The sequence below is a fragment of the Denticeps clupeoides genome, chromosome 2 (assembly GCF_900700375.1).
Source record: "Denticeps clupeoides chromosome 2, fDenClu1.1, whole genome shotgun sequence".
NCBI classification, from domain to species: domain Eukaryota; kingdom Metazoa; phylum Chordata; class Actinopteri; order Clupeiformes; family Denticipitidae; genus Denticeps; species Denticeps clupeoides.
Genome location: NC_041708.1, coordinates 30,822,798 through 31,106,382, shown reverse-complemented (window position 1 = coordinate 31,106,382; position 283,585 = coordinate 30,822,798). Strand labels below are relative to the sequence as shown.

Sequence of the window (283,585 nt, the reverse complement as noted above, 5' to 3'; positions counted from 1 at the left end):
GCAAAACATAAGAAGCATGACAGTAAAAAAACGCATTATTATCAGCCAACCGTAGTTTTATGCTTAAGCAAAAACACTGTATCTGTATCTTTATATAATGCAAAAGAAAGAAATTAGATTTTACACAACTAATTATATGCTACAAAAGTTTACTTTTTCCCTGGTAAAATATAAACAGTCATAAAAAGAAGTCATAGAAAATGGGATTTTAAGGAGTGATGAGATGTATTGTTTAAAATAATTTGCATAATTTGTGTTTAATAAAAGCAGCTTCATGAAAAATTGTCATTTAGACAAAGCACATCAAAACTGACACCAGGCCATGCAGTCCACATGATCATGGCCCATAGTCCACATGTAGGCCACCAGTTTACAATATGAAAAAATGTGAAAAGCATCCTTAATAAAACAATATGATCTTCATTGGACATTTGCTTGGCAGTTGTGTTAAAGCATGGCCTGGAGCAACCAGAGCACATTGGCCAGCACTGTCTATCCATACCAGCACGGGACTAGACATGACCATCATTATTTAGATCTCATCTACTCACTGTACAACACAGAACAAAATCTGCTGGAAAATCGCATAAGGCATGAAAAAAGTGAAATTAAACTGGGTGTTGGGTCTTATGATATACTGACAGAAAAGAAGAGTGGTAAAGTAGCACAAGCCCATGATGACTGTTTTGACATTAAGCCTTTCGCTAATATTTCTAAAAAGGAACCCTGGGGCGTGAAGAGAGGCACTTTGCAAAGAAAAAATGGTCTGTTGTCTCAGTTCGATTTATTTAGACGCAGATTTGTGATTACAGTACTCTCATAATGGCCCGTCGAATTGATTGGTTACATTATTAAAGCTCTGTTCAGATGGCTAAGCAATTACCGCCATCTGTATTAAAGATTAAACACCTCTTTGACCAACACCGTTCTGCCAAACTCATTCTTGCAAAGGTGATGATTTTCAGGGGAATGGAGGGCTGTGCATTATCATCTGCAATTTGCCCTGCATGTGTACAGTTGTTTATGAGTATGTGTGTGTGTCTGTGTGTGTGTATGTGTGTGTGAGCGTGTGTGAGTACATGCATTGGAAATGGAAAATCCGTCCTCTGTGACTGCTCGCCCTTCACACCCACCTTGAAGTGGTTGATAAATAATGATGGTAAATTGTCTGTTTTGGTTTTCAATTCATTCTTCCTCCATTATTGAATAACTGCTTATCACGGTGAGGACTGCTATGGGCCGGGCTGCACAGAACTACAGGGAGCAATATAAGCCGGCCTGAATATTGGCATTTTATTTTAGTTACTTTCATGTAGCGGAATTTCACCAAATCCCTTCCTGTTTTTCTTTTTTACGCGCCGGTTGCGTGGGTTGAAAGGGGCTTTTTGTTCTGGTCTCCATTGAGCCATTTGGTGTGACTGGAAGCTTCTTCATGCATTTTCAATAAATATAATATGTCAATGAGTGATGTTCTATTTGGTACAGCCAATACATGCATAGCATGTGTACATTTCACATGTCTAACATGGTTTAGCTTGGACCTGAATATTGAGGTCCAGCTAGACAGAGATCTATGGGTGCGCACAGAACATATTTTTCTTTGATGCCACAGAGAAACTGGGTGGAAATTTGGAATGCGGCCACTGTGACTCCAGTCACAGATTCACAAGCAGAACTGTCTCAGTCCAATTGCGAGCGTCTGGATGACAGTCTGCATTCAAAAACAGGGAGGAACCGATCCATGTTATATTTAAACGTACGTTTTGATAGTTTAGGGTGATCTCACCTTGAGCCTTTTGTGTTCCTTAGACCACACATAGACAACTTTAGTTTGGCTGTTTGGCAGGATGCATTATCCTGATGAACACAAAGGAATGCATTTGCTGCGGAATGATGTAGGTGGTGCACAGAGATGTTCAGTAGGCAGGGTTTCTCACTGATTCAAGAATATCATTTAATTTTCACGCATCTGCAGCTCTTCTTGCAGGATAGGAGTTAAAAAGTGGTGTCCAGGGTATGATAAATGTTCCTGTTTCCTGGTTCTTGAATGCTGGATCGGTTAGGGTAGCAGCAATGTTTATTTGTCTGTTATTTAACTGTCCCCTACAGTATATTTCAATCCTGTTTTATGGTTCCTCAGCTCTACTGGGCCTAGAGGATAATTGTTTTTCTTGAATACATATGTGGTTAGATATTTTGGGTAGGACAAGAGAAGCATCTCCTAACATCAACAGTAATCCAAGGAAGTATGAACAAATTCAATGTTTCTTTTGCAAATGTTGGTACTTAACAGCTGGGTCCTTGAGGATTTTGCCAGCAGTGTAGAATATGAAGAGCAATGTAGAGGTGACACATCCGTATAGGGCACCAGCACTAGTGTCCACATAACTAAGTTCCCCACAGCTTTACTATTAGGTGCATCCATAGTGGCATATTGAGTATATTTCGAAATGGAAGCGAAATGGCAATATTAATAAAAGTAATTATTTTCACAACCCCAGACTCTCGGTTTAATGTCAGGCTTGCTTCCGGAAGACACATGCTCAAAAACTTGGCTTTAGACAGTGGCCACAGTGGTACTGCTTGAATCTAACCCTACTCCTGAACCTAACCCTTCTCATAAACCTAACCCTACTCATAAACATAACCGTATTCCTAAATCTAATCATACTCCTAAACCTAACCCTACTCCTAAATCTAACCCTACTCCTAAACCTAACCCTACTCATAAACATAACCGTACTCCTAAACCTAACCCTACTCATAAACCTAAATCTAACCCTACTCTTTAACCTAATTCTATTTCTAAACCTAACCGTTGCATATGCACAGTCCAAATCAGGTAGCCACAGACCCCCTGGGGCGTCAAGGTGCCACTGAGGTGCCACTGAGCAAAGCATCGTCCCCACACACTGCTCCCCGGGCACCTGTCATGGCTGCCACTGCTCACACAGGGTGATGGGTTAAATGCAGAGGACAAATTTCACTGTGTGCTCCGTGTGCTGTGCTGCTGTGTATCACATGTGACAATCACTTCACTTTAACTTTAGTTAAATCAGGCTGAGTCGGTGTCCCAATTGTGCTGACCAATCAGATGTGTCCCATTTCAAAGCCACGCCCACTTAAACGCTCTCAACTCGTGGTATGCTAGTTACAGTGCAGAATAGCGCAGTTCATATTCCAATATACAGTTTTTAATACCACAGGCCACAGACTCATAAATTAAATTGCAATCGAGATATTTGTCAAATCGTGATTCATTTTTTTAAAAATATCATTCGACCCTGTTGGCTGAGTTCTCACTTGACCTTACTTTTTTACCTGTGTTTTCGGTCTTGTTTCCAGTCCGTTTTGCCATTTGTCATTGCAGTCGCACCTCCTGCTCCCTGCCGCACCACGACACCCATCTACAATATGTCTGAGTCATTTGTTGCTCCTCCAACTGTGATCTCCTGATGCTGGAGAAAATTATCTGGTGTTAATTGTATGCAAACAATGAAGTGAAAAACAACTGATTTGGTTCTTCAAGCCCAAACAATGTCTATCATTTCTTTTTTGACAACTCTTTTCTCAAACTTTTCTCTATCATGAAAGGTTTTTTTGAAGAGTCTGGATTCTTCAATTTCGCAATTGTATTGCCTCATGAAATGTGGGCGTGTGTTCCTTACTAATAATGTCAGGTGCTCTTCAAGATCAACTGGAGAGAAAAGATTGATAATGCAGGATACAATTTTTTGCTGCCAGCGAATGAAACTGCACTGCTGGTATCTTAAAACATCCTGGAAATGGGATTGGATGGACCCAGTATTTTAATTTTACTCTTCTGCTTTCGAGAAGAAGAGAAGGGAACAAGAAAAACATCCTCACTCATTGATGAATCCATTTTGTCTTGTATTGAGAATTCTGAACACAGAGAATTCTCAGTGAACGTGACCATTTCTTCTGAACAACAAATTAAAACAATCATAAGCACACACACATACACACACATTTGGTGTGCAGTCTCCTTAACTCTGATCTTACAGGCAACAGAGAGTGATTTAATTAGTGCCTGTTATCCCGCACATTCCGAACGAGGGGTACAAGTCATAAGAGGCTTCCTGGGCCCACTGCGTCCAATAAATGAGCATGATGTACTCCGGCCATCCTCCCGTGTCTGCTCCGAGCAAGCCTAATGAGATTAGAAAAGGATGGAGGTCCATACGTCACAGACATCATTATGTCAAAAGGGCCAAATGGAATAACTGAAAATCAATCGGCCGTACTTTACAAAAAGCACGATGTGAATGGAATCCTGGGCATGCTTTGGTTAGGAATTGACGTCACAAAATAATGTTTTCTTTAAAAATGCCATTAAAATGCCGGGGTTTGAAATGGTTGCTGTTTCTTTTAACGGGCATGGACACCCCAACCACTTACGCTGTGTGGAAATGCACGTTTGTCCTCCTCTCTGCACACACAATGGCACTTTACAAATATTTGCTGTGCACTGAGTGGGTATCTTGTCAGCCTGTGCGATGCGTCCTAGTCTGCATGGTTTACATTATGTCTGGGGAGAGAGAGAGAAAAGCAGTTCATGGAGAACAGCTCCTTTCAAAGCTGCCAGCCTGCCGGGTGTTTCTCGGCAAGAATGAAAATTACGACGTCCGCATAGGAGGAGGAGAGCGCCAGCATACCGCCAGCTGAAATGAAGCTGCCATGAAAAGAATGGGGGCGGCTCCGTAGCCGAGGGGCAGATGTTCCTAATGACCTTTTTAAAAGCTTATCACTTTCTAAGGCATGTGTGTGTAAAGGTGAATGTCCGTAAACTAACACACTCTCAGTCCACACACCCTCCACCCACCATACTCCCATCTGCCACATCTCTCTTGCAGATCACAGTACCTGCACAGTACCAGTACCGCTGCCTAAAACGTGATGGGTAAAAAACATAGAACAAAAACACGCTCTGCTGGCTCCGACAAGACCCATCTGGTGCCATAAATTCAGTTGTCTGGCACAGAGTTCCGGCACCGCCCAACACCTCCATGCCCGCAGTGCCAACCAGACTAAATGAAAAATATCAACTTCCCGCTCCCGCGGCTTTCTCATCTACGGACCGGCGCTCTCTCGAGCCTGGTCCCCAGGGATTTCATTTACCAAAGCCCCCCCCGTGTGTGTGTCTCTGTGTGTGGGTGTGTGTCCGCATGCAGTGCCAGGAATCGAAATTAGTGTACGCTCTCGACACCACACAAAATAACAATATATCAGCAATTCACGTGCAGCAGCACATCAAAATCTTCCTTCTGCATCTTCTGTGCCAGCTTTTCTGAGCTGGGGCATGGTTTGATGGTAAATGGAGGCGGAACAAGTTGTTTTGCTGTGGGGTTTCATAACTAAAACTAATAAATGCAAGCTCATTTACATAGATTTGCTACCTGAAAATTTTCTCTGTGATCCCGTACTGTTTATAGTAATAATTTCAGTTGTAAAACTAAATTATACAGTGTGATGGGGCAGTGAAGTCTGCCCAGACAAACGCTGATGGCCATATTCAGTAACAGATTATTTCTCCATACTGATTGGTTGCTAAAAGGGGTCATTGTGCATTGCTACCAGCCCCAACTCAATAACTGAAATAAATGACCTAAAAAATAACTAAATAAAACCAGTTATATCAATGGTCAGTGTTTTTTTACAGCATTTTTACATCAAGGAAATAATATATTTTAGCTGTGTGCACAGAATGTACTTTAATGGATTTCAATTAAGTGCTGTAAATAAATGGAAATCCTGCAGAAAGTCTTGATGGTAGATTAAGGGTTGATGAAAAAACGGAATATACGAATATAAGAATACTGTGAAAAAGGTCACTTGTTTTCATAATTTAATTCAAAAAGGTCAATTTAAACACTTCAGGCGCAACCAAATACTGCCTGCTTTAAAAATATTTTTTGATAAATTGTAAGCAATATTCCAATTATTGGATATACTGGACATACTGGATTTTATTAGCCATAATCACTATGTGTAATGGATTTTTGCAAGTCAAGAATTGGTGATTAGAACCCTTGCTTGGCCTGCCTTTTTGACTAGTTATGCTTCTTTTCGGTTGTTTTTCTGTTTATTAAATTTATACTTACACATGTTGAGCGTTTGCACCTCATTTACTCATTTATGTGTGTGTGTGTCACCCCTGACCCTTCTCCTCTCGTCCAGTAGGTGGAGTCCCCACTGACAAGACTGACCCCAGTCAGGAGTCCCCAGACCCTACTGCAACAGACCAAAACTAGGATGGCTGGTCCTTGGTTGTCCCTCAATCCAGTCAGGCAAGGGGGCTTAACCAAAGCCTCCATTCCTGAGCCGGCAAGGGGCGATGCTGGAATGCCCAGGCCCAGAGCCTATGACTTTCGTTGGGCGCCCCAGTGTGGAAAGGCTATGTATATAAAGGGTTCTAATCATCCCTTTGCACCTAATTTACACCCTGTGACATGACAAGGATTGTCTTTTTACTTAAATTACAAGTACAAATGACCCCATTTTTGACATTTATGTTTACATATTTATGGTTACACATTTATGGTATTAATCATAATCAATTTAATTAATCAGTGGCCGGGGTCAGTCTGGCTGTGTCCATGCAATGGTCGGGTCTTTCTGTCACGGCGAAATGGTGCAGGGATGGACTCATTCGCATGGCTTCACAAACGTGAGTTTATTACATAAAATAGTAAAGTGAAAGTCAAGTGAAACACTGCAGCACAGCGCATGATGCACAACAAAATGTGTCCTCTGCTTTTAACCATCACCCTTGATGGGCAGTGGGCAGCAATGTAAGGCGCCTGGGGAGCAGTGTGGGGATGGTGCTTTGCTCAGTGGCACCTCAGTGGCCTTGCGATTACGGGTCCGCTTCCCTATCCGCTTGGCAACCACTGGCCCACAGGAATATCAGAACAAGATGTACGGATTAAGGACCCGACAGGAAGCGTTACAAGAAGCAACATTTAAACACTCATAAGAGCTGCACACAATCAGTATAACAATGAACAAAACACAACAAAGCGCCGGCCCGAATCGCAGAGCTGGAATTCCCCCCTCCGGAGTCAATCATTCACACATATCATAGCCTGTGTATTATAGAGCATAATGCAACTGTGAAAACCATGAATTTGTGAAAACCACCGTTGAGCAGAACAGCGCCTTTACCTAAAATTTGGCTCTTTCTCTCATTCATTTCCGTAAGTCTGATGGCGATGTTGCACATGTTTACTCTTCGATAACTGCAACTCCACGTACAACTACTCATCATTGTTTACTTTGTGTGCCACCACGTGTTCGGCAAGGCAACTGAAGCACTGCATTATGGGACCTGTAGGTTGTGTGTTATCAGCACTTCATATCGCCAGCCATTATAATAGATATATATTTCATTATTGTGAGTTTGACATCAATGTGTTACATCATGCATTGATTGGTGTAAAGGCATGTGAAATGATTGTGCATTAACAAGCCAAGTATGTCTGCACAGCCGGATGAAAACAGAGATCTTTACCTGTTGTGCTAGTGAAATGAATAAAATAAAATGTGAATAATGTGAAGGGGTAAAATTATTGTTCATTATGGTATTTTTGGAATTATTGCTTGTACAGAGGGTAAGATTATTACACAACTACAATATTTTAAACATACTTTTGGCAATGCTGTCAGGGAAACAATGGTAATAAGTGGGGTTTGAACCTGTAAATTTGTGGTTGTCTCCTTGATAGATGAATGTGTTATACCATAGACGTAAGTGACATTTAACTAATTTTGCCCCCAAGGTAAGGAAGTATATGGTCTGTACCTTCTTTAAACCATGCTTATCTCCTGCTGCTCAAAAGGCAGAGGTTGTGGGAGGACACTGTCCTGTAGAAGGCAGGTGACAAGAGTTCATTTCCCTGCCAGGGTTTTCATATTAAAAAACAACACTGAAACAGCAAACAGAGATTTCTTGACTTCTTTCAGAAATTGCTTTGGCTGATATAAATCTGGACTTTAACTCCTTTTCCACCTATATCCTTATATTTACCTTGAAGAATCGTTCTGTTTACTTTTGGTCATTTATTGTACTATAGTAACAATACTGTAACTTATGGCAAAATGTTTTAGTGAGGTGGCCTCACACTTCCAAAAGTTCAAATCTGGCTCCCACTTTGTGTGTGTGTTGTTTGGATGCTCTCTCAATGTAGACACTAGGTGGATTGGTGACTGTAAATTGTCTGAAGTGTGTAAATGAATGGTGGACTTCCCTGCACATGAACAAATTCCTGTACATGCACAGGAAAATGGGACATGGGCGACCACCAGTCACATCAAACACAAGGAAAGCAGTCCCATGTCCAGTAGGGGCCACTAGTAGCCAAGTCCCATCAGGCCTTGAAAACACAGTACATATAAATGAATTAATGTCATGCAATACTGCCTGATTAATCTGTAAATTCAAGCGCACAACTAAATAAGAATGTACATAACATTCAAGTTGAGTATGCATCCATCATCAGGTTTACTCAAGCCTTTATATAAAGTGTCTCACCTCTCGGTTGGTTCTGGAGTGCTGGTCTGCCTCAGACTTAGTTGAGCGATCCCATGATTCAGTTTTCACGGTTCATGCGCATTGTCTGTTTTCAAAGCTTCCCTTTGCTCTCATCTACCCATTTTCTCTCCATTTCTCTTCTTCTCATTTATCTCAATGAGCTCATTTGTGTCTGAAGCTCCTCACTTCCCCTCCCTTCTCGTGTCTGTTCTTTGAAACCCCCCGATGGAAGAAGAAAAAGGTAAAATATGAATTTCCTACAGAGTAAATTACACAAGACATGGTGCCCCAGCAAAGCACTAGTCCAATTTAATGCAACAAAGCATAAACACTATCCGCAAAACACCATCCACAAAGCCACAACACAAATAAAAATGACACATGAATGCAAAAGCCACAACACGAATGCAAAAGCCACAACAAGAATGAAAATGGCATGAAACACAAATGCAAATGCCACAACATGAATGTAAAAGACACAACTCAAATGCAAAAGCCACAACACAAATAAAAATGACACACAAGTGCATAATCCACAAAAAGGATACAAAAGCCACAACACAAATTCAAAAGCCACAACATGATGCATTCATGACCTCCTTCTGCACCTGGATCTTAGTCTTCCTGACTGAGAGACCTCAGTCTGCCTGGATCGGGAACAGCATCACCAGCACCACCGCACTGAGAACCGGAGCTCATCAGAGCTGTGTGCTCATTCCAATGCTATTCACCCTGCTGACCTACCACTGGCCGATGACATGACTGGGGTGGGTCTCATCACCAAGAACAATGAGTCAGTGTACAGAGAGGAGGTGACAGACTGGTGTAAAGTCAACAATCTGTTTCTGAACATGGACAAATGAAGGAGATGATTGTTGACTTCAGAAGAGAATGGAGGGATCTTGTGTGAAGATCATCAAGAACACAAAGTTCCTTGGTGATCATCAAGAGGAGAACTTCTCCTGGACCTATAACACCACCTCAACAGCAAGGAAATCCCAGCAGCGTCTTTACTTCACTCGGAGAGGAAATCTTTCACCACCTTCTATAGAGGGACTATTGAGAGCATTCTAACCAGCTGCATCACTGTCTGGTTTGGGAACTGCACCGCATCGGACCGCAAGACGGACCTACAGCAGATAAGGAGATCACTGGAGTCCTTCCATTACAGATTTATCTTTCCACAGGCCATCAGTCAACTGAACACTCAGGGACTTTCTCCTTTGGACTGATACACACACTACCTCTGTTATATATTGAGTAATATTATCTATTATTGCACTGTTCCATTTTGCAAAGCAGTATTTCCACTATTGTTACTTTGCACATTTATTATCCATTTCACTAGTTTAGCACTGTCTGTCTCCTTGTTGTCTACATGTGTTTTTGTTAAATGTTATTCTTGCACTGCCTCTGTCCCCTATTTAATTCTATGTAGCCCAGTTTGTCTGTGCTGCACACGTGCACTTTATGTCAATATGAAACTTTGTCTAATTGTTTAAATGTTACATGTAGCACCAGGTTTAACTGTCTAACATGCATGTAGCAGAAATGACAATAAATCTGAACTTCAACATTGTGTATGAGAAAAGTTTGAGAAGGTTGTATCTTGGGCACAGGATGAGGGAGAGGCAGGAGGCGCAAGTTCACCACAATCTGATTATTCACAAACCATGATGTAATTAAAAAGGCCCAAACAAAGACAACACATGCATACAACCTTCACAATGGAAGTCTTGTCCTATAACTGAAAAATACCTTAAATAACTCTAATTCAACATGTAATTCATGTCATTTAAAATCAGTGATAACATCAAGTCATTTTTATGTTGTTTATTATAAGAACATAAATCACTAAGTTGTAAATGGACATTATAATGGCATTTATTATATCAAGTTTTTGATTGTACAGCTAATTAAATTCTCTTGTTTATAATACAACATGCATGAAATACTTTTTTTGTGTGTGCCTGATGTAATTGACCCAATGAAATCACTTGAGAGCAAATACTTATATTTTAAAATGTTTTCCCAGAAAAAAAGGAATCCTGCCAAAATAATGTTATATGTTATTGTGCTTTTGATACAAAAAGATCTATGTTCCACTACGGAATACAGGTGAAAGTGTATTTCTTGGTGCTGGTCCCAAACCCAGGTAAATGGGAAGTGTAATCATTTTTAGTGATTAGAAAGTAGACATTTTTAAACATTAAGCATTCTCCTCTCATCAGTAATGGTCACAATGTGCGTGTGTGTGCATGTGTGTGTGCATTTGTTTTAAACCCCACACTTTATGTCTAAGAACAGAGACATTTCATGGTTACAAAGGCTTAAACAACCCACAATGAGGGAATGTCTGAGTGTTTATTTTAAGATAAGAAACCTATTAATAAGTGCAAAAGGTCTTAAAAGACCTTCAAAGACACTTCAGCCAAATGAAAATCAGGGGGTGAATTAAATAAAATGGGTAGGTGTTACCTTTTAATGTCTAATGCTCATTATAAGGCCAGAATCATGAAAGTACTGTGAAGTTGCCTGTAATTAACTGGTGGAAAAGAGCAGAGGGGGAGTTTCAGTGCACCAGAATAAAAAGACTTTCTACAAGCCACCAAACTACACTGCGCGGCACTCGGGCAAAACCCAACACTACACTAATGGGATGTATCAAAAGTCACTGCTGAAAAAAGAAAGTATGAGGTGATGATGAGGAGTGGAGACTGAGATGAATATAGCTTTTTCATGCTGAGGAGGAGCTCCTGTGCATGCAGCACACTCAGTGCCTCAGCAGAGCAAACACACACACACACACACTATTGTTTTAATCACTGTGTGTGGTTCTGGAGTAATAACGATAAAAAATGTGTAATGTCTTGTATGGCGTCACGATGTCCACCCTCAATGATGGGTCTCAACACAAGAACAGTTGCAGTACAAACTAAGTACTCATTGGCAAAAATTCATTTAAACACAAACACACACACGCACACACATGAATGGGCATAGATCCTCAGATTTTCAATCCCACAGACACAGAAAATAGCCCCAGAACAGAACAGGGCTTTATGTAAATGTGAGTCCATGTTCTTTCCTCCGAGCATGTGTGGCAGGACGACAGACTAAACTCGCAGCCATGACTTGAGGCTTGAGTCTCTATGGTCATTAGTGAAAGTAAATAATTTGACAGGGGTCCCTCTGATGGACTGCTGAATTATGCAGAGGACGTTTAAAAGGGCAAACAACACAAAGCCCTACACGAACACTGGGAAAATAGACTCGGCAAACAGAACCTTCCAAGTGACTGCAGTCCTTCCCTCAATGAACCTGCCCGTGCGGCAAATACTATCAATTACAGACGTACTGGAAGAATCCCTCTGATTTGGGATCGTCTAAGATGCCGGCAGATGGCCAAATCTCATCTCTTTGCGCGTTTCCACTGCCGTGCCACAAGACACTCTGGTTGTAGCGTCTCCGAAGAGCAGCACGAAGCAGCTGTCCATTAATAAAAGCCACTCGCCACTGCATGCATGCTTGGGTGGATTTAATTGGTTGGCATTTGTAGCTTGCCACTGAATAGCATGGTAACAATTGTCAAACATTTCTGGTGTAAAGGCAAGAATAGGTTTTTAACCCTTCATACTAGGCTTTTAACCCTTCAACACAGACTGTGCACATTTCCGTGGGGATACTGTAGTAAGGTTAGTCATATATATCTAAAATCTATCAACCCCCAGAAGGCCAAATTAATTCATCTGAAACTGTGCCCAGTACACATCTAACTTAAAACAGCCCATCACTTACTTTTCAGAGCCACTTAGTCCTACTCAGGGTCACGACTGCCATCTCGGTAACGAATGTAAAGGATTTAGAGCAGTGGAACATGTGTCAGATTTCTGGTAGCAAACCTGTCAGCATTACCATCAAAATAAGAGGCAAAAAGCAAAGTGATTCTATTCAGCTTCACATAAACACTTCCTCTCACATCAGAGCGCTGGGAAACAAGGCGAGAGGCAAAACCAAGTCCCTGACAGAAGGTCTGACTCTGCCTCTTCCTCCCCACCCGACCCACTCCCTTCCCCAACTGTCTTTTCTGCAACTCTCCCTTGTCTAGATAGACATTTGCACTGGAGCGTGGACACTTTTATTGCAATTCTGAATTGTGTTACATACAGACAGACACGCACTAACACACAATATTATACACACAAGCTCGCAAACGTACGTTCACTCATCCTAAAATGATAGGGACAAACACACACGCAAAACACAGAACCATACACACACACACACCCAGTGTAAAATAACACACTATACTGTATATTCTTAGTATGAATATGTCACTATTTCATTTCACTCGACAAAGCTGTGCAATTGGCTTGCCTTGGAAGTGCGTATTTCCCTGCAAAATGCATGCTGTGCTACAAAGTGAATAATATAACACTTGCATTTTGTCCACAGAAAGACACGCAAGTTGTTATATTATTTCATTCACAGAATGAAAGCACTGATTCACCTTGTGCACCAAACTGACATCCGCACCCACCATTTTGGAAGCTGTGTAGCAATAAGGACAGAAAATCATTTGACAAAATCCACAAAATGCGTTTCGTCGATGACAGAATGTCAGGTTGTCATGCATTTCGTGCACTTCACCATCGTCCTCATCCTCATTACCAGTGAATTAAAGAGAAGAGGGAGCGGAGCATCCCGGATTACAGGTGCTTGGGAGAAGGGGTGGCGACTCTGGCACTGGGTCGCCGAAATGATGTCACATGGCGGAACCTGAAATCGGTACCGCATCGCCAGGCTGAAAAGTTTTCTCTCTCTCTCTCTCTCTCTCTCTCTCTTTGTCCCGCTCTGTATTTGCTTCACGCAGGAGCCCTCGGCGTCGGGTAATGAACGTGGATCTATCCGCCCTGAGCCGCCGGGGCGCATTTCGCTGCAGCCGAGCTTAGCGTCCCGCAGTGAAGGAGAAGCGAGCTCCCCCGGCAGAATGCGGGCTCCGTTCGGCGCCCTGAACCCCCTGCTCGCCCTCGTCGTGTTCGGATTGTACCCGTCCATGGTGAGTCTCTCCGGCAACTTTTACTTCGAGGTGGTCGGACGGGGAAAAAAATGTCGTCGCGCAGAAGCTGCAATAACGCGAAGTTGCAGCGATGACGTTATTGTTGGGTTTTATAGTGTTGCCGTTTTTCAGATATTCTAATTTGTGGTCTTGTTTTCGAGCTTCCACCACGCCTGCTTTCCGTCTCGGTTCTCACTTATCGAACTGCATCGACACTCATTCATTCTCCTTGTGACCTGCGGTGTTCGGCACCACCGACACTCATCAATCCACCTAAAACCCTTTATAGCGTTGGAATAAAAACGAATCATTAAAACAACAATCATAAGACGAAATGCACGTGACGCAGCAGAGAATTGGCGCCGATCCGGGTTTCATTCCCCGAACATCGGACGGCGTGGGCTGAAGTGGACAGTGGAACCCGGGGTCGTGCGGACGTAACAAGTGGAGCTGTCCGCCCGCCGTGGTGCTGAAACGCAGACGCACGTCTGGCTACGCGTCCGCATCATTTGATTTAGTTTCATTTCAAGGGTGTCTGCTTCCCAACGAACGCAATGATGCCTAAAAGATGAGTCTATTCTAAAGGCAAAACATTAAAATATATAAAAAATATATATATATGTATATATATATATATATATTATTGTGGCATCTGTGCTTTGAATGATAGCTCAGCCTCTTAGTACCCGCACTCAATAGAAAGGATCAATAAATGAGTGGAAATCAAAGGGATTATGTCCTTAATGTCATTCATGCCAGCGAACGGCTGTGCCAAAATTCACCCCCCCAGGCCCCAATGGACTTTAGAACCCACCCACTCCAAAGATCTTCCCTTTCTGTGTGCAGAACTATACTTTTCACAGCAATCAAACGCACATGCCAGATGAGAGTAAGATCCTGGCACGACACCAGTCGCACACACCGGCCCCACACCTTGTTTCCATCTGAGTTAGGCACCTTGGGAGAAGAGAGAGTGAAGGATACCTCGGTGAAGACGCTGGGCTGCTAATAACAGGGGTTTTTTTTTTTTGTTTGTTTTTTTATCTTATTTTTCATAAAGATTAATAGAACTGCGCAAAATATGTGTGTTTTGTGATTGCTAATTATATTACACTCCTGGAGGATATTTCGGCGTCTGTCGGGGGCCGAACTTAATTACTGATTGAAATGAAACACTTGCAGAGGCATTCGGGCTCACAAGGAGCACACACAAAAACACCCCGATATCAAACAAACTGGTGTGCTATGGGGCCAAAATGACCCAAATGTTCCGTGTCCTTTGTGCTGCTTGCACTTGCTTTAAGTCAAAGAATAATAAAAAAATCAGATCAAATCAGAGAGCTGGTAGCAACCTCTTGCTCTTGCTTGTTTGTGTTGGCTGGATGTTCCGCATTCTTCGGAAAATATTAGGCACATTCAACATCCTGTAGTCTATAAATCTAAGGAATCACTTCAGCAGAATATTTTTGAATGTAAACTCTGATTTATGAGATTACACACAATGGCAATTAGCACAGATTATGAAGGATTACAGAGAGAAAGATCATCTGTGGCAAATTGCTTTCCAGGAAAAGGATTCAAATGCAATGTGGCGGTAAAAGGCTTTAATTCATTCATTTGCATTCAACGAGAATGCCATAGCCCACCCCATTACCTTTGTGTCTAAGCACATGGCCTGTCTGTCCGTCGGTCCGCCTCTGTCCTCCTTCTTCCCCCCTTCCGCCCACTTTTCCTCTTCTCTTCTCCCTCTCTGAGTCAGCGTTTACCAGCAGCCCCACCGCTCTCCATACAAATGCACGCTCGCCCCGAGCCAAGTGATAAAAGGAGAGCGTAACCGCGACGTCGTGCACAGCAGCTGTTTACAGACAGCACAGTGCACACGCTGCCATTAGCAGTAAAGCGGCTAATCTGCGAAGGTGGGCTTTTGTGGCGGCGACAGAGTGGTTAAGGCATCCGAACGTTAATTTTCCTTCTTTGTATGGCCAAGCAGGCTGATAGGGATGAGTCAGAGGAGGTGACACCTGCAAAAGATTATTCAGACTTGGACAGTTGATAAAGGTCATTGTTTCGTTTCAAGTTGGCATCATGAGTTGCTGCCATTAGGACGTGAGTGTTTTGCAGACCAAAAATTGCAGCACAGGCCCTGTGTCTTTCTCTGTTTTTTCTTAATAGTTCCTTAGTCTCGAGGGTGTTTGATAACACAAAAAAAATTAACATGTTGGCATAACACCAACCAATTCCACATTGGCTAGGACTAAGGTGGTATTAGAAGCCCTGCAAGAACCCAGTACATCCGTACAGACATGGGCAGTTATTCCTCGTATCATTACTAGAAGGTTTCCAGTATTTATTAAGTGAACATTCTTACACACACAAGAAAAAGATGCTTGTTCTTTATTCGTAAGGCATTGTACAATGACCAGCTCAATGCCATGTTGCTCAGCCTGTGCAAAAACAAAAGCCAAGACATTTTGCTTTTATCCCAAAGAGACACTAAAACAACCATTACTTGTGATAAACAAAAAATCATAATGTTGGGAAAGAACAAATGAAATACAAGTAATCAAAATCATTCAAAAAGTTGGGTAGGACTATTTAAACCTCTGTTATAATTCAAAATAGCAGTTGGAACCTGATTCAGGGGTTAGAATAATTTGAAGGTGATTTGGCAAAAAGACATTTATTTCAAACTGCTCCTTCACTAAAAATTGCTGTGAGCTGCATGGCTTTAAAAGATGATTAATATAGATTTATGGATTCAGAACTCAGTTATGTACCAGCTTAAAACAACTTTTCATTCTTGTTTTTTGCTTTTTCTAACATAATTCCATCACAGACCCTTCTTATGACAAATCAGCACTATGTACAGCTCAAGTATTTTTAACATTTACATTTTACTTTACAATATGTACCTACAGTTGAGGCAAAAATGATTAGCCCCCCAGGAACTATGGAACATTTTCCTAAACTTCTTCTCAATGTTTGCAGTATTGATGAAACTTGACATAATCAAGTTGCTATTTAGTAGCTTTTGATTCATTTTGTAATATAAATACATTTTAGGCTTGCTTTATATCAAATATAGTAATAATTGGGGTGGTCAAACATATAAGCCCCATGTGAAGGTTTGCTTTCAAAATACACCTACAGTAATCAACCAATCAACCTTGAAACCACACATGTACAGTCAATTGGCTTCCTAGCAACATTCAATCAGCATTCTGTTACTCACCATGCCAAAGAAAAAGGAAATCAGTCTGGATCTCATGAAGAATATAGTAGGGGCTCAAGTTAAGGGGGAAGGCTACTGTGAAGGCTTCACAGTGTCTAGAACTGCTGCATGATGCATAATCGCCAAAGTACAAGGCGACAAATTCTAAACCTGCCATAAATGGAAGATTTCAAGAACTCTGGAGAGTAAAATAGTTAGCAAGGAGCCCCAGATATCTGCCAAGATGGTTTTTGCTGACCTGGCCTCTCCTGGAGTCAATGTTTCAAGGCCAACGTCCCAGAAGAACCCCTTTAGTCAAAGAGTGGCACATCAGAGCCTGACAGAGGTTTGTCCATGAACATTCAAAAGGCAAAGATGACTTTTGGAAGTCTGTGCTTTGGTCTGATGAGTCCAAACTGTTCAATCCTAGGAAATCAGTTCCCACATTTAAACATGGTGGTGGGAGCATCATGCTTTGGGGCTATTTTGCAACCTCAGACACAGGAATTCTTCACATATTGACATATTGAAGGTTGGAATTTGTCCAACAGTTCTTCAGGGATACCAAAACCAAGATCCTGGAGTGGCCTGCACAGAGCCCAGACCTCCGTCCTATTGAGAATCTGTGGCAGGTGCTCAAGGTGAATGTCCAAGCTCAGAAACCATGCAATTTAGAGCCGCTAGAACAATTAGCAATGAAAGAATGGGCCAGAATCCCAGAATCAGAGAAAAGAATCCCAGAATCAGAGAAAGATCAGCTTTTCCTCCACTCCCGCATCGCATGTTCTGAAGTGGCCGAAAGAAACACTCGCAAAAATATGTCACGGCACAGCGGTCAAAGTTCAAAGTTCAACAAATGACCAACCTCAGTTCAGGCCGCCACAGTCACTACCAGAGCAACGTCATTATGATGGAATCGATTATGTTCTGCACTGTGCCGATGCAATGTCGCCCGCAACTGCATCGCAATGCATCCATTATTCGATTAAATTCTACAACCCAGTAAAGAACTACTCTAAGAGATTTATGCCAGTTGTGGCTCAGAAAGGGTGCACTATTGACTTATTAATGGTCAGAGGGCTAATAATTTTGGATGTCTCGTCTTGTTTCAACTTGTACTACCAACTAATGTCAGGGTGGTAATAGCCTACCGGGTCACATATTCGCCTATGAACCAGAAGACCCAGGTTCAAATCCCACTTACTACTATTGTGTCCCTGAGCAAGACACTTAACCCTAAGTTGCTCCGGGGGGGGTACTGTCCCTGTAACTACTGATTGTAAGTCGCTCTGCATAAGGGCGTCTGATAAATGCTGTAAATGTAAATGTAATTAAACTTAATATACATTTTTTAAGATTTTCTTATTCCAAAATAACAAACACCTGCTTTTATTTATCATTTTTATTGAGACATCAAGAGTGTTTTCTAATTTCATTACTGGGGCTAATCATTTTGGTCTCAAATATATATCATAACAATAATGCATACTGGTTCGAACATGTAATATGCAAGAATGTTAATAGTCATGGATATGTTACATATTGTGCAATGACTGTGACCTGTTTAGCCAACTCAACTTACCACCAGTTTTCAACATGATCTCTGTTGATCAGATGATCAGATGCAGTAAATTCACTCAAAATCCCACCTTATAAGAAACACCTACCTGGTACCTGGATGGTTAATTGACCACTTTTGTAGATGTGGACCTTACAGTTGTGCATTGAAGGTGCATCTGCATGCCACTGCCCATCTGATGATGCATGTCGGTCTTTAATCACCCACTAGCCGCCTCCTCAATGGCTTATTCTTCATTTTCTGACCACGGCTGACCAGGCATTATTTAGGTGTGGGTCCATTCTGAACACAGCAGGGACACTGTGGTCAAAAATGGATTCCCCTGATTAGCTACTAGTACTTTGGTCTGCCTAAGGCTGTAAGAGGGTAATGAAGGCCATTCATCATAGTTGCATAGTGACTTCATGTTGGTAAAGGCCTGTTTCGATGCAATGTTGGGATTGTGCCTTTGTGATTCATATAAAACATTTTCAGACACACACACACACCCTTGCTGCATATTGAAGAAAAAATTTATAATGTATGGTCACTTGCTACAAGAGGCAAAAAATGATCTCCCCATACAGTCCAGCAGAATGTCCTCACTGAAACTTCATGTGTTTCCACATTTCATAGAGCACTTGGTCCTCTCTGAGATCCATGTACAAGGACACACACACAGACACACACAAATATGTCCATATTTCCTACGTTCACTTTCCTGCAACAGTGACCACCCGTAACCATTTGTCATGGCGAGCGTTGGCTGCCTTTACCGTCTGTCTTCAATTCAGTTATGGCAGTCAACAGAGACAAGTTCATCTTGCCCACCATTAGAGCAGAAATGTTAACTCATTTAAAGGACAGGGCCATCCATTACAGTACAGATGTGAGGCTTTCACCTCGGCTGCTTCCAGCGGCAGTGCGCTCTGGTCTGCGACAGCTCATTGTTGGTTCGAGATGGTTTGATCAATGATTTTTTTTGGGAGAACGACGGCACAGTCAGGCAGGAGTCTACGCATGAGAGAAATGCCATCTGCTTTTCAAGCAGCTGATCGTTATTTAAAAGTGCACGCCGCTCCTTGAGAATTAATCCAGATACTGCAGCGTGGGCAGTCTCCTTTATTGCTGCTGCTCAGATGTTGGAGACGGATGGCACTGACGTTTGGTTTCAGAGTGAAAACTTCGGGAGGGCACAAATGAGACAGGATGTTGTGTGCGCATGTAAGCAGATTCTGTAGGCAGGCGAGCGTGTGATTGTGTGTGTGACCGGGTGGTGGGTTGCTCTATATAAGCACTGAAATGAGTCTGAGCTATATAAACCTGCGTCTGTCAGGGTCGAGTCTACTCAATCCGTGCATATGCAAAATGTATAGTGGAAAAAAGTAGTTCTCTTCCAGGATTACACTGCAGAAAAATGAACCTAGAAATATACAGAAGATTCTAGGAATCCAATAAATTAAGAAAGGAGTACATAACACACTAATAAAAATTATGTACACGTCTAAAAGATAATTTTCATAAATTCAGGTTGTCACAGATCTTTTGTACCTTCTGTGTTCTCTGGTTAGTGTGTGTAAAGAGATAAAAGAAAACTAGAACTGTGCAACTGTCAATAATTAAAATAATAGCAGATTATAATAACCATGCACATAAAATGACAGCACAAAAAATGGACAAAAGAGGATTAATATGTAAATTGTATTCATAGATAGAAATAAAGCCTCTCAAATTCTGAATTGGGCTGCACAGTTAAGCAGCAATTAAGGTGTGACGAGACCTCACACCTTCAGGGTCATGAGTTTGAATCCTGCTTTGAATCCTGCAAATCTTTGGAATTTACTTGATTTGAATGTGGACATTAGTCACACATAATCAGAATATGGCCAACCGACAACTTTTTCTCAATTTATTGTTACTCTTTAAAGATAAGTATTTATTTAATGTAAGATTGGTTTTAAAAATCATGAGTCAACATAGTATTCAGTTCCTTAATACCAATTTATTACGTAAAACACCATTTTTAGTTTATGAGATCCTCAACTGTAATGTGAACTTGATGTATTTCACCTTGTGAAATTTATATTAAAAATTTTATGAAGAGTAAGGACAGAGAATTTAGACGGGCATCTTACAAGCATTGGTATTTAATGATTGCCCAGGTGAGAGTGTGCAAAATGATCACAGCATCTCCTACTCAAATTTTACATTCCCAGCCTACAGACACCAATCCAATCCCCCATTTCCATTTTTTCCAGAGTGGCTCAAGCTTTGTCCATGTGGCTTTTGCATGCTCTCCTCTTTGAGTTGTCTGGTTCCCTCTTGCAGTCCAAAGGCATGGGTGACCGCTGAATTGGTGAGGCACGCTGCCTTGGGTGTGTCCCAGCACTAAGCCCGATGTCCTGGGATGGGGTCCACAGATGGGAATAAATGGCAATGGATAGATAGTTAGTAAGTGAATAAGTGAATAAGTGAGTGTGAACTGAATAATCAAACAGTTGTGCAAAATTCTACTCAATGTGTGTTCAATTCAGGCCTTAATTCAGGGGGCATGTGAGTGAACCATAAACTTGTTCCTGTTTATATGCATAACTGAGCCGAATGTCTATAGTGTGTGGCCATACATAGAGGGCACTGTGACTGCAAGTGATAGAGAGAGTGACAGCAAGGAGATTTTAGAGAGAGAAATGCATTGTGGTTGTTGGCCAGAGGCAGTTCTAAGTGACAATAGTAAATCCTCCCAGTATGAAGCAATCAATGGGTAAACTGGCTTCTGATGGAGTCTCCATAATCACAATCACTCCTGTTATGTCATCTGTGGAGCACACCCTCCTTACTCTCTCTCACTCTCTCTCTCATTATACACACAAACACATATTGCACACACACCTTCTCCTTTACCTTCCTCCTGCTCTCTGATTCTCCCAGCTGCCCGCCGTATGGGTCTCATTTGTACCCGTGTTCTGTTTGCTGTTGTTTTGGGGGGGGTTGATCTGTCCCGTTGGGCACCTACCCATGCACATTGCATATAAAGCCTTTGTTTGGACGACACAAATCATACATCAATGATGGGAATCTGTACTAGTGCCAGCTGCACTGGACAGCGATTAGGAACCAGGAAGGTGCAGCTACAGAATGGTGGAAAACAAAAATAACATATGCCAGTTACATGTACCTCCACTGGTTTCAGAGCCTGTATTTTATATTTGTATAAAAAAATATTTTTTTATTTTACCAGCTACATCAAATTATGCTGCTAATTTATGACATTTTCCATCTAGTAAAATATTCAGCTACAAGGACCCACAGTTTACCCGCATCTGTTTAGACTCTTCCTAGTGCCCTTTATATTGGCAGCGAGGGCCCATGTAAAATGACTGAAGGTCATCAGCGTGCCATCTATAGCCAAGGATGAAGTGGCAGTCTTAAGGTATGTCAACAAATGTCAGGAAGAAGCGAGGAGTGCAGGACACTGGTGTTTTTCTCACCCCATTTCAGAGGAAAATGCAGCAAATGCTGGAGAAAATTGCTTTGATTACAGAACTAGAAAAAAATAGAAAAAATGTAGCATTTTGTGTGTGTGTGTGTGTGTGTGTGTGTGTGTCTAGACCATCGGGCCTAAGGAGGGCTGGCAGGTGTACAGCTCAGCGCAGGATGCAGATGGGAGGTGTATCTGTACGGTGGTGGCACCGGAGCAGAACCTGTGCTCCAGAGATGCCAAGAGCAGACAACTCCGTCAACTACTGGAGAAGGTGACTCACATGTGCACTTGCAGTCCCCTGTCCCCCCACCCTCAAACAAACACACACATATGTTAGTGGAAAATGTTCTAATACAGCGATTGGGAAGTAAAATGAAGACATGCCTGCATTAAATATGTTCTTTATTTTCTTTAATAAGCTTCTGATCACGTTTGAATCATAATTTGAAAAAACAATTGTTGTACAGTAATGATTAATAACTAACTAAACAGGTTTATATGCACTATTACATAATGTAATGATAACATTTTAACTTTACAGAAAGGAGGAGGACCCATATGCAGATTAGTACCACCTTTTATTTATTTTAAACTGGATGAACAAACACAAAGGGCTATATCTTTGGGAAAGGGGGAATTCTACACCAGGAAAGGAAAGGAAAGGCCGACACTCACACAGGGAGCACTCCACACATGCATGCCACCTGAAATTCAAACACAAGACCATTACGTACAATATTCCTCACAGACAAGACGGGGAAGTCCACGTAAGACCAAAGCCAAGACTACGACAACCAAGAAATGTAGGAGAGTGGCTGAGCACAAAGCATGTCTTCCTTTGCTCACTTCGCAGTCACTTCGCAGTCTCCAGGACCCGGAGCAATGATTCAGCCAAGAGTAATACTAAGGCAGGGAATCAAGGGGGCGTGGCCTGCAATCAGAGCTTTGGAAATCCTGGGTGCCCGGGTCAAAAGAGGAGACCACAGCAATGTCTTCCCTGACAATGAAATGTCATGTCACATGAAAACCACTGCACAAACCTGCACAAAGGCGTTACCCCACACTAAAAAAAATACACGTGTGTGTGCATACACCTACAAAAGCACACACACATGCATGCACATGTTGGATCCCTCTCTGTCTGTCTCTCTCTGCCGCACCATGCAGTCCTCCAGCTCGACACAGACATATTGTGGTAGTAATCATGATTTCGCACCTTCGGGGTTTCACTCTTCTGAGGAATCCCTCCTACACCTCATACACACTGACCCTAAGCTAAGAGTACTTACCCTCCATCTCACTCTATCTAACATGGTTTTACACACGCCTCACCCTTCTTTCTTCCCAAAGCGCTACTATGAACGTGGTCACATGGTCCGTTCCGCGACGTGGGGCTGACTTGGAGAGGGTCATTAATACCTGTATTCATGATTAATGACCCAGACCTTCGCCCCAGTGGTGGAAAATCTCCGCTCATGTTAGAATGCAGATATATGAATGCTTCTGCATCCCAGAGCCTGGGTCTGCAGAGGAACGTCTTTCATTTATGATTTATGGCCTTTCGCTGCTTGCCGTCCCTGTTAGGACGGATATAACCACTTCCTAGACAAAAGTTACGGGGTTGGGAGATACGCAGATGTGCGCTGCGATCTGTGTTGCCTACACGCTGAATTGTTAATGTAGTGCACATTGATGGGGTTGTGGTGACAGACAGGTAAACATGGGAATTACGTGTTAATCCCACATATGGATATTAAAAAGACTGGCAGTGGTAATGAGCAGAATTATACAGGACAGTGCTGCACAGTGGAATGTGTAAAATGTGTTAACCTGTTTAATGTTAGGCTATGTTCCCCAATGGACTCCAAGTTCATTATGAATATTCATACTGCTGTGTAAACAACAGCTTGAAATTGCATATTTGCTTATATTTGTTTTGGGTTTTTTTGTCAGTTGATGGCTTGGAAACATAATAATGTGAAATCAGGGCTGGTCAAAAATGTTGTAACAGCTGAATCCAGAATACATTGCAATAAATGTATTCAGTAATACATTCCACTACAGTAGCGTATTCTGAATATTTTATGAATACATTTAAAATACATTTTACCACTGTGCTGTATAATCATTTTTTTTTTTTTTTTTTTTTATACAGATAACAGATATGAAAGATGGTCTTTTACATGAAAGAGCCCAAGTTTTTTTATGGCCTCCAGACAATTTAAACAAAAAATAAATGTATTCATCTACAGAGATTCCAGGTGTTCCACAGTTTGGGAACCAATGACTTAAAACAAAGACAAAAACTTTTTTTTTTCTAAATTTCAAAAACAACAGTTATTTTTTTAATGCCATATCCATAAATGTTCTCAGTAGTTTTCCATTGATATAATACATAAATACATTAATATAAAGTGTTAATATGTATAAATAATATTTCACTTTTATCCATTGTTATTATATTAGTTACAATAAATTAATATAGTTCATATTAATAACTATGTATTATGTAATTATTTTAAACTTGCGTTAATATTGTGTGATATGAAACAGGTACAGAACATGTCACAGTCCATTGAGGTGCTAAACCTGCGCACCCAGAGGGACTTCCAGTATGTGATGAAGATGGAGAATCAGATGAAAGGCTTAAGGACGAAATTCAGGCAGATAGAGGAAGACAGGAAAAACATCATGGCCAGAAATTTCAAGGTATGATTTTGTTTCCTGCAAGAGCAAATTGCAAATTGAAATTTGTTCCTGTACCCACAGAATAGGAGTTTAGTGACAAACTCCTTAATATCCAGAGTGTTCCATCTCATTTTATATGTATAAAATAAGTTTGGACAGAACATGTAACAAAAAATTTGATTTTTAATTAGAAATAAGATGAAGTCAAGTCCACAAGTGCTGATTTTATCTATTTGCTGAGTTGACCTATTCTCTCTATAATCAGGACAACTGTTTTCAACTGCACTAAGATCATTTCTAACATTTAATCTTTCAAAGTGACAGATTAATTGTTCTTGATAATGGGCCTCTCTACTTCTATGCAGATATGTGTGGGCAGAGTTTTTGATGAACAATGATATTTAAAATGACCTTAAGTCATTTGAACTGTAGTGTTTCATGTCCCTGATCATGACACTCTATTGTTTGTCCAGGAGGAAGGGTGAATAGTATGAGCATTCAATGGAAGTTTTAAGATTGGAGATAAAAGCGGTTCTTCAATGGTTGTCAGATTTGTCAGTTCCATACAGATTTCATATACAGCAGGTTCTAAAAATATACCAAATACAGCAGTGCTCCCAAATGCTGGTGGGCTTTATTACAGCACATGATTGGCTGCCTGGTCTCGATTTCACTGTGTAGTGCTTTATTTTACTCCCTGTCAGACCTGGACATCCATTCTTCTTTCATTGTGAATGGATGTGCGTGTGATTGCGCATTACTTTGAGTGTCTTATGGGATTAATTTCACAATATATTGCTCTTGAGTCTCTGAACCCCCAGCCATCCACTCTTCACTCTCTGTGTGTGGCCATGGTGTGTCTGTGTGTGTTGTCTTGGTTGTGCATGTGTGTGTGTGTGTGTGTGTGTTTCTGGTTGTGTTTGATGGAATAGGAGCTACAGGATAAGATGGATGAGCTTCAGCCCCTGATCCCCGTGCTGGAACAGTACAAAACAGACGCCAAGCTCATCTCACAGTTCAAAGAAGAGCTGAGGAACCTGTCGGCTGTGCTCACCACCATTCAGGAGGAAATCGGGGCATATGACTATGAGGAGCTCTACCACCGCGTCATCAGCCTGGACAGTCGACTGCGCAGCTGTATGAGCAAACTCAGTAAGTAACCAGCCCTTCATAGACAACAGTGAAAAACAGTAAAATGTAACCAAAAATTATGAACAAGTCTAGATGTCAAGAGGGAGGCATTTGCTATCCTTGTGACTTGCAGAGAATATTCCTCTTCACTCACTTCCTCTTCACTCACATGTTGAAGACACACTGATAATGTGGAATAATGTAACTAATGTGATGCCCACTATCAATTTTTCCACAGTGAACAGGATCACATGCAAAAATAATATACATAAGTAATACTTCTAAATATATATATATATACACACACACACACACACTCGAAAAATGCCATCAGGCTGGTTGTTAGATTGTCTTAATATCTAATTTAAATAAATGCCAAGCAAATTGTATGCCTCTCTCTCTCTCTCTCTCTCTCTCTCTCTCTCTCTCTCTCTCTCTCTCTCTATATATATATATATATATATATATATATATATATATATATATATATATATATATATATATATATATATATATTTTTTTTTTTTTTTTTTTCCCAAACAGGCACAGTTAATGCATTATCTCTTAAATTAATGCCTGCACAGTCAGAGAGAGGGAATGACGTTCTTTGTGATTTATGTTCAGTCCCAGATATTAAAAAGAGAGATGATCATTTAGTTTGTAACACAGAAGTAACTGTTCTTAAGCCCTTAACATCCCATGTCCATTTATTCCAGTATAGCCTGTTTCCGAGTCGCAGCATTATCGCTACACAATAACCATGATGCAACACGCCTGCATGTAACCAAATGGCTGTCTAGGCACTCTTCAGTTTGTTTTAACTAATTATCCATGTAGGCGTGGGCTGTCATAACAGGGTATCAGACGTGTGCCCCTGGAGGATGTAGCTGAGCGCACTGCAACGTTGCATCTCTGTTGTTTTTTTCTTTAAACTAAGGTCTGCTCCTCCAGAGGGGCTGCTGATGTGTTTGTTTGGTAAACTCATTACGGGGTGCACTTCAAAGCTGCGCTCCGTCGCCGCTTCAGGCCGTGGCAGAACCGTAAGCAGCCTCTTAAGACGTCTGCGCGGGCATTAATCACCGGTAACAATGCCGGCATGCTGGCATCCGTCATGTGAGTGTTATAGATTTTTGCCCTCAATGGCTCATTGCTTCTGATGCATGGCATCCGCCCACCGCAAGCGCAACAAAATGAAGAGAGGGCGCAAGGAGAAAAATATATATTAGAAACACGGTGACGTCTGACACGAGGGCTCAGTTTTCATTTGTCTTTGCCTTCTTCAGGGATCGTGGGCAAGTGGCCCTTAATAACGCTGCCGAGGCCCGAATGGATTTAAAATAATGGCAAGGTGATAATGCATTAATAATAGCATAATAAAGTGGCAGGAGGTTGCCAAGTAGTGTCGGCGGCTGTTCAGTATGCTGCCAGCGGCACGTCTGAGACTGGAGTATGTCAGAAAAGCAAACACTAGTGTGCCGACACACTTTCCCTCCACACGGCGCAGTGGCACTCTGCACTGGCACAGGCATGAAATTAGCTGTAGGAATCTGGTTAGGAAACAGAAAGGGGCTTCATGCATCTTATCAACGTGTTCTGCAATTAACAGCATGTGGGAAATTGATGAAAATCACTGGACCCGTTACCATAAAGACATCTGGGACGAGATTCGGTGCTTGGATGACCGACCCGCTGGCATCATCCAGGAACAATAGAGTGAGTTGTGCCGGAATGTCTATTTCTCTTGTGTTGAGGCATCTCATGAAAGTGTTTTCTCCTCCTACGTGTTTAGGGAATGAGATTCGGTGACCATACGGACTGTAATAAATAGCCTATCAAAAGCACAGTGGGGGGCAGAATAGCTCAGGGCGGCAGAAATGTGCCTATTTCTTGTGAACTTTGGTTAAATCTAAAGTGTTGGGGGCCTGTGGATGTAAAGGGATTGTGGTAAAATACATCTGCAGCAGATACAGTACAGGCCAAAAGTTTGGACACACCTTCTCATTCAATGTGTTTTCTTTATTTTCATGACCATTTACATTGGTAGATTCTCACTGAAGGCATCAAAACTATGAATGAACACATGTGGAGTTATGTACTTAACAAAAAAGCTGAAATAACTGAAAACATGTTTTATATTCTAGTTTCTTCAAAATAGCCGCCCTTTGCTCTGATTACTGCTTTGCACACTCTTGTCATTCTGTCTATGATCTTCAAGAGGGCGTCTCCTGAAATGGTTTTCCAACAGGAGTTCCCAAAGGTGTTTAGCCAACAAGCCCCTTTGCCTTCACTCTGCGAACCAGCTCACCTAAAAACATCTGGATTGGGTTCAGGTCTAGGTGACAGTGGAGGCCAGGTCATCTGCCGCAGCACTCCATCACTCTTCATAGTTTTGATTCATTCAGTGAGAATCTATCAATATAAATGGTCATGAAAATAAAGAAAACACATTGAATGAGAAGGTCACACTCACATTTCTGCTGACTTGACAGTCTAGTGGATGTCAGTACATCAGCAGCCTGAGATTTGCCTTTAGTCAAAATCTAAAGTTGACTTGCTTGGTCAAGGGTTCTTGTTTCCAGACCAGCAAAGTAGTGTGGTGGACCAGCATCATCCAGTCCAGTGGAAAAAGCGTAAATTTGTCAAAAAGCGTAATGGGTATATTTAACTAGTTTACACAGGAGGCAGTTTTATACCTAATAAGAATTTAATATATTCTAAACTGTCATCCATTGCCAATACTGCAGTAAAAATTAACAAAACCAAATTAATTACAATAACTATACTTCATTTAAAAACACAGTAGCTGTGAATATCAATCATCATCTCAGGGCTTAACATCTGCTCTCTGGCAGGTGTGGTACATGGACAGCTACACCAACAGCAAAGTTGTGCGCGAGTACAAGTCCATGACCGACTTTGTGTCTGGGATGGAGTCAAGAACTTACTACCTGCCATTCAAATGGGCCGGCACCAACCACGTGGTTTACAACGGATCCCTATACTACAACAAGGAGCAGAGCAACATCATCGTCAGGTACAGCTTCGAGATGGGCCGAGTGCTGGCCCAGAGGGCGCTGGAACACGCCGGATTCCATAACGTCTACCCCTACACCTGGGGTGGCTCGTCCGACATCGACCTCATGGCTGATGAGCTGGGCATGTGGGCCGTCTACGCCACCAATCAGAATGCGGGGAATATCGTCATCTCCCAGCTGGACCCACAGACCCTGGAGGTCCTCAAGACGTGGAACACAGAATACTCGAAGAGGAACGCCGGGGAGTCCTTCATGATCTGCGGCACACTGTACATCACAAATTCCCATTTAACAGGGGCCAAGGTGTACTACTCCTTCAACACGAAGGCCTCAACGTACGAGTACACGGACATCCCCTTCCACAACCAGTACTTTCACATGTCCATGCTAGACTACAATTTCCGGGAGCGGGCCCTGTACGGCTGGAACAACGGACACCAGGTGCTGTTTAACGTCACGCTGTTTCACGTCATCAAAACCGAGGATGACTCCTAAAACTGGACAGACCCACTGGGATGTACTTTGTACTTTTTGTACATGTCCTGTGTATTTCTTTGTTTTCTTCAAACACATGGATGACACATTCTGAACGTGATCATTGCTTCAGGACTTCCTTTTATATCAGAACAGTGAAGGACAAAACAACATAGACATTTCAAGAATGAACTGGATTATATATATTTTTTAAAATTCATCTTTTTTCCAAAAAAAAAAAAAAAAACGTAAATCCATTGCTGCTAAACTCATTTGCCTTATTTATTATATTTACCTGTGTGGGACACAGACGTTTGATGGCTCTCGTGCATGTCCGTCCAACTTTTTTAATGTAATTTATTATGGTATAATAAGTATATTTCTCTAGTGCACTTGCTTTGTATTATTTATTTTCCATTGTGCTGTCAGAGACATCTGAGTTGGGCTGCCATAATGCAACCTGGACATAATTTATTTCCAATGCCTAGTGTTGTAACGCTGAGATGATGCTGTGTAAAGATTGTTGTAGAAATCGTTGTATCTCTGTGAGAATAAAGTCATTATTTTTTAATACAATGGTTATAGCCATTAACACCCGAATGCATTTAAATTTGAATTTTCTTTTCATTTCAAGGCAAAATAAGGTGAGCTGATACCCCGATGGTACTACATACAGGTGCAATATGCCTTTTTCTGATGGCTAGATGGCCTGGAGTGGCAAAACTGTCATGCGCTCGATTGGAGGTGTTTTTTATTCGATTTCAGATCTGTCCTTTTGGCATTTTCAACCAAGTTCAAGGCAGAAGACTTGGGCACAATTCGGATCGGCACCCTGTCATTTCCAGCCTCTCCTCTACCCCCCTTCTCATGCCACAAGACTCCACTGTCTGCCAGCTGTCATCCCAACCTCCACGCTTCCATGGACAGTGAGATGCAAAGTAGCGATCCTCCAGGATTTGCCTTGGCCATCACACATCACAATCCTCTGTGTCACACACACTCAGATATGGATGTATTTGTACATTTGTATGTACATTTGACTCACAATCTATGGAAACCGAATGAGACATGAGAATTGCTTTGGATAAAAGCGTCTGCCAAGTAAAGTAAAGTAAAGTAAAGAAAAAAGGGCATCTTTATTGCATCCCAAATAAATAAAAAACAACAACAGCAATTTATTTTTGTATAGCCTAAAATGACAAGTAGTATGTCTCAATGGGCTCAATGTGTGTATGTGTGATCGTACTGTGTGTGTGTGTGTGTGTGTGTGTGTGTTCAGGTCTGCCGGTGGACCCGGTGCGGTCCATGCTAGCGTTTTTAAAGCATTCGTGCTCTGCGTTGAAGTCCTGATGCAGTTCACACCAATCGGTCAAGTCGGTATGGCACTGATGTGTTTCTGTTTTTCGGACGTGGTGCAAGTGTGGCGTGTCCCCCGTGTGAGTGAGCCTTTCCTTTCTCTTTTTCCTCACTCCTTTTCCCAAGTAGAAACCTTTATGTTTGTTTGTCCTGTATAAAACTTTTTTAAAAACATCTTCGCCTGGGTCCTCACTTTCCGTGGTGTCATGACAGATTTAAGGATTTGTGACTTACGACTTTTGACCATTTTGTTTTAAAGAAAGTTATTGGCTAATTTTTTTTATTCCTTATTTTATGTTTTGTACAGTTAATGAACTGCATGAAAATGTATACATGGCACTTGTGTTTCCTTTAGTGGAAGCTTCAATAAGGCATGAAATGAAGACGTCATCATTTTCAACACGTCCATCTTTATTTGTATTTCTTTTGAACCTACACAAGTGTCAACACATGAAAAGCAACTGCCTGAGGTGACGTTTTCTCAGTGAACATGTAACACAGCCCCCAGATGTCTGATGGACTTTTATGAAGGTCATGATATGTCTACTTAAGGGTTAAAGAAAGGCATTCCTGAAAGAGCTCTTTCCAATTATAGTGCAAAGTGGAAGGTTATGCAGACCTGGAAAGGATTTTCCAAGCCATTTGTTCTTTGTTGCTCATCATACAATACAGTCAAATGGCAAGGTAATGAGCAGTGGTAAGATACAGTGCACTCCCCATGTACTTATCTCTCTACATGAAAGCTAAAAGAAAGATTGAACCTATTACTACTGCACAGGTCAATCATTAAAAATAAAAATTGACAGAAGCTAGTTCAACCCATAAGTGATGTTTCAGATAGGCAGCAATTAAAAGCAGTGCCACTGCAATGGTAGAAGTCACCTAGAAAACTCATTGATCTTCTATCTGTAGCTCACGTTGAACAAAATGCCTGACATCCAATAGGCTGGGATTGAAAACAACTGCTACAGCGTGACAAAGAACTACTCAGGTTCAAAAATACTCCAGAAACCTTCCAATGCTGTGGTAAAGTGATGCAGACAAAAGCACATTCTTGCCACAGGAGGGCTCAGGACAAGGTCCGATCTAGAATTAGAACACTTACGTGCTCTGACCCAATCAAATGCACAGATCCAACTTTGTACATTGCAAACACGAGTTTTGTGAAACCCACCCTGGAATGCTTTAGCCCATGTTGCCTTGTGGTCATATTTTCATAGCGCTATGCAACACTATGACGTTGTGTGTGGGGAGTGTTGGCTAATGTCACATTCATTAGTTTGCTCATCAGAATCTATCTACACGTTTTTCTTATTAGAGACCATGATCCTGTTATGTCTATAGAACAAATCATGTTTGTGAGGTTCATTGGTGCTCCCATGTACAAGTGATTTTAGGAGCATAGAGGAGAGAAGGAAGAGAGGATATGTTAAGTTTACTTAGTTGGCTGATGAAGTTTTATGTTTAGTTAACAAAGAGCCATAAATTCAAGTCCTTACCCGATGTTAGTATAGTTAGCAACTTAATCAACCCATTGTATGTTGGGTTCGAATGATTTCACAAATGATGTACATGAACGTGAGTACCTGTGTGTGCATGATGCCTTCATAGACACAGCAGGCCTCAATTCCCAATCCACACTGTTTCCTTGATCCGTTCTCAGATATCTAGAACAGAATGTACTCTGAGACAGGATGAAAATGGATTCTGTGCATCTACCAATTTTTGGGCAGCTGGTACCTGGAACATGCGCATCTGCTTAGCATTAAAAATCGGTTTCATCACTAAAGAAATGTAGACTCAGCAGCCTATTTATTTATTTCAATTAACAAATGAATATGAAATTGATTATTTTCATTTGTATCTGATGAAAGTTAAACTATTTCTTTTTTGTATTGCACCATGGTACTGTGGACTAACAACATTTCCTTTTCAACTGGAGATTCAAGTTCGAATCCAGGTGAGCACACAATATTCTACCCTGGAGCCTTTCATTTCCTCAGGCGCCTTTCATGGCTGCCCACTGCTCACCAAGGGTGATATGTTAAAAGCAGAGGACATATTTTGATGTGTGCACTATGTGCTGTGCTAAAGTGTTTCACAATTACAATCACTTCACTTTCAGTTTACTTTCCAGCTGAACTGGGTACATTGGGTTCACAGAGGTTTCCCCATTTTAAAAATAAAATAATCTTCCCCTTCCCAGTAACCCTAACCCAGTGGAGGGGATTGTAAAATGGACTGGATTGCTCTGAAGAGGCTCAAATGATTATGAATTAGTTCATTAAAGACATTATTTAGTTCTAAACCACATAAAATGAGCCCAGTTTTATGTTTACTTTAGTCTCCAAGATAATCTGGCAAGTCGTTCTGTCACATAAAATTACCTAATAAAGTTCCCTTAGCACCAGACCACAAATGGAAGGCAGCCATTGGCCTGTCCCACATGCTGATGGCCACATGTTTATTTAGTACATATGAATATGCCAGTGAACAGAAATAAATGCTCTGAACACAGGCAGTTTATTTCTCCTGGCCTGAAAATTCAATTCAGTTTAAATTACAGGCCATCCCCATAAAAATGCAATTTTCTCGCATTCAGTGATAGGAAAGGCAGTAGGTTGGTTAAAATGTATTACAGGCTTCATCAGCTTCGGCACACTGATACATCGGCGAGTACTGATTCAGCATGGTGTCGTAAAACGTTTCCATCCACCATACTGAAGCAATATATTGTTGTATTATTTTTTAAACCAGCTCGTTTGAATGTGTCTGGTATCAGGGCAGTAGATCACCTTTGGGTATTTGGATCTAAAAAAGGGAACACTGAGCAAAAAGTGAACAAAAAAAAAAAAAGCCATAACCTTTCAGATCTCATTCACATCCCTGAAGCTCTAATGTAATAAACATCTTATTGTTTGAACAGGCCTTAAGGAACACCCATGGGTTTGCCAGTGTCAGGCTATGAAGCAGAGCCACTCAGCGAATGTATGAAGAAATGAAATGGTAATTTCACTCATGCCAGTACCTTGCTCCCTCACGAAAAAAAGAAATAGCTACACCAAGGAAAGGGAAAGGGGGAAATCTCCCATGCTGTGAGAATTGACCTGAATACATTGAGGGCCTTTGTACTGTGTAATTACCATGTCATTTGCTGGAGTCGTGTCTCTTCCACGACTGTTCTGAATATGAATGCTGTGTGTATGAATGCAGCCCCAGCATTGGTGCTGAAAAGCAACTGATGACAGGGAAATTGTGGTGGCCTTAAAAACTTCAAAGTTATTCAAACACAGTGGTTAAAAATTTTGACACATCAAGACGTGCAACGCATAAAAAAAATCTCTGAATGGTAGAAAATGAATGAAACCGTAAAACGCAATGCCAGAGCCGGGTTTGTCTCTACTGATTGACCATCAAACTGGTCACAGCAAGCAATTTCTATGGACAAATTCAAATTATATTATAAGGCTATGAGATCATATTTAATAATGGCAATAATCCATTAAAATGGATCAACCAATCACATTGTAGGACCCTTTTATTATTAGAATGTAACTCAATGGTCTGTAATGAGTGCAGGAATAGATTGCCACATACAGTTGACATACTCTGTACATGATGGTTTTATAAATTCAAAACAAAGCAAAACTACTTGTATGGGTCAGAGAGTAACGTAATTTCAATTCTCTGCATGTCCTGTACATGTGGCAGAATTGACAATAAAGCGGACTTGACTTGACTAATAAAATTACATGTTATTATTATAAGTATTATTATTATTTACAGGCCAGTGCATTCTTATGCCTTAAACACATTTTACTGTCAAGCAGTCTCTTAATTATTATCGCTCACATGGTCATGGCTAAGATATTTTTGACATCATCCAATCACGTGCCCTCAACCCAGACCAAAAGTAATTGAGGGACAAATGAGCAGGCAGGTCTACAGCTCATTTCATGTTGCAAAAAGGGGCTTCAAAAATGTCCCCTGATTTCCATATCAATCACAGCAGCTTGTTATTCTTCACTGGTTGCTCTGATCTCAATAGCTGCCAGATACTGTATTATTGGTTTTCTCTGCACTATTCATCCTTCCTGTAGGCCGGCACACATCTGATTACTGATGCAGGCAGCCATGAATGTCGCGAAAAATTGCTGTAATGGCACTGACTGACGACCAAAGAGCGAGTGGCCCTTGGCTGTGCATCTCAATAAACACCCGATGATGCTTCGCCGCTCGACCGTTGCCCAGGGAGAAAATGAACTGCTAATCTAATGACTTTTTGCCGTTGTTAATTGTGATGTTGTGATTTCAATCACCAGCAGAGGTACGGAATTGTATGTTCTTCTCTCTCTCACTCTCTATCTCTTTCTCTCACTCCAAGTAATGGCAGGCGTCCATCATTTAGCAGATCTAAGCTTCAGGTCCAGAAGCTCTCCTGCCCTGTTACTACTCAAGGAACAAAAGCAATATCTGACACCATCCTTAATTAAGCTGACTCGTTTGGTCCAATCAATCAACAACAGTGAACAGAGCAGATTTCAAAGCAGATACTTCCCTAAAAGAACTGAGTTACAACCTGTTTTTTACATCATCATTGTTAGTTACTAGTTACTGAACTAGTTGGAATCATGATAATCAATTCAGCAAAATGAGTGACAAATATGTTTAATGAATAATAATAATATATTATTATTATTTAGAGCAGTAACAGTATTCTGCAACATTAAAAAATAAAACCATAAATTACAATATCATGCTGAAAAAAGTACATGCATTGTGCATTCCCCTACATGTTTTACCCTGATAATTTTATGCAGCGATAATGAATAAAAAAATCAATTTTTGTCTCAAACGGAGTTGTTTCCTTAGTGCACTGCAGGGAAAGTGTTCAGTAGGTAAAATAATTTGATTAAATTGTACTTAAGCACCTTGGATGGGACAGCAGACCTGCAATTCATTTACTGTCGCACTTGTGTGCCACGTGGTGCTGAAATATCTGTTTTCCAGGCATCCCAGTGCACTCAGCGCCAGAGACAGTGTTGTTAGACACGTCACATTTTTCATTAAACAACAGTCTCAGTGAGCTAATTCATCAAATAAAAATGCATTTGAGTTGAAAGGCTATCCGTTAAACTGGGTTTTTATTTAAGGTTTTGGTTTTTTTTTTTTGCTTTTTGGCTCTCTAAGAGAATTATATAAAGACAGTTCTGGTAAGCACTTGGCAGCAATTCAGTAGGTTCAGGAAGTCAGTGGTTTTGATGTGGGTGCGAGGAAAAGGACCATAAGGGGTCACTGTCAGAGGAGGAATTTAATTGCAGGTCAGCGGGGTTCCAGTCTGACCATTAACGTTTGAGGCAAACGCGCCACTTCCAGACAGATCCAATCTATCCAGCGGAGGCTAAAGCTGAGGCTAAAGTGGTTCTGAACAATAATGCCACTTCTCTGAGTGTGTGTGTTTGTGTGTACAAAAGAAATTATGTGCTTAGTTGAAAACAGCGTTTGGAAGCACTTGGGTAAATATGTCTAACGGGATTTGTTTCAGTTCACATTTTCCACCCAGCAGACTGAATAAACAGTAGCGAATATTACAAGGTGATTATGTTTCTTATGCCACAAAGACGTTACAAGAGCCATTCTGATGATTGCTGCATTGTTTATTTCGGCTTCTGGGCGAAGCGTGACATAACAATTGTACTGGCGCTGTGGAAATGTCACTTGTGCAACTTGACAAAGATAAAACAATCAGACGAAGGGAGCATTTCAAAATCCCCCAACAAAATTACATAGGGATCTTGAGATAATAACTTTTCTGGTGACGTTCTGATGTTTTGTTCAAACCTGACCAGGTATTATTAGACATATTGTCTCACTCTGTAGATTGAAAAATCACAGGACCTCTGAAGAATTTATAGAACCAAGGCATTAGCAGCAGATCCTTTGGTCTTGTGGAATAGGATAAATATTACAGAGGAGTTCTAGCTCAGTAGCAACATGTAGGTATGTGGTATATGACAGCATTTACAGCTCTCCTCTGGGCTAAACTCAGGGTTAAGTGTCTTTCTCAGGGAGGGACACAATGTTAGTAAGGGGTTTTGAACGTGTGACTTTGTGGTCTAATTGTTCATAGGTGAGCGTGTTACCTACTAGGCTACTCGCACCCCCATTAAGCAAACATTAATCTCATTGTAATTCAGATCACTTTTGTCCCCGATTGTGCATGACAGAGTATACATGTGTGATTTAATGTTGACTTCAAAACAACGGGTGTGCTTGATTTTTAGAGAGAACATATCAACCTGACTTCCAGAAGACCATACTGCACGCTTCTGAGAACCAATTAAGAAGCAACTTTACACGTTTCTAATGAAGTCATCCTTGGTGTGAGATGCAGTACACCATTAATGTGATTTTGTCAGATAATTAAATGTGTGAGGCCACGTGTGCAGAATGGGTTCACAGACCTCAGAGATGCCTTTCATTTCAGAGGCGGCACCACCAGGGAAATTCCATTAATAACGAAATTCAGTCCATCCGCTGTGCTGGACCGCTCCCTGTCCACACACACACACACGCACACACACACATGCAAACACATGTATGCACACATGCATTTTTAAAATAAATTAATCACAGTCGTTATTTACAATCTCACACATCAGAGTTGCTTATAGTAAATTGTTCCCATAAATCTCCCTCTCCGGTGCTGCACTAAGTGCCTATCCGGGAAAAGCTCCTGTTCTCTCCCCTCTTTTGCCCAGCATTCCTTGCTTTATCCACTCATTGTGTTGTAATGCTGCCTTGTCATTTGCCGGCACTTTCAAAATGTAATATCCACTGTAAATTAGTTGACCAATGCTGCCCACAAACTCATTGTCGCCAAATGAACTCCCTGGATGAAAAGGACCAGCAGAAAAAAAAATCACATACTATAAATGCAAATTAAATTGGGGAGATGATGCAAATACCAGCACATTTACATCTAACAGGTGGTTTCCGGCTGTGTCTTAAATGGCAAAGCAATCATGGCTCCTTTCTTCACCAAGAGAATCAGAAGAAAACAGACTTACATTAAACAAACACAAATAACACAAACCCCATTTTGGTCTTTGAAGGGATGCAATTTAAAAAAAAAAAAAAAAAAAAAAAAGGACGTTGATAGCCCTGGCCTCAGACCAAACGTGACAGAAGCATGGACACAGTTCTTCTCAAAGATCTTTCCTCATTTGGTGTTGTGATGATAATGGGCATTGTGTATCCGTGTATCTGTGTCCGTGGATAATAAATACAAATATCGTTTATAATGCAGGCAGTCAAAACAGAATGGAACGTGAGGGTTAAGCCCACAGCTTCTCAAATGTTTCCTTGTTTGGTGAGATTTGTTTGAGGTGTTGATTGACTCAGAAGCTCATCATGTTGAAGATGGTGTGTTTGTGTTGCTATCCAATAAATAATGGACATGGATGGGCTGCCAGAGATACAGAAAGGCAGTTTTCTGAAGTGGTCTATAATTCAAATTTTCCAGCGCCGTATGTGTGTAATTGACAAGACCTTACAATGGTATAATGAAGTACTTTAATGGGCTGTGGTGATGTAGTCTTATGGAAGACAGGATGGAGCATGCATGAAAATGGAAATCTGTAGACTGAAGGTAAAATAATGATATTATTTGTTATTTTCATACTTCCCAGCTATTCAGTTATTCCCATCATGCTCATCAGAATCGAAATGGGCACAAAGGTCACTTACATAAATTCTTTTGACGAAAGTCCTTTTTGTCAACTGAACAAATGGACCATAATATTTGAACATCACTTACTTATTCTGTTTTATGCATGCAGTGAAATAAGCCTCATGCATTATGAAATATTTCATTTGAACATACTGAGGAGCAAGGTGGCTACAGCATCCAGAAAGCGCTGTCTAATGGCAGTTACCCAACATCACACCGACCATCTGACAGAACCCTTCTGAAGACGTGTAATTATAGGATGCAGCCATTACATCTATCTGTCTGCCTGCGAACACCACCTGCCTGACTCCTCCTCCTATCCTGCAGCCACTATTTTTGGAGTCGCGATGCTGGCAGGTGAACTTCGGGCGTTCATTGTAGAGGGTGGGCCATTTATATGGATACACCTTAATAAAATGTGAATGATTGGTGACATTGAACACGTTTTATAAATGGTCAGAAACTTGTAAATAACTCATGAAAGAATAAAAGTTACCTTAAACCAAGCACACCATTATTTTTCTTGTGAAATTACCAATAAATTGGATGTGTCACATAACCCTCTTCCTATTGAAAAAACAAAAGTTGGATCCAAGATGGCCAACTTCAAAATGGCCACTATGGTCACCATCCATCTTGAAAAGTTTGCCCCCTCACATATACTAATGTGCCACAAACAGGACGTTAATATCACCAACCATTCCCATTTTATTAAGGTATATCCGTATAAATGGCCCACCCTGTAGATCATCAACCAGTGTTGCACAGAAAAGCAGTTATGACATATACACAGAAGTCTAATCTCTCCTTGTCTTCACCCATAAGTCAGCAGTCCATTTGTTGAGATTGCATAGATCACTGCAAATTACAGTAGTAACATTGCAAATGAGTATTATAACCAATTACCTCGGGTAATACAGAAAGAAAAGAATAAAATAACTTTTAACTTTTGAACTTTTGGTACTTAACATGTCCAACACTGTCAACCACATAGCAAACATAGTGTTGGGAAGGTCACCGTAAACCAGGTGAGAAGCGATTGATATTCCATGCAGAGTCTGTGTCGAGGTGCCGGTCCACTTAATTAATGCAGGTAAACGGCGAACGGAGGAACTGCCGAAGGAGGCGCACATGCGCGATTATCAGTTCATCTCCCGAGCGGGTTACACCTGCCCCTGCCCAGCGATTATTTTCCGTCTGCGTGACACAGGCTCAGATGGGAACTGAGTGAATTCTGCCCAGATTCATTAGCCGCTCCTCAAGTCTGCCGGCCCGCTGTGTTTCTCAAAGTCAACGAAAAAAAAAAAAAAGAGAAGCGGGCAGAAACGTGGATTTCACTCATTTGACATCAGAGGTCAAGCTGAATGACAAGCACCCCTCTGTAAAGCGACCATTATACTTGGTGTTTGCTTCCATCACCTTATCTTCCACAGACAGAAACAGCGGGGGAAAGCAGGTGTGTGCGTGCATACGCAGTCATTTATTACCAAAAGCATCCCAGGAAATCTCCGCACACTTTCACACATCCCTTCTCAAAAAGTCTGGATACCAACAGATTAACGCGTCAACCATATGTCCAGGAAAAAAAAAACATGAATCGCGGAGGCTCTTCCTGATTTTCATTAGAAAAGGTGCCGTGTGTTTGCAAGGTGGAAGGGTTGCTAAGCTCCCAGCAATTACTTTCCATCTACAGTTTATATAAAGCCGGATTTAATTAACTTCTTGTAGGAAGAGCAGTGACAAAGCAAGGAAAAAGTGGCGGCACCACAGACCGCATGGTTCAACAGTTTTGATTGCATAGAACAATTAAAGTTAGCACCCATGGCGCATCCGCGAATGGAAACAATGCCGCCACTGAGAAACACATCTGAACCCGTTGCGAACAAGACCCCCCTTCCTTCCTGGAACAGTGGTCCACCCTGAGATCTGAAGGACACTCGCTGAGCTTATCATCGTACTCATCCAACTTTTTTACAGGAGGGAGGATGACCCTCCAGGCCCCTTTTTTTCATTTCTGACACCCGCAAGTGACACCCCCTTTGATTAAGTTTTTAGAAATTAGGTCTGAAAAAGAAAAGTGCCAGTGGGGATGACTGACAGCTTTGTCACACCCTACAAAGAATGCTCTTTGTTCGTAAGACCCCTTTATTCGCCATTGTCTGTTACACGGCACCACATCTGCTACCTAGCCAAACAAGTGTTTTAAATTAACACTCCCTACACGTCTTCCACAGCACTGCGTCTTTCAGAAACCCGCTTGTCTCAGTATAAGGTGGGCTTTGTGGTGGTCCGCTGTTTCCTCTTATCGGCTAGATCTACGGGTCTGGTGTGTGAAGGAGAAAAAAAATTCTGAGGTTTTCTGATTGAACTTGTGCGGCAGTGCCATGGTAACCAGCAGGCAGCGGCAGCTGAGGTGAAGCAGGCAGGCTGTCCCTAATGCTAAAATCTGAAATGCATGAATCATTTATTTGGTAAGCACTTCAAACCTATCAGCCTTTTTTCTCTTTTACCGAGGTCTTTCAAAGCGAAACCTTCAAAAGGTGCCCAAAGCTAAGAAAAGCCCAGTCCAAATGAAACTATCTATTCTTCTCTACTTCTCTGTTCGGCTCGATGGGTCTTATCACAGGAACATTTGGACACATGTCAGCAACACACCTTAGACAGGGATTCCCAACGGGACATGAACGTTTGTGAAGTCCTTGAGAATGCCCCCTGATTTCCACAGAAATGTGACCTACGCTATAATTTTCACACACGTTATTAAAGCATAAAGTAAAAAGCAATAATTAATAAACTTACATTTTTTCCAATGTTAAATACATCTGCAATTGTATATAAGAGCAAGCAGGACTGGCCCTCTGCTGACCCCATCCGATAGTCATCTGCTGGGTCATCTGCTTGACAAGTGGACTGCAATAACCTTCATATGCAATAATTTCCTGGATATATTTCATTCAACATATACAGTACAGGCCAAAAGTTTGGACAGTGTTTCCTTTATTTTCATGACCATTTACATTGGTAGATTCTCACTGAAGGCATCAAAACTATGAATGAACACATGTGTACCAATGTAAATGGTCATGAAAATAAAGAAAACACATTGAATGAGGAGGTGTGTCCAAACTTTTGGCCTGTGCTGTACTTCAGTGCTGACCAGAGGAGGATTAGTTCCCCTTGCTGAGTCTTGGTTCCTCTCAAGGTTTCTTCCTTTTCAACGAGCTTTTCCTTGCCACTGTTCCCTCTGGCTTACTTACCTGGGGACCTGAGCTCTGATCTATTTGTTAGGTGCTTTGTGTCAATGTACATTGTACAAAGAGGCATGTAAATAAATATTGATTGAATGTGATCCTTTGTTTTCAGTATCTTTTACCAAGTCCAAAATTTAGGTTCTTCTTCTTTTTCTTCTGTTCTTCTCATTTGTTTAAATGGATTCTCTTTATCTAATTCATCAAATTAATTTATGTAGCAACACCAATTTAGTATCTAATCTACATGCCCTGGAACAGTGGGAGGTAGCTACACCAAGTGCATCCACTCCTAAACAGAAGCAAATCTTTTCTAAACCTTAAGAAATCAAAGTGTACAGCTGATCTTAGATCAGCAGGTGGTTTCCACCAGCATTCGTAAATGTTAAGCTTTGTTGTTAAAAGTAAAGATTTTGCTTTAGCAGTCCTTTTAACTAAATTTAGGGACGCTGAAGTGATCTGCATCCATCATTCAACGTTTAGGACCATTCAGAGCAGCTGGTGATCTGTAACCTTGACTGTACATCAGGTTCTGAGGCTTTCACTAAGCCTTTTCTCTTCTGCCACAATACCTCCAAACCCTTTTAGTGTCAATTTGCCTCTCAGAAATCAATACAGTATTACAGCAGACCAGACCTCCCTGTCCCTGGTAGTCAGTGCTAGCCATCACTGTCAAGGTCCTCAGGGCCTCCTTCCGTCTGGCGCCGGGACAAGCTGTCATGCACCTACCGTACCTCCTCACACCTCCCCTCCACCTCTCACTCATGCTGGGATGAGTGATGCCACCTCTCAGCCTGGCTCTCAGAGGCAGGGGGAAGAGGTTCACCCACCGGGAAGAAACCCGGATTGTGTCAGACAGACTGCCAAAACTCCATCAGAGCAGTGGCTCCCTCCACAGTGGGGAGGCCCGGGAGCTTCTGCTCTCCTTGCCCAGATCTCAGCGGTCGACCCTGAAATCATAGTGAGGAACAATGCCATTCACACAGTCTTCTTCATCATTTCAGCTCTAAGGTCGCAAAGATGCAAGCTGATGGCACATGTATTAGCAAAAGAAACATGAGTCAAGAACACAAATGGAGTTATCCGGTGTTAAATATGCTAATTATGACATGCCACATTTCTATATGAATCAGAAAAGGTATGTTCTTGCCACCACTTGACACATTACAGAACAGAAGTCCTGCTGTTCATTATCCACATAAGCCTCTTGCATATTTTCATGTGCTGAAAAATCATTCAGTCACTATCTTTATAGTCAAATGTAGACGTTGCATTATGCTTCAGACGTAAATGTTCCCTTTATGGACTGAGCAGAGGGCTTAAGCGTGAACTATACTTTAATGTGCCATCAACTTGTGTTTAATCTCTAAGTCTTTTTTCCTTTTTAACCGTCAAACCACAGCACAGTGACGCAACAAGCTGTCAGTTCGGTGACCAGGTACAGCCGCCAACCAAAAATGCAATTTCCCCTGTCACTTATTTTGCCACGATTTCAGGTGTTGCAACAACAGGAACAGAATACGGAATGTTGGCATTATGAGATTATGCTGTGAACAGTATATTCATTTATATGAATGAAGGTTTCCATATGATTTGCAATTTGTGCCTTAATGCTGACATCCCTTCTTCATTTTCACAGTCCAAAACAAAAGGCAAGAGCATTTATAAAATATTTTGCAAAATGTACAGCACAACAATAAATGTAAAAACAAGACTAGATGTTGTATGGGATGCGTGAATGAAGATTTATGTGATTTAAGGGTGTGGTCTGTGATCAGTGTATGGGAGAAGGCTGAAGGGATGCTTTTAATTATATCACCGTTTCTCCATCCCGGTCCTCGAGAAACTGAAACTTGCAAAATCATTTGCTCACAGAACACTTTCTTATCTATGAATAAATATACCAGTATACATTATAAAATGGCAGGGCAAGAACAAGTGCCCGCAGCACTATTGTATTTCTATTTCCACTTTCTCTTATACCTATGGGTGATGACACAGGCGTGTTTCTGGGAGGTGATTGTAACCCATAGTTCCTCATAGACATCATTAACTAACTTACAAACTACAATGACATTTACAGGTCACATGACAAAATATGCCTTTTTGAATAGCCTTAAATAACACCTCATGCAAGTGTAAAAAAAACCTTTTAGCCTTAAATGGGAATCTGACTGTTCCATTAGGGTTTTTTTTCTATTCACTGTTTTAATTTGTGCAATTTCAGGGTTAATGGAAATGCAGCCAGTGTGTCCCTGACACTCAACCCTGTGTAGCTCCAAGGAGACTGTCCCTGTAATTCATGAATTTAAGTTGTTCTGCATGAGAGCGTCAGCTAAATGAATAAATCATAGAATAGATCACCAGGTTTTGTGCCCTGAGGATGCTTCTCTGTTTAGAATTTCTACCCTGCCCCCCCAACCAGTCACCAAAGCTAAATATGGTTGTCACCTAACAGCTTAAGTGTGGACTCTGAAAATGTCATATCTCTGTGAAGGAGCCAGATTGTAATGATTTGTAATTGACAGTTTTATATGGGAGCCTCGCCGCCCATTTCTTCCACCCCAGGGCTGTCCAAACTCAATTTGACACAACTCGGGTTCAATCTGTGTCCAGACGTCCCCTTGCAGATCGACAACAAGTATGTGCTGCCTTATTGAGGCAAAGTGAAGTGAGAAGGCAGGCAAGAAACTAACACAGACATTATGAAAACAGCGATACAGGTTTTCCTTTCCAACCACGTCCTTGTCAGGCAGCTGAGGGCGGAATAAAGTGGCATCAAGGGCATTCTGAGCAGGGCAGAGTGGAAGCTGATAAACTGTGCAGCTCACAGATATGATGGCCCTTTCATCTGCTGATGCATATTAGATGTAGCCCCTGAGCTTTGAAGGGTGCTGCCAGGTGAATAAACCCAAGATTTCTGCATGTCTGGGCGTTTTTTGCCCTGCTGTCATCACTGGGGATGCCTGGGTAGGATCTGAAAAAATAAAATATAAAAAAAAAAAAAAAGAGCCCGGTGGCACAACACAGCCTTGGGCTATCTGGGGGAAACTTACCGTCAAACTGCTGAGCGACAGCATGGAGGCATGCCATCCATCCTCATGAACGATCAGCTTCCCCTCCGAACGCTTTGCACGGAGGCACGCGCTTCTGCCGTTAAGGCCTCGTGTGTAATGGGCGGTGCATGCTAATGAGCGCGGGCCGCAGACATTCCTGCTGCTCAGCAAAACAACATTCCCGCCAAAAAAAAAAAAAAGAACGGATCCCCCACCATCAAGCACCCATGCCTCTAAGCGCTTCTCCACAAGAGAGCCCACGACGGCGCACTCCCAAAAATAGACTCCTGCAACTCTGACATCAGGCATGTTGGTGCATTAATTTGCTTTATGAAGCATTTTTAAGGGCAGATGATGAAAGCGAGCGCAATCGCGGGGGTTCAGGGTGCCGCGGGCGCCGCCAGCAGGGTGTGTTTTCAGATAATTTTGTTCGCGGCGCAAACACCGAGCTGAGATTCTCCGCTCGCAGGGGTGGGTTTCGGGTTTATTACGCACTCATAAAACTGAGACAGGTTGCACGGAGATGACATGGGGAGCTTTGAAGTGCAAGATCAAACACACCATATTACTCCAAAATTGCCATGGTTCTCGGAAGTGTATGGAGCAAATTTAACAATTTCTGTAGCCGAGTCAGACCTGTGAGGTCTCTGGTAGCGGCTCGATATATCCTGGGAATCACAATCCTCAGCAAATGGTCTGTTGAAAGAGAAGGAAATGTGCAGTTTACACGCATGCAGACATACAGAAGCTGTGATATTGTACATGTACGTCAGCGCTTCCTACATCCTGCTGCTGTCTTGTTTGACCCTCAGAAAAACTCACAAGAAATTACAAACATTTATTATATACTGTATATATATATGGTGCTCAAGTGTCTGTTTATTTTTTAGTTTTTCATTTCATTTTAATGATTTTAATTCTAAATTTGGCCCATGCATGGCCAACAAATTAAAGTTAGTGAAATAATAGTTTTAAAAAATGCACAATATAGCAATAGAGGGGCTGGGAAATACAGAAAAGAGTAGCAAGCAGTCTGTAAGGACGGTCACCCTCAGTGCCCTCTCTCACCTGGTCATGGATACCACTCCCGGGTGATGAATGCAGGCCACACCCACCCGATTCCACTCACCTGTGCCCCGGCCTGTAAGGGTCTGCCTGTACCAGTGTTCTAGGTCTGGTCTCAGTGTTGCCGTGAAACCGCTCTGTCAGAAGCATGGACTTTGTTCAGGACTTTGTTTAAGTATTGTCCTTGTCCTCTGTGTCGGTGTGACTCATGTGTCTGTTAATTGGTCATTGCCCGAGGGGGCATTTGTCATTGTCGGTGTTTCCCTCGCAGGCTGGTCGTCTCCCCCGAGGTCATGTGTCTGCCTTGCCCACTCTCTGTTTCACTCACAAATGTTTATTTCTATAAAGAATCCTTAACCAGACGTACTTAATTAACAAAATCTGGCCAAACGCTGCATATATTATAGCTTCTTAATAAATCAATGATGCTAACTACTGTGAAAGGATATAGTATTCTTAGTGATGACATCATAACATATGAAGATAAAAGCATCTACCCCTCAAAAATTATCTGTGAACGGCCTTTATGGCCACAAAGAGAAGGGATAATGATCACTTCCACTGTCTCACCATAGTTGTACCCTTCTGCCTGGCAGTAGAATAAGGAGCGGCTTCCACGTTCCCGAACATTGCAATGCTCTGATTCAATATCCCCATGCAAAACAGCCAATCGAGTGGCCCACTTAGCAGCTTTCCTTTTGCTTTTCTTCCCTCCCCCCATAACAATCGCCAGACCAGTCCGTTATCATTGATTAGGAAATTAAGTTAATTAGTTTATTGTGTTGGTGAAAGGGAAGTGGCGCAAGGCTGAACGATTGCTTTTACTGCCATATCAGCCCTTTCAATTCATGTAGCTCTTGGTGGCATTACGATGAGGCAGCAATTAACTTTTCTTGGGCCTGCCATGAAAATTTAATTTAGTGTCCCCGGCTGCTCCAGCGAACTCGCAGTCACCACGAAGCTTCCAGGAAGCCACGGCACAACACAGTGCCTCAGATATATGGACCCGGCTCTTTCTCCATCAGTTTAATGAGCCATCATATACAGTGGGATAGAAAAAGAAAGCGATGGCGTGGAAGCCCGTGCCGCAGCTACTGGAAACGGAGAGATGTAATTTGTTGTTGGGGGGAGGGGCCGCTTCCTCTGGCATTTCAGAGAGTAGAGATTTTAAAAAATAAATAAATCATCCAAAGCACCTGACTCTTCAGTGTATGCTATAAATTAACAAACTACACGGCGCTTCAAGGCCCACTGGAACACTGAAGATGACGATGAAGACTCGAGTCATGCCCCAGGTGAGTAATGGCTTGCAGAAGGAAATGTTAGAATAAGGAAATTTTTTCTTTCAAATAATATGTTGAACAAAAGCATCACAGCAGGAACAACGTGAACCAGGCCCAACCGAACACAGCACACGACGAGGCGATCGCATGTTAGACGCTGAGCGACCGAGGTCACGCTGACAGGTCTGGGTCAAAAACGTGAGCAGAATTGGCTCGGTCGCAGGAATTATGGAACACCGATATATTGATTCTGTTTGCAATTCAGGGCTGTGTTGGTTCCGGATAGAGCAGCCGTTAATGCAGGGTTTCAATGAGGCTCCAGAATTATTCTACTAAACGAGGGGAACTGATTTGCTGAAGGGTTCTCACACCTGGGCTTGAAATTGGAGGGCTAGCTCCAGTCATCTAACAAGACGCAGGTCTATGTATGTTTCGTTTATCTGGCCAAATAAACTGAAATAAAAGGTGATTATTCAATATTTTGCTAGATTTGTATGCAAGATTTTAGTGTTAGAATGTGTTCTCTTGCTTCACAGTGACTTCAGTCCATCGCTAATGTTGAAGCAATGCACACATCCATGTGATATAATGACTTCCATGGCTGAAGTATCCAGCATAGCATCATCCGATTGAAACTAATGGGCGTGGTGCTTCTGCTTTCTCAATTTAAACAACTTTGGACACCCCTACACTAATTTACACTGAAACGATTTCCCTGCAGGTGTTGTCTTTATACTCCACATACTGAGCTATTGTTTTAATCTATTATTTTTACAAAACCTGGTCTTCTGTTGAGTCGCTGAACTTGTGAGAGATCAGACAGAAATCACCCCATGGATGTAAAACCAAAAATCAATTAGGGTGCTAAATATTTCCAATGAATATGAAATGTGAAATTTCAGTTTATAATTAAGAAATCCCACTGCTCACCAATTATCCTGCCATCCTCTAAAAACATTACGTGCCAAATGCTTTGCCTGACAAATCAAACCAACGAGGAAATTTTAGGTCAGAATTATGCCTCTGAGGCTGAATCATTTTCGGCAGCATCCCTGGTGAGTTACAATGAGGCAAGGAACACTGGAAGAGAAAGAGGCAATTTTGATTAAAACACAGTCATCGAAAAAGATGAAAATTAAATCTGAAATATGAAACCACTGGATCCCAGGCCATGTAACATTTCTGACACTGGTAAACATCCAGCCCCAACTATCCAACACTGGCGACGTTAATTAGGCTGATAAAGCAGTCAAAGGGTCTGGTACGAAGCTTCAGGTTCCACTGCCACTTCTCACTCTCTTTTTTCCACTTTTCCCGGTGATTGCTGCCACTCCAGATTTCCAGGTCTGCATACGGAATGCAAGAGGAAGTGACAGGCGGCAGGGTCATCAATTTTAGAAAGGGTGATGTTCCATGCTGGAGTTGTTGGACGGACTGTTTCCTTTTCTCACCCCACAAACCAGTTGTTATAAGCCATTGGGTCATACAGATTTTGACAGAGAGAGCGGCTTTCGGGTGCCAAAATAACACAAGCTGACACTGGTGTAAGATGAAGAGGGATATTCTATATTCTTTTTATCCCTTTCATCCCATTAATTGGGCTCATACTTTAAATTGTACAAATATGATTTGTTAAAATAAGAACATTCCTGGTTAAAATAATATTTCAACATCTATTCAGTGACATTATTTATTTATGTTCAGCTTTTTGGGCATTATCTCTTTGGTGTTTCCATTTTATGGAAACACTAATTTTAATAAAATAACACATCTTGAAATGGCACAGATTTTTTACCCATTGTTAGTCAATAAGTCAAAGTTAAAGTCAAAGTCCACTTTATTGTCATCTCACTATATACAAGAGAGACTAGATTGAATACCTAACATTCGATTTTGCAGTTTCTTGAGCCAGACCTTGTCCAAATCTAATAAAAAAAAAAAAAACATTGATCTTCCTAGAATGGACGAAGATGTACCTGTTGTCCTTGAAATGGCTATCAGTCCTAGGACAGATGTGCCTGTTGTTTCTTTTTTACACTGGTGCTCTCTGTTTTTTACAGAATCCTCCGGGCTAGGCTGTTTCAGTCGAAAGGTGGCTGAGGGATTGGATATTTGTGTCTGTCCTGTGTTTACCACCATATGTTCCATCAACTGGTCTGGCAGAGGATGAGGAGATTTTGTAATCCTGTATTGATCCGTTGAGGTTTAAAAGCACAGTTTTCACCTCAACCCTGAGGGTCCTGCCAAAAAAAGACTCCAGAGAATCAGAGGTGGAAAGGAGTGGCTGGATGCACTCTGAATCATTGTGGCAATTTGCTTTGCAGACTGATGTTGGAAGGATCAATCATTAGTATGTATAATTGCAGATTATGCTAAACTGGCCGGCAATTGACTGTAGTTCGGGGGTCCTTCCTGTCTTAAGCTCATAAAATCCTGGGATTGGCTGTAGCTTCCAGTCAAACCTGACCTGGATAAGCACCATTTGGCCTCTAATAGACCTTTTGACCCTCAGACTACGCCAGGATACTTGAAAGACTTTGACTTTGTGGAGTAAATCTTCTCACACATGAGCACACAAGATGGTTTCTTAGAAGCATCCCAGAATGAAGGAAGATTTTGGAGCATCATTCTGCCCACATTTTTCTCTGTGAGAATGCCAGGATACGCTTAATTCCAAAAGAGAAGCTTCAATGAGAAACATCAAGAAACATCAACACCCTAATAGGTGTTTTGTGAGTGGGTGTTGAATTCTTCTTCAAAGCAACATTTCATCAACAAGGTTAATTGAGACTCATTGGTAAGTTACAGTATAAACCTGTACATTATAAATATCAGCAAAAAAAAAAACAACAGAAAAATTGGCAGTTGCTCTAACAAAATTCCATCAGAAGCATTTTCTTTGTCAGGATTTTTTTTAATAAGGCAGCACTCTTTGGGTTGGAAGGGGGCTTCAAATAATGAGTCTAGCTGCAGAGAGTTTATGTCATCTTAAAACCAGAATGTGTCTTCACATTGGAAGTAGCAAAAATTGCACCCTTCACCCACTCTGGATAATCTCAGCCAATAGCTGAACTCACCAATCTGCATGATATATTTCTGCATGCAGTTCTTCGGGGGTCTGGAGAGCATTTTACAGGATGAAGGGGCTTGTTTTGTCACAGCATAAAGTGTGGTTTGTATCAAGCAGGATCCTCATTTCCATTGTGGCAATGTCAATGGTCACTAAACAGGATATTCAATAATCCAGTACTGAAGCCTCCCATTACCTTCTCCAAAGACTCCCAGCATTCCAAGAACTCACTAGATATTTGTCTCTGAGAGAGAAAACACAAGAGGTAGTTCTGTCATTAGTTTTGAGAGACGTATGTTGAGGTTAACAATTAAATATGCCTCACAGTGGCAGGAAGCTGCTTTTCACTTAGAAAGCTGCACCCCTAACTTTCAGGAGCCCAGGCACCAGGTATTTACTTGAAGTGGCCTTCACAGTCCGTTTTCTGAGGGCCCACCACCACATCCCAGGCCTTGAGCCGTGAAACAGACATAACTGTTCCTGTACATAACTGCAGGGCGGCCTGGGCAGGGCATTGGTTATGTGCAAGAAGGCGGAAAAGTCATACATAATGCAAACATACAGCTTTCCTCGAACAAAGAAACTGTTCGCTGGTTGAGAAACCTGCTGAGCTGAGAAGAGCTGAGGAAGCAACATTAAAATCTCACCATTTTTTTTTTAATTTAGGACATTAACCAGTCTAATACATCAAGTGCTCCCACCAATTGCAAACTACTCTCAGAAAATATCTAAAAGTAATGGCTTCCTAACTTGTGATTATGCAGAGCAGGCTACTGATTTTAATTACTGGCATTTTCATTCCTGAATCCATCGTTTATGATGTGATATGGGTGTCCTTGAACACTGCTTGCAGAAGCTCTAGCATTGCCTGAGATGGATAAGTGGCTTTAGAGGGTGGATGGAAAGATGGATGAGAAGAAAAATGCAGTGTTGAGTCACAAACACATGGCTCTTCCTTTAAATCCTGCTGATTACTCAAAAATCTTTTTTTTTTGTTCCTGTCCCAGTAAGAAGTGGGCTGTGATGAGTCTCCATGGCTGATGAAATATTCTCCTAAAAATGATTGCAACTCTTGTGTGGCACCTCGCCCTCTAGTCAGTGTGGTAATTTTCTTCCTACGTCACCACTTTCCCCTTCCAGTAGTTACTTCCCTGTGATTTACACCTGAGACTGTCTAGGGTTGTAGGTTAAAGACATTGCTTTGAAGCAAAACAATCAGAACATTACACAGTATTGTGTATAGACTGGCTGATGAGAATAGGAGGAACATGTAGAAGTGGGGGGGGGGGGGGGGGTTGAGCTATGTTCATGCTTGCAACTGTTGTCAATACTGTTAACATCTCAACTACACAATAGAGCCAAACAGTATCAAAAGTCCCCAATAGCTTATAACCAGCAGACAGATCTCATTTATACTGTTCAAGTCATCTTCATTAGACCCATTCTTTTATCTGGCAAATGAAAGAATTCTGTCACTTTTAAATTACACAGAAAAGTAAATGTAAATTGGAGTGTTTGCATATATGCATTTAAAATGCCAGTGAAAGGTTTGAACACAGCTACTCTGTGGTGGTTATGGAGTCTAAGATGGAGCCATTTTGAAGAATCCAATGCAAAAATCTGTTTGAAGCAGGAGAAAGTGAAGCATGTTTGATGAATCAGATTTTATTTTTTATTTTTTTTTGGGGGGGGGTCATCTCTTTTTTTACCAACATGTCAGCATCATTCTATTGTGATCATCAAAATCCACTTCATGGGATGTTTATTAACATGAATTATAAGAAACTGTTCAGCATAAATCCTTAGCTCTCTGCTTTGGAGGGACAAAAATGTTCAACTTTTTGTTTTATTTGCTTTTTGCTTGCTTATTACATAACCTCACATAATATTTCATTGTCCTGTGTCTTCAAATAACATGAATGCATGCAACTATGCAGCTGTGCCATGAGTGGGGTTGACATCCTACTTCTTTCCCAATGCATGCTGTATGATGTCGTAACAACAGCCCCTGCTATGGGTGCTATGCTGGAACATTTTCGACATTTTCCTTAATCAAAATCTTACCAAAATCTAAATGGATTTGTAATATGTATACAAGAATGTATTAATATCATTAAAAGTCAGTGCACAACTTGTTTAGGAATTTATTTCATTTTCTTTACAGAATTTCAAATGAACTAAATTTAAACTTATCCTTAAACCATGAGGCACCCAATCAGACCTTTCAGAGTCCCTCCACGCTACCGGAGATGTGAATGAGAATGCAGTGCCCCCTAGTGGACAAAAACATCATTTAGGTTTGTCAGTTGAAAGCCACAAAGACATAGGCATACACTGTGCTTCAAATTCTAATAGCATAAGGCAGGCTTTTATCAATTGATATGATTCTAGGATATCTATTCCTTGAGCCTTCTAAGTGGCATTCATTGGGGCATCTGCAGCCTGGGGCATCTGCAGCCTCAAACACTGGGTTTTCTAAGGCTGCATTCATACATTCTGGCTTACAAGACCTCAGCCAATGCCATGGCGGTTTAAAGTTTTTCTTCACAACCAAATCAGGCATGGTATGAAAAAAAGCCCTCTAGATTTCAGCCATCAGAGTGCGAACCCTTTGCTTTGTGAGATAAGCACAGACCCCTCTGAGAGGTGCACAGAAGAAGACACTTCGACAGAAGACATCCGATTCATTTGCACCAAAGTGGCCAGATTGCCTGGGGCCAATAGCTAGGGGCCTATTCATCTGTATTCCCTCTTTCCTCAACTGTTCACTGCCAGCGCATGGATATTTATAGGGGTTGCCAGGAAGGCCAGGGGGTCTCCAAGATTGCAGACCCAGGAAGATTTAAACTGATAGGAAAGTCAATAAAGGATCATCTGACCTTGAGGCAGATCTCTCCGCTGTCCAGATTCTTAAAAGCTTCCTTCCGAATGATATGGTCATTGTAACATCAAAAACAAGTATGCAAATCCGCACAACCTCCTCCACTTTCCAAAGACACCGAAATCAGCTGCTGACATCTGAAGTAGCCATTGATTCTTGCCTGTCCCTGGTGCTATTGACATTCAAACACTGATAATTAGGAGAGCGAAACCATTTGAGGTCCTTCAGGCTTCCAGATTGGATTGAATTGAAAGACTCCAGTCCTCTCAGCTATAATTAGCATCTTCTAGAGGGAGGAAGGCTCAATTGCAATGCAGGGATTGCTGATTTACATGGAATTGACTGTTCCAATGCAATGCCATTTATAGACATTTTTGGAAGAATTTCTTTGTAGTATTTCTTTCATTAAAACCTAAAACATGACAGATGAAAGCATATATTTCTCACGAAATGTATGATTTACTAAGAAACACCTAGTACTGTGGTACTGATCTTCAGAAGGTATATAATTGAACTCCAAAACTGTCAGTGCTAATTGTTCGTGGCACCTTCTGATCCTATTGAGATGCACATATAATAAAACCCTCTAGAGGTCCCTCGAGTCCCATCAGGTGATGGGTTTATTACACTTGCACAGCATCTCTGGCTCGCTGCATTCTCTCCAGAGAACAGGGAGGTTTTTTTGGACAGCAGCCCCCATCCTGCTGCTGCGTGCTGAATCAATGAGGTGGGTCCAAGTAGCACTCCTCTCACAATGGCTCTCCACAGTCAAAGGACCTCAGGGAGAAGCAGATCTCACAAGCAGAAGTCCACTCCTCAAAGCTCTGCCGCCCACGTTTTGACCAGAAAGAAACTGCAGAATCGATTCAAGGCGTAATCCAGAAAGAGGACAATTCACCATCACGAAATGAAGTGAGATGTACGCTACAGACATGGCAGGAACATACAAAAATAAAAAGAACCACAGCCTGCTCAACTAAAGGCATAAGTCACGCCCACTCTGAGCCCAACTTCCCACATCCATTTCCACTAGAGTTCAGTGGGGCGTGCATTTAACACACACTTCCTTGACAGTTTCCTTTTGAAAAGACAGACTCAGCTGCTAACAAGACACTTATTAAACAGCATGGAGGATCGAGCCAGCCCGCCCACTCGTTCAGAGAAACCCGAAAGCTTGATGGGCACTCTGAGGCTTGTGTTGGGGTCGAGCGGTGACAGAAGTGGAGTGATGCCAGGACCCTGACATCACTGAGTGCTGAGGTGGAGAGGAGGAACAATTACAAGTGAAGTGCTCAGGGCCTGGGCTGGCACTAGTGTATGGGTTGAGAGATGAAGAGTGTAAGAGTGCATCTACTGTATTTTGTAAAAAAAATGTATTGTTGTTTTTATTGTTGCCCTCCTTTATTTGAGGAAGAAAGCAGTCACGGCCCTGTTAATGTAAACCTCACATTAAAAGATCACATTAAAACTCATTTTCAGTCAGGATAAGAATGGTACCTGCACCCTGCTTTTTCTGTTTTGTTTACGATCTCTTTCCATCTGTGCATACGTCTCATAGCCTTATGTGGTCAGCATGAATATGGATGGAGCAGTTATCGGAAGGTTGCAGGTTCGGATCCACCAAGGAGCCACTGAGCAAAGCACCGTACCCACACACTGCTCCCCGGGCGCCTGTCATGGCTGCCCACTGATCACCAGGTGTGATGGTTAAAAGCAGAGGACACATTTCATTGTGTGGACCGTGTCCTGTGCTGCAGTGTTTCACAATGATAATCACTTCAATTTCATGTTTCAATGGTTTCTTTGAACTGTCCTTTTCACAGAGTTAAATCACTGTTCACAGTAAATCTTTAATGCTAAAAAACAAGCACAAGATATTCTATTTTTCTAAAACCCACAGAGGGCCAAATTACTGATCAATCAGAAATATATATGTTCACCTAGTGACAGTAGCACCTATTTAAAATTTTAAGTGGAGGTATGTATATATTTTAGCCCATGTGTAAAATGTTGGCCCTGTGAAGATCTCAGATGTTCAGCATTTTAAAATCATTAAAGTAAAGGCCAATGTCATTTGCAATGATACAACGCTCTTAGGGAAGTAAAATCTTAATGTCCTAATTATTATTATCATTCTATATTTTATTATTATTACTATATATGAGGACTTATTACAAAAAAAAAAGGGAGTCAGCTGAGTGGAAACTATGTGTGCATGCCGCAAGTTGTCTATATCTACTCTCACTTCAACACTCATTGCTGAAGCTAGGTTGGCCATCAGATTGCTGGACCTCTGAGAGGGTGAGGCTAGGAGAGAAAAGGAAAATGAGCTTTAGTGGAGGGTGGGGGAGGAGAGTGTCTGTGTGACGGCTGGATGTAAAGAGAGAGAGAGAAAGAGAGAGAGAGGGGGGTAGAGAGAGACGATGCTATCATTAGTGGACTGCTCTGTAGGACTACCTAGACCAGGAGAACTTCCAGTGAGAGCAGAAGTACCAGAGGAACTCCAACATGAGCAGAACCATCTTTTTTGAGGTAAGACCAACATATCCCATAAATACAGCAAATGCTTAGTAAAAAGTGATTCCTACTGCCTGATTCCTACATATCTAATGCATTTACAATTCTGATTATAGTGCCATCGCGTTTACTACATTAACATCATGAAAGTAAATTCAAGTAAAGTAAATTCAGGTAAATGTTTAAAGCCCATTATTTGTCTTGATATCCTGTCAGGCCTATTCGATTAATTCATCATTGGAAAGAAAGATATCGCGCTATTTAAATGATAGTGGGCCACATCACTCATGAGATCATTATTTTCATTAGGGAGTGATAAGTGCTCTAATTAGACTAATTCATATAGGACGATCTGAACCAACAGCCAAGTCCAACAGCCATGTCTTTGCCTTGAAGAATTTTTGACAAACATTCAAACGATCTGTTTTCATTTCACTGCAAGCAAATGTTGAAAAGCTGCATGTGCCACTGGTTTATAGTTGGCTGCCGCCAGTGCATGCGTTTCTCTCCTTCTTAGTGCCATATGTCATAAACAAGCAAATATGTAATGTAGCACTCCTAAAACTGGCCTGTCGTCTGAGGACAATTTATGGGCCTCGTTGGCATGTGCTGAGTGGCAGCCAGATATTCAGAGGAAACCCTACTGATTTGCATGCATTGACTTAGCAGCACCTGTCCACAAATTCTTATTCAACAGCAGCAGCTTTGAAAGTCTCTTACATGCTCAGATTTACATGTTCTCTTTAAACTGTTTATTCATAAAAACTGGTTTGTCAAAATTGTGAGAAAGCATTAGCATTTCTTTTTTTTTTACCCAGCCTTACTAATGGAAGCATGTAAGCTGTACACCATATAACTTTCAAAAGATTTCAAAGAGAAATTTATTCACAAAATTTAGTCTTTAAAGCTTCTAGAATCTCAACCATTTAGAATAAGGTGGTAATTCAAGTTGTTTCATTTGTTGATAATTCTCACGTTTGTTGTAAGCCGTTCCTCGACTGAACAAGCCTTAAGTTGACCTTCTTTGTCCCGACCTCGCCTTTTTGGATTGCCCTTTTGCTTAACGTTGGCCATTGATGTTATCGACCAATTCTTTTGTCCATGACCAAGATTCCAGACCAGCCTGACATTGTTTCCAACTCCGATGACTTCCAGGTCCATTTCTGCCAGGAGCTAATGTGCCCCACGAAGCTGACAGCCCGAGTAAACAGTACAACATGCCCCCATTTTGACTAGTGAGAACGCGGCTTGTCTCACTCTCTGGCACTCCAAAATAGAGACGGTGCCTAACCACCCACCTACACTAAACTGTGTTAAGGGGCAGTGGTGGCCTAGCATTTAAGGAAGTGGCCCCATAATCAGAAAGTTGCCGGTTCGAATCCCAATATGCCGAGGTGCCACTGAGCAAAGCACCATCCCCACACACTGCTCCCCGAGCACCTGTCATGGCTGCCCACTGCTCACTAAGGGTGATGGGTTAAATGCAGAGGACGCATTTCACTGTGTGCACCGTGTGCTGTGCTGCTGTGTATCACACAATGACAATCACTTCTCACACATCTTAACAACATTGAACTATTTACATCCAACCTGCTAATTTCCTTTTCTTTCTTAGTTTATCAAGCCTTTCTTTGAAGTGAAGGCTGATAAGCAAGACAGTTCCCACTAAAAGTGAATGTAAATATTAACACTGTAACGCCTTTTTTATGTGTATGTCTGAAATATGTGCATCTGCTGCTGGCCCGGCCTGTCTGACAAATTTTAAAAGTCAATGTGGCCCACCCCTGCCCTAGTCCCAGCTGTCAGTCCCAGGGCTCTGGGTCCTGTAAGAGAAGAGGGTCCTGCCTATCCTTCATCATAACGTCTGCATTTACAGCACCAGCGGTGAAACCGTCTGCAGATTTAAGGTGTGCTGTCAATACAGAGGGCTTGGAAATCAGCTGAGTGCTTTTATTGATTAGATAGTCTGATTTATAGTCCCTCCTTTTATCTGTGAACCGATCTTCACGATACAAGACAGGCTCTCCTGGCTAACCTGGTCAGGCTGCTAATAATGATTTATGACTGAGACCATTGCAAGGGACAATATGGCATCCCTCAAGCCTGGTGGAGCGTCAAGAGTCACCAACTGCCAGCAGCTTATGTTTATTTCAGCTGGTCCTCCATTTCTTATGCAGGGGATGTTTGCATACTTTGTGTTGAAGAAGGTGTGAGTGCGTGAGTGTACATCATCAGCAGGTCACCTCTGCCCCCAGAGACCCAGGGCTACATCTCTGATAATTAGATTTACAAGGACAAAATGACAAGGCGAACATGCCGCTTTAACACTGACCCGGAGCTACTGACCCTCCATTCCTCACAGCCTGAAACCAACATGCCCTCAGCTTAATGGAAAGAATGTGACCAGAAAAAAGAATAAATATCCAGGACAACTAGCTGCTTTTATGGACAGGCAGCAGTTTTTTTTTAGGTGCTTAAGTTCAGCTATGAGTTTCGGGGTCCATAGGCCAAGTGGAGGTAGAATAAACTCATTTTTTTTTTTTTCTTCTTCTAGTTATTTATTCATCTTGTAGCTGTGCATTCAGCAAATCCTCAGGTATCCATTAGATGGTTATTACACTATCCAGTAAAAGAGCAATTTAAAGGGTGACAGCTCTGCTGAGCTCCACAGCAACGAGGGCTTTTAGGGCAAATTGCTGCCATCTCTGGCCCCCCTGTGCACATGCTGTAGATCAAAGCTGGCATGGCCTAATTAAGATTAAAAAAGATCTGCAGTGCACATCCACAGGAGGGGAAAACAGGGCACTTGACCTAATCTAGAGGGCACCAATTTGCTGATTAGATGATGTGCCAGATGAATACGTTCTCAGACGAGATTAGGAATTGACCTCTTGGGATATCGGAATTCGGAACCAATCGAATCCGGCACAAATGTGGATGCATCATGATCACTCGCCTGTCCTGATTCAGGCTTTAATACAAAGAGGTCGAAAGCTGAGGAAGATCTGAAAAGGTAGGCTTCTAAATACTTCTTGACACATTTCAGTGACTTAGAGAAGCACAACTTGCTCAGGAGCCTTTGGGAAGTTACTAAATGCTGATATGGCTTTTGAGGACCACTGTAGAACACTGGAGACTGGAGATTAGTTTGATTTGGCTGTTGAAAACCGTGGGTTGTGCTTTCATTCCCCTGAAGCCCTGGTGCCATATCATCAGGCCGGCCGAGGCTCACTCTCGCAGTGGGGAGGATAGGGAGGCCGGCTTTAATGAAAGCAGAGACATGTGCCGACGCAGTGGGATCAGAGCAGAGGCTCACTCTAAATTATCCTGATTTATAATGATGGTATTAAAGAGGGAACCCTGGCCTCTGGGCAGTATCGGTGCCAAAGTACACCAGCGGTTTTCTCTCATACTCTAATTCTCTTATTTTATTGCTGTTCCACCCCCCCCCCCCCCCCCCCCCCCCCCCCACTCTCTCGTTCGTATTCACAGTAGACTACTTTTTGCACTTGCAGGTGGAGATTCTGAATCCCAAGACCAAAGAGCAGCTCTGTTTCCTGGACAAGGTAATGAGCACAGCGTTGGCTTGTCATGCCTGACAGACAGGAAGAATGTAGAGGGTCAAGAGGTCTAATGGGTTCCTGCATGCAGAATTAGCTAGTTTTTTATCATTAAATACCATTAATGCTTATTTGCATTTATTTCCAGGTAGAGCCTCACTCGACCATTGGAGATATCAAGGGTCTTTTTCACAAGTCATGTACGTATAGATGAAAAAGATGCATAAATCTCCATTTAATAATAAAGTGGAGTGATTGTCACTTGTGAAAAACAGCAGCACAGCACACGGTGCACACAGTGAAATTTGTCCTCTGCATTTAACCCATCACCCTGAGTGAACAGTGGGCAGCCATGACAGGCGCCCAGGGAGCAGTGTGTGGGGACGGTGCTTTGCTCAGTGGCACCTCGGCGGATCGGAATTCGAACCGGCAACCTTCTGATTACGGGGCCATATATTTTGTTCGAAAAATTCTCAGGTCATGCTGTTTGTGAAACTGCATCAGTAATCTTGGGATATGATGCTATTCTTGAATTAACGAACGTTTATGGCAGTAAAATAATACTTTGAGATATGTTTGTATTTCAAGTCTCCTTCATATGACATGAATCCTCTACAATATAGCCGTTGGCCCTGAAGCAAGCTTATAGAATTTTTTCTAGTAACTCTACAACAGTAACTCACCATTTCTGGCTGACTGACTCTCAATTGGCGTTTCTGTCTCCCACCCAACCTCTCACTCAGATCCTAAGTGGTATCCAGCTCGACAGGCTCTTAAACTCGACCCCAGTAAGTCACCTTTCCTCTTCTCTTGCATTAAATCATTACATGTATACCTGTCTTGCAATAATAACAGTTGCCCTGTAGATTATGGAATGGTGGCTGACCCTGGGGGCTTGTAGATTGACATTTCTGTTCTAAATGAAGCCTCTTGTGCCCTCAGAGATTTGCCGTGTGGTTGTGATTGCCAGGTTTAGAGGGTCGTCTTTGTAAGTGGGTTGAAATGCCCCTGAGATGGCTAAAATTGAACCTTTAATTATTTTTCCGCTTGATTGAAGAGAGGTCACCTTGACATTCTAAGTAACAATTGGATTTGCCCAACCTCTTCCTACAACTTTTGCTTAGTTTGACTGGTACAGTTAAAAGATCATATAAGACACCTTGCCTGTGTATATTATCCGGTCCAAGGGTTTTCATTCTTTGTTTTTTTTCCCCCATTGCTTACAGAGGGGAAAGCACTGAAAGACTATGAGATACTGCAAAGCCTCCCTGTTGGCACTACAGCAACTTTGTACTTCAGAGACCTCGGCCCACAGCTGAGTTGGACAATGGTAAAGACCAATTGAATTTGGTAGACTACTTGATGCTATGACAGTGCAAATCAAATTAACATTCATAAAATGAACATTTTGAAAAACAAACATGCAAAAACACATTTACATTTTACAAAAGTGAAAACAAATATTCAGCTTTTAATCCATCACCCTTGATAACCTTCTGATAACGGGTCCATGTCTTTACACACTAGGCCTAGTCGTATGCCCGCCGCATGCTGTGCTGTACTGTTTCAGAATGACAATAACTTCACTTTAACTTTTCACTTTCACAAGCTTGAGTCTGGTCACCCTCGATTCCCAGAAAACCCACATCCGTTCTCCCTTGACTGACATAACTTGTTTACTGTACCTACCCTTCTAGTTTTGACTGTATTTACTTTTGTTTCATGATTGGTAAAAGCGTTTTTGCCTGTTGTAACTTGTTGGCCACCACAGATTACGGAAAATGTGGCAGTCTTTGCAGATAGCACAATGCATGTTGAAGAAAATGCTTAGGCTCCTAGAAGTGCTCTTCTGGAGGTACCAATTGTTTAGTCAAACCTTCTTTCCAATCAAAAGCAGATATCAAAAATTTCTACCCTCACAATGACATACTCAATGGAGCCACTTTCTATTCTAGGACCAATTTTAACTTGTTCCTTTGATAGGAATAGATGTCAACTCCCGATCATTGTTACAATGACATCTGGTATTAATTTTTTTTTACATTACATTTATAGCATTTATCAGATGCCCTTATCCAGAGCGACTTACAATCAGTAGTTACAGGGACAGTCTCCCTGGAGCAACTTAGGGTTAAGTGTCTTGCTCAGGGACACAATGGTAGTAAGTGGGATTCGAACCCGGGTCTTCTGGTTCATAGGCGAGTGTTACCCACTAGGCTACTACCACCCTATTTGGAGTAGGTTCGGTCTAAAGTGAAGCTCACAGTTCCATTCCATCCATGTCAGGTTTTCATGGCGGAGTACATTGGCCCTCTCCTGATTTACCTCCTCTTCTACTTCCGGGTGCCTTACGTCTACACACACAAGTATGCCCTCACAGCCAGTCCATATCGAGTTGTCAGGTGAGTGCAGATATCTTACAGACTAGACTCCCAAAGCTACATATGCATGACAGTGTTGATACGTTTGTGCATTCTGTATCAGTCCATGTGTACCTGTAACAGTCTGTTTTCATATTTCTATCCACACAGTTATAATCCATCCTTTTACCTACCTGCCTTTGCCTTTCTTTCTTTGTCTCTCAGCAGCCTGGCATGTGCCTGTCACTCGTTCCATTACATCAAAAGGTTAATTGAAACTATATTTGTGCATCGTTTCTCTCATGGCACCCTGCCTCTGAGGACTATAGCGCGGGTATGTACTGTACTAAAGCTGGGCTTTTCATTCTGCCAAACATATTCATTAACAGTACTTCATTACCTGTTCAGCACAGTGAAAGGAAGACTCACGTTAGATATAGCAAAAACATTCAACCTTTCATTGTCACTGAAGACGATAAAGAAAACAAAGAAAAGAATGGCAAATTATTTTTTTTCCTCAGAATTGTGTTTATTACTGGGGTTTTGCAGCCTGGCTGGCTTACTACATCAACCATCCACTCTACACACCCCCATGTAAGTGATATCCTCCTGGGCAACAGATCTTTTCCTCTTTGTGGGTTGATAGGGGGGTCAGGAACACTGTTAAGTAATGCATTGCACATGCCTCTCCACAGCCTATGGGGACATGCAAGTCAACTATGCGCTTATTGTATTCACGGTACGCATCCATGACCGCATGTGAATTATATTATTTGAAAGGAAATAGCATTATATTAATAACCTGTTTTTGATGCTGTAATTTCAGCTGTGTGAAGCAGGAAATTTTTCCATCCACTTGACCTTGAACAACTGCAGAGGAGACGGTAAAATTCAGCCAAATTCAGCATATGAATTTGATGAAAAGCATAGTGAAAGCATAGTGAGATAGGATTGTAACATGCACTCTTCTTGCGAACAGGATCAAAGTGTAGACAATTCCCTTACCCAACCAAAAACCCCTTTACCTGGCTTTTCTGCCTCGTGTCTTGCCCCAATTACACCTATGAGGTAAGACAGTTTAAATAATTGCCCTTTATTGTAAGGCAACTGTGCATGAGTTTAAAAAATCCACTCTTCCACTTTTCCTCCTTCAGATAGGAGCATGGGTGAGTTTCTCCATCATGACACAATGTGTTCCAGGTAGGCACACACTTACACAGAATAAGTGTCTGATAATCATATTTCATAAAATAGTAATACATTTAGATTATTTGAATGCTGAATGCCGTAATAAATTGCAGCCATTTACTGTATATTAGATACATTTTTATATAACACAGCCTGTTTTTATAATATTTATCATTTTACAAAGGTGATGAATAATTGTATATTGTGTATATTTTGCAATTTTTAAGGATTGCTAGCATTTATTTATTACCTTAACCCTTCCACAGTTGCCCTATTCACCTTTGTGGCCTTCGTCCAGATGACCATCTGGGCACGGAGCAAGCACATGTCCTACACCAGAGAATTTAAGGACTACCCAAAACTACGCATGCCCATCCTACCTTTCGTCCTCTGAATGTTTAGCTAGGTAGCCTTCTTAACCTGAATGAGGGCAACTTTGTTTACCTAATTAAAGACAATCAGTGTGACCCAATGTGGTAACTATGGGTCTGGTGGATTGTAATAACTGTAATGTGGAATTAAACATAAGGAATTTTTTTTAAGGGGGACAGTATTGAAAGGACACATTATGTTCTCATTAAAACACCACTGAGCACCTTTTTAACAAGATGTTTGCTGTAAATATATTTTTAGGGAAATTTAAACTGAAGTTGTCTAATGCAGCAACAAAAAAATTGTTTAGCATTTTTAACATTTTGTTTTAGATCTACTGTAATGAACTCTAAGCTGAGGCTGCAACCATTATTCAGAAACAGGCACTGGCTAATTATTCCATCATCCAGCGCAGCCATGTTGATGAACTTGAAATGTCATCGCCTCTGCACATCAAAGTGCTCCTTAGATGAATATAGGCACATACAGCTGCTGGTGGAGAATATTAAGTTGCTTTCATCAAATGAAGCTCAGGAGCCATTTATAAATGCTAATATGAAAGCAGACTAATTTTGGGGGTTGATGTTGAATTGCACAAGTTGACAAAAAGTGCATAATTTCTGAACTTGTCACTTTAACCTTCCATTGCAGTTAAAAAAAGAAAAAAAACACAAAAATAGAGAATATCTCTATACTGCATAGCTCAGGGCAAAGTCATTTATAAAAGTAAACCTTGCAATAGGAAGCACTAAGCCTTTATTTTTGCACCCTAATGTACATTTAAAATCTGTGGGTGTTACTTATATTCAACATGACACTTATGTTAGTGGTGAAAGCTCTGTAAAATGTTTCTATCTTGATTATGAACGAAAATTTATAGAGCCTTCAATAAAATAATTTCATTCAATTATGTCCTATATTCTGGATGTGAAAGATAAAGTAATATGATGCTATTTTTGGGGTGGTAATGTTCACAAACTCACATGCATTTTATACAGGATTAATGACAAAGAATGTAAAAATTGTGAGAAACCTCTTTTACACTACTTGAATCATTTTATTAAAAATGCATCAGTAAAAAAATAGAATTGATTTCAATAAAGTGCTATTTAGCAAAACTACCCAAGTTTGATTTTTTTTATCTTGTTCTCTTCCAAAGCTTGATTTGCATTTCTAATAAAGGCCAACAAGCAGTGATCATCTTCCTTGACTCGGGAGGCAGAAGCAGGCTAAATTTGTGTTCAGCATGCCTGACGAGCCTTCAGGCAAACTTCACATTTCTATTGAAAAATGTCTATAACACTGAGCATTTGTAGCAGTGGAGGCCATATGGAGTTGGATTTTAAATAATACCACTTTCCTCATGTCCTCAAGTTTGTGTTTTCTGACTCCTGAGATCTTTATTCCTTATGGCTTCTGTTGTCTTCTTTGCATTTGTTTGTTCCTTGCCCATCAAGTTTTCCTTTTCTCAGGCATAATCCTGACATTGCGCCTTGCCCCGGCAGCCCTCGGGTGGAACACTATGGTGTGGTCCTCTCCAGACTGCTGCTTGGCAAAGTTCACAAACACCTGCAGGTTCACAGGACAAAGGGCTGAGACTATGGGGCAAAGTGCCAAAAATGTCCAACACAGTCTGTTCCAATCTTGCATCTGATGTTATTCGTACTAAAGACCTTAATGTCAATTACAATTACTTTGTATGTGACTACAATTAAATAAAGGACCTCCAAATAAGATACCCCTCCAACAGGGGTACAGACAACAATGCCACAACAACGTTTAGGCCAATCACTATTTATTCTGTAAGTAAGCCCTTCTACCGTGAAGATGCCCACCTGGTCCAGTGTAGTCTGGGAGACAGAGTAATCTTCAATGTGGAGCCTCTCCTTGTTGGCAAGCACTAGCTGAAAGATACGTGCCAGAGAAGAGGAAGCAATCTCGTACTGCAGGGTGTTGTAGTGTTTCTCCCGCTGAACGCAGCCCGGGAACGTGCTCTCCATAAACGCCTCTGCCGGGTTCAGGTCCGGCACAGATCCAGGTTCCGGTGAGCGGATCTTCATGGTGATCACATATCCATCGCCAAACCTAAACGCCACAGATCAGCGTTTAACTGAACTGTTGGAAGTTGCCCAGTTATTTTCAGCACTACGGCATGACCTCAGCATCAGCCTAATTTACCAGATACAGTGGACAATGAACAGGACTAGGGAAAACATATGAAATTATTTGAGTTCTATGAGTTGGACTTCTAAAATCCAGGAGCTGCGAAAAGTATGTCTGACTGGCATTTTGAAAGATTTATGCAGGCAGAGGTCATACTTGTATTTGAGGTGCTGAATGGTCCCCAGGCACTTGAATGTTCCATTGACCATGATGGCCAAACGAGTGCAGAGGGCCTCACATTCCTCCATGCTGCCAAAAACAGAGAGAGAGAGAGAAAGAGTGAGCAAGAGAGAGAAAAAGAAAGATAAAAGGTTGACTTTGATATAACCTTATATACTTTATCGCTAAAGCAATCACCACAGTCAACTGTATGTGAAAGAGTACACTACCAATCAAGCTCCTACTCTATGACGGCTACAGCTTATGTCATAGTTATGAGTCTTTATTCTGTTCTACAGTGTAAAAAGTAAGTAAAAAAAACCTATAGATGAAAACCGCTAGTTGCAGGGACAGTTCCCCTGAGACACTCAGGGTTAAGTGTGTTGCTTGGGGACAAAAACAGGCAGTAGTTGGAAGTTTGAATCCAACCAGAGTGCCACTGAGCAAAGTATTGTCCCCACACAGTATCACTGCTCCCACATGTGACAACTAATTAATGGTAGTAAGTGGGGTTTAAAATTGAGACTTTGTGGTCTTCTGGTCTAGGCTACTTACACCCAAAACTAGTCATGTCCATGACCTTTATCACTCTGCCCTGACCACCCTGTTGAAATGTTTAATTGAGTTTAGGACAGAGCTAGAAAGTGGAGTTTACCTGTGTGAAGTGAGGACAACAGCACGCCCATTCTGGATCACATTCATGATAGAGTTCCACAAGAGGCGCCGGGAGTGGGGGTCCATTCCTGTGGTGGGCTCATCCTGAGGATACATCCAACATGATTACAGTTATTATAAAATGCACATCGGACAGTGGTGGGTTCAGGGGAGTTACACCCACCAGCAGCACCAGTGCCGGGCAGCCAATCATAGCAATGGCTGTGGAGAGCTTGCGTCTGTTGCCTCCACTGTATGTACCTGCGCTGCGACCTGCATACTGAGACAACCCCAACTTCAAAATGGCCCATTCAGCCACCTGAGAAAGGACACAGCAGAGAAAGTAGAGGTGAAAAATCAAAGAGGCAAGGGAAAAAAAAAAAAAGAAAAGAGAATCGAGTTGCGAGAGAAACAACCTGAACAGTGAGACAGTGGGCTACAACAAAAAGAAAGAAAAATGACCGCTGCAGTCACACACCCTGCTGATTTCAGACTCCGGTACCCCTCTCAGCCGGGCGTAAAAGTGCAAATGCTCTCTGCCTGTCAACAGTTCATCAATGGCATCAAACTGGGGACAGTAGCTCATGTTCTGGTGGACATCTAGGATGTTCGTGAGAATACTGAAAAGAAAATAACAGCCCTATTAAAATGCTTTTAGTCCATTTATTAATGACTCCTGTTAAGTAGTTTAAGAATGTGACAGGCCAATCCATTTCAAACCTAAATAGTCTGGTCTCACCACTATTTTTTTCCACAGATTCAAAAAACAAGCATTATGTATGATTTTATGTCATTATGTCACTCTGTGTAAAGTTAGAACACATGGATCATGTATTTCATAGGGTACAAACATGAGCATGAAATGATGAAGTGACATGGAATGGTCCTCTGATCCCGCGCCAACTGGAGTGGCATGCCCGCTTTTAAGTCACCTGTGACCAGTAACGGCTGCTTCTCCACCAGTTACATCGATATCGCCAGTCAGCATTTTGAAGGTGGTTGTCTTTCCAGCACCGTTCACTCCCAGCAGCCCAAAGCACTTGAAAGGAGGAGCACATGAAGAATATTTAGTACCTCAGAGAATAGAGGTGCAACACATTCTATAAAAAATAACAGGAGATATACACAATAAATCACAAGACCACAATAGCAGCAAACTGCAAGAAAGTAAACTGTTCATAACAGCATGAAGAGAAATGCTGCTTTAATCCATTTGGTGCTGTGGGATTGTGGGAAGGAAACTGGCCCTTCACCATACTACACGATGATATCAATTGCCAGAGAGTCCAAATGGCCCTCTATTAGAAGTACATTTTTGGCTGTTTTGCTACTTTTTGGTCAAGTGTACTGCTTCCAAACAACCCTGGCCATATTTGCTCTGAGAAAAGAAAAGCAATTACTGTCTCACCAGCCATCCACACAAACTCACACACTGGTTCTCACAGTGTGTGTATTCTCACCGTCTGGATTCTGACTCACCAGGCCAACTCTGCCAGTTGAGTAACACATCCTGTGATAAATGAATCATCCGGTGGAAAACACAGTAAAGTCATTATTCACCTCTCCAGGAGACACTCCCACACAGATTCTGTCCACTGCTGGCTGAACCTGCCCTGGATACATCTATACAGAGAGAGCAAGAAAGAGTGAGTGCACCAAATTACACCAGAAATGTTCTGACAAAATGGTCAAAATGGGAAAAGTAAGAGAGAAAGTCAAATGAAAAACATCCAAAATTCTAATGTGAAGCAACAGCATAATTTAAAGAATGGATCCAGCCACCTGCAAGAACAAGAGAAGGGTGAATTCATGGGTTCATGTGTTCATGAATTCATGGGTTCAGTGAATATGTGAGATTAGTGTCTCTGTGTACCTTGGTGAGGTCTTTAATTTGCAGGATGTCAGTGCTGCTGCCGCCTCCATGTATGCGCTCTCTTTCTTTGGCCACATCTATGTCCTCCTCACCCAACGGGGGTCTCTGGATCTCAGGCATCCTGGACAAAAATGGTCTAAAGCCTTTATCAACATTCCCACAGTAACAAAGCAAAAGCAATACAGCACATATGCAGAAGTACCAGTGGTTGAGGAAGAAACGATACTGAATAAGGATGTTGAGGGTGAAATACACAAAGCCCTCAACAGCCATGAAGGCAAGATTCTTCCCAAGGAAGTCCCAGCTGAATGGGTCAGGACTGTAGTCCTCTCCTGTGAGGTCAGAAAAAAAGACACACCTCATGTTCACTTTGACTAAACTCATCTGCTGATTATACAGACATATAATGCAGTGTAATGCACAAATAGGAGGGTTAAGTCCACAGCACTGAATCTCAAACCTCATTTGGTTAGATTTGATTGATCTGATCATCTGATCAGCAGGTCATCATGTTGAACAAGGTGTGTGGGTGTTGAAATTATCATGGAATGGCTGCCATAGAAACAGGGAGGCAGTTTTTTATAAAGTAGACTCTTGGGCTGTGTGTAACATTATTTGTGAAATTGTATTATTATGAAAATCTAGTGGTGATGAGTGAATATAAACCTACTTGGTTCACATAGACACACACACAGTATGAGTTGGGCAGCAGATGCTTTAAATGGTCTGTCTGTGTAATTAGGGGTAGGCTAATTCAAATACGCTGCTATTCCAGAAGACTGCAGCCAGAGACATCTCCCTGCCCCAGGACAGGGACAGTACATGCAAAGCCTCACATTTCCATTACTGCCAGGCTTACCGAAGCGTGCGTAGACCTCGGTCACAGCCTGGTTCATGGCCATGTCGATGAGCCCACGGCCCAGACAGAAGTGTGGAAAAACCAATAAGATTTTTTTCAAGAGCTGGTTACATTTATATAAAGCCTGAGAAAGATACACAGGGAGAGTGGGAATAAATAAGTGCATTTCAATATTCCACTGTAAATATGAATTCATCAAGCTGCTGCCATTTGCATCCTAATTCAATCCCTTCAGGCAAGCCGCATTTAAAATGTAAATCTGGGTCATAATTGAACAACTCCAAAGAAAATGAAACCATCAGCGGCGAGCAAAAATAAGTGCTGCGCTCATACCGTGCCGGTCTCAAACAGGTCCAGGATGAAAGTGATGGCACTGCTGTTGAAGCCGATAAAGAGGTTTATGCTGGCTAGGGACACATAGGCAGTGCTGGGCACACTGAACACGTAGGACAGAGGGTACATCATGGGTGTCACAGACCACCTTGAAGAGAGAAAAGGTAAGACATGTTTAACACCTGCAGGATTCACACCATCTCCTTAGGCCCCCAATAATAGAACACATCCGGTTAAAGTCTAGTGATGCACAGATTACAATTTTCAATTACTCCTCAGTGAATACCCAATATTTACTTTACTCCAAAAATCGCTTACTTACTTGTAAGTCGCTTTTATCCAAAGCGACTTACAAGAGGAAGACACCAGCAATTCTCATTCGGATTTAGATTTCTATGAGTTACAAAGGCCAAACTTGTCAGGAATAGAACATGCTAGGGAATTGTTAAGTGCTAGATGAAAAATGTCGGTCTGAAAGCGGCTTTCGATTTTCTCCAATGAGCAGAAAAATTGTCTGTTTTCAGTCCGCACTCGCCTGACGCCATCATTGTAGCAAACCAAAGCATCAACACAGGTGTACGAGACCTTAACTCTTGTATCTAAAAACATCATGTGATGCTGAGAGGAATTGGTAGGCCATTGAGTATGCATGATACAGGTACTCCCATATAAAGCAGTGAAGGCTATATTACAGCAGTGGGAGCTGGAACAGATCCTCGCACAACCTTGGCTTTATTACTGTGATCATAATACAGTTTAGCCATCATTTATTTTTATAGCTGTTGTACAGGAAAGACAGCCATAAAAACATAACTTGGATAACTTTTACGGAAACTATTCCCATCTATTCCCAAGCATAAATCGGGCAGCAGTCGGAAAACGTAGAATGACATTTAAAGGAACAAGTCAGAGCATCTCTCAGCCAATCAATATGCCAGAACTAAACTAATTGCAGCATCCTTTGTATTGGTAATTGGTAATGATTGATAAATAATGAAACTTGGAGGCTTACCCATAAAGCAACAGCAAAGCAACAAGGGCATTGAGGTTGGTGGGTGAAGTGTAGCACTTTTTATCAAAGGTGATGAAGATTCCAACCACCATCGCCGCACTGACGGAATAGTTCAGCTGATAAAGGGTACAAATGTCCAGGATGTCAAAGGATACAAAAAAAGGTACAAATGTCCCGGAGTGTTTCATCATACACTCACCATGTCCCACAGGAAGTTGGCTGTCCAGTAGACCAGGCCACTGACCCCGCTGACAAACTGCAGGTGCTTGGCCTGGGTCACCTTCTCCTGGATTAGGTAGAGCAGAAAACTTGCCGGGACAAAGGACATGGCAAAGATCACGCAGATGGCTACTAGTGCATCCACAGAAGTGCTGAGCCTGGGGTAGGCAGATTGGGCGAGAAAGAGACACATTACTATTAGGATAATAAATTATGAGTTATGAGGCACTTAACTAGGGGTGCTAGTAGCCTAGTGGGTAACACACTCACATAGGAACCAGAAAACCAGAAAGTCACAGGTTCAAAACACACTTACAAACATTATGTCTCTAAGCAGTCCCCCTGAATGTCTATTAACATTAAGGTGCGTCTGATAAATGCCATAAAAGTAAGTTAGAAAGGGCTGCAGGTTATACAGGGTGGGCCATTTATATGGATACATTCCTATTGAAAAAACAAAAGTTGGATCCAATGGCCGACTTCAAAATGGCCATTATGGTCACCACCCATCTTGAAAAGTTTGCCCCCTCACATATACTAATGTGCCACAAACAGGATGTTAATATCACCAACCATTCCCATTGTATTAAGATGTATCCATATAAATGGCCCACCCTGTATATTACTCACTCATAAACTGCCTCACCACTAACATTTACAGCTATTGGCAGACACCATTAACCAGAACAACATACATTCATGTTACATCAATAAAATAATCAATTCAGGTTCACTAGGACCTGAACTATGAATAAAATATTTTTTTTCAGTCTGACATAGTTTTCATTACATAAGTGAGACTAAAATTAGTCTAAATTACTCTGAAGTAATGGTCCCACACCTAAACAATATTTGGTTAGCAGGAGTCCTTTGGTAAAATACTGGCTTTTAATCAAACAAGGATGTGAGCGAATGAAAAACTCTACATCTATACAAGGTATGTCTTTCAAATTAAGAGGCTGATGAGTGCATTGAGACACTCAGCAGTTTATCTCAATATGTGTGTGAAAGGATAATTTAGTCATATAACCCCACCATTCAACTGTATGATAACACACGTTTGATAAATCAGTCATACTTGAACATCTACTTCCCATTCAGAGACCCTGCTGTAAAAGGCTATGTTTGCCACGGTGAAGCTCTTACACTGTAACCTCAGACAGCTGCTCCTTGGTCAGGTTGAGTGGGTGGTTGATGACAGTGATCCCGAATTCATCCAGATTGGCACTGCTGGGCAGGTTGGCTCGCAGGATGGCATTGTTGGCCACATTCATGAAGGCTACCATGGCATGCCAGCCTTTATTATTGTACCAGACCTGCAGCACACATGGTTTGAATGAAACACCAGGCTTATTGCCACTTGTTAAGTGGGTGTTGCACATAACAGATTACAGATTTTTTCAACGCTATATTCGATTTCAGAAAGTTTTCCACAAAATCCACAGTAAAGTATCATGAGCTTCTCAGTTGTGATCATATAACTAGGCATGATCTAAGAAATAATTATCATGAAGAATCAACAAGGGTCTAGTTATGATATAAGACTTTACCTTTACATTGTATTCCGTTTCCATGTATCTCAGAAAAGTTCCTATCTCTTTAACTGCACGTTTGGTGTTCTTGCCCTTTAAGGGAGAAAAAGCATTTACAATCACCAGCCATCCCAAACCCCCCAAACAGTACTTCAACTCTCACAAAAATCTACTTAAAAGAATCAAAGGTGCTGACAAACCCCTGTAACATTCATCAGACGTCCAATCTGAGTGGCTGTGTCTTGGATTGTTTTAGGTAACACATCCAGAACAGGAAGCTGACCTCCAACTGAAATACCGCCATACCTGAAAAATTTACAATATGGACTACATAAATTATTTCTATTTAAAATAAATAATTTTAAATTAAGAACATGTTCATGTAGATGCACTAGAGAGAGCTCTTGCACAGTACCTTTGCTCATTCACCCAATATTTGCTCTTCAAGCTAGAAAAAAAAAAAAGTAAGAAAATTACATTTTGATTAAATAGAAAACATCACTGAATATTGGTTTTAGAGTGCCTATACCTGGTCCTGATCATGGTGGGGTAGGTCTTCACTAAATAATCTGAGATATTACGACCTGTTAGGTCCATAAGCACATCTCCTGTTGACTGAATCCTCTGCAGTACAAAAGCACACATGAATGTGACTGAACATTACATTTGGCATAACAAATGAGAAATAATTAATTTACATATTATAGCTACGAATTTTGAATATTCACATTTGAGTTTAGCAATATGGGCTCGTGGTATAGTACGTTTAGAATACTTACTTATACTTATGCAAACACCAGCAGGTTAATTATTACATGAAATTATTGTCCCTTTTGCGTGTGTTCATGTGGGCTTCTGTGTGTGTGAGTGTTTGTGTTTCACCTGAGGTGGAGGAAGGCCACCAGCTCCCTCTGGGCAGACAGGCAGCATGGTGAGTTTACTGTCTGTGCTGCACTGACAGTTGGGAGAGGGCCGAACTTCAGTCCACTCTGCCCCCGCCAGCATGTCAATAAGAGCAGGGTTCACCAAAGGCATCTCCCACTCGGTGGTGATATTATTACAAGGGAAATCCCTAACAGGAAAATGTCAAACAATGTATTGACACACTGAAGAATTGAGGACAAAAAGAAAAGAATCTGCAGTGAGAAAAGACACACAGGTAATATACACATACACACACACACACACACAAGTTCACACTCACTCAAGTGGCTCTTCCACCATGCAGCGGGTCCCAAAGCCAGGCTTGTTCAGAAGTACATCTGCAAAGTACCTCATCTCAGTGCTGTGTGGCATCTCATTACTGACAAAACACACAAGACCAAGATTTTATTCTTAATCACTAGAAAGTAGAACAACAAATAGTTAACTAAACAGAGACTAAACACTAAATTAAACATTAGTTGTATTTTATGTTTAATGTATTGATATTATTAAAACCACCTATCATGTTTTATGTATTTTGTCTGTTTTTTTCAGTATACGCTACACATTTTTCTATAGAAAAAGCATTTGGTCTTCTGGCACCCACCTGAAAAATGTGAACTGGCGGCCGTACATCCAGGGGCTGAAGGTGATGCTGGGGTACTCCCCAAAAGGTGGGACAATGAGAGTGAATATGAGGGCCACGCAAACAAAACTGGCAGGCAGCACAATCTGTAGAGGTAGGTGGTTACATAAAAATTAAAATATCAATTCTTGACATTGTCAAAAAATAAATAAATTATAGTTTTATTCACCTGTGCAAGAAAGTCTTTTCCGGAGCGCATAGCATGGTGAAACCTTTTAATGAGCAGAGCGATGAACTGCTTAATGACAAGTCTGAGCCCTTTCACTTGCCTGGACCCACAGCCTTCTCTCATGACACAGTTCCCACAAGTCCCTTGTCTATTAACTTGCGGCGTTTTGTTCTCTATAGTGTACAGAGAAAAAAAAAAAATTATATATATCAAAAATATATAACCAAAATATATATCAACAGAAAGCAGTGGTGTGTGTGTGTGAGAGAGAGAGAGAGAGAGAGAGAGAGAGAGACAAAGAAAATGTTTAGTATTTACAAGTGTTGAAGAATTTAATATTCTACTACAAATCCAGTGTGGTATTTAGAATGTGGGGTGCAGTAACGGTTTAAAGTGTAATTGTTTAAAGTGATATTGTGAAGAGTCCAAGGTCAAGAGTCCAGTTGTGGTGAGATGTGCAGCATGTCAGCAGTTCAGAAGCCTGACTTCTTATGGTCTCTGAGCCTGCCGGTCAGGTCTGGATGTACCGCTGACCTGACGGCAGGATTGTGAAAAGACTGTGGCCGGGGTGGCTGGGATCAGAGAGGATCCGCTCCGTCTTCCTCCTATAGTATAGGCTGTCTGTAGAGGTCCAGGATAGCTGGAGGTTGCACTGGTGATGCACTGTACTGAGATGACCACCCTCTGCAAAGCTTTGTGGTCCAGAGCGTTACAACTGCCGTAACAAGTGGTGATACAACCAGACAAAACAATGGTACACTGGTAGAAGTTTGTGAGTATTGCCAAACTTTTTCAGGTGCCGTAGAAAAATAGAGCCGCTGTCTTGCTGCTTTTGTGCTCATACCAACATGGTGTGACCAGCTCAGATCCTCAATGATTTTGATGCCCGGGAATATGAAGCAGCTGACTCTCTCCACTCAGCTCTCCAGACTCAGCTTTCCTCGATGTGACCTCCTCCTCGCAGACTCCTGTACTCCACGATGAGCTCCTATAGCTCCGATGAACAGCATTTTTTCTGGTCCAGGTAAGAGTGGGCAGTATGAAGTGCAATTGCTATTGCATCATCTGTAGATCTGTTAGACCTGTAGGCAAACTGGAGCGGATCAAGTGAGGCAGGGAGTACAGATGTGATGTTCGCTTTGACTATGCGCTCAAAGCACTTCATTGCAATGTAGGTAAGTGCTACTGGCCGATAGCCATTTAGGCAGCTCACAATTGTGGTCCTCTTAAAACATGTTGGGACAGCATACTGCGAAGACACACACTGGCAATGTCTGTGAAGACATCTGCCAGATTGTGGGCAAATGCTTTGAGAGCACGACCTGGGATATTGTTCGGCAGAGGAGCTTTCCATGTGTTTAGTTTTCTGAAGTATTTACACACGTCTGCCTGAGTTAGATATCTCAGGCAGACGTGTGTAAATACTTCAGAAAAATACTTCAGAGGGCAGCTGTCCTTTTCCAGCAAACGGTCCAGGGACGTTTCAAAGCGTGCATAGAAGTTTTTCAGATCCTCAGGTAGAGTGATGGTTTTAAGACCGTTCCTGGTATTGGAGTTGCTGTAGCAGGTATCAACCCTTTCTCTGTACAGTATTTTGGCCATTTTATGAGCATGAATGCATACTGGGATGTTTTGTACTCACGTGGGTCTCAAGATTTAAAGGTTACAGTCAGAACCCTGAGAGCTGCGCGGACCTCTCCATTAACCCACATCTTCTGGTTGGGGTAATTCTGTACATTAAACCCGTGGTACAATATCATTGATGCATTTGTGAACAAAGCCCATTTAACGTTTTTGTCAGCCGCAGTCCAGAGTACATCCCAGTCCGTGAAGCAGTGACGCAGGGTGTTCTCCGGTCGGTCAAGCACTAAACCGAATGCATTTGTGCCTATAAGCTGGCACCAGCAGGACTAAGAAGTGATCCCGGTCGGCCGCAAGCTTTGTAGGTATGTGTGTACGGAGTGTAAACATGGTCCAGGATGTTCTCCCCATGTGTTGGGAACTTAACATGCTGGTGAAACTTCGGCAGAACTTTCTTCAAGCTGGCTTTGTTGAAGTCGCGGGCACAATAAAAGCAGCTTCTGGGAGTAGCGTTTCCTGCTGGTCGATGACATCAAACAGTTCGTCCAATATAAATATAAACAGTGGTACAGAATACTGCTGTAAACGCCGTAGGCCGATAAAAAGGTCTGCATCTGATCATAAGATATTCAAGGTTCAAGGACACTGCAAGGAGGACACCTTGCATCAGACCGGGGGAATGGTGCTTTGAGGCTGGGGTGGCAGCTTCAAAGCTGTTTGTGTCCAAAGCAGGATCCGCTGAGCTCAGTCTTCCCAAGAAACAGTCGATGATTCCACTACAAGGTTAACTCAAGTCATCTCAGATCAACTGGCAAAGAAGGTCTGTGGATTCAGACTCTTGTCACTACTGCAGTGTGCCTACATTTACATTTTACATTTACAGCATTTATCAGGCTCCCTTATCAAGAGCGACTTACAATCAGTAGTTACAGTCTTAGAGTTAAGTGTCTTGCTCAGGGACACAATGGTAGTAAGCGGGATTTGAACCTGGGTCTTCTGGTACATAGGCGAGTGTGTTACCCTCTAGGCTGCTACCAACCTAGTGGTAACAGTCATAACTGCAGGGGAAGCAGCCAGAGCCTGAGGGATACGGCCATCACCAGTCTGAACAATCCACACAGTTTGCATAGATATTGACACTAAAACTGCTATTTTTGTGATATACCTGGTGTTAAGTTTCCTGAGTAGGCAGCCTCTCCATCAGCTGTGACTTTCAGGAATATCTAATGATTGTATAGAAAAAATCTGAGTTAAACATCTTTCATGATCCAGATGAAGTACAAAAATGATCCAAAACATGAATAAATAAAATATTCTGTGTGGTGGTGCTAAAAAATTACTAAATTAAAGCACCTCCTCCAGGGAAGTGTCAGACACGCCAAAGCTGCTGAGATCGATGTACAGCAGTGTCTCCTCCAGCTCGCGGAACAGGCTGGCATAGGAACGGTGCTTGATGTCTTGGTGGGGCAGCAGGTAGGTCAGCTCCTGGCCAATTACCTCAATCAGGTGGGCCTCAGGAACGTGGTGCTGGACCACTGCTGTGATTCTGTCTACATCACCTATGATGCATGAAAAATTCATAAAAATGCCCAGGCACCACACTGACCATAAAAGAGCAAATCTGAAAGGTAACTGTAAAAAGAGCACAAGGCTGAGAAATTAGAGATGAGGAGAACCTTGGGGGACACTGATGCTCATTTACATGCATCTCAGGTATGCAAAAATAAAAACGTGAACAGAAAATTGCAACAACTGTAGGCAGATCAGACCAATTAATATGCAACAGAAATAACTGCTACTGCAGTAAATAACAAGTTTCAGTCCAAATGATATAGTGCAGCTGCCTTTCCAGTGACATATTTACAGTTACATATATGGCATTTAGTCACTGTTGTTCACGGCAACAACTGTACTTTACTGAAGCCCCCATTTGCAGCAGGGTGAACATGTACTGCACTGAGATTGTATTCATTTTACAATGTAAATTCTACCTCTGCCTCGTAATTCTCAAGAAAAAAAATTGAGACTCCCACTTGTACCACTAGAGGGAGCCAGGTACTAAATAAAGCATTATTAAAGGTCCCCTAACATATTTTTTATTTTTTTGTTTATCTTAATGGTCCCCTAATATTGTGTCTGAATTTTCCAGATACACGGTCCCCTAATACTCTTTCCGATTTCCCCACGACATGCTGTTTCTGTGACCAAAGCATTTTTATACAAATAAACCTTTTCTAGCCACTGCAGGACAGAACAGGCTAGGGAAACTCGTATTAATGTCAAATAACCTCACAAAGTGAAATTTTCATGTCAAGGGACCTTGTACTGTGATACTGTACAAAGCAGTATTAAATTCCAACCCTAAAATTGATGCTAAATAAAATTGATGCTAAATAAAATTGACGCTGCCATTGAGACTAAACAAACCAGATACATGCTTTTTTTTGTTCGAATCATAATGACCTTTTTTGAGAGATGGCCTGAGCATCATGTGACTAAAGGGATCATACTCCTACCTTCCATCTGTCTATATGGGACAATAGGTTCAGCTAGGATGCCCTCTTTAAACTTGGTGCAAAGAGATCACTTACATGAACAGTCCTCGGTACAGTCACATCGGCCCTGAAAAACACATCAATCATTAATGCTACAAATATTAAACACACAAATAAACACATCTGCAAATACTATGTATAATGATTAAAAATTTTTCCATACCAATTCTTGACCGAAGTGAGAGACATATCATCTGCCTATATGACAATGTGTCTGTATAACCACTCATCTGTAGCACCCACAACAACCAACAAAAACTCATCATTATGCAAACTCACTTCCTTTGGGATTCTGGGTGGCTGGTCCTTCATGTGCCGCACAACTGTCAGGTGGAATCCAGTACCAAATCGCTTTTTAAGGAATAAAGGAGAGCCACAACAGTGCAGCCGTCCCTGAGAAATGATGGCCACTCTGTCACTAAGGAGGTCCGCCTCATCCATGTGGTGAGTAGACAAGATAACAGTCCGACCTAAAGTCCAAGAAACAAAATACTGAGTGGAACCTGCACACAACAAAACAATTCCTTACAGCAATAAGCTATAAGCTGTGCTGTTTTTTTTTCATTAATTACATTAGCAAACATTTGTTATTGTTTTCTTTTTGAACTTTCATATTACACACACACACACACACACACACACACACACACATATATATATATTACATTTGTAATGTTTTATTGGTTGAAAATATTTTGTAAGCTAGCAAACCTCCTATACCTCCAGCAGAGGGCACTGTCTACCTGTGCGGTACTTGAGTAATAAGTCCCATATGGAGCGTCTGGAATAAGGGTCGACTCCTGATGTGGGCTCATCCAGAAGCACCATCTTGGCTCCTCCCACAAATGCCATAGCCACTGACAGCTTCCTCTGCATGCCTCCTAAAACGTTGGAGATAAAAGGACTTTAGAAAAAGGTTTTTCAATGAAATTTCAAATTGAAACTCATATAACCATCACCAGGTTAGTACCCAATTTAGCCCCTGATTATCTTGAAAAAGATAATCTTGCTCATCTTGAAAAAGACCAGCCTGCTGAGGTTCATTTTTTGGAGAACTGACCTGAGAGGTTTTGTGCCTCCTCATCTCTCCTTTCAGGCAGACCCAGGTCCTCCAGCATTTTCTCCACCTCTTGCTGCGCTTCAGGGAGAGGCTTGTCCTTCAGCATAGAGTAAAACAGTATATGCTCTGACACCGTCATACTACAGACAGACAGAGAAACATGGGTGCAGGAAAGAGAGAGACAATTAAACACATTTTATTAGCCAATTAGAGTGCTACATCCCAGTTCCTGAGCATCATGGGAGTTCAGTGCTGTCATACTGGTTGTAGATGATGTTGTGCTGAGGGCACATGCCCAGGGATTGGCGAATAGTATCCATATCTGTGCGGATGTCCTTCCCATAAATAAATGCTGTCCCCGAGGTTGGAGGGTACATGCCGGTGAGGATGGACCTGAGACAAAGGCAGAAACTCAATTCAGAACTTCAAAATTCTGAACACAAGTGAAATAATGGAAACAAATAAAATCTAGCAGTAAAATAGTAAAAAAAAGGTCATTTTCAAATGTTCGTATGCTATTTACAGACATCTGTGGTTAGAAATGTAAGTGTAATAGGGCTCTATGTCTATGTGTCCATTGCACTCCAGTGAATCTGAATGACACACACACAATCTGCAATGTCTATAAATTATGAAAAAAAGCATTTAACTACAACGCTGCTTGGCGTACATAGTGGTAGTTTTGCCTGCACCGTTGTGTCCCAGGAAGGCTGTGATCTGACCCTCATAAAAGGTGATGCTCAGGCCATCAACAGCTGGCCTGGAGTTGTGGTTAAACACCTTCACCAGGTCCTGAATGCACACTCCCACAACAAGCCCTTTCGGCTCATCCTCAAAGTAAGACCCTGAGGGAAGACGAACATGGGGCTGAGCCACACAAAGACATGCAGACACACACACTCATACCTAATATCATATATCACTGTGTATCTGTGTTTGATACATAATAAGACACAATGATCTTGTGCTGTAAACTTGTTATAGTCCATCAGCTTATACAGGGAGTGCAGAATTATTAGGCAAATGAGTATTTTGTCCACATCATCCTCTTCATGCATGTTGTCTTACTCCAAGCTGTATAGGCTCGAAAGCCTACTACAAATTAAGCATATTAGGTGATGTGCATCTCTGTAATGAGAAGGGGTGTGGTCTAACATCAACACCCTATATCAGGTGTGCATAATTATTAGGCAACTTCCTTTCCTTCGGCAAAATGGGTCAAAAGAAGGACTTGACAGGCTCAGAAAAGTCAAAAATAGTGACATATCTTGCAGAGGGATGCAGCGCTCTTAAAATTGCAAAGCTTCTGAAGCGTGATCATCGAACAATCAAGCGTTTCATTCAAAATAGTCAACAGGGTCGCAAGAAGCGTGTGGAAAAACCAAGGCGCAAAATAACTGCCCATGAACTGAGAAAAGTCAAGCGTGCAGCTGCCAAGATGCCACTTGCCACCAGTTTGGCCATATTTCAGAGCTGCAACATCACTGGAGTGCCCAAAAGCACAAGGTGTGCAATACTCAGAGACATGGCCAAGGTAAGAAAGGCTGAAAGACGACCACCACTAAACAAGACACACAAGCTGAAACATCAAGTCTGGGCCAAGAAATATCTCAAGACTGATTTTTCTAATGTTTTATGGACTGATGAAATGAGAGTGAGTCTTGATGGGCCAGATGGATGGGCCCGTGGCTGGATTGGTAAAGGGCAGAGAGCTCCATTCCGACTCAGACGCCAGCAAGGTGGAGGTGGAGTACTGGTTTGGGCTGGTATCATCAAAGATGAGCTTGTGGGGCCTTTTCGGGTTGAGGATAGTCAAGCTCAACTCCCAGTCCTACTGCCAGTTTCTGGAAGACACCTTCTTCAAGCAGTGGTACAGGAAGAAGTCTGCATCCTTCAAGAAAAACATGATTTTCATGCAGGACAATGCTCCATCACACGCGCCCAAGTACTCCACGGCGTGGCTGGCAAGAAAGGGTATAAAAGAAGAAAAACTAATGACATGGCCTCCTTGTTCACCTGATCTGAACCCCATTGAGAACCTGTGGTCCATCATCAAATGTGAGATTTACAAGGAGGGAAAACAGTACACCTCTCTGAACAGTGTCTGGGAGGCTGTGGTAGCTGGTGCATGCAATATTGATAGTGAACAGATCAAAACACTGACAGAATCCATGGATGGCAGGCTTTTGAGTGTCCTTGCAAAGAAAGGTGGCTATATTGGTTGCTGTTTTGTTTTTGAATGTCAGAAATGTATATTTGTGAATGTGGAGATGTTATATTGGTTTCACTGGTAAAAATAAATAATTGAAATGGGTATATATTTGTTTTTTGTTAAGTTGCCTAATAATTATGCACAGTAATAGTCACCTGCACACACAGATATCCCCCTAAAATAGCTATAAATAAAAGCAAACTAAAAACTACTTCCAAAAACATTTAGGTTTGATATGAGTTTTTTGGGTTAATTGAGAACATGGTTGTTGTTCAATAATAAAATTATTCCTCAAAAATACAACTTGCCTAATAATTCTGCACTCCCTGTATGTTGTAGACCAAGGTTAATTCAACAATATAACAAATGATCAACTAAACCTTTTCACTTGATCAGGAATTTTTATTTTGTTCTGCTATGAAGTCAAGGCAAGGCAAGTTTTTATATTTATAGCACATTTCAAGGTGTAACTGCAGCTGAATGAGACACAAAGTTTCTTTTCGCATGGAAACTTTGAGATTGACAGGAAGAGAGCAGACTTCTGGAAGATTGTCGATGGGTGTGGGAGTGGGGTGACATCAGGGGAATGGAATGTCATTTACAGTTGTGAATGGATGCGGTATCAATCACACTTTATCCAGCACTGCGTGCATTGATACACATTAATCCGAGGCCTACAGCCAAGCATGTCTGAATGTAATCACTCACACCTCGGTACAAACACTCAAGGACACATGCTTCCCACAAAAATGCATGGTGAGGGAATGGGGGACGTCTGGCCGGTTTTGTATTCACAAGAGGTTGTTTGTTGGGTTCCCACTCCATTAGCTATTGTTTTAAATCCCACATGAGAGAAGAGCATTTCACCTCCCCTGCATTACATAACTTTAATGCGGTGTTATACCTGATTTTTCTTGCCGGGTGCAAGGCCCCATCTCTTCCTTTTGTTTCTTCAGAGAATCTTCCTTTTCTTTCTCCAGCTTCTCTCGAATGCCTTGGTGTTTGCAGGAACCTGCCGATACCTTCAGCTCCTCATTGACCGGCCTCTGCTTTTCCAGATTACCAAATGCCGGCTCAGGCGGTTTCTTCTCTGCTGCTTTCTCAATGACTGGATATAGCAGTATAGTAGGTATCCAAGTTATCAGGTGCATATATGGATCTTTACGTTTTGTATTAACTTACCTATAGAGGGTTCTGGGCCAAACCAATAAGAAGGCAGAATGAAAAAGTAAAATGGCCTCCCAATTCCATATTGTCCTGGTGATGGCATGCAGAGATAAGTTAGTATGCTAATAAAGACATGTGTAAGAACTTTCTCAATTCCTGCAATTTGTCACATGCACTTGATTTTAGACATTTACATAATTTGATAACAAGTTGGTTACCTACCCTTAGTCTAGCACATCATAAGCAGGTCTGGTTGTTATGTAATACTGAGTCTACCTGGGAAAACGTTGTCCAGGTACCAGGCCAAGGCAGCATAGATGATAGAGTCCAGGGCCATCATGGTCATGGAGGTAAGGAAGGAGAACTCATCTCCCTCCAGGGGGCTCGTCTGAATATTGTCCCACTGCAGACCTAAACCCTGCTCCTCATACCTAGACAGGTACTCCGTCCCAAAGCCAAATGCTACCTGGGACATCAGACTCTGGAGGTGAAACAAAAAAATGTGGAAAAAAAAACTTTTTTTCTTGCCTTAATACAGCCTTTCTTTTGCTAATGGCAGCTGTTCCATGGGTTTCATTATGAGTTGAACTTTCTTCAACATAATGAGTTGCTGATTCAATGACAACAGCAACAAAAAAGGAAAGTTTTCAGAACCACTGCTCTGAAATAAACACTCATATTTCATCCTGCTTTACTATTACTTCCTAGTTTTAAATTCAAATTTGTACTCTATTGTCCTTTGAACCCTAATAAATAGGGGTGTTAGAAAATATTGATACAGCAGAATATTGTGATATTTGCATGGTGATATTGTATCAATACTGGGACATCAAATATCAATATTTGTGTATGCAAATTTAGTCCAAAATTCAGTTCTGAGTTATGTTGCTTTGGCTGAATTATTAATATTATGTGGTCCACACAAATCATACACAGATCATACACAGAGCATCAGCTCTGTTGTTACATTTTCCTATCCCATTATTGACACATCCTGAGATAAACCAGTCTACCAGTGTTACCAGTACCAATCCAGTCTGTCAGTGTTATTTTTTTTGTGAGTAGAAGAATGATCAGTCCTAATTCCGAACTTGTCAACTTGTCATTGAATTCACACTGCAATTTACCACATGCATCCAGAATTGGGAAACAGTGCAGTAGAACTGTACGATGCTGATGAAGCATGACTCACAAACATTATCTTCATATCCTTTGTGATGTGCTCCTGCCAGGCAAAGCAAAAAATGTGTGGCAGGTACAGAGCAAAGTAAATGATGCCACTGCAAGCTGCCGCCAAGTTGGCCTTGTTGAAGAACACGCTCATGAGGAAGCACTGCATAATGGTCACCGTGGTGAAGGTCAACAGGAACAAGAAGAGGATAATAGGATTGCTATAGTTCAGAACATTTCCTCCCTATAAGAAAACAGGAAATAGAAATTCAGCATTTATAATTATTTTACCCAGCAATAAAGAATTTAAGACTGCAGTAATGTAAGTCATCCACTAGGTGTCAGACCAGGCCAGTTCAATACCTGTGCAACACATAAAAAGGATCTTTGACTTCTTATTTCATGGCTCACTTTGGTTATTTTCTCACCATGATTATGCCCGTTAGCAGAACAGTGCTGGCCGACATCATGAGAAAGCTGTCAAAGAACCAGGTGGCCCACAGGACACCATTGGTGACACCCATGGCCTTCAACGTCTCCTTCAGACGAAGTTCCTTCTCCAAAACGATACTCTTAACAGTCATGGACACAGAGTATACCCAGGCCAGCACCATGAAGATGGGGAAGCAACGGTTCAGTGTGAGCATGAAGCTACAGGGTGCACAGATGGGGGGAGCTTGTTAATGTGTCTCAACCTTAAACATTTGGCTTAAAAATGTAAAATGTGACTCAGATCTCACAGGTCATCTACGTAGCAGGGGTAAGGCATCTGCTGCAGGTAGATGCCCATTGGCCACTCCTTGCCTGTGTGGGTCTTAATGATACCATGTTCCACAATGTCCTGCAGGTAGGCAAATCCTCCCCACACATAACGCAAGTCTTCCATGGGATCTGCTCTTGGGCCAGGGTCCCAGTATCTAGGGAAAGTGAGTGAGAACTTCAATTGCACAATTCATTAGTCCTAAAACCTGCAGATTACCGCAGTGTTTAAAGAACACCACAGGACGACATACAAATGCCTCAATGCAATCTGGACATGGATATTTGTAGTGTCGTAAGACCTGTCTTTGATCTTGTTTGTCCTCTCCACCACATCAATGTCCATGCGGATCTTAAACTTGACGTGCTGCGGCACACTGGTGGTCCAAGGGTACATATCTACAAAGACCAGCCCTGCCCAGAACTTGCTCTCCCCTAGAAGGTCCAGAGCTCGATGGGTCAGCTGACCCTCATCTCCAAGTCCCTGAAACTTGTCCAGGACCAGGCACTGCAACGGGAAAACAGAAAGGAAGGAGGAATGAGATCAGAGAACAAGCTTATTGAACACAGTATGACCCTCGTGCAACAATACCTCACAGGCTTCGCTCCGGCCATAGAACAAAGGCTAGAGGTGATAGCAATCTACTGGCTGTCAGCCACGGGATGCTAATGCTGAGGTTCGGACTCCAGCCCATTCCATCTGACACCTCAATGGGGGATTCAAATTACATGCAAAACCGTGTCTGATTGACCCATTGCACCAGGGGAGGCCCCTCGTTGGGAATGTTGGAACGTCCCAATGCTCCAGACAGAACAATGCGCCGCACTAAATGCATTATGCCAAATCAAGAAGTATGTTATACGGCTTTAATTGATTCATTTGATGGGTTTTGTGGAAGGCCCTGCAACGTCAAGGAACTGCCGCAGACTCGGGCCTCATCGTGTGTTGCTTCGCGCCAGGCCGTGGCCTTTGTGGCTGCCCTGAAAAGCGGGCGAGCTGACAGGCAGCTGTACCTAATTGGGCTCAATCTGTAGGGTTTGTATTGCTTTCCTAAAGTGCTTTTACCACGTTGAGGGCAGAGACAAAGGTAAGGAGGGTATAACAGCCACACAATTAGGTAGCTGAGGTCCAGCTCAAATGGGTCTGTGCCATGGCAGGCATCCCCCTGATTAGTATCGAGGGTGCGAAGGAACGAAAGTGGCTATGTGAAAGAATGATTTGCCCCTTTGTGTGGAGGGCTCTCCGGGATGCCGTAATGTACTCAACGTAAACGAGAGGGTGTGTTTCCTTCCTTTCTCACTCCCCTCTAGATCAGTGCTAGATAAAGGAGTCTGACAGCCAACTTGTTCACACTTACATTTTTTCTTTTTTTGGCTGGAACAGATCTGCATGTCTTTAGAAGAGAGGGCTGGATTCTATCTAGATGAAGTGTAAAAAAGCTTAAGTGTTTTCAGCCCACACTGGATAAGTGATAAGAAGCCTGAGGTTGTCACCGTATCTGAAGTTTGCATTGTGTGTTGAAACCCAAGCTGACATCAAGGGCACTCTTATCCAAATTCGCCATTATTTGAGCAACTCAAAGAATCTCAAACAGAAAAAAAATCCCACTTCAATTTTATGCAAAACTGCCCAGATCTACCTGACAATGAAGCACATTCATTTGCATTTCTAGTTAACAAAGGTCAAACTCGAGATGCAGTGAGCCATACTCACCTCTGCATACCGGTTGATGGTGCGTAAGACTTGGTCAGAGAGGTTAAAGATGTCCCTCCAGTCGAAGCTGGGCATGTCAGCAGCCCTGTCCTCTTCAGGTCCATTATAGAGGAAATTAAGGATGTGTCTGGCAGAAACAGATGAGTGCTTTAGACTCTTGTTGATGTAGTCCATCACGGTGGGGTTCCTGATCGATTCCTTGGGGGAAGATAAGAGGTGTCGATTTACCTGACCAGTTCAGTTTCTTCTCAAGCAGAACAAGTGCTATTGACAGAACTACATGTGTGGAAATAAAGGTGAAACCTGAGTGTGCTGAAGTATTGTGGCTGGTGGTCTACCTGCTACCAAGCGTGATGCTTTCTAGCTCACACCCTTTTATCAAAACCGTAATTAAAAACTCTCACTTAACAGTTTTATTTACATCACATCAGCATTTGACAAGTGAATTACTTTCTGAATAAGAGCGCTTCAAAAAACACTTGTCAGGTATTCTTCCCTGTTCTTAAAGTAGTGAAACAACAAACAGACTTGGCAGTGAGTGCAACGGATCATTGTCTTACTATCGCTCTCATATACACACACTCACTCGGATCATGTTCATCTGGACCCCGTCCTGAAAGAAGTTCCAAATCTGAGGTCCCAGCTCTTCCCAGACCCCGCCCAAGTTCCTCAGCCTCTCCAACTCCTCAAATGTTGTGTTGGCCTAAAAGGTTATATACACACATTTGCATACATGAATACACATACACATTTGTAATGGTGTGCTTTAAAAAGCAAGCGTGTTCCACTTCTCTTGAGGACACAGGGGCACAAGGACAACACTGGCCAGTCTGTGACAACCTGACCGTTGATTTACTGAGTTCCCAAAAGCACCTGTTGTACAGTCAGAGCTGAAAGGAGAACAGGGAAATGGTGCGAAACCAGAGACCTCATAGACCCCCGGGGGGGATGTGCAGAGATGGAATACAGCCCAGGGCCTGCGCACTCACACCTCAGCCCAGACACAAAGCTCTGTCCTCCCCTGAACACTGTCTGAATCAGAGCTTTCTCTGATGCTGACGGAAGACAAATTGTCTTCCAAAAGTTCAGCTTGAGTTGAGACATACTCGTTTAGAAAGAAAGAATAAAGTAAAAAGAAAGGTGGATACGAGAAACATTGAGGCTGACAGTATTTGATACTTTACAAACCATTCCATCCAATTTAAGATTCCAATTTTTATGTCACATGCATAGTTACAGCAGTACAACACGCAGTGAAATGCATCCTGAACCACTGTTTTGGCTGTGCATAGTTAAAGCAATAATGTTTAATTAAATTAAATATAATAAAAATGAAAATAAAATAGAATAAAGAGGAACATGGTTTGTAAAAAGGTAAGGAAGCTAAAATGCAAGCAAGTATTTACGTTCAAGGAGAACGTAAGACACAGATATTACTGGGTAGAGGCTATGAAAGTCCATTGTGCATTGATTGTGCAATGATCTGTGTAGCAGTAACAGATTGCAGATTAGTGATAATTCCAAGCATAATTCTAGAAAAAAAATGATACAATGGACACTACATTTTTAAAAAGGGTTCTTGCACTTTTTCATAAATTAATTTTCATGACATTTCAATCACTCTAAGGCAAATTTTCATGACCATATGTTCTCTTAAATTCTCTTAAGAAAGTCAAATTTACCAAAATATTGTTAAAACTAAATTTCTGACAAAAGTTCACGCAAGCACGAACCCGATCAGGTTCGGGCGTATATCACATAGAATGTAGAAAAACATTTTCACGCAGTCTTACGGGAACTATGCACTATATATTATTCATTATGAATTTTTTGTGTCAATCTGATTTCAATTACTTTTCCATAACTGTATATGTTTATAAAGTAGGACAAAATCTACATGTTCTTAAAGGAGAACTTTGCAAACAAAGAATGACATGACAATTACATAAATTAAGAAAATGTTTCACCTCCAGAAAGTTGCAAAAATTAAGTGTCAAATTAAAACTACTGTGGATCACAAATATTTTACAACACAGACCCAGAACCCAGCAAATGCAGTGCCTACTGCAAACCATGGTGGTGAGAGAATCCCCACTGCTTTCCTTCACAGGCGGTTTGGACCAGACAGCAGAGATAATGAATAGCTGCAAACACCAAAATATTTTGGCCAAAAAAAATGCCTTGCCCTTGTCCAAAAGCTGAAGTTGAAAACAAAAACGACAATGACTCAAAGACTAAAGAAAATTACACAGAGGAATGGGTTTTGAGAGACTAATTTGGCAATTTGACTCATCTGGAACTCAGTTGTGAAGGCGAGGGGTGTGAAAGCCACAAACTCCAATGGTGTTAAGACCCAAAACTGTGGAACTCCCACAGTCATTAGTCAGGAGGAATGCAGCGCTGCATTTCAGATTCACGTCGGTGGGGAGATTGGGGCACCAAAGAAAGCGAGGGGTCCGCTGTTAGCGGAGGGCTGAGGTGGCACGTACTTGCGCAAGACGCGCGAGACGGCAGCCGGAGCCGGTTTTAACTGTGTGAACCAACGCACGCGTACCCTGTCATTAAACAGCACTCAGCTCCGACCGTCACCGCCTGCAGGCCATTTCACACTGACACGTCTTCCTACCTGTCATCGGGGGCCGCAGAGATTAGGTGCTTCCGCGTCACGTGTGTGTGTGTGTCTGAATAGCAGGTGTGAGATGAGAGGTGTAGGGTAGGTACTTGTGAATTACTGAGAGGCGAAGGATAGGTGAGAAACTTTTTATTGTCGAGTTTTTATTACGTTCGGAGACTCACGTTCTTAATTATCTGTCTGGCGGCAGGTGAATCGGGAGCATAGAGGACCTTGCCCATGAGAAGAGGCTTCACTGAGTTCCACACCATCCTGGTGACGGGGCTAGACTCCAGCTCCTTCATCATGTCGTTACAGAAAGGAGCTGGGAGAACAGAAATGGGGGAGGGTGGGAAAAGTTAAAGGATGTTAAAAAATTTTAATGCAAAAGCTATCTGATGCTTATGCTTATGATTCTTATGGAAAAATAATACATAACCCCACACAATATATTTCTTTTTTTTTTTTTTTTTGCCAAAACCCAGTAGTGAAATCAGACCCAAAGTCAAATGCTTATTAAATAATTGTTTTTCTTAACAGCATGTACAGTCAGATATGAAGCCCTGGTGAAGTTGGGGCACTGATAGATATGCATGTTAGATATGCTGTAAACAACATAGTTCACTGGGAGTGTTTCTGAATGTCAAATTCACTAGTTAGCCAATCAGAATGTTGGAATTACAACACTGACAAACTATGTGTATGTTTGGAGGACAGGCGAGACAGGACTTTACGCTACACTTGTACAGGTGGTGCATGTGGTTTAAATCTCCCAATACAAAGTAGGTAGTAGGTGGGTAGCCAGTTCCTCCTCTCTATAAATAGATAAAGGACTGTTTGCTAGTTTTCTCTTTCTTGTTTCTATTCATTTTAGTAAATTCTGCTCTCAACGTGACATCAGTGAATAATGCTAAGTCTGTTCCAGTGACACTAAAATATGTCCCTTAATATTGTAGCTGATTCACTGTAGTCTAGTATATGAATAATATGATAAAGCCTATATGTGTTAATTAAAAACTGGTGGACACTCACAGGCTGTGTGGTCATAGACATACTCAGCAGGGACTCTGGTGCTGTTGATGCCCAGGAATGCCTTGTAATTGTTGTCCTCGTACCAGTTGAAGGAGGTGACGCGGGAAAAGGCCCCCTCCGTGTAGCCGCACAGCAGGCTGGAGGCGGCCGACATGAGCTGAGTGAATGAAGGCCCCCCCTCCGACTGGAACATGGGGGTCAAGATGTCCAGCAGGTCGATGGAGCTTCTCCTCTGCACCAGCTTTGTGTTTATTTATTTCAATAAAAGCAAAAATGTCACCGTTAGTATGAAATTCATAGAAGGAAGATGAATGCATCTGAAGATATGAAGTTCCGGCACACGACAGATCTTCTGCATGTTATGGCAATGACGTGCGATGATGTCCATAGCCGGTGAAGTACTTTCAATATTATTATTCACTATTCACCAGTATGCACAGCACTACTACTGACTACTGGTTGTTTCATGTCATCAGCATTCTGTACACATATAGTTAAGGTAAATATTTGGCAAAGAAGTAGCAAGAAGAGACAGCACATTTGCTTTGATTAAAAAAAATCCATTTAAAGAAAAAAAATAAACTCCTTCTTTACCCAAGTACAGAATGTAGTGCATCAGCCGATGTGGGTCCGACTACATCATTATTTCAAATTTTGTCAATGATGATTTATTATTCTGTATTATTCCTGTTTGTGATTAGGAAATTTCTAAATTACCCTAAACTTTTGAATGGTAGTGCATAATCATCCATTTTGGACTAATATATCATCCGTCCGTGCACTTGACTTTATGCATTGAATTGCATTGAATAACAGCAGCAAGCAAGGCCTTGTGCTGCTCGTCACTGAACCAGAATTTGAACAGGAAATGCACAAAGTTTTTCCATAGAAATGATCCAAATGATCCACAGAAAATTTATTTTGAACAGAGACCAGTGGGCCTCACCTGTCTCCATGGACCCCATGTTCCTGAATTCCTGTTTCCCAGAGACAGGTGTGCAGAGATCACACTGCACTGCCCAGCCATTCATTTGGAACTAACTGATTCCCTGTACTGGAAGCCTTCCTGCGAGTTTTTAAAAAATATCAGTTCTGAAATTCTCAAGGGTCAGACCCTCTCATAAATCTGCACTGTTGAAGGCAATGTGACAAAACTGGAATTTGGATTTTTTTTTTTTTTTTGCTGAAAAAAGTAACTGAGGCATGCGGTGGTTCTGGTGACACATGAGAATACGGCCCCGCGGGCAGGATGTCACCCTTCACCGCTCTGACCATTCGCCATCCCTCCTGAGCCCCTCCTCTAATCTGGTAATCAAAACTCTCCCAGGGGGTTCACCTAGCGAAGCTGTTTCCTTTGCACTCGCCTGTTCCACGCTTCATTTACTCAATCAGGTCAGTGGGTAGTGTGGTTTACAAGCGCTGCACTGTGTGGAGGTTTCACGCAGCACAAAAAAGGCTGAGCACTTCCAAGCTTTTCCGCATTACATACGCAGAGCCACCGCGCCAGCCGTGCATTTACGTACAGAGGAAGCTGGAGCTTCCTGAGCAGCCAGAAATACCTCGTGGATGGAGTATTGTACTTGCGTACCTCGCGCAGCTTTGCTGATGTGTCTGACAGTACCCTGGCCCAAAAGTGCAGGTCCATACCAGAGCAGTGGGGATCCAGAAGTTGAGGGAGCTGAGAGGGCAGAGGTGAAAAATGGACTAATTAACATCCTGAATTTGGTTCAGTTTCACCTGATAAATAATAAAATCAGTAAGTCACAATATTTCATTTACATCAGTTTGTGGCATGGAACCTGATTTAAGCTCCCATGAAAAAGAACACAGACTCCCTTGAAGGCCTCCCTGAGATGTTTAGGATGAGTGCTTTTCTACCATAATGGTATGAATATGTATTCAGTGGGAACGGAAAGTATTTAGACCACCTTAAAATTTTCACTCTTTGTTATATTGCAGCCATTTGCTAAAATCATTCAAAATCAAGCCAATGAGTCTTTTCGGGAAAGATGCAAGTTTTTCACACCTGGATTTGGGGATCCTCTATCATTCCTCCTTGCAGATCCTCTCCAGTTCTGGAAGGTTGGATTGTAAATGTTGGTGGACAGCCATTTTTAGGTCTCTCCAGAGACACTCAATTGGGTTTAAGTCAGGGCTCTGGCTGGGCGTTGTTGTGTATAATCAGTAATAAAACACAGCTTGACTCAAATGAAGGTATAAAACCATCTCAACCATCTCAGAAATGGACAATCAGAAATATATGTGTCACAGAAAAGGGTCTGAATACTTTGAACCATGTGATATTTCAATTTATATTTGTTAATAAATCTGCAAAAAAGTCAACATTTCTGTGTTTTTCTGTCAATATGGGGTGCTGTGTGTACATTAATGAGGGGAAAAAACAACTTTAATAATTTTAGTAAATGGCTGCAATATAACAAAGAGTGAAAAATTTAAGGGGGTTCGAATACTTTCAGTAGCCACTGTACATAGTACACTCTCCATTACTGCTTATGCCTTGACTGGGGACTCTCTCTCTCTCTCTCACACACACACACACACACACACACACACACACACACACAGCATTCACTCGCACACTCACAAGTACGGACATTTTAAAGTCACCACTTCACATTGTGCGCATGCCTCTACACAGTGGGAGACCCCTGCCAACATGACAGAGCAATTTCATTTCCATTTAATTTGCAGATATTCAACTTTTCAACTTTTTTTCACCAATAGTAACATTCCCAGAGAGGAGGGGCAGGACCTATTAGTGAAGCAGCTTCACTTCATACTGAAAAACAAATTTAAAACTAAAGTAAATGTATTCAGTAGAAGACAATTCCCTCATCAGGAAAAGGTTTAATTATTTTCATTCAGAATATTTTGCAAATATGAGGTGACAGTCATCCATCAAGACAGGAAAGGTAAAAGAAGCTTTGGAGGATTTGAATGAATTTCTCACTAAACAACCCGGATTAGTCATACAAATTGTGCTGAGCAGCGCCTGACTGTAATCTCTAATGCTCACATCCTGCATCCTGATCTACAGTATTTCCAGAAACAGCCCATCTCACAAGGATTTGTTCATTTGCTGGGAATCTTCCAGGCAGCTGAAAATACAATGGGCCCTCTGGACAGGAAATGGCATGTGTAGACACACGGCAAATGCCAAAATAAGACATCCTTCCTCTTCCACATTCCTCACTATCTCAAGAGAGGAGAGGAGAAAAGCACTGAATGTCATTGAGTAAAATTTCACGCTGCTTTGTCAGTCACTTTCATTGACCCTCCAGAAAAATGATCTTTCAGCCCATCTGGATCTCAAAAATAAAGAATGAATTTTGGGCCCAAAAAGATTTGTCTAAATCACTCTCTGTACCCTGAGAAATCCTTTTAAAAAATGGCCCCGCCCATGGGAACACTGGTCTTTAACTTTACCCACAACCCGAAAAAGCCTACCCGTAAAAGCCCTGAAGAGAGGTGTGCGCACTGTAATCTCATTAGTGGAATTGGCTTAGAACGGCACCTTGTAACACGCTGCAGGACAGACGAGTGAGGCAAATGCAAGCCATCTTTATGAATGCTGCTATGAAGCATGTTCCGACGTCCACATCAAACAGGACTCTATTGTTTTTTAATCGGAAGACAGCTTGGGATTCGGCATTAACCTATTTAGCCAGTGTGAGTTCCTCTGCTAAACGCAGGGGCCGAGCAGAAAGGGATGAACCAGTCAGGAGGTCAGAAGACACACAGCGCACACACACTCTAATCTCGCTGCAATGTAAACACTGCCATTAACCAAATGTAAAGAGAGACGGCATGCCTCAGAGAAAGCTTCTGCACCATGTCAGCTGTCTGTAGCTCAGTGACAAGGTTCTTTAAGAGAAAATCTGTGGCTTCTTGAACACGTCACCTTTCAGCATTCGCTATTTCCCACTGTACAGGAGCGAGTCAGTTCGGTGGGTGCTGCCAGGCTGCTGGCAGTAACATGAGGAATCCCCAACACATGCTGGGAGAGCTTTCTTAAGTTATGAATCAACAACAAAGCAGCATACAACAAGCCCAAAAGCCCATAGGGAAAATTCAGTGCCGTGGCATGATCCTGACAAACAACATATTCACTATAAGCAATTCAAATATCATCCATTGTGTTCTATAATATATATATATATATACACACACACACACACACACACACACACGACTAACAAATCAAGGGTATAACACACAACCTGCAGGGGAAGACTCATCGTGTCCAGTGGAATAAAGAATACATGTCATAGAATCATTAAATCATTCACATTGTTTCATGACGATTTGTGGAAAGAGCCATGGAATACCCACAATACCCAGTATACCGAACTGAGCAAATCCCTTTTTATCCAGAAGCAAGGCAGTAACAAAGTCGGTTTTAGCCCTGCTCAAAGTGAAATTACACACAGGGACAAATGGGGACAGGACATGAACCCCGACCTTCTTATGTGCCCCTCTGCTACTGTACCACCCTAAACCTGAACCAGTGTGACATCCGCAGAACACTATCCATTCATCTTCACACATCTTCATGTCAGCTCCAGCAAATGCTATGGGCTCACCAGACGGAACAGCTTAAATAAGTCCACATTGGCGTAGAGCTTGTCCTCAATGTCCTTCAGCATCTGGGAGGTGAGCACGCACATAGCATTGCGTACAGTGTAGAGGCCGCGACGACTGGGGAAGATGAGAAACTGCTCCAACAGGGTCTGACTGCAGGCAATGTCCACCAGCTGGACATCTGGGACACCATACGCAAACTATGGAGACAGACAGAAAGAAAGAAACAGAGTTGTACTATTAGTTTTAATAGGTAGATATAGGTCTAACATATGTAAGATATTATTACATTTGATAGGTTAGTTTTAGAAATAGATTTGACACATTCTGCTTATATGAAATTGTAATTTTTCTAAGCATAGATATAATTACTAATGTGGTGCAGGAGCAACTTTTGTGGTCAGATAAGACTAGGATTGCTCAAAAACAATCACGCCTACATTAAAGTGCAATGGTGCATGCAGGTGAGTAACAGCAGCAGAAATGTGGCAAAAGTTATCCACCCAGACAATGTAATAATGTGCAAAACTGAGCATCTGTGCTGTGAACTTTTCAGAACAACTAGTAAACATGGAACACAGAGCATTTCTTCTGGCAGTGATTATCTCCAGCCAATAGGGATCCAGTTTTTCCACATTCTTACAAAGCCATGCTATCAAACCACATAATACATAATCACATTGTTCCTGTGAAGACAAGAGACTTCGTAGGAAAGATGTATCAAAATAAACATTAGTGGATTTGCCTTTGATACAATTTCCTTTAAAAAATGTAACTGTTTAATGAAAAGGTGAAAGTGAAGTGATTGTCATTGTGATACACTGCAGCACAGCACATAGTGCACACAACAAAATGTGTCCTTTGATTTTAACCATCACCCTTAGTGAACAGTAGGCAGCCATGACAGGCACCCGGAGAGCAGTGTGTGGGGACGGTGCTTTGCTCAGTGGCACCTCAGTGGCACCTAGGCGGCTCCGGATTTGAACCGGCAACCTTGTGATTACGGGACCGATTAAATTGATATCTTATTAGGAATATGTATATTACTGCTGTTCATTTATCTTAATATTGTACTAAATTACCTGAAACATGAAAATATGCCACTCTCAAGTTTACTACTGCATTTCAAAATAAACTGAAACATGATACAAAATCATTATGATTAATTAATTAAATTAATAAATAAATTAATTTCTATGTACATTTCATTTAGTGATGTAGAGCAGTTTTTTAACATGTTTAACCACACCAACAGAGACACAGAAAAAAAAAAAAACGCTGTGTCCAAAATTCTGTCAGTTACCTGGGGCTTGAGGTCAAAGAGAGGACAGCAGGTACATACACACACACACACACACACACACACACACACGCGTAAACACACAACTCCCCTGAAGGCTGGAGGCCTTTCAGAATCGGGCCATGCCGTAAAGAGGCCGCCATGCCTGAATTCTGAAGGAGCTCTGGCCATTAGCACAAATAGCCCCTCAGAACCAGCACAATAACACACAGAGGTTCCTCCTCAACCCACGTTTCTTGGCTCTCACCATTGGCCATTGTACGCCCAACCCCAGTCCCGGCTTAGCGCCAAGCCCTGCGTGTAATTGGCCGTCTGAATGTGAGCGCATCTCTTTGTCCTGGTGTCCAGATTCTGTCCTGATGTGTGTGTGTGTGTGTGTGTGTGTATGTGAGATCATGAGCATTCATGTAGCTGCCACATATGCATGTGTGTGTGTGTCTGTGACCATGGTAACTGTGTGTCTATGGAATGCATGTGTCTGTCTTGACTGTTGTGGGTCCATCATACTCTTGACAGATGTACCCTGTGCATTTTTTTTCCTCACTCCTTCACCCATCTCTCCCCACAACTACTAAAGAATTTTCCACCTTGTACATTACAGACATTAGACAAGTCTGAGAAAGGGATAGGACAAATAATTTGGTCAGACCGGGGTGCTCCTCCCTCAGAATTTCCACATGAAAGTGGCGGCTAGAACACTGATATCACTGGTGGAAAGGGGGGCAGGATACAAGTCGGCACACTTTCATTTCCCTCGTATCCCTCACACCCCCCCTTTCATCTTTAGTAACACATGGTTCCAACAGGAAAAGAGGCCAAATTAATTATAAAATGATACTGTGGAAAGGTGTGGTGTTTTTACATTTTATGTTTACATTTAAAGCAATTTTCAGGCACCCTTATCCAGAGCGACTTACAATCAGTTGTTACAGAGACAGCCCCCCTGCAAATAAAATTAAGTTTGGAAAACTGTAGTTCTGGCCTGTGCATGAAGTGGAGAGAACTTAAAAATGCTTTGCAGCTGGCTGCGTTACACTGCATGTCACACAAAAACATCATACGCGTTATATGGTTTATATTTATATACACACAGGGTGGATACACCGTAATAAAATGGGAATGGTTGGTGACATTGAACACATTTTATAAGTGGTCAGAAACTTGTAAATATCTAATGAAAGAATAAAACCAAGCACACCATTAAATTTGATGTATCACATGACCCGCTTCCTATTGAAAAAAATAAAGTTGAATCCAAGATGGCCCACTTCAAAATGGCCACTATGGTCACCACCCATCTTGAAAAGTTTGCCCTCTCACATATTCTAATTTGCCACAAACATAACAGTGTTATGGTCAACTGATAAAAGTGGAAAGCGGCTGGCCAGAGCCCGACCTGCTCAGGCCTAATCTGTGCGTTGATCAGCTGGTTCACCACAGAGTCTGACAGGGGTACGTCTCTCAGCAGGTAAGAAGTCAGGGTCTCATCGTCTTTCAGAATATCGTCTACCTTCAGCCCCCGACCTGCACAAAACACACCCAGTGAGTCAGGAATAATATACCACGAGAGACACTACATAGAAGTAAAATACATCCTGCTCTTTCACACTTCCATTGTAAGAAAAACTGTATAGTTAGAAATTATGTATTTCTAATGTATTGTTTCTTAAAAATCTGTGGGTGGGGACAAGACTCTGGCCTGTAGTGTACATTTTTGAGGAAGAAAAATAATGAATTCTTGCTTTTATGCTTAATTTCAGATCTAGTTTTACAGGCTGCTTTGCAACCTTATGGCCAGCAGCAACTAAGCATAACTGGAAACATGGTGATAGTCATGTGCATGGTCATGAAGATGTAGGCTTGTGAAAGGAAGAAGGGATGCAGAACGATATCTGGACATTCAGGAAACAAATACAGAGGACGAAAGCACTGGCATGTGAAGAATCCAGAACTCATCTTTAGAGGAGGAAGGCATTGTCCATCACTCTGAGAGGACTGGGGTGAGAGGGGTCAAGTGTTCAACTCAATTCAAAACATCCAAATTTTTGAGGATCGGGGCTACATGAGCAGCGTTTTAAGAGACGAGTGTGTTCGTGTGTCACTGAAAGTAGGACAGACAACAAAGGGCAAAGAGCCCACACACCGGTGACCCTGGGGTCAGCGGACCTGATGAACAAAAACAGAAAGCATTACATCAAAGGGTGGGTTATGACCCCTCCGCCAGGCTTTTGTGCTATGGACCTGCACCAAATCACTGCGCATTGTCTGCACTTCCACCTCTACACGGCCACCGTAGGGCCACACTCGCTGCCAATGAAAGAGCCTGTTTGGTATGCATTCCTAACTCTATGGAGCAAAAAAGAGAGAAAACGCGAGTTAGAGAGGGTGAGGAGGAGAGCGGGAACAGAAACCGGGCCTTATGTAATCAATCACTGGAATGCCATCAATCACTTTTGCCTCCCCATAACCATCCTCGCTGATTTGTTTTTGCGGCAGGGGGGCCCCGCTGGAGTTGTCACCGATGGAATGTCAGTGGGACAATGTTTGCATGCTCTGTGGAGAGGTAAATAAACTCAGCTGCTTACTCTGAAAATAAAGGTTGACAACAAAAGTAAGGGGCTTTTGTTTCGTTCTCTATAAAAGCCTTTTCTAGGCACATGGGCTATAATCCTTTCTTGCACAGAATGGTCACTATAAGACAACACCATTGTTATTTCGGACACTTTATTAGCTACTTTGAACACTTCATTAGGTACATTTACATCAGGACTCATCAATGTACAGTTTATGAGCAAAGGACCTCTGCCATCCAGATGGGCTGGAATCTATATTGCTTCATAAAAAGGAGGATAATGTTTAATGAAATGTAGACGCAAAGTTTCAGCTTTCAAATGAATCCCAGGCAGTAGATTAAACAACTTTGTTATTTAGTGGCCTAACCAGAAAACCTGGTGGTCCTTGAAACCAGCGCTGCGCACAGCAGCCATGTGCAGAGCAGAGACTGAGTGGAGTCGCTCACCAAATGAATGTCAATGAAATGGAATTCCACTGAGGGATCCAGACCGACCTGCTACCCTCTCAGGGTTGGTCCGCAGGGTGTCCATGAAAGCAGCCATGGTACTGAGCTCCCTCCACAGCTGGGCCACCTGCAGGAACTCTGTGTCCTTTAGCAGCAGTTCCTGTGCGTCTACCCAGAATCGGGCAAGCCTGGAAACCACAAAGACACACATGGTATGCACACACAAGCAACATAAAACTATTCACCCCCCCCTCCCACACACACACATACACATACACACACACAAACCATTTAGGAGCCAAAATATTTCCATGTAATTTCCTGTACCCCACAGAATGTGCTTCACATTCCTGGTGGGGCCACAACTCAACCAGGCTGTTCCATATAACAACATTAAAAAACAGGCTCAGATTTACTGCTGGCTTTTCCCCCCACTTCCTAAACTCAAATGGTTGCTCAGGTCTCAAACTCACACTGAGTTGTTGTAGTTGGAAACGAGTCCCGGTGACTCCCCGCGAGTGGGGTATTGGAAACAGGGATTGTTGGCGTTGCAGAAAATACCTTGGATCCAAGGAAGGATCCCTGTGGATGGCATGGCCTTGTTGGGGAAATGACCTAAGACAAAGAGCAAACAAAGTTTATATGAATATTACTGTAAAAGAAAGACATATGCTAAAATGATATATGCTAAAATGATCAAAAGCCCTCAACCTACACTCATGCTGTCGGTACAGTGGGTTTGCTTTCCTTAGCCACACAAGTCCTATAAAGAGTACAGTGGGCCACATGATCTCCATAAGGAATCGTATCTGCAAGAACAACAGGGCTGATCATTTCAAAGTTAACAATGTTTATTCAGTGAATTGAATAAAAAATAAAAAAAAAAACAGAGTTCAAGCCTGGAGGTCAAACACAGTGGGATCTTTGTTTGGAGAGTGAAGGTTTGGCCGCCATGTCAACATATCTGGGTAGGGACACCACGTTGTGTATATAAAAGGCTCAAACGGAGACTCTGTGTTTATTGGGGACATAAATAAGCTCTTTCCCACATGGGAGAGGCCCATTTTTGGTAGAGGGACAGGATTGCCAAGCTATAAAGAAGAGCTATAATCAAGCTTTTTGAAAAGTGTTACAAACACGTTCTGAACAAATCATTATCACTTCATATATCCATAAATACGCTGTTTGGAAAGGAGACTTGGTTTGCCAGGGATCTCAGGCCTAAGGTACTTAGATCCCAAAGACCTTGCAATGCATATCCATTTATTCATTTTGGGTCTAAATAGACTACCTAGGTTTATGGGTTGAATGATAGTTCAAATTATGGTTGAATGAAAAGACACAGGCTCCAGTTACTGCACAGGAAAGACATCTAATGCTGCAGTCAGATACTCTTGTGTTTACAAAGTTGACCGCCAGGGCCAAGAATCGGACCAAACCGCCAGCGGAACAATAGAAGGGTCATCTGAAGCCCTTGGCAAGTGTCTCAATTTCTGAAGAGGGAGGCCAGCAAGCTGTGGACAGCGGCCCGATGGTATCTCAGCCCTTGAAGGCTTGTCCATGTTTGGCACAGCTTCAAATGCGCTGGCTTGTGTGTGTGTGTGTGTGTGTGTGTGTGTGTGGGGGGGGGGGGGGGGGGGGGGTTAACTACGGACGGCTGAGCATTCACAATGATTCAAGTTACAGAGGCCAGCGCACCGGGCTTCCTCCCTATCTCTCCTGGCAGTATCGTCTGACCAAAGCCAGGGACACTGAACGTAAACATGGCCTCTGAAGACTATCTCAGATCACATATGCCTCGGACTTCTATTTGCCATGCACTCGAAGAATAAATACATTCATATTGTTTTGACCGTAACAAAACAATTTATTATTTTTCTAGGGGGGGCAATTAGGTCTGCAGGCATAAGGGCTGTAAGATAACTCAACTGGCAACCTTAGCATGTCTGTTGTGGGAGGGATGGGGCATTTTACCTTCTGCCTCTTGCGGACAGTCCAGTTCTTCCATAAAAGCAGCCTGACCTGGCTGCTGGACCACATGGCGATTGCGCTATACCCCGCAGAGGGGTCACAAACAGGTCATCAACCTAGGTTTCCAAAAAAAAAAAAAAAAAAAAAAAAAAAAGATAAAATATTCACAACACCCCTATAAAAAGTAGGGCTGCGGATGACAGAAGGACCCACTGGTCTCTCTCATTTTGCCATGTTTTTTTTGTGAAGTGAAAGTGAAGCGAATGTGAAACAATGCAGCACAGCGCACCTGAGTGAGCAGTGGGCAGCCATGACAGGCACCCGGGGAGCAGTGTGTGGGGACGGTGCTTCGCTCAGTGGCACCGTGGCAGTTCAGGATTTGAAACTATGCTGTTTATTGTGTTGCGGTTTTTAGATAAAAAAAAAAAAACGTATTTACAGTATATATGTGAGATTTCTTGTCTCGATTCCTTTATTAATGGTCCATGATGGATGTCTACCAATATGCTGTGTATTGGTAGACATCCATATATATATATATATATATATATATATATATAAAAAAAAACCTTAGACAATCTACAACATGAAGGAAGGTGTCACACCATGAATCATCTGGTTAAATGGCACTCTTCCTTCCATAACATCCAAACCTGTCATATTCCACCGCTACATGGAATACACAACCTCATTCAGTTTCTTTTTCAGTATTAAATGGATTTGCTTCCGGTTTCATTCGTTGAAGAACAAAAGACAAAAAAAAAAAGAGAAGAGAAGAAGATGAATTGGTACAGCTCTTTACAACGGGAAAAGTGCCGTGGGGGAATTTGTGCTAATAAGCAGCTTGCTGGTGGCCACTGTTTACGGACACGTCCCGCACGTCTCCTCGGTTCACAGGGCGACGCCCTGCAACTCGACCCCGGGACCAATTCACACGCTTCCGCGGGCCGCCGCGCACGTCCCCTGTCCATCGTCGCCCCGGTGCACGCGTGTCCCACGCCAAATACGAACATGCGACTTTCACCGGGTCCGGAATAAACCAGGGCACGTGACATAATCTCGCCGGTGCCGTAATAATAATAATAAAGTTCGCGTAAACGCAGACGGGACGCCGGAATTGTGGGATTCGAGTTTGTCCAGACATATGAGAGGGTGGCGGTAGCCTAGTGGGTGACACACTCGCCCCAGGTTCAAACTCCACCTACTGCCATTGTGTCCCTGAGCAAGACACTTAACCCTAAATTGGTCCGGGGGGGGGGGACTGTCCCTGTAACTACTGATTGTAGGTCGCTCTGGATAAGGGCGTCTTGATAAATGCTGTAAATGTATGTAAATATGGGGGGGGGGGAATTCCTCAGAGCGTTTGGCCAGATGTCGCGCGGGCGACTAAACGTGTCTAAAATATATTTTTAAAAAGATGGGGGGGGGGGAAACACAAATAAAACCGAAGAGGTTTTCTTACCTTACGGTGCACGCGGCATCTTTACACGGAATCTTTTTAGGGGTAAAAACGTTCGGTCGGCGCCGACGACAGGCCTGCTGCTTTGTCTGGAACCTGCTAATAAGATTAGTTTTAATCCCCCACAACTAGTTAACACCTCTCGCCCACACCGCCTGACTAAAGGGGGCCGCGGTCGTGAAATACGAATGTCGGGAGGTTTGGTCGGGAATGGTTTGCGAGGGCCTGGAACCACCATGAAAATTAGCGCTAACCAGGCTATTCGAGTTTTTTTTTTAAAAATGAGGAAATTGCCAAGCAAAATGCAACCAGAGAACCGGAGATGTCTACTATAAATTTTAATAAGTTATAAAAAAAAAAAAAAAAGTGTATGTACCTTCCGTGTACACTGACAAAAGTCGGTAAAACACAACTCTGTTGGTAAAAGTTTATAAAATGTTGACATAATCGTTGACTTAAAACAATGCACTTACTCCAATTTAACCAACTGAGCACGCTTTCTTTTTCACGGACAAGTTGGTTTTAAATATAAATACTTTCTTCTTTTAAACCAAACTATGGGCAAAGTATGACATGATAATTTTTTTTTATACAAAAAGACCATATTATACATCAATATATTCAGTCTTTAAAGCCAATACTAAACATAATTCATATGAAAGTGTAATTAAGAAACTTTCCCCAGCAATGAAGTGAGCGTCATCGGGACAAAAACACTTAAGGACTTAAGTATAAACGTTCTTATACAGTAAATCAAACACTTGAATTTGAACACATTGCCGGTAACGTACAAAAATACTGCATTATAAAAAAAAGTTTAAATGTACAAAATAATTTGGGATGATTGGATTAAGCCTAGTAAGTGCATTAAAAACAGTTGTGATAAAGTGACAATACACACAATGGTAACAGTTGAATTATTTTTGGCATAGTAACATTACCCAATAAAGATCTTTACGCTGTTGACATCCTTTGAGTAAAAGTCAATTGCACAACCTGCGGTAAAATTTCCTAAAATTTGTAGTATTCATACGGTATCACTGTCCAGGTTTTTGAATATTTAATGCAAATTTTAAATGCATTAAAAGTGTGAATCACTACAACAACTGAAATGAAGTGCATGATTTGTGGTCCATCTCCTTGCTTCTTTCACTGCCAGCCATAGGCTCCAGATACAAGGAATATATTACTATATATAACACATCCACTGTTTTTTTTCCCACATAGTTTGTGAAGTTTTTCTCTCCATGTACAATATGACACAATGCATACAGTTTTCTCCCCATCAACACTCTCTGGCTGATAGAGCATGACTGAGCTGAAAGCCCAGCTTCAACACAGTCATACGAAATGAGCCTCCCTGTGCTCAAACTCCTGTAGTCTCCGGTGCCGGAGTCTCTGGTACACTGGCTTCACTTCGCTTTGACTCAGCTCCTCTGGGCTCGAGCTGGGTGACTGTGGTACAGAGAGAGGGGTGGTGGTCTGGACCTCCGGATCTGGAGAGGGTTCGTCCACGGACACCTCTGTCTCCTGTCCTACTTCCTCATCTTCCTCGTCCTCCTCTTCGTCTTCCGCGCTGTTGGCCTTGAGCACTACGTTCGTCATAGATTTGGCCCGACCCATGGGAGGCTTGTAGAAGGTTCCCGGAGGTGGCTGCAGGGTCCGAGGCGGCCGGAACACTGATGGCACTGGGCTGTATTCGCTCACGCTCCCCTCCTTTCTCAGCGTCCTTCCACTCCTCACCGCCACAGTGTAGGGCTTGTTGCTGTAGATGGTGCTGGTGGTGCTACTGCGCTCCGTCGAGGGTGCAGACAGCGAGGGTACGGATGAAGACAGGGCACTCGCGTCTTGAATGCTGCTTCCGTCCGACGAAGGAAGTTTAGACATGATCATGGCGGTGCGTGGTGTAACGTCGTAGCGCTTGTACTCGCGGTCCCACTTCCTGCGCAGCGTCTGTGTGTCGATGTAGGTGTTCCTGTAGTGTGCGCTTGCGCGCGACTTGGCCGGCCGCTCTTCTTCCGACACCTCCTCGATGGCGGGGTCCCGCTCTCGGCTGCCAGCAGGCTCTGCTGCATTTCTGGCGTTCTTCTCGTCCACGCGGGCAGGGTTCAGGAGCCGCTCAGCTGGCATGCTTATTGGCCGCGAGCCGAGCTTAGGACGCGGGGGCCGCAGCTGTACCCGGGCGATCGAGGTGGCGGTGTTGTGATTGGACCGACTGGAACGGGGGACACTTTGGATCTCCGGGACACTGGAAGACAGGAGCCCATTGAGCTTTTCCGAATCTGTGTCCACAACTGCAAAGAACGACAGAGGGAGGAAAAAAAGTAGGAAAAAGAGGATTAGAATCATATCAATAACCACACAGTTTCTTTTATTTGGGGATGCCTATGAACTACTATATGTACTAACCAGCTGCAAACTCCCTCCCATCAGTCCTGGGTTTTAACTCTTTCACCTCATCCATCAAATGGGTGGAGGGGATCACAGAGGAATGCCTTTTATACATTTTAGCATTTTGCTGCTGTAACAATATAGAAAAGATATAAGAATCTATCCAAATAGGAGTCACCTGACCTCATCATTTAAACAGAAATTACTTTAATACCAGTATTTACTATATTGTGAAATTAGAGGATAAAACATTATTTCAGATTAATTTGACTATGGAGCAAGTAATGACGGGTATATCATATTATGATACTGATACACGAGTTAGCCCTCCCGTCCAGATAGTCAGTTTAAACTGGACCGATAATTACCTCTTTGATGTCAACCAGAGACTTTGAGTGTCGACTAAGCTGCTGTTCCTTCTCATGAGGAGTGTAGCGAGACTTCACATGGAGGAGTGAGTTGTCTCTCACTGTGGGAGAGACCGGGAGGGGGCTGAGTGGTGTGTCGAAGATCATCTCATAGTGTCGGATCATGAGCTCCACGATCAGTGCCTGGTAAGGGTAGTCCACCAGTGAGGAGAGCGACACCTCAGCGTCTGCCTGCCGGGGTTTAATGAGCGTGGGGCCAAAGATGATGCCCAGATTGCTGGCGGTCATCTTGTTCTCCTCAACCTTTTCGGTTACTCTGAGTACGGAATTCAGAACAGTTATCAGAATGTAAAATATAAGGAAAGCGTCTAAGTATGTGTATGGTGAGAAAGAAAACAAAGACTGTCTCACCTGTGCAGATGCTGAATCAGGAACTGTAGTGTTTTGTAATGGGCCACGGGCAGCTGGCGCAGAAGGTCTCTTATCTTAAACAATATTCTGTTTAGCTCCACGCTGACCTGTGGATTCTGGCAGTTGGGGTTCCTGCGAGACGACTCTGCCTCGTCTATGATAATGCTCTGGCTCTCCTTGGCCAATCCGATGAAGTCATTATAGTAACGGAAGAGGATGAGGGGTTCTGGAAGCTAAACCCAAAGAGAAGATCCTTGAGTTAACTTCAATGCTAATAAAAAAAAAATGTGTAATTTACCACAGCATCTTCATTAAGGACCCACCTGTCGCAGGTACAGTTTGAGGACGTTGCTGATGTCATGGGGGTAAAGATCAGAGAGCTCCACCAGGTCCTTCCCATTTTCAAAGGCCTGGCACAGTTTCTCCACCCGAGATTTGGCACCATTCACCCTATAAATACCCTACGAGTTAAAAAAGGAAATTAAGGATCATTTCCCTATTAGCACTCACCACATGTCACAGCTACCCACAAATTTAAAAAGGAGCTTCTCTTCTACCTTCATGTTCAGTGCCCTGTTCTCAATCTCTGAGGTGCACTTTTTAATGATGAAAGGGATCCCGTCTGGGTTATTTTTGGCTGCCTGCACAAAGTCAATGCCAAACAGGTGCAGCTTGCCCTGAAGTTTCTTGTGACCGCACTGAATGGCCAGGGTCTCCAGACACTTTTTATGGCAAGCCAGCGAGCACTGAATAAAACAGATGGAAGACACTGGTCATATGAGGACATTACATAACGAACAACACAAAAAAAAAAAAAATCCAACACGCCTCAATCAAAAAAATTCTTTGGTCAGACAAATAAAAAGTCCCAAAGGAGGTTTCCTGCACATCGTGAATTATAGTGAATTGTAAAATCACAAAATGAGCCATAGTTCCACTTAATGGTATGTGTGCACTCACCTCCTCACACTCGGCACCATGAAACACCACCAGGCTGTCACACTCCCTGCACTTTGAGGGGGCGCGGAGCTTCCTCAGCTTGTGAGTCTGCGCCGCCTTGGACATCTGCGTGTTCCTGAACGGCCCAGGAGAGCTTGCCGTCTCGGTCACCATCTCACTCAGACCTGGTCGCCGCAGGGAAAGGCAGCAGACGGTCAGCTCAAGCGTAGACGATACTTTTCCGATGCAGACCAAAGAAACCAGTGCGATGTTTTGAGGCAATCTGTGCGTGCTAAGTCTCCGGAGCGGCTACAAATTACTGACTGAGGTGTAAGAGGTACCCTTGACAGCCAAGCACAGGCATTCTGCAAATTCTGCATTCTCAGCATTCCACATACTTACACAAAGTGTACACAACCACAACCACAGTGCGGAGGAAAGAGAGCTGAAAGAATGTTGCATCGCGGCCCAAGTTATTTTACACGCAGTAGATCTCACCATTGTCAGAAGGCGAAGGAGGCTCTCTCTCGTCCAGATCATCTGCAGAAGACATGGTGCCAGTGGAGGGGGTCCTGGGAAGCCTCCGCTTGAAATCACCTGAGTTGAAAAGAACCATAAATAATCCCTCCAGTGGAACGCTCCAGTGAATTGGCTCAACCATTCAAAAGATTCGGTCTCCAAAGAGCAGTGAGCCCAATGCGGCTCAGCCCAGTTTTAAACACTGTGGTATGTCAGGAGAAGGTGTGGCCAGGAGCAGCATAGATGCAAAGGATCATGGGCCTGGTTAGAAGACCACCTTTGGGCCATTGTGCGGGATTCGCACCTCCATCTTCTGATCAATCCACCTCTTAAGTACCTGAAGTGAGCTCAGGCTGACAGGCTCATCCTTCATATCCCTGACATTAAATTCTAATGGGTTCATTAAGTGGAACTGACGTGCAGCATAATGAAATCAGTGCAGGGAGTTTGATCAACCTGAAGTGTCTGTTAAATTCCTGAATAACGTGTTAAAAATAGCATTAACTGTGTTAAATGTCCTTGAATGTTTATTGGATCATTAGCACAGGAGAACATGTCTAGAATGGCGTTGAATGGTAAATGAATTAGAAATAAAACATAGTGTCTGCTCTCTATTTTCACTGTGCCATAGAACTTACAAATAGCGGTGACGCAAAACCACAATATAGAAAGGGGAAACCCGGTTTGCGCTACATAATAATATTATGTGCACCCCTTCTTTTTTTTAAATGTAGCGTGGTCTTTAAGGAAAGGTGGATATGTTCAATTCCCTTTTAGTTTCCTCACAGATGATATGGGAATGTTGGCACGAGGCCGAGAATTCTGTGTGTGTCACATCTCTCACGGCGAACACTGTCCTCACTCAACGTTCTTTGTTTTCACCACCAAGTGGTGAAAAACAGACGGCAGGAGGAGGAGGAAGGTGATGATGGCAGCAGCTGTTGGCAGATTATGCCCTCAGGGCACTTGGTAGGGCAAAGGAGGGATATTTGGTACCTGGGCTGGCCGTCGGAGAGTCCATGGATCGGGACTCGCTGCTGCCGCCGGCGCTCTCTGAGTCACTGCACATTCCTCCGCCCTGACTTCCCATTCCCCAGGCTCGGAACGGGCCCTGTATCTTCAGAGCTAAAGAGAATCAAGGAAAGATTTTCCTCATTGTCACAGTGCAATAAAAGTGTTCAAACTCTGTCTACCAGTCACATGTTAAAAACCACTTGCTCGTCTACGCCTACTTTTCACAGCAAATGCCCAGCCCTACAAATACTCAATGGAAACAGAGGATTCTCGTGGATTTTATAGTGTTTTTAAGCTCACAAAGCATTGTGCACTCATCTAAAGAGGGATACAATTCAATTATTCAACTAAAATGAGGAAAAATATTCTTGCAACCCTAATTGTTGCCTGGGGCCCCTCATCTTCACCAGCCATTCAGCCTATTCTCCACATAAAGTACCATCATCCTCTGGACACTGCCACTTCTCACTCTCTCCAACGGCCCGCTAATGTGCCCGTTTCATCTCAATGCAAAACAAGTTTATCAGGCCTTGAGTGGCCCAACCTCTGGGTTGGGAAGATTGGGATCTAAACTCATTAGCTCTGAGCTGGCCGGGAAGGAATCCCAGCATGTTCATTCCGGAGGGTAATTTGCTTAGGGTGTCTTGCAAACAAAAAAAAAAAGAGCAAAAATGTTAAATCCTCACTCAGTGATCACTGCAAAATACAGTAAAGCATCAAACTTAAATTGGAGGGAATGTGGTTAAGTGAGGAATTTAACTTTCTGGGATTATATTCTGGGATTACCCAGTGATTTTACAAAAAGATACAAAAAGATACAAAAAATATTAATTTAGCAGAATATTAATTTAGCTTTACAGCTGTCTACTTATATTTTAGGGCCTAGAGTGCTGTTGTTAGCGGCACAGAAAACAATATCCATTATTTGGTTGAAATCAGTAGCTCCTAGTTCAATACACTGGCAAATCATGGTAATCAAATCAGGGTTGGGGCAGTGGTGGCCTAGCGGGTAAGGAAACGGACCCGTAATCAGACGGTTGCTGGTTTGAATTCCGAACCGCCATGGTAGGTGCCACGGACCCACACACAGCTCCCCAGGTGCCTTTCATGGCTGCCCACTGCTCACCAAGGGTGATGGGTTAAATACAGACAACATTTTTGTTGTGTGTACAGTGCTGTAATTCACAATGACAATCACTTCACTTTTTAATTTTAATTTTTTCTAATCGTTAGGCGATGTCTCCAATATCGTTGTTAATTTGAATTTTATTTGTTACCTGTTTAAAAATAGTTTTTAATGGGTTTAGGCTAGTGAGGCAACAGCCCTGATGATGTCAGCATACCTTGTATGTCAGTGCTGCTGTTGGAACGCCTCTCTGAGATCTTTGCTGGCCGCGAGTTGATCGGACTGTCCACCTCATCCATGCTCATGAAGTCTCCTGATGTGACAGAGGTCTGAGACAGGTTCCCATGGGAGGAGTGACTGCTGCTGATCGACCGTTTGTTAAAGGCCAGCCTGGAAGTGAAAGATCACCTCTCAAATATTACTCCAACATTGCAAGTCTTTGTTATATTGCAGCCATATGCATCTTTTTTCCTCATTAATGTACACACAGCACACCATATTGACAGAAAAACACAGAATTGTTGACATTTTTGCAGGTCATTGTCTTGTTGGAAGGTAAAACTTTGGCCCGGTCTGAGGTCCTGAGGACCCTGGAGAAGGTTTTCATCCAGGATATCCATATACGTAGCCCCATTAATCTTTCCCACGCTTGCAACCAGTCGTCCTGTCCCTACATTTACATTTACAGCATTTACAAGACGCTCTTATCCAGAGCGACTTACAATCAGTTGTTACAGGGACAGTCCCCCTGGAGCAACTTAGGGTTAAGTGTCTTGCTCAGGGACACAATGGTAGTAAGTGGGATTTGAACCTCGGTCTTCTGGTTCATAGGCGAGTGTGTTACCTTCTAGGCTACTACCACCCCTACAGCATGATGCTGCCACCACCATGCTTCACTATTGGTACTGTATTAGGCAGGTGAGGAGCAGTGCCTGTTTTTCTCCACACTTAGAATTAAGGCCAGTTCATCAGACCAGACGATTTTATTTCTCACCATCTTGGAATCCTTCAGGTTTTTTTTTTTAGAAAACTCCATGCGGGCTTTCATGCGTCTTGCACTGAGCAGAGGCTTCTGTCAGGCCACTCTTCCATAAAGCCCTGACTGTTGGAGGGCTGCAGTGATGGTTCCTACAACTTTCTCCCATCTCCTGACTGCATCTCTGGAGCTCAGCCACAGTGATCTTTGGTTTCTTCTTTACCTCTCTGACCAAGGCTCTTCTCCCACAAAAGCTTAGTTTGGCCGGATGGTCAGCTCTAGGAAGGGTTCTGGTCATCCCAAACGTCTACCATTAAAGGATCATGGAGGCCACTGTGCTCTTAGGAACCTTAAGTGCAGCAGAAATGTTTTGTAACCTTGGCCAGATCTGTGCCTTGTCACAGTGAGCTCTTCAGGCAGTTCCTTTGACCTCATGATTCTCATATGCTCTGACATGCATTGTGAGCTGTAAGGTCTTATAGAGACAGGGGTGTGGCTTTACTAATCAAGTCCAATCAGTATAATCAAACACAAATGAAGGTATAGAACCATCTCAAGGATGATAAGAAGAAATGGACAGAACCTGAGTTAAATATATAAGTGTCACAGCAAAGGGTCTGAATACTTAGGACCATGTGATATTTCATTTCTTTGTTAATAAATCAGCAAAAATGTAAACAATTCTGTGTTTCTGTCAATATGGGGTGCTGTGTGTACATTAATGAGTAAAAAAGAACTTTAGCAAATGGCTGCAATATAACAAAAGCAAAAAAATGAAGGGGGTCTGAATACTTTTCCACTGTAATTATTGTCCTCCCCAAGAACATTACGTGCATTTCTTAAATGCTTGACAGTGTAAAAAGAATACCAAGACTTGGGCCTAGAAGCAAAACGCACCACTTCGCCTGAAACACTTAACAACTCTGTGCGGCTCAGTGTGTTTGCACTCAGACACACATCACAGTCATGTGCTTCTGATTGCTTCATGTTCTGCTTTTTCGTTTTGCTCCCACTGCTGCCATTCTGAGTACTGATTTCTTTTGATCAGCAGACAGGATTTAGGAGGAGAAGGAAGCAAGTCCACAACAAAAGCCTCTCACGTCCACACGAGCGCATGCCCCACACGTCATCTCGTATTTAACAAGGCCACAGACACAAAGGGGCTCCAAGCTGTTTTTGTTAGAAGCACAATTTTACAAATATGATCTTGGAGTAAGCACTTGGGAGGGAGGCACGTAGCAACTTTTTCTAGTTGTTTTGTTGTGGTTTGAAGAAAAAAAAAAAAAAGGGCGTGGATGGGTCATAGTGAAAACAGGAGCTCTCTCTCTCACTTTCTTCCCATCCCCCCATCTGCCATCTCTCTCGTCCCCTCGCTACTCTGACTCGCAGCAATTTCCTCAGGAAGGCCTGGGGGCGGCCACTCGATTGTGTTACACTCACCCCTGCCCAATTCCTCGCTCTCTGTTCAACACAACCTCAATCTCTCCTCACCCCGTTTCCCCGAGCCACCCACAATTCTCACCAATGCATGACTGCATTCTGATTTACTTCTACATAACAATTCTTTTTCTTGGAATTCCCTCTCCCTCTCTGTCCTGTGACTCAGCCATTCTCTTACTCTGTCACCCACATCATAATCACAATACTTGGTAGTTTTGCACACTGAGTGAGCACTTTGCGGGGCAGTGGTGGCCTAGCGGTTAAGGAAGCGGCCCCATAATCAGAAGGTTGCCGGTTCGAATCCTGATCTGCCAAGGTCTCACTGAGATGTCACTGAGCAAAGCAGCGTCCCCACACACTGATCCCCAGGTGCCTGACATGGCTGCCCACTGCTCACCAAGGGTGATGGGTTAAAAGCAGAGGACACATTTCGTTGTGTGTACCATGTGGCCTAACGGTTAAGGAAGCGGTCCCATAATCAGAAGGTTGCCTGTTCGAATCCCGATCCGCCAAGGTGCCACTGAGGTGCCACTGAGCAAAGCACCGTCCCCACACATTGCTCCCCGGGCGCCTGTTATGGCTGTCCACTGCTCACTCAGGGTGATGGGTTAAATGCAGAGGACAAATTGCACCGTGTGCTGTGCTGCTGTGTATCACAAGTGACAATCACTTCACACTTTACACGCTGTGCTGCAGTGTACCACAATGACAATCACGTTCCTTTCACTTTCACTTCATTTTACCACCATTCACCAATGTAAACTTTAACTTTCCAATAACGCATCCACTGTGAACACATGCTGCACTATTTTCTGGTAGTAGCCTAGTGGGTAACACACATGAAACAGAAGACCCAGGTTCAAACCCCACTTAACCCTGAGTGTCTTCCTCAGGGGGACTGTTCCTGTAACTACTGTCCCTCTGGTTAAGGGTGTCTGATAAATGCTGTAAATCTAATAGGTCTATACCTATGATTGTACAAGAGTTTGAGTTTGATTTTCTTCAGCTATACATTAACTGATGCATGTTCTAAATGACAAGTTAAAGTGGGAACCAGAAATTAGTTTATTCCTCTCAATGCTCTGTAGCCTGAACCTAGTCTTTATTATTAATTACAACAAAAACTTTATAATCCATATATTGTATCTGTATGTGTACAATTTGCTATACTGTGTGACATGTGCCCTCACCCTGAGCTCTGCATGGTGGCAGCATCAAAAGAGAAAGACTCCTGTTGGCTCTGGTCGGCCGAAAGGCTCCTGACGAAGTCAGTGTAACACAGGCCCGGCTCATATAGCTTGGCGCTCTCACACAGGGACTGGTAGTTCACAGGCAGAGATACCACCTGGGCCTGCTGCATCTGGAACCAGTTCACTGTCACCTGACAAAGACATTCAGAACGACGATGCATTTAGCCATTATAGCTACTGTGACAATTACAACAAACATTGTTCTATGTTTCTAAATTATGGTTCTACTTCATTTAAAAAGTAATGCACATCATGCTATGTTGGTAAATTGTGCTTTTACCACATTTTAATTCTCTCATAATGCTTTTAGTTCATTTTAGATATGAAATAAACCACAGAAGAATAACCCACATCAGAAGAATTACATTTTGGGGGAATTAATTACTAATAATTTGGGTTTCCTTTTTATTATAACACTACGCTGTGTTTTCTTTAGATATAGTGTACATTCAATTGTGGTAAGTAATGGTAAATATTACTATGGTTACCAGATAATCACAATTCTCATATTTGTCATGATATTTAGTGATATTGGGCCACATCACTCCATATAAATATTGAAATCTCACTTTAATAAACAAGTAATGCACAAATGAGTGTACACTTGAGTCTGTTCGTATTTGCTTGTCATAACTTACAGCTTTCAGTGTGAGGTCACACTGGAACACAAGCTCCCGGATCTGCGTCAAAATCTCCTTCTTGGCATTGGCCAGGTCCACCCTCTTCACCCCAACATCGGCGACGCAGGCCTTGCAGTGGTCCTTCGCCTCCTCCGCCTGAAAACAGCCCCCAGTCAGCAGATGCAGCAACAAATCTGACTGCGCAACCAGGTGAAACAAGCGCTGCCACTAGTTCCTCTTCGGTGTGCGGCGACTTCCCATTTCCACAACGACTGTCGGCGCATCATGCTGATTTAGCCCCGTTTACAAAGGCGGGGTGGTGTTTATGCTCGTGTATTTATGCCTGAAGCAGTGGCAAGTTATGTTATTCACACAACTCCACACTCTCTCTCTCCCTCTATCTCGCTGTACACAGAGCTGCAGTGCCAAACCTCAGAGTGCACACACTGAAAACACTCCTGGCTATTCCCGTCTGAGCAATATGCGGCCAGGATCTTGGCCAGAAAGACGTAGTTTTTTATCCGACCTCAGGCTTAAGACCACATGGACCTGTGGATCAGTGTCATGCTCAGGGACACAATAGTAGTAAGTGGGGTTTGAACCTGTGACTCTGTGGTTTGCTGGTTAAGGCTACTACCAAATAGTTTGACAAAGTTAAGTATCACAAACTTTACTGTTGGTAAAGCAACAGTTCACCTGAACAGGGACTTGAACCCTGGACCCTCAGATTGAAAGTCTGTTGCTCTACCGACTGAGCTATAATTAACTTCTAAATAAGCCTCGTTTATATCTTTTCCCTGATGTTTTAAGATGATTTCTTTTCTTTTTGGGAAACAGTTGTGGTTCTACACGTGACAAACAGGAAGCTGTTAGTTAGTGTGGTGCGCTGCATATGTGTGCACGATGACCTTCTGTAGCGCCTCCTCCTCCAGACGTCGCCTCTTCTCCAGCTGCTTACTCCCTGCCCCACCCAGACTCTCCTCCTCCCCGCGACGGGTGGAGCCGCGAGCCTTCTCATACTCCTCCAGCCTCTGAGCCTGCAGAAGCCGGGCTTTCTTCAAAGCACTGTCCGCCTCGTGCTGAACCCACACAGGAAAACACACACAAATGGAGATCCACACAGATTTGCACCAGGCGCACTAACATGACCACAGATAAACATCCGCAAGCAAAATAAATCGCTAACACCCACAAAAACACACGTATTCACAAATGCTTGTTACACTCCCATCAGGTACTTCCTCTTTTCTCAGGAACCATGACTCTCTTGCTTTGGGACTCTTAGCAGGTCACACAATGTACTATGTGCAACATTAATACAGACACCACGGGCCACGCATGCTTACCCTGTCATACATAGAGGACACAGGCCCTCATCCAAGTGCACCACTGCATGCCACGCCTCCCATCACTGCATTTCCCACCCCCCTTCCTGCCGATGTTCACTCAGTTCCCCAAACCAGTTTCAGTCTTTCACATTGAGTAAAGAAGCCAAATTTATCCTTTTTGGGGACTTCTTTTTGCATCTTAAAATGTCTTTTCCTTTTTTCAGCTGTATGAAATGGTGCAGAAAGTTCCTGCAACCATGTCCACTGGTCACCCATTAACTTCACACCTCAGCGTTTCTGAAGTCTTGCATTACATGAACCACTGTCTGATGTACTCTGAGTATTTGGCCCTTTTTTATAGTTTTATACCATTTTACTACAGTAAATGTAGTACATGGGTACGCAGTGTCACCCACCATCTTCTTGAGTTCCCTCTGCCACTGCTCCTTCACCTCCTTCCTCAGTCTATCCAAATCGTTCTTTCTGGCCTGGAGGGGCTGAGGGACACAAAACAAATGGAAAGTCAACAGTGCTGCCGGCCTTCCTGTAAGTGCCTTATCGGGAGGATGAAAGTGTGAGCCGGGATGTACCTGTATGAATTTGTTGGCCTGAAGAGCGGCTGTTGTGTGCAAGATGACCTGGCTGTACTCAATGTCATTTTTAAACCCAGACATGTAGATTTCTCTGAACGGCATGTACTCCTGTAAGCAAAATGGCAAAAATAAGAGTCACACTTTAGCATTAAAAGCTTCTGTATGTTTTTTTGAATTACGCTGTGATGTAGGACCAGGCAATGTGACATTTTTGTGATCAAATTAATAATTTATTAATTTTAGCATTGTGTTATGTCATGGAATTAACATGTGGCTCATGCAGACACAGAACAAGATAGTTTTAATAATATCCATAAAGCAGGTTCAAAGTGCAGTGCAAAACTATACAAACAGCTATGAAGAATTTCTGCAATATCACAATACTCATAATATTCAACAGGATTACAATGTGAATATTATCACCATAATCATTTATTACAATGCTACATATTGCAACAGCTATTTAGTCCATCATCACCTGCTGACTGGCGAGTGCCTTTGCAGATTCTGCCATTTTGGCAAAACTTTTTGCACACTCGATATCTGCAGAGAAAAAAAAATGTATATGTAAATATGTATTGAGATGGTAAACGTGGATGTGACCAAGAAAAATCCTGTACTGTGTGACGTCTAAGCATAATACACGTTTTTCCTTTTTTGCTTCAACACACAGGCCAATGCGCCAATAAATACATAAACCATGCTAAGAATCGTTTACAGGGTATATCTGTCCTATTCTGAACCACCAGAATGATCCCAAGCTATGAGGACCTGCATTGGAGTGAGAAAGAGCCTCGTTGGCATGCTAATACCCACAATAATGCCCTGTGTCTTTTCCATTTAGGGAGGTAGTGACTCCCTAAATGGAAACGAGTGACTCCGGATCTTACCCAGGTTGATGCGTTTTTCCACCCAGCTGAGCAGGTCCTTGGTGTACTTGGACCAGGCTTTGGCGTAGAGCAGGGCCGACTCCACTCCACTATCGTTCTGGTGTAACGCCGCGTCCACTTCCTCCACCCGCGCCGGCGGAGACGGACCTGCCAGCACCGCGGACACACACCCAGAGACCCCCGTCAGAGTCACCCACAGCGGCCTGTGCATGGCTCCCTCCAGACATATATGTGTGTGTTTATTTCGCCGCTCGTGTGTATGTCATGGTATGCAAATGTGTGCCAACGTGTGAGAGACAGTGTGTGGGGATAAAAGCCTCTGCCGACCTTGATTGCTTTAATACAGACTGACACTAAGCAGCCCTGACAGGGGATTGCATATGACAGTTCTGTGACGAGATATTAGAACCAGGCTGGGTAAAGACCATTTCCATACTCAAACCCGGATAATGCCCTCTGTCTACGGCGGACTGGACAGACCCCTTCTGGACATCTGTTAGTTAGGGTGTTTAAGGTCCTCTGAGATCGTGTTGTAATACTCATGTTACATTTAATAACTGAATAGCAGGCTTGTGTATTACTGAATAGTTCTGAATGAAATAGCTCACACATTAAATACTTGACTGAATTGATTACAATGCTGTTGTACATGAGACTGAGTATTATTCTAACTCAAGTGTTCAAAAAGGTACTAAATTGCAGTTTATTTGAAAAATTACTTACCACTGTTAGTATGTTTGTTGTCCTACAAGATGAAAAACTATGTTCGGCTTCTGTGGGAGATCCATCTCTAGATAAGAGATTCAGCTGTTTCCTGCAGCTACTTACTAAACAATGCTATTTGGACTGAGCGATGGTTTGAGTTTTGGGACTGATTTCTTTAGGTGTTGTCTTATGCAATTTGTACAATATTTTCAGGGTTAAAATGTGTGGTTAAAAGAGCAGAGCTGAGTTGGGGTGAACTACAGTGTGAGTCATACCTGGAGGATCATCCTTGTCTGGACCGGATCCTCCTGACTCCACTGAGAGGTTTTCGAAAGACTGGAAAGAGCAGGAAAACAGACGTAGGTGAGGAACAGGACAGACAGGAAAAGGGCGCCTGCGACAGATAAACTCACGTCCCCTGGTGACCTGTACAGTGCAGGCCGGTGCAGCACACTGCACACTAACTGATCGTTCACTTCCATTGGATATTTCTGGATCTCGACACAAACAGGAAGGAGTCTCTGTCTCGCTCTCCAAAACAGCACAGCTATTCCTCATGGGCGGAGGTGGAAAAGTTCATGTTCAGCATTCAGCAACACTGCCGGGGTTGTTTTGCACCAGCTGATATATTTCCATATTCCATACTTGCTAATTGAAGTGTGCTGCTAAATAAAAGAGACTGGGAAAGTGCTGTATGCTCCACAATAAGTGATGCTTTCTCTTGTGCTTTAATCCTTTCTTACACATCAAACTCCTATATGTACTTCCATTAGACCTACATATAGTAGCCCATGTGCACGGCATCTTCTACATCTGCTGATTGGAGGGTCTCTGGTGGTGTACTACTGTCTACCTACCATTAAACGTTCCCAAAGCCAACATCCTAAATCATTGTCATTGCTGAGTAGATGGTGATCCAATAAACACATGCTCTTACCCTGCTTTTTCGACTCTGGGGAAGCCCCAACACTGATCCATTCTCTACATCTCCCATAAGGAAGTCAGACACTCTGAAAGGGGAAGAGCGGTAGAGAGACACAGAGAGAGAGAGAGAGAGAGAGAGAGAGAGAGAGAGAGAGATGACAATTGTGCTTGAGGAAACTTTACAAGCTCCTGATCTCATTCCTGGCCTTCACCCAGCTCGATTAAAAACAGCAGGCTTGCTGTATGGGCACATGCTGGGCCCAAAACACAAGAGTTTCTGTTGGAACACGTCTGTTAATAAACAACATGAGAGGTTGTGAAATGAGCACAATTTCCTCCTTCTGCAATTTCAGGGGTGTTAGCACTTACACATTGCCAAACGTAAACGCCAAAGTATCTATTGAAGTGTAGATCTCACTGAAGAGCTTCTGTTTGTTTTCTTCATTAACTTCCTTGAAGTTCACACCTACCAAATATATGAAAGAATGTTAGGGTGTGAGGTGTGAAACCCAATCGCAACACAACACAAAACTCTCGCTCTTATAATGTAAAATGATGTATAACAGCAAAAACATCCAAGACAATGACCATGTCTCATATTAACTTTTGTGCAATTTTTAAAAAAATCTAAATCAGCTTCATCATTATGTTGCACTACACACAAAATCAATAGCTTTTGCTTTGGATTTTCCATACTGAAAATATATCAAACCCTAGGTGTTAAATGCTAGAATCGTGGCTACCATTTAACTGCACTGTATGAAAATCTGTAGATTAATTTGACTTCCAAAAAACTTCCACTGATTTTTAAGCGTGTATATTCCAAGTAAAGGTGACGCAGTAAAAAGTAAATCCTGTCCAATGACAGCAGGCTAAAGTAATGGCTCCGCCAGTTATCGGCTAAAACCAGCATTTCCTGTCATGAGACGTAATAGTGAAAATTAAAAAAAAAACATTTGTAAAAAAAAAAAAAAAGAAGGACCATTGTAAATAAGCTATAATCAGCGCCCACAATAAACTTCCTGCCAAAGTCGGAGGAGGGAAAATAAACGAGCGCGGCGCGGGGCCCGAAGCACGGAGACAGCAAAATCCGCTGACGCCATTCCCCCTTCCAGCACTCCGACATCCTTAGCCCTTCCTCTCCTCCAGCACACACACGCGATGGCACACATGCGATCAAATGCGGCAGGAATTTCTAGAGATCTGGAGTCCATCAACGTTACAAGGGAAATGCACAGCCTCCCCACCTACATTCTGCACATTTCTCACCATCTGGTCTCCTCGAGAGCTAAATCCATAACTCGGTCCGTGAAGCAGCCGTTGAAGTCCGTTTAGCCGAGGGCAGAAATACGCTGTTCGAGCCTTCGGTGCTCAGTGGACAGATTTGAGAACGTCCACACACCCCTCAACGTTCTGCTTTTAATTACGACGTTCTGCACACATGCAGCTTTTTCGCGCTCACGCTCTCTCTAGACAGGAAATAGGTATGCAAGAGTTGGGAGCCCTGCGTCTATGTTATGAAGCCTACACTTGCGCTGAGGGCTTCCTGGTACTGTTAGAAAACAACCGTATGAGGTACCTCCTCAGATCGATGTCTCTAAAGACACAAGCACCAAAGGAAGAACTTACCCACAACCAGACTTCCCATCCAGTGACAGAGATGGCCAACACCGAGCAGGGCTACCAAGGGTACCAAGGGTTCCTAGAGATGCCCACAATGAGCCAAGCTGTCCTCCTCCGGTATCACTGGGGTCTTTCAGAAATCCCCTTAAACCAGTTCTTCAATCAAGGACACAAGGGGTTCACTCAGATCCAACTGCTGTGGTGTACTAGGTTTTCGAGGGATCCTTGGAGTCGAACCTGACCACTAATGTCAGCGAAAGCCCGATGTGTCTGTGGCTGTCACGTCTCCCAGCACCGCCTACCCTCCATCCCCCTCCAACAGGACATCCTGAAGCTCACGAGAACACAATGGTAGCCCCTCTCCAACCCCTCACAATCCAAATGTGGAAATGACATCACCAAGCAAAAATGTCATTGTTCCTCTCTCTCGGTCTCACTCACACAACCATTGACTCTCTTTCTGATTAGCAAAGAGAAATGAACCTGTAAACTAATCCATCTCCAATATTAGAAGTATTATATGGTAGAAAAAATATGTTGAATCATCCTCTACTGGAGGCATGGAGACCATTCTTCTAAAAGATTTTCCATCATTTTAGTGTCCAAAATCTTCCAGAAGTGTTCACTTGGGTTGAGATCTGATTCATGGATGTCATATCATGGGATTTATACAATCTTTATATTCATCTGCCATTCGATGACGTTCATGTCCGATGAGTGGTGTTGTCGTCACTTTGGTAGAGGTCACACCCATCAGGACAGACGTGTATCATCAGTTGATGCAAACCTGACATGCTAAAAGCACCCCCAGTACCGCAACTGGTTTATTTAGGCGGTCCATCTTTATCCATATTCAGTGTGAAGGGACAGTCAGCACATCAGGCACCAGTGGAAACCCTTTAGGGCGTTTAAATGATCACGTTCTAAACCTTCTCAGTCTGTTCAGGTCACTGTGTTCCTAGTTCCAATTCTCCACTTGGGAACTGAAGGCTTTGAGGAACGTGGCTTGTTTGTCTAAAGCCAAAATTAGGTTGTGAATTGCTGGGAATTGATGAAGCAAAAGGAACGGTGGCCACATGGAAAACACACACTCGGATTCCAGTGAGTGCACATGCACAGAGTTCCTGAGGAAAATAAGTGGCTCAAATTCAAGAATACATACGCTCGGATTATTTCTCCAGTCTGAGGAGTCGGAACGCTGAAATGATGGAGGGATAGCGTGGGAGAGGCATGTAAATATCAGCACACACTTTTCCTAGGGGACCCGTGCTTCGCAGGATGGTGGGACTGTGCGGCCTGGCCCTCCAAACCCGAGCCAGCCCAAACATCTAGCCTAAGACCTTCCCTCTACATCCAGGAAGGTTCGCCCTGCATCCCACTGTGCTGATCCTTGGTTCATACAGCAAGGCTCTTATATCCCACAGATAGAGAATGAAAAATATATTTATAAAAATTCTGACCTGTTTTACATGCAATCAGCACTCCAGTGCTCTCATTCTGTCTCTCTCTCATATGGGGAGCAAAAAAAATCACATCACACCCACAGATGAGGATAACTGTGGATGTCAGTGGAAATTCAAATTGTTTCATATTAATGGCTTCTACATATGCAGTTCAAATGCAGTAATGTTCAAACTTTGTGGTTTGTTCTTCAGCTATGCATCATGATTGCAGGTCCCCTTTATTGTTATAGACAACACATTGATACATTATCTCGTATCAAGGGATTCTCTGCAATTCTCATGATTTAAATAAAAACAATATGAATACAACAAATTAATATTTGCACTGGTGGGAAGAGATATCACTGAGGACACATATTTCTTCATGTACTACAGTACTTTCTTTCAGTCAGACTTCATTCATACAGACAAAAGAAGTATACTGTATGTCTGCCTTGAGTTCTGATCCTCCGAGACTAGTGTAGTCATCAGTGCAAACCAACCCTCATTTGAACTGCCCATTGACTTTCAACACGTTTGTGTGTGGGCCCCCTACTGGAGAATTAAAACAAGTGCATGTCCCTAATAAAGTCAAGTTGACTTGAAAAATTACTTGTGGCTAAAATCACAAAGGGTTCATGTAGGAGGCATCTGTTGCTTTGCTGTAGGTTTATTTTGGGATACATAAACAAACAAAGTCAAAGTTAGATTTACTGTAAGGACATGTAATGATTTATATCGTAAAATATATCGTAAAATTCTTAAACCATACATCCACACTCTCTTTGGCACAATATCATGCTTGTTGTTCTTGCATGCATTGAAAATCATGTGTGTCGCATTTTTTGACCGCATCTCATCAATGTAAACTGAGCGGCACGTCAGGTTTTACGTTATGTCTGTCATGTTTGTCTAGTGATGATGCACAGTTGGCAAGTTGGTACAATGTCTTTGGTTCCTCTCTTTTGAAAATATATAGACATCCTACAGGCCCTAACAAATACCAGCATGTGTACACACACACACATATACACACACTCCACCTTCTGTACGCACAGAGCTCTTCATTAACCAAAAGCGCACCTACTACTCATACGGCAAATGGGATTCCTCATTTTAGCCTTTCCTCAGCAGAGCACAAAGCAAACACTGTACAGTCCTCTGGCATCCACACACACACACACACACACAGCTACGAGCGCTCACAGCCTGACACATGCTCCTTCACACACGGCACCACCCAAATCATCCTGTAGCACGGAACCTGTGCAACAGCTGCCAGAATTTGCATCCTATGGTGGCCACAGATCCTCACGCAGTCTAAATTTGCCTGTTGTCAGCTGAAGAGTGTGCAAGTGGCGTAACAGCCTGAGAAAACAGGTATGAGTCAGATATCGGTGGGGCAAAAGGTTGTTGTTTAGTCCCACAGGAAAGCAGGGCGGCTGGGAACAGGAAGCCCAGGAGGCTGATACCATGCAGGTGTTTAAACATGGGTCTCCCGTGTAATGACAGCAGAGGCATGAAGAAGCACTCACCTTTGACCTTCGCGATGACCGTTCCAGCGGCGCTCAGGATGTCGACAGAGTTGAGCGTCTGGTGTTTGCCGATCACCGCCTTCAAAACGCGCAGGAGCTCACCTAGACGTTCGTGAACCACTTGGTGTCGGCAGTCTTGGTTCTCTGCAGAAACCACACACACACACACACACACATGGAGCGAGGTAAAGGTAAATGACATCAAGTCTTAGTCATTCACATACAGTCAGGCCATTACTCTTGACCCCCCCACTGACCCATTACGACATTCAGGCAGGACTTTCGGCCAATTAACATGAGCTGGTTAAAACTGCACCAGCAGAAAGACGTCCCCGCGACATGACTAACAAAAGCCCAGAGCAATCAAATATCTAAAACAGTGGGGTCAAGCAATGAATGGCTCTGTGGCATGTGAGGGTTGCCTTAGTCATGAAAATGACCATTACCAAGCATTAGTCATAAAACGCCCCTAGCGAAAGCTGGTACAATCAGCAGAGAGAAAGTCCATCAGCGATACGGTCCCCGGGCTAGTGACTAATGCACACTGAGTGTAAACATGCCGAGAGAGTGATGTCAGAGTCAACCTGTCCCGCAGAAACACACTCCAGATGCTAACAGACCCTCCGTGGTATCTCAGATCAGCCTTCTCCCACAAGGAAAAAGGGATGACAGAGGGTGCAAAAAAGACACATGAAAGTCAAAGGGATAGACATACAGGACCGTGGGGTTGCTCAGAGACCAGATACTGTGAGAACATATAAAAAAAATTACATTTCATATGCCATAAAAGTATGTAAAAAGGAATGTAATACCTTCAGAATACACATTTTAAATGAATATTTTTACATTTCCATCAGATTAGCACTGATCATTTGCAATCTGGGACAATGTAGGAAACAAAACAGCTATATGGAAAAGATATGGTAATTGCCTTATAGTCTTACGATACCTCGCTTCATGATATTGATATAGTGTATTGACAGAGTATAACATATATGGCCATTCTTTCAAAAATGCTGCAATTTGTTAACAAATTCATTTATTTTATTCAGAATTCATTTATGAAATAACATACTGTATTGTGATATCATTGTTATCATGTAATATCAATAAAGTATCATATCAATGGATTGCCATGCATAGGGCTTGTGTTGCTTTCGTACACGCTAGAGAGATGTACAGTGTCCATCCAAGCTCTGCTCCTGCCACCAAAGCCGCGTTTGTGCTGACGGCCGCCGCCGGATTACCCTCCGCATGGAAAAGGGGATCAGAGAGACTTTAGTCGTTTCCACCTCTTTTTTCATTTTTTTGGACCTCTTCTTTAGCGTGACAAAAGGAGTCTGCACAGCCTGCAGTGGAACGAATGCAGCTGTGGATGAGGTAACCATGGTAACCGTAGCTGCACACTGCCCTAGCCCAAATGAAGTACATTTTGGCCAGTACAGTGACCACTTCATGAAACACAGAGTGGTACAGACAGACCGTGACTCCTACCGTGAGTCGGGCCTCTGCCAGGCACCAGCTGCAAACATTCCCCTGTCACATCACCAACAAGCCACTTCTCCCGCCAACTTCCCACTCATCTCTTCCCATCAACCCCTCGCCAGCAGACGGCATGCAGGACCCCGGGAGCTGCAGGCTGCTCGGTGCCAGCGTTTAACCATTTGTCTTCATTACGCTTCGTGCCCAACTGTGTTGTGTGCAGACAGCCTCTTGCTCTTTTATGAAAACGCCTGTGTGAGTTTTTGTTTCCAGCCATCGGGTCCCATGGCGATGCCCTGCATGTCAGGAAGAGGCTGGTGCTGAGAAGCAGATATGCTCATGCCGGGCCCAATTACACACACAGCACCGTCGCCGCCCACGGGACATGGCAGGGGGGACTTCCTACCAAATCCCAAATCACATCACACTTCAATTACATTGAAATTAAGACACAGCTAGAACCTAAAAAACACAAGCATGCAGTTTAAAGATACGACACTGGTCTCTGTGGTCACCAAATTTAATGAAACATACAAAAAATGACATGAGGGTTAATAGAGAGAAAGGTATTCCAAATTATGACAATCCCAGTGTTGTATAGTTGTAACGCCATGGTAGTGTGAAGAAATAGTCAGCTCCGTCAGCTCTGAACACAGGGTGTGAATGGGGCAATGGTGAGGCCATGACACTCTGACGTAATCGTGTCACAGACGTTTCTTTAAGACCCAGTGGAAAGGTGCTAACTTGGGGGAAATTATGCTTTGATGTGCTTTAGTTCACTTTAGTTGGATGTCAATCAGATATGCTCAATTCTCACAGGCAAAATATGTTTTTATACTTTGATCAGCTTCCTTGTGACTCCAGAAGTTCTTCTTGCTTACTTTTCCCTATAATGCAGCCGTGGTGAAAACTCCCATTGGTCTATATGCGTGGAATTTTTGTGAATAGGTCATTGGAAGGCCACACTGAAGCAGAGATTCCAAGTGAGGCCCTTAGGGGCCCTCATTAGGGCATTTCAAGACCAAATAAGGATATGGGGCACCTTTAAGACCCACAATCACAGCATTTGGGAAAAGACCATTAAACAAATGTATGGACTTCCAAAATAACAGTGCAATACTTGATACAGTGCTGAAATAGTGCCATCTTGGTTTGAGGAAAAAGGCACATCAAGCCTTTGCATTTGATTAAGCATCACCCTGAGCTACACTGTCAGAATCATACAGAGGAGCCCATTAACTGTAGGAGCATTCTTCGCTTGCAAAACGTCCGCGCTGTGATGCAACAGCAGTCGCACATTCACTGTCACCATCCAGGCGTAGCACAGACGCCTGTACAAAGAGCCCGGCCAGCTTTCATCTCATACTAATCTGTAAATTCAACAGTGTTCGAATCAAGTCGATTATATGTGAATAAAACCTCTTAAATGACAGTGTCAACAAAGCAACACAAAGCCTGGAGCCAAATCCTCAAAGACCTTGTCTACAGTGAAATAGCATTCTTAAATGAAAAAAAAGGACAAAAAACGCTTTGCTGAATGAAAGAAGAACCCATCAGGACCTCGATTCCTTACGCATGAGGTAGAACAGAACACGTCTGGTCTGGAGATGGGAGGCAAGGGAATCTGCAGGGATGCATCCAGCTCAGAATGACTTACGCATTACTAATCCAACCGGACAGAACGGGCTGCTTCCTGTCTAGTTTCAACATTTTCTCTTGTAGAGCATTTGTCCCCAGGCATGCAAAGACACAGGGGAAAGAAACCAATGGGTCAGAGTTCAGTTACCAGCCAGGCTGAAGCACCAGGCCCTTAATTGGCTGTGAAGTCAAATTAGAAACCTTCTCCGAAAGACATTACACTTTGAATGACAATAAGAGGCACATAAAGAACAGGCCCATCCCAGCACACACAATCCCATTCACGCTCCCTGAAACACAGGCTGGGGTGGGGATTCAAATGTGGAGGCCTGAATCTGCCACAGACGACTGAATGGCCACGAGACCGAGGGTCTCCCAGGGTCTTCCTCATTCCCAGCAGAGTGAACGGCATGCCCATTTGAGCCATCTTCAAAAAAAAAAAAAAATCCCATCTAATTAGCACAACACAACACTGCATCCTGAGCCTCAGCAGGACACAGGGTGAGGTTCTGGGAGTCGTGGGTTAACCTCATGGCTCCTTGTTTGAGTGAGAGACAATGGGCTGAAGCTGTTTCCCACCAGGAGCCGTGAGCTGCACACACCTCCGCAGCACGGCTCGGTGAAGCAGTAGCACCAACTCCAATGGGATGCCCTTGTATTTAACCAGGAGAAGGCTTTTCAGCTGAGGAGAAAGCAAAAGATGGCAAAAGGCCTTTCTGCTTCGTTCCCTGGAGGTCATTTGCAAACACTGGAGTCTGTCTTCGCCCGTTCCTTGCAGCACCGAGCATTTATGAAACAATAAATCACAGCATTTGCTTTTCAACCTCAGAAAGGGGGTTCGAAAGAGAAGATGGCGGGAACAGCGGTGATGCTACAGACTTCCCTGAGGCTTTTTATGCCTCTTTCTTTGCTGCAGTGGGTTGTGTTTGGTAAAGAAGAGGCTCTCACGTGGCTCTCTGGGACTGTGGGGATAGGCCTTGATGGTCAGGCCCTCATGTTTGTGCTTGAGATATGATAATTAAGAGTCTTTACATAAGACTCTTAAATATAATAGACTCTAACCCTAATAAGAATCTTATCTAATGGGGCATGGAGGGCTGTGTGGACTTTACTCTCTGCAAACGTAGTCAAGATTGATATTGTTTAGTACTCAGTATTTAGTAGTCAGACTGTGTTACATTATAATTGAAACAATATAAAAAAAGATAGACTTCCTAAAACTTTATGTAAAAACTTCATAGTTCGAAATGAAGAACACAGAAAGATTTCGTTTATAACTGTTGGTCTATGTGTTCCACTGATTCAGAGAAAAAAAACAACGGTGGTTTTGTGACATAAGGGAAATAGGTTTGAGCTTGAAAAGAAATAAAGTCCTAGAAAGAAACCAGAAACCCAATCCAAATACCTACATGTTCCCACCCAGTCAGTCACACATACACTTAGGGCAAAAACACACTAAATGAGCTGAAAGATGATATGACTTTGCAACATTCCTGCCCTAAGTGACCCTGGCTCTGCTCAATCATGCATTGAAAATCATGGGAACAATATATTATTAATGCTTCACAACATCTGAGTGGACAAAAGCAGGCATCACAGCGCAAAGTTGTTGTGTGAAGAGATTAAATATGTCACAACCGGACCTGCTGGCCAGATAAAAAGAACCCCACACTCAGTTATAAGGGGAGTTAAAATGTGTTAGTGAAAAAGTAATTAAACTGTGTTCTGTTATACATTGTAATATCACTTTTTTATTTTTACATATTAAGTATACTGGCAAAGTCTTTTGGTACCATTGTTTCCAAACACTTTAATATAAAAAAAGATTGCAGACACTGTAGTACTGAAGGGAAGATTTCACAGTACAGCTTTGTGTTTAAGTGATGACACAAGGAGGTGATCTGAGCTGTACTGAGCCACACACAGAGAGAGCAGAGGATCACCACCAACGTAATGACCGATTAAAAAAAAAAATCCACTGTGATCCACTGTTACAGACGTCGAAGCATTAAATACCATTCTGATGCAGACTGAGAGGAATGAGGTTTTCATGCTATGAAAACAGAACATGATGAAAATGTATTCCATTCTTATTTTATACTGGATGTACAGTGTCCAGCAATGGGGTGGTACCCCACCCAGACTACCCGCCCTGCACCCAGTGTCCTGGGATGGGCTCAGACAGCCATAAAACTTGATTAGGATTAAGTGCTTATGGATAGTGAGGTAAGTGTATCCTGAATGGCCACATGATTTTCAAATAAACATTTCATAATCCCTGTATAATTTCATTATTCCTTCTTAAGTAACGAATTTGAGGTGTCGGCATTTGTCATAATTATCCAAATTCCAAAGCAGACACACTGAAGTATGTTTTGAGTAAATTGTGGTTTTAGTTGTTGAACAAGCTACTGGAATTCACCAGGGTGGGTCAAATACACTTTCTTATCTGTCAACTCTTCACCACTAATGTTACCGGAACTTTCCAAATGTTCCAATTTTCTATAGCGTAGTATTGTTTCTTTGCAAAGACAAAAATGTCTGCCTTATGTGCAGACCACATCCAGCCAGTATTTCCAACGCATATGTTTGACAAAACATATGCGTCTCATTTTCAATCAGCCAAAATACACCCATGTTACACCTCTTCTTACCTCCCTCCACTGGCTCCCGGTAGCTGCTCGCATTGAGTTCAAATCCTTGATGCTTGCCTACAGGGCTGTAAATGGAACTGCGCCCTCCTACATCAACATACTACTACCTAGATACACTCCTGCACGCTCTCTCAGATCGGCAAACGAAAGGAGACTAAAAATTCCTTCTTCACGGGGTCTCCGATTCCAATCATGTCTGTTCTCCGTTGTTGTCCCTGGCTGGTGGAACAACCTGCCCTCCTCCACACGACTAGCCGAGACTATCACCACTTTTAAGAAGAAGGTGAAAACCCTCTTATTCCAAAAATATTACAGACAAATCTAACACATACACACGCACATGCGTACACATTGAACAAACAAATACAAAATGTATAAATACATTATAATTTTTCTTAGTCTAGCACCCAACAATCTCCGAGCATGCTCTTCACTGACAAGTCTAAGCTCTTAGTTTGTAAACTCGATATTCTATAGAAATCGAACGAGAATTGCTGGTGTCTTCCTATTGTAAGTCGCTTTGGATAAAAGCGTCTGCTAAATAAAGTAAAGTAAAGTAAAGTAAAGTAAAATAAAAAAAAAGTTATTCTGTCCTGTAGGTGTTACCATAGAACTTTATAGACCTTTCAACTGAAAATAATTACACAAAGTCCTCTGAACTTGTGTCACTGCTAATGCTAATTAACTGCTTATGAATTGTAAATTAACTACAAAGGAAAGGTGTAATTTTCTTCATATACGTGTCTCCAAATATACATCAAAAAGCACATCAAAGAAGTTCAACAGACATGCCTTTAGCCAGCGTCTCCAACCACAACAGTAAAAAACCAGGAGCAGTGCATAACCAGCAGCCAAAAGGCATCAGAGAATAAGGGGTAATTTAAAACTCCTAGCATTGTGCAGGCTTCCCCCAGAGCACCATGAACTATGAATGGGTGTGCTGGCCTTGCCAAATAAATAAAATTAACCTTTATGGTCCACATTTTAAAGGGCAACCCCCACAAAAAAAAAAAAAAAAAAAAATCACAGCACTTGACCTTTAACACTTTGACTAGAAGGCTGGCAAGGTGGATGGTCCAGTGGTCCGGCAGTCCAAAAAGAGAGCCCCACCCTGTGATTTATTCCCCCCTCGGGCTTGGTGGGTTGCTCCCAGGATTAGCAGATTACATGGCCCTGAGTAAAGAGGGGGACCGCTGCCGGCCCTGTCGCCTGCTGCTTCACCTTTCAACTGCTCTTTCCCATGACTGCACACAAAAGGCCACCGTTTTATGGAGACTCCTGACTAGTCACACGTACGTGTGCGCACACACACACAGACACACACTCACATGGTTAGTCACAATGCTCTCAACCCAGACATATAGGCACATTTTGAATGCATGCACGCACACACACACTTGTAATGTATATGCATGTATATTTGTCATTTAATGATATCTACAAAAAATGGAATTGTAATGTAATTTTTTTTATCCCACAGCATTGACTTCAAGACTGCATTGAAGTGCCGGATGGAACCTGCTAGGTCCGTACGCCTGGACGGAGAAACAATACGCAGCCTGTAGTTTGCAGTCTCTGAAAGCTCATCAGCAACAGGTGGCATTTAATACTCTAATGGTGCTTGGGCTGTGAAGGGCTGAATAGGAATAACAAAGAGCTGATTTCAAAATGCATCCAGAGTGGCATGCTCAGTAGGGTCTTTTTGGCAAGATACATTAGAGGTAATGCTGAGAGTAAGGGTAACATTCCCAAGAAATATCCCAAACTCGCCCTTCCCAGCCAATGCTCTTGTTTACCCTTTGATATTGCTCCCCAGCATTTTGCATATAAATCAGATGCTTAGCATGGAGTCAAGAATGTGCTTCCCCCCTTTTATTTGGCCACCAAGTTGTCCATCAAACACAGAGAAAGAGGGAGAAAAGGGGGGAGAAGGAAAACCTTTCCCTCCTGATCCCCTCCATTTATGCGGATCATTGAGGACTGGCATTCCAAATATGCTTTATTGAAGGGGACAGAAAATCTCCCACTGAGCTGTGGGACTACCGGCAGCCAGCGTGAGGGGCTCAGACCTGGGGATGTCCTGCCAGTTCTGCTGCTTAGCCTGGCCCTTGGAAGTCGACATCCAAGTCATTTAGACAGCTAGTCACTGCTGGGTGGGCTCGGCTAAAAAAAGGCCAACCTGCCTGATGGGCAAGACACAGAACTGGGCTCATTATACCCGTAAAAAGGGGCTTGACTAATCTTAGATGGATATCAGTACAAAACCTTAAAGCCAAACCTGGCCATGAATTTTTTTTTTTCGTCCTGAATCGTTAGGGTTTAAACTAAATAGAAATCTGACACTCTTTGGCACTTCTGCGGTAGAGATACAGCTGCCCAACTATACTAACCAAATGCTTCACAGAACCCTGTGATCAAATTCCAATTTACGATTCCCAACTGGTGCATACAAGAGATTGTCAATCTGAGATCAAAGGCTTTGATTAAGACAGAAAAAACTACATCGCTGGCCCAGTGCCTCTTCTATTTTCCATAATAAATCTCCCCTCTTCAGTCAGGGCCTGAAAATACATAATCCTCTTAGCGGAGAGGGCCACAATGCAGAGGGCCGCAACAAATCCCGCTAATTGGAAGCCTAATTAAGTTTTCAAAAACGACTTTAAAAAAAAAAGGATGAAGCGAAGAGCTTGCACCACGCATCCGTAATGCTCCTTGAGAAAAGTGCATGGCTCACAGCACTCCAGTGGGGGTTGAGTGATTGAAGGGGATGCTGCCAACTTGAAGAGTTGTCATCCAACTGGCCTCTTCTTCGGCCCAGAGAGGGATGTTAATTATGACATGATAGCCCCAAGTTCACAACAGCCCCCCGAATGTCTGGACCGACCCTGCTACAAAAAAAGGTGTCTAGAGCATCTATTCATGGCCCAAGGATATTGTTGGGCTCCTGTTCAACAATGTTTTCGTATTATTGTGGAAGCCCTGGTCTGAGAAGAGAAGCTCCAGAAATGGCAGGGGAGGTGGAAGGTTGTGAGGTTGTGCATTGTTTAGAGTGTCAAGGCTCCTCAACTATGGAGGTCCCCTGCAGCGCAAACACCACCCACCCTCTAAAGGCTTTCGTCCTCTCGACCCCCTTCCAGCAAAGGCAACCTTCCTAACTCATATAAGAGGGGTTCCGATGGGTGTGACAATGCCATGCGTCACACTCAGTCTCATAAGGAGGGGAACGCTTAACGTGTCCTTGTCCTGGCCCTGGCACTTTTGGAATTGACACTAACAATGATCAGTGGTGAGCTCTGAGCATCCCATGTCACTGAATCTCTTAGAAGTGCTTTCCAGGGTTCAGGACCCTGATGTGTAACAAGGCCAATTAATCTTCATTCACTCCCCCTGCTAGTCTAGGCAACACATACCTGAGGAATTCTCCAGCACAAAAAATTTAATTATTATGGCCCTCATGGTACCAGTTTATCAGCATTACTAGTAAAGACTGGCTCTGCTCCACAATCCTCTGGACATCAGATTAACCTGATTTCCTACTGCAATAGTGAGCAAAAATTGTAGAATGGGCACACCAAGTCTGCCTGTTTCTAGACAAATTGAATCCATTGGTTGGGGGGCGGGGGGATTTATGCTAATCTGTGAGATGAATTTGCCATCTTGGTTTCAAATCCTTAATCCAGAATGAGAGGCTTTGTCTATGGGCTAGTGGGTCCATTGTTCAACCCCACAAACAATAGCTATTCTGTGCTGTGCGTGCCCAAACCAGGCCAGCATTGACCAAAAGTTAATAATTCCTCTAGATTACAATTTGTCATCTGTCAGTTTCAACTGGATGGGGCTGTCTGAACACTATGAACATTCTAGTCATCCTTCCCCACTCTTAGAACTACAGGGGGGGCAATGTGCATCAAATAGATGGGAAACTCCAGGTTTCTATTTTTGTTGCTCAAGTTACCTTCCTCAATGCTTTGTGCCGAACTTCAGAATAGGTCACCCTGTCCAATGCCTGTGCCCGGGCCGTTTGTACATGGAACTGAACTCCCCTGATAAACCTAATAGATGTTTACAGGATTAGTTAATGTTTGCCTCTTTCTGTGAGGCCTACTGTGCTGAGAAAAAGAGAGAGAGAGAAGCCAGCACAGAGGAAAACAATGTGTCAATCAACCCCTCACAACTAGCACTTCATGAGAACCCTTTGAATGGAATGCATTCAGTGAGTTAGCCTTAAATTAAGTCCCTGCAATGGAAGGCAGCAATTGCAGGCTATTACAGGGTTGTCCACGGGTTACCTACAAAACAAGAATTAATGTCTAGTTTGAGGTGTAATCAAGACTGACAACTAAAATTGGGGTCACCAAGCATGTTGTCTTATCATTGGCGTTCAAAAATAAAGACCCTAAAGCACAAACGTATGGGCTGGGGATCATAGTGTGGTCCAAATCAAACCAATCCAACCAGTGCTTTTATTGCTCAACAAAATATTCTCACAATTAGTACGTTTCCATGCTCAAGCTTGTGTAGACCCAAGCGCACAATAATATGTTGTATATATTACAACACATATTATAAATGAGATGCGTGTTATTCAAAAGCAGTGCACATTACCTGGGGGCATCCGTCCAACTTTGAGAAGTTTGATTTTGTTCAGACTAAAGGCTAAAGTATATAAATGTATTTTGGCACAACATTATGTAAATGTACTGAATGGCAAGGTAATTCTTTCAATGGAGAGATTTCATTCATTTAATCAGTTTGCAATTAGTAAGGTGGTGTTTGCATCAAGCATAAAAATTCTTTGGCATTACTTAATGTCTTTGACTAAAAATATGGCAGCTTCCAGATGCAGAATCCTGCCACCTGCAATCACCAGCCACTAAACAGCTTGATGTTCCTGAATGCTGTATAATCATTCCTCGCCTAACTAAAAAAGGCTCCTTCATGTTTATTGTAATCCCACCCATTCCAGAATGAATTTTCCCAGCCAGAAAAGAACCCATAACCTTAAATCTGGAGACGAATGAGGTCTACAAACACTTGAAAGGCTTAAAAGAAAAACGGGGGAACGAGAGAGGGAAACAACTTGAGTTTTTGGGGCAAAAAGAAACAACCTACAAATCTTTGCCCTCATTGCAGTAGGGCCATTAAACTCAACAAACAGCTAAGTGGCAGACTTGCCAGAAACTGGCCACCCACATCTTACACGTGTGGAAAGTTTTCTCGCCCATTGTTTACTTAATCTTGGTGTTCCATTTTTCTATATTTCTATGTGTTGTTTTGCTCTGTGTTGAGATAAATCCCACCATATGTCACCCTGCCCCTCCAATCCGAGCCTCATGTTGAGCTGTAATCTACTGCACCTCCTCCTGTAGGGCTTCAGCAACTGATAAGGCCCAAAAAGGCCCAGGCTAACAATTAGGATAATGTTTTAAATCCCACCGCAATCTCCTTATTGTTAAAGTCTGACTGAACACTTCATATGAAATCTGTAGAAAACACACATGGGTCGAGGACCACTGTTTGTCATGTCGGCCAAAGGACATTCAGCATGTATTTACAAGTGGGTCCAGATCTAAAGAAATAATCAATAAAAGGTACTTTTTGGTCAGTAGGTCTATGCTATACAGTTACACATTTGGTCCTAGTGGCATTTCACTGATGGATATTTCTAAGTACACTCTAGATAAAAGCATATGCCAAATGCTGTACAAGAAAATGTAACTGATGTCTGAAAGGAAAAGCCCTCTAAAATGGAACATCGCAGACATATACAAAGCTCTGTATGATCTTCATGGAGCAGCGGAGCAGACTAATTTTAGGTTGTCATTTTGGGAGCAGTTGTTTTATCTCAGAGGACCCATGGTAGGACTCGTTTTCCCACAAAGCTTTCATACCTCGAACCACTCTCCGCCTTTTTGTTCTTGCTCTCTATCTCTCTGTCTGGGCTCTCAGTTGTTCCTTTTTCAGTTTTCAGAAATAAAGTGGATGTTTAAAAGATTTGTGTAAGAGGCTCTGCCCTGACAGGAGAGTGTGTGTCTTTCTTTCACTCTATCGAGAGGTATCACATGGGAAGAAGGAAAATAGCGCTTCCCAAAACATTCCTGGCTCCCAGCCACACATTAGTCAGGACATCTGCCAACATCAGAGTTCTTTTAAATATTAAACGAGCACAGACATTACAGCCAGAGTGGTTCACTTTACGTTATCAGCACAACAGGTTAAGCCACTCAGTAATAAATGAGTTACTGAAATGCTTTATACATAACAGGACTGTTCATGTACAGAAGTGAGTCGGGCTGGCGGCGCTTCGCCATAAAATCTCCGCTGATGTCGCGAATGGGAGAAAAGGGAAGAAAAGGAAAAAGATCAAAAACCTTGAAAGTAAGTTGAATCAACAGGTTTCAATGAACCTGCATGAACTCGCATGAACGTTTCTTCAAGGGGATCAAAGAGGTCCCTTTGAAGAGTAAATGCGTGACCTCGCCCCCCTCCTGTGGAAGCTGTGGCTTCGTAGAGGCAGCTAGTCCACCTCCCGCAAGACCTCCCCAAATCACCTAACAATGGGGGCCACAAAATCACTTTTAGCCGATCAGAGGTAGCCCCTGCGCCCGGGGGCCTGGGGCACATTGTGGAAGGGCTTGGCGGATGGAGTGGACCTTTAATCCCACCTCACAGGGTCCGTCTGCTCCCCTCAGAGGGGTGGCTAGCAAAACCCCTCCGCCACCACAACATGAGCCTTCTCATCAAATGTATGCAGGCCGGCAGATTAATCTGCTTCCCCCCCCCCCCCCCCCCCCCCCAAGTCTCACATCGAAATGAGGGTCAAATTAGAGATGGAATGGCGCTCTGATCTCCGATTCCGGGCTCAGAGACCCAGTCCGAACGCCTGCTCTGTTTCCTCTGTGGATTTAGAACAGACCCGAATTCTTAGCCGTTTTGAACGAGCGGATATATTGCGCCTACTCAAATCTACGAAAATGCTTAAAATACTTTTATTTCGAAAGAAGGGATTAGCATCAGCATGAAGTGAACACCTGCCTCAGCCTTCGGGAACAATATCGAGATTTTGATACTTAGAAAACTCCCCACGGCCATGATTCCTTTTTTCCCCGTCACTATCTTCTTCAATAGAATAAAATTCCATGCAAAAAAACCACAAGGAAGGAGGGAAGCGCCACAAACCGGACCGTCGGTCAGGGAACGGGGTAAAAAAACCAACAAAAAAAAAAGAAGGTTATTGCTAAACGCTTCTTAAGAGCACATTGGCAAAATGACTGCCATTTCCTTTAATGATTTCAAGTTCTCGCATGTTCTTTTTTTAAGTATCTAGCAGCTGTTGATCTAAGTCACTGAAGCAACAAGCGGGTGTTTGTTCAGCAGGAATGCAGGGTATGTGAGGGGGGAGGGGAGCGAGGATAAAAAGTGGCTGGCTGTGGAGAGGCAGAAGAGCTTTTTTCCCACCCCTATCAAAATGATTAGCTGTGCCGGCGGTAATGGCCGCTGTGGCGAGGGTCAATATTGATACAGCGGTTAAAGATACATTCGGGTTCGGTCCCCCCTCCAAGGTTCTAGGTACACCGTGAGGCGAGGTGAAAAACCAAAAGTCTATCAAGCTATTCCTGGTTCTGCTCATAATAAATTTCAATATTCAGGAATTTGGATCACTGCTAAATTTAAGGATCTCTGGAAAGCCAATTATCAACCCTTACGGTACTCTTTGAATCAAGACCATGAAAGGTGGGACTCACGTTCTTCATCCCTTGCTGGAAGGATTTCATTAAATAGTCAAATCTCAATCAAACAACCCATAATAGCTGGGAAGATATTACAGAAACCCCGGAAAGCTGGGGGAACGGCACTTGCCAACTTTTTATATTACTACTGGTCAGCCAATATGAATATTGGATTTTTATATTGGATTTGCAATGCTATTGATATCCCTAGCTGGGTAAAAACAGAAAGGGCAGCTATCCACTCCACCCCAATCGTGCCAAACTACCGCTTTCTCGGTCTACTGTACTATCTACTGTTACATCCAATCCTGTTGCAATACACACTGTAAGGATTTGAAATCATCTTAGACACCGTTTTGCCACTGATGCTCTCACGTTTCTACATGAGTAACAAAAAACTTTACATTTCCCCCTCAAAGACAGAAGAAGCTTTTGATATTTGGTCTAAATGTGGCATTCACTCACTAATTGACCTTTATATTGAACAGATCTTGAAGATCTTTTGAACAGATAGTGAAGAAATCTAGTGTTCCTAGAATGGACACTGAATCAAGGACATAATGTACAATGTGCAATGTGAGAAAATTTGTTACACTATGAAGGGGGACACCATGATATTCTCTACAACATGGCAACCCGTTTCAAAAATATGGAAGCTGGTAGATTCAGTAAATTGCTGCTTGTATTGAGAACCCTCTAGAACCATGTCTATGTGACACATGTACCTGTAAGACTGTCTTGTCTGGCCTTTTGAAATTGTATTTTTATTTGTTTGTTTATTTATGGATTTATTGTGGGGTTTTTTACTCTCTTTCTTCCTTCTTCTGTTTCTTTCTTTCTCCCCTTCGGAAATTGGGGTTTGATATTTATTTGTTCTCATTTGAAATTGTATATGTCTATTAAAAAATAATAATAAAAATTCTTTGGATACAAAAACTATTCCTGGTTGATAAGAGTTAACAGAATTATTTAAGCTCGTGCCAGGAGCTCATCAAAAGGAACGAAACATTTGAGAAGATCGAGTGTGACCTAATAAAAATATCATATTCCATTCCACTTGATCATTGTTGAAAGATCTATGATTAATGGTCTCTTAAGGAAATGTGAAATTATTTCTCACTCCATTATATTTGCTATGTTTAAAATAAAAAAGATTTTAATGATGATAAAAATATTAACTTTCTCAGAAATTAAGATAAGAATTTTATATATTACAATTATTGTACTATTTAAAAAAAAAAAAACACATTTAAATACACATATGAACATAAATAAATGCATATAATTGTAAATATACTATTTGATTTCAGAATTAAGAGACAAAATAAAGAATAAAACATCTGACAACACGCTGAACAGAGTAATCATTGTTCAGAAATTACCTTGTTCACAAAAATACTGGGTTCCTACCCTCCCGACACGTTTATTCCATCTCAGTAACAAAATCACCCCACAGCAATGGCATGTGACTGTGAAAAACATACCCGATTTAAACAGGTTAGCCAAGGCACAACTACAGACACGTTTGTGTCAATATTAGCTCTGTAGCACCACATGCTTTTAGACCGAAAAGGGCCGCATGTGTCATGATTGTGAACCATCATAGTAAGATATTCGTAAAATTATTTGATTACCATAAATCAGAAGACCGAAACACCTAGTCAATTTTCTTTTCTAAAACATATTTAGAAAATATTGCAACGTAATTTGCGACACATTGGCTAGCCATGACCGTATCGCTCCTCGCTTCTACTGTTTGTAATTCCAAATTGGCTGACAGAGGCCTACACATCATTCTGCTCCACAAAAGAGGACATCAGCAACGCCTGAAGACCGCACCTCACCAACTCAGCAAAACGTAATCTCCGGTACCCTCGGGATTTGCAAACACTGTAAGCTGAATCTAAGACCTAGACCTGACCCAAGGCCTACAACAGGTTTACAAGGTCAGCTAATAATAGCTGAGAGCACATTGCTTCACCGATCAGTACTATCCAGTTTAAATTCCATGAATTAATGTTCAAAAACGTGTTAGGGTCACGGCAAGACTGGGGCTTATACCAGCAATCTTTGGGAGCAAAGGTAGAAACCTCAAGAATAGACAAAGCTCAATTTATGTCAACTCGTTTAAGAATAAGTTTTGGAAAACTTATACAAGCATCAGAAACTTCATTCCGAAGTGATATAAGGAACAGTAAGGTAGTGACCCACGGGAAAGGTACAAACCTTAACACCCCAGCTAGAGTAAAACCTGTAATAATCCAGTCCAATTACTGACGTCCTTCTCAAGCAGATGCTAGACAAGGTCGCGACCTTCTTCTAAACGGCCTCCACAGTGAAGCCTTCAAACAATTGGCCCACCACAAACTAATCAGCAACAGCAATGTTAAAACCCAAATGAGAAAATCTACCCAAAGATAATGCTTATACCATTTAAGGTGATATTCCGAGAATACTACTACAAAAAAAAAAAAACCTAAACAACACAAACAAACAGGAATTCTTTGGGGAGCCTCCCCTCGGGAACAATCTCTAAAGCTACATCTATTCTTACATGGGAAAGTCTCCTTCCAGCCAAAATCGGCAGTGCTTCAGCAGCAACCACGTCTACAGATACTTGAGACAATGGGTGCCAGCCTCACATTATTAAGCATGAATACGCCAACCGTTTTCAAGGAACTGGACCCCACCACCACCAATCCCCCAAACCCACCCCCAGCTAACAAAAAAAAAAAAAAGAGAAATATTGGTATTTCCCGGTGGGAGTATGTGGCACAGGCAATAGTCTGCCGTTTGCCCCATTCTCTCCCTCTGAATGGGCGGGTAATGAAAAGGGGCTCTTTGCACCGGGCCACAGTGCCGAAGACAATGAGGTCATAAATTGGAAGGGATTTCAATCACGTTCAATCACACCAGACCCGATGATTAACAACAGCCTTTTTTTTTTTTTTAGTATGCGCCGCTTGAGCCCCTCCCAGCTAACTGCCATTGGTGACACTTTGAAGGTGTGCGCTGACCCGTGGGCTTGACCGTCCAGCTACAGTCGCCAGGATGCACAATATGCCTACCGCTCACATAGTCTGCCCGGCACATTATCTGCACGGTATTTTGAATGAAAATGCAATTTCGTTAATTAGGCAGCGAAAAAACAAAAAGTTATTATTGCAATGGAGACCAACCCGGTCCAGAAATAGATTGGCCTTGGGAAAAAGAGACTCATGCTTTTCTTATCCCACCAGCATCACAGAAACAGAACAACCAGACCTCTGCCTCGCTCTCTCTCTCACTCCACAACTCGCATTTCCTGCCAGCCAATTAGCCTCCTCCCAAATTCGTCTTTTCCGGCATTTGCGTTAAAATAGCCGCCCCTCTGCTGCTCGTATCGATATTAAATCCCCACCAAACACTACTACAGAGCAAAATGTCTAAGCAAAATGTTTAAAAAAAAGTATTTAAAAGTATTGTGATTGCTAAGGTATTACTCCCAAGTGATGGAGCGGCCCACGCTGAAGTGCATTCTTTAAAAAAAAAAAAAAAAAAAAGGAGGGGGGGGGGGGGTTGTGCCTGAGTGCCTCAGCACAATACATCAGTGGACCCTTTTCAAAAGTGAGCGGCTACAAATCTCAGCAATGACAACAATGCCGACCTGACACAAGCCTGTTTGCGCACCGTGCGGTGACCAGGAAGCTCTTTATTTCCCCCCAGAAAATAGTGATAGTGATGGACCCTGGGCGAGCAGGCGACGCGGGAATATAACTCGTTTCATTCGTTTGGCTCTGGGTTTATTAGGGTTCCAGTTGAGGACAATAGAAAACATGTCACACAGAGCCCAGGGGTCAAGCAGCCTGCGTGACCCCCCCCCTCTTTTTTAAGGCACAAATTCCTGGAGATCTTGGAACGTGAAACGAGGCAGGGAATTAATTAAGGTTCCGTCTCTGGACAATCTTGTGAAAAAATGGGCCACGTCCAGACCGAACCAGAATGCAACAATCACACATGCAAGAGCAATCACCCTATAAATCTGCACTTATTTCTCCATTAGAAGAAAAGTTTGTCAATGGTTCCTAAACGCTTGGCCTGAGTTTACTGGGGGCACAGGTTAAGGAAGCAGCCCTGTAATCAGAAGGTTGCCGGTTCGAATCCCGATCCGCCAAGGTGCCACTGAGCAAATCACCGTCTCCACACACTGCGCCCCCCCCCCCCTTGAGACAATGGGTGGGACAATGGGTGGGAAAAGGGGGACAAAAAAGGCTATTTAAATAAATACTTTACTAAAGTAACTCCACAAACGGTACTTCTCTTGAATTCAGCGTCTGACGGGCGTTTTCTCTCAGAAATGTTCTTTTTAAATGTCTAGCGAACAAATGGCTGGAAAATACACACACATCTGGATCGCTTCAAATCCACGCAGGGCCCTTCAACTGGGGGCTAGTGCAGCTCTGGTGGAGAGGTGGAGTACAGGGAGGCTGTTTTCTTTTCCCTCATACCTCCGTGCCCCAAATCTCTCCCAAAGCATCTCCCCCTTCCCCCTCCGCCAAAATAGAACGTGGTGGAGGAGGAGGAGGACGCCCCAAAGGGCCGAGCCTCCCAGAGCCCGCAGCACAAGGCCTCCTCCAGGGAGACTGCTCGCTCGGGCGCTACCTCTGCTCCTCCGCGAGGCACGTCAGCATGCTGAAGTGTAATAAGCATGCAATTACACCTTTACACAAATCTTTTTGGGAACGTAAAAAAAAAAAAAATCTTAAAGTGAGGAAGCGCAGCATTTATTTTTTAAAAAGACGTGACCGGGACGAATGTTCATTCGAGGAAGAGAAACAGCCAGGTGGACTAACTGACGCTCCACACAGCGTGTTGATACAGCGAGGTCACTAACCGCAGAGCCAAGGACAATCTGGCGAAACGTGAGGGACCGCTACCGTGCCCTTGCAGTTTGGCAAGCAATACAGAACGTTGGAAAACCCGTGCAAAGCGTCTGTGGCCGGCTTGCTGTAGGCGTCCCCGGCCCTGGACTCACCGTTCGAGTTGAAAGCCTCCTTGAGTTGGAGCAGGACGTCCGCAAAGCGGCGAACGTCATTCACCAGCTGCATGATGTAGTCGGGGTCGGCTCCTGGGGCGTCTACGCTGTCCGAGCCGGAGCTGACGGAGCTCAGGGAGCTGCTCTTGGCCGGGCGACCCCAGGTGCTCGTCCCTACGGTGCCCGTTCCTGCACCCGAGCCCGGGGTGCTCAGGGGGAAGAAATTGGAGTTGGAGATCCGAGCGATGCCCAGGGAGCGCTTGTTCCCGCCACTGCTGCCCTGGCGCAACATCCCAGCCGCAGCCAGCGTGCCGCCGGAGGAGGGGTCGAGGAAGATGTCCTCTTCCTCTCTCTCTGTCCTTATCCTCCACAGCAATCCTTCTCTCCGGCCCGCTGGTCACCCAAACCCTCAAAATAAAGAGTCTGCACACAAGACCCACAAGTGTCACAACCCATACTGCAACTTTCAAGATCAAGTCGCCATCTGAATGCAAAGCCATGACGCAGTAAGACAAAATATTTCAAATGAAATATATTCTTTTCACAGCTTTGTGAATGCATGCCCATAACTAACGCAAAAGAAAGCGTCCACCGATGCAACACAAAGAGCTACATGACATGTCTCTGTTCTGGGAGAAAGGATGCGGTAACAAGGCCGCCGGGCCTTTCAGAGGCCCAGTCTGATGCTGGTCGGACACATAATGAAGGCTTTGGGGAGCCGTCTTTCAGCCTGGGTGGAGGGGGAAAGGGAGACGACGGAGGCAGCATACCCTATCATCTCACCAGCCCTTCTCAGGCACCGTGCTGGGCACCGTCCCACCCTCTGCCAAACATAGGCTTTACGAGACTTTAAAAAGAAATGAGTTCACATGCACACTGATGATATTTTTTCTGTTCTTTACTGTTACTTTCCTTGAAAAAATTAACATTTAAATAGGAAGGGGACTAAAAACATGTTTAATTTGTCACGTAGTCAAATATACAATACGATCAGCATAGTTTTCAAACTATTGTACAATCAGCGTTTTTAATTATAAAAAAATAATTATAAATAACAGTGTGTGAGTGGGAAGGCAAGTGTGAATGGAACACTTTTTTTTATTTCCAGCGTTAGATGTCCCAGTCCATGCGGTGACACTGGCCTAACACAGTAAATCTCGGCCGTGGCAACATAATAATCACCACGGGCTCCGTTAGCGACGAAAACCCGGGGCGAGAACGGATGTAACCCACAACCGCGTGGGCTTTTACGACTAACGACGATTCGGGATTAAATGTTGTCGGAGACACACGCACCTGGGAAACAGCCCCCTGTCATTGCTGAGTGTGAGTTCGCGGTGATCGCGTTCGGCGGATTACACATCCATTACCGCTGCCGCACTCGCGTATCCGCGCCTGCCGCCTGTCGCCGCTCTTCTCGCTACGAGTTGAAATTTGGACGCGCCGTGCGGTTCCTCTGCCCGCAAGTCCCCTCCCAGCGCACGTGACGTCGGGCGCAACTTGTGATTGGCTCGGAGCCGCCGGGAGGGCGGGCCTTCTCGACTCCTCCCCTAACAACAGGTGTTCCCTCTGTTGACATGATGCGTTCTGCGGCGCTGCTCCATTCTACGGGGTGGGTGCATATAAATACGGACAGACTGAGTGTGAGGTGGGGGCGAGATGTTAATAAAAATGCATTGTACACATGAACACGTGACTGTGAACTTATATGAATGTACAGTACAGGCCAAAAGTTTGGACACACCTTCTCCTTCAATGTGTTTTCTTTATTTTCATGACCATTTACATTGGTAGATTCTCACTGAAGGCATTAAAACTATGAATGAACACATGTGGAGTTATGTACTTAACAAAAAAAAGGTGAAATAACTAAAAAACATGTTTTATAATCTAGTTTCTTTAAAATAGCCACCCTTTGCTCTGATTACTGGTTTGCACACTCTTGTCATTCTCTCGATGAGCTTCAAGAGGTCGTCACCTGAAATATGGTTTTCTTCCACAAACATATGGAAACAGACATTTTACATACAGGCTACTGATGTAAAATATACTTAGCAATAATAAATACTCATTTTGTATTTCAGTACTAAAAAGTGCAAGTCACCAGTTCATAGAATATATTTAAATATTTTTTTATTAGTGAAAAAATTTGAACCCGGGGCGGTTTCAGATTGGTATAACTTGAATATCAAGAATATTTGAATCACTGATATCCAGGGTGAATCTGCGACTAGGGACAGTAGCGCCTGATGTTTAAGCGGTGTTTTGGGCCAGCTAGTGGACAAAATAGAAAAGTACAAGGTTTCGGTGCTTCGTGTTTTAAATAAATAAAAAAATCAAGACCTTTACAGCTAGTTAAAAAAATAATAAACTGGGAAAATAGATAAAAAAAAAAAAACAGTTGTTGCAATTGTTCTGGTTAGGCTTTAGATTTATCGCAGGTGTATGGCGCAACAGAAGTGACCCGAGCGCCCAAGGTCGGACGATGGGCGTGGCCTAGGAACGACTCGTCTCGCCGCCCCCCTGTCTTCCCGGCATGCCCTGCGCGGCCCTCACTCCTTCCACCGGCGGATCGCGCGACGGGAAAACATGGCGGCCGTCAGTAAATACCTGACAGCGAGGAACTCCACCGTGGCCGGCGGCGTCCTGCTCGTCCTGTACCTCCTCAAGCAGAGGCGGAGGCCGAACGGGTACGTCGTCCGAGGAAGCCGGAGTTCGCGCGGGTGTCATGACCAGCGCCTGCGGCTAACTTAATCAGGCGGCTAAACCCCGCTTCGCCGCCCGACGGTCACCCCGGCCTCGGCGGCCGAGACAGGCTGTCAAGGGCGGCGAAGTGTCGCTTTTACTTCCCGCGTCTTCTCCGCTGACGACGGACGTCTCTGTGCCGATGTCAGACAGTCTAATCGGACAAATCTTGCGCGTAGTAAAGCAACAAGGCGCCCACTGTCCGGTCCTCTCTTTTTTTTTTTTTTTTTTTTTTTTACTTCCAGCAGGGGGGACGTTCAATGGTGCCTCACAATACCGATGACACTTTAGCCGGGCTGTACAAGAGACCAGCTTTTCTGGCTCTGCCGGCGTCGCTCCGTGCGCTGCCTCGAGTTTTCACCGCGTTTCTTCTCTTCTCAACTCTTCTCTTTTTGTCTTTTTTTTTATTTTTCACAGAAAGAGGGGCGGCTCGGAAGTGCAGCCCAGCAACGACGTAAGTGGATTTCCTCTCACCGTTACATGCGGCTCCGCGGCTTCCTTTCACGACTGCGTGTGTGTGTGTGTGTTTTGCAGAAAGATGGCAAAAAAGACAGAGCGGCGGTGGACAAAGTGTTCTTCCAGCGCATCCGCCAGATCCTCCGAATCATGGTGCCCCGGTTTTTCTGCAAAGAGGTGTGAATCGGTCTGGGCGTCACTCCTGTGTTTTCTCATTATTAAAAGTATTTAGTTCTCATGGTTGCATCAGTTCAGTCCTGTGTCCATGCAGCGATCTAAACTTAGAGCGGCCATGTGCAGTTTGACGTAACGGTCAACCTTGAGGTCATTCATCCGCTGAACTTTTGCGTTATGGGGTTCGCGCCGACCACGAGCACTTCAGTCTTTCCAGCGTTTTGTGTGCAAATTTTTTCCACCCCTTTTTTTTTTTTTATTGTAACATTGATAAGGTCACCATGTCACTGTGACTTGGCAATATCTCTCAAAGTTAAGCAATATGTCATTTATTATACTACAAGCTGGAACAACCAGCACTTTGCTGATTCTCGTTAAGTAATCTCGTTGGAGCTTCTCGCATCATTCCCTAACTTCTGTACAGAAATGATGTAAAATTGCTCGGTCCTCTGACACTCATTTCATGCCTTGTCTAATTTCTTTCTCCTGGCCTTTACCACAGACCGGGTACCTGATGTTGATCGCTGCAATGTTGGTGACTCGGACCTATTGTGACGTTTGGATGATTCAAAATGGCACCATGATTGAAAGGTTAGATTTTTTTTTTTTTATGTTGACCCCTCACCTATTTTATTCTGTACCAACATGTAGGGTAAAAGGCGAATCACCATTATGAGGAAACACCTTCATCACCCTGTTTAACTACTATTGACTTTTATCTTTTAATCTTTCACAGTGGTATCATTAGCAGAGATATGAAACTGTTCAAGATGCACTTTTATTCCTACATCGCCGTTATACCAGCGGTAATATTATAACCATGTGGATGTTATTGCTGTGCAAACTACAGACTAATATTTGCTTGTGTTCATTGTGCTGCTGGCTTTTTCACTCACTCCACTTGTGGGCGATGTTCATTAATTAACTTTCTAGATTTACTGTGGTTTACTTATCAGCATTAAGCACGTCACTTATGATTCATTGCTTTCTAGAAAATTAAACTGATGAGCTGGTTCAGATCTCCTCTGACAATGTAAATAGAATAGAATGCTTTTTATTTTCACTATACGCATGTACAATGAGATTAAAAGCAGTTTCTTAAGTATATGTACAAAATAGTGCAGAAAATACAAATAAACACAATACAATACGATGAGGAGGAATTACAAGTAACATTTCAGCGTTATATACATATGGGAAGAAAAAATAAATGAGTGTGTTTTTATATACAGCATATATTATTGTTATTATTATTATTATTATTATTATGTTATTGCACATTAGAAAAAATGTATTGCACTCTGCAATAAATGCACTCTGTTTCATTACAGACATTGCTCTCCAAAAGTGAAATAGTTAACGTCAGGGTGCCTACCTGTGTAGTGCGCATTGATGTATGCCGACATGTTGAACAGAGTTGCAGAGGTCTCCTGCAGTCTGCAGCTGCCTCTCTTGTCTGACATGCTGACCAGCATCTATTTTTTTCCCCCTTGTGCATGTTACGGTTTGCAGTGCTATTATTGGTCGCAACACCAAAGATTTCAAGAGGTACTTGTTCAACTTTATCACAGCCATGCCAGGTGTAAGTAAAAGTAAAATTTGCCTTGAACTGTCTCTGCTTTTACTGGTTATGATTTGAAGGATCATTGGTGGGAATTGGGTGTAGTACCGGAGGAGGCCTGAAAGTATTAACATACAACACCTTAACCTCACTGTCTCAGTCTAATCAATTACTTACATTTGTCTGTGACATAGCTACTACAATCTATGTGTGTATTAGCATGTATCCTGACACTAACGTATGTGTCCGTAGTTGTCTACTCTAGAAATGCAAATATCGTGACGCCATTAATGACATTTACAGTCAATTTATGTACCATTTCTGAAAACATTATCTAAGTGAGTGAAAGCAGATGGGAAAAAAAACTGTGTGTGCCTGCTCCAGATTGCCCTGGTGAACAATTTCCTGAAGCTGGGCCTGAATGAACTGAAGCTGTGTTTCCGTGTGCGGCTCACCAGGCACCTCTACGATCAGTACTTGAGGTAGGTTCTGCACTTTCCAAGTGCGCTGCCACATTGCAGGAACACTCAGCTCGCTTTAGCACCTTAACGTTGTTCTTTTGCCTTATCTCTTGAATGGAAGACAGTGATAGCCTCTGGTCTATTCTTTTTTGTTGTTGTTCTTGATGTATCTGCAAGTGTTGATAAGGTTTTTTGATTCCTTAGAGGATATACCTACTACAAGATGGGTAACCTGGATAACCGGATCGCTAATGCTGATCAGCTGCTGACTCAAGACGTGGAGAAGTTCTGCAACAGTGTGGTGGACCTGTACTCGAATCTCAGTAAGGTAAAGTCTTCCCCTTCCATGTCCCGATTTTGAGGTTTCAGTCTTCATTTTGTTCAAATTCTTCTTTTTTGTTGTTATAGATATGTAATAAGTTTCTATTTTTTCTGTTTCAGCCTCTTCTTGATATCGGCCTGTACATCTTCAAGCTAACCAGTGCTATTGGAGCACAGGTGAGGCCAAAGCCATCCAGATGTTCCACATTATTTGGCAGGACTTCATGAGAAAAATCAGGTTCTATTATTATTCTCTGAACACAGGGTCCAGCAACCATGATGACCTACCTGCTGATCTCAGGACTTTTCTTGACAAGGTTAAGGAGGCCAATTGGGAAGATGACTGTGACAGAACAGAGATACGAGGGAGAGTACAGATACGTCAACTCGCGTCTCATAACTAACAGGTAGGCCAAAAATTCATCAAGGACCATTTCTTTTATCAGTTCTTTTAATGGGTTTATTTTCTGGTGAGAGGCTGCCTGGATTAATGTTGTGTGTTTTTTACCTCAGTGAGGAAATCGCCTTCTACAATGGAAACCTTAGGGAGAAACAAACTATTCACTCAACCTTCAAAAAACTGGTAAGATTAGGTTGTGAAACGGGTGCGGTTTTACCAAACAGCTGTTTTGGTGACCTTAGGGAAATTTTTCGCAAGTAAACGTACTGAAACCTGCAGTTTTGAGTAGATCTTGGGGCTTTTGCTTTTGTTTCTCAGGTTGACCACTTGCATAACTTCATCTTCTTTCGATTCACCATGGGCTTTGTGGACAGCATCATTGCCAAGTGTAAGTATTTGGACTAGGGGTGGGACTTGAATTAAACAAAATTAATTAGAGGCTTTGTAATTAATTCATCTTGATTAATCGCACAAGACAATTCGGCCCAAAGCGCAAATGTTTTTTTATTTATTTAAAAGGGTTTTAGTGGGTGACAATCATATAATAGACATGAACAAATATAGTAAAGCCAAGCTATTTTATTTTCTGGGAAAAAATTAATTTAAACTGTATTTCAATTCCAAACAAATAGTACCCCTGGCTATTTGGGCAGACTTAAAAATAAAGTGCTATTTTACGTACTTTAGGTGCAATGGTATTGTCTTTAAATAATAAACAAACAAGGCCGGAACATTAAAAGTAATATGAACAGTGCTTCAGTTGTCTTGCTGAACATGATCCCATAATGCAATGCGCAATTTGCTGACAAACTGATTTCAAACGGTGGAAAAAAAATTACCCTCGACATGAAAACTGCTGCTGTACAGATTCAGATGGAGCTGATTGAGCTGCAGTGGAAAGATCACGTTCGGCAAGGCAAGTCTTCTCGGGGTCGCTGACTTTGGCAAGTGGAGTAGTCTTTTGAAATGAAATATGCCTCAGATCCTTTTTTCTGATTCTTCCTTTTTTGTATACATTTACACACATTTACAGCATTACAATCAGTAGTTAGAGGGACAGACACCCTGGAGCAACTTAGGGTGGACACAATGGTAGTAAGCGGGATTTGAACCTGGGTCTTCTGGTTCGTAGGCGAGCATGTTACCCACTAGGCTACAACCACCCTGTGGTTTTGTAACTCTTGACGTGTGCATCAATGTAATCGGTGAACCAGGAAATTGTGCATTGACAAAAGTTCCCATATGCCTGGAATGCAGAGTGTAATTAAGTGTGATTTGTTTTTCGCATTTTTATTTATGTAATTTCAATTAACGCGTTAAATTCCCACACCGTAATTTGGACATTAGTTATAATGACTAAAGAATAAAAAATATAATAATAATATGAAATCCCACTGACTTATTGTATTGTCTGCCTGCAGACCTGGCCACAGTTGTCGGTTACCTGGTGGTCAGCCGGCCCTTCCTCACTCCCAACCATCCTCGCCATTTGCACAGCACACACTCAGAGCTCCTGGAGGTAGGTGCAAAATAAAGTACCAAATATGTAAACTGAAAGTAATAATAATAATGCCCATGTGACTTTTTTGTTTGCTTCTGCGGAACCCTGTACAACATTCTTCTGCTCCCAATCTGCAGGACTACTACCAGAGTGGGCGCATGTTGCTGCGCATGTCCCAGGCTCTGGGCAGGATCGTGCTGGCCGGTCGAGAAATGACCAGACTCTCTGGGTGGGTACTAGCTGTGATTTATTATTTTTTTCACGGGACAACTTCCTACCTATCCCTCCACCAGTCTTCTGTTTATGTTTCTTCCCATTATCTCCATTATCTTCCTCTGTTGACCAGGTTCACCGCTCGTATCACAGAGCTCATGAAGGTCCTGCAGGATCTGAATACTGGCAAGTACGAGCGCACCATGGTGACCCACTCAGAAAAAGGTAAACCGAGCCATTCATAGAGCAATAGGTCGAGTCACATGACTTCAGTGGATAACTTAGGTCTGTCATTTGCTGCAGAAAATGAAGCATTGGATAAACTTGTGCTGGTTCCAGGAAGTGGCAGGATCATCAATGTAGATAACATTATCAAGTGTGTGTGAGGATATTTGAACACATGATTGCTAATGCATGCTAAATTCCTGGTTATTCATATGGGAAATGTTTTTTTTTTTTTTTTTTTTTACAGGTTTGACCACACTCCCTTAGCAACACCCAACGGGGACGTCCTGATCAGAGACTTGAGCTTTGAGGTGTGTTAAGCATCGAATTTGTGGTTGTGGAAATTCTGAAGCCATCACTGGCGTCACTAACTGCAGTCCAACTTTGTTTTGTCTGAATGAAAGCTGTACAACGGCAGTACTTACACTTCTCCCTGTCTCTCGGTCTTATCAAAGGTCAAGTCTGGCACCAATGTTTTGGTGTGTGGACCTAACGGGTGTGGGAAGAGCTCACTGTTCAGAGTGCTGGGGGAAGTGAGTATGAGAGGGTTATATCCTCTTCCTACCCAAGTTTTCTGGGTCCCAAAAGCTGTTACAGTTGGCACTAGCGTTGAAACATCTTTGTGAATCATCTAAACTTTTTGACGAAAACAAAACAAGACAAGACATTATTTCCTTGTTATTATATCGCGGATGCCATTTCCTGTACGTACAATCCGGTTGCACAGATGATGTGTCTTCTACAATACAATCGCGGCAATATTTCTTCATATATTTCATTGACGAAACAACACTAGTTGAGACCAAACCAAATGCATGACAAGCAGTTTAGTTATAGCCTGAATCTGTTTTTCTCTTTAAGCTCTGGCCACTGTTTGGTGGAAGTTTGACAAAGCCAGAGAGAGGGAAACTCTTCTATGTTCCTCAGGTGACTTCTATTTTTTATATTTTATTTTAACACCACCATGCCTTCCTCAACATGATGAGCTGCTTTCCACACAAGGAAAGTTTAGCGAACCACTGCTGTAGACATAAACCTCCTATTTCTGGTTTGTGCTATAATTAAGAAAATGTCTCTTTTTGTCAGAGCTGTATATGGGAGTCTTGTGCATCTTTAATTAATCTTTTAGTGCAATATTATCATGCTGTCTGTAATCTTGTATTCAGAGACCCTACATGACTCTAGGCTCCCTCAGGGATCAGGTGATCTACCCAGATACGTATGAGGAGCAGAAAAAGAAAGGGATATCTGATCAGGTGATTGCAGGTTGCGCTGTTTATTGTTGATAATTGATCGGATTACAGGAGATGTACTCATTCTGTTCATGTGTGTGTGTGTCCACGTCCAGATTCTGAAGGAGTACCTGGACAATGTCCAGCTGGGTCACATACTTGATAGGGAGGGATCATGGGACATAGTCCAGGACTGGATGGATGTTCTCAGCGGAGGAGAGAAACAGAGGATGGCGGTGAGACAGAGAGGGGCAGCTGTTTTCTGTCTAAAGCCTGTTTAACTTGGGTGTAACTCTGTACCTGACAGCTGTGGTTTCTAAAATCCCAGCTATCTGTGGCTGGCATCTCTAGGAGTGTGATTGGCCAGTTTTGGAGGGTTGTGGAAAACTCCTTGTCATCGACTCTTACGCTATCAGTGGTGCCTCCACACAGTATTAATGGAGCAGAGAGAGTGGTTTCCGCTCTAGATTCATGAGTGAAAAGAAGCATTGGGCCAAGCTGACTTTTGGGCTGAACTGAGGCAGCCATGTTTGATTGTTTTGCATGCAGATGGCCCGCCTGTTCTACCACAAGCCACAGTTCGCCATCCTGGATGAGTGCACCAGCGCTGTGAGTGTGGATGTGGAGGACTACATATACAGCCACTGCAGGAAGGTGGGCAGAACTCAGTCTCACAATGGTGTATAAATGTGTAACAGTATATTTTTTGGTTTTGTGAACCTGGCCTTAATCCAAAACTAATGTTAGTTACCAAAAAATACTTGTTTGGTTTTTTTACCTGATTAAATCGATTCCAAATTTTATTACAAAGAATCTGATTATCAATTTTAAATAGCATGCGGTAACATTTTATTTTTTTATTTTTTGTTTCAGATGTTTTCTTGTTTTTATATTTGAAAGAGCAACATATGTTGTTCAATTTAAAAAATAGTAGTAGTAATATTATTCTACTACAGTGGTAGTAGCCTAGTGGGTAACACACTTGCCTATGAACCAGAAGACCCAGGTTCAAACCACACAACGTTGTGTCCCTGAGCAAGACACTTAACCCAGAGTGTCTCCAGGGGGACTGTCCCTGTAACTACTGATTGCAAATCACTCTGGATAAGGGCATCTGATAAATGCTGTAAATGTAAATATTATACTAGGGTGGGTCAAAATGACAAACACACACATATTTAAATATTTTCACATGTGCACAAACACCTAACTCCTCATACACACAGACATTTATCTTTTGTTTTGCCACCTGTAATTTATTTGTTACAGGGTTAAAAGTCTGAAGGTTTTTAAATAGGAATACTGTTGCTGTGTCCTATACATATTTCCACAATCAACACAATCATACACTCACCTTCAGTATAAAAGTCTAAAGGCAGTAAAACTGTATCTGTCTCTCTGCTTTCTCTGCAGGTTGGCATCACTCTCTTTACTGTTTCTCACAGAAAGTCCCTGTGGAAGCATCATGAGGTAAGATGTGGCCCATCATCCTCTTCTGGCAAGTGTTCTTCTACACACTAAAACGCCACGTACCTTTTCTTTACAGTACTACCTGCACATGGATGGCAGAGGGCACTACGACTTCAAGCCCATCACTGAGGAAACTGTGGAGTTCGGCTCCTAAAGACAGTGACAAGCTGCACTGAAGTCCTCCCGATTAGCAATTCTGCACTTGAGGAGTCATTCACTAAGTTTAGACAATTCTGGTTTTAATCAAAACTGTAACCTGTTTGTTCATTTGTTTGTTTGTTTTTTAGTTCTTTTGTTTTCACAAAGCTATATGTATAGTTCTGTTAAAACTAAAATTAATCGTTTTTTGTGATTTGTATATAATTTGTCATTTGTATATTCAGAGCAGTAATGAAGTGCGCCTTTGTCAAATAGAGGTATGGGTTTAATCCTAATGAAACGTCTCAATCGTGTGAATTTAATCAGATAAGGAGCTTGCGATGGGGCTGATGTGTATGAGGGTAGGGTACAAATCTTTTGTACTCAACTGAACACACATTGTCAAACTGTAAAGACTATGTGGCCTTAGTACTTACTGTAATGTGAATGTTGATTATTATTATTAACGCACATTATGAACAGATATGGCTAGTGTTTGATCTTGGGGGGTGGGGATATTATTGGTATTTGATTGGGTTGGTCTGGAGTGCCATTTTTACCAGGCAAACTCAATAGAGTATGTGACAGAAAACAATGATGTGTAGCTGCGAAACATGGAGCCTTTGATATTTTTTTTTTTTTTTTTTTTTTTTTACCTTTAATTGTAATTACTGGTCGGCTGCCTGTCGTTGTCTGCACGGAGAAGAAGCAGTGAGGCTGCGCTGTGTAGAAATCATGGGGTTTTATATGTAGGGCCTACTGATAACACTATTCTCAATGTGCAAGAGCATGACCTGCAATAATTTCACCTGTGCAATTTCATATAAAAAAATGAGCTAATTACTTCATCTGTTGTCTTTTGTTTGTGTGAATGATGAGATTTACTTGATAATGTTAAACTGATTAGTATATGTATATCAATCACGCTCACTATTCTGTGCGAGTGGATTATGACCACGGCCTCGGAAATGCAGGGGAAAGGTCGCGCATAACGCTTTATTGCTTTTTACACAATATTTCACAAGGTTACAAGTCCTTCTCGGTCAAGCCTGCAAATGAGAGTTCAAAAACAAGTCGCTGGTACTTTCTCAGACCCTCTTCATGGTGTTAATGTGTAACGTCAGGCTGGCAGGGATTACGGTGGATTAGCCATTAAAATTCAGTATTGCTGAATACAGCCAGAGTAACCCGCTGCTCTTTATTCAGACCCAAAATGCAATAATGGTGAGTGTCTTTATATGTCGGTTTGTAGTCTTCGAAATTCAAAAGCTGTGATGCCAATTTTTCCTACGGATCGAGTGAACTTTGCGTTTTGGCCTTTTTTTTCAATCAGGAAGTAGTTTTTTTTCTTTGCTCTTAGTTGAACCCACAGAAACGTTTCCTGTGACCAAACAATAAAGAAACTGATAGTGGTGTGTGGAGTCATATGACAGCCCAGGTCCTTCTGTGTTTCCTGGTTGCTTGGTCGCAGGTTGTCGCCGCCGTTTGCCCATCCTGAGCCCGGGTCCATGGGTGGGTTCGCATTTCTGGTCGTGGCATATCTGCTGATGACATGGCCCCGCTGTCAGCCACAAAAACAAGGTATGGCGTACTTTCAAGTGTCCTTACTAAACAATGGTTTCGTGTGCCTTCGCCTCCATTTTACTGTTCCACCCTAGTCCGTGCGCCATTCGAGCTCTAGTTTCACTGCTGAGCATCTGATACTGACTGTTAACCAAGCTCTGGTACTGAAAGGGTCTTCGATGCCGACCTGTCTTCCTCAGACTCTCTGCGCTTTGTTGGAATCGGGGACTGGGGCGGTATTCCAGTTCCCCCCTATTACACACTGCACCAGCTGTCCATTGGACAGGAGCTGGGCAGGCTGGCGAAGACCATGGGCCTGGATTTCATCCTCGGCCTGGGGGACAACTTTTACTTTAACGGAGTCACTGATGTGGACGATCACCGTTTTAAGGCAAGTTGCATCACCTCAATTGTCTCTGAGAAACATGTTGCATGACACATTGGCTTACTTTAATGATCAAAAAGATATCGTGTTTTCGCGGTGTGGCAGGATTTTGCGGTGAAAGTTGTTTCTTACTCAGACTAGAATTCAGACTGGTTATTCAGGTTCATCCATTACTTGACAACGAAGTCTTTTTTTTTTGTTTGTTTCTTGTCTCTTCTGAAGCCTGCTGAGTTGGATAATTCTAATCCAGTTTAGTTTTTTTGTGCCTAATATTTTGCACAGACACAAATGGCCCCTGCCCCCACCCTTTAATGTTGCCATATTAAACACCTTTGTAAAACGCTCTCTTTGTATCCGCTGTTACGCACCTGTAAGGCGTTCTGAAATACAGGCAGTGTTCAAAGAGACGGAGCCCATATCACAGTTGTGCGTAACACAGTTATAACTCTTACACCTGCATTGACAAGACATTTTATTAGGTTTCGGGTCAACAAATTCTTATATTTTCTCCACAAAGATCAGGAGGAAACAGGAGAAGCAGCGACCTCTTGTGGCGCAGAGTGACCACTGGTGGAAAAGTCTGTGGAAGTGACATTTAGTTAAAATTTACATTTACATTTACAGCATTTATCAGACGATCTTATCCAGAGCGACTTACAATCAGTAGTTACAGGGGACAGTCCCCCTGGAGCAACTTAGGCTTAAGTGTCTTGCTCAGGGACACAATGGTAGTAAGTGGGATTTGAACCTGTGACTCATAGGCAAGTGTGTTACCCACTAGGCTACTACCATCCAAATGTCACTTCAAATAAAATACACACAGATTGCATAGTACAGTTGCTGTTGCATTCTAAGATTTCCATTTGTATTTTAAGATCATTTTAATTATATATTCAAAACAAAGCATAATTTCATGTCCAAAAATGTCCAAAGTCTGGCTTAGGGACAAAGGCAATGCAGTGCATTTGACTGTGATAGACCTCTGTCTCCTCAGGTGACCTATGAGAATGTGTTCTCTCACCCGGACCTCCTTCAGGTTCCCTGGTACATGGTAGCTGGAAACCACGATCATTTGGGAAACGTGTCGGCCCAGGTTGCCTACTCCAAACTATCTGAGCGATGGTGAGCACCACATTGGATCTTTCAACAACCGTACGGAAGCGTGCATTTACTATGTCTCTCTCTCTCATCTGCAGGCATTTCCCTGATCTGTATTACGAGCTGAGGTTTAACATTCCGGGGACAAACGTTTCGATGACAGTCCTGATGATTGATACCATAGTTCTGTGTGGAAACACCTACAGCGAGGATCAGCCCTCTGGCCCAGAGAGTAAACTTGCTTCAGAGAAGCAGCTGAACTGGATCGAGGCCAGACTGAAGAATGCCAGGTAAGCAACACAATGACAGATACATACAGCGCATCGCTTTTTCCACACTTTGTTATGTTACGGCCTTATTCCAAAATAGATTAAATTCATTTTTTTTCTCAGACTTCTACACACCCCCTAATGACAACATGAAAAAAGTTTTATTGAGGTTTTCATTGAGAAAGTGAAGTGAAGTGTTTGTCACTTGTGATACACAGCAGCACAGCACACGGTGCACACAGTGAAATATAATTTTAACCATCACCCTTAGTGAGCAGTGGGCAGCCATGACAGGCTCCCAGTGAGCAGTGTGTGGGGACGGTGCTTTGCTCAGTGGCACCTTGGCAACCTTCTGATTGCAGGGTCTCTTTCTTAACCGCTAGGCCCCCACTGCCCTAAGCGCCAGTACATAAGTATTTGCCGCCTTTGCTCAATACTTTGTTGATGCACCTTTGGCAGCAATTACTTTTGGAATATGATGCCACAAGCTTGAATTAATTAAATTAATTAAAGCAATTAAAGTGAAGTGATTGTCACGTGTTGCACAGCAGCACAGCACACGGTGCACACAGTAAAATTTGTCCTCTGCATTTAACCCATCGCCCTGAGTGTGCGTCCTAGGATGGTGCCTTCTGGGACCATGCAGCCCCTCTCGCTGCACGTCCCTGAGGGCAGAGTGGCCAGCGTCCTTCCCTGCACCACGCAGGGATGCGGCCCCGGAGCCTCCGGCAACCGTTCCAGGCACCCCAGGCTGGTGCCTTCTCGGCACGTGCAGCCCTCTCTCACTGCACGCTCCTGGTGCCAAGGTGGGGGCATTGCCCCTTCTGCGTCCGTTGGGACAAGCAGGCCCTCTTCCTGCCTGTCCCAGCTGGGTCCTCATGCCTACCAGGGGGCTCTATGGCGCTCCACCCCTCTGGAGGTGGACACAGGCCAATGCCTGGCCCGCCCTCCTCACCGGCTACCAGAGGACCCAGCTCCATCGCTTCCCCATCCACCCTCCCCTCAGGAGGAGCCCCCAACCCATACTGCACCCCCCCAAAAATTTATTTGGGGGAGAACCCCCCCCCCCCCCCCCCCCCCCGACTGGACTTAGGGGTACCTTGGGGCTTGTCCACCTCACCTTGGACCAGCACATTTGGGTCAGGAACCTCCTCCCTGGGGTTCAGCTCCACGGCTGTGTCGCCATCTGCTGGACAAAAAGAGGGAAAGTGAGGGGCGACATACGGACACAAATGCCACGCACACACAGACAGAGACAAACAGAAGAGAGGGTCGTCTGGCTCCCTCTCTGGGCTCTCTGAGACCTCCTCAGATGGCACAGCCAGGATCTTGGGAGGCGTGACCTTCTCGCTGCCCGCCAGTGCTGGGTCTTCTTGCCCCAGATCCTGACTGGCGCTGAATGTAGTGGAGGGACCGAGTTTGATCCCTGGCTCAGGCTCTGGCCGATCAAACTCCGCCCTCAGTCTCTCCAGAAAGTCATGAAAACCCATTTGGTCTGTCTGTCCCAGGTCCCAGCCCCATGCTGGCCCAGTCAGACATGTGAGGATGGTGGTGATCTTATCCGTGTCTGAGAGGGAGGGAAGAGCAGCAAAGTACACGCCACAGGATGTTAGAAAAGACTGGCATGTACCTGCTGCCCCACTGAAGGGACATAACATTGGTAGGTCCCACACAGGGCTGGGCGCACAGCTGGAGAATGTGGTGGGTGTGTAGCGTGGAGGGTGATGGATGTCTTCTCCAGAAGGCGGGGTCCCCAAGGACCTCGCGACGATTGTGAGCGGGCGCGATGGGCGGAGCCATCCCGGACCCGACCGCCCAACTCGCGTCTCCAGTGCTCTCGTCGTCTTCGTCCGTGTCGTCCCAGTCCACGGGGAACCTTGGCAGCAGAGCGCAGGGTTCCTGGCTTGACATGGCGAAGATCGTGGGGTTCGCATCCTCTGCGCGAACAAATAACAACGGCGCGATGGCCGGAAAGGGAAATAAAGGGGGACAACGTAAACAAACCCGCAGGCGTGTGGCGATTGCCAGGACTCAGAACGCAAAGCAGAAAACTCAAGTTCACGCAGAGTCCAAGAAAATGTCGGAGCTCCAGTCCTTTATAGGCTGTCTGGATTGGGTCCAGGTGGCGTCAATCCTGACACAAACATTGTGAAAAACAGCATTTGTGTTGATCTCAAAACTTTGGCCCACGACTGTACTATTTAAAAAAAATCACGTTTGAAAGAGGTAATAAATTACATTTAATAACAATGATAAGTCACGCTTGATAAGGGCAACACGACATTAATGTAGTGTTTTGGGTGGTAGTAGCCTAGTGGGTAACACACTCTCCTATGAACCAGAAGACCCAGGTTCAAATCCCACTTACTACCATTGTGTCCCTGAGCAAGACACTTAACCTTAAGTTGCTCCAGGGGGGGACTGTCCCTGTCACTACTGATTGTAAGTCGCTCTGGATAAGGGCGTCTGATAAATGCTGTAAATGTAAATGTAAATGTTTTGATGGTGCAAGCCACTCATGTTAACTTTTCTGCCAGATCTGATGAAGGGACGTGTTAATGATTCATTTCCACCAGGAGTGAACCTGAACTGCACTCCTTCACCTCTTTACATCTGAGCATGTTTTCTGTGCACACAGGCACATCTAATCTGAGCTGAATCAGGTGTTTGATCGCAGCTTTGATGGAGCTTTTGATGAGCTGTATGGACTGTTGACCCCAGGGCTCCCGTTCAGCACATGGTCTAGATCTGATCATTGCTGGCTTTTAAGGTGTGGCCAGTTCTAATCTATAGGAACTGCGAGCCATTTTGGAGGTAACAGGGCAAGTTTGAGGCTTGGGGAGTGAAGGAGTGTCGAACAGGCCAGGGCTTTTACAAACATGCCCTGAAATCCTTACATTCCTCTGCTGGGACTCAGGCACTCGAGACAAAACACGGCCTTTAATCTCCGGCATTAATGGGCATGGCTTGCTGCTGTTTACCTAAAAACTCCCTGTCCAGACTGCTCCCTGCAGTCATTGGGACTGTGTTTGGATGGAGGTGGTAGGGGCGTGGAGAATATGGGTGACAGGAACATAGCAGCTCCTCAGTTCACTGGTGTTCAGATTGAAAGTGACAAGGAAATTGCATTTCAACTTGGATGCTGGCGGATCTCTCAGGCACTGACTGCCCAGATCAACATTCACAATTGATTAGTTTAACTTGGTACCCACCCAGATTGCCCATGACGTTGTTACAAATTGCCGGGATTTAATTGAGGTTCCATAGAAACACTGAAAAGAAAATTATTTTACTTTTGACCCCTTTTCAGGCTTTTTAAAGTGCATTGAACGTGTTCAATGGAATGTTCAGCAAAAAAAAAAAAAAAGGGCTTCTCCTTCGTAGCTTTGGCTCATGTGCATGTTTGAGATGTGTAAGTCGCTCTGGTAAATGCCATACATGTACAGTGGGTTGCAAAAGTATTCGGCCCCCTTGAACTTTTCCACATTTTGTCACATTACAGCCACAAACATGAATCTATTTTATTGGAATTTCATGTGAAAGACCAATACAAAGTGGCGTACACTTGAGAAGTGGAACACAAATCATACATGATTCCAAACATTTTTTTTACAAATAAATAACTGAAAAGTATTTATTCAGCCCCCTAAGTCCATATTTTGTAGAACCACCTTTTGCTGCAATTACAGCTGCCAGCCTTTTAGGGTATGTCTCTACCAGCTTTGCACATCTAGAGACTGAAATTCATGACCATTCTTCAGTTTAGATGGACAGCATTTGTGAACAGAAGTTCTCAGATCCTGAAACAGATTCTCCACTGAATTTAGATCTGGACTTTGACTGGACCATTCTAACACATAGATATGTTTTGTTTTAAGCCATTCCATTGTTGCCCTGGCTTTATGATTAGGGTCATTGTCCTACTGGAAGGTGAACCTCCACCTCAGTCACAAGTCTTTTGCAGACTCAAAGAGTTTTTTTCCCAGATTGCCCTGTATTTGGCTCCATCCATCTTCCCATCAACTCTGACCAGCCTCCCTGTCCCTGCTGAAGAGAAGCACCCCCAGAGCATGGTGCTGCCACCACCATATTTGACAGTGGGGATGGTGTGTTCAGAGTGATGTGTGGTGTTAGTTTTCTGCCACACATAGCATTTTGCATTTTGGCTAAAATGTTCCAGTTTGGTTTCATCTGACCGCTTGAACAGTGCTCCATGGGATATCTTTTTGTAACCTATGTCAGGATCCGGTCCGAAATGGGGGTTACTCCGGTCCGGGTCAGGATCAGGATCCGGACCGGAGTTTCATTGTTGTCCTGTGTAATGTTCCCTAATCGTTTTCACCTGTGTTAATTGTATAAAGCTGCCCTGTTCGTTTCTGTCCGCTGTCAGGTCTTTGAAGTTATGTTCCATGTTCACCAGTGTCTTCGTCTCGGATGTCTCCCCTGTCCTGTGATTCACTAATTAAACCCCTGTTCCGTGATGTCAGGTGAAAGCGTCCTTCATTCCTCGTCACTCTTCGTCCTCTCCGTTCACCCGCCGCGTCATGCCCGCATGGACGTGACAGAAAGACCTGACCCACATTTGGACGCCACCTGACGCAGCCCCGCTGAGATCGGAGGAGCCGCGACTCGCCGGGAGGACGCCGCCAGCTTCCTTGTCCCTGGCCTTCCATGGCTTCATTCAGCAGGGTCCCGACCCCTGCCTCTCAGTCCCGTGTCTGGCGGCGTTGAAGGTGAGGAGCGGCCATTCAGCGGGGCGCGCCGGAGACTGACAGGGAGCGGCGGACGCATGCGGACGGTGGACGAGGTGCCGGTACCACACTGGCCCGAAGCCGTCTGCACTGAAGAACCGCCGCTCGTCCATCATGAATACTGGACCATTCGTTCATTCAGTCATTTATCATTCTGCTCTGTTCATCTCATCTTTTCCGGTTTTCGAATCGATTCCATTCGATTCCTCCTGTCCACTCGGACCATTTAAGACTGTGTATGGACTTTTCCCCCCTCCTTCATGGACTGCTCCGTCTGGCCCGCCAGGTGTCGTGCCATAAAAGGGGGGATTCTGTCAGGATCCGGTCCGAAATGGGGGTTACTCCGGTCCGGGTCAGGATCAGGATCCGGACCGGAGTTTCATTGTTGTCCTGTGTAATGTTCCCTAATCGTTTTCACCTGTGTTAATTGTATAAAGCTGCCCTGTTCGTTTCTGTCCGCTGTCAGGTCTTTGAAGTTATGTTCCATGTTCACCAGTGTCTTCGTCTCGGATGTCTCCCCTGTCCTGTGATTCACTAATTAAACCCCTGTTCCGTGATGTCAGGTGAAAGCGTCCTTCATTCCTCGTCACTCTTCGTCCTCTCCGTTCACCCGCCGCGTCATGCCCGCATGGACGTGACAACCTAAGCCTGCTTTAAATTACTCAATAACTTTATCCATGACCTGTCTAGTGTGTTCTTTGGACTTCATGGTGTTGTCCCCACACTTCCGGCGACCCAGCAAGTGGCAGCCTGTTACGGCAGCTCTGCTAATTTCTTATTTTGTTCTCTTACTTTTTTGTTTTATAGCTGCTGCTATTACCTTCTGCTTCTATCCACAATGACAATTGCAATTTCCCACTTGTGGGACTAATAAAGGTTGATCTTATCTTATCTTGTTGCTCCCAATATTCTCTTAAAAAACCTCTGAGGTCGTCACAGAGCAGCTGTATTTGTACTGACATTAGATTACACACAGGTGCACTCTATTTAGTCATTAACACTCATCAGGCATGTCTATGGACAACTGACTGCACTCAGACCAAAGGGGTCTGAATAATTACGCATACCCCACTTTTCAGTACCCTTTCACAAGGATAACCAGCTCCACACTTCGAAAGTTGTTATCCACAAACCCCATTTAAACAATCAACCAGTCAGTGCTGATTAGGTATTATTTGGGTGGTGTTCCATCATCAATACAGAGACACAGATGCTGGTGGGTTTTGGCCTTGTGTTGGGTGTATCACAACCTTTATTCCATATCTAGATCTTCTCCTAGCTATGTCAGTTATTGTGTTTGGGGTTCCCATCAGACCTTGAACACCAGGATCTGATGAATTCCTAGGGTTAGGGTTAGGGTTGAATTCACCTGATTCCTAATTATCCTAATTATCCTAACCCTAACCCTAATTATTGTGGTTGATTCTTCCCAAGGTCAGAGTATGTTGTGGTGGCTGGCCACTACCCTGTGTGGTCTATCGGCCATCATGGTCCTACAAAGTGTCTTGTGAAAAGGCTGAGGCCACTGCTGAAGAAGTACGACGTCACAGTGTACGTGAGCGGCCATGACCACAGCATGCAGGTGAGGTTTTAATCCCCTTCCATAAAAATGGTTCTTAGGATGGCAACAATTTCATGGCAGGTGTTTCTGTTGTGTTCAGTTTAACCAAGAGGATGATGGGAGTGCGTATGTCATCAGCGGGACCGGCGACTTTGTAATAGACAACACGTCTCACAGCTCTGACTTCCCTGCGTCCTGGCAGCGTTTTTCCAACATTATCAACGAGACAACCGGTGGATACGTCTCATTTGATGTCACGCCAGACAAAATGATGATTAACTACATACAGACTAATGGGAAATGTGTTTTTCAGACGTCTCGACCGAAACGCACAGTCAAAGGTCCAGCTACACCGAACCGGCTCAAAGAGTTGCACAAAAATTCAACTTAACAGCCAGTAAGGGGTTGGACAATACATAATATTTTCCCCACATTCATTTATCAGGTTGGATACTGTTATCTGCTGTACTGTAAGTTTTATATACTATCATTGTGTTGCTACTCATCAATAATGCTTTGATTCTTATGCTACATTTGTAGTATCACTATAACACAGTTATCGTGAACATTTTAGGTTATTTTAGGTTATGCATTATTTAATTTTTATGTGTTGTAAGCTGAGTTTATTTGAGTGAAAATTTTTATTTATGTGTATGTTTTCTAGGTTTTATACTTGATCACAGAAGTTATAATTCCTTACTTTTCACCAACAGAGGGCGATCAATATGTGTGTTATAAATTCCAGAACTTACTTCTGAGTCATGACATGGGTGTGAAGAAACAAATAAATTATTAATAAACATATTAAATATGAACATGTTTTAATTTCTGTGTTTAAAAAAATATAAATTCCATATATTACCAGGTTAGTACCAGTGTCTACAGGATGACTATGGTCTACAGTCATGCTTTTCTGGTCTGGCTAACTGACCTGGCCTATATATATATAGTCTACTATATACACACACATGTATATACAGTACAGGTCAAAAGTTTGGACACGCCTTCTCATTCACGCCTTCTCATTCATGACCATTTACATTGGTAGATTCTCACTGAAGGCATCAAACTATAAATGAACACATGTGGAGTTATGTACTTCACAAAAACCTGGCCTCCACAGTCACCGGACCTGAACCCAATCGAGATGGTTTGGGGTGAGCTGGACCGCAGAGTGAAGGCAAAGGGGCCAACAAGTGCTAAACACCTCTGGGAACTCCTTCAAGACTCCTTCGTCACCTGAAAACCATTTCAGGTGACGACCTCTTGAAGCTCATCGAGAGAATGTCAAGAGTATGCAAAGCAGTAATCAGAGCAAAGAAACTAGAATATAAAACATGTTTTCAGATATTTCAACTTTTTTAGTTAAGTACATAACTCCACATGTGTTCCTTCATAGTCTACCAATGTAAATGGTCATGAAAATAAAGAAAACACATTGAATGAGATGTTGTGTCCAAACTTTTGGCCTGTACTGTATATATCAGATCTATTTCCCTTTAAAAAATAAAGAATTTAATAGGCTTAGTGTAAATCTAATACAAATGTCCCCACGCAAAAATAAATAAATAATGCATCATATACAAAAACACCTATTAAATATAATGATTTAAGACAACACATTACTATATACATATCCCAAAAGTTATGAATAGTCATCCCAACAGTAGAGTTTTCAGCGTACCTAGATTAAAGTCAGCATCAGATTTAACGCCATACATGTAATGTAACATGGAATGGATGGTTTCACAGAAACCAGAAAGACGATTCCAATGTCAGACAGTGGAATGGTGAACGAAAGCAGCCCTCACGTTGAAACCAGAGGGAGAATGTCAGTACCAGGCCTTCCCGAGAGTACTACAGATGGACTTGTTCATCACACGTGTTTCAGGGGCACGTCCTCTGCTGTGCGCTTCTTCTCTTTCCTCTGGCGCTTGCAGCACACCACTCCGATCACGATGGCGAGGACGACTGCGAGGATCAACGCGATGCCACCGACAATCACGTTCAGGCCATATTCTGTAAGGGAATGTGTGAAGAATTATTACAGTGCTACGTTCCAGCAATCCTCTCTGTTTTTAACATACTCGAAAATTGTCATTTTGGAGATTTCAGTCAGGGGTATGAAATCAGCACAGCAGACCCCTCTCACTCACAACATACTTGTCCTGATTTGCAGGTACTGTGTGCTCCTGCCCCTGTCATTGTTTCTAAACAGAACAGTGATTCACGGTGGTTCCCGCTGTTCTCAGTACATCTCCCAAAGCCTTTCCCGGAATTAGCACAGAAGAACAAACTAATCCTCCTCACGTCACCCCTGCCCCCTTCCCCAGAGTGCACCAACGGTGGACAATTATCACCCTCCCCGGTGTGCAAAATGGACCAGACCAGGAGTAATTACTGATAACACAGCCTCCCAACAGCACCCATTTAGCTCCCTGACGATGGCAATAAAAATCTAAATAGCCTCATGGCTTTATATGCAGCCAGCCAGCTACTGGGTGCATTTTAAAAAAGCACACATTTCCATTATTGAATATCACAGATCCCAGAGGCGGAAAGTAATACATTTAATTGACTCATGTTACTGTAATTGAGTAGTTTTTGTGAGTAATTTTTTTTTAATAGGTAGTTTTACTTTTAGTCAATTACATTTCTATCCAAGTATTTTACTAACATTACATTGGACGTCCAATCAACAGCCTAGAAGTTAAAGAAGCGGACCCGTAATTGGAAGGCTGGTGGTTCGAACCCCAAACTGCCAAGGTGTCACTGAGCAAAGCACCGTCCTCACACACTGCTCCCTGGGAGCTTTTCATGGCTGCCCGTTGCTCACTAGATGGTTTAAATGCAGAGGGCATATTTTGTTGTGCTAAATTTACCAAACCCTCAAGTAAACTTTTTTCATGTTGTGTTGTGTAGAATTCTGAGGGGAAAATAAAATTAATCCATTTTGGAATAAGACTTGTGGAAAACGTGATGGGCTGTGAATACTTTCCGGATGCACTGTATATGCTTTTTGCCTGCCTATTCCATACATTACATTGCTACATTACAGCCTATACATTCCATACATACAAGGGGCATGGCACCTTATTTCATTTCTTATATCAGCAGTCAACGTGCTCATCTGATATATTTATGTTTGCTATAGAAAGAACAAAAAGCACAGTTTGAAATAAGGAATTGTTCACAGTTTTGGATACTTTGATTTTGGCTTTATTGAAAGTAATTAAGTAACTTTTACTCAAAGTAAATTTTAAATTAAGCAATTTTCTACTTTTACTGGTTACTTTTACTTTTACTTGAGTCGGATTTAAGCAAAGTAAATGATCCTACCGTCCAAGAACCCCTTTTCCCCAGGGGTGCACTGGTCGCTGCTGGGCTCTCCCAGCTGTTTGTTCAGTTGTCGGGATGGGATGTATGCCTGCACGCTGACACAGTAACTCTCCCCTTTGTCCACGTCCGTCAGCTCGATCTGACTTGTTCTCGTAACCTTTGTTTTCTGTGGACGAAACATGAACACATGAACGCTCGATTCTGATTGGCTGGTAGACTTGTATTATAGCTGTGTAACGCATCGGCTGCAGCATTTGCATTTAAGTCACCTTTCTAAGTTAGGAAGAGGAGTGATGTGACCTCTGCGACTTTTGAAATATTCATTTCATCAGCATGTTAGCAAACAAAATACACCAGACATTCAACCAACACAATCCATGTTCATTTAGCAGGGCCACTGCTGAGGACCTCTGTCAACATGAACTTTATATAAGCTTTATATAGTCAAAATAAAAATGGATAGTATGACATGTAATAACAATAAATATTGCCAATGAACCACATTAAGATATCCCTTTATAATTCTGTAGCAAAAATATTTAAAAAATATATCTATCTATCTCTAACAATAACCAGTTTTATATATATATATCTAAATAGCTGTGTATATTGCTTTTTTACATGACGTTCTCACCTGGCCGGTGCTCTTCGCTCTCCTGTAGGTGACCTTGTACTGCAGGTCATTTTTAAAGATGTCCCGAATGTTCATGTTCTCCCCTCTCTCATTCTGCACAGCAGTGAGGGGGTCCGTTATGTACAAGGTGATCACGCCGGTGTCCTTGCTGACTTTGTATCTGAAGTCCGGTTTTCCGATCTGAGCTGAAGGACAGACGGACAACAGGCTGTAAGCACATTTTTCTTAGTAAAAATTGTGTCTCGCCACTATGAGGCAACACCTACTGTCTTTGTAGGGACAGAATGGCTCCGAGCGGGTGTACGGGAACTCTATCAGGTCTGAGGTGACCCCCGGCAACGGCTCCGAAAGCACTTCAGCTATGTACACCGAATCCAGGTTTTTCAGGGAGCGGGTGAGGTCGCACTCGGTCTTCGCCGTCCTGATGCAGAACGGGCTCCTCTCCTTGTTGTGTGCGGGCCTGCGAACACGGACAGAGAGAAAAAAAACAGAGAACGTCACTCGGCAGGCCTGCTGCAGCAAGCCTGGGGTTTCTGAAGCCACGAACAATCAGACAATTAAAAAAAAAATGATAAAAAAAAAACCTAAAGTTTAATTTCACTTTCATCACGTCCAAATGTCTCCACACAGTATGATTACATAATTCCCATTTCAGCCTAATAATTCCCCTTAATAAAACATCTCATTAATACAAATGCAAATGGTAGTTAATTGCTTGTTAGAATATAATTAGAATATAAATATTAAATGCAACTGATCATGTAGTATTCTTACATGTAGTATTCCACCGTGTGCGAGTAGTTCACCGGTCTCGGACTCCACGTTAGCAGCGTTTTGAAGTTCAGGGACAGCCAGGACACGTTCTGGGCTCTGGGGAAAGACCCTGCACACGAGAGAGGACCGTCAGCGTTCTTCCGCTCGGGTGAAAGAAACGCGCAGGTAACACCCGCTGCTCACCTGAGGCAGGGCGGAGGAGGACGAGGAGGAGAGCCGCGCAGAGACTCAGCGACGCGACAAACATGTCTGCTGCTGGAGGTTTTATTCCGCGCGAGTCCTTCACACGTCGTGTCAAAAAGGAAAGGAGGACCAGATAATCCCGGGCCGGCGTGCGTGTGGGCGCCGCCGCTGCTGCCGCTGCTCTGGAGCGAGATCTGTGCGCGTCGCCGAGCGGCGCGCGTTTTAAGCGGACGCGCGCTGCCCATATATGGCCATCCGATCCCTCGTGGGGGTGGGGGCTTCTGAGTCAACGCAACGGTATGAATCTTAAAAATGCTGGTGGGGGGAAAATGATTAACCTCAGGTTCTGCCTCTGGTCTCCAGACGTGGTCATCGTCACCTGTGGCTCTTAAAGTGAAGCGATTGTCATTGTGAAACACGGTGCACACAGTGAAATGTGTCCCCTGCTTTTAACCGTCACCCTTAGTGAGCAGTGGGCAGCCATGGCAGGGGCCCGGGGAGCAGTGTGTGGGGACGGTGCTTTGCTCAGTGGCTCCTCGGTGGCACCGTGGCGGATCGGGATTTGAACCTTCTGATTACGGGTGCGTTTCCTTAACCGCCAGGCCACCACTGTCCACTATAACGTCACACAACAGTGAAAGTGAAATGATGGAAGGACAGACGGACAACAGGCTGTAAGCACGTTTTGTCCTTTATTAGTAAAAATAAAGGGGCCGTGGTGGCCTAGCAGTCAAGGAGGTGGCCCATGTAATCCGATCCGCCAAGGTGCCACTGAGCAAAGCACCGTCCCCACACACTGCTCCCCGGGCATCACCAAGGGTGATGGGTTAAATGCAGAGGGCATTTAATGGGCATTTATGGGTTAAATGCAGAGGGCATGTACTGTGTGGCAATCGCTTCACAATCACTTCACAATCACTACATTTTCATTGTGATACACACCAACACAGCACACCCTGAGTGAGCAGTGGGCAGCCATGACAGGCGCCCGGGGAGCAGTGTGTGGGGACGGTGCTTTGCTCAGTGGCACCTTGGCGGATCGGGATTCGAACCTTCTGATTACGGGGCCACTTCCTTACACACTAGGCCACCACTGCCCACCTGTAGCAGATATGAGCCAAAATTTACCCAGCATGCCTACAGCAGACTGCATCCATTGTGATTGTCATTGTGAAACCCTGCAGCACAGCACACGGTGCACACAATGAAAATGTGTCCTCTTCTTTCAACCATCACCCTTAGTGAGGAGTGGGCAGCCATGACAGGTGCCCAGAGAGCAGAGTGTGGGGACGGTGCTTTACTCAGTGGCACTGTGGCGGCAACCTTCCAATTACGGGTCCGTTTCCTTACCTGCTAGGCAACCACAGGATCCATTATCAAATGGGTGAAAACTCCAGTCCAGACATTGTCATGTTGTAAATGACTCTGGTAGTTGGAAATACCTGTTAATGATATCAGATGGAATGCTGTGTTCATATGCCTGTCACTTTAAAAGCTTAATTACTAGAAACGACGGTGGCGCTGATTAAAGAAGCAAATTTTACACTAGCACAGTATGCAGAGCATCAGCAGATGTGGGTATATTATTTCAACCTTTGTCAGTGGCTATTCATTTTTTTCTGATTTTTTTCCACTATGGACCCAATACTCACTTACAGCAGGTATGGACCATAATGGAGACCTACAGCATAGTGTTCTGAACAATCAAAAGAGCTGTTCTGGCAAATAACAGTTGTATTTCTGGTAGTGCCTAAAACGTGCTTAGATGTAATGATGTAAATTAAGAGCAACAAATCCACCAGCTAGGACAAACCCATCAGAGACACGCTGGTGGTAGGACACTCGTGAACTCAGCAACCACAAAGTCATGGGTTCAAATGCCACTTCCTACCATTGTGTCCCTGAGCAAGACACTTGACCACAAGTTGCTCCAGGGGGACTGTACCTACTGATTGCAACTCACTGGAAATGATGCTGATTAATCATCATTGACTTGTTTCATACATGGCCTTCAAGCTTCCTCATGTGTCTTTTATTTTGCTGTTAATGCCCGCTGTCCATGCTGCAAAGCACAAAATGAATCGTAGCAAAAAACACATTATGCGTGATGTAACAGTTCCAAAAAAATAAATACAAATCACAGTACTATTTATATGAACGCAAAACTGTTTCCTGAAATGTTCAATAAAAATATACGTACACTTAATATGTGGCATCATTTTGGCTTCAGTGCCAAGGTGTGACCAAATACAGTTATACTAACATAGAAATTTATGTTACTATATAGATGTTACTATAGTGTATTTGTTAGGAATCACCACAATATGTCAAAGATTAATTGCAAAAAGTTTGTATAAAAAATATGTGTGTATATATGTGTGTGTGAGTGTGTGTGTGTGTGGAATGTACCAGGGAAATGCAGAAATTGTGTTATTTCAAATGGGAAACTGAAAGTGAAATTATTATTTTTTTTTTACAATGACAGGGATTAATGAGTCAACATCCTCTACTGTGTATGCTGTCAAGCTTCCATGGCAGCGTATTTGAACACTCATTACACATGTCTACGGTTTGGGAATGACGCTTCAGAGCCACTGGCGCAGTGCGGAATTACCTCCTTGGCCTCTGTAGTAGCACTGAGCTTAGTGCCAAGCAGCTGAATGCTAATGTGCGTAATGTCTGCCTGTGGCTTTGCATGTTAAAGCAATTTAGAGAATAGTGAGGAAATACTTCCCGCACCAAAAGATGGCCGGGAAAGGGCTGCTTTTGGGGAAGAAATGGCTTTTTGGTGATGATGCACGTGGTCCAAAATGTACATTTTTAAAAGAATACCCTATACAATACACAGCACTAGGTTTTTATTATATCGTCCATCTACCCCGAATTCCAGGCCAAAAAAAAACAGCCACCAAGTGACTCATGTATATTCAGCTGTTAATTTAAGTTAGCCGTGGCTAAAGTCTCCGCATTCAAATGCTAATTATGCACAATGACTCGGTCTGAGTCCACGCTGATCCCAGTCAATTGGTGGAGACAGCGGCTCTTCAGACGCAGGCCAAATGCAGCATGTGGCACATATTTGCATGACGACACTCAGTGGGAAGACTGAGATAGAAAGACAAGGATTTGGATGACATCACTCAATTGGTTTCTCCGAGGGTCTCTCTAAATATAGAGTGGACCCACAGCCACCGGTTTCATGTTCTCAGCGTAAAATGTTTTTCCAGGCTTATTTCCTGGTCATGCTTTTCACGTCTAGACTACCCGAATTCCACACAGATTGTTATACCAAATGGGTTTAGTTCATGTCTCATTTGTTCAGTATTGGATGAAAGTTCCTATTTGCTGACATTAACGTGTCTAGAGCCTGACTTACTCACTCAATCACCATCCATAACCACTTAGTCCAAAGCAGGGTTGCATTAGCACATCTTGGGAAATGGGGTGAATGCTGGGGACTCACACACACACACACACACACACACACACACACACCATTCAGTCACACATCCACACCTAAGGTCGCCAGTTCAAATAGTGTGAATGCCTTTGGGCGACCTGGATCAAATCCGCGCCAACATGGGGAGAGCATGCAGAATACGCACACACAAAAGCTGGGGCCGGGACACGAACTCTCAACCTCCACGTTGCTGGCCGACGTGCCACCACAAGGCCCGGTGGTGCAGATGTATTGATTTATTTGTTTATTTATTTAGCCAAAAGATGTCACATATGAATTCTTAGGAATGACTTGTTGGAATCTTGGTATTTTAATTGTGAAACAGCTGATAATCACCCAGGCTACCATGCAAACTCCAGGTCACCTTGGTCTCTTAATTTTGTTGCTTTTTTCAGAACACAGCAAATGATCAAAGAGCTGTGAGTTTCCTCAGAGAGAGGGGGGGGGGGGGGGGGGGGGGGGTCAAGGCTTTCCCTCGTTTCATGCTGAAATGTGGGGAAGTGCCAGAGGTGCGAGTCCGAGTGCAGGTTACCACCACAAATGATAAGGTATTCCTGGAAGATATGTAAGACAATGCAACGCTAGAAAGACACTGTGAACTCTGTAGACATAAATCACACGACCTATCAACGTCATTACAAATTCAAATTCAAGGCTGTAGTCGTAAGGAGCTCATGGCTCAAGTGTTGATGGTCAAACCTTAGACTAAAAATGGTAAATATCAAACACATCAACTCAATTAACAGAGTAATAAATATTACCACCAGACACTTTGATCCTGAGATGGATCAGTGGAATATGTGACATTGCCTCCATTTTGATCCAATTCAGAAAAATTATCTTTGTGTTTGAACAAAGGCAACATTGAACCATCCCGTCTCAAGAGCACAAACAGTTAATGGAGAAATAGTTTTTTAATAAACAGCTGTAATAGTGTTCGTAATGGTGTTCCTCTCCGGGACGTCCCTTGAATCCAGAAGCCACTTCATCTTCCATGTTCTGAAGCTAGCCAATCTCTATTTAGGATTCAGGATTCGTGTGATTGGTTCTCTGGGAACTGGACAACGGTGTCAAAAGAATATCCTTCCTATTCAGCCGCAGATGATCTGTATGCATATACAGTCAGGGGAAAAATGGTTTGAACCCCTGCTGTTCTGGGGTTCTAAGGTGAAGTGTGACTATAAGCTTCTCATCTCATGATATGATAATGCGCAAATAGGTATGTGACCTGCTGATCAGTCTATAATTTCAATGGAAGGTTTTTGAACCATGAAACACAAAACAATAACAAAAAAGGTTATAAATTAATTAGTAAAATCAGCAGGTTTGAAATATTTTTTCCCTGACTATATAAAACATAAAGTAAAATTCCGACTTACATACCGGAAATCCAAATGTTTCTGCATGCCTAGTGTATGTAGATATTACAGGACAATTAAGTAAATGCATTATTTGGACATAGTGTGACTATTACAGATATAACAGAGCACCCAGTGTGTACGTTCTGTTGGACACACACAGCGCTCAGAGTCCAGCCTCCCAGGGTTTTCATTTGGTCTGAGGGGTCTGAAACCCTATAAATAGAGGCTGCTGTCGCTCACATGTTTCACGTTGTATTCCCAGACGAGCCAGCATTCTGGCTCCAGACATCCCTTTGTTGGGAGAAGAGGGAAATCCTAAACTGATGTCTCATGTGGGTGTACACAGGGACTTCCTGTTTTCCTGCAACTTACATGTTCTGAGATTCTTAGGTGAACTGTGACTATAAGCTTCTCATGTCATGATGTGATAATCTGCGAAAGGGGGTGTGACCTCTAGATATGCTTGAGCTATTTGAACCTCTTACTATTATGTACAGCATCTTCTTTTTCAATTTTGACATCCTGTATTTTGAGAGTCTGCTATGAATTAAAAGTTGTACAGAACATGTTCAATTTTAATGTTTTAATGGGGGTTGTAAGTTTAAGTGCCAATACAGTTTGTTATACCCTAAGTGAGGCTCACACATGCATTCAGCAACTCAAACGTATACTTCTCAGCTAAATATATATTTTTTTGCAAAAGCAATTATGTTTACTGCTATTGTTTCTGTCAGATAATGTTATCAGGTGACCTCACTGCGTTGTATGAAAGTATGAAATGAAGCCTGGATAATGAGAAAGAGACTGGTGATGTGTAGAGTCAGAGTGCAACAATTATTTCATTACATGAAATCAAAAGCACACTAGCATTAAGATGAACCATCAGAGACTGACATAAATAAAATATAAATCCATTAAAGGATTGCTTTCCGAATGTGTCATAGCTTTATTCCTGATTGCAATTACAAAATAATTACATTTTTAAGGCATATAATAAAAATACATTGAAATGAAAGTGACAGATAGACAGCAAGGATATGGCTGGATGTCACTATTACATCTGTATTATGATTATAATATGGTCACATCCATGTGATATATTACACACTCAATCATAGTCATGGGAGCTACTTGTGCTTCATGATCTTTCAGAAAAACGTCTCATTGTTGTTTTTGATATTTTGTGGCTTGTGGTTTACTCCAGGAATGAGATGCGTAGGAACGTGTCTAGAACAAAATGTCTGGAACACAATATCTTTGCATTTGATTGATGATAAATGTAGTAGCTTTTTCTGCAATGAACACAGCTATCGTCAAGCTGAGCCAGTCAAGATAAGCCACCCCACTTCTACAAATCCTGCTACTACCTACATGTTCAAGACACTTAAGCCTATGTGGCTTAAGGGGGTTGAAAGTAAGTAGTGAAAAGAAGGAACGGCAAACATGTGGGCGCGCAGAGCATCTCATGCCCATAAAACTGACTGCTTTATTCTGCAGGCTGGGGTTTAACTGCTAAAGCACATTCTCACATGTCAGACAGATGGCCTTTCACTGGGTACAAAGCAATCGCAGACCACATTCCTTCTCAATTATCACAATTATGGGCTAAATCTGATGGGCTTCACGGCTGACGTGTACGTCCACGAAGTTGGCAAACCTGGCCTGAGAGGCACATGGCATCTGGGGGCCCTAAAGGGACGCTGGCTTTTGTTTTTGCTTATCATCTGGCTCCACGGCAATGACCGATAACGGGCACTCGGCGAGTTCACATTCCTGCCCTTTTTTTTCAACGGAGGCCACAGCTTACATTCACAGGTCTAGGATCAGGACACAAACGAGTGCATGTGCAGAGAAGCAATTAACTGCGGGAAGTCCTTCCCTTTTTCCTCCTGGGCCTTTGTTTGGCTGGGCAAAGTAGAGGGGATTTACTGAGGAACAAATGGGCGGCGCAGCTCACAGGAACCAATCAGAACTAATTGCTAGTGCTAGTTTTTTCCCAGGGGCTGCAACACACCAGGGGTTCTTTCTTCTTTTTGTGCTTGGATCTTTTTACTCCCCATCAGTCAGGGTTGACCAGACTGAGTTCATGCTTATATACTTTCTGTATATCATACATCTCATTTTCTTCACATCACAACATATTATAATATTCATTTGTCAGGCTTTATATAAATGTGTTCCCTTGGAATCTGCTTAAGCCCACATTTTAATATGTATTAGATACAAACTGTCTTTTTATCATCCATTTGAATCAGCAAGTTTAAATTAATCCTTTAGAGAAACAAGCCAAATGGGGAGGAAATGTCTGTCATCATCTCACGCTCTTCCTCTCCATTCCCTTCTGAGAGGCCGGCAAGGGTCGGCATTTGTTTCAGCAGCTGAGAAACACGGGGAAATGCATACACTGTACTGGCGAATTAGGGTTCAGAGCCACAGTTCTGGAAACTCATACCTTATGTAAAAAATGAAAACAAGGATTAAACAGACCCTGTGGGTGTCAAGGGAATACAGGCAATGGTAGAGGTCTGAAGAGTTCACGAAACACCGTCTTGTTTTATACAGACCAGAACTCTTTCCCACAGCATGACAAATGTGTCCAATTATAAAAAAAAAAAGAACAAAAATGTCCTCTGTGATGTTTTTGCCCCTTTCTCTGTATGTGGCTGATTGAAACAACACAGCGTTTCCATCAGACTGGTATATGTTTATTTTCAGGCGGCCGAAAAACAGCAGACCGTGTTCCAAAGCAGCGGTTCTCAGCACAGGCCAAGTGTTCTGGTCACTACAATTTAGTTCCAATGGAGTTTATAGGTAAATTTAAACATGTTTGTGCATCGCAGATTACATAATCATATTGTTTTGACCTTCTTTTGCTCTACATGTCTTGAGGTTCCAGATGAAACAATAAAAAATAGTTATTTATATTTCCAGTATTTTTTAGATGCTATTGATTATATTTAAAAACACTTTGCTCCACCTCACAGTATTTCACATTTGGAACCAGCATGTATAATGTATTGTTCTGGCATGCATAATGAATATGAAAAGAATTTGTGAGATGGATTATTTATCTAACATTAGTTGTTGTTAGTTTACCCGTATTAAATGTTTAGCCGCCAAATAACTACTGTAACGAAAAAAGAACCAGAACTGTTAAATGTCAAACTTTTAACACAAAACAACATGTATCTATATATTTTTAAAAAACACCATTAACCATTCTTCTTTATTTTTCTGGCTGTTCACTAATTAGACGATAGGCTTTAGAAGACTGGAAAGGATTCTAAAAATTCTGTTTTCATGCTGAACAAACCCAAATGAAAAAAATAATCGTTTTTACTGATGAGTGTCACTGACTAATGAAAATGTTTTAGTTAAAGTGGTCATTCCAGGATCTAGAATCTTAAATACGTCTCTCTTCAGTGTTTCGTTTTTTGTCTCTCTGGTCCCTCGTGCCTCGCTGTATGTGACGAAGCGTTGCACACGGCCCTTTTTCATTATGTAATATAGTCCATTCTCTCAGTAAGCCGACCCGCACAATGTTTTCTAGAAGAGAATGAGAATTTTTGGTCTTTTTTAAAAAAAAAGATTGCAGTTTGTTTATTGCTGGGAACGCTTCCTTTCACGTTTTTGCGTCCACCCAGCTTTCAAACCTAATCGCACACATCCTTCCTGCATGAGCAGCAAACAAAACCCACACTTCAGCTATTCATTAAAAATCTGCTGTCCTCATTAGGTGCCATGACTCAAAAAACACGAATGCAGCCTGATCTTTGATCCACAGGCAACTTCAAAGTAATGAAGTTGCCCGGAGCTGTAAAGTAGGAAACCTGCGAGAGCAAACAGATAAGGTGTGACTGCATGGGACATTTCATGCGAAAAAGCTGGACGTGGGCCAAATGTTTTTGTGAGTGTGTCTGTATGTGTGTGCGTACTTTCTCCTGGCGGTTACTGAGCAATGAGAACATTTGCTAGAATAACAATGTGCTTGGACCAATACGGCATCCAGGTCATGTGAATTCAAGGTCTGGTGCTTAATTATCATTCATACCATATTTCCGGACAGACGCATGCTTGATAAAATGTTTCGGACTACTCACTAACCTGGATGTTATCGCTAAACATGTTGCACCATGCTGTGGAATCCAGAAAGAAAGGTGAACCAGGGGGTTTTGGCCTGTTTAGACTCTCCATTCTGCATGTGTATGGGTCTAACTCCCTCATTCCCCGCTGAGATCAAACATGCTCCTGGAAACAGATAAAGATCTCGTCCCGTGCCTGAAGACAAAATTATTTAACGCAAAATGCTGTTAGTACAGGAAGTGACTGTTAGTGAACTGAATATATGCGTACATGTAGAGGCATTTATGTCTAAGGTCTGCCAAGATACAATTAGTGTAAATGAATACAAGTAAACATACAGAAGAAACAATTATGTAAAATATTTTATAGTCAAACTCATTTCACTATACACTGTTTCAAACCTTACATTATGGACTGGGAGTGAATAAGTGAGTGAGAGTGAGTGAGTGAAATCCTGAGTCTGGTATTGTAATAAAGAAGCACTGCATGGTCAGAATCCCATTTCTTTTTTAGAATGTCTCTTTAAAAAAAAGTCCATGACATCACAAATTAAACCACATGTATTATGGTCAACTGACGAAAACCTGAACACTCCATATTTGAACTTATTATTCAGTATTATTTGTTATTATTCAGTAATAATTATTTAGCTGGTTGCATGTAAAAAAAATATATATATGTAAAGATATTTCTACAATCTTGATGCAAATATTGATGTGTGCAATGATATGCATGTTGAAGAGAGTGGAGAGAAATGCTTGAAGAACGTGATGTGAAATTGGAGAGAACATCAGCATTTATTGCACATCTTTTTTCCGATGTAGGATCTCCATCTGTGCGTCTCCCAAGAGGCTTTGCAAGATGTTGCCCTCTCTGCTACTTCGCATGTCCACAGAACCACAACAATTCTGCGACATTGTGTCCAAAAATGTCAAATTCCAAAACACTGTACTTCACATGTGGTTTTAAAAAATATATATAGCCTGTTTGAAGTCTCTCGCTTGGGGGGTTTCAGCTGCAGGGTGGCTCATTCCAGCTTACATCAACATTCAAAATTTCAGCGTAATTGTGATCCAAAAAATAGACCCTTTTTACTCTTCTGGGTATTCAGTCAGTCCACTTAATTCATCACTGAAACCCCCCACCCACCAAGGAATGTTACTAGACTGGCGAGAAAAATAACAAATGGCTACACATCTGGCTAGTTGCGCAGATGTTGCAAACAAGCAGCTTGCACTGTTAAGATCTGATTTTTCCATTTTCAGCCAATGGCTTTTTTACATTCAGTGGAAAATAACAATTACTGTGTGAGAACCTGTTTAAGGTTCTGCAATGGAAAATAAAAATTTCAACTCATCTACGTGCATTTCTTTTTCTGTCTTGATTTATATTACAGGATTTCATACATGCGCTGTGCACTTATTGTGCTCCTCAATGACTAAGCGCTTTAAGTAGCTCAGTAGAGGAAAATTAGATTTTTATAAAGGTTATACGCCAGTATACGCCACACAGCACAATGTTCCTTATCAGTTGTCAAGAATAGCTGCTTTCTATTATTGCCAATAGAATACAGTTAATGCCCTGAAAGACTACAGCACCTCATGTCTTAAGCATATATCGACTGATTGAGTGAGTGAGTGAAATCCCGTGTTTGGATTGCTATTATAACCTATGAAACATTGTCCTTAAAAGGAATATGGTGTCCTTGAAATAGCACTGCATTGGCAGAGTTGCTTTCCTGGTCCACATGAAAAGACGGCACAAGAATACTTAAAAATCTTTTAATTTATGACATAAAAATTAGAGCATTAAGAGAGAATCAGTATATTATGTTCAATGGGCATTTGTGTTATATTTAATTAATGAGTTATAAACATATGATAAATCTATAGAATTAGTCAAGCACTGGAGCATAATGTGTTAAAATACATCTCCTGTAAATGATAAATCTCCTTTTTAAGTGATGCAAACTAATTTTACAGCACATTCTGTACAAGTTGTTGTTGCCTAGCAACAAATTGGCAATATGAAAGCATAAAAAGGGCAGTGGGGGCCTAGCGGGTAAGAAACAGAACCGTAATCAGAAGGTTGCCGGTTCAAATCCCGAACCGCCAAGGTGTCACTGAGGTGCCACTGAGCAAAGCACCGTCCCCACGCACGGCTCTCCGGGCGACTGTCATGGCTGCCCACTACTCACTAAGCTGGTGGGTTAAATGCAGAGGACACATTTTGTTGTGTGCACAATGACAATCACTTCACTTTCACTGCTGCACCAGGGCCAGGAAGATAGTGAAGGACCTCACCCACCCCATCAATGGACTCTTCTCTCTGCTGCGATCAGGGAAGCGCTTTCGCTCCCTGAAGTCCAACACAGAGAGAATGAGGAGGAGCTTCTTCCCGCAGGCTGTCCAAGCTCTCAACAACAGTACATAGAACTCATGCACTTTCACCTCCAATCACTCCGGACTCTTTTGCACAAAACCACTTTGCACAAAACCACTTTGCACATAATCACTTTGCACAAAATGACTCTGCGCTTTTTAGGTCCTTACTGCTCTTTCTTTTATGGCTCTTTCTTCTTTCTTAAACATTGTAAAAACTGTAACTCATTTGCACACCTTCACCCTACCAGTTACACATATTTTATGTTAAAGACGTAAAAGTGTAATACTTGGTTATGTTTGCAATATTTGCATATTGCATATTGGTTCACTGTTTACTTGCAACATTTGCAATACTGTGGTCTGTAGCAGTTGCAGAAAGCATTTCACTGCACATCATACCGTGTATGACTGTGTATGTGACAAATAAAATTTGAATTTGAATTTGATTTTCAAATTGGCTTTAAACTGTTGATGTTTGTACGAACATAGTAAGAACATTGTGTTTTTGCAAGTATTGTCTGAATGTCTCTTAATTGCCTGGTTTGTAGGTGCTGAAAACCACTGGAGAAACTGGTTCAGACCCATCTTACCTCATCTGCACTCGCAGTGCTGTGTAAATATTTGGATTGCATGAACTGCCAGAGGAACAAATAATCTCCTTTCCTTCAGGGGGTGCAGGCTGCAGGAGTTAGGCCACATGTTTAGCCTATAACATTATATCCCACAATGTGAGATGTAAAGCCCAATGTAAGGCCCATTTCCATTAATGACTTTAATTTATGTCCCTCATATCATTACAATTTCATTATGTCTTAGACTAGACTGACACGGCTGCTGTTCCACTGCCGGGCAACAGGGGCAGCAAGGATGACAGAGAGGAAGATGACCTGTAAGTGGAAGGAGACGGGGTCAACAGGAGGCGTAAGAGCCAAGCGTCCATCTTGAACACTGCCCGCTCATTGTTGAGCACACAGACCTTGACCAAGCAAACACTTTTATATCAGACCAAGACATGAGTGAACCACTCACCTGGGCAGGAAGGGTGGTGTTTCCATTCATGGTCATGTTTCTACAAGTTCATTACTGTAATGTTCTGTACAGTAATGTTTGTCCACATCCATGGTGTCTTTGTCCCTGCCCCAGTAAGTCCTGGCCTTCAGCCCTTACCCACTAACCACGCCATGCCCCCTGAACAAAACTCTCCCTCTCACCACATCCCAGTGTGCCCATGCCCTCATGCCCTTGACTCCTTCCATGCTCCTCCTCTCCTATGCCCTACATGCCACTGTCTTCTGCATTCACCACCTTCTGTGTCCTGCTCCAGCCTTCCAGTGTCTCTGCCTCCTTTCTCTGCACGCTTGCATCAGTCCGCCATATTGGCGCCCAGAGACTCCAATGATTACACTGATGTACTTTTTTATGGTAAGGACAGTAAGGACTTTTAATAAAGTCATAAAGTGAAGTTATTGTCATTGTGATACACAGCACTGCACACGATGACACACAGAAATATGTCCTCTGCATTTAACCCATCACCCTTAGTGAGCACTGGGCAGCCATGACAGGCACCTGGGGAGCAGTGTGTGGGGATGGTGCTTTGCTCAGTGGCATCTTGGCGGATCGGGATTGAAACCAGAAACCTTCCTTAACCACTGGGCCACCCCTGCCCCACAATCTAACCCCTCAACCTCTCAACCCCCTCAAACCACCTACCAGTGCGACGTGAGTCTTTCAAACTTCCCCTTTTCTGTGTTTGAAGGCAACATAGCCAGTTGTTTTTTTTTATGTTGGCCTACATGAAACCAGGCTTATGAAATATGTCTGGTCACATCCCCTATATGATGTAGAAGCTGGGAAACTTATGGTGGTTCTCCACATCCTCTGTGTCTGGTGACGTTTACAGAGGTTTTGCAATGGTGTCATGAGAGGGAAAAAAAACCTGGGCAAAAGGTTAGGGTGATAATTTCATATAGTAGATACATGGTTTAGACTGTTTTGTAGCTCTTATTACTTCCCAGTCTGTCTATATGGTGTTTAAATGTCAAATTTATATCTTTCATTTGAACAGTTTTCTACACTAACAGCATTGTGGTGTATTTCAAAATAAATGCTGTCATAAGGTCAAGTATAGATATCAGTTTTTTTTAAGGGTCAAGTGTAACACAATTAATAAACCTATTAAAATAAACAATACATAAAATGCTATTTTATAACAAGACCAGGAACGTTTTATACCTAATGCGTTACCTTATCTGAGCCTCGCCTCAGCTGTGCGTGCCAGCTCAGACATGCCGACCGTTCTGCACTATCTGTTGCAATCACCTGTGCCGATTTTTCGCAAGTGAGAAGTCTGTCGGCTGTGGCTGTGTGTTTCATGTACTTGTGCATTTGGTCCTGCGTGTGAAGAGCTTCTCGAGAACTATTCCACATTACGTAAAATTAACCCATGACGCTACACCAACACCAACCATTTCATTATTTTACATTTTTTATTGTGGAGTCATTTTCATTGTGATACACAGGTGCACACAATGAAAAGTGTCCTCTGCTTTTAACCATCATCCTTGGTGAGCGGTGGGCAGCCATGACAGGCGCCTGGGGAGCAGTGTGTGGGGACGGTGCTTTGCTCAGTGGATTCGGGATTCGAATCGGCAAGCTAATGGACGTCTTCTAAAACATTTGTCTTGACCTGGACTTGACCTTGGTGATCTTGTCTGCCAGGCGGGGACTTCCCCGCAGTCACAATTCAGCCCCATGAACAGATAACGGGAAATCTTTTATATCAGACCAAGACATGAGTGAACCACTCACCTGGAATGGGCAGGAAGGGTGGTGACAACTTTAACAAAAGTTTGGGGTGGTGTTTCCATTCATGGTCATGTTTCTACAAGCTCAGTACTGTAACGTTCTGTACAGTAATGTTTGTCCGCATCCATGGTGAAACAGACACTTCTGCTTTATTATAATGACTTTTCGGTTTAATCTATTTTTTTTTATCCCACGCCCACAGAAACACTCCATATCCTCTCGGTGACATGGGAGAAAAGACCGGTCAAAAGGTTCAAGTGTCCAGAGGGGATGGACCGTAATGTATCGCTCTCCTGGGGAGGGTGGGTGAGCATTTTTGAGCCTCCACAAAAAAATTATAAATACAGAAATCGTAAGCAGCGCATCATGTGCTCCATTGAGTGTAGGGTTTTCTCAGGAATACCTCACAGCATTTCTTTTCTTCTTTATTCAAAAATTTTTAAAGCATTTACCAATTACACAACAATTTATGGCTTCCTCTCTGTTCTTCTTCCTCGCCTCTCTCTGTGAAAACCACAACCAAACCTAACAACCGTTAAATAAATGAGGGGTTCACCGCTCATGCTCTGTTGCAAAAAAGAAACTTTTAAAATAGCCTTTCTCTGCCAGGGGTCCAACCACAACCACCAATTTCACGGCCTTAAAATGATTTTTAAAAGGCCTCTGTGTTTAGTCATCATGCAGGGGACAGGGTCAAGGGGCATATAATATTGTCTGCATAGCAGGGAGTTTGATTTAACAAACGGTTTCTCCCAGGACGAATGCCAGAGTCTCACTTACCATAGACCCTCGCTTTCGCTCTGTTCTTTCTCACACGAACTCAGATGGAGCTTGAAGAGCCACTCACAGCAGATCCCACAAGAGCAAAGACTCAGCACCAGCGCTACAGAAGTCACCGCGCTATCTGCAGCGCCACACCAACGCCGGCCATTAGGAAGCCGATAAGGATCCAGATGAAGGAGGGATTCTTCCCACAACCGGTCAGTGCAGAATTTGGCTGAATTTGGGCTGAATCAGCTTCACTTCGGGTTTTCGGCAGGAGTACCAATTATCATCTGATTAAAACAAACACCGAAGATTGTTGCAAACGGCGTGTTTAGTGCATTCCAAAAATATCTCAGACCTACCAAGCCAAGATAAGGACACCGGAGTGTCTCAACACTTTTCTAAACGGCTGAGCTATGGACTCTGAGATATGTTCATGCAAAATGAAAGGAGGGAATCACTTCAACTGGGATTAGGTCTTATTGTGAAAAAGCTGACCTACTCACAGGAGACCGTGATAAGATATAAAATGACACTGTTCTTGGCCATCGTAAGGTTGAGCGTTGCAAAATGTATTTGCAGGATTGTTCCCTTAATTTAAAGTGATGCTCAGTCATTTGCTCAGTAAAGTGTGTCATTAGTTTCCGTGTGTTTGTCTTTGAGTGAACATTTTTGCCATGTTCTTACAGTGTGTCCTGTAAATACTTCCTTCTTTTTGTTCATGAATAATTTAATTTACTCAGGGTGTGTACTTTCCAGCACTGTCTGACGTGTCACCGCTTGCGCTGTAATGTGTGCATTACTGTATGTGACGTTCCTCCTGGGAATCATGGGTTCCAGGCTTAAACACTCCATTCATGTGTGTGAGGTGTGGCATCAAGTCCAAGACTACCATAGACATCCAATAAAAAATCTACATGGTGACATCATCTAACTAAGCCATTCTGGACATTTACTGTAGACAGGGACGTGATGCAGACAATCCTCCCAGCGCCCACGCAATTTTTGTGTCTTAAGATAGCTGCGACCTAAATAAATAATTTCCTGTCCCTCCAAACCGCAGAAGAGGGACATTTTTTTTTTCCTTTTCATAATTCCTCACCGCCTGCAGCTTGCTTGTCTGTTTTAAATCCCCAGAGGCTGAATGCACCCTGCAGGCCGGCTGCCAGCCTACAGGAACAATGTGAGCTTTGTTCCAGAAGCCTTGCACAGATCGCCAGGCACCTCAGTCTCCAAGGAAACAGGTTCTCCTCCATATTTGCTGAGCTGGGCAACGGAGCTCACTTGAGATAGCTTGTTCAAGCACAAGGGCTGCTCGGGCAAAATCGGCGAGGCCAGGTGTGCCGCGTTGGAAAGTTTTTCAAGAAATCCATATATTCTGCCGAAATATGTCAATAGTAGGAATATTTTCACATGCACTGGCAGAGCGACCTTTGTTCTGTCGAATTGAGTTCCTGCTTTGTCAAAATATAGTGTGACCTTTGTTCAGTGTCAAAAAAACTTATTTCTGTCACAAAGGGTGAGTAATACACCACAGTCACTCCGCAGACAAAAAAAGAACTGTGAATGGCCAATAAAATGCCTATAATGCAATCTCACCCACAAGAAAAGATAAAATCCCCCATACTTCCAGTGGGTTTCGATTTGGACACATATTTTATTGTCCCTTAAGGACAATGAGCTTTTGTGAGGATCTTGAAGGCTGAACATTAATATTTTTTCAGCAGAAACATAAAAAAAAAAAAAAAAACACACACCATGGCCTTATGCTCTTTTACATAGAGAAAACAATTGTTCATTGACCTTACAAAGCCTCTGTGAAAATGTGTCGATGGGAACATTTTTGGGAGGAATAGAGTAGATTGCTCCCCTCCCTTTATCTCATTATATCTGTCAGCACCGTTCATTGTTGAACAGTCTGCCTCCAGGTGGCTGGTATGTGAACAAACGTAGAACATGCAGAAAATTAATAAAGTGCAGATACTTCCCTTAGTATCTGTAACATTCGTATTTTATATATACGTATTTAATATACATACAGCAATTGTTATTGCGTTGCGCTGTGCTTGTTCATGTTCGTGTTTTGTGCACATATGAATTGGTAACGGATTGGACTTTTCTTTGTGTTTTTACTCTTCACGCCCCATAAATGAACCCAGAGATTCCTGTTAAACCACAACAGGAATTCCATCGGCGCTCTGATAAGGCACAAATGAAACATTGACTGCTGTGATGAAATACGCCAGAGGTCCTGTCCAAGAAGCATGACAAAACCAATATCCAGAGCAGAAGAGACCTCACATTGTCTCTCACGTTGAGCCAGGAAGGTTGAAGTTTTTTTTTTTCCAACATTGTTCTGGCCGTAAGAACATTAGAAGCACTTGAACAACATAAGAAATGACAAATTGTTGCTTGTTGAAAATTGCTTATAAGAGAAGACTATTTATTTACAGAAGAAGGGCTGAACAGGGCCTACATTTTCACATCCTGTATACAAGGAAGGGGCTGTCCACAGGAAACTTTCAGCAACTACAGAAACACTTGAAAAGCTTGAAGAGGACTCATCAATACAGATGGTAAAAAAGGATGCCTAAGCCAAACATGGCCTGCTAAACTTAATACACTGTGCATGTTTTTTTAATGGCGAAAAGACAAAACGTGCACAATGCAACAGGTCACAGAATAAAAACGAGAAACACTTGGCTCTATGTCCGTCTTACTGGTGACTGTGAAAGAGTGAGAGAGACTGTAGTTCCTTTAATATCCAAAAGAGGTCGCTGTGTCCCCATCTACGGTATTAACAAACGCGTTTTTGGCCCTAAACGTGTGCCGTACGAGTATTCCGTGGCTCTTCACATTCGTGTTTGACTATTTTCAAAGAGTAAGCAGTCCCCCAGAACAATGTCAGCGACCCTTTCATTTATTTCTTTTACCTCTTCTTAATTTAAAGACGTTTATACGAGTGGCGACGAATCTGTCCTTTTTTCCTAAACGACGAGCTGTCTGGCTAGGCTAATCTGCACTACGATGCACGCCCTGTGGGGAATATTAGCCGGATTATGTTTGGTGGGGACAGTTTTGTTCCTGCGATTCTATATCGTTCTGCGAAATGGTTCGGACTGTAAACCTGGACGGAAGGGCTGTGTCAGCTTGCTCGTCGTTGCCGGGTCTGGTGAGTCACTATTTTTTCATTTAAAATTTTATCTTTGACACCACGATGAAAGGGACTGGGTTTCACTCGGGCACCCTCGCTGCGTGCTGATTGGTCGGTCCCCGTCCTCGTCGCCAACGTCACCAATGTCATCGATGAATCGGCTTCGGTGTAATGAACTGGTTGGCTGGCCGGTGACGTTAATGTTCAACAAACGTCCTCGAAACGCTCGCATTCTTTCTGCCCGACCAGACTGCAGCTAATGTGTAACTGTACGGTAACCTGTACAGAGGGACATTTCCACATGCAGAGGTTTAGGTTTCTGTTCTTACCACGTACAGTACAGGCCAAAAGTTTGGACGCACCTTCTCATTCAATGTGTTTTCTTTATTTTCATGACCATTTACGTTGGTAGATTCTCACTGAAGGCATCAAAACTATGAATGAACGCATGTGGAGTTATGTACTTAACAAAAAAAAGGTGAAATAACTGAAAACATGTTTTATATTCTAGTTTCTTTGCTCTGATTGCTGCTTTGCACACTCTTGGCATTCTCTCGATGAGCTCGTCACCTGAAATGGTTTTCCAACAGTCTTGAAGGAGTTCCCAGAGGTGTTTAGCACTTGTTGGCCCCTTTGCCTTCACTCTGCGGTCCAGCTCACCCCAAACCATCTCGATTGGGTTCAGGTCCGGTGACTGTGGAGGCCAGATCTCCACTTTTTGTTAAGTACATACCTCCACATGTGTTCATTCATAGTTTTGATGCCTTCAGTGAGAATCTACCAATGTACATGGTCATGAAAACAAAGAAAACACATTGAATGAAAAGGTGTGTCCAAACTTTTGGCCTGTACTGTACACGCAATAGAACAGTACAACACGATGTGCCGTGTTTTGTAATGTGGTACCAACATTCTGAGCTTCACTGACACCAATTTCTCTGTCTTTAACAGGAGGCCACACAGCAGAGATCCTGCGTCTAGTGGCAAGTCTGTCCCAGTCATATAGCCCTCGGCACTATGTCCTAGCCGACACAGACAGGATGAGCGAGGAGAAGATTCACACCTTCGAATCCTCCAGAGAGGAAAAATCTGTGGTACGCCAGGTTTAATTCCCACCCGTGCTTGCTTGTGGCAGGCCATTATATATCTACTAGAATATTAGTAGAGTAATGCGATTAATGAGGCTGTGCGTTAATATTGTACGTTAATTAGACACCATTGCATCTTATGTGGTAGTAGTAGCCTAGTGGGTAACAGACTTGAAATAGTCACAGGTTCAAACCCCACTTACTACCATTGTGTCCCTGAGCAAGACACTTAACCCTTAGTGTCTCCAGAGTGACTGTCCCTGTAACTACTGAATGTAAGTCACTCTCGAGTAGGGCGTCTGATAAAATCTTGAAAATGACATATTGAAGTGCAGGTCTAGTTGTAAACAGTAGATGGCATGCATGTCATGTTCAGTATTTCTTTATTACAGTGTGGTTTGACCTGTAATTTCAGTCCTGAATGTAGTGCATTGTCTGTCTGTCCAGATGACCTGGTTACTAACACTTTGCTGCTTTGTTTCCCAGTTTACGATCCACCGGATCCCCCGCAGCCGGGAGGTGCGTCAGTCCTGGAGCTCATCCGTCATCAGCACACTGTATGCTCTGCTCTACTCCATTCCACTGGTCTTCAGGCTCAGGCCTGACGTGGTGAGTCTTCACCTTCCACCACAATCAATTGTCAAGAATAAAAAATAAGATTAACAAAATGCTTCTCAATGTTGTCGCAAGCAAATGCATGTCTCTCTTGTCCTTTTTCACTGCTATATCTGGCAGCACCCAAAGTGAATTTGAATAGGAAACATAGTTGTTTTTGTTAAAATAATAACATAGAATTTAATACAATGTAAAAAATATTATTTGTGTATTTTTAGATTATTAATCATGATATTAGGAAATTCTACACATTTGTTTGTATAAAATATTCAGTATTGCAAGAATTCAAGCATTCAGACATCATGTTAACTAAGCTCTGCCCATATTCGTCACTTCTGAATGTGCTCGCTGTCAGCAGCGATACAGAACTCCCTTGTCAGCTCTGCTTGTACTGCGCTCCGGTCACATTAAAATGACTGACATGGATAAGTACAAAGACTGCGAGACGGATGGAAAAGCAGCCCGAGAAGCCCCCGGCTGTCACGGCCAGGCATTCAATAAACATTGGACTCACTGTAGTTCCATAAATGTAACACTTATTATTATTATTATATATTCATATTTTCTGGTCAAAAACCATCTTTGCGGCATAACGTCTGTCTTTTGTGAATGAGGTCGAAACAACCTGGGTTAGATGATGACAGATTTTTATTCCCTCTTCATACTGGTAAGGTGCCGAGTGTCCTGTTTCATGGCCTTCATGGGCATCTGTGTCCTTCGAAAGACTGCAGCCTCCGAGTGTTGTTAAATCAGACACCTTTGCCTACAGATCAGTTTCTATTTATGTCACTAGCTGTCACTGCCACACAGTGAATTTTGGGATGCATTGTTCCTCTAAGTGCTTACCCAGGAACCCACTCATTTCTGGATCACAGGGCACAAGGCATTGGCCATTAGCCAATTTCCAGTCATAGGGGCTGGAGTTTGTGTTCCTGGTTGTATGATGTATGAGTATTCAGATTGTGAAGAGGTCAGTTTTACCTTCTACGTCACCAACTAATTCCACTGCCGGTCATTCAGCAGTTTTCCTAATCCCATTGGATCGCTGACAGAAGATTACTGGTGGTGGTACTATGCTGGCAGGGAGTAGATTAACAGTTTGATTTGTGTTTTCTGCGGCGTCCTAATTGTGAAATCGCAGGAAAGGCATTTCTTTGGGAATGTGTGGAAGTGGTGTAACCTGCTACACAATGTTTTCTTTTTTTTTCCATTGATTGAAATTATAGACCCTTAATAGTACAGGTATCATATGTGCGAATCCTGGAAATGGTGTTCAAAGCTGTTTGTAATAATCAAGACGAAGTTTTTTTTTTTTTTTTGTAGTTGTCTGCTTTTTATTCACACTGACTCAGCAGTTGTGCATTTCCGATCCCACCCTCTTCAGTCCAAAAATATGCTCATGCTGCTCCCTCCAGTTGACCCCCTGAAAAAAAAAGATTTCCCAATGTAAACCGGACTAAAATTAGCTCTTTGCAGGCGCTCGTCTCGTAATGCATTCACGCGGTTACTTGTAAAGCCTGTTCGTTACGTGACAATTTGGGGGGGAAAGACGTTTGGGTGGAATTGAGACACAACTTTAGGGTGGCAGTAGCCTAGTGGGTAACACACTGGCCTATGACACAGAAGACCCAGGTTCGAACCCCACTTACAACCGTTGTGTCCCTGAGCAAGACACTTAACCCAGATTGTCTCCAGGGGGGACTGTCCCTGTAACTACTGATTGTAAGTCGCTGTAAATGTAAACTTGTTGGGGTGGGATGGTGTGCCTGTGGTTTTAGCTTTCTTTGTGTCTAAATTGCCGACAACAGCCCTATACTGTCCTCCTTTTGCTAAAAGAGAAAGCTAGTGAGTGTTGGGATTGCTATGAAGGAGAAAAGAGGCGAGAGCGAGAAGAGGAATGAACAGAGCAGGGGAGCGGGGTCTTGTTCGCAGGATGTGGCGGGACCTGACCGGCTCCGCGACCGGCCGTGAACCTCCGGCCGCTCCGAGCTCCGGAGGGAGGTTTCTCCCATCGCCGCCACAACGGGAGGCTGGGCTTGGGCTTGTGGGAAGGAGGGGGCTGGTTGCAGTGTGACTAAGCAGGAGCGCGGCCGTTCCAGCCCAGAAGGCTGAAAGAGAGAGAGTGTGGGGGCGTGCAAGGGAGCAGCGTTGGATCGCTCTGACCTGTCAATGCAAGATGGCCCACTGCTCTCTAATCTCGAATTAGCCTCCATTTTCCTGTGACTGGCGTCATTTTTCACTCTCCCCCTTTTTTTTTTTTGTTTGCTGGGGGGTACAGATTGCAGGGCTTGGACTGAGTGAAGCATGTTCCATTTTTCTTAAAGATAGCTGGTCACATGAGATGACGTTGGGTGGGCAGATATCTTAAGCTGTTTTCTTGTCCGCACCTTCCAAGACGATAAGACTGTGTGTTGTGGCTGCGTCCGTCTCGTGCTTCACCCTCTCGTCCGTTCAGATTGGGGATTTAAACCGCGTTTATCTGCGGAATGTCGGATTAAGTTGACATTATCTAATATCCTATGTTATGTGGTGTCTTCAGCAGGAGGGTCAATTCCAGGAGCCTCAACCGGGGGCCATTTTGTCCTTATATAGGCCCAGTGAGCTCAGCCAGTGGAATTTAATGGGGTCCCTTATTGGCCTGTAGGGGGTCAGCTCTTGGGAGAGTGCATTCTTGTGTGTGAGGGTAAGCTTTGTTTTTACCAAACATGAACATGTCTGGGAGGGACCTTTCGGGGTGGAGTTGGGGAGGGTGGGGGCTATGGTAGCCGTCTCTAGTGATGTTTGAATGCTTTCTGAACTGGGATGAGTAGAGAAATATGTGGTCACTGGTAGCAGGGTTCAACGGGGTAAACTTTGGGGTTGGCTTTGGGTGTTTCTAAGCCATAAAAGGAGATTTGGGAGATCATGGCACCCCTGAAGACCACTCCTTTTACACACACCACATCCAGATGTGTCAGCACAATCCAACGTGCTGACCGTGTCCCCACAGTCCCATCGGTAAGGAGAGCTGTACAGCTCAGAGGAGGCCCTTCCCCAAGTCATGTGGATGATCAGCTTCATAAACTTCAAGTGCAACAGTAAATTGAAATGAGAAGAAACTGATCAAAATGACAAGTGCATGAGGGGTTTTCCATCAAACATTGTGATTCCTTTGAGTCAAATTAATTTTCTGGTCCAGTGTATGTCAATGTTAGGCCATGTTAAATAAAGCAATATTATAACTGAGGCAGGTTTGCTCACACAGAGAACACACAGTGATATATCTGTGGGAAGAAATCCGTACCGGTCGCAATTGATGCAAATTCAACCCACCCCAGAGACTTATTATCTTGCACGAATGCTGTTACTACCGCCGTTACGCTGAAAATGTGTCTTCTATAACGCCCAAAAACATTGCGCCGGGCATTTTAGGCCACAACAGTCCTTTAAAAATCCAGTGACATCATGGAGAGTCTGTTCTTTATTCAGGATACATAAGGGGCTGCAGGTTCAGTTAACAAAAAAGTAGCTACGGTCCTTTCCCCCCCCCCCCCCCCCCCCCCCCCCCCCCCCCCCCCCCCCCCCCCCCCCCCCCCCCCCCCCTCCCGGCATGAGGCTGCGGCTGAGAGCCACTGGTGAGCCGAACCCGACTCCACTTATCCACATTTCTGTTTTCCTTTGAACATGCGCCCCAGTGCTTGTCCAACATATGTTTCATCTTAACCTTATTAGGACATTGCTGGAGAATGGAATGGAGCTTTGGGTTTGTTCGAGGGAAGATTTTCGCCTGTACTAGGATCACTTTTGCTTTTGGTGTGAGGTTTGGTCTGACAAAAAACCGACGGATGCCCTAACCGGCAGCAGTTCCCCGAGGCATTTCAGGGACAACGTCGAAGCATCTTGGGTCACGTAGTCCTGATTCCTGATTGGCTGTGTGAACTCTTGAAACCCGAAAAATGCGTCACCATACGTTGGATTTGTTTGACCAGTTTGTTTTTAGGCAGTCACAATGACAGACTAATCTTGCGACAAATCTCGCAACCAAGTTCTGAAATCCCGTTTGTGTAAACATGCGTACGGCAACATCGCTGTGGCTATGTGACCTCCAGGCATCCCCAGCTGTCAAAAATAATAGCAATAGAAAGGTCGCGTGTGCAGACGTCAATGTGAAACAGCTGTACAAACCCGACCCTTATCATAAATATGGGCTGGGAGTCGGGGGGGAGGTGCAATGATGAATTTAGTATATCTTTTTTTCTATTTCTATAAAATAAATGGTTCAGTATTTTTATTGCACATATACACATAACAAAGGTAAACCTGTAAAAAAAGCATGTATGACTTTGTTCGTTTGCTTGTACTGATTTGTATGAGAAATATACACGCACCATCATATTGGTATATAGAGTATAGTGTGCATAGAACGTTCCGGGCTTATCTCTTTACCTGGGCCCAGGTGTGACCTGTTCGGGGTTTTATTGTGGTGCCTGACCTGACTAGACAGCAGGTGTTAATGTTGACTCACGGTCTGGCGGGGCGAGTCAGGAAATGACACTCAGGCCGATGACAGGCGGGCGGCGACGCGCTCGCGATGAAGTGCGCGCGTTAGTGATAACTGCTGCGTCGCTGGTATGACAGCACCAGGTGTTTGGCATACGATTCTTCTAGTCTCGTTCAGCCAGTAGTCGTCACCAAGACTGGGTGAGACGTGTCACCGTCGGGTTGTGTGTGATCGTAAGCTTTTTTTTTTTTTTTTTTTTAATACTTCTGTGAGTAACGTCTGGAATGGCACACCTTGTAACCCAGCAGGTTTCTAGGAAAATTCTATCAGGGAATGATACTGGACTGGACTGTGTGTGTGTGTGTGTGTGTGTGTGTGTGTATATATTAAATTAATGCTAACTAAAGTTTTTCCTATACTGCTAGAACAGTGGAACATTGTGCAGGTGGACACATTTGAAGCAGCACCGAGCCTGATTGTGGGGTTCAGGGACCATCCCTGATGTAATTGATCTCCGTGTCCCTGCGCGTGTGCAGTTAGATTTTTGCACGGAGCCTGGGCTGGAGCGAAGTTCAGGGGAATGTTACCCCTCTAAGTCGGAGGCAAACTGCGGTGGGTTTTGGGTAAGCCACGCAGCTGTGCGGAGTTATCGCTTTAAACCGATAAGTCAGAGATAGCAGCTCATGTGGAGTGGATAAAGAGTAATTTGGTGTGTGTGTGTGTTTTACATGATTGAATTACGAATGATTTAGTGAGTCTGTCTATACAAATGCACGCTTTTCTAAAAAAGCAGATTCTTACCAGGTCATCCTTCAACGTGATTGTGTGCATGTTAGCATTGCTAAACAGCGCGTTTGCAGCCCACTGGAAGCAGAGAACGAGAGGCCTGGTGGGGCGGTGCTGAGGCCCGGGCCCTGCCAACTGAAGCATGTGCGGAATGTTCCGGGCGGCTCCACGATCACAGCTATACAAACGACTGGGTTTTACAGCATGTGGTCCCCCCCTCACTGAGAAAACGCCAAACCTGGCCAAGCCAAACTAATTCATTTCCAAAGTAATGGTTTGGGTGTACATTAGGACATTTGCAGCATTTATCAGACGCCCTTATCCAGAGCGACTTACAATCAGTAGTTACAGGGACAGTCCCCCCCTGGAGACACTCAGGGTTAAGTGTCTTGCTCAGGGACACAATGGCAGTAAGTGGGATTTGAACCTGGGTCTTCTGGTTCATAGGCGAGGGTGTTACCCACTAGTGATGTTCATGATCACATTATTAATATTAGTAAATTACTTGAGTTGTCATTGACATCATTGCTTAATACATATATTTACATGGTTTTCTATTTAAAAATTGCCAGAAACTGTTATAGTGACTCATATATACAAAAATCCTATTCTGCACATAAATCATAAAGATGATTCTAAAACATTCTGCTTGTGTTTGTCAGTCCATGACGCGCACCTGGACAGCACAGTGTCGGGGAGATTTATTTTCTGTTGACTTTGTGTCCAGTCCAATTTGCAGCCTTGTGATAGGCGGAGGGGGCGGTTCTGTGCCTGGCCTGTGCAGAGATGAGATGTTCCTGGGAGCTGTGGACTTGGCTTCGGAACTTGAAGAGTCAGCTCTTAGATGTTTGGCGATGATGACCTCACTTGTGACCGAGATCCAGCTGGGACAATGCTGTGAACTGTGCTGACGTCTCTCAGTCACAATGCACACACACATAGGAAGATTCTTCTATTTATGTTTGCATGCTGGGAACTGTAGAAGCAGTAATGAGCATTTCAATAGAAGCTGTATCACAGCTTCATATACAATGATTTATATGGAATGTTGTGCTCTGTGTGAAAAATATAATCTATATAGTACAGGCTACAAGGTTGGACACCTTCTCATTCAATGTGTTTTCTTTATTTTCATGACCATTTACGTTGGTAGATTCTCATTGAAGGCATCTATGAATGAACACATGTGGAGTTATGTAGTTAACAAAAAGTGGAGACCTGGCCTCCACAGTCACCGGACCTGAACCCAGTCGAGATGGTCTGGGGTGAGCTGGACTACAGAGTCAAGGCAAAGGGGCCAACAAGTGCTAAACACCTCTGGGAACTCCTTCAAGACTGTTGGAAAACCATTTCAGGTGACGACTTCTTGAAGCCAAGAGTGTGCAAAGCAGTAATCAGAGCAAAGAAACTAGAATATTATTTCACCTTTTTTTGTTAAGTACATAACTCCACATGTGTTCATTCATAGTTTTGATGACTTCAGTGAGAATCTACCAACGTAAATGGTCATGAAAATAAAGAAAGCACATGAAAAGGTGTGTCCAAACTTTTGGCCTGTACTGTATACACTCTGTAAACAATCCAACTGGCAATAATGACCAGTTTAGGAAACTGAATAAACTTTCCACTCTGTTTCTGCGTTCATCATTCAGGCCTTTGAGGTGTGTGTGCTTTTTTTTTTTTTTTTGCTTTACATGCCCAGTAATGGTGAATATTTGCAAGTTGCAATCTCCTCCATATAAAATTCATTATTTATATATGCTAGGGTGCAGCAAGGCATGAGTTTGACAGTAGTGCACTAGCTCCAGCATCATTGAAGGTCAACTCTCATCCAAATTTCTGAATGATTTCATCAGTACTAAAGAGGGGCAGAGGTTAGTGCAACCACAAATCCAGCTTCGGCACAGAAGGCGTGGCTCTGGGTGATGGATTCTCCAGACCCTCTCGGCCGTCTGACTCCCTTCCTGCGCAGCCCCGGTCCGACCTTGAACCACACGTGTGCGAGTGTGTCCGCCCGCCCATCTCCTCGTCCTCAGAACTGCTGACTCTGCCTGTCCCCTTCAAACTCCGAGCCAAGTCCGCCCTACACACTACAGCCATTCCGGAACAATTGACCCGACACAAGAGCAGGTCGGGCCCAGGTCATCCGAACACGTGCTGACCCGTGTGTGTTAATGCGTTTCAGGTGCTGTGCAACGGCCCGGGAACCTGCGTGCCCCTGTGTGCCGGCGGGCTGCTCCTGGGGGTCCTGGGGGTGAAGAGGGTGCTGATCGTCTACGTGGAGAGCATCTGCCGCGTGGAGAGCCTCTCCCTCTCTGGAAAACTCCTCTACCCTGTCGCCGACTACTTTTTCGTGCAGTGGGAGAACCTGAAGGCCAAGTACCCCAGGTCCATTTACCTGGGGAGAATAGTGTGAACTAAAAAAAAAAAAAAAAAAAAGACCTTTTTCATGAAGTCCCCCGAGGAAATTCTGCTCGCTTCGTTTATATTGGATGGCGGGACGCGAGTGATAAACAGGTCCGCGTTTCGTCACCTGAGCTTTCCGGTTTCACAACAGCCCAGAAGGGCGGCAGCTGTGCCTTTGTTTCGAGTTGTCGACAGCTCCCGTCTGTGTCGTATTCGTGCCAGGATGCCAGCGACCGGTAAACACGACTCCGCAAGACGCAGAAGTGCCATCGGCCTCAACGCACGCGATAGACGCCGTTTTACTGTTGCGTAATGAGCGGTTTTGTTCGCGTGCGTGAGGGAATTTCTCCTGTCTACCTCCATGTGTGATTTATTTTGGGTTTTTTTTTTTTTTTTTTTTTTTACTGGTCTACTGCAATTTACCCCTTTCAGCACCTCGCAAGGCTACGTACAAATTAGCGGTGTTCTTGCGACCTGGTATCTTCTCTGATTTGTACCCGTCCCACAAGGCCCACAACTAGATAAACACCGAATAAATTGAGCAACTGCACACTTCTCGTCATGCTTAACACGCTTTACTTTCTTTCTCTTCTTTCTTCACTTTTACCACCACAAAATGTCTCTTAATACAGGCACATAAAAAAAAATCTATTGTCGTGTATTGCAGAATAATTGAAGCCTTTTGTTTTGTTTTTTGTTTTTTTCCCACCCTGTTACGAGAGGGCAGAAAGCCACGCGGATTCTTTGTGAAATGTACTCTGTTTTATGCGCTGCGTTTCTGCTTTATGCCTGTCGGGAGGAAAGGAGAGAGCGTAACACTTGTCGCAAGAGGCCCTTCCTGCCAGCTTTCTTATTATAACCGCGCACTTGTCAGTGCTTTTCGAGGTTCTGCAGGGGTGAATTACATCTAATCCCGGTACAGAAGCGTTGAAAAGAGGGATTTAAGTTAAAACCAGGTCCCAGATCAGAAGCGACGTCATTTCAGCAAGTGTTACAGTAGGACGCGATGCACAGTCAGTCACATGATGCAGCTCTGTAGGCCCTCATTATGATTAGTAAATTATAAAATTAGAGATTTCTTGAAGGCTCAAACAGTGTGTTTACACAACCCTAATATTCAAACCAGGTTTTGTGCAGTAGTAAAAAAAAAAAAAAACAGAGAGACGGTCCAAGATGGCATTTGTCCCTTCTCGCGGTGTAGTGTGTGCTGTCCAAGCGCCTGGGTCTGCGGTTGCGGGGTGCCCAGGCCGTGCTGTGGCAACGCTCCAGTCCTGCCGGTAAAACGATCCGACTTTTGGGGGCGGGGGGGAAGCAGGGGATGCCTTTAAAGAAGTCTCCGCGGCGTCTGCGTCCGCGAGGAGCCGCCGCCGCCGCCACCCTCCCCCTTCCTAATGACAGTCCAGGGCTTCGGCAGATCTGCGTTTTCACTCGGGGACTTTCACTGCCGCCGTGTCATTATTAGACGGCCTGGGGAATATTAAGAGGTGACACTGTACCGCAGACCGGTTTAATTACCGCTCCAGCACCCGGTGGGTCTTGGGCGCTTGGAAGAACGGTTCCGGCAAAGACTCTTGACCCTCCGAATCCTCAGTATGTGAAAAGGTCACATGCTTATCAGCTGCCAAACTGACCCTTCTTTCCTGACATAGAACACTTAAAATTCTTCTGATAAGCACCCTTTCTTGCGGACTGTGTCAAAAGTTTACTGCTTATTCAACACATTTCACATGTGAATATTTTGCTTGGATGTCATTTAATTAGATGATAAAATTTCATTTTTTAAATTTTTTTTTTTTTTGTGCATTATATCCAGTCCCTTACTAGAATATTCTCCGCGATCAGTCCGTAAGGACAGCACCGTCCAGAAATGTGCAATCATAATTTACTGTCAAAACCAGTTTGGAGCAGGAGTGATGAACGCTTCTTCTGTTCACTCGCTCGCTTTCCAGAACCTCACAGTTGTACTCCGGGTCGCAGCAACTGGAGCTTTGGGCCAGACGCACACCACTCACCCACACAACCGCACCTACAGACAATGCAGAGACAAACACGCACACACACACACCCACACACACAGGTCTGTGCCAAGATTCCAACCCACAACCTTGGAGGCTGACCGCCGCACCACCGAGTAGCCTAACGTAATAAAGACGAGAAACTCGAAACGCCTATTGCATCTACGCGTTCAGTCATATTTCCAAAACACAGGCACAAATACAACAGTGTCCAGGTGTCCCTGTCCTCCGCAAAGACCCCTTATTTACCCACTACAGGCTGAAGAGATTTCGCCATCAAACAAAACCCTTTTGCCCTTGGACCTCCTGACTTCAGCACAGGGGAGTGACGAGGCGACGAATCCGGCCGAGTTGTGCGTCCACAGGCCACCATTTCCGACGGATGCCTGTTTAAAAGACTCACAACGCTGTTGACCGTCCACAGAAGACATTATGCAGTCATTTTAGCAACAAAAAAAAATCAAATAAAAAAAGAGATTCCCATCATAATGAAACGTGTTAAGATGCAGATAGGCGCCGACCTGTTAACTGGCCTTTAAGCCGCGGCGCTGTAACGGGACGCCGGGCCGCGGAGCCCCGCGAACAATGGGGCGAGTGGGGATGTAAATCCGGCGCTTCTGATTGGTCCGCGCAGGCCCGTCGGCCGTCTTGCGACATCTTTTTTTTTTTTTTTTTTTCTCGCACAAAACGCGGCTACCGGAGCCCGAAGTTTGCGAGTGAACGCAGCCTCCCTCTCGTGTGCTGAGCTCGGGATCGGACGGACGGACGGACGGACGGAGTTGCGCGGATTTTATTGTTTTTTTTTTGGGGGGGGGGAGTTTGTGGTGGTCAACGCGTCGCTGCTTCGTCGCGGGAACTTTGCTTTCCTGCTCGGAATCCAAGAAGCCCGACGGCGACTTCCACGTCGCAGCGAGAAAAGCCATGACCCAGTTCAACAAGGGACCGGCCTACGGACTCTCTGCAGAAGTGAAAAGCAAGGTAAGCTCTCCGATCGGACAGTCGCAAAAACAACGAAAAGAGGAGATGAGAGGAGGAGGAGGAGGGGGGGGGGGTTATCCCCGTCTTTCATTCCACCGATGTTCTAAATGTTCTGTTCTGATCTGTGTTCCAGAGCGAACCTCACGGCATGTACAATATCCGAAAAAGAATCTACGCCGTCGATTCATTCGTTTCATTCATTAGTGGAGATTCGCCAGTTCGAGTTTCCGAGACATAGAGCTAGACGAGCCTAGAGTGGCCGCGTCGCTGTTGGTTCTCTAGTTTAAAAAAAAAAAAAAAAAAAAAACTTTTTTTTTAGATTTTATTTTCAACGCTCATGTCAAAATACCCCGAAAGTGTTGAAGGCGAGAAGGCGGTTTCGGAGGGCGGCGTGATGTTCGCGTGGTGTCGTTCGTCGGGTCATCGAACCCACTTTTTCTTTTTTTTTTTTTTTTTTTTGGCCATTTGTCGCGTCGCTTTTTATTTTTTTTATTTTTTGGGGACTAAACGCCTCGGGCTTCGCGAGTGGTGCGAAGTTGGAACTCTGGACCCGCTTCCCCCCCCGCGGCCTGGTGCAGAACTCGGCATGAATGAAAGCCAAGCGCGGCTCATTGTTGTCCGCGCCGCCGCCGGGAGGAGCCCCGTTCAGGAGCGGCGAAAAACATCGTTTTTCATTATTATTATTATTATTATTATTATTGCCACCCTTCCATGTTAGGGACATGTACGCAAAGTGGTCTTTGGTTATTAAAAAAAGTGATAACTATCCAAAAGGAACCCCCCCCCCCCTCAAAAACAAAAAAAACATAGAAATATAGAGTTAGAATAGTAGTGCTCATTTTTCTTTCGGACAAAGATGCCAATGTTCTGTGGACTCAACTTTCAGACAAATTCACCTGGAGGACTGAGACTCTTCACAGACAGGAATAGCGCAGCCGGGTAGATGGAGCTCTGCATTCTTTCTTTCTTTCTTTCTTTCTTACCAGCCCCAAATGTATCCAGGAGAGCTGCTGAGAATGGAATTCCTGTTAAATGGATCACTCGTGACATCATCCGGCGTTCCGCTGTGGCTTTGGGTCTTCCAGGGTCTCCTGGCATTTCAGATATGAGGGCTGGTTGCGTTTCCTTTTTTTCTTTCTTTCTTTCTATCTTTCTTTCTTTTGTTTTTTTAATGCTTACAAATTCCTTTCCCTTTTTCGCTGGTAAAAGCAGCCTCAGCGCGGGCCGAGCTGCAAAAGTTCTACGTTCTTGAAATCACAGACGTATGCGAAGTATGTCCATTACTGTCATCGGAAAAACGACGACACCGTGGTCATCTGACCCCGGACAAAACGGTTACCTGTTCATTATGACCTGCCAGTGTGCATGCAAAAAAAAAAAAAAACTAAACTTTGCTTTCAATGCTGTGAAAACGTCGCCCCGCTTCTGTAAACTCACGTAGGCCTGCGGTTCTGCAACGCAGGATGTCCACAAGCCCCGTGGCTTTGGTCTGGCTGCCAGCTTCTGGCTTAAAGTTCTGTTATGTGCTCCGTTTGATGCTATTGTGTTCGTTCATCCCTTCTAATGTGCTCTTGGTTTTTGTTTCGTTTTTTTTTTTTCGTCTGCTCGGTCGGCAGGTTTGTCTTGTTTTTTTTCCGTGCGAGCTCCAGTAAAACCCTGCCTTCGGGGTTTCGATGTAGCGCAGGCCCCAGTCGGTACGCGTGCCCTCGAGGCCAATTCCAAGTTTTCCACGGCCCGCTTCCAAGGGACCTGCGTTTGGCACCGTTTTTGACTGAGAAGCGGGCCGTGTTTTCCAGTCCAGATTCAGTCTGCCAGTAAGATGAAGCCCATACTGTCAATCAGCGGGATCTAACCTAATGTGCAGTTTACAGGAGATCTTTTCCCTCAAGTTATTCCAACTCGGGGGGGGGGGGGGGGGGGAAGAGAGAGAGAGGTAGAGAGGTATACTGGGTCTTTCATTGTCCGGGGATTTGCTAATTTATTAGAGAATCGTAATTACGTACATATAGATATATAAGGAAGTAAGATATCAGTTTGTGTGTGTTATTTATATATATATATATATATATATATATATATTGATGATGATGATGCCACCAGACTTTATACTAAAACTTTTCTTCATTTTGACTGCTAAACCATGATGCGAGTAATCGCTTGTCCAGATGAGTGTTTTAATGCGGTCTCGGACTCAAACGTCACGGTTTTAATACGACTGTTCCAATCTGAGAGCCTGAATTGCCGAAACCGTCTCATGTGTAGAATGTTGTGCCCAAAACAATTACGAGGAGGACATTTCATTAGCAGTCATATGACGCTGGACGGGCGCTTTGTGTGTGTGTGTGTGTGTGTGTGTCTATGCCCCATAATAAACGGTTGAGTAAATTTCGTCCGAAGGAAGGCACGAGTTCTTCGCCGTTTGCGCCGTAACATCTCCGAACTGGCTGATCTTGTTCGCCGGGTTTGGTTTTCAGGCGTGTTTGGAACGCGCACCCTGTGTGAGGAGCTCGGAAGTGTCGAGTTTCTGACTGTAATCTGTCTTTCTGTGCACTGATTGAGCTAACTTCTGCTTTGGAGGTTAGACTTGGTTTGGCTCGGTTCTGTTGCTTTTTGCTCTGCCGACTTCTGCGTATCCGTCCGAAACTCTGGAGGTTTTTCCTGACTTTTTTTTTTTTTTTTTTTCCATAACCCGATCTCACAATGTGAATGATTTATGTGTAGACACCCTCGGCCTCACTATATCTGAACATGCTTTGTTTCTAATCCATTTGCATATAGGCTTCTTGTTCCTTTGTGTGTTTTCCCCACAATGAGGGTTTTTGGACCGTTTTTTGTTTTTTTTTCCCTTCTCTATTGTGTAGTATTCCGTTTAGTTTGGGTGGGCAAACGCTCGCGTTCTATCTGAATTGAGTCTTCCGGAAAAGAACAGCGGGCCGGTAAACAATCGCGAGGTCCCAAATTCTGCAGCAGCTTGGTCCACGCTGAACTTCTGGGAAAGGCCTGTCAGTGGCAAGAAGAACCTTTTTTTTTTTTTTTTTTTTTTTTGGAATGCGGCGCATTTCTGGTTGATGGACGTGACCGCGTGATCTCCTGTTCGTGCGCTGGCTGTTTGCCTCCTACCATCTTCACCAGCACGGTCTAATGTCAACTCGGATGGGATGGAAAGTGGGAGGCCGGGGGTGTGAGATCATTGCAGCGTGCTGACCAGCACGTTCCCTCATCTGGATTTTTGGTCCAGGTTGTGCTGAGGAGCGTCTCGGCCCTTTGCTGCCAGTTCTGCGGCGTGCAGGAAGAACATCCCTTTCCTGGAGCTATTGTCTCCTTTTCCCTTTTATTGCCCCCCCAAAAACCTCTTCGGCGACCTCGAGACGAGCACACGTTGGGGCTTGTGTTGACCTGTCAGTTTGATCATATTCCTGCTGGAGATGTGGTTGAATATTTAATAATTAAAGATGCTCAAGCACCTGGAACGTTGTCTAGTTCACTTCACTTCAGAGATATTGTCCCCGCCGTCTCCCTGCACTATGTGGTCTGTTTAGCATTGCTAGAGCAGGCGGTTAAATATTAATTATCACCAGATGGGCTAATTGGCCATTTATTTATTTAAAATCTGCAATACATTTACGACAGGCGGAATGATCAATCCGACCGCCATCAGTACTAATCGTACGAGCACCTTTTTAAAATGAGGTCCTAGCGCTATGTACCGTAAAGTCGGAGGTCTCTTTAAGGCTTTAAGGCATCTCCAGTCTGGGGTTATGATTTATGCCGGAACGCTGGGCCCATTCGGCAGCCCTTACCAGATGTTTGCTTGGTTTTGCGCCATCATTAAGAAACGTTCAGGCCTGTGTGGTTGGGGGAGAGCCTAGTGTCCCAGAATTTTCCACAAAGCCTTTTAACAAGAGAGCTGGATCATTTCTGTCTTTTTTTTTTTTTTTTTTTTTTTTTTCCAGAGAGCGGCTGCTAGATGAAGTGAAGTGAAATGGAGAGAATGAAAGGAAGGAGAAGTTTTGCCCTTTAGTCTTTGAAAGAAAAGGCCTGTCTGTGCTCTGATTCCCTCTCTTGTCTGACTCAAATTTCCCAGTGGCCACTGATTAATACCGAAATGACCGCTCCAGAGATGGTTGCCATGGATATAGCAGATCTCCCCGTTCTTCCATTGAGTTGTGTTTCGGAACGCAAACTACAGCAAATTATTATAATTTTTTATTTTTTTTGCAAATATGGCTGCCGTATTTGTGGCCTTGCCCCTTTTTTGTCTGTCATTATGTGAGGAAAACAGCCTTCTGATCCGACCTCAAATTGCACAGGCCGTGAAGGCCACAGTGCTTCGGGGTTTTTCCCTCCTCTGGTGACTGCTTCCATCTGATCTCAAATGGCCCTTTTCTTTTTGGCCTGCAAGTTCATTGGTGTCACGCTTTAGTTTTTTTTTTTTGCTTGTGAAAAGCTGTAATTCCCTTGTGTTTAAAAAAAAGTTAAGCTCGTCTGCTCACTTTTCCATTCGCCACAGCGGTGCGTGTCAGAGTTGCGTAAGTGGTGTGGCGGCGGAGTGCTAGTACTGGCGCACAGGGAGCACGTAGCGTTTAGTGGACGCAGTAGGGACGCCAAACAATAAGTGGACTGTGATGTGGAGCGGCGGCCAGATGTTTTCTCCAGGGTCCCTTCCTTTCCTCCAGCAGCAGCTCGTGGTTCTGACGGTGGTGGGGTGAGGTGTCTTCCTGCGAGGGGTATATGGACCTGTTGATGAATCTCGATTCAGCCCCGATGTACGGATTTGTAAATGTAGGGCTGGCCGGGACAATATAAAAAAATTCAGCAACCAGCTCTAATTACTGAAATGAAATTTTTTCAGTTTTCAGTTCATTCAAGTATTTACAAGATTGTTTAAATATTCTAAATTCCTCGGTCTTATTCGCTCATTCACAGTCTTGTGTGTGTATGTGGTTCTTTCTTTTTTTTTTTTTCGTTTTATACCTTCATACCACATGTATCACAGGCTAAACATCTGTGGGGCATATGGGTGACGTCCATGGCAGTAACATGCAATGTTCCCTGCATATTTAACAAGCGCTCCCCGTTTGTTGTGGTTCTGGGTTGGTAGGCCAAGCGCTAGTTATCCAGCGTCTCCTGTTGTCCTGCACTTAAGCCCACACTGCCGCCTGTCCCAGTATCTCCGGTGTTTTGGGTCTCGGTCACGGCCGCCGACCGGGAAAACCGGCCTTGTAATGGTACAGGCGAAAGGTCGTGTCGCTTCCTGCTGTCAGCGCAGCTCCTGAGAATAGAGCTCGGACGGATGTGAAGATCACGAGATGACCACTGATTTGGATTTGTCTGTTGCTGCTCCTGTTTCGCGTTGTGAGAGCCGAACGCTGGATCGGTACGTGCAGTGGACCGTTCTGCCAGGTCTGCGGCGCGTTTTGTGAGCTTCGACTTGGACTCTCTGTGGTGCAGGTGCAGAGCTCTTATCTTCAGTGAAGACAGCAGAGTGGTCCAGAGGTTGTGATATAATACAACATGACCACATTTGCAAAAAGACCAAAATTGAAGTATAATATAAACTGTATCTTGTTTTACATAAGGAATTGCCAGATTGGACAACTCTTCTCTTTTTAAAGCAAAAGATTGTAAAGACCTTGGTAGTAGATGTTCCAGACTCTGGTTGCCTAGGCACCAGTTTGAGGAGCTCATCTGCCAGTGAACTGTTCTATGGTTGTTGATCTGTACATCACTTTCGCCCACGTCACATGACCTCCTGAGGCTTGGTCTGGAAATTCCTGATCACGCTCTCATTGCCGTTTTGTCTCCTCTCCAGAGGGACTTCTCATAGTCAAAAAGTTAACAGGGGACTTCATTTTAGGACGCACACAGGACCAAACTTTTAGATTTATTAAGCGTTTTGTGGAGGGGCCCTCATTGGTTTGCAAAAGAATCTTTACTGTTAATGTTACATATTCGTTCCAGAGCTGCTGTGTTGAACCTCACGCGTTGAGTTGATTTGATGTTGTCCGGCTGACGAGGATCATTCGCACACCGCAGGCTGCTTTCTGCTTCATTCACAGCGCAGCCGTCTCTCACTTCCAGGACAGTGATGGTTGTAATATATGCAGTTGAAGTTGCTACTGCTTCATTTTTTTTTTTTTTTTCTTGTGTCTTTCAGATTGCGCAGAAATATGATCCTCAGAAGGAGGAGGAGCTGCGCTTCTGGATCGAGGAGGTGACCGGCATGCCCATCGGGGACAACTTTCAGAAGGGCCTGAAGGACGGGGTCATCTTGTGCGAGTGAGCGTGTGTTTAGTGTTGCTGTTTTGGCTATTTTTGGCTGTGTATGGGGTGTGTATATGTGGGTGTCTCGTTGTACAGTCTCCATATCATCCCCCAGGGGACCGCAGCAGATGTGGTGTGTGTGTTTGCTGCAGAGAGCTCTGTAGTTAACGCGTACCGTGCGAAGAAGGGCTGTCTGTAGCTGTCCAGCCTCCACGTAGATTTAAGTGCCTCGATATTCTACATAATCTGTCTGTAAATTGATGAAACTGACCTGTACGTCAGACCCTGCAAACATTTTTAGATGTGAAATATTTGAATATCATGAAACGGCACTTTTAAAATATATTTATTTAAATTATATTGCTGCAAACATTTGGCTTAATAGGTCCGAAAAGGGCTGTCAAACAATAGTGGTAAGTTGTGCCAAAAACATTTACCTTTGTAAATGGTATATTAAATACATAAAGTGGCCTTTTTTGGTTGGTCTGCCTATGAACCTCACGCACTACAACTGTGTCCCTGAGCAATACACTTAACCCTGAGTTGTCTCTGGGCGATTGTCCCTGTAACTACTTGTTGTGAGTCGCTCTGCTAAAATATTTTATTCAATTGCCATGGCTGATGGATCATGCTAGTGCCATATCTCAAATTAATACCTACAGAAGAATGCGCAATACAGAAACATCCGACTTCTAATATGTGTCATCATTTATACAGTCAATGGTTGATTATGCTTTTAGGGTTAAAGGTTTAGCCTTTTTGAATTGTCATTAAATGACCTTGATCACAATAGTCCTAACCAAGTGTTCTTGTTCTCCTAGGTTGATAAACAAACTGCAGCCCGGCTCCATAAAGAAAATCAACCACTCACAGTTGAACTGGCACAAGGTAACACTTAGATCTTTTTTCCCCTCCTCGATCAAATTTAAACCTTCTTATCTCAGAGGGTTAATCTGGTTCCACTCTCTTGCGTTATGGTGACTCGGGACCCCAGAAATAGCACTGCTGCAGGTTTAACTACATTACAGGGGCCTGGGAAATAAGTGTGGGCTTATTCACCATGATTTTGCCACTTCTGCTTACAATGGGGCCTTTATCAGATTTATTGCATCCTGGTGGTGTGTGTTCATTGGTAGTGGAGCTAAAAGAGAATAACTGAAACTCTTACTGTTCCCTTAGCTGGAGAACCTTGGGAATTTCATCAAAGCCATATTAGTGTATGGCCTGAAGCCCAACGATATCTTTGAAGCCAATGACCTTTTTGAAAATGGGAACATGACTCAAGTCCAGACCACACTGCTCGCCCTGGCCAGCATGGTATGCAAGTCTCAGTTCCTGGACTAACTAATTCATACTTCATAAGCATTGTGTGTGTATGTATGTTGACTGTAAGCTTTTTTTTCCCCCCTGTTGCATCCATTAGGCAAAGACCAAAGGCATGGACACCAAGATTGACATTGGTGTGAAGTATGCAGACAAGCAAGCGCGCCATTTTGATCAGGAGAAGATGAAGGCTGGCCAGTGTGTTATTGGGCTTCAGGTATAAAGATAAGAGTTTTGCGCTTGGGGAGCAGTGTGTAGGCACTGAACCTTGCTCACGGGGACCTCAGTGGCACGTTAGCAGTTCTGGATTTGAACCCTCAACCTTCCCATTCCTTACCCGTTAACACATCATACTCTACTACATTTACATTTACGGCATTTATCAGACGCCCTTATCCAGAGCGACTTTCCCCCTGGAGGGTTAAGTGTCCTGCTCAGGGACACAATGGTAGTAAGCGGGATTTGAACCTGGGTCTTCTGGTTCATAAGCGAGTGTGTTACCCACTAGGCTACTACCACCCTTCTACGGATAACATATACTATATATCCACTATACATGCTTTCATTCTTAGATGGGGACAAACAAGTGTGCGAGTCAGGCCGGCATGACCGCTTATGGGACCAGAAGACACCTTTACGACCCAAAGACGCAGGCAGACAAGCCTTTTGACCAGACCACTATTAGCCTTCAGATGGGCACCAACAAAGGAGCCAGCCAGGTAGGATAAGTTGCATAACTACATAATTCATAGCATATCATTTTCACTATGTCTAGCAAAAACATACTCCTTGATTTAATGATTATTATAGTTTTTAAAATAGTTTTTATTATTAAAACTGTTCTTTTTCTGCCTTCCTATAGGCTGGCATGGCTGCACCAGGTACCAGGAGGGATATCTTTGACCAGAAGGTGGCAGTGCAGCCGTTAGACTCCTCCACCATCTCCCTGCAGATGGGCACCAACAAGGTGGCGTCCCAGAAGGGCATGAGCGTCTACGGCCTGGGCCGGCAGGTCTACGACCCCAAGTACTGCGCGTCCCCAACAGAGCCAATCATCCACACCAACGGCAGCCAAGGCACAGGGACCAATGGCTCTGAGATCAGCGACAGTGACTATCAGGCCGAGTACCAGGAGGAGGAGTACCAGGGCAGCTACCATGACGAGTACAGTGGGCACTACAACGACCAGGGCATCGACTACTAGCCAGTGTAGCACCATTAGTCAGAGCAGTATTAACAACAGTGTATATCAACAGAGCAAGTCTTTTGCTATCCTCGCTAGTCTTCCTGAATTATTTTTTTTTATTATAATTTTTTAATAATTTTTTTTAAATATTTGCCTTTTTTCCCCTTCATCTCCTGTTTGACAGTAATTTAAATTGATGTTAATTGTACAATGTTCTTAAGAATCAACATTCCTTTTCTTTTCTGAAAGAGACGAGAAATTTTTAAATTTTATGAAGTACGGATTACTGTGAATTCCCTTTCTGCCAGCTATGCAGCCTCTGCATATTGAGTGATTTTCATGATTTTACATTTCAGTGGCCATTGTCACTGTCTGAAACGCTTCTGCTTTCTCTGTAAAAAAAATTAGGACTATCTTCTAGTTTGCCTGAAAGAAAATTAAGTCAAAGTGTGAACATTTTATACTTAACACCACAGTTTCACATCATTCCATTCCATTTTTTAAAAAGAGTAATTTCATTAGACTGGACCACCAAAAAGGTTTTTTTAGATCTCATGCTTGTATTGTAGGTAGGCTTGTTTTGTGCCATGACATCTAATGCTCTTTAAAGAAAGAACAATCCCAGGCTCCCACTGTATTTATTGCCATGTCTCTAGCCTTTTTTCTGTCATATGGCTCTTTTTTTATGAATAAATTGTATGTCTCAAATAAAGTCCAGAATGCCTTGGTTCTACAAGCATTTATATTCACAAAGACTTGGCAAGTTCATTTTTGTTTGTTGAATCGCTTAGAGAAATATGGTTTCACGTTTCCCCCATAAAAATCCAAGTTGGTTTTTGAGCATTGAATTGAATGTCTGGCTTGCAGGAAGTACTTTTTCCACCTTTGTGATTTGGGTCTCTGGACTTCATATGCAGTAGCTGCGTGAAATGGTGGTTATTCATCCTTTTTTGGGGGGCTTCATTAGGTGGCTCTCTAAGCCCTGAACATTTTATGGCAATGAATTGCAATGGCACGCTTCCTTAGATGTGCGTTTAATCATACACACTTATTCCCATAAATTTGAGGGATTTATTTTTTTGGAGCATGGCCCTGGAGTCGATATCCCACAGTTTCTGGAAACTGTTATATAACCACGCTGAGTGGAAAACCAGAGTAGAGTGAGCAGCCACTTGGCAGAAAGGGCAGTAAAGAGAAAAATAAGCTGCATCTTCTTCTTTCAGACAGTTTGCTTAGGGCTTGCTGTAATTTGCCAGTAAAATTGTTAATCGGGGACATTCCATAAAGTTTGAAAATCCAGTGTGGCAAAAAACAAAGGTGCGATTTAAACTGAAAGTGATCTGATGATTATTATTTCCTGTGGAAGAAAAACATTCCTGCTTTGATTTTGTTTGGATGATTGGCTACGTGCTGGACGTGCCATCCGAAGAACGGCTAATTCATTCAAGACCCCGCTGTAGAAGGAATTTCAGGCTTGGCTGCAGAGTGGACTTCTGGGATGGTCTGACAACTGTGTCGCTATATGGCGCGATTCAGGCCTCAAACACCACACAAGTTCAATAAGAGCTGATCCTCTTCAAAGACTAAAGCGTGTTTTATGAGTTTATAATTCCAGCCAAAAAGAGCTTGTGTATTATTGTGTCAATAGGAGCTCTTAATCTTTCTTGGCAGCCATAACTTCTCAGTGCATTCAATAGAAGATGTATTTCTATTGATTGTTATGAATAAGTTAAATATTTAGAGTTTAGGGTATTTAATTACACTTCTAAGCAGTAAGACACTTTTAAATCCATAAAACATTGTGGATCACTGGTTTTATGTATCACATTTATTTATATGAATGCGGAAACTGGCAATAGATCTGTCATTGCACAATAGGCTGATAGACATCTATGACATCAGGATATGTAAACAAAATGTAGGGTCCACGAGAAGGGCAGAGTTCAAATGCAAGGATGGCGACCATTATGGGACCATTGGGGTCCATGAAAACTGCAGCAGCACTCATTCAAGGATTCCCTCTCATCTCCGGCTCTGTAATTCTCTCTTTTTCTCTCACAGTCTGCTGCCTAGGAATAATTGTGGCTTTGTGTGTTAGCTGTGGAATCCAGGACAAAAAAAAACGCAAGGCTCAATTATAGACAAAGTACAACCCCCCCCCCGACCCCTTCGAAAAAAAAAAAAAAGGTTACCGCAGCAACCGCAGAAAGACCTTCAAAGACGAGCAGAAAACCAAGCAGTTCCGCAGCACTGCACTCCCACTTCCACCACCACCACCATGGCACCCCACAAACCCCCCTCATAAACCAGAGCAGAAACAGCCCCCGGGCCAAAAACATGCCGTGCTACCAGCGCACTGGGGCTCTTTGATTAATGCTCTGTGCATGTGTGCACCGTCTTACTTACAGGCCCTCCGAGAGCCAAGCCCAGCCGTCTGGGTGCCCTAAGCACTACTGCCGTACGGTTTTAACGTTCTGAAGGGGGGGGAAAGAGGAGCTCCAGATAGCAATTCAATAACAATACAATGGAAGCATCTCACTACAAAATACAAAAAGAACAATGTAAAGAAAGGAATAAAAAACAAAAAAAATCACATTAACATTATCAAGAGTCATCCGGACTCTTCAATAAAAAAAAATGTATATGTTAATTATTATTATATCCTAACATGACAATAATTAAACATGACTGTGGGTTCATTATATCCATTGAACAGCAGAGGCCAAATAGATAGAAATATGGCATGCAAAGTTGCTAAATGCTTTGCTAAAGACTTCTGATGAGCTGGATCATGAGCATTATAATTAATTTTTTCTAGCAGACATGTAGGACATTTTTTTTTTTATGTAATCGAATAATACCTTTTGAAAAAATATTTTAAAATGAAAACATTTAATCTTTTTTTTGGCAATATAATGATTGTTAATTAGGATATTTTTGGGTGCCAGTTGGGTGTAAGCTTTCTGCTGCTTGCGTGACACACTGCAAAGACTTCTGAAGTTTGTTTGACTGAACAGAGTGATGGGACTGATGACTGATAGGATAGCAGTAGGAAGTTGACAAATGAGAAGGGTCAGCCTTGTGCAGACCTGTGGAAAAAAATGAACAGAATTTTACCTATTTGGCTAAAGTGAATGTTATCAGATCCTCCTTGAAATCCTTCTCCACACCCACGTAATCCCTATCCCAGACAAGCGGGCTTTAGAATATTTTGCCCGTAGTTTTGCTTGGTTGGGTTAAGAAAATAAGACATTCTAAACTAACAGCAGTGATTTCACTGAGGCTCTTCATGAGAAATGTGATCGAGGCATGCGAAGTTAGTGGCACCCAGTGTGTATCTGGCCCAGCAGGCCCAAGCCCCCGAAATCTGCTCCTCATTAGTCCAACAGCGCTGCCGCACTCCTCCTCCGACCGTAATTCACCACACTTCAGCCAGGCCTGGAGAGGAGGAGGACGAGGATATATTAGACTTTACACAGACGTGTGTGTGTGATGGTAGGGAGGGGTGGATGGATGGAGGTCGGGGGATAGATTTCCTGCAGCTGACGGGGCCCAGCAGATCAGTCTGAGATATGGCCCCCGCCGGTGGGACCTGGGCTTGGGTCCAAGGCCTGCGGGAATGCCTGAAGGAGCCCTGGGCCTCTCTTTAAGACTCCATCTCAAGAAAAAAGTTGAGGAGAGGAGCGATGAAGAGTGCAGAAGGAAAGAGAAAAAGAGATACAGAGCAGTCCTGAACACAAAATGGACACCAGACATGACCCTGGGCTCCAGTAAGGGGTTTTTCCCTTCCCAGCACTGCATACAAGGAAGCCATTCAGTGCTTTACTTCTGCTGATCCTCAGGCAAAATCTCGTCCCTGCACTGTAACATTATACGCAGATCATATGGCTTCACAGTTGGGCTTGAAAGGTTATCATGTTAACCAACTCAGGTTTAACTTTTGACCCATAAAGTCTCCATAAAGTTAATATTAAACAAATGACATTCCTCATACTAGAAAATGATACTGCCTTTTGCCACTTTGCACCCTTTGTGTCCTGTTACTGTCTTAACCAGACATTCTCAGACTCTTTCGAATTGAGCACCAAAAATAAGTGAAAGTGTAGTGATTGTCATACAGAGCACAGCATACGGTGCACACAACGAAATGTACCCTGGTCTAAACAGATTGTTCCTAATTGCATTTATGGAGAGATTAAGTTGGACGCAAGAACGGTCACACATATCAAGAAGGTCCACCTCCTCCTACACACCAATAAATAACGTACAGCAGGGTGGGTTTCTGAGGCACCCGACCTGATTGATTGGGAATGTTGGCACCATGCAGCTTTCTTTGTCTTTCTTGCTCCACTGTTGTACTCTTGATTTGAGGAGGGGTGTGGAATGCAAATTGAATGCGTGTTGTGGACATATCAGACTCCATGGTCTATCTGGTGCTCCTCTTCATTCATAAACTGGACAGACAGCGTCATGCACTACTCCTAAGATCCTGAGCACTGTTTTCCTCATCTTGCCACATAAACCAAAACCTCAGTGCATCACAAATATGCATCCACGAGTCACCTGACCATTAACATGCATTTGACAGGGCTTCCAATCTTTAAATTAACCCATTAAAACAAGGTAAGACTTCCTGTTTACAGCAAATGAGTCAACCAGTCAATTCACAGAAATAGCAACAATTACATAGGCTTGAGCCTTGGGTCTATGAAGAGTACAACTATCTTTCTGACAACTGTATAAACCAAAAGGACTGGGGGGAAAATGTTAAACGTTTTAGTAACGCTTACATGAGTTTGGTATTTTGATGAGTTATTTTGGCTGATATTGAAACAAATACACATTTTGGTAGATTGAAAGATTCAATGAATCCCAACAAGGTCTAATTGATAAAATAATGATAGTTAAGCTCATCTTGAAAAAGATTTTTTTTTCAGCCAATCACAGTGCAGGGTCCCAACTAGCTGTGCTATAATGTTATTTAATAAGTGCAGGGTCTGAAGGATTCCTGTCGGTCTGTGTAACCTATTAGCATCATGCATTCCAGTTCTGAGATGAAGACAAGCGTTTCAGACTCATGGAGCTCCAGGAAACAGTGAAGGGTCTCTAACTGGGGACGCATTTGTCTGAATAAGAATGCCCACAAATGCATGGCCTTGGTCCAGGTATAGAAACAAAAGCACCAAAGAAAATCCCCGGAAAATCTTTCATAAACAGTGGACCTCCCTGCTTCTTCTGTGTACAGTTCCAGGCAACACCTTTTCACAGAAGAGTGTTTGTTCTCAAAATAAGAACCCCTTTGATTGCCTTTCTTTGCTCATGAGTCTGTATAAAGATCCAAAAAAATCATAAATTTCTGCCCGAAACCCCCTTGAATTAACATGTCTTGTTTTTTTCTATGCAAAGACTCAAACCCAATGCCATAAACTATGAATATTGTGTCTTCACTTAGACTTACATTACATTAGCATTCCAGTGTACAATTTAAGCCTGTTTCATAAAAAAATTTCTTTGGCATTTGATTTACTCTTCAGATAATGTAAATAATCCCATTTTCCTGGTCTAGCTCAGGTAGTTTAGGTAGTTTAGTTTTGCCTTGAAAGGGAATGTGATTTTTTTTCTTGTACCTTTGCAACACCTGAAAGTTTGTGCAAAATAAATGTACAAAATGTTACAAAACCGATTCAGGTCTGAGAGGATTGAACATCTGTCAAGTGGATCCAGAATGATCCCTGTCCAAATTAAAATCAAATCACTTGACCTCTGACCAAATACTTGAGTTTGTTTGGCTTATCTGGTTTCACCCGTTTTTATAGCCCTGGAACCACTGCAGGCCATTGTTTGTCTCCACCCTCCCCCACCCCAAGTGTCGATCCTGACAGATGTGCAATAATAAAGTCCATACGGCTCTACAGCAACGTGCTTGCGGCCATGTTCCAATCATATTGGCACATTAAGATAGGTGTCCTCTGCATGCGTCGCAGGTCCGCAGCAGCATGTTGGGCCCATCTGTGCTGCGAAATTTATATGTGTTACCTGACAACTGCAGAAGGCCTGAGAGATATTCTTGGAAATAGGGAGACCTCTCAGAGTGTTAAAGTTATGTGAGTCAGTACTTTGTGTCATAACCTGTAGGTGCAATTTAATTTACTGAGATCATAATTGAAATAACAGAAGAACTGCAGGTCCATTCAAGACAATAGATGAAAACTTTGCCAGATTTTACATGATAAACCTAGTAGGCCTGCTGAAATACATTTACATTTACAGCATTTATCAAATGCCCTTATCCAGAGCGACTTACAATCAGTAGTTACAGGGACAGTACCCCCCTGGAGACACTCAGGGTTAAGTGTCTCAGGGACACAATGGTAGTAAGTGGGATTTGAACCTGGGTCTTCTGGTTCATAGGCGACCATGTTACACACTAGGCTACTACCACCATATACCATTCGTACCCTCCCTCAGCAAGAAGACAAATTACACCAGGCAGCATAAATCAGTCTATTGCTATAGAATGAAACTGCTCTTGAGTGAGTTCTGGTGTTACACATCAAGCAATAAATACTTCCTTGATGAAAACATTAAGCATTTTATTAAGCCTCTGGTTTCTCTTATGTCCAAGCCTCCACTAATGACAGTAAAATGCAAAGCAGCTAACATTTCAGGATATCCATACACGCAGAGCCGTGCATGGACATTGTGGTAAAAAAAATTATTACCTGGGTGTTTCAAGGTTCTAAAGTCGTAGCATTAACAATAATAGCCACTGTGACTATAAGGAGGGGCAGGCGTGTGTGCACTAAACTAAATAAAATTGTCTATCACTACGCACTTTTAATTGGGAATTGGTGCAATGGGCTAAATAAAATAAAACATTTTATATCAAAAGGACAAAGAAGACAAAAATAGTACACTTGAGTGCAGGGGCGTAGATGTGTTTTTTCTGCTCTATCTCAGGGAAAAGTTTGGAAAGTGTTTGTATAAAGATTAAAGGCAAATTACTGTTGTCTGTACAAGGACCTCAGCTCTAGTCACAAGATGCGTGGAAGTGTCCAATCAGAGGCTTGCCCTTTGGTGAAGGTGGGGCTAAGGTATCTGATGAAAGGATGGAAATGCACATGAGAGCAGGGCTCCCTAGCACTGGATGCTTTGATCACATGAACATACTTTTTTTCAGTGTAATGTGCGAGGCAAAATCCTACTCGATGCTGAACAGTATGTGTTTATGGAGATTTTGTGGAGCAATAAATCCCAAAGACAGGAGGAAGAAAGATTCAAGATTTTTATTTGTCACGTGCATAGATATAGCAGTATAACATAGTACAACATGCAGTGAAATGTATCCTGAGCCACTCTTTGTTTTTGTCCTGTGTTGTTAAGAGTAAAGTTATAAAAATAAATAAAGCATAGTAAAATCCAGGCAAATATTTAGGTTCAAGGAGAACATAAGACATAGACAGACATCACTTTTCCGAACCATTAGAAATCATCACCAGCCTGTGCCAGCCGAGGAGGCATTGTCCTGGCCAGAAAAACACGTTTGTGAATTCATGGACCCACACAGCATCCTGAGGAATCGACTTCGTCCTTGTTGCCACGGTGTGTGCGTGTGCGCAGTGCGCCCTCTGGTGGTGAGAAGCCGAAGCGTCGCTGATCAGGTGATGCATCTGTAGAGCGCCGCTTCAACAAGAGTAGGACCTCACACACACACACACACACACACACACACACGGAGCAAGTAGCGTGCATCCCAGCAGAAAAACGTGCGTTCGGCAAAGACTGATTATACAGCTTTTTGTTGTTTCTTGGCAAGGACCCATGTGCTGCAGGAAACGTGTCTACAGGTGGAGTCCTCGCAGCTGGGAGCTCCCCGTGTACACCCGGGACAAAATATTATACACTAGCACAAATATGGACCATGCCGCACACAATACGTGATGATTTGGCGTGAACTTCAATTATTCTATCATTTTGTAATTATGTAAAATATATTGCAAGATAGATGGATAGATGACCTTAATTAAAACGTAATTCATCAAGCCACAGCATCATTACTCAGCGCTCCAATGTTGTGGTGCAACCACGATTCATTCCATTTTCGTTAACATCATTAATAATGAATATTATTTCACATGGCCCACATATTCCAGATTTTCAAGCACACTTTCACCTCAACTATTTGTTGGAGAGTTTCACCCCAGGTTCTGCATGCTTATTATTATTGTGTGTTTGTGCATGCGTGTGTGAAAGAAAGAGAGAGAGAGAGAGAGAGAGAGAGAATGAGAGAGAGAGAGAGTATCTCTTTAAGGCTTCGGCTGTAATTCGAGCTCCACAGGAGAAATCGCCTTGCCCTGCAGTAACCCAGCTCCCTCCCTCCCTCCCTCCCTCTCTCTCTCTCTCTCTCTCTCTCCCTCCATCACTGCCATAACAGCGCATCCCGCACCGGGCTCATCATGCCCCGTCCGCGGCGAGCGTAATGAGACGCGCTGCCCGCGCCGAGGAACGCGTTCGTCGCCTTTTTTCGCACGGGGACGACGGCGGACGGCGCATCTCACCGATGTGACTGCGGGCTGCCGACGGAGCCGGTCGGCGCGCTGCTCTTGACGGAAATGCGCGAGTAATCGGCTGAGCGCATCGGCCGCCGCGAGCTGGATGAGCGTCGGGGAGGTAAGCGCGGCGCGGTGCCCGCGGACCGCGTCTCCACGCCGGGGCGCCGCTGGTTTTGTTCCGGGCAATGCGGCGTGAGAAGTGGCCTATCTGGCCATCGCGCCCGATCGCCCATCCATCCATCCATCCATCTATTTTATTTTATTTTTTTTGACGTTAATCAACATTTCGCCCCCAGATGTATTTATTACGATTATGACGATGATGATTATTTTGATTATTTGGGGTTTTCTGTTTTTTTATTTGGCGAGATCGGTCGGTCGCCACCCGATGACAGTTTTGTTTACGCCTCCGTCAGCCCTGGTTTGCGACATCGGATGCGCCAACTTTAATCGCCACAGCACCATCTATCTGCCGCGAACCCGCCGTGGGTCCGCCTGCGTGGGAACGCTGTCACGTCCGCGCCGTTTCACGCGTCGGGGAGCGCGCCCGGTCCCCCGTCCCCCCGTCCCACCGTCCCCCCGTCCCCGCGGCGACAGGAACCGTAGCCGCCGGGCGCGAGCCACGTGTCGGGCCAACTTTTGCTTTCGTTTCCGCGTTCGGAACGGACGCGTGTCCGTGGCTCTTCTGGCACCCACGCGTCCCGTGTCCATCTAACTGTCCATCTGCGTTAACTGTCGCTAATTGGACGCCAGTGACTGTTGGGGGCCTGCAGGAAGGCGCCAAAATCAGACCTTTACATTTACAGCATCTATCAGACGCCCTTATCCAGAGCGACTCACAATCAGTAGTTACAGGGACAGTCCCCCCCTGGACCAATTTAGGGTTAAGTGTCTTGCTCAGGGACACAATGGTAGTAAGTGGGATTTGAACCTGGGTCTTCTGGTTCATAGGCGAGTGTGTTACCCACTAGGCTACTACCACCCTACCAGACCTGGCTCCGGGGTTGTTCCAGATGAGCCTGGGAACAAGATTTGGCCCCACCGATGTGGATCTGAATTATTTAGCAGTGGGGAAAGAAAAATCAATATTTCAGCATTTCCGTCCTTCTGTGACGGTGCTAATTTATTCTTTGTCCATAAACGTCTCGCAGGGACTGTAGTAGTTTCTAGAAGGCCCCCAGTTTGGCGTGGCCGGCGGATCCATAAATTCCAACGACGGGCAAATCCTTCTGGCCCGATTTACATCGCGGGGCACACGACACTGCGAATGAATGGCTGTGGCGTGATCACGTAATCATTCGTCCCCAGGAGGGCCAGGCGACTGCCTGCTTCCTCTTCCCGGCCGCGGTGGCCCCGAGTGCGACTGCTGCGATCTAGAGTTACGGCAGAGTCCCGCATGGCGTCACCGTGACATTTTTCCCACCTCCTGTCGGCAGTACTGCGGTGCTCGGCAGACTCCAGCTGCTTCCGTATGTTACGCTCCGACCTCTGTGTGTCGAATGGCCGCCCTTGGCACCGGACCTGCCGGTTACGAGGGCCAGATATGCCCTGTGTTATCTAGTAAAAGTTTGCGTGTGCGTGCGAAACTTGTCAGGCCTGTTCTGTCCTATCACTTATCGATCTTTTTTTTTTTTTTTTTTTTATCGGTGCTACGCTACAGCAACACACAGAGCTAATTTCTCTTTCCGTTCCGCACATTTCTCATTTACATTTTACATTTACGGCATTTATCAGACACCCTTATCCAGAGCGACTTGCAATCAGTAGTTACAGGGACAGTCCCCCCCTGGAGCAACGTAGGGTTAAGTGTCTTGCTCAGGGACACAATGGTAGTAAGTGGGATTCGAACCCGGGTCTTCTGGTTCATAGGCGGGTGTGTTACCCACTAGGCTACTGCCACCCTTTCTCCACGCCGAGTCTCTCCTGCAGACCCTGCCCTGCCCACCGCAGCCACACACAGGCCGAGGAGGCACACGCTCGGCACACAGTGCAGGCGACGGCGCGGGACTTGGCGGCGGACGTAAGTGCGCGCGTGTCGGGGGACGGGCGGGGCGGGGCGGGGAACAGGAGGGGCTGGTGCAGTTGTATCAGCTGTTATGCTAATGACCGGTGCGCCAGACCGCTCGGCCGGGCCGCGGGAACACATGCTGCACTGCGTCTTCACGCAGGCGGGGTTCTTCTGGTCCTTAGCAGAGTGGCGACGACCCCACAAAATATCCAGATGTTGAGATGTTTCAGTATTGGGTAAAGAGTCGCCCAATAACGTTCCTTATATGTTACCAGACAGTTTGGATTCTAACTGAATACGCTGTTGCATTTACATTTATGGCATTTATCAGACGCCCTTATCTAGAGCGCCTTACAATCAGTAGTTTCAGGGGACAGTCCCCCCCTGGACCAATTTAGGGTTAAGTGTCTTGCTCAGGGACACAATGGTAGTAAGTGGGTTTGAACCTGGGTCTTCTGGTTCATAGGAGAGTGTGTTACCCGCTAGGCTACTACCACCCAACCACCCTGTAAATGAGCCTCTTGTCAGGACTTCCCACCATCTCGCGAATGGAGACCTGCGCTCGCCTTTTCGTCCCGTCCCTTCCTCAGGTAGGCCCACCCTCGCGCCCACTGCATTAGCGGCAGCGCCAACCACAGGTTTGCAAACTAGGTCAGTGTTCACAATCGCGCAGCCTGGAACGGGCAGATGTGGTCACATCAAGATGTGTTTGAGCGAAGCCCCCCGTCCCCCCTCCTGCTTCCCTGTACCGCGGTGCCGGGGCTGTCGGGGTGATTGGCAGATGTATCCGCGTTTGGCGGCTCTCGTTGCCGTTCTGTGGGAATGAACATCTCCCCGCTGGGTCACTGGGACCGGCGGTTTCCGCGGGACCGCTGTACGCGAGTGCATGGCCGATAAGCCGAATGTATCCGCTGCGGCGCCGTTCTGTTTCCCTCGCACACACACACACACACACACACACACACACACACATTTTAATGGCGTTGAGTGTGAATGCGTTGCACGGTGGTTTAAAATTCAGTCAGGCACGTGTTCAGCGCTTATCTTGCTGGAGTGTTTATGCCGCTGCTTATCCAATTTATAAACAACGATAACAGTGGGACCATATGGTCAGAAACCGGTCCACCCCGCTCCCTGGAAGTGACACGTGAGACTTGCCGTCCCCATGTTTGCCCTCTAGTGCTGCCCAGCGCTGGTGCCTGCGTTGCTATAGTGACCGTACGCCGTGAAAATGCTTATCCTCGGCCGGGTACGGCATCTTCAGTGTTTGGCCCGGTGCCTCCCCTTTTTCCTTTTTCCGTGGTCCGCAGGTCTCCTCATTTAGTAGACGGAGCGGGTCAGCTGGGCAGAAAGCATGGGGATGGCCTGGCATGGGTTAATTGTTCGCTCGCCAGACCCAGAAAGTGGGTGGTAGTAGCCTAGTGGGTAACACACTCGCCTATGAACCAGAAGACCCGGGTTCGAATCCCACTTACTACCATTGTATCCCTGAGCGAGACACTTAACCCTACGTTGCTCCAGGGGGGGACTGTCCCTGTAATTACTGATTGTAAGTCGCTCTGGATAAGGGCGTCTGATAAATGCTGTAAATGTAAATGCAGAAAGTCTTTTTTTTTTTACGTTGTTTACACATTGAGGAGTTGATGGCTTGGTCTGAAAAGGTCTGTTTTTGTCCGAAGATAACAGTATGGGTAATAATGGGTTATGGTTCAGGTAGAACACTACACTGCAAATTGTTCAATTTGCATTTAGTGGAAAGTATCTGTTTCTACCACAAACCGGTCATGGTTCTGAACTGGCACACATGCACAAAAAATATGAAAATATGAAAGTGCATTGGAAGATTTGTCAGCAGTTTGGTGCATTGGAGGTTTTGTTCAAACGGACGAGGAGAACAAGAACGTCCACGTCTTGTCCAACCTGGGTGCTTTCACCAAAAAAAAAAAAGGTCACTCGCATCATACAAAGACCCAGTATTTCACTGGCCTTATATTGTTTTATCTGGTATACGGTTATGTTATGTGTTAATGTATATTATACATGTTTATTATACATCTTCCTGCTGCAGTGCCTTTGCTATAGACACATGTTACCCTTTAAGTTTAAATTTACTTAAATTTACTTATATAACATCTACAGTCTAGGGTTAAATTGATATCGCAATATGAATTTTATGCCATTTTGCAAAGCCCTTTCAGCAGGCATATAGAATTCTGGAGGAACCCTAAGTACACTTGAGCTGCTATACTTACTATACTATACACATATACTAAAGCCCTGCTACATGGCCCCAGGCGGGCGGTATCTCTTCCCTGAATGCTTGCTGTCATCTATATTAGGCATTTGTGTGATGCTCTAAATAAAGTCAGTTGGACATAGAAACCGCTCGGCCACAACATTAAAACCAGGAACTCCACGAGACCTCTGAAGCTGACCTGTGGTGTCTGGCATCAGGACGTTTGCAGCAAATCCTTTAAGTCCTGTAAGTGAGGCAGGGCACCATGGATCTGACTTGTTGTTTCAACACATCCCACAAACGTTCAAAGCTGATTGAGATCTGTGGAATTTGGAGGCCAAATAAACACCTTGATTTCTTGTCATGTTTCTCAAGCCATTTCTGAACATACCTATGGCAGGAAGCCCTTTACACATCAGGCCGTGGGGCACAGTGTCTTCTGGCACCTTTCTGTCATGACCGATTTTCAGATTTTCATCTACGTTCTACTTAACATAAAGCTCTTCACATGCATCAGTGAGTTTTTAGTACACATGATCCTGTCACTATTTGTCCTTCCTGGACAAATTTATGGTCCGTACTAGAGGAAAAATGTCGAACTGCATATCAGGTTTTAGTCTTTGCTATGCTGTGTGTGCCAACTGCTGACACATGCCATTTAACCAATGTTAGTGTTTTCAGTGCTTTAGTGGGCTGTTTGAAATGTCCTGTGTAGGGCAGTGTTTTTGTGGGCAGACACAAGTGCTTATTTGTTCTCTTTGGAACTTTTGATTTGTTAAATATTGACTGTGTAGCCCGTGCATTCACCTTTTACAGACTTTGCTAATGGGCTATGTAATGCAGAGCACACTCCTTTTCGATGGAAGCCTGCGACGTCTTACCTCCCGTTCTTCCCCCCAGCTGGGCAGGGTGGCCATGGATCCGTTCAGCCAGCTGATCTTGCTGATCGCCCTGGTCAGTTTCTTCACCTTCCAATGGCTGTTCCACAGTGTGAGCCCTTGGGTGTCATCCAGGATCAGCCCCGGCTTCCTCAGGCTCAGCCACAAGCAGAAGATTGAGTGGAATTCCAGGTACAGCCCCTGCCTTGATGCATAAAGATTAGAATTGCATTCGTGTTCGTGTACATTGTGTTACCTCATGGCGTGGTGTGACACTGGTCCGTGGACTCATGAGAAAATATGAACTGGTTTTATTGTATCTTGGAGGCCTTGAAGTACCTGCAAGATATGATAAAGCCTAGCAGCTTTTATAGTGAAAGCAGTTCTTTGTGTGCCTGGAGAGAGTTAATAGACTGCAAGCCATTTTAAAATAGACTTACAAATAATTTAAAAGCTCTGTTACAAAAAAAAAAAAAACAGATAAGTCTCCATGAAAGAACCTTTCAGAATAGCACACAGCACACAGAATGTTCCAGCACACATTAGCAAAGATGGTTTCATCATTGCTGTAAATGTATTTTGAAACTCTGTGCTAAAGTCGACTAATAACCAAGATTACTGTGGGTTCAGACAGAACCTGGGCATGGGTGATGTGCCCTTAAAAAGGATCCCAGAAATAGAACGAGAAAGATCATGTTTAAAAAGTTAAAGGAAAACTGAAAAGCATGAATTAGTGTTATTAATTGGATAAATTTAAACAAAACATTTTGCTTTAAAAATGCAGTTTGTATAATGATGTTATAATATATGTACATTATATATGCTATAATGTGTTTCACCATGGTCTTTAAATGGTAGTTAAATGTTTTGGTGTATATATGTAATATGGTCAGGTACTTGGCTAAGAATGAGTTTAACCTATGCAAATATTATTAAATATGATAAAAATACACTTTAATAAAACTGTTAAGAAGTTTTAAGCCAATTTCACTGTACAGTGCATCCAGAAAGTATTAACAGTACATCACTTTTTCCACGGCACTTTTTTCCTTCTAAAATGGAAGTATTCTTTGCCATGAAGCTCAAAATTGTGCTCAGATGCATTCTGCTTCCCCTGATCATCCTTGAGATGTAGTCCAGCTGTGAAGAAAACACCTGATTTTACATTATTTGGAAAGACACACGTCTGTCTATATACGATCCCACAGTTGACAGTTCATATCAGAGCACAAACCAAGCATGGAGTTAAAGGAATCGTCTGTAGACCTCAGAGACAGGATTATCTTGAGGCCCAAATCTGGGGAAGTTAACAAGAAAAAATACTTTCCGGATGCACTGTACTCTCGTTTTAAGTTAGATTAGACAGTGGTGAACTTGTCACCCGTGCTTAGCCTTGTTTGTGCTGTACACAGCTCGGCTGTATCATGTAAAACTATACTGTTAATAAAACACGGATACTCCAGTGACCTGACGTTTTTTTTTTCACCTGCCCTTACTTATGAGTCATTTCAGGAACAAAATGTGGTATAAGAGGCTCTCCATAACAGATTTACTACGGGCAACAGTCCTTGCTGTTTTCAACTACGATTTCCCCTACTGGTGTCAAATAAGTCAATTAGTCAAATGAGTCAATTGTGATTTTGAGAAAAGTCAGCTATTATTTTAAATGACCTCCTCTAAGGGGCCATCATCAATGAGTTTGCTCTGAAGATACTGTACCAGTTCTTGTGCTTTGGCTGAAGTGGATGGCAGGTTTTATTAACATTATGGGGTCACACTTGATGCTTGGCCTGACTGTGAACCGCAGTTTGTTTCATAATTGAATCACAGAAAAGTGGATTACATAGATCCCATTGTGGATCCTTCCGCAGCACTCAAAATGGACTGTACATAAATGTTTCATTTCAGATTTGTCTTATAATCTCTCACCCAGGAGTCTTTAGGCAGAAGCTTCAGAAGTGGGGCTGTCTTATCACCTGCTTCCCACTTCTGTTTCTATCAAGCCATGGCTGACCGGGATCACAAACCCAGACCTTTGAGATGCTCCATGAGACTTAAATAAGAATTTAGTTTACAAGTTAGGGATCATTATGCTTTTATTCAAAGCCACTTTATAGCAAAGAGTCACAATTGTTGACAGTGTCAACAATCAGAACCTTTCAGCAAATATTTACAGAGATCAATAATCATTTCAAGTTGTTTGAAGGTTTTTAAAAAATGTACTTTACTTTACTTTACTTTACTTTACTTTATTTTGCAGACGCTTTTATCCAAAGCGACTTAGAAGAGGAAGACACCAGCAATTCTGGTTTGATTTCGATAGAATTTTGAGTTTACAAAACTAAGGGCCCTGATAAGGCCTAACTTGTCAGCAAAGAGCATGCTCGGAGATTGTTAAGTGCTAGACGAAGAAAAAAATGATATATATATATATATATATATATATAGAGAGAGAGAGAGAGAGAGAGAGAGAGAATTATTTAGTGCAATGTGTACGCATGTGTGTGTTAGATTTGTCTGAAATACTTTTTGAATAAGTGGGTTTTCAACTGTTTCTTAAAGGTGGTGGTAGTCTCAGCTAGTCAAATGGAGGAGGGCAAGTTGTTCCACCAGCCAGGGACAACAACGGAGAACAGAGTTGATTGGAATCGGAGAAAAATTAATTAAATGAGAAAAAAAATTTTTTTTGGTGACTTTATGAAATATATGTTTTCAGAAGATGGCTCAATTATGATTCATTGCTCTGGTTTTCAATTAGTCTGTGAAGCATTCAATGTTTTTGATACAGTATAAATGAAGGTCCTCAAGAATAGATCAGGCCTCTTAGTTTTGTAAACTCAAAATCTATAGAAATCGAACGAGAATTGCTGGTGTCTTCATCCTGTAAGTCGCTTTGGATAAAAGCGTCTGCTAAGTAAAGTAAAGTAAAGTAAAGTAAAGTAAACCAGATGACACGTCTAATATTATTAAATGTAGAGCAGAACATCCATAGAAGGTCTCAAAATTGGATGTGGCCACTTGCTGTGTTCTGTCCTCCTGAGGTTAACAGGTGTGTCTGTGGTGTGTTTCTGTTCTCTCTGTAGGACGGTGTCCACCTTCCATGCCCTACTGGTTGGGCTGTTCTGTCTCTACATCTTGTTCTTTGATGACGCTGTCAATCAAGACCCTGTGTGGTGAGAACGCTGCTGTCGCTCTCCAACAGCACTGCATGCTGGGATTGTTTCAAAAAGACAAATGGCGCTGCAAGTGCACTGTCAGTCATTTTTTGGGGATTGTTGTGCAGCACTGATTCTTACTGGGTTACTCTTCTATCACGGTGTCATTCTGTAACAGGGGAGATCCTACACTGGTGAAGATAAATGTGGGCATAACCACAGGCTACCTCATCTCCGGTGAGTTCACGCCAAATACACATTGTGAGACATTGGCACTGGTGTGATGTTCTACTAAACTCAACCTTCACCTACTAAACTTTGACCACAGTTAAACAGCACTAAAATCCTATGGTATAGCACTCCCTCTTGTGGTCTGCTTCGTAATAAAATTGTTAGTCACTGGGTTTTAAACCGAAAATTATAGCTGACAATGGTTGAAAGGAACAGCTTTCCCACTAATGGACGAGGGGGTGTGAAAAATGCTTTTCAAGCATATGTCCATTATGGAATGGCACTCTGAAATATAATTCTGGATGTGCAGACAACAGGTTTGATTTTTCACACACTCACTGTTGCAAAAATACAGTAGTTCTAGGCTTACTTACCCCGGGTTCTTGAACTGTTCCTCTACTGGAATGTGTTTGTATTGCGTATCTCAACATGTCTCTTCACACCATAACTGTAGCCTTGGTTGCCTAGGAACTAAAAGAAAAAGTGACAGAAATTTCACATTAAGTGCAAATCAGGAGAAAAAAAAAACCCACAATAGAACAGAGAGAGAAAATAGAATATTGGAAATTACATTAATTCCCATGTAAATCTGCATCTTAAGATTGTGGTTGATTTTTTGGGCTGCTATACAACATTCTGGCTTTTTTTTACATTGCATTCTTTCCCTGCCAATGTGTATACACATCAAACCACATTGCAAGTCCACACTGGGAAGTTTTACTGAAGAAGACGAGTGTTTACTGAGATGTCTGGTCAAACGAGCTGTTCGTGCCATTAATTTTCTTAACAGCTTTTGTCTTGTCAGCCTTGCAGAGGTCACTGCTAAGGTCGATAAATAGATGGATGTTAAAATGAATACTTTTCTTCCTTGTGGTCTGAGTTAGTGGTGCCTTTCTGACTGGCCGTTGAATTGCTGAATTGTGGGCTACAAACATCAGCTAAAAATTTCAGTGGGAGAATGTTGTCCCCTCTAAGAGCCCATGTTGAACATCTGAACTGTTATTGTTACTGGCGACAGCCCATTACTCTGTTATGATACTGTATGTGGTCTCAGGGAATGAGAAGATAGGTCTTTTTTTTATACAAGAGAGTTCATTGCTCCAGTTAATGACAGATTGTTTTTTGAAAGAAAAAATCTTCAGTTGTGAGTGCTGTTAAAGTTTGGTGTGCTGCAGTTAACAAGTATGAAACTGAGATAGCAGAACGTAAGCCCATAATATGTGGTCCATTGGTTGGTTTTGTTGATGCAAGTCTGCAGCAGAATTGTTTTCACTTTACCATGGGAGTTTACACAAGATGCATAAATCACCACTTCTATAATGCCATTGCAATAACCAGGATGCTAGGTCGCAACAAATAATTTTTTTAAATAATGCATGTTAAACATTTTCTGTATTTCTGAGTTTTTATGAACAGGTGCACAGTGGGGCAGTGGTGGCCTAGCGGATTAGGAAGCGGCCCCATAATTGGAAGGTTGCCTGTTCAAATCCTGAGCCACCAAGGTGCCTCCGAGGTGCCACTGAGCATTGTACATTGTACATTTACAGCATTTATCAGACGCCCTTATCCAGAGCGACTTACAATCAGTAGTTACAGGGGACAGTCCCCCCCTGGAGCAACTTAGGGTTAAGTGTCTTGCTCAGGGACACAACGGTAGTAAGTGGGATTTGAACCTGGGTCTTCTGGTTCCTAGGAGAGTGTGTTACCCACTAGGCTACTACCACCTGTAGTAAGAGCAAAGCACCGTACCCACACACTGTGCGCCTGTCATGCCCACTGATGGTTAAAAATTTCGTTGTGTGAATCGTACTGTGCTGCAGTGTTTCACAATGACAATCACTTCACTTTCACTTAAAACAATACAAAAATCTACATTAAAACAAGCATTCTCAGTCACTATGTTAACAAGAAAAAAAGCAAGAAACTAGGGATGGTTAATGCACTTGTCACTTAATCAAAATTGTAAATTGGCAATAATGTAAAACTGCCTTGACCAATAGTGTTATAATGCTTTGTGTTCTCAAAAGTCACCTCTTCTTTCTTCCTTTCTGTCTTGTTTTGCAGATCTGCTGCTCATATTTTACTATTGGAGGGCGATAGGGGACAAGTTTTTTGTAGTTCACCACGTGGCAGCATTGTATGCTTACTACTATGTACTGGTGAGTGCCCTATTGTCCAATAGCAGAACGTGCAGGCAAGATGGGAAAGCGACGACCAAGGGTGAACTGTGAGCCATATCTCAGTTTGAACAGGGCGTAAATAATTGTTAGCTCTGCTAACAGTACTAGCATCTACTAATGGAGTCATGTGATACTTAACTTGGTGCTAAATGATGAAGGCTCAGCTCATGTCAGGCAAAAAGAAAGGGCGTTTTACCATTTTTGGCTTGATCGCTTTTGTAGATTATGTTTTTTTTTTTTTTTGCTTTTACCAGAAGTCGTGTTACACTGTATCACTTCCCTGCATCCGAATACACAGTATTCATTATCATTCTGTGTTTAAGAACATAACACGTTACTTACTTATCAACACTAACATATTATTTGTCCATTGAACTTTACATTCAAGATAACATTTTATATATATAATGTTTATCCAGACAAACATTATAACAATATTTAGCATGATAACCAGTTTTTGAAGGTCAATTTTTTGTAAATTAGTTAATTTAGGACAACTAGCAAATTAGCATTAGCCAGTTAGATATATTGGAACGCACCTCAACTTTTACATTTATTTAAGTTAGCACAACAGCGAACTAGCATTAGCTAAGTTTGATAACAAATAAAACTTTACAGAAAATTGGTTAATTTAGTCACTTTAGCAGGATGGCACAGTATCATTCATCATCGCAAACAGATTTTCTTCTACTCCTGCTGATTTATGGGACTATGTTGTGTAGCATTTGCGAGCATGTTTTTCATAGCGAGGCAGTAAGAGTATTCGGATGCAGGGGTTGACTGGTATATTAGGTTACACCTGTATTTTTACCTCTATCCTCTGGTCTAACATTAGCTTTTCAAATAAGCCCACAAACAACCAGTTGCTAATCATGTCTTGTCACCTTTGTGTGTAGATATGTGGTAAAAATGAGATGTTCACAGTCTAGATACTTTGGTTCACCCTTGGTTCCGTTGGTCTATAACCCTCTAGGTCGCCAGGTTCTGTAGCAGAATGATTATGGCGATGATGGTCGTGGTATTTTTTGCATGGAATGCTCATCGGTGGTTTTGGCAGAAGCCCCCTCACCTGACCACCCCTCCTGCTGAGTCTCCCGCTGCTTTTTTTCCTCACTGGTCTTAACGCGCCATTCCGAGCCACACTTCTCTAAAAACCTGCAGTGCCGATGCTGAGCCATGTGCATGCCTTCAGCGCTCAGCTCTCCTGCTGTCATGGTGGAGGGTCTCCTGTGTGCATGCCCTGATTTGTGCCGGAGCTGAGTTCCACGCGCTCTTTCATTCCCTCCTCTTAACTCTTACCCCGCTCTCTCCCTACCTCTCCCTCTTCTCTTGAATTTCCTCTTGTTCTAAAGCTGAATGCATTTTGAAGACCAGACTTTTCTTACTGCCTGGTCACTGTAGTTTGTTATAGATGCACCTGTGGGTCATGGGCCATATCATTCCTTGTTCAGATTATAAAATCCATAAGGCATACAGGTTGTCTGGAAACAACAAAAAAAATACAGTCGGCCCTTGCACAACATTTTTAATTCGGTAAAGGGTCCAAAAAAAATCAGGGACATCTACAAAGGCTTGTTGATTTATTTCTGTGTAAGTTTAGCTTTATTCATAGCAGCGTGATTAATACTTAGAATCCTAAAATGACAGCATGCTTGTTTCAGAGGGTGCTCAGCTCCTTGGCACAATGTGTTTGCTTTTTCGTCCGTATAAAGCAGCAGAACACAATAAATGCTGCGAAACCCTAAACAAGTTTTAAGGCATTGCTGTGTCGCAAAAAAAAAAAAAAAAAAAAAAAAAATGAAGACGGTTTCTTTCCACTTTTCCATCACAAGCTCCTAAACCATGTTCTAATGAGTTCCTTGGAACCCAGTAGCAAATGAATGAAACCTAGACCATACTGTCACTGGATACTTTTCATGACTGCTGCCCTAAAACATTATTAACCAAGTTTGGAGGAAAAAACTAAATTACTTATTTATGTTTGGCTGATGCTGGACATTCATTACTGACATCTTGCATGGAACAAACCCTTTGGGCAAATGATAATAACACAAAAGCTTTAGATCTCTCACGTTGTGTCAGCTCTGTTGACTAAATGGTTGTTTTCATGCATTGTTGCCTCTCTGTTTCAATGTTCGTCGTGTTGCTACAGTTGTGTGGCCATTCTTTTGGCACAATATAATGGGACACGTTGTGGATCACATAATTTATAATTTCATTAGAAATAAGCCCTTGCTTAGAAGATAAATATGTATGTGTTTTACTTTTCAGTCCCACAACTCATTTACCTGATTAACAATAATCAATTTTTTTCCTTTGATATAATATTGTCACATTTATGAATTGTAGGTAATTCTATAAATATGCTCTTACAGCTGTTCATTTATACATACATGGTTATTGCATCTGAAATAATGTGATGGCTATGAAAGGCTTACATCTAAGTTTAGAAGAGCATTATAGAATTGTCCCTGGAGACATTTTTTTGTAGTTTGCAGTCTCTGGTCGCAGGCTCTTGGTCTGTAATGACCTTGTGTCCTGCTGCTTGTTCAGGGTGTAGACAAGATTATTTGTGCTGTGTGTGCATGTCTGAATCAAGTTAGTGTATGTATTTTGTGTGCGCGTGTGTGTTGCCGTCTCCTTATCCCCCTTTCTCTTGCTTTCAAGTGTATCTCCACCTTTCTTTTCAAGTACGCTCTGTCCGTGTGACTCTCTGTGTACTCACCTGACATGACCTTTTTTGAAATAACGCCGTTTCCACCTCTCTTGACCAACCACGAAAAACAAATCCTTCATGCAAAAACTACCAAATCAAAGTTTAGCTGCATTTGAACTTAAATGAATTCATATAAAAAGGCCAGGCTTGACTGATCTAGATGGAGTTGGTTCCTGTCTTGTCTGCTGTTGTGCTGTTGAGGAACACTGAGCAGGAATGAAGCCCAGTCACAGTATGGACTTACCAGTACCTAGGGGTACTAGCATGCATATGCTGGAAAGTTCATATCTTCTGGTGAAACCAGGTGTATGTTTTCTGTGCTCCCATCATGAGTAAGTATTGTCTAACAATTGCTTCTGCTTTCAGTTCCAGAGGTAAGTTGGAGTGCAAAATAGTGAGTGACCAATTTTTGCAATTGCTTTCAAATGTGAATCAGAGATACATTTTTTTTAAGGAAACTGGCCTTTGCCCATCAACAATAATGGGCTGTAGGTCTGTGCAGAAAGGTCTATGCATTTAATTTTCATTTGCATGGCTGGCTCTGCTGACTTCCTCTACTGACTTGTGGCTGTTGGATGCATATGCACTTCAAGCCAGGGGACCATATGGTTGACCTGAATATGAGACATCCCCCTATTTTCCAATACAGATTTTTGAGAATTCATTTTTTTATGTTTTTTGATGATAAAGTAGGAGATTGTTTTAAACAAAATTATGTTATATATTCCATTCATCTTAATTATGACAATAAATTAAAACTGGCAACACTAGTGGCTGGCACATTAAAACACTTACAAAATATTGTGTTTGGCGCCATCTACTGGTATTTCCTTTTTGTAAGATGACTAATTTTTAACAAATTTTAAGTATTTTGAGAAAAAAGTCTTATATTCAGGCCAGTACTGTGTAATGTTTTCTTGGTCTTTCCTTCTATTATGATCCATACATTGTGCTTATTGGATTGTGAGTTCTGGTCAACGTGTTGGTAGCACAACTCAAAGTAATTTACTTCATTCCAGACCTCTTTCAGCCTTGGTTTCAGAGTCTCATTGCAGCACAGTCTGCTCTGGTGGAGGATGTGTTTTATTCCTTCTCCTCTCCACTGACTGCCTCTGCGAACGTTACATTACTAAAAATGCTCATAAATGGATCGCAAAACCTGAAAATAGTGCTGGCACACCATAAGGAAACGAATCCTTGGATTTTGAATCTAAAACGTGTTTAATCAGTCTTGCTTATAAAAGTAATGAAATAAATTTTAGAGGACAACATCAGACTTGTATAAAGCTGCCTTGGGACAAAACCACAGTGGTCCATGATATTCTATTCTGTCTACCATGAAATTACTTTGGTGGATTGCTGTATTACATCATTGCTTTCTCTCCAACCATGATGTTGGAGAGAAGGGGACACTTTTATTCCTTTAATACTTGACCACGTTTGTCTTTTGCTCTTTTAACCATGAGCGGGAAAGAACTGCTCAAAACAAGCAAGACAGAAGAACTCCCCTACATATAAAGTGCAGAGTGACAGTCGATTGTCCGGCATTATTTTGTTCATATGATGTACACTGCCTTTTAAAATGTAATTTAAGGGTCATTTATACATTTTATTTTCTTTTTGGATGGGAAGCAATATTTTGGTGCATTACAAAGGCATCAGATGGGTCATATGGAGGAGTGAGGAACTTTATTAGCAACAATTAGCCTTGAGTCTAAATGGAATTCTGTGTTCATTAGCCAATGTCTGTCTGCAAATGACAAAAACATCACACTAGTAGAGTATCTAGTGCATCAATAAATGTGGGGTCAAATTTCAAACATTTTGAATGACTTTATTATTCTTTCAGGGCTTTTTATAGAAGAACACGGACTAAACTTTTGAATAGTAGTGTATTTATTACTGAGGTATGAACTATAGGTAAAGACGCCTGTCAAAGACTTCTTTTAGACAAAACCTCATATTTCAGCTCAGTGTAATGTCTGTGGTTGACACCTGTGTGTTCACATTTGAGAGCCTTTTTTTGTTGTACACAGTGCACGGAAACGTGTTTTAACATCATTCTTTTCCTGTATCATTCTTTTCTTTGCCTTGTTCTTCCAGGGCCAAGGAATGTTGCCTTATTTTGCTAACTTCCGTCTGCTTGCAGAATTTTCCACCCCATGCGTAAACCAGCGGTAGGTACAATAGTGGTCCTAGCACTGATATGTAAAGCGTCACTTTTTTACTGTTATGCCAGATGAATCATACATTTTAAATCCAATGTCAATCAAAGTTAATGGGAAACAATGATTTAATCCTTCCCCAGCCAGGTTAATGATATTAATTTAACCTCTAAAGTGGCTCCTGAATAGCTATTTAAACGATACATTTTGTTTGACCATATTTCTGTGTCAGAAAGTAGCATTTTCTTGTATTTCCACGTATCTTCCATGTAATAAACAGGTCAGCACATGGCTTTTTTCAGAAACTGCCTTTTTCCCGCTGCTTTATTTGGCTTTTGCAGCTATTTATGAATGTACGAATATGGCTGTGTGCCTTCAAGAACACGTTGTAGCAGTAGCATTTTGGCTGCCATGTTATGCCATGTCCACTCAAATGCTTTCTGCACCACAGGACATCATCTAATACCCGGCGTTGCTTAACGTTGTGCCAACCTGCTCACCTTTCTTTCCAGCTGGTTCTTTGAAGTGTTAGGTTACCCCAAATCCTCCAAGCCCAACATCGCCAATGGGGTGCTGATGGCCCTCGTGTTCTTCATGGTGCGGATCGCTGTAATGCCAGTCTACTACTGCCGCATGTACTCTGTGTACGGCACAGAGGCCTTCTACCGTGTCGCGTTCGGGGGCCGCTGTGCCTGGATTTGCTCCAGCATCTGTTTGGACATCATGAACGTCATGTGGATGCACAAGATTGCTCGTGGTTGCTACAAAGTCCTTCGCTCTGGTCAGCATCGAAAAACAGACGTGCAGGAGAATGGCAAGACTGATTAGTTTTATTTAAGAAAGAAAAAAAAGACTTTTATAGAAGATTAAGAGAATTCACATAAGGAACTACATGCACAAGGTCTTCGTTTTAATTTTTTCGCTCGTTTCAGCATTACCCAGTTCTTCTTGCAATCATGTTCAATTGAGAGGTACTGCGGTGGCGTATGGGCTCTCCGCCTGAGATCCTGCGGCCTCCCAGTCTGTGAATGTGACTGTGGATGGCAGCTTGAGCAGCCAAGCAGTGAACGACCTCCTGAGCAATACTCTCAGTGCATGGCCAAGATATTTTCTTTCTCACTCTTGTGAAACGTCACCCATGACCATTGTTTGACTTTGACGAAGTACTCTGCCGAAAGACATCCGAAGCACCAGATTTTTTTTTTTTTATTTGTTTTTTTAAACTTGTTTTTTCATGTTGCCTGAACCCCCAAAGGTGGTCTTAAATTTGAAAGATGGGATTCTCAGATAGGATAAAGAGAACCTTAACTATTTTTTTTATGTGCCAGAACTTTATTCAGGAAGAAATCAATGTCCTAGAGTGTAAACAGTGCCAAGGGGAAAGCTGCACGTGGGATAGAGGGATCGATCTTTGGATCCAATTTTCTGGCTGGCGACCCAAAATCCCATTTCACCCGAGCCGTGTCTGAGAAACCGACGTTTCTGAACTTTGAATCTTCAGGAAATCATCCATTAAACAACTGTTGCTTGATTTCCAGACGTTGGGTCAGATCTTTCTTTCTTATTTCTTTCTTATGTTTGTGTTCGGTGTGAGGGAACAGTATGCTTTGTGAGATCTTTGTTGGGTGCTGTGATGCTCACATAGGTGATTTTCACTGGGAATGTGCAAGAAGAAAGGCCAAATACTGAGTACTGATATCAGTGGTTTCACTGTAAACAAATTCAACTGAAGGCCCATATTTATGACATTTTTGTTTGTTCTCCACAATATCGTTGATGTTGTACAGTCAATAGGTGCATGCCACTATGCTGTTCCTTGAATGTTTTTGCATTATAGCTAAAAATACCAATGGACATCTGAGAACGAAAAAGAGATTGGTGTTTTGAATAAAACTTCATGTACTTTATGTGTATCCACTTAGTACTGAATTTGAATTCATACATTATGGGAATTGGAATTTTTTTTTGTCTTCTTTATTGTACACAAAAGAAGGTATTCTGCCGTGAATGTGGCCAGCGGACTTTAAAAAAAGTCTTTGTAGGTTGGCTTTAGGAACTTTTCTCTGCATCATACACGTAATTTATTTAAAACCAGCTACGCACTGAGAGAGCATGTCAGTGTTTGTACCTGCATATTTATTCTTTTGATGGGGAAAAAAGTGTGATATTTGGCTTAACAGGTGTTTGTGATATATCTATAGTAGAGATCTATATATATATATATAAGGGAAGGTGATCATGTTACACAGTCATATGAAAGTTTTGTGTAAAATAATCTGCGTTTTTCTCTGTATTCGCACAAGCATCTTATACATTGAATGAGGCAATGATGTTTCACACGTTTGTATTTTATAAATGCGGGTATTTTAATGTGAATGGAAAAGACGAGAGTTAAACTTGATTTTCTTTTTTATTTTACACTTGAGTCATTCTCTCAATGAACAGTTTACCAGTCTACTTGAATTTTTTGCTCAAACCTTGTGTTTTTGTAAGACGGGCATGAAATGGGGGAGGTTTTTACATCGTACGTTGGGAACAGAACAAGCTCAGTGTCAGCATTTTGCCTTCATACGTGTTTGCAGATTATTTGTGCTAGTTGCCTTTTTTCAAGCATTTATTTTTGTATTCACACGAATTGTTTTGTTTAAAAGCTTGCACCATGCAACATTCATGTTAAAGATGCCCTATATCTTTTGTATGAGTTTTGTATATGCCTTTCATATTTTGCCCAGTGCAGTTTGATCACCTCCAAGAGAAAATTATACAGATGTTTTGGATTTTACACCCAATCAACACCAGCATAATTTAGGATTTAAGTAGAACTCATTTAATGATAACATTTTTTTTTTTTTTTAAATAAAACTGAATTGTCTATGAAGAGGCAAGACACTGACAAAGAATATATCACATGTTTGTGGTTTTGAGGGACTGGAACACTGTATACAACAAAAAGGCTTTAATATTCAGGTCAGCTGATACACGATTAGTCTTTATAGTAAAGGCATGTTTTACCCCTCATACTCACTCCAATAAGTAGACAAGAAATTTCAAACTCACATGAATAGTGTAGGATGATACTTTTAAGAAAACATACTGAACTAATTATTCCTTGTATCGTTTATGTGATTGCATGGAGGCATTTGGGGAGGGCCTGAAATCTTACCTCTGTCTCAAGGCCAGTGTACTACTACATCATTATCCTGCATACGTGAAATAGTGAGTTTGGTTTGGCATGTTTAAAAAAAAAAAAAAAAAAAAAACGTCTACACTGTTCATTTAGAAGATGTGGAAAACTTGGAAATTCAAAGCAAAGAGTGTGTCCAGAGGGGGATTTTTTATGTGGATATTTTGAGCCTCTGCACAGGAACATTGTAAACATGTATAATACTTTCACGTATGATTTTTCTTTTTTGGGTAACTCTTGTAATAGCCTCGTGTAATTCTAGGATGTTTACAAACCTGCCAGCCAGAGTGTTGGGGTTCCAGTAATTTTGTATTGCACCTTGGCTTAGAGTTTTACCCCCATGAAAGGCCAGCACACCCCATTTGTGAAGATTAGTTGCACTTACTTTGGTTGGCATTTCCCCTCCCCCCACTCATTTGTGTTACTATTACACTGACATTGTGAAGCCATTTGCCTCAATAAAGCAATATGCATTACCAGTGTTAAACACTGCCTACTCTTTTTCCACAGAGACCCTCAATACATCAGCCACTCTGCAGCTGCACCACGCCCACCAGCTCATTTCAGGCCTGGAGGGATCTTTTCAGTGCCGATACTGACACTCTGTGGTTGAGCGCAGAAGTGTTCAGACATACAGTCATGCTAACGTTATTAGGATGGCACTAGCGGCACATTTGTTTTAATGTATTGGCAGGAGTGTAATGAAAGCAGAAGATAAAATACATTTTAATGGTTGGTCGAAGGATGGACAGCCGTTGAGGCATTGTGGCTTATTGGAGTACTTAATTGCTGCAATGAATTAATGCAATTTATACCTACAACAATTTAACTAACATATAGTTAATGTAACTATAATATAGTCATTTGTGATCATTACTGGTTTCATAATGGCTCTTCCTGATTGGGTAGTCAGCTGTAAATCAAGACAAAGGGGCGGGCTTAGACATCATTACTGGTTGATCAGGCTGCATGTTGCCATGGAAACCAGTAAGTGAATTTCAGCTCTAGGACAACAGTGTCTGTTAAGGGAATTTGGCATGGAGAAGCAATACGACTAAAATGGGCTTTTTCAGTAACTACTTAACAGATTTGCTACGTAACAGCAATAAGAAATAAACACAACCAGCTTGAAAGTCTTTCAAATGTATTTTGGTAAATCAGGGATTAAAATTACATCCAAACCATTCCTTCTCATAGTGCAGCATTTAGAGACAAAAATGAAAAAAATAATCATTTTAGTAATAAATATGAAACACAAAGAATAAAGTAACACTGTACAACACTTGCAACTCCCTTTTTCAGAAGTAACATGACAGGCTTTACACTAAAAGCCAATTATATTTGTAAAATGTAATGTTTGTTGTAGGTGGTGGAAAGATTTGTTTTAAAGAAATTACAGTTATGTTATAGAAATTATAAATATGAGCATTTTCTTCCCAACTCTGTTCACAGTTTAACAGAAAAGTCACAAACCTGTAAAACAATCACGAAAACCTGAATAAATGCCAACTGTATGGATACTAGAGACCTACTCATGCTAAAACTGTGCAGAATTTCCTGAAAGCTTAAATGAAAACTATGCAGGACACCCTCAACTATGTAATGCACACAGATGGTAAAGAGCAAGTTTGTTGACATGTATGCATTGCTTACATTCAGCCATAGAAAAACCCAAATCTTAATGCAATCACCATGGCTCATAATTAAATTCCACACAGCGTTGTCACGTGTGAAGATGTTCACGAGGTCCAGCGCCACCATGCCACTTTCATTCTGTCCCATACAGCGCCAAGAGAGTCAAAAGCTGGGCGAACATCTAGTATTGAGAACTGATATGTGTTCTTGTCAAGGTCGCCGTCATAGTAATCAATCACATAACGAACTTCTTTGCCACAGCGGTCCACAATCCAGTCATGGCGATCGAAGGGCAACTCATACCTACAAGCAATGGGTCAATGAAATTTATTACACCATTGGTTCACAAAGTGGCAGGAGGAAAAAAGGTTTTGGAACATCCCTCACCCCATCCAGTGACGTATCCTTGCCCTCGGCGAATACTCCTTTGCTTTGCCTCCAAAACGTTTAAGGGTTGGTCCGCACGGACATTCACTACAATGCGATAAAAAAAAAAAAAAGTCAGCAGACCAACACCTCACCATGCAGAACACTGAACATGTAGCCAAGTGGCGTTTACTCACTGTGCATGCATGGCCTCCCACTTCAAGATCTCATGCCAAGCTTGCTCGTTGTTCTGGTTATGAATCTTGATGATGTGGCTCATGTCACGAGGGTTGAGGTCATCCTCTTTCCAGCGCCACCTTCCATTAAGCAGATGTCAAATTGGTCAACATATAACAGTGGTGTAACATATGGATGTACCAGCCTTGAGATCAAGGAACAATTCTAATCAAACCTCACTTTCTACCATTGTGTCCCTGAGCGTCTCCAGGGGGGAACTGTCCCTGTAACTACTGATTGTAAGTCGCTCTGGATAAGGGTGTCTTATAAATGTTGTGTAAATGTGTATCCTACCCCTTACGGAGCATTGCATTCCAGAACATCTGTTCAGAGGGGTAGACCCAGTTTTTGTCTGTTCCACTTCTGGGGATGGTGGATTCTTCTCTGCTCAAATTCAGGGGAAAGGGCTGGTCACGGGCTGGAATTTGATTTGGTGGAGGCATCTGAACAAAACAAAAAGAAAAGTGAACACGACCACATACGTAATAGCATGCGACTAGATGCAATCTCTGGTATCAACATACCATGTTTGACGGGTCAATATCACTTTGGCCTTCTCTTGCTGCTGCTTTCATTGGGCATTCCACAAATTCATAAGCTCTCTGCTGATGAACAGGCCCTTGCTCTGCAGTCGGTGCTTGTGGTGCTGCCGCCTGATGCATTGGACATCCAGATGGAGGGGACGGTGGGGAGCCTACAGAAAGAGGGTTAAATAGCAGCTTCACGCAAGGTTGGTTAAAAAGTCCAGCGATATGAACATTTTTTGGCTTGTATCTGAAGTCTCTTTCCGAAATGCAGCCGCTGTGCAGAACTGCAGCCACACAATGAGATTTCCCCAGGATTGGTTCATTTTTACATCTAATCACAATGCAACTGCAATGCTTCGCATATTTTCAAGCCATGACGGTTAGAGCAACTTTTTATTTATGGGGAGGCGTGCGAAATTCTTTGGCCAGGTAACCTTAACCTTTATGACTACATAAGGGGGGCACATTTCAGATCCAGCCGCCCGAGATGTCTCTCTTTGAACGGCCAAAGCATGCTTTAAAGCGTAGGGTGGTAGTGGCCTAGTGGGTTAGACACTCGCCTATGAACCAGGGTTCGAATCCCACTTACTACCATTGTGTCCCTGAGCAAGACACTTAACCCTAAATTGCTCCAGGGGGACTGTCCCTGTAACTACTGATTGTAAGTCGCTCTGGATAAGAGTGTCTGATAATTGCTGTAAATGTAAATGTTTAAACCTATCGCCATTTCAAACCACTGCAGGCACCACAGACAGGCTAGGGGACCTCGTATTAAACGTTAAACAATCACACAAGGTCAAATTTTCATGAAAGGGGACTTGCAATGAATGACCCGGAGGTGCGACTTACTTGTGGTGGCCTCCCGGTGCATCGGACAGCCCCGCGGCGGGGACGCGCCGACGTCTGGGGCCACCGCGGCAGCTTCTGCCTTGACAGTAGCAGCAGGACTGGACATGGCCTCGCCCATTCTGGCGGCGGTTCCCTATTCCGGACAAAAACACATGAATAGGTTCCCTATTATCACCCAAGGAATACATTGGAACTGAAACCAAGGTTGGCTGAATACAGTTACTTGCAGAGTGTCATTTAAGTCACAGGACTTAAATGACATAAAACCATACAACTACACACAAATACCTCGTATTTAAATCGAACAGACAAGACTGACTGTCTGCCAGCTAGGAGGCTAGCTGGTTAGCATGTGTATATTATGTCACAAGCAGAAAGGCGAGCTTACGAAAGAGTGTTCTTTTCTTCTTTCTTTTTTGATCGAAAAAAATCCTCGAGCAATTAAGATCCCCCCCAGCACGCTTTCGGGGGTGCAAACGCCAACCGTCGAGGTCTAATCAGGCGCAGCGTGGCCCCCAATGTCATCGAACCAGCGTGTAAGGGTACGGCGGCGTCGCGCTTACCCACAATGCAACGCGGCGCCGGCCGCCGATTCCGTTCGCGGGCGTCAAAGCTGCGCAGTTCTTTGCGCACATCGCAACGTCTCGTCACGAGTGTAAAGTGTTCACATGCTTTCAACCGAGTAAAAAAACAAACTACAATACAGTCAGATCTTTGGTTAAATCTGTTACAAACGAAGCAGCAACTTTAATGGAAACCAGTATAATAAATTAGTCCGGGACAGTCCCCCCCCCCGGAGACACTCAGGGTTAAGTACATTTACATTTACATCATTTATCAGACGCCCTTATCCAGAGCGACTTACAATCAGTATTTACAGGGACAGTCTCCCTGGAGCAACTTAGGGTTAAGTGTCTTGCTCAGGGACACAATGGTAGTAAGTGGGATTTGAACCTGGGTCTTAGGCTAATTCACCCTGTATATTGACTACCAGCCTATATATTCACCATATATTGAACAAGTCACAGTGATCTCACAGTGTTTTGGTCGATAGTGCACTACATACACAACATCCACTGCACTTTATGTACACTCTTATGTACACTCTGTTTATAAGATTTAGATTTTTTGTCTATTATATTGTACTGCACATTGTTCATCTATACACACTTGTAGACCTATGTACATTCATACACATATTTATATTCAGTATATATGTATAAACGGTATAAACATATTCTACAACTTGTACAAATAACTCTTACACACATCCTTACACATTGCTGTTGTTTTTTTTGTTGTTCTTCTTCTCTGTACTTGAGAGACACCAATCAAACTCATTGTATGTGCTTGCACATATTTGGCCAATAAACACGATTCTGATTCTGATTCTGATAACGAATGGCTGTTTAACAATAAAAAAGTGGTATTTGCAACAGTTGGCCGTTAGGTGGCGACATACGCCCGCTCATTGTCCCGACGGGAAAAAAAAATACCTTCGCCAATTTTGTTTGTGCTGGTATTATGACATTACTATATATGCAAATCCTTTAGCGTTGTAATTTAGCCCTTTTTTTTTTTGGGACTGCGTGGGAGCGCTCTTTGTTGTCGGGCTGGTTGCTTATTTGCACTCCACAATATGCCCAGGCCCAGCTTCATCCCCCGAAGATGCCTGCTTTTATTTGTAAGGTTAAACAGATGGATGGTCAAGCAGAAGTGAACTTTAAGTTCCAAAGTGACTGCTAAGTTATGGAATACATTGGCCGACTTGTCTTCCTAGAGGCAGTGCAAGCTGCTGACATATTGGCAGCTCCAGCTTCCCTTCCCTGAAGCGGAGAGGACTTAGCCGGGTTCATTTAAAGTGTTTACACAACAGCACATCCTCTGCTATTGTACGAAAGGGGGAGAAGAGACTCCCCGATATTAGTGCCAGGAGGGCATTGAGTTTCATATGAGTGATGAGGGGCAAAAGCTTCGGAGACAGAAAGGATGAACTCCAGACGCTCAAGTGAATGAAGAAGGAGTGAAAAACAAACACCCGCCCACCCACCCCACCAAAAAAAAAAAACAGGTGCCTCTGCCATGGACGAGTGAGTGGGTGTGAGAAAGTGAGCTGCAATCACAGCCAGATTAAACCAAGCCACAGGGGTGTGTGTGTGTGTGTGTGTGTGTGCGTACGTGTGTGCCTCCAAAGATGCAGGGCTTGCCTTCGAGTGCACATAGTGCACGTTGCACCCGAATTGCCCCGAGTGAGAGTCCCTCATCACATTTGCCTACGTTCTCATTGCACAGTATGCCATTAGGAGATGTTTCAGATCACCTCCACGCCATCACGCCGCCGCGCCTGGGCTGTGAAAACGCCTGTGCCGGGTGATATTATGTGCATGCTACATTTCCACCAGGGCAGCGGCTTGGCACAGGATCAGATAGCTCCAGCGCAGCACAGATACACGAGCAGCCTGTGGCATTTTTGTCCGACTGGATGATTCTTAGCCCCGCCTCGCCATCACCACCACCGCCATCTATTTCCCCCTCACCGCGCTGTCCCGACAGTGTCCTTCCATTACCATACCAAAGGGATGGCGAGCCGTGCCCAGTACGATAATAGCTCTTTGTCTGCACGTCAGTACAGTTTTATCACGTGTTCGGGGGGACTTATGTGTGCTCGTGTGTGAGTGTGTCTTGCAGAATGTGCCGGCAGTTAGCGGTAATTGGTATTCCTGACAGAGCCAGTGTACACGGGCTCATTTGAATGTTGGCCAGTGGTTTTTATGACTATATTGATCTCATCCAAGCCCCAAACAATGCTAATGGAAAGATGGATGGCTTTCAATTTTCTCTCAGGTTAATATAAACAGCCGCTGGTGGTGACATGGTTGTCCTGCCTTACGTTGAAATACGAGTGTTACGGCAAATTGCAAAACTGATAGCATCTTCAAACTGGTAATTGCAATTGCTTGGCCAATTTCCCACCCTTGGTAGTAAACACAATAAAACAAGAGCATGTTCAAGTGCAAGGGTACAAAGGGGGGGTACAAAAAAAAAATCAGGTTTGTCACACAGTGCTGTCATGTCACTGTGGATGACATCTTAGTTCATTGGCAATGTGCTCAAAAGCATCAGACTGTCCACCAACAACCTGCCTAAATCTGATTTAGCCATTAGCTACTTGGTTCTAAGCTAGGTAGCAGGCTAAAGCTAACAATACCATCACACCACTCCAATGGCTTGCAATTACATTTGCACAGTGGCCTACACAGGCTGGTTCTCCTCTCAGCTCCTTTGCTTCTCAGACAGGTTCAAACGCTGGGTTGTAGCAAAAGAGCTGAGAGGAGCAGCCATGACAGGCGCCCGGGGAGCAGTGTGCGGGGACGGTGCGTCACTCAGTGGCACCTCGGCGGATCGGGATTCCGACCGGCAACCATCCGATTATGGGGGGCCGCTTCCATAAACGCTAGGCCACCTTGCCTGTCAGAGCTGCCAGAAGTCTTCTTTGAACAAAGGAGAGCCTTCTAGAAGGACAACCATGCAGCAATCCACCAATCAGGCCCGTGTGGGAGAGTGGCTGTCTGTCTCATTGTTGTCTACATGTGTTTTTGTTAAATGTTATTCTTGCACTGCCTGTGTGCCCTGTTCGCACTTTAAGTATTTGTCTGTGTTGCACACATGCACTTCATGTCAGTATGTAACTTTGTCTAATTGTACTGTCTAACATATATATATTAACTTTAACTTAATACACATTAAATAAGCAAGCAATAAATTAACACTCCACAGTGTTTAATAAACAGAATAAATGTTACACACTGAAGTTACAGATTAAGTGAAAGACTGAGATGGGTTGGGATTATATACATGCGAAAAATTTACTACCATTGAGTCCCTGAACAAGATATTCAACCCTGAGTGCCTGTAGGGCGACTGTCCCTATAACTACTAATTGTAAGTTGCTCAGGATAAGATCGTCTGATAAATGCCATAAATGTAAATGTAAAACATATTTCAAGCTGGGTCAGAAAAAAGCTTGATAAAAGTGGGGCTTTCTTTACAAACTTCAACTGAATTAAACTCTTATTACTTTCCAGATGTTGGACATCCATCCTGCAGTCATCATTACTATGGTAACAAATGTTTCTAATTTAGATACAGAATAGTATCTACAAGTTCATGTTGTGGGGGTAAAAACGTGAGACACTAGATTGAATGGACAGAAAAGCCCAAGTTAAATTACTTTTTCAAACTGCTGATTAAAAAAGGGGGGCCTTCAGTGAGGACGCATATGACGGTTTCAATTGCAAGCATCCCGTTCCTCAGCGCGTGAGCTCTGGCAACTCGACATCCTTATTTCTTTATACGTCCTCATGTAATTACTTGCTTAGAGGCGTGTGCCCTTAATTCAAACTCATATCTGATTTGCATCAAATGCTGTGTTAGTGGAGTGTCACACAGTAAACATCTTGTACCAGGAAAATAACCAACAGTGCTTTGTGAGCCTTGCCTGTAAATAACAGGGGGGAATTGCCATTATGATAATGGAAGAAGTTAATGGAAGCAGACAGCTTAGAACAGGTGTCTCGGGGGAATCCAGTGAGGAGAAAAAAAAAAAAAAAAAATCCACTGGGAAAACTGGTCTCCTAGGAATGTTTCACACAGAGCAAAAAACAAATTATAACGTCACTTGAAGGGAGAAAAAAAAAAAAAAAAAAAACATCACTTAATCAAAGTAGTGTAAGTGCCAGGCACCACAGTAGCAAATTTAGCAAATGCCCAAATCCCATGAAGTTGTTGAAAGTGCACATTTCCTAGATCCCACTGGGGATCCTGGGGCAGTGGTGGCCTTGCAGTTAAGGAAGCGGTCTTGTAATCATAAGGCTGCCGCTTCAAATCCCGAGCCGCTGAGGTGCCACTGAGCAAAAACACTGTCCCCACACACTGCTCCCCGGGCGCCTGTCATGGCTGCTCGCTGCTCACCAATTTTGTTGTGTCACCGTGTGCTGTGCTGCAGCGTTTCAAGTGCTGCCAATCACTTCACTTTACATATTGTTATGTTCCAAGGGCTCTAAGAAACGTGACAAGGGTGTGGAGACCCTGTTACACACACAAAGCATACATACAGTGCTTTTATTTACAGTGAGTTAACAGGTACAATAAAACAGCGGAATCAGCACAGCTAACCAACATCAAAACAGCCTAAAGGAAGGGATGGTCCAGCGGGGACAACTCAAACATGCACACAAGTTCACAAAAAGGGTGCATAAAGCTAACAACAAATGGTCTCACACAAAGCAAGAAGACACATGAATGAAATCCCCAACGGAGCTCGGTGCAGATCTCTGTTGCCCTTTAAAAAAAAAAAAAAAAAAAAAAAAAAAAACACCATCCAAAGCCTCTTTATATAGGTGGAGGTGACCAATAGGCAGATGGTAGGTGGAGCTGGAAGGATTCAACTCCTCCCACGAAGTAAACCTAAAACAGACAGGACACAAAAACACAGCCAGCCATACAGAACACCATATATCAACCCTTCGGTTGATCCAAAAGAGCACAAGATGAAGCATTCCCCCTCAAATACAATATCTGCACTATTCAACAAATCTGGGGGAAAAAACAGTGTACACTTACAGTACTCCAAATTCTCACTCAAAAGCAAAAATGGTGGTGGTTGAATAAGAGGGCAAAACCTAAGCAAACTATGATCCAACAAAATATGACTTCCCCCACTTCCACAGAAATACAAAATGCCAGTGATGGGAAAAATAATAGGGCAAACTGGGAACTCCACACTGCAAAGCAACAAGACACACAAATGAGATCCCCAACGGAGCTCCTTGCAGATCTCCGTGGACCCTGGGGACATCCCGAAAGAGTAAGGGCCTAGCAGACCCTGGGGACCTCCCGAACACCATCTGAAGTCTCTACATATAGGTGGAGATGACCAATAGGCAGGTGGTAGGTGGAGCTGGTAGGCTTCAACTCCTCCCACGAAGTCAACCTAAAAGTGACAGGACACAAAAGCACAGCCAGACACACAGAACACGTGGGAGTGTACGTCCAGGGATGGAACAATTGTACACCAATAATGATTTAATAAGAATGAATAGATAGCATTTTGTAAGTTTAGTTAAGGTATTTATAGATAAGATTTTTGCAATAAGAACACAACTTATTCAGAAAACCATGCATCATCAGTAAAACATTACTTTATAAACGGCTTTTAACAGAGAATTTGACATAGTTTTGTCTCTTAAATACCTTTTCCTCAGCTAATCAGACTTTTCGAAAAAATGCAGGATGCTGAGTGAGCCACCACTTACCCTCAATCCATTGGTCTAACATGCCATTATGTGCAGACACCCTTTAGCATAAATGAATGGTAAATTCATTTATTTAATTCAGGCTTTTATTTAACCCATGGCATTAAGAAAAACAATAACATCATTTTTTTGTCTTATTTCACATGTAAGCAGAGACATATTTTACATTTATTTACTATTTACTAAAACAAAGGTTTTATTAGCTTGCCAATGAGTCCGAGAGTGAAAGCAGTAAATGGCCATTTGTGTGCTGCTGCATGGAACACGCCGGCTCCTCTGGCAGGGCCGGGGGCCCGTGGACAATGCTCGCGCTGCAGCCTGGCCGCGCCGCGGCCGACAGGCCACAGTCCACCAGACGGCATGAGGCTGACAGCAGCGTGTCTGGCCACGTGAGAGCTGACAGGGAGCAAACTGTGTAACAGCGGGCGTCTGAAGGGAGAACACAAAGCCGCTCTTTAAAAAACGCAGAAGCGGTTTCCGAATGGAGCGCCTGGGGTCGCCACCGTAGCTGACAGGCGCTTCTCAGACGCGGTGCTAGCTGCACAAACAGCTAAAAATGGCATCGTGTTGACATGGAGCGACATCAAAAGCCTGCGCAGCCTTAACGGAAATAATCATTTCTTTTTAAAGGGCCTTGTTTACATGTTTACCTGGTCTGCCAGGCCGATAAATTGACGGTAGATGGTCGAGATCAGACATCCAGCCTTGCATTTCATTGTCTTCCTGTGCCTTTCAGACTTTCATCAGCCTGAAGGACACTCCTATGCTGTTGTATTTTGCCTGAGTGGTGCGCTGCATAAGAATAGACCTCTACCGCCAGCTGTAGCTTTTCATAACCAAATGTTATTGGTTCTTTCTTTCTTTTTTTTTTAAATAGATGTTGGGGTTTTTTTTTTCTGCATTTTTTTCTCATCATGTTTATGGGAAAATATGCATTTAAAAATTGACAGCATGCTGCCACAGTTGGCACAATCTCCACGAGGCCATGCGTTTGTGACACTAATGCTTGCATTTCTTCACACAACAAAGCATCCCAGTGACACCAACCTGCATGAGGAGCTTTACAAAAATGTTTGGAAGGTGGTTAGAGACAAACATTGTGGAAAAGTGGACCAAAAATTGGACAAAAGAGTCACCATGATTGGGGGAAAAAAGCAGGAAAGCATAATTTAAGAATTTTGGTCCAGTTCTTGACCCCCTGATGACGTTCCCGTGTTCCGTGATGTGTTTACCTCCTCATCCTCCCTTTACTGGCAGCGGTGGCCACGAAGTCTTGCGGCTCTGCCCCTCTGGCCATGATTTTCATCAGTTGAAGATCCCACCACTTCTCACCTGGCAACAAAGGAGTGTGACTCCTTCACCCTTAATTTATGCACTTTTTAAAAGTGCTGGAGGGTGTTTAAATACTTCAGGAACCGTGGCTGGACCTCTCACTGCCAGCACCATGAGACTGTGTGTGTGTGTGTGTAGTAGGATCAAGAGAGAGGTTTTTATTTACATCTGCAATGAGGTCTAATCAAATGGGTTCCAATTTGTGCATTCTTATCGCTCGACTGGGAAAGACGAGGTCCTGACTTCTGTGGTGTAGTCAAGTGGCACACATTGCGATAGTACGGCTAGAGCACGGCGCTTTAATGAGATCTGATGAAAACGCGGCACAGATAAGTGCGAGGTACACAAGGCCATGCATAATCAACACGACAATGATCAGCCAGCGTCTCACCACCTCGGTCGGATCAATACCGAATCCTAACCCCACCCCCCCAGTGTTTCACAAACCCCGCTAATCTTACTTGAATCCATTTTCATTCCGTCAGGGGAGAGAAAAAATTAAAATGGGATGTCGACTGAATGTGGCTTGTGTGACTGTCTGCTGGGGGGTTTAGTCTCAGATGCTAATAATGTTCTGATTTGAGACTTGTCATCATTTTAATATTGTTTTTAAGGATCATATAGAAACATATGCAACACTGAGTTGAACATGCACTGTCCAAATCAAAGGATTTAATATTAATAGAAAGGGGCATAAGATACTGGACCAGTTTTGACTGACAAAAGCTAATTTGAGTCTTGGGTAGTCAAAGCCTACATACAATATAATGCACAGTGAGGTCTGCAGTATTGTCAGAAACCTCATTTTACATTTACAGCATTTATCAGACGCCCTTGTCCAAAGCGACTTACAATCAGTAGTTACAGGGACAGTTCCCCCCCGGAGACCCTCAGGGTTAAGTTTCTTGCTCAGGGACACAATGGTAAGTGGGGTTTGAACCTGGGTCTTCTGGTTCATAAGCGAGTGTGTTACCCACTAGGCTAGATAAAATTACTTATAGACAGAGATTGCTTATATACAGAATAGATTACGAAAACAAGAAGAATCAGCATGTTTGATGCATCAGATTCTTCAGAGTTGCCTCCCTTTACCTTCATGGCTGCTTTAAACTTTATTGTCATCTTCAACACAGGAACCCAAGGCGTTTGAGAGAACAAGAGTAAGAAATGCTGTCCCAACTGCAAAATTTTGCAGATTTGAAGAGAAAAAAAATTCAATTAAAAGATTTTAATTTGTTTGCAATGTTTTGCTTACTACATAACCTTATATTTTTTTGTAATTTGAGTCTTTGTTTTTTTTCTACAGTGTAAAAATAGAAAAACAAACTCCCATCACTAGTTAACTCCTGACCTAACCAATAGCAGTTATTCACTCGGTCGACTGCAGAACCACTTTCTACCTATTTGTGTCCATCCTTGACTCCTGTGTTGTGCCACATGATGTGTGTTAGCTGGTCTTGCTGGGGTAGGATACAGTTAGATTTGCTGGTGTCTAGACTACAAATCCCACCTTAAGCTGGCATGACTAAAGCAGCAAGGATGAGCATCATAAGTGGGTGCCATCAGCATGACTAGTTCACAAAAAAATTAAAAGTGTATATTTACATTCACAGCAATTATCAGACGCCCTTATCCAGAGCGACTTACAATCAGTATTACAGGGACAGTCTCCCTGGTGCAATTTAGGGTTAAGTGTCTATCTATATCTATATATATATATATATATATATATATATAGATAGATATAGATAGACACTTAACCCTAAATTGCACCAGGGAGACTGTCCCTGTAATACTGATTGTAAGTCGCTCTGGATAAGGGCGTCTGATAATTGCTTTAGGGTTAAGTGTCTATCTATATCTATCTATATATATAGATATAGATAGACACTTAACCCTAAATTGCACCAGGGAGACTGTCCCTGTAATACTGATTGTAAGTCGCACTGGATAAGGGCGTCTGATAATTGCTGTGAATGTAAATATACACTTTTAATTTTTTTGTGAACTAGTCATGCCAGCTTAAGGTGGGATTTGTAGTCTATATATATATATATATATATATAGAGAGAGAGAGAGAGGCTATGAACCAGAAGACCCGGGTTCAAATCCCACTGTCAGGATTGCCTGCAGCTGGGCTCCACACCGGAATCCAATCCTGACGCCCCATAAATGCCGGAAGTTTCAGCCCGTTCGGGGTCGCTGGCATTTTCGTGAACTTCAGTTGGTAACACTGTTTGTAATTTGAGTTCTGGCAATCGCCACACGCCTACGGGTTAGTTTTAGTTTATCTGTATTTAAGTTAAATTGTTTTTGGCCACCGCGCCATTGTTTATTTGTGTTTCTTTATTGTTTATTTGTTAATAAAACCCCTTCCCAACATGTCAGACCTCTGCGCTTCCTTCCCCCGTAAGTCCGTAGTCGTGACAGAATGCCAGCGACCCCCCCAAAAGCGCAGAGGTAAAAAGCAGAGGAGAAGAAACGCCGCGAAGGACGCAGCCCGGCGCGGCGAACGCGGACGCCAGGGGAGAGACGCGCCGCCCGTTCTGGTGGAGCGTTTTCTCCCCGAGAAGCCGTGGTACGCGGCGCCGCGTGATGACGTCACCCCCGGGAAACTCCGCGAAACCCGGAAGCGACAACGTCGGCGGGTGAGTGGGCGGAGCGAGGACGTTGGCGTCGGCAGCAGCAAGGAAGTGACGTGGGCAGCGAGCGCAGAAGATGCGACCCCCACGATCTTCGGCATGTCGAGCCAAGAACTCTGCGCTCTGCTGGCAAGGCTCCCCGTGGACTGGGACGACTCGGACGACGACGAGAGCACGGGAGACGAGAGTTGGGCTCCGCCCATCGCACCAGTCTGCGATCGTCGCAAGGTCCGTGGGGACCCACGTCACTTCCAGGGGGGTGGGAAGCGGCATCAACAACGGCGGCGTTCCTCCAGCGAGGAGGTGGGCAGCCTCCAGCCCGAATGGCCAGAGTACTGCCCATGGGAGCTTATCGCGCCATGGGTCCAGGATGTCCGCAGGGTGGACGACCCTCGGAGTCACCGGTGGGAGGACACGGATGACGAAAGCGATGATGACGTGGATTTTCGGTGGGCGGTCGTTGCCGGGATGGCTCCGCCCAGCGTGCGCGTCCGAGATCATCGCGGCGTCCGTGATGACCCATGTGACTTCCGGGGGTACGAGGTTGACACGGACGACGACCAGGATGACGCCGTTTGGGCAGTCGGTGCCGGGATGGCTCCGCCCATTGCGCCCATCCAGGATCGTCACGAGGTCCGTGGAGACCCACGTCCCTCCCAGCAGTGTGAGGAAAGCTGGTGGAAGAGGGCGACGGGAGGTCGCCAGCCAGCAACTGCGCTGCCGGGACTGCCTCGCAGGGAATCCTCCATTCCTGCTCCAGTCGCCGACCCGCCTTCCCTCTGCCCGGACGTTCCCCAGCAAAATGCCAGCGCAGCACCAGCGTCCACACCTGCTGGAGAAGACGTCCACCCCCCTCCACACCACACACCTACCACCATCTCCAGCGACGTGCCCAGCCCCGTGTGGGACAGCCCAATTGTCCCGGGACCCTTCAGTGGGGCAGCAGACACAGACGAGATCACTACCATCCTCAAGTGTCTGACTGGATCAGCATGGGGCTGGAGCACAACCCTCTGGCAGCAGGGAGAGACAGACAGGAGTTTTCGGGACTTCCAACAGAGACTGAGGGCGGAGTTTGATCGGCCTGAGCCAGGGATCGAACTCTGCCCCTCCACCACATCCACTGCCAGTCAGGATCCGGGGCAAGAAGACCCAGCACGGGTGGGCGACGAGAAGGTCGCTCCTCCCGAGATCCTGGCTGTGCCCCCTGAGGAGGTCCCGGAGAGCCCAGAGAGGGAGCCAGACGACCCTCTCTTCTGTCTGTCTCTGTCTGTGTGTGTGTGTGCGTGGTTTATGTGTCCGTATGTCGCCCCCACTTCCCCTCTTTGTGTCCACCAGATGGCGACCCAGCCGCGGAGCCGAACCCCAGGGAGGAGGTTCCTGACCCGAATGTGCTGGTCCAAGGCGAGGTGGACAAGCCCCAAGGTACCCCTAAGTCCAGCCGGGGGGGGTGCTCCCCCAAAGAATTTTTTGGGGGGGTGCAGTTCGGGTTGGGGACTCCTCCTGAGGGGAGGGGAGGTGGGGAAGCGATGGTGCTGGGTCCTCCGGTAGCCAGTGAGGAGGGCGGGCCAGGCATGGGCCTGCGTCTGCCTCCAGAGGGGTGGAGCGCCATAGAGCCCCCGGGTAGGCATGAGGACCCAGCTGGGACAGACAGGAAGAGGGCCTGCTTGTCCCAACGGACGCAGAAGGGGCTAGCCGGATGGTCTGGCAATGCCCCCCCCCTTGGCACCAGGGCCGTGCAGCGAGAGGGGCTGCATAGTCCCAGAAGGCACCAGCCTGGGGTGCCTGGAACAGTCGCCGGAGGCTCTGGGACAATCTCCCTGCGCGGTGCAGGGCGTGACACAAGACGTGTCAGAGGGGACATGTGGAGACAGGGCCCACACGTACCCAGATGGATCGGCCCTGATTATTGTGTGCAGGTACGGGAGTCCGGGGCCGCCATGCGGGACCACGCCGGGGAGCCAGGCCGAGGGTCCGGGGCCGCCATACGGGACCACGCCGGGGAGCCAGGCCGAGGGTCCGGGGCCGCCATGCGGGACCACGCCGGGGAGCCAGGCCGAGGGTCCGGGGCCGCCAAGCGGGACCACGCCGGGGAGCCAGCCCGAGGCACCGGGGCCGCCACGCCTGACCACGCCGGGGAGCCAGGCCGAGGGTCCGGGGCCGCCAAGCGGGACCACGCCGGGGAGCCAGGCCGAGGGTCCGGGGCCGCCAAGAGGGACCACGCCGGGGAGCCAGGCCGAGGGTCCGGGGCCGCCAAGCGGGACCACGCCGGGGAGCCAGGCCGAGGGTCCGGGGCCGCCAAGCGGGACCACGCCGGGGAGCCAGGCCGAGGGTCCGGGGCCGCCACGCCTGACCACGCCGGGGAGCCAGGCCGAGGGTCCGGGGCCGCCACGCCTGACCACGCCGGGGAGCCAGCCCGAGGGACCGGGGCCGCCACGCCTGACCACGCCGGGGAGCCAGCCCGAGGGACCGGGTCCTCCAAGGGGAGGATACAGCAGGGCAGGAGCCCCTGTGGTTGCCGCCGTCCGCCCCGCCGCCTCCACTGATGGTACTGTTGGGCTCCGAGGACGTAGCCCTTGGAGGGGGGGCTCTGTCAGGATTGCCTGCAGCTGGGCTCCACACCGGAATCCAATCCTGACGCCCCATAAATGCCGGAAGTTTCAGCCCGTTCGGGGTCGCTGGCATTTTCGTGAACTTCAGTTGGTAACACTGTTTGTAATTTGAGTTCTGGCAATCGCCACACGCCTACGGGTTAGTTTTAGTTTATCTGTATTTAAGTTAAATTGTTTTTGGCCACCGCGCCATTGTTTATTTGTGTTTCTTTATTGTTTATTTGTTAATAAAACCCTTCCCAACATGTCAGACCTCTGCGCTTCCTTCCCCCGTAAGTCCGTAGTCGTGACACCCACTTACTACCATTGTGTCACTGAGCAAGACACTTAACCCATATATATATATATATATATATATATATATATATATATATATATATATATATGCACATACATACATACACACACATATATACAGTATAGGGACAGTCTCCCTGGAGCAATTTAGGGTTAAGTGTCTTGCTCAGGGACACAATGGTAGTAAGTGGGATTTGAACCCGGGTCTTCTGGTTCATATATATATATATATATAATAACATCATAAGCTGTGTTCTTTTTTTTTTTTCATAGCCACCACCTGCTATTTCAGCCTGCTGACTTTATTCATCTGTAATGTTTACCCTTAATGTCTTTTCTGGAATTGCTCTGAAATGCAAGTCGCTGCTGAGAAGTTCTTTTGAACAGAAATGAGAAACAAGGTTCCTTTAATAAGACACGCGATTGCCAAGCAGATTGTTGCCAGGATGTAATTTAGTCTTTTATGTAAATTTCCCCAGCTGGGATCAATAAAAAAAGTTTACCTTGTGGGCTATGTTATTGATTTGGTGAAATGAAGGGGGCGGCAGTGGCAGGTTCTCAGGCAATCCAAGATCCTTCTCCAAAAATTGTGAGCTGTTGAAATAGAAAACCATTTTTAATCCTGCTGTTTGACTGTGCGCCCCTCGCTGTGTGCAGTGTGCAGTCTTTTACGTATCACACTTAATAATAAACTAAGCAAACTAGCTAAACAAGGCTTTTGGCTACCCTTTAAAAAAAAAAATATATATATATATATATGTTAAAAGGTTGTTTATAGTTCAAACTAGAGGATTTGCCAATGAAAGTAAAAATCTCCCAGATTTTTTTTGTGTATGTTAATGTTTTCACTATTGATTTCTTTTTGTATGTTAAAAATAGCAGAAACATAGAACCACACTGGGCATGCATGTATAGCACATATGTCAGCACATACAAGGCAGTTTTGCTGGCTATGTCGTTATTTCATGCATGTAAACGACACCTTAATGAGCTATCCTACTTATGATTTTTTATTTTTTATTATTAGTAGATTAAAGCCACAGAGTTGAATGCAATGAAACTGAATCACTGCTGTGGTGGTTGGGATGCGCGTTGCATATGTATAATGCACATGCAGGATGATAGAGGTGTGATCAAGTGGAATAGTTTCTATAATTAAAGCCCCCCGTTCGTGAATTTGTTTTCCTTTAGCACCGTAAATCTGACAAAGCCAGACGTAACGGTCATAACCAGAAATGCTTCATTGGAAACTGACAGTGCCAAAATGTTACGTTTTTTAATTCCCGTCTAGAAATACGCTATACAGTTAATTACTCACCTCACATTGTGGCGGTGGCGCCATCATTTTAATGGCGCCTGATGATTATCTGTGATCCAATTACCAGTGGCTGACCTGTGAGGCCTCACCTGTATTAGGGGACTCTGCCTGGATTCATTAGTCTGATAAAACCTCCCATGACCCATCGGATTTGGACAGGATTTGGCCTGCTGGGCCATTTCACTGCACACTGAGATTGACCTCCTGCTGGTGTGGATGTGATATACGATACGGGGTGAAGGAGCCCTGGCCCTGATCCTGCTGGAAATGAACAGATGAATGGGCTGATACTTGGGAAGTTGGACGTGAGGAAAGGTTTAAGTGTGCTATACCTGTTCCCTGCCACAGTGTCTTTACTCAGGTGTTGATATTCTCTGGTCGGTTGTCTTCACCCCCTCACCCCACCGCACCCCCATCTCTTCTTGTTCCTCTATATATTTTTTCATTATAAATAGCTATTATTATACCTCTCATTGTATAATATGAGGAAATTACAGTCACTATAAAAAAAAAACAATAAACAGATATATGCATAGTACATATGGTGACTGCTCTGCAGAAATATCATTATCCCAGCTGGATGTTTAATAGTTGCTGTGTTGTACCTGCGATTGTGTGTGTGTGTAAATCTCAGTCCTCCATAGACACATTGTGTATAATAGATGGGTCCTGAGGCATATTGAGGAGCCAGGGATGATGGGAAGGGAGCTGTTGTGTGGTGTTATAAAGAGTTTAGCTTTACCTGATCCACAGGTACCTCAAGACAAATACCCAGGGCACAGAGGTTGCAGCTGGAATGAATAAACACTAAGAGACATATGCATATTCCGACAAGCACCAGAAATGTGAATTTTAAATTGGGCTCCTACCCATTGGGTAGAGGCTCTTTGACTTTTTTTAAGGATGCTTGACATGCCAAGTGACATGTTGAGATCATTCAAGGCAACCGGTACTGGTGGCAGCTCAGAAAATGAAAGCGGATCATTACATTTTTACAAGCAAGAGAATTGCGGTGGTCACGGTGCTGAGTAAACAGCCTATATGAAAGATTTCAGAATAGCAGCAATGCTGGATTACATTTGTGCTGTTCAATGCAATCTTGATTTTTTTTCATTATGTGTTCAGTATGAGAATTTAGATCCCAGCAGGAGTACCTCGGTTACAGGTTAAAACCTTGCCGCTCTGCATTTAATTCAAAGACAAAGCTTCTCCAGCGTTCGAGGCTTTGCAGTTAAACCTCGCTCTCCCATACCTTAGCACTTAAACGTGTCTGTGACGTGCTGCTTAACCTTGCATTTGCTCTAATACCTTAATAGTGGTAATGACCTGCTGTTACCCCGTGCTGACAGACAGAACCACCTGCCTCAATTAGCCTGGCATTAGCTCTCCATTTTCCATTATTGAGCGTGGACTCTTAATTGCAATATCAGCAAGAACACATTATCTCATTAGAATGCCCGCTCACGCGCTTGTGAATAACATATCAGAAGTACACAGGCTCTCCGTAATTAGACCAGAGTAGTTGTTTTTTACGTGACAAATAGACACAGCATTTGGAACATAAAAAAAAAAAAAAAAAAAAAAAGAGTTCTGTGCACGTGAGTGTGTGCAGGGGAAGTGGAAGAACCAGCATGTAGTGCAGCACTGAAGAGCAAATCAGCAGTGGAGTACACAAAGTAAGGTCTGCTTCCGCCATGTGGACGGCCTGTGCTGCAAGTTCCATGTAGTGCAGTCTTTTTCTCCCTAGTGTTAACTGCATTTCTATGATATACTATTAACATGTTGCATTCATTTAAACAGCAGCTAGGGGCTGGGTATCTGGACTTCCTGTCTCCCCACTGCAGATTTATATATTTCATTGCTGTACGTGAGCCTTTATTATAATGAAAGCAGCCATGTTTGCTTCGTTCTCTTAAGCACTTTGATAGGGAGATAAAAGGAATTAAAATTCCACTGCATTTTGGGGAAAAAGTCTTTTTTTTATTTTACATAATAGCATTTTAGCATTAGCATAAACGAAAAAAAAAAAAAAAGCTGAAAAAAAACCCCCTGTTGCTATCTGCACGGTCTCTCTGCCGCCACTAGAGGCTGCTGTTGCCCCACCTAAAAGTGCAGCGCTCCAAACGTGTGGGAGAATCCTCCGTCCACGCCGTCCTCGAGTCCCTTTAAATATGAATGTGAGTTAATGAAACTGGAAAGAAAGATTATGTTCAGAATTATGTTTAATTGAACTTCTTTAAATAACACTTACTGTTAAAGCGCTGCTGGCAGGGAGAAATGATCGCTGGTGCATTGCACTCCATCATGAAAAAAGCACTTCTTAGCACAGCGCAAACCACGCTGTCACTCTTAATACTGTTAAAGGAGCCGGTTTTATCCTCAGCCTCGCTTGAACCTGTGTAACTTTTCAGAGGTAATCAAACCTAAGAACTTTTTGCCTCATTCCTCATTCCAGGAATTACTTTCTTTACTTTATTTCTCTCCATTTAGCATTGCCGTTGCCGCTGTTGCTAACATGTCTGTTTGCCGTTCCTGGCTCCTGGTGCCAGTTCTCAAGGAGAAGAAAATGCAACAGCGGTGGCCCTTGGTCGCTTGGCCTAGTGCACACCCACGACGTACAGACCAAGACAAGGATCCCAACTGGATCCCAATGATTCCCAGTGCAGCGTAAACCCAGAGCCTGCAGCCGCAGACGCAACAGCCCGCCGGGAACCTGTGGGATTTTGGCCCCCAGCGAGTGTTTGTGTTTGTAAACGGCGCTGCGCGCAGACATTTATTCATGTCAGCCGGTAGCTGCGAGGGCCCTGTGGTCGCAAAGACAAAAAAAAAAAAAACAGGGGAGCTTTTTAGAAAAACGCTGCGGAAACAATGCGACGGGGGGGGGGGGGGGGGGGGGGGGGGGGGGGCTGGGCCCAGTTTCGGCTTCGTATTCATCTCAACACAGTGAGCTTTCCAGTGCCTCCAACTGTTTCCCTGTGTTGGCCAGGTGCTACAGCATGCTTTTGAACTTTTATTAAAATAATAATAATAAAAGTCTTTCTGTGGCCCTGCCTTTTGGGGGAAAAAATGGGGGTGGGGGGGGGATAATAAAAATCTGATTGGCGGCAGCTGGCCACCTGTAGTGACGGGCACTATGCTGCGTCTCATACCGAGAGTTAAAGCCTGGCCACTCAATGGCACATGCATGAGGGGCCGCGAGGTGGACTTTCACTGCCCTCTGTTCATTGTTACTGACGGATGGCCGCTGTCTGGGAGGTCAGCGCCCTTCCCATCATGCATCTGATACTGGACAGAAGGTTATTGAAATGATCAATGACAATCCAGTTAGGCGGGTGGCTCATTTGACTATCATCCCAGCCAAGCTGCAGTGCCTGGGGTTTTGGCTGGCTCCACCCCCCCAGACCTCTAAAACGGCAAATGACTGGCCGACCACAAGCTCTGTGGCATTTACATATTGACAGAGATGTGTAAATTTGGGGTGGAGAATTGGCATAGACGCCTTCCAAAGAATTATTACACTCAGTCAGGAAGACTTGTTTTTCTTCACAACCTTGCAAGAACTTGTCATCAACACACACACACACACACACACACACTCATTTTTTATTTCTTTGTTACGACTAAAACAGACGGAAAGTTATTTATTTCCTATTTCAAGATTCATTACTTGTGCTCCTGCATTCTTCAGATTGCAGTGTTCAAACCTTAATAAATCCACGCGGCTCCTTCTTTTGAAATAAGTGTGTGTGTGTGTGTGTGTGTGCGTATGCCTGTGTGGCCCAACAGTGTGTGTGTTTTATGGGGGAGCGTGCCTCCAGCTTGCTGGAACAAAGCGCCAGGGTCGGAGCCATCTCCAGACCAGTGCAGCGATGGCTTGATTAATCAGCCAGCAGATTGTAAGAGCCCCCCATTATACCCAGGCCAGCCAGGAGTCCGCAGAAAGGCCAGCTATTTCCCACCCTGGCCTCGGCATTATCTGACTAACAAGCTTATTCTGAATAGCACATCGTTAATTCCGGATATTCGCATTCGAATAACACATCTCGATGACAACTTTTCTTTTTTTTTTTTTTTTCACTCTGTTTCTTTCTCTTCTTTTTCCTCTGCTCTGTATTCCCTTCCATTGTACTGCAGGCGGTTTAAGTCGTGTGATTGACCAGCATGATGCCAAAATTGTAACAATAACATTTAATGGTAGGAGAAGTTCTATCTCTGTTGTACCTTAAGATGAACAGATTGGTGTGTAACATTCAGGCAAAGATATATTTTCCTCCCAAATACAACATGCAATTTTCACTTATAACTGGCAGGTGACAAAGGAAAGCATCACAGTGGGGCAGTGGTGGCCTAGCGTTAAGGAAGCGACCCCGTAATCAGAAGGTTGCCGGTTTGTATCCCGATCCGCCAAGGTGCCACTGAGGTGCCACTGAGCAAAGCACCGTCCCCACACCCTGCTCCCCGGGCGCCTGTCAACGCTGCCCACTGCTCACTCAGGGTGATGGGTTAAATGCAGAGGACAAATTTCACTGTGTGCTGTGCTGCTGTTTATCACATGTGACAATCACTTCACTTCACTTTACTTAAAATATCACAGAGCAGTTCATGTGGGTTGATATGAAAATACGTGTGATTGAATTCATTTTCACACTCATCAACCACTTAATTGTGCTTGTGTTCTGTGAAAATGGGGACCACACCCATTAGAGTATGAACGCTTCAGTGTAGGTGATCCCTCACCATCACTTTGTATTGATCTGCCATGACCCTTCACGCCAAAGGGGACAAGCGCCTAAACCATGCATGAACCAGCCATGTAAATGACTTTCTGTACTGATTTATTCTGCTTCACTCGCCTGAATAAACCTATTCAAATATATAATATACACAAATTAATTCCACTTTAGATGTAAAAAGGCATTTCTGCTGCAGAGAATTTCAATGTCAATATGTACAAGGTCCATGAGATACCGCTGGGCCTTCGCTTGTGTAAGGCTAATCAAAATGCTTTGACTTAAGGAGAGCATCTTTTTATCATCCTCAAGGCTTCAGAAAGTCGAAAGCAATTTTCTTTAAACATTATCATCCCAGTTTACTCATCCGTTGTGACAACTCTCACGGCATGGCTGAGGTTATGTGTTTTGTCCTCTTTAAATTATCAACTTGGGAGGGATGTGTCAGGTGCCAGGGGTTTTCGGTGGCATAATAGGCCAACGTTGTCTTTTATTTTCTCTCTTCCACCGCAGCCCCTTGGTATTGGCATGCTAGAGACACCTATTTTATTTCTTGCTTCAAGATTCGATCTTGATTCAAGATGTGTAAAACACTGTGTAGGCTAGCTGCTTGTGGTAGTGGTGGCCTAGCGGTTAAGAAGGTTTGAATCCACCAACCATCAAGGTGCCACTGAAGCACCTTGACCCCACTGCTGATGGGGTTGGTAATGGGTTGAATGCAGAGGACACATATCATGGTGTGCCGTGTATCAAATATGACAAATAATCACTTTCACTTGACTGGTTGTTGACAACTAGGCTATTGTCACTTATGCCAAAAAAAGGAATAAGTTAAAAATATCACCATCTAGCAGAGGGACCTCAAACCAGCGACATGAGTTGGGCTCATTAGTATGGTATATTCAACCATAGTGACAGCACTCATTAGCATCTGTGCCTAAAGTAAAGTACGTTACCACTAGGACAGTACCCTTACAGTACTTAATTGCCTAAGTAAAAGGAACATATATGTGGCTGTCACGATGGCTGGACATGGCGAGGAAGAAGGACGCATACACACGACGTCATGAGACATGGGTTAATACATAGTACACAGGACAAGGGGAACATCACCAAACAATGACCCGACGGTGAACAGACACAAACAGGGCAGCTTTATATAATTATATACAGCTGATAAAAAACAGGAAACATAACACAGGACCAACATTAAAAACTACGGACCCGGAGTTGCCCCTGCCGGACTGGATCATGACAGTGGCATTTAACCCTCAAAAAAGTTGTGTTCTTAATGGTCGATTTATGCTCACTACAGATGCATACAGACTGAGAGAACCATTAAATCACTTCTTTCATATCTGTGCATGATTAGGGAAAGCTTGCGGATATTGACTAGCAATCAGACACCACTGGAAATTATGAGAATTTCCGGCTAGTCGGTCACTCTTAGCTGTCCATCTTGTCTGATGTGCTCACTTATGGGAGTGTGATCCACACACTGGCATACAGAGGTTCTAATGGAATACTGTCATTGGAATTATGCTGCCTGCCTGTTGGTGTCATTGGCCACACCTCTTGGTTGTCCTCTCTTGAAAGTCATGATAAATGTACTTGGCTGCTCTGGTACAGACACCGTCATATGACCCTTTGACTTTTGCTTTCCTGTGCAGAGGTGCTTACAAAACTGTTGTGCAAGTCTATAGTGAAGGTGTGGTCTGTCATGATGAAAGTGATTTTTAACCCCCTGATTTTGTATTTTTGTATCCTCTGCAGTTTCTGACACTGCCACTAATCTCTGTCTGAAGAGTGAGGATCGAACCCAGGTAGCTTTTGCTCAAACACGTTCTGATGACACTCTGTGTTTAATTGCTGTGAAAAGAATAATGATACCCTCCCAATCCCCTGCTTTGTGGTACAACGGTGTCTTCCAACCTCACGAACACATAAACAAACCAACGAGCCGACATTTCTTTGCTGAAAGCTGAACTTATCTGCCGCTAAAAAAGGGCTGCTGACTCCTGTCGTACCTTAATGCTGAAATAAATGGTAGAGCCGCCAAACTGGATTTATGTTAACATAGGGAGAGCGGTTTGAGGTAATAATTTGGGAAAGTCTGTCTGTTAATCAATAAGGGCTACAGATGCCTCAGGTGTGGATTCAGTAAGCACACCTTGTTTCTAGATCATTCTCTCCAAATCAGGTAAATACCTACACAGATACACCCTGGCTGTCTACACGTTATAAAATATTTATAGAGAACTAGGGCCTTCAGCATCATCATGATGGAGGTGCAATCTCAGAATGCCTAGCACAAGGCCTCTCAAAGCTTTCATAGCACCCATTTCACTGGCTTATCAACTTATCTCTGAAAAAAAAAAAAAAGTCAAAATGTGAAACTATGAGATTTTGAAGATTTCTGGTGCTGATTTAAGACCGAGAGAGTGGGAACATCAAGCAATGTATAATTCACCCAGGAATTTTACAAGGATGCTGGGCACTAAACCCTCCATTTGAGCTCTATGAGTTCAGTATGATATTGTAAAATGGGTAAAGATGTGTGAAGGTGGCAGATGCTGATACGAGTGTGTGTATATCAGTGCAGCGAGACCATGTTTTCTTATCCACACAATAACCTACAGAAATTTGTAGACCCTCAAGCAAACAAATAAATTCTACATTCCATATTTTAGAATAATGTAGTGCTGCATTATTATGGATACAAAGGTATGAATGTTCCACATGTGGCTTCTACAGTTATGACATGTGGCCACTACAAAGATATGAATAATGTGTGTGTGTGTGTGTGTGTGTGTTCACCTCTCCTCAGGCTGTAATCAGACTGCAGGCCTGTTGGAGCTCATTGAAAGGCATCCTCAACCCACCCCCACCCACTGATTATCCACACACCACCATGGCCAGGGGCTCTTTCACACTCACTCACTCGTACGCCACCATAACTGCTTCACCCACACACACACACACACAGGCACAAAAACACACCATTACCCACCACAGCTGTGAGTAGGGCTGCCACCCGTTCTTTATTTTAAGGAATTGTTTCTAATCGAAATCAAGCTGTTACGCTCCTTTTTTCCTCATCAAAACCATCAAAAACAAGCTAATTCATTAATGTGGCTAATTAAATTCTTTATTTTAATGTCCTTAAAGGTTGCAGCACCATCCGTGAACAACAGCTGATCCTCTCTCAGGTCTGTCATGGCTGGAGGGCAAGATGGTTCCGTACTCTGTGTTCTTTGACCTAGGGTGAGGCCCTCACAGCATTATGGGTACAGCAGAGTACTTCTGTCTGTCTCTATCTAATGAAACTGCGTATTTACTGTATATATGTAAGGGCCAATCGTTGGGTTACTGCAGGGATGGGAAACGAGGTGGAGCGGGGCAGGGGCCGCCTCCCCCACCCCTTCGTGCGAGCCGCGGAGATGGTTTTGATTAGGATCCAGTCAGACTGCCACTGAACAGAGCACTTCCTGACATGGCACTCAGTGACACGTGTGACGAGGGAAGGGAGGGAAGGGGAGGTGCAGGGTCATCTGGGGTGGGGGTTGGGGGGAGTATGATCCCTCGCTCATCGCTCATGTAACAAATGGAAGCTTGACCTTCCTCAATCAGGCTTGACAATGTGATGGCAGGATGGCGGGATGTGCATGGATGGCTTCCCTTCCCTGGAAAAACAACAAAAAATCCCACAGCCATGAGATTGAGCTGAATATTCATGGGGTAGAATGCATCTCCCATGCAGTGCAATTATTTGCATAAATTTTGACAGTGAGGTGGTGCTGGTGGTACTGGGTGGGTGAGTGGGTGGGGGGACAATGGTTAGAGGGGGATAGAGCGAAGGAAGTGGGAAAAAAAAACCTTCTTGCCATCCATATCAAAACATCTGGAATCAGTTTCTGCATTTCCCCAGAACATTTCTCATGCTCTCATACTCTTACCCTCGAGAAACAATTCTACGTTTGACAAAAGACTTTCCTGCCTCTTGTAATGTCTTCCGACGAGAGTGATAACCGCTAAATGCTAAAATATTCAAAACATTGCCTGTTCTTTTGCAAAGAAAGCCCTGTCAGTTGTAACATCCAAATTGGTCTTCAGTCATATCTCATTGATCTAAATAAGAGATGAAGAAAGAACCAGAAAAATTGAAGACAGATAAAGGGGAATCTGACAAAAAAAAAAAAAAAAACAGCTAAAAGTAAAACTTGTCACCCAGGGGGAGGAAGCCGTTCGACCTGCGGAGCGCGGGGCTTTATTAGCGTGTGAGCGATGCGCGGCTCCGACGTGACACCGCGGTGAAATGAGCTGTTTGAATCCCTAACAAATGTAATTTGTCAGAGTTTAATCTGGCAGGTGGGATGCAAGGTGAGCGGCGGGGGACGAGGAGGAGGAGGAGGGTGCTGGGGACGGGGCGCTCGCTGTCCGGGGCCCACCGCCGCCGCCGCGCCTCGCCGGCTAAATAGGTACATCCGCGCGGATTAGTGTTAGAGATCGGCACTCGGAGGACGAGAGCTGGAACTGGTGTTGGAAGCGGCCCACAGGCGGCAGCTTGGAATACAGCCTCCTGATTATCAGCGCTGCCAACGGCCGGGCCTCAGAGAGAGAGGGAGAAGGAGCGAGGGATGAGAAAGAAAGATGAAGGCAGACAGAGGAAATTGCATGGAAAACTAGGAATAAGAACGAGACACAAGGATTTATAGAGTAAGACAAAATTGGAGGAGGATGCAGGACGAGTGACTTTTAACACTTCGGGAGATATGGTGGAGGTGCTGTATAGGATGCAGCATGTTGGTAGCGTTCACAAATGTCAGGTTCAGTACTTCTCCAATCAGACGTCTTCAGCACAAGACCTTATAATCCATCTGCCTGCATTGGTTTGGTAGAAGCCGTGGCCCCCAGACACCTATAACAAGTGTTGTTACGCACAAGGAGAACAGAGGGCCTGGATGAAGCAGCGGCACTTTGCTAATGTGACGCGTTCACGGGACTGGGTTTAAATAATCTGTAATGGGCAACACCCATGTTAAACTGAGAACCCTATTTTCAGACTGGCACTAAGCAAAGTGCTGGGTCTTGTGTAAGTGCCCACATAATTTACACGAATAGATGAAATGAGAAGAAACTTTTTATTTGGTTGATGCATAATTTATGTCTGTCACCCAGAATGTTTAATAATGTTTTTTTTTAAATGGGACAAGTCCAGTAGGTTCAAAATAGAACCCTGGGTCTCAGAGGTGAATACACACCAACAAAAAGTGTTGGGTGGGTAGGAAGGTTCTCCTCTCCAAGACCCAGACAAATATTAAGCAGTCCAGTTTTGTTTGTATCTGTTTATTTCTGAAAGACATACTTGATATGACATTAGCAGACATGCCCCAAGAGCTACATCTATGATAACGCCTCAAAAATCAGGCCATTTTACATTGGGTGCTTGCCAAGGCCCAGCTGGTGAGACATTTCCATTTTCCAGTAGCTAACTGGTCACCCAGCCAGGGGATCTTTAAACGCTCCGAAACTTCTGCCACCAAACGGGAGGCGCTGGGCATCTGTGGTGGAGCTGGAGAAGAGCCTGCCAGTGGCCGCAGATATAATCCGCTACTTAGCCAAGCGCGTGTGTAAGTCTGCATGCGTCCGCGCCAGCGCCGGTAAAAAAAAAAAAAAATCCGTGTGCCGCGTGTCCGTAAGTGTGTTTGCACATAGAAGGGGGTAAGGATTATGGCACTTTTTCAATTTCCTACTCAAAAGCATCATAAGCTATTTTCTGAAAGCGTACATGGGCCGTTTGTGAAAGCGGGCTTTTGGGAACCAGGCGCGCTTTCCTTTTTCCTTTTTTTTTTTTTTTTTTGAGCCAGGCTGAATAGCAATCAGACCAGACCCCCTCCGACTGCTGCAGCGCATTAAGACTTCCAGGGGAGCTGCCGCCATCTCTCCGGGGCGAGGAGCCTGATGTCAGAACGGCATGCCTCTCCAGTCCTTATTACCGAGCCGCTACTCATTATCACAGGCGCACACAATCTTCCTCCGGGTCGCCGGCGAGAGCCGCTACCCTCTCCCAACACGGGAGCAGCCCTCTCAACGTGGAGAGAGAGAGCTCAGAGATCACGAGAACACACATATTAAATTCAATTATCCTTATGAAAGCATTCGTGTGTATGTGTGAAATGATAATGACCATGTTTGCACGTATGCGTCATACATGTTTACGCATGTATATTACTGTCATCAGCCATAATGTGTGCTGGGAATCCACATAAAGCCCCTCAACGCCCCTTCAGTGTGTATATATGTGTGTGTGTGTGTGTGTGTTTGTATGTGAGAATGTGCTACACTCTATTTAATTGTGACTTTAATGGTTTTTAATGGCCTCTGTGGCCTTGCACAGCCTCCTGAGGAGAGGAGACACTGCTTCCTTTTCAGACAGGCTCAGACAGTGTGGATGATGGAGCTGGGAGTCTCGATTCTGATGACCACGACACGATGCTCTGTGTGTAGATGACATGTCAGTGCAACTGTTTCTGTGAAATCCACACATGTTCATTTCACAGATCTTCATGTTTTCTCAGTATAAATATAGACTTTATTAATATGCAATATTACATATAGAGCTGAAACCTCAAATAATTACATTTTTGAGGCCCTTTTTCAGGCCTCAAAAATATGTTTTATTGAAAAAAAGTGCTATCATAGGTGAACTTCTTGTTCACTGAAGTTTTTGAAGAAAATGTACAGTACAGGCCAAACGTTTGGACAAACCTTCTCATTCAATGAGTTTTCTTTATTTTCATGACCATTTAAATTGGTAGATTCTCACAGAAGGCATCAAAACTATTGTAGCAAACTCGCTCCATGATGCAGAATAACTCAGAGAAGCCTTTTATTAGCCAGCACCTTAAGAACCAGGTACCCAAACAAGGGGTGGGTACAACCTTTCCTCACTAACCCCAGAGGTGGCCCTTATGCAGATTAGGCCAGCCCTATTGGCTGCCAATGCTACACTATGAATGAACACATGTGGAGATATGTACTTAACAAAAAGTGGAGACCTGGCCTCCACAGTCACCGGACCTGAACCCAATCCAGATGGTTTGGGGTGAGCTGGACCGCAGAGTGAAGGCAAAGGGGCCAACAAGTGTTAAACACCTCTGGGAACTCCTTCAAGACTGTTGGAAAAGTGAAGCTCATCGAGAGAATGCCAAGAGTGTGCAAAGCAGTAATCAGAGCAAAGGGCGGCTATATGTTAAGTAGATAATTCCTCATGTGTTCATTCATGTGTTTCAGTTTTGATGCCTTCAATGAGAATCTACCAATGTAAATGGTCATGAAATTAAAGAAAACGCATTGAATGAAAAGGTGGGTCCAAACTTTTGGCCTGTACTGTACTTCTAAGAATAGATGGCATACTCTTTTTGTTTTACATCTGTACATCTGTGAATTACAAACTCTGCTCTTCGATACGTTGGGCAACATTCAGCTTGTTTCTTTTTTAAACCATTTATTCCATACATTATATATGCTTTGTTTTTGCTCGACAGATGCCACATGACTATGTTTCACCACATGCGGCGGCATGGCATAGCGCTCATGGCGCATACATGGAATGAAAAATGGCAATGAAAATGGAATGAAAAATGACTGTCTCCAGTGCTAAAACCAAAGGTTACAGAAAAATACCGAATCCCACTCTTCATTTAAACCCTTTTAGCATTTGAAAACATTTTGTTAAATGGTGCCATAAGCTAAGTAGACCTCGATACATTTCGCGTACAGGAAATTAATTTCTACAAATTGTACTTTAATAAATTATTGGTATTATTATTAGGAGATTCCAGAATTAGCTAATTTATATATTTTCTGTCTGAATACAAAATTTCAAACAATCAAACAATTGTTTGATTCAGACTTATCACTACATGTTTTTTTTACTCTTAGTTAATTAATTTTTTTTTTATTACAACTTATTACTTATACTTGACTGTTATGGTTTTAGAGCAATGTTACTCATACCCACTTTTGGGTTTAGTGCTTCTTTATAGATCTGTGCTGGAAGCCCTAGTTTCATATATGTACAGCATTGCAATATAGGTGTCTTTGGCACAGACTCTTCAAATTAATCAAGTGTAAACAAGATCTCTTGACTTGTTTTCAAGACAGATGTACTTGACACCCAGACAGCGAAGGTGACGTGCTGTAAGCATTTATGAGCTTTGCTCATATGAGTTTAATTGAAGCCTATTTCCATTACCATGAACAATGGTATATCTATGGTACTGGGCCATATGTTAATAAACTGGAGCAGTTAGTTATATATCAGCTAATAAGAAAAGTCTAGTTCAGAATATGTTTGGGGTGGATGTATTGTTATTGTTGAGGTGGGTACTGTAGGGTTTAATTACTGTCACCGAGGGGCGTAATCGCCTTTATTCCCCTCCCGTATGCAGCAAAGCAGAGTAGGTTGGTAATGAAAAACACAACAGAGGCCCATAGGAAAAAGCACTGATATTTGAGATAAAAAAAAAAAAGCTTGGCTCACAAAACGACTCATGGCCAGAAGCTGTCTTGTTTCAGTATCACTCCATTTTCATTGTCTGCTGCTTTAAAGTGATGCGCTTCTAGTATTGAGTTTGGCCGCATCATTTAATTCACAGTCTTCATGGTATTTCAGCGTCTTCAGTTCCCACAGCAGCCGTGTCAGGCAATGAGGTTTGGTTGGCAAGGAGTGGATTCACAGGTCAACCAAATTCCCACACAAAAACAAACACAGGGGTTATCGGTTCTTCTGCACGCTGGTGTGAACATCTCACAGGGGGAAGACTTGATGTCTCGCTTCATGTCTGTTTAAGTTGTGAGCTTGTGTCACGCCACTTACACCCACTCATGTTGGGTCACTTGTGATGTGAAGAAATTAGTCTTTGCTGATATTGTGCGAAAGCCCTAAATATCACAATAATATTTAAAAGAATAATAAAAAATAATGGGTGGGGCTAGCATCATTAGGCATTTCAGCATCATTCAGACACTTGAATGCAGGTGAGTATGGTTTTTGTGCCTATGTGTCTGTTTCAGTATGCATGTGTATCTGTCCATCTATATTTTTACATTTTCTTTGATTATGCATGAGCGTGCATGTGTGATTGTATGAGTGTGTGTGTCCCCATGGTATAATTTAACTACAGGTCTGTCGGAGTGCAGTGAGAGTTATCCTCCGCCCACCCCCACCCTCTGATTATCCTCACACCACCTTGGGCCACGGGCATTTTCACACTTACACTTTACCATCACTCCAATAACGTATGCAGACAGAGCACTATAGTCTGACAAAACTATACACTCATTACAACATGCATCACTAAAACACAAATCTTCAATCAACACAACATCCTGACACACACATATACATTTTAATACTTGTTTGATGTTCATTTCCTTTTGATGTAGATTTCTAACTATGTAGTAAATTTGTTATACATGTGTAACTACAGCCATATAACAAGAACATCACTCTACCCCTAAACACAATTGATAATCTTTTTTTTTTAAAAACTAGTCTTTAATCATTGTAATTGCTAGTTCAAACATGCAAAATAAATATAAATTTCCTGGTCATGTAGATAAATGGATACTGACTACTTCATTCTAAACAAGGACACATGTACACATGTCGACCATTTAAAAAAGGTCACAGTTGACACACACAACCATTTCCAGCAAGAGGGAGTCTGTTGTGTTGTGTCCTTCCCGTCTGGCAGTGTTTTTGCAGATCATAATTTTTTTTCATGACTTTGCAGGACCCTCCGCATCTCTAGCCAAAGCCCCCAGTGCTCCACGTTCGCTGTATCTGTGTAAGTTTTGTCCTGGCTACTTCAGCTTCTAATCTGTTGCAGTTGTCCTTGTCATTGGGAATTTCTCCGCACTTATCAGGAGAGAGTTACCTCTGCCCTACACCAGACAACCAGGGACAAAAGCAGAAAAGACGAGGCGTACTTAAAGAGTCCATCCAGAGACCTCACCTGCGCCACTGCGAGAGAAGAACAGGAGGGCCGGCTGACATTTGAAATTTAGGCACGGCGCCACGCGGTGGTGATCGACACGTTTCCTGATTGCTGTGGAAACTACAAGAGAAGCACAACCTAATTACATCAGGCCCACTTAAACTGTGGCCGACTCACCGCCATCTTCAGAACAATATATCCCAACAAGTCTTCCTTTTTTTTGATGCCAAAATGTCACCGTGCCCAGCATGTGATTAGCTTTGAGAACACTTCCAGGTTACCGCTTCTGGGAGACTGAAAGGTGACACCCAGCATCAGAGACTTTTTTTTTTTTGTGGTCTGATTGGCTCCTTTGAAGCAATTCTTTTCTCCTGGAACAAGGTGTTGTTGAGTGGTGCTGTGGTCTCAATGGTCACTAATAACGCATTCACACTGCTGGGCTCTCACAAGGTTCTTGCCTGTCTAATGCATTCCCAGAGTTTGTGCATTTTAAGAACCCACATCATTAGATAACGGGGCGCCCCATCAGGTCATGAATTTGAATAATTCACAAATCAATACAAAATTCAGAGTGCGCACCGTTTGCATGACTTATTGACTAGCCACTTTGCATTCTTATGCACACATGTGAAGACTGGAGACTAACAAAGGCCAGCAAATGGGCAATATATGTCTTGCTGAGCATAACACACACGTTGAATATTGACTTTTTTATTTGCTGTATTGAAAAAGGGAGGTCTTAAAGTGCCTCACAAAAAATAACACTTGGTGAAGAGCATATGGGCAATGTCACTAAAGGCTATGATTGGTTAGAGAAAGTCTGGCCCACTTAAGTGTGACTAGTGAAGGGCTGTGCTCTTGTAGGCTGAGTTGATTCCCTTCTGAAATGCCAGCGAGTCAACTCTTGCGTCACTTGTGGAGGGATAATCACAATGGACCATGCTCACTCTAGCTGTCACCCATAGAGTGCACTACAGCTGCTGTCTAATACTGAGCTCATACCATTGTTTCATTTTTTGGCAAACACGAGCGAAATTGTATTCATTAAAATTATTATAGGCAGCGTTGCTAATTATGTTCTGCTGACTGCATAGGCGTAATTTGCTAGGGGGTGAGGGGGGACACGACAATCTCTAAAATCAGATCCAGGCAACATAAACCCCCAATATTATCACGTCATTCTTAAATATATTAATTAAGGTGCATTAAAAACGTTTTTCTTTTTTCATTTCATTTGCCAGCAAAATAATCGTCCGGCAGCTTGTTGTTTCATGTTCCCTCTTTTTAAGGGACGGGATAAAAGTTTTTAGAGATTAAATTTTTTTCTAGGTGATTAAACATTCGTTAAAAATCAGGCTTCCTACATGCCTGTTTGTGCTAGTGGATTCTTTACCAAAAATGGTGTTCTGGCATTTATGCTGTTTTATTCTATTCTATTTATTCTATCCCCTGTTCGTGCGCACTGAATCTCCGGTAATTATTCGTAAATCATTCAAACATGTACAGGGAAGAGCTGACACTCACGAAGCTGATGCATTATTAAGCCGACATTCATTAGATGCATAAAATTTGTTTCTGATCCATTCAGATGGCCTTCTGTTTAATGTAGTTGACTATTCAGGTAAGTACAGGATGATCAGAATGGTCCAACCTGAAAAGCATTTATCAATGTTATTTGTAATGCAAACTGTATGACAATGTAATTAATGCATAGGTTACCCGCTGTAATGTATGTCACATTACGTTGTATATGTTAATATTTGTTTGAAGATACATTTTATGTCATTATATGAGACCTCCCACTCAGTCAGCTCAGCTAAATAGGTCAATTACTGCTGAGCCCAGACACAAAACCTGGTGGGGAAGAATCACATTGTGGAAAGTAGAGTCCCATGCCATATTCCCATATTCCCATATTCTTCATTGTGACAATTTTTAAGACAGCTGATTGTTTGGAATCAAGCTGTCGCCTTGTTCTGCGGCTGACAGCTGTGTGTGGAGCCATGTCCATGTCTATAAAAGCAGATTAGAACCCGGAGTGTGAAGAACCACCTGCTCTCAGGTGAGAGATTCAGTGGTGCATGGTAGAACCAAAACCAGGGGGCAGTGGTGGCCTAGCGGTTAAAGAAGCAGCCCCGTGATCAGAAAGTTGCTGGTTCGATTCCTGATCCGCCAAGGTGAAACTGAGCAAAGCACTGACCAAAGTGCTTGTTCTCAAAATCAGCACGCAATTACTTGCTTGTTGTATGATAGACTCTTCCAGTGCCGATAGAGTCCCCTTGATTTCAATAAATAAAAAAATTAAATTATAGCAATAATAAATCATTTATTTACCTCTGCATCACAATAAATTTTCATTTTGGCCCGACTTCCTGTGTAAATCTTGGCTTTAAGTAATTGACCACCCTGCTGTTTCAGCCCTACTTTATCCAAGCCCATAATATATAAAGATTTGTACAGCAGACTTTGTACTGCTTTTATTTACTCTGTTTTTTATCAACAGTTTCATAAACAACAGAAGACAGAATGACAAAATGGAAATTTTATTTTTTGCAGAATTCAAAATGCTTTTGGTATCAAAAAACAAGCTGTGCATTCTCCCAAGATAAAGATTTGAGGCGTCGCAACGTGGACATAAGAATAATCGTGGGAGAGGCAGCGTTTCCCACTTGATGAATAAGCTCACGTCGAAAGACTTGCCTTCTAAATGCGCTCATTCAGAGCACTCTCTTTCACCGCCGGCTCTCTCGGCGAGTAAGGCGGGAGGGGAAGAGAGAAAAGTAAGGCTGATTTTTACTCTGACAGGAAGGAATGTGTCAGGGCCACTCTTTATAATGTGCTCTGACAGGAGCGATTGCATGAAAAGAGAGAGAGAGAGAGAGCAAGAGAGAGAGGGAGGCAAAGGGGAAGAGATAAAAGAGCGAGGGAGAGGGTAAAAAAGAAAAAAGCATACACAGAAAAGATGATTCCAGATAATCAATTTTGAGGATTTTCAATGGTCCATTATTGGCGGAGCGCACTGCCCTATTCACCGTGCACTGAGGGAGGGGTGGAGGGGGGTGGGGGGTGGTGGTGGTTGGAGGAGAAGCAGAAATCGAGCTCTCCGTGGAGAAGTAGCGTGTGGGGGCTGGATTCGGGGTGGGAGAAGGGAGGACGGGGGAGTGGGTTGTGGCTAGCGGGGAACAGACTGATCGCACAGATGGCGTGGTCCATTCCCAGTACCAATTAATCCCCAGTTAAATCTGACACATCTTAACCTGCACTGGGTCCCATTCAACACTCTACACCAAAACCCATATGGCAAGGAGACACTCGCAGGCAGCAATTTGGGCCTGGCGAGGAGCCAGGCGTGGTGGCGCGCGCTTGTCCCCCTCCCACTAATAGACATGTTTGTTCTACCCGTCCAGCGAGCGTGCGAGGGAACGGTCCTCCAGGATTTAATGAGGGCCAGACTTGATATCACCTTGTCTTACATTTATAGAGTGTGCATTTTTGAGCGAGAGAGAGAGAGAGAGAGAGAGAGAGATGGAACAGGAACCACACCTGCTCTCCTCCTATAGCCGACGCTGAAAGAGCATATTGTCACGTGGCCAGGCGCGCCGTCTCGGCCCCGTCCGGCCTCCACATGACACCGAGCGGTGGAATTCTGCCTCTCCATTCAGTTCAATTGCATTTTAATTAAAATATAGCTGAGACGGGGAGTGTAGGGTTTCACGTGGCCAATGCTGTTACCGCAATTAGCACCATAATGCAATCGTGTGAATCAAATCAGTTTCATTTACTAATATCCGTTCCATACGTGGCAGCTTCATTAATTTATTTGCCACAATTGGCTCTGTTTTTTTTTTTTAGGGCATTTACTGGTATTTGTCGCATTTTAAATGTGCAGCTATTTTGGGTGGTGCGTGCGCCATCGCAGAATACATTTTTTTTTTCCTCCCTCCATCTGAGAATAATGTCTTATTATTGTTGTTTACTTGAGTGGGTGCGATGCAATTTCCTGCAGTGTACACGTGTAGGTGCGCCCAGTCTGTTCAGAGCCCTTGTGTGTGCAGTAGTGTGGAAAGCGCCACGCTGCTTCAAGTGACCCACGGTGAAAGCCGGAATTCGGCGCTCTGTGGGCGGGTTGGCGCTTCCCGAAAACTCTGATGAAACGAGCCCTCCCCCTTCCCCACCTCCAGCTGGTTGGGTTTTTTGGCGCCGTTCAGCGTTTTTTTTACGGCGGTATTATTTTAAATGTTGTCAGGTTACGTGTTCAGCGGGAACAAATATCTCGGCAATCAATGTGTTTCCTCAGTTGCGGCTCTAAGTGTTTTCTTCGGGGCCGTTCATTTCCACAAAGGACGACGAGGCATTGATTTTGGTGTGAGGCAGAAGTGGGGAGGCTGCTCGTCTTATTTAAACCCCGTAGGAGGTCGAGACACAAGTCTGAGGAACTTTTGAGGAGACTTTTACCGCGGTGAAGATAATTGAGTTTTTTAAAAAAAAAAACATTTCCCCCGGTTCCCCTAGGTCTGCCGAAGTCCGCAGGGGTGAGGTCTGGCCGGAAGTTAAGTACGGCATGTTCGGCACAGAGCGCAACTTAGTTAGCAACAACTTGTGCTGCTGACGGAGCTCTGGACCAAGTTGTACACCAGCATTAAAATCCTGTTGCAACTCTTCTCTTGCGTTATTACACGTCAGTTCATTTATTAACGTGACATTTAGCTGACAGCTGCCCTATGACTCGGATAATCCGGCTATTTGGGCATGTGCTACTAACACTGTCAGGATTGACGGCACCTGGTCTTATCACCTGTGCCCAATCCGGACAGCCTATACAGGACTGGAGTCTCCGTCCCTTCTGGAGCTCCGACATTTTCGTGAACTTGACTTTGCAACGACCTGCGGGTTTGTTTGAGTTCTCCCGTAAGTTAAACTGTTTTCGGCCACCGAGTCGCGTTTATTTGTATTTATGGTTATAATAAAACCCCTTTCCCAGCATGTCCCGCCTCTGCGCTTCCCTCCCCCGTCAGCTCGCGGTCGTGACAACCACCCTCACATTTGAATTGACGTGTGTGTGTGTGTGTTTTTGTATGTGTGTACTCTATATAAGGACCCTACTGGGTAACAATATTGAAAAGGTAGAGTTCTCTCCTAGAAGAAAAGCAAGTGTTTAAAGTAATCTGGCCACCAGTGATATCAGATACCTGCATTTCTTCCACAATTGGTAGAAGAAACACAGCTTAAAAACAGCTTCATGACTTCTGCCTGTTGGTTTTTACATATGGTCTGTATGGGGACCATCTTATATTCGAGTCAACGTGATATGTAAATGAGTGGTGGTCTATGGCTTGTCTATGGCGTATGGGCCTTATGTTACCAGTTACACCAAAACGCGTTCCTTGTACGTTCCTTGTGATTGGTGAACAGTCTATTCTGAGTTGAGTGAAGTGTGCTGCCCACTGAGTAAACACTCCATGTCCAGATACACATTGTTTCTAATCCAGTTTTCATTTGCATGCAGCAGTCTGCCTGACAACAATAATTATACTGGTTTATTTGGAGTTTCTCGTATGATGCTTATCTAAACCCATTTTGCCGCTTGAAAATGGTTTCGCCATGAAGCTAAGTAAACCGGAGCGATAATGCCATAAAGAAAAATCTAATGTAATAGAATGTAATCTCATCTATTTTAATCACATCTAATCATATATCCTCTAACCCAATCTCTTTCTGAAATCATATTAACCTCGCTAATCTGATCCTGTTGTCATGGTGATTGGTGAAATCTGTGAACTTCACCAACAGAGCTCTGTTGGCTCTGAATGGGCAACTAGTATTTTTAGCTTCACAAGCAGAACCAGCACACTTACCCTCTGCAGAAAAGCATATTGAACACAGACATTTTCTTTGCATAAATATAACACCGTGGCGTCCTTTAACGTAGTCAGATTTCATGGGATGCCGTCTTGACCGCTCTTGTGGTGTTACATCCATGTTAGCCTACACACAATCTGCCGTCACTCATTCCATGCCAGATTTAGTATCGATGCCTGTCAAAATAAAGCAACTGATGTTGTCTGTGATAATGAGCTGCACAAACCATTTAACATGATTTACCTTAATTATTAATAACAACAATAATAATAAATAACAATATATGAGCGTTAAATAATACTACTCTAGAATTTTTCATGTAATTATAATGAAATACATGATTGTTCTAAATATTGTTCTAAATTTATTTTGAAAAATAAATAATAATTTTTAAATAATTAATGTAACAAAAAAGAATTAGATATACACAGCTATACTTTTAATTATAATGTGTGCACTTTGGAGTCCTGGATAATCAAACATCAATAGGTTTAATTATTCAACACAACTTCATTATAAATGCATCCATTATGCACTATAGAATGGGTGAGGAAGTGAAGTGTTACCATTGTCTCTAATCCTGACAAAAACTCATGGGATTCAGGGGCCCAAATTACACGTCAGTAACACATTTACAATTAATGTCATTATCACATATACTAATTGAACACTGGGAAGCCACAGGGAATCCTAATTTGCCTGGCACGAACATAACAGAGTCACTCTTAAAATCCAGTCTCAACTGGTTTTCTGAAATTCAGACTCAGTCGGTGACGCACTGACCCCACAAGGCCCTCAGGCTGGCACCCCGGCTGGGTCAGAGAGCTGCAGCCACTGCTGCCTGCAGCGACGTCCTCACAGAGGTGGCCGAGGTCCAAGCTGCACCTTTATTCGAATCTTCGGTGCTATCAAAGAGAATGCCTGATCTAGAGAGCACCAAAGCGACTGGCTTCGTTGGAGGCCGTGGTCTTGTGGTGGGGGGGTGTGCAGCGGCGGGGTTCGGGTAGGGGGGGGTTGCCCTGGCAGTTGGGACCACAGGTGTTTGAGCGCGCTCAGTGTGTGAGCACTGAGCCTCTCGTTCCCTCGCCTGTCAGACACTGAGCTGGATTAGAGGAGACACCCTGAGTTCCCACTCCCTCGCCCCCCACCCCTTTCTCTCCTTCTCTTTTACAAGCATGCAGGCTGATCATCATTAAAAGTGATAACAACAAATGGGCAAGAGGAGCTTACTGTCCGGCCCAGCAGGCTGTGCATAATTAACGTGTCTTACTCGTGCATTTATTTATTTCTTTTCTGCATGGCGCCTGATGCACACTCTAGCCAATAATGTCACCTTATGGGAAATGGATGACTGCAGATTTGTAGCCAAGGTGTTTTGACCCATGCGGTGGCTAATAGGTAACGTGCAGGGAACAGGGGTTGCATTTGTCTTACTGAAGCATGATGGCTCCACATGAGCGCCTGAGAGCTTTCAAATGAAGAAGAATCAGGGATAATGAAATAGATAAAGGGACTCTGGAGAAGCTGACATGCAACTGTAAACACTTTTCTTTGGACCGAAGTGAACTTCGATGGCAGGTTTTCAAAGTGGCAACACATGACACGAATGAAAACAAATGAAACAAATCAAGCACAAAAGAAAAACGATTCATTTTTATTCGTTTCCCCTTAGGTCTTAATTGTAATTCTCCATATTTGCCAGAATATAAGATGACTCCACATGTTCAAGACCAGTTGAAACATTGCATTTGAAAGCATCTATCGTTATCGGTATTTTAGGCATTTTTTGCAAGACCCCTAATGTAAGGCAAATGTAAGGCACATATTTTTTAAAGACTGAGAGCAATCAAATGTTCTTAAAATCCCCAAAAAAACAGTCTTGGCGAGCATGCACTGTTTAAACAAATGCAATCTGAGAGCAGATTTCAGTCAACTCCATAGCTACGCCCTTGAAATAAGGTATTCAAAAATAGCAGTCAAATAGCAGTCATTAAAAAAAAATAAAGTCATAAAGTCACAGTATAGTTCTAGGTTTAATTACATTGTCACATGCCTTTAACAATATTGGACTAATCTCAGTATGAAGCACAAGAAAGTCAGACATTCTGCTGTGCCTGGACACATTTGATTTTAATTGTTGTTGAAGCATTAGCTGTAACAATGGCCTCTTCTCTCTCCTTTTATCATTGCAAGGCAAGATTTTGAGGCAAGATTGATTTTCCGCCCTGGTAATCAGATAAATGCAATCTTTCTGAGGAGTTTTTCCCCCTGTCTTTCTCACCCTGAGTGAAACTACATCTCCACGCTTGTAAATAATTAAGGTTTCAATAAGATATATTTAATTCTTCTAGGAAAAGGCTATGAAAATGTAATAACATTTACATAATTGTGCATCAATTATACATTCAGCAGTTCTTAATGAGTTAATCAGCCTTTTTTTCTCTCCTTCAGACAGATATTATTCATTTCACAGGAAACCTTGGTACTTCACCATACCTTACTCCTGCTACAAACTAGTGTAGACCGTCTGCATGGGCCAACTATGAAGGCCTGAATTATTTTGGCGATATACATTAACAAAATACATTAAACAGATTCCATGTCCTTTCATCAGTACCACTGGCTATATGATTGCTCATACAACATATTAGAGAGTATTCAGTATTTATTTGCCACTAAAGGTGTACATTTTAGTGGCTTGGCTGCAACACTGCTTTATTCAGGGCCCAGTGAGATATTTTCAGAGTGGTAATTACAATCATACCTTTTCCCAGAAGGGCCCTTTCTTCATGTGTGCTGCCTTCAGAATATTGTTCATTAAATGGTACCCTGCTACTCTTACCTGGGGTCTTCTCACAAGGCCTTTCTGGGAACCATCAAACTGGAACCCAGGGATAATGACTCTGTCAGTAGTGGCATAATGTGTGTGTCCAGACAGGATATACCACAACAGCGACAACATTAAAACCCCCTGCCTAATATCATGTAGGATCCCCCATGCCTCCAAAATAGCTCTGATCCACCAGACCTCTGAAGACATGTCGTGGTCTGTGGCACCGAGGCGTCAGCAGCAGATCCTTTAAGTCTTGTAAGTTTCTAAAAAATCTCTCCATGGTTCAGACTCTGTGGTTTTTCCTGTGCACCCCATACCTGCTCAATCAGATTGTGATCCGGCAAATTAGGAGATCAGTCAGTGGTGACCTAGCAGCTAAGGAGGTGTACTTGTAAATGGAAAGTTGCAAGTTCAAATTCTGAATCGTTGCTCCTGAATTGCACTGAGGTGCCCTTGAGCAAGTTACCCCTCCCACACACTGCTGCCCCACCCAATCCCATATTCACTGCCCATATTCGCTGCCCACTGCTCACTAAGGTTAATGGATTAAATGCAGAGGATACATTTCGTTATGTGGACCATGTGATGATTTTTTTTTTTTTCCCTCCATCCAACAACTTACTTTCAATATGTATTATTTCAATAATATTACCTGAATATTTACATACAATAATATTACCTGAATATTTAGATGACTGTTTATCAAGATAATCAATGTTATTCATCTCACCTGTCATTGGTTGTAATGATATGGCTGATCAGTATTTGTAGATTTGTGAAGTTGTCGGGCCACGTTAGTGCGGCTATGAAGCATTTGTAAGAAATTAAATAATCGTAAAATTGTATGGAGTGGAAAATGATTTTATATTTTATATGACAAAGCACTCATTCTATATATATAAGTACAAAAACTAGCAATGAACTCAATTTAGGATTCAATTTATTGTTGTGAGGGAGATCAATTTGGAAAAGTATGATATGTAATGAAAAGGCTACAAGTTTGTGAACTTTACCACAGAGCTGACGATGCGAAGATTTGGCGTGTGAGTTATCATCAGATCTGCAATATTGCGCCCCTCTGTATTTTTATTTACTTAGCTGTCCCAGGAAGGCATCCAATATCAGAGCCGCTCTGGCTGCAAACTTCCCCAGATCTCTTTAAATCAACGAAAACTCAATGAATCAATGTCAGCCATCAGATGAGGGTGGTGATTGTTTGAGCAGGATTAGGGCCTGTAGGCTGTCTGTTAGGAGAGGGAATAACACTGAGAGGCTGATGGCCCAGCTCTCCACAGCCCAGCATCATCTCCCTTATCGGTCATGGTGGTGTGTGTGTCACCGTATGTGTGAGAGATTGTGTATGTGTGGATACAGTACGTCAAAGAGTGTGTGTGTGTGTGTGTGTGTGTCTATCTTGGCAAATGTTACGGAAAATCTCAAGGAAAGTCATACAAATATATGATCTGTGTGTGTATTTGTGTGTGCGTACACACATACACACACATGCACATATTAAATATAGTCTCTTTTTTTCATGAACTCTTAGCCATAATCACCTTCATAAAAACGAATGAAAAAAACACTCTGAATGTAAGGAATACCCCATGCATGTAGTAGCTGGTATTTGATATTTCAAAACCTGAAAACTGCATATATTTTTCCTGTGATTAGTATTATAAAAAAATTGGCCTCACAGTGGCATGGAGGTTACTGATGCGGCCTTTCACCTTGAAGGCTGTGAGCTTGAATCCCGACTCCTGCTAGTTTGCCATCCAAAGGCATGCACGCTAGGTGAATTAGTGAATTGGACAGTGTGTGTGCACCCTGCCGTGGGCTAGCACGGCAGGAATAAACTGTTATGGATAGTGAGTAGAGAGTGAGAGAGTATTATATGAACTAATAAAATGTTATATTACAAATTATAAAACAAATGTAATAAATGAACTAAGTCCTTTTTAAAATATGTAACAGAGGCAAATTTATGCGTCTTCAGGTAAATATTTCCATGTTGTTCGGAGGTACTTTTGCCCTGTTATTGTAGGCATATTGCTCCAGGTCGGCCGGATGATGCATGCGAGTGGCACTTTTCAAATATTGCACAGATCCTCACTGAGATAGGTCTCTCCCGGTGTAAACATCATACATCACTGTGGGGATGGTTTCCTTGTGGCACAGACAAATTGTTCGATGACAACAACAATTTAAGCAAAATTTAAGTCTATCTTGCTCACAAATTAACACATAATAACCATTATCTGGGTATTATATAGAAAGCTGACATTGTCCCATCAAGCCCCATCATTGCAGTACTTTCTTCAGATGACATGAGACATCCAGACCTGAATATTTCAAGCATTACAGACGACATAGCACGAGGGAAGAAATCCCACTACTTTGCCCATCAGATTACTTAAAACGAGAGTGCTGTTAATCTGCTGGTTTGAATTTGGTATTTGAATGGACAGAATCGAGGTACAATTGCCTAGAATGAGGTGCAATTTATTGTCTTCTTAAACTTTGTGCAGAATCTTAGTTGAAGTCTGTCCAGGGCTTCAGAAAGCAGTCCTTTCTTGTTTGATTCATTTCTGTACAACCAGTGGCATTACTGAACATGCCCTATGTGCTGCAGGAAAGTATGGCCTGTAGTTGAAACAGAAACATAATCTAGAAACATAATTTATATTCATCATCCAGATATGCTATGCAGAACCTAACAGCCCCTTCTTCTCTTAGAGACTCTGGTGATGATCCTCTGCGAATTACAAGTGCAGAAGCTGCCATTTGGACCAGTGCCCTGTATGCCTTTGACCACTTGCTAACGAGCGAGTGCCATTTCACCTCCGCTGCTGTGTGCTGACAGATGTGTCCCCACACCGGCAACTGCAACGCCTACAGGAGTGCTGCCTTCAAATCCTCGCCTGCCCATTTATATTTCCTACATTTCATTTCCTCGGCATATGGCTGAGTTCAGCTTGATGGGAGAAATAATGGTGATTGTTTCAGTATATCATTGGACACGACGACTTCTTCCTCTGTTATTTTTTCCCCCTCTCTCTCTTCCGTTTTTTCCCCTTTATTGAGTAATATAAGTTATAGACTTGAAAATGAGCTCGACCATGTCAGGCAATTTAATGTGTATACAGGAGCAAAAGGAGGAGACACAGTTCAAATTACTCCGCTGAATTGGCCTTTGCCTCTGGTCTCTTTAAGGCGTCAGTGGCGGCTGTGAGAAATTTGCTGTTGTGAGGACCAGGTGGTTGAGTGGTGAAAGTCATACCTCTTTTTTGCCTCTTCAGGGTACACCAGCAGATCAGTGAATGACTTTACAGAGACAGGTAAAGCATTTCACAGAAAGGCCTTGAGCAGTTTTGAGTGAATTGTGTCAGACACTAATTTCTGGGAATGAAATAAGCTCGGCTAGGGCATAAATGAAAATGCCTACCTAAAAAATCATCTTGTCCTGTAGAGCCACAGCAAATAAAAATATCATTATAACACAGGATAAATCATCAGTGCCCAATGGGGATTTTGTGCGTTCATGAAAAAAGCTAAAAGTGTACGTTTTTTTTTTTTGCAGTGTTGCAGGGACGAAACTTTAAAAATGCCCTGCACCTTACATCATTAGCTGTCCTTGCATCATTATATCTTGCCTCACAAGCAGAGGATTCACCGCTCTGTCACCACCATTTATTTACACCGGAGACCAATTTATGCCATTGACACCAAGGGTCTGATGTGTACAAGCAATTATGACAGGTTTCCTATTGAACTGTAACTGTGCTCTGTCTGCATCCAGACTGCAGCTTCATCCAATTACGAGCCTTCGGGATGCTGCCTGGCCCTGTTCGGTTCATTATCGACTGCTAAATATGATGAATTCAGGCGGCAGAATACAAAGGAATAAAAATATGAAAGTTGTTTGTACTCTTCCTTTTTGTAGTAATGTCATGGACATGTGAGCATGTGAGTCCTGATAGGTCAGTATTATAATGCCGTGTAGCTCTTTAGATTTTTTTTTTGTTGTTTTTAAAGAGGTGCTCTGATTTGATCACATGGACATGTACATTTTTTCCCTTCTGGGCAGCATCTTTGAACTCCACAGAGTGGAAAATGCCTCTTTTGCTCTGCTTACAACCCATAAAAATAGAACTTTGATCAATGCCAGACGCTGCAGAAAGCAAATATTGAATATTTTGACCTTATGGTGTTTTATTAGAGTAACAAATTGGCCATTGTAGGAGTGGGTGGCTTGTATCACTTCATTCCTTTTTTCACCCACGGTTCAATCGTTCAGTGCTGTTGCATGTGAAGACCGTCGCTGTTGCACAGTTGATATCGAGTAAACCTGGACTTGTAACTTGGGTGTGCAGTGTTTTAAATGCACCGAGACCACCAGCATGTCCTTGGGGAAGGAGTGGATGTGTCTGTCCTCAGCCATTTTCCGTGCGCTGTCCATGTGCTACAACTTTAATCTCAGAGTGAGAGGATGTCTCATCCAGTACTCATCCACCACTAACAATATAATAGTGCCAGCAGGTGCCACATGGGGCCGTGAGTATTTTCAAGGTGATTTTGCTCCCTGTACAAAATGCTTCTGTAACTGCTCATTGTTAGCTCAGAAGACGTGAAACGATTTTAGGGTTGCTTAGGTCTGGACAAAGATTAAACATTTTACATTTCTGACATTAATACATTTAGAATTAGCCTTTTGTCCACAATTGGCTGTGTTCCATACTTTGGCTGTGGCTATGTGTATGAGCCCAACATTCTGAGATACTGAGATGCTAATGCTAGCTGACATTAATGTAGTTAGCAATTATTTAGCTAAATCACAACACTTGTGTAATTAACAAAAAACTTGAACCAAAGTACTTGCAATTTGTTGCCTTCAATAACAGTCGATGTACATGGTAGCACTTAGCCATTACAGCATTTAGCATTTGTCCAATTCACAATAGCTATTATTTTATGTTAGCTTATTAAGTGTGTGTTTCCAAGTGCTAACAAACTTTTAAACTACTGAGTAAATAAGGTGTTTCATAAAAATGTGTGAAAAATGTAACAGTTTGTTCAATGTTACTCAGTCATAGCACATTTATTTCAGGTTGATACGATATTCATCACGGTTCGTGCTTGAGTAGTAACTTGCATCGCAATTCCCACAGAATTCCATTAACGTAACCTCTTCACCAAATTAAATATTTCTTTTAAACCAGTATTATCCAATTATGTTGAGCAAAAAATAACTAATGGGTCATGCAATTATTTGGTTAGTTGGACTTCCTGGTACAGTTGCCTGAACAAGGTTGGAATTATTCAACCATCATCCACTTCCATGTTCATGTCCACTTTTGCGTGCTTTATCTCATGTGTGCGTCTCTGCTCTTTGTCTGCATGGGGTTTGTCCAGCTCTGTATTTACGTGTGTGTGCTGGTCGGAAACTGTGAGTGATGGACCTGGCCAGCCATTGATGAGAAAGATAAACTAACTGTGCTGTTTAGGTGTTTACTGCAGCCCAATCTCCCTGCTTGGACCAGGCAAAGGCCATCGATCGACCAGGTCTTGGCCAGAAGGGATTAGATCCACAGATAAGGCCTGTTGAAGAGCCACGGATTGACAGTGACCTCTTGCTCGGCTACAGTGAATGACAGGATCTTAATAGAGGTGCCAATTCAGTCTTGAGAGTGAAAAAAGGCTAGCGCTTGTCAATACTGTACCCGGATTTATGATCCCATTACAGATGTGATGTGTTGATACTGGTTGTGCTTGTATCACTCTACTTCCACAGAAACCGCCGACCACCGGTTTTCTTGTCGTTGTTTCGATTTTACAGTGCAGCTCTTGTACGGAAACCAAAAAAGTTGAGTCAGAAGTACTCCATCCAGACATCAGCTTATATCACAGCAAGATTTATTAACACCTTGGCAATGGCGACTTTTTTTTTCAAGTAATTAAAGCATTACCTATGCTAAGTTCAGAAAGAGAGACTCCTTTTTAATGATGTCTAATTGCTGTCCAAAGGTAGAACCCAGAGACTAGGTGTCTAATGTCATCGGCAGGCACCATTAGATTCTCCCAGATCCAATTTATCCATGGCCCTTCACTTTCTCTCGCCTTTATTAAAAGTGTCTCTGATCTCCACTTTCTATTACTTTAAGTGCCACTGCCTAGGCAAGTGCCAGACTGTCCCAGCTGTAAATCAGGCGGCTTAATGTCAGATCAAAACCAACGAAAGGCTGGCCAGAACCGCACATGTTCGTTTCTTGAACACAGTCTGGCCCCTTTCACCCCCTTTTCCACACAAATTAAAACATTCGGACACGAAGCATAAATTGTTTGAATCCACTCGTAGGAATTAAAGGCACGAGTGATGCCGCTGAGTAGCTTTTCTTCTAAGACTGTGCTTCCAACCGAGTCGCTGTTGCTGATAATTGAAGCGTGGAATGGCCCCCCGTGGCCTCCCACTGACATTCGGAAGAATCACGGGAAAATAAAGAAAGAAGCAGAAGCAGATTCCCGATTATGGATTGTGCAGCTGTGGGTAAAACATGGCCTGCCATTACCTTTGGCCCCTGAACCTGAGCCGCTTCGGGTGTCGGCGTGCGTGCCAGCCTCCTGTGAAGCCTGCCACTGTCGCCTTCTCACTCCGGGTAGGTAAGTGCGGCCCTATCACCCAACTCAGAGCCCAGGTTTGCCCACACCGGCAATCCACAGCTCTATTAGACAAAAAGAAGTGTTGGTGGAGCAGGTGGGAGGAAAGAGAAGAAAAGAAGAAAAAAAAAATTAAACCTCGAACGCGGTATCTGCCCCTGCCAGCTTCTGTCCGTATCTCTTTAACCCTTAATCTGAACCGACCAAACGCGGCTTCTCATCTGGATAGAGCCTCTCTGTGTGCCGGGGGGGCTTACTCTGCAAGGAATGTAGAGGACCTCGGAAAGGCAGATTTCTCGTGCCTTGTGCGGTCTTAGCTCAGTCAGAGCGCCGTGGCATTTAGCATGCTGGGGGGGGGGGAAGGGGGTGTTTCGGACCAGCAGAAAACCTTGGCAGTGGCTTTTGGGAGTGTCAAATCTATTAATCATAAGGAAATATATTCACTTCAGAGCAGAATGTCAGAGACAGGGATTAGGCAACATCCGAGCTAGAGCGAGGGAGAGAGGGAGTAGCGGAATGTAGAGCAAGAAAGGAACCAGCAAAGCGAGTGAATAGGTCAAACTGCCCTTTAGTTTGCAGATCCCTAACAGGAATAGGCACTGTCAGAAATAATCCGGAGAGTACATAAAGAAACACCGGGGGATGTGGAGTTAGTCCCGGCAGACCGACTGTGGCTTTCTCTGAAACTGTTTAATACCTGCTCACCAAACATAAGATCAGCTGTCAGGATGACTTGCTCTTCCTCTTTTTCCTTCCTTCCCCCCTTCCACCAGTGTGGATTTCCCTGCCTGGAGAATTCATTAGAGAGGTGAAGAGATGCTACTATTTGTATTTTTTTTTGGCCAGCAAAATTATTCGAGTCTTTGTCCGCATGTACAGAACATGACATGTATGGGTTATATATCTATTTTTAAAAAGACATTATGTTAAGGCCATTAAAATGTTAAGCTAGACTTGACTGCATTATACCCTGCGAGAAACATGTATAGCCATTAAGATCACTGAGGTAAGAGAGCTGGGATTCTTCAGGCCGCACTGTTGTCCCAGACTTAGTGTTGCCAGATGTGATAAATTGCAGGATAAATGAGCCATTTCTCATTTAGTTTGATACAGTACATAGTTGTGGTTTGGACATATTTTTGGGCTGATCAGCAATCAGGTATGCAACAACCTATGCAAGTTGTTTCAGCATAAAATGATTGTTTTTTTGAGGAAAACACAAGAAACAGCTTGATGTTTTAATGTGCTTTGAATAAAGCCTTCCATTAAGAAAAGTCTCTGGGGTAGCTACTGATAAAGCTGCTGAAATATTTTTTACCTGAAAGCTCAGCTTTCAAAGTTCAGAGGTCTCCAGAACCCCTTTAGCACCAACATTCCCCCCTTGATTTGGCAAGTTGTTCCCACAGATTTCTTCTTTAAGCACTGGAAGCAAGTGCCTACAAGTCCTGGTGAGGCCACTTTTAAGAAAGCATTAGTTTAGGAAGACGTCCTCAGAGCTGATAATGGCACCGTGGGTTAGACAACTTCTCATCCATAAAGAAATGTATTTTTTTAACCCTTAAATGTATGAATGCTCTCAAAGTTTCTGCTTTTAATATAGAACACGCACACACACACACACATACTCACTCACTGTGAGACACTGGCTCATTCTGTTGGAGTCAAATGTGAAAAAGGAGGCAGCGGGGGAAAACTACAACATCGTCTTCAGCATGACAGCCCAACTCTGCACCCCTGAAAAATTACCCATAAAATCAAAGAGATACATTTTCTCTGAAAACGGTCGTTTGTCTTCCGTCATTCCACCTCTCCCGTTAGTCACCGTGCCGGAGCGGGGGTGGAGTGGTGATGGTGTTGGAGGTGAGGTGGGTGGAGATGGAGTAGGGCAACGTAGGAAAAGAAAAATGGTCCGGCGAAGAGAAAGACAGAAAAAAAAAAGAATAAATAACCCCGGGGGGAAAAAGAGAACCCGGCACCTCCCCGGCCCTTGTTCCCTAAGAGTGGAGAACCTCTCCCATTAGCAGTCACACCTGTTCTCCTCTGTCCCTAACCCGGTCCAGCATGGCACTCTATGCATCTTCATTTCCACGGTAACTGAGCAGATCATCAGAGGCTGGGGCCGACAGAGGTGCTGGATGGCAGGGGGCGCCCGTCGGGGGGGGGTCATAATGTGACAGTGATTGGTGGCACACTCTGTCCTCGGGCCGACTCCATTTTAGGCCGGGCTCCCTAATGCTCATTGATCTGGGTGCAGATGGCACATTCTTTGTCTCCCCGGTCTGCCAAGTGTACGCACTCCTCCGGCCTGGCAGGTAGCCTGACGCAACATGACTTTGATCCACTGCGACCTTTTAACAAATTCTCTATTTTCTCACTGGTGTGAGAAAGAGGGAGGGAGGGAGGGGCTGCAGGGGAGGGCAGGGAGAGGAGAGGAGGTGAGAGAGAAAGAGACCCATCCGGAGGAAGGTGTTATTTTTTTCCCAAGCCTCCCTCCTCCCCTTTTATTTCCCCGCGAACTGGGAAACCAACTCCGCGGCAACATTTCAACATCTGCTCTTTATCGGAAAGCTGTCCGCTCGCGTTGATGCAGCACATCCTTAATTTCGGGTGGCTGTCACATGGGAATTCAAGAGACAGCATTTTTCATATACATCATGAGGATCTAAATATAGCCCAGCCGTGCATCAGCGCTGAGAAATAATCAAAAGGGGTTTATGGTCATCCTGTCTGTAAGCACCTACACAGATGGTATCAAAAGTAGCAAAATTTCAACAGTGTAGAGCAACAAGGACAACAACACTGGCATTTAAAATGTGGAAGTAAATGGGCTCATGGGTGGAAGAACAGTGGAGGTGAGCTGTTAGCGAGAAGTACATGATTTTTTGCGAGAAGAACATCATTTTTAATTTTTTTTTTGCAGAGAACCTGGTGGAAGTTACCCATTTCCTAAGATAGACCAGGACATGCTGCACAGTGAGTGTCCAGCACTGTTATCTGGTGAACACAAATAATTTATATTCATCATTTATATTATCCCTGCCTTTACCACCTGACGATGAAGGTAGCTGATGAATTCATAAATAAAAAAAATCTGAAAATTCAGAATTATAAGGGTACTGTGTGTATACAAGAAGGCTGAATACCGTATGGAACATAGACTGTGTATGTGGGTTGGGGTGCATGCGACCAGATGATGAAAAGTGGAGCTTGAAATGGCCTTA

At 43.3% G+C, this 283,585-nt stretch overlaps 11 protein-coding genes and 1 long non-coding RNA gene across 23 annotated transcripts; 7 read left to right on the top strand and 5 right to left on the bottom strand.

Moving 5' to 3' along the window:
- Positions 1-7,878: 7,878 nt before the first annotated feature.
- Positions 7,879-9,182, bottom strand: LOC114784801 (uncharacterized). The gene is made up of 3 exons (XR_003748933.1): positions 9,148-9,182; positions 8,552-8,756; positions 7,879-8,393 (listed from the first exon to the last, which is right to left on the bottom strand). It is a non-coding gene; the product is annotated as an uncharacterized LOC114784801 (long non-coding RNA).
- Positions 9,183-13,247: 4,065 nt separating this feature from the next.
- olfm3a (olfactomedin 3a) lies at positions 13,248-29,759 on the top strand. Its single transcript, XM_028970507.1, has 7 exons — positions 13,248-13,266; positions 13,425-13,610; positions 21,988-22,131; positions 24,414-24,569; positions 25,481-25,700; positions 27,286-27,392; positions 28,532-29,759. Exons 2-7 carry the CDS (start codon positions 13,542-13,544, stop codon positions 29,207-29,209), a joined length of 1,374 nt encoding a protein of 457 aa, XP_028826340.1. The 5' UTR covers positions 13,248-13,266; positions 13,425-13,541; the 3' UTR covers positions 29,210-29,759.
- Positions 29,760-55,344: 25,585 nt separating this feature from the next.
- tecrl2a (trans-2,3-enoyl-CoA reductase-like 2a) lies at positions 55,345-63,364 on the top strand. Its single transcript, XM_028958550.1, has 13 exons — positions 55,345-55,411; positions 58,912-58,962; positions 59,105-59,156; positions 59,700-59,744; positions 60,183-60,286; positions 61,243-61,358; positions 61,545-61,650; positions 61,838-61,910; positions 62,012-62,055; positions 62,143-62,200; positions 62,296-62,384; positions 62,471-62,516; positions 62,771-63,364. Exons 1-13 carry the CDS (start codon positions 55,388-55,390, stop codon positions 62,896-62,898), a joined length of 936 nt encoding a protein of 311 aa, XP_028814383.1. The 5' UTR covers positions 55,345-55,387; the 3' UTR covers positions 62,899-63,364.
- Positions 63,365-63,615: 251 nt separating this feature from the next.
- On the bottom strand, positions 63,616-101,745 carry abca4a (ATP-binding cassette, sub-family A (ABC1), member 4a). 3 transcript variants are annotated; one of them, XM_028958516.1, is made up of 50 exons: positions 101,635-101,745; positions 100,176-100,288; positions 98,917-99,010; positions 98,675-98,816; positions 98,250-98,389; positions 96,579-96,706; positions 93,885-94,082; positions 90,869-90,958; positions 89,281-89,521; positions 88,434-88,573; positions 86,224-86,340; positions 85,638-85,835; positions 84,226-84,431; positions 83,905-84,081; positions 83,593-83,815; positions 83,187-83,408; positions 82,271-82,475; positions 82,010-82,084; positions 81,732-81,935; positions 79,286-79,460; positions 78,877-79,008; positions 78,616-78,755; positions 78,299-78,436; positions 77,835-78,025; positions 77,592-77,622; positions 76,354-76,559; positions 76,166-76,223; positions 73,420-73,592; positions 73,212-73,336; positions 72,885-72,983; positions 72,563-72,752; positions 72,210-72,304; positions 72,096-72,128; positions 71,881-71,986; positions 71,699-71,773; positions 71,295-71,464; positions 70,129-70,306; positions 69,930-70,045; positions 68,918-69,065; positions 68,585-68,708; positions 67,928-68,057; positions 67,726-67,846; positions 67,413-67,475; positions 66,785-66,891; positions 66,331-66,472; positions 66,037-66,171; positions 65,854-65,957; positions 65,196-65,288; positions 64,712-64,961; positions 63,616-64,445 (listed from the first exon to the last, which is right to left on the bottom strand). In XM_028958516.1, exons 2-50 carry the CDS (start codon positions 100,239-100,241, stop codon positions 64,329-64,331), a joined length of 6,831 nt encoding a protein of 2,276 aa, XP_028814349.1. In that variant the 5' UTR covers positions 100,242-100,288; positions 101,635-101,745; the 3' UTR covers positions 63,616-64,328. The 3 variants fall into 3 exon arrangements, with proteins under 3 accessions (XP_028814349.1, XP_028814358.1, XP_028814368.1); XM_028958525.1 differs by lacking the exon at positions 98,917-99,010; XM_028958535.1 differs by lacking the exons at positions 96,579-96,706; positions 98,675-98,816; positions 98,917-99,010; positions 100,176-100,288; positions 101,635-101,745 and having other exon boundaries at positions 98,250-98,362.
- Positions 101,746-102,044: 299 nt separating this feature from the next.
- Positions 102,045-141,683, bottom strand: arhgap29a (Rho GTPase activating protein 29a). Of its 5 annotated transcripts, none has more exons than XM_028966513.1 (23): positions 141,540-141,683; positions 140,244-140,666; positions 121,726-121,869; positions 117,495-117,591; positions 117,139-117,211; positions 116,477-116,537; positions 115,497-115,643; positions 115,085-115,149; positions 114,604-114,714; positions 114,430-114,510; positions 113,594-113,764; positions 112,704-112,841; positions 112,006-112,196; positions 108,617-108,789; positions 107,256-107,384; positions 106,239-106,337; positions 105,762-105,925; positions 105,359-105,547; positions 105,125-105,262; positions 104,802-105,034; positions 104,391-104,706; positions 104,041-104,152; positions 102,045-103,925 (listed from the first exon to the last, which is right to left on the bottom strand). In XM_028966513.1, the coding sequence occupies exons 2-23, from the start codon at positions 140,533-140,535 to the stop codon at positions 102,973-102,975; spliced, it is 4,077 nt and encodes a 1,358-aa protein (XP_028822346.1). In that variant the 5' UTR covers positions 140,536-140,666; positions 141,540-141,683; the 3' UTR covers positions 102,045-102,972. The 5 variants fall into 5 exon arrangements, with proteins under 5 accessions (XP_028822346.1, XP_028822355.1, XP_028822364.1 ...); XM_028966522.1 differs by having other exon boundaries at positions 104,041-104,149; XM_028966531.1 differs by lacking the exons at positions 121,726-121,869; positions 140,244-140,666; positions 141,540-141,683 and adding an exon at positions 118,755-119,000.
- A 1,092-nt stretch (positions 141,684-142,775) lies between these two features.
- abcd3a (ATP-binding cassette, sub-family D (ALD), member 3a) lies at positions 142,776-151,936 on the top strand. 2 transcript variants are annotated; one of them, XM_028965835.1, is made up of 23 exons: positions 142,776-142,933; positions 143,406-143,442; positions 143,523-143,621; positions 144,121-144,209; positions 144,355-144,424; positions 145,564-145,661; positions 145,845-145,968; positions 146,082-146,138; positions 146,226-146,368; positions 146,475-146,544; positions 146,680-146,749; positions 147,783-147,880; positions 148,000-148,091; positions 148,209-148,300; positions 148,379-148,451; positions 148,548-148,611; positions 148,756-148,833; positions 149,162-149,227; positions 149,467-149,556; positions 149,649-149,768; positions 150,082-150,186; positions 150,946-151,002; positions 151,079-151,936. In XM_028965835.1, the coding sequence occupies exons 1-23, from the start codon at positions 142,833-142,835 to the stop codon at positions 151,154-151,156; spliced, it is 1,971 nt and encodes a 656-aa protein (XP_028821668.1). In that variant the 5' UTR covers positions 142,776-142,832; the 3' UTR covers positions 151,157-151,936. The 2 variants fall into 2 exon arrangements, with proteins under 2 accessions (XP_028821668.1, XP_028821667.1); XM_028965834.1 differs by lacking the exon at positions 144,355-144,424 and adding an exon at positions 145,131-145,200 and having other exon boundaries at positions 151,079-151,931.
- A 317-nt stretch (positions 151,937-152,253) lies between these two features.
- LOC114781507 (tartrate-resistant acid phosphatase type 5-like) lies at positions 152,254-161,571 on the top strand. Of its 3 annotated transcripts, XM_028967949.1 has the most exons (7): positions 152,254-152,364; positions 152,612-152,721; positions 152,904-153,094; positions 154,083-154,210; positions 154,285-154,476; positions 160,641-160,788; positions 160,868-161,571. In XM_028967949.1, exons 2-7 carry the CDS (start codon positions 152,649-152,651, stop codon positions 161,156-161,158), a joined length of 1,023 nt encoding a protein of 340 aa, XP_028823782.1. In that variant the 5' UTR covers positions 152,254-152,364; positions 152,612-152,648; the 3' UTR covers positions 161,159-161,571. The 3 variants fall into 3 exon arrangements, with proteins under 3 accessions (XP_028823782.1, XP_028823789.1, XP_028823774.1); XM_028967956.1 differs by lacking the exon at positions 152,254-152,364 and having other exon boundaries at positions 152,546-152,721; positions 154,125-154,210; XM_028967941.1 differs by lacking the exon at positions 152,254-152,364 and having other exon boundaries at positions 152,546-152,721.
- A 592-nt stretch (positions 161,572-162,163) lies between these two features.
- On the bottom strand, positions 162,164-165,909 carry f3a (coagulation factor III, tissue factor a). Its single transcript, XM_028969672.1, has 6 exons — positions 165,698-165,909; positions 165,515-165,623; positions 165,007-165,200; positions 164,741-164,925; positions 164,107-164,272; positions 162,164-162,786 (listed from the first exon to the last, which is right to left on the bottom strand). The coding sequence occupies exons 1-6, from the start codon at positions 165,759-165,761 to the stop codon at positions 162,644-162,646; spliced, it is 861 nt and encodes a 286-aa protein (XP_028825505.1). The 5' UTR covers positions 165,762-165,909; the 3' UTR covers positions 162,164-162,643.
- Positions 165,910-180,627: 14,718 nt separating this feature from the next.
- Positions 180,628-193,462, top strand: alg14 (ALG14 UDP-N-acetylglucosaminyltransferase subunit). Of its 3 annotated transcripts, none has more exons than XM_028969663.1 (6): positions 180,628-180,773; positions 181,696-181,896; positions 182,718-183,730; positions 184,664-184,806; positions 185,287-185,409; positions 192,867-193,462. In XM_028969663.1, exons 3-6 carry the CDS (start codon positions 183,586-183,588, stop codon positions 193,095-193,097), a joined length of 642 nt encoding a protein of 213 aa, XP_028825496.1. In that variant the 5' UTR covers positions 180,628-180,773; positions 181,696-181,896; positions 182,718-183,585; the 3' UTR covers positions 193,098-193,462. The 3 variants fall into 3 exon arrangements, with proteins under 3 accessions (XP_028825496.1, XP_028825494.1, XP_028825493.1); XM_028969661.1 differs by having other exon boundaries at positions 181,696-182,077; XM_028969660.1 differs by having other exon boundaries at positions 181,696-182,920; positions 183,012-183,730.
- Positions 193,463-195,808: 2,346 nt separating this feature from the next.
- cnn3a (calponin 3, acidic a) lies at positions 195,809-205,583 on the top strand. The gene is made up of 7 exons (XM_028966576.1): positions 195,809-196,080; positions 202,238-202,359; positions 203,166-203,232; positions 203,524-203,661; positions 203,768-203,884; positions 204,240-204,386; positions 204,530-205,583. Exons 1-7 carry the CDS (start codon positions 196,024-196,026, stop codon positions 204,869-204,871), a joined length of 990 nt encoding a protein of 329 aa, XP_028822409.1. The 5' UTR covers positions 195,809-196,023; the 3' UTR covers positions 204,872-205,583.
- Positions 205,584-213,279: 7,696 nt separating this feature from the next.
- tlcd4a (TLC domain containing 4a) lies at positions 213,280-233,291 on the top strand. Its single transcript, XM_028966603.1, has 7 exons — positions 213,280-213,523; positions 218,550-218,719; positions 221,611-221,700; positions 221,861-221,919; positions 223,978-224,072; positions 228,913-228,986; positions 229,487-233,291. Exons 1-7 carry the CDS (start codon positions 213,509-213,511, stop codon positions 229,800-229,802), a joined length of 819 nt encoding a protein of 272 aa, XP_028822436.1. The 5' UTR covers positions 213,280-213,508; the 3' UTR covers positions 229,803-233,291.
- hccsb (holocytochrome c synthase b) lies at positions 233,286-236,349 on the bottom strand. Its single transcript, XM_028966602.1, has 7 exons — positions 236,161-236,349; positions 235,773-235,905; positions 234,921-235,090; positions 234,691-234,839; positions 234,357-234,476; positions 234,181-234,267; positions 233,286-234,096 (listed from the first exon to the last, which is right to left on the bottom strand). Exons 2-7 carry the CDS (start codon positions 235,888-235,890, stop codon positions 233,898-233,900), a joined length of 843 nt encoding a protein of 280 aa, XP_028822435.1. The 5' UTR covers positions 235,891-235,905; positions 236,161-236,349; the 3' UTR covers positions 233,286-233,897.
- Between the last annotated feature and the right edge of the window lie 47,236 nt (positions 236,350-283,585).

What these genes read in the sequence shown, in the direction of transcription:
- cnn3a (XM_028966576.1), top strand. Translation starts at nt 196,024, where the DNA reads ATGACCCAGTTCAACAAGGGACCGGCCTACGGACTCTCTGCAGAAGTG. An exon ending in GACGGGGTCATCTTGTGCGA is followed by an intron (nt 202,360 to 203,165) that starts GTGAGCGTGTGT and finishes TTGTTCTCCTAG; the next exon opens with GTTGATAAACAAACTGCAGC. An exon ending in AGTGTGTTATTGGGCTTCAG is followed by an intron (nt 203,885 to 204,239) that starts GTATAAAGATAA and finishes TTTCATTCTTAG; the next exon opens with ATGGGGACAAACAAGTGTGC.
- abca4a (XM_028958516.1), bottom strand. Translation starts at nt 100,241, where the DNA reads ATGTGGTCCAGCAGCCAGGTCAGGCTGCTTTTATGGAAGAACTGGACT. An exon ending in CTGTCCGCAAGAGGCAGAAG is followed by an intron (nt 99,011 to 100,175) that starts GTAAAATGCCCC and finishes TTGTTCTTGCAG; the next exon opens with ATACGATTCCTTATGGAGAT. An exon ending in GCTTTGCTGTTGCTTTATGG is followed by an intron (nt 69,066 to 69,929) that starts GTAAGCCTCCAA and finishes TCTCTCTTCAAG; the next exon opens with GTGGTCTGTGACACCCATGA.
- LOC114781507 (XM_028967949.1), top strand. Translation starts at nt 152,649, where the DNA reads ATGGGTGGGTTCGCATTTCTGGTCGTGGCATATCTGCTGATGACATGG. An exon ending in TGGACGATCACCGTTTTAAG is followed by an intron (nt 153,095 to 154,082) that starts GCAAGTTGCATC and finishes CTGTCTCCTCAG; the next exon opens with GTGACCTATGAGAATGTGTT. An exon ending in TCCAAACTATCTGAGCGATG is followed by an intron (nt 154,211 to 154,284) that starts GTGAGCACCACA and finishes TCTCATCTGCAG; the next exon opens with GCATTTCCCTGATCTGTATT.
- tecrl2a (XM_028958550.1), top strand. Translation starts at nt 55,388, where the DNA reads ATGAGCAGAACCATCTTTTTTGAG. An exon ending in AGCTCTGTTTCCTGGACAAG is followed by an intron (nt 58,963 to 59,104) that starts GTAATGAGCACA and finishes ATTTATTTCCAG; the next exon opens with GTAGAGCCTCACTCGACCAT. An exon ending in GGCTCTTAAACTCGACCCCA is followed by an intron (nt 59,745 to 60,182) that starts GTAAGTCACCTT and finishes CATTGCTTACAG; the next exon opens with AGGGGAAAGCACTGAAAGAC.
- abcd3a (XM_028965835.1), top strand. Translation starts at nt 142,833, where the DNA reads ATGGCGGCCGTCAGTAAATACCTGACAGCGAGGAACTCCACCGTGGCC. An exon ending in CCCGGTTTTTCTGCAAAGAG is followed by an intron (nt 143,622 to 144,120) that starts GTGTGAATCGGT and finishes CCTTTACCACAG; the next exon opens with ACCGGGTACCTGATGTTGAT. An exon ending in TCAGAGACTTGAGCTTTGAG is followed by an intron (nt 148,612 to 148,755) that starts GTGTGTTAAGCA and finishes GTCTTATCAAAG; the next exon opens with GTCAAGTCTGGCACCAATGT.
- tlcd4a (XM_028966603.1), top strand. An exon ending in AAGATTGAGTGGAATTCCAG is followed by an intron (nt 218,720 to 221,610) that starts GTACAGCCCCTG and finishes TTCTCTCTGTAG; the next exon opens with GACGGTGTCCACCTTCCATG. An exon ending in ATGCTTACTACTATGTACTG is followed by an intron (nt 224,073 to 228,912) that starts GTGAGTGCCCTA and finishes TTGTTCTTCCAG; the next exon opens with GGCCAAGGAATGTTGCCTTA.
- olfm3a (XM_028970507.1), top strand. Translation starts at nt 13,542, where the DNA reads ATGCGGGCTCCGTTCGGCGCCCTGAACCCCCTGCTCGCCCTCGTCGTG. An exon ending in TCGGATTGTACCCGTCCATG is followed by an intron (nt 13,611 to 21,987) that starts GTGAGTCTCTCC and finishes GTGTGTGTCTAG; the next exon opens with ACCATCGGGCCTAAGGAGGG. An exon ending in CAGCTGTATGAGCAAACTCA is followed by an intron (nt 25,701 to 27,285) that starts GTAAGTAACCAG and finishes TGCAATTAACAG; the next exon opens with CATGTGGGAAATTGATGAAA.
- f3a (XM_028969672.1), bottom strand. Translation starts at nt 165,761, where the DNA reads ATGTTTGTCGCGTCGCTGAGTCTCTGCGCGGCTCTCCTCCTCGTCCTC. An exon ending in CACACGGTGGAATACTACAT is followed by an intron (nt 165,201 to 165,514) that starts GTAAGAATACTA and finishes CCGTGTTCGCAG; the next exon opens with GCCCGCACACAACAAGGAGA. An exon ending in GGAAAAGGGGTTCTTGGACG is followed by an intron (nt 162,787 to 164,106) that starts GTAGGATCATTT and finishes ATTCCCTTACAG; the next exon opens with AATATGGCCTGAACGTGATT.
- hccsb (XM_028966602.1), bottom strand. Translation starts at nt 235,890, where the DNA reads ATGGGCGAGGCCATGTCCAGTCCTGCTGCTACTGTCAAGGCAGAAGCT. An exon ending in AATGCAATGCTCCGTAAGGG is followed by an intron (nt 234,477 to 234,690) that starts GTAGGATACACA and finishes GCTTAATGGAAG; the next exon opens with GTGGCGCTGGAAAGAGGATG. An exon ending in AGGATACGTCACTGGATGGG is followed by an intron (nt 234,097 to 234,180) that starts GTGAGGGATGTT and finishes CATTGCTTGTAG; the next exon opens with GTATGAGTTGCCCTTCGATC.
- alg14 (XM_028969663.1), top strand. Translation starts at nt 183,586, where the DNA reads ATGCACGCCCTGTGGGGAATATTAGCCGGATTATGTTTGGTGGGGACA. An exon ending in CCAGAGAGGAAAAATCTGTG is followed by an intron (nt 184,807 to 185,286) that starts GTACGCCAGGTT and finishes TTTGTTTCCCAG; the next exon opens with TTTACGATCCACCGGATCCC. An exon ending in TCAGGCTCAGGCCTGACGTG is followed by an intron (nt 185,410 to 192,866) that starts GTGAGTCTTCAC and finishes AATGCGTTTCAG; the next exon opens with GTGCTGTGCAACGGCCCGGG.
- arhgap29a (XM_028966513.1), bottom strand. Translation starts at nt 140,535, where the DNA reads ATGTTGCGCCAGGGCAGCAGTGGCGGGAACAAGCGCTCCCTGGGCATC. An exon ending in GCCACCATGCAGAGCTCAGG is followed by an intron (nt 108,790 to 112,005) that starts GTGAGGGCACAT and finishes TTTCACTTCCAG; the next exon opens with GCTGGCCTTTAACAAACGGT. An exon ending in ACAGGGCACTGAACATGAAG is followed by an intron (nt 105,263 to 105,358) that starts GTAGAAGAGAAG and finishes TTTAACTCGTAG; the next exon opens with GGTATTTATAGGGTGAATGG.